General features: G+C 43.7%; 1 protein-coding gene and 1 long non-coding RNA gene across 3 annotated transcripts; one reads left to right on the plus strand and one right to left on the minus strand.

The window, feature by feature from the left end:
- Nucleotides 1-82,823: 82,823 nt before the first annotated feature.
- fhl3a (four and a half LIM domains 3a) lies at nucleotides 82,824-210,680 on the minus strand. Of its 2 annotated transcripts, none has more exons than XM_078567000.1 (6): nucleotides 210,142-210,680; nucleotides 110,336-110,510; nucleotides 103,944-104,118; nucleotides 98,954-99,123; nucleotides 96,175-96,361; nucleotides 82,824-88,028 (listed from the first exon to the last, which is right to left on the minus strand). In XM_078567000.1, the coding sequence occupies exons 2-6, from the start codon at nucleotides 110,489-110,491 to the stop codon at nucleotides 87,877-87,879; spliced, it is 840 nt and encodes a 279-aa protein (XP_078423126.1). In that variant the 5' UTR covers nucleotides 110,492-110,510; nucleotides 210,142-210,680; the 3' UTR covers nucleotides 82,824-87,876. The 2 variants fall into 2 exon arrangements, with proteins under 2 accessions (XP_078423126.1, XP_078423127.1); XM_078567001.1 differs by lacking the exon at nucleotides 210,142-210,680 and adding an exon at nucleotides 112,143-112,160.
- LOC144695917 (uncharacterized) lies at nucleotides 123,304-128,942 on the plus strand. The gene is made up of 4 exons (XR_013580030.1): nucleotides 123,304-123,417; nucleotides 123,580-123,657; nucleotides 124,502-124,580; nucleotides 125,883-128,942. It is a non-coding gene; the product is annotated as an uncharacterized LOC144695917 (long non-coding RNA).
- Nucleotides 210,681-288,358: the final 77,678 nt, after the last annotated feature.

Raw genomic sequence — 288,358 nt, forward strand, 5'->3', positions numbered from 1 at the left:
GCTTTCAGTGATTGGTGTACAAGGACACCCAGGTCCCTTTGTACATTAACATTTCCCAATCTATCACCATTTAAATAATACTGTGCCATTCTGTTTTTCCTACCGCTGTGTGGTTTCTCCTACTGGAGAGCGGTGAAGGTACAGTCATTGAATATTTTCAAGGCAGAGGGAGTCAAAGGTTATTGGGGGGTAGGGAGATTGTGGAGGTGAGGCCACAGTCAGATTAGCCATGATCTTATTGAATGGCGGAGCAGGCCTGAGGGGCCAAATGGCCTACTCATGCACCTAATTTGTATGTTCTTATGTATATATGTATGTTCATATGAAGTCCATGCCCACATACTTTCCAGCAGGGGCTATTGAATAACTTTCAGGAGAGAGAAAGCGGGTGGATTTTTTCTCCCTCCAAAATCAAGCACCACTGCCTTCCCAGCTAAGATTAGCGAACTTGATTGAGCCTGGGATTTTCCTGGTCTATTTGGTTCAATATCAGATGGGGCTGGGCGTTATTGTATGTCCGTCCTGGGAAGCCTGACCCAATTAACATAAATGCACCCATAAAACCAATAAACCATTGCTGTTTATGTGGCCGTCCAGCAGAAACTGGGATACCAACTAGAATTGCAGTCTTGGACAGTTGCACAAGGACCAACCAGAGGGATCAACCAGATCTTTAGATCTCTGAGTGGGTGGTTAAGGTTTCCCTTGTCCCTACTTGCTAAAGCTTATAACATGTTTCCCAACAACTTCAATGGGCAGTACAAGACAGGCTGAGGAAAGCAGGAGCAGGGAGCCTCCGCCGATAGTTTTTGCAAAGACACAACACTGAAAGCAATGGACTGAATTGAGTGGGATGAGGGAGAATTTTGACAATCGTTATATGACCGAAAGAAAAGGTTTAGATATCTACACCTTAAAAAAAAAATCAGTAAAAATACTGAACGCTACACCATCCATTCATAGACACAATAAAAAAAATGGCTATTTAAAAAGGTCAAGTAACTTTACCACACACTTAGTCATCTCATTAAATGATTACCATCTGAAAAGTGCTAGTACAGCATGAGTACTTGAATGCAGAATTGGAATGTGAGATGTGGGTGACTTAAGTGTGGGTTTTTCTGAAGTCATAAGAATGATGAACAATGCACAAAATTTGCATTCATGTGAGACAATGTTTGGGTGTGTTGCCCCATCCTTGATGATAAAACCTTATTGTAGGAAATAAGAAATAGCCAGTAACCTTTCGAGTACTGATGCCGTACAATTACAGTTTAAGACACAGCTTGCTGAGCAGGAGAAAGGTTAATGGGTGTTTCAGTGATGGGCCATCTGCCAAAACCATTTATGGATTCTGGATCTGTTCCAAGGCCTGTTATACATTTATGGTTTTCCAGTCCTTGTGCTGTTGCTTTTCAGAATAATCAAGTTAACTCTCTGAACGCTGAATGAAGCATCCAGTCTGCCCATCTAAAACTCCGCTACCTGAATTCTGTTCCTCGTGTCCAATGTCCATATTGCTGAACTACCTTGGCTGTAGAACAGTGAGAGATTTAAACATGAGGATAGAATTTTAACTTTGTGAGCTCTGCAGGAATGCATTGCAGATTCGTTCATTCATTTTGCCTGGTATAAATGAACACAAATACAAATAGGAACTGGAAAAAAGATTAAGCTTGTTTTGTTAGAGCTGAAGAAATTAAAGAGTGATTTGGTAAAGATACCTAAAATTATCAAGGGTTAGGGCACAAGTAGATAGTAACATAAGAGATCATTTCAATGAGCCCCGCCTCCCCAACAAACAAGAGGCAGGGAAGGGGAAAGGGCACTAAATTGGTAAATATATGAAACCCAACACTAACCCATGAGCATGTTTAAGCTCCAGTTAATATAACTGTGGTGGGTTTGGGACCACTTGAGTAATTCATTATGGAGAGGTGGGCCTGTAATTATAATATTTAACTGAGGCTTCAGTCCTGGGATTTTGGGAGCCATTTGAATTTGATGGCTAAGGGCTGGGTTTCCCAGGTCTCAAGGATCCAGGCAGCTAAAGGGAGGTGAAGAATTCCCAGCTGTAACTGTTAAGTGATTCTTACAGCACTACTGCTGGCCCAGAAGTGCTTTCTCTGGCCCCTCAATCAAACCTGCTGCCATGATCTACTTCCCTCCTTGTGATCTAACAACCCCCACAATCTAACGACCACCATTTTCTGGCAACCATTCAGAGCAACACTGTTTCCAATGATAGAGGGGTCTCGAATAAGGGGAGCTAACTATAAGACTGAATGCAAAGAAAGAGCAGAAGCAATCTTTTTAGAAGGTTGAGAGACTATGGAATGCATTATCAGAGTTAGTGACTGAAACAGAGATCTCAGGCAGAATCCCCCCCCCCCCACCCAGTCAGGAGGGCTGTGCGGGAGCGGGCGCGAACCCGATCGGTGCCCCCAATCGGGTCCGTGCCGACATTTTAGTGGGCGGGCCAATTAAGGCTCGCCGAGCGTGATGCGTGCCCGGGGGTGCTGTGCTGAGTCGGGGCCTGCGCTCTTTCGCGCACGCGTGTGAGTGCCTCAGGGAGATTAGTTAAAGTTTTTAAAAAGCTAAATAAAGGAAAGAAAACATTTTAAAACATGTCCCCTCATGTGACAGTGACACATGAGCTGGGACATGTCAAGGAGCATTAATGAAAAACTTTATTTAATTTATAAAAACTTCATGAAAACTCACCTCGCCCGTGGATGAGGTTCCATGAAAAATGTGAAGGCCGTCTGGGCTCTTTGCCTGCCTCTCAACCTTAAGGCTGGGCGGGCAGCTCATTTAACTATTTTAATTAGTTTTTAACAGGCCTTTGACAGTTCGGCGGGTCCACAGCTGACTCGGCTGCAGACCCGCCAAATTGGAAATCTAAATAATGCGTCGGCAAGCGGGCCCTGCCCCCTCTTGCCAACCCGAAAATTCTGCCCCATAAGTGATTGTGTAGGAAAGGGAAATAAAGGGAAAAAGAGACAGAGGGGCACAGGTCAATAAGACTACTAGTTGTAAGGAGAATAAACACCAGGTGGACCAAATGGCCTGTTTCCATGTGGTAATTCCTGCTTAATTAAATATAACCACACTTGTGAAAGAATGTTAACTTGAAGTGAAGAACCACACAAAATCGGTTTGGCAACATGAGAAAATGGTTCGTATTTCAGCAGAAAACCACAATTGACATCATGGTCCTGAGAATGTACAAACTCACTTGAACCACAGGAAACTATCCTCGATAGAAATGACCTAATGAATATTTGCAAATTGTCATTAAATGATCTCATCAGGATTTCTAACGCTTCACCTTTGCCCAATTCTTACTCGTGTCACCCCTAACTCATGGACAGCACTAAGAAAGAGCTGCATTTATATAGCGTTGCTCACAACCTCAGGCCAACATAAAGTGCTTTACAGCCAATGAAGTATTTTCAAAGTCTAGCCGCTGTTATAACGAAATGCAACAGCCAAAACAGCAACGAGATAAATTACAATAAATGATAATCTGTTTTCGATGTTGGTTGTGGGATAAATGTTGGCCGGGACGTCAGTACAACTCCCCTGCTCTTCTAGAAAATCATGCTGTGGAATCTTTTCTGTCCAACTGAAAGGTCAGATGGGGGCTTTGATTTAATGGTTCGTCTGAAAGACGGCATCTCTGGCAATGGAGCGCTGGCCTCACTATCGCACCGAAGTGTCAGCCTAGATTATGTGTGCAAGTACCTGGGGTGGGGCTTGAATCCACAACCTTCTGACAATGTTGGAGAATGGTTTCCCCTCCATTAAAAGCCAATTGGTGAACACCATGATCACCAGCATTGAATCATGGTCTGTGCCCTCTTTCCTGGTAGCTGCCATGATTCATTAATATTGCAACAATGCTCCAGTCTCTAAACCCACTCTTTGCTCCTACATAAGTGCGAGACTGGCTGACTGAGCACACTTAAGGCTCCTAAGGAACATCACGGGGAAAATTTTCACATCGTGACTTCAGCAGAACGTCCAGTTTGGAGGAGGGAGAACAAAATAAATGTGATCATTGACCAGAAGATGTATCTAGCATTTCAAATGTTTGAACAGCATGAGGGATCCATTAACACTCAGAACAGACAAAGGGTTCTGGCTGATAATTTGGAGAATTTAGTTCCATCAGGATTAGCCAATTATAAAAATGATTTTAGAAATTATACTCCACACTGATATTGACTTGTTTTTAATTAGAGAGTGTTGCACTTAACTTAAGGAGGAGTTCAAAAGTGCCAGCAATTATACCTTTCAAAAATAGCTCCTGTCTTTATGTAAACAGTTATTTAATGTGCCTCTTTGTAATCCACCATTTGCTTTGTAACTCTCAAGATACACGCTGTGTAATAAGGATTCAGACAATATCTTGTGAAACAGGATATGGTAGGGTGTAATTAGACAACAAATGGCTGAGTTACAAGGTAGCTACTTTATCTAGGCATTCAGGTGAAAATGTAAACTGTAGTGATTAACAGAGAAACTGCACTAAGAGCTCTACCCCTGTTCTTTACTCACTCATTTCTATTTGTTACCTATTCAATGATGAAATGAATTGAGAGTTTTTCCCAGTAATATGAGCTTTTGCAATGCTTGCTGATTTGTTTCTTTTCATAAACAAATGATGTACAGTTGGCATTACTGCTTAAGTAGCAATTTCATATGGCCCTGCATTGTGATAAACAGGCCTTCTACCCTAAAAAGCCAAAGGCAACACACACTGGTCATCTATGGTAACAATGTGGCCTTTAAAACTATGCGCTTGAATTTGTTGCACTCCCACAAGTTATTTACAATACAGGGAGCGCTACCAGAAAGTTTATTATGCTTTTCCCCAAATGCATTTTATACAGTGATGGATACAAAGCTGATGGACAATCTCAGTTTTTGTTTTTATCAGCCTCATTATTTCAACTTCCCCCCCACGAGTCTACTAGGAAATGTACCAGAAGGCTGCAGGTATAGTTCTCAGTCTGTGCTAAGTTGACTGATTGCTCGGCAGCAGATGGGGAATTACAGCTGGCCCTAGGCCTAGGTTAGAAAGGGCAAATTCAGTCAGCTACGGATAACTATTTGGTGGCTCCTGTTTTAAAATGCTTATATGTGTATGGGTAATAGTGGAGTCAGGACTAGCTCAACTCTGATACTCACTGTTGTTGAATAGCATGTTGACACTGAAAGAAGGAAAGACTTACATTTATATAGTGCCTTTCACAACCTCAGGACATTCCAAAATGCTTTACAGCCAATTAAGTACTTTTTGTAGTCTAGTCACCATTGTGGCTCCCTCACAGAGACATTACATCATCTGCAACAGGCAGATAACACAAAGCTGGGTGGGAGGGTGAGCTGTGAGGAGGATGCAGGGATGCTTCAGTGTGATTTGGACAAGCTGAGTGAGTGGGCAAATGCATGGCAGATGAGGTATAATGTGGATAAATGTGAGGTTATCCACTTTGGTAGCAAAAACAGGAAGGCAGATTATTATCTGAATGGCTATAAATTGAGAGAGGGGAATGTGCAACAAGGCCTGGGTGTTCTCGTACACCAGTCGCTGAAGGTAAGAATGCAGGTGCAGCAGGCGATAAAGAAGGCAAATTGTATGTTGGCTTTCATAGCCAGAGGATTCAAGTACAGGAACAGGGATGCCTTGCTGCAATTGTACAGGGCCTTGGTGAGACTACACCTGGAATATTGTGTGCAGTTTTGGTCTCCTTATCTGAGGAAGGATGTTCTTGCTATAGAGGGAGTGCAGCGAAGGTTTTCCAGACTGATTCCTGGGATGGCGGGACTGACATATGAGGAGAGATTGAGTCGGTTAGGATTATATTCTCTGGAGTTCAGAAGAATGAGGGGGGATCTCATAGAAACCTATAAAATTCTAACAGGACTAGACAGGGTAGATGCAGGATGTTCCCGATGGTGGGGGAGTACAGAACCAGGGGTCACAGTCTGAGGATACGGGGTAAACCATTTAGGACTGAGATGAGGAGAAATTTCTTCATCCAAAGAGTGGTGAGCCTGTGGAATTCGCTACCACAGAAAGTAGGTTTGAAACATTGTACAAAACAAAAAGCTAAAAGCTACTGCGGATGCTGGAAATCCAAAACAAAAACAGAATTACCTGGAAAAACTCAGCAGGTCTGGCAGCATCGGTGGAGAAGAAATCAGTTGACGTTTCGAGTTGAAACGTCAACTGATTTCTTCTCCACCGATGCTGCCAGACCTGCTGAGTTTTTCCAGGTAATTCTGTTTTTGTTTTGAAACATTGTACGTTTTCAAAAAGGAGTTAGATATAGCTCTTGGGGCGAAAGGGATCAAAGGACATGGGGAGAAAGCGGGAGCAGGCTATTGGTTGGATGATCAGTCATAATCATAATGAATGGCGGAGCAGGCTCGAAGGGCCGAATGGCCTACTACAGCTCCTATTTTCTCTGTTTCTATGTATGTTTCTATGTTAATATGCGCACAGCAAGCTGCCACAAATGGCAATGTGAGAATGACCAGATAATCTGTTTTAGTGATGTTGATTGAGGGATTAATGGTGGCTATAACACCAAGGCTATGTCCCTTGTTCTTTTCTAAAATTGCGCCTTAGGATCTTTTAAATCCACCTGAAAGAGCAGACAGGTCCCCAGTTTAACATCTCATACGAGAGGTGGCACCTCTGGCAACGCAGCACTCCCTCAGCTATGCAATGATGAATGGCCAATTAGACATTGTACCCATAGAGTTATATCCCATCAGGAATCAGAGAGCCTTCAAGAGAGGAGAAAGTTGTGAAAGATAATAGCAGAATGTATAATAATTCCACAAAATGATGCCTGTCTTCCCAAATAATCCATGATCATAGATCCGTGGCAGCAAGGGGTATAGGTGCTGATCTGTGTGAAGCATTCAGGAAACAGACTGAGGACCCCAATCAAATTCAAAAAGAGTCTAAAGCAGCTTCTCCCCCTTTTTTCCCGAAATGGACTAAACTTGAATGGATGACCTGAAAAGCCAGGTGACAAGAGAAGCAACCACTTATCGACAGGATTACATGGCTGAGGAGCTGGAGAGGCAGTTCACTGGACTGAACCAGGCACTTGTCTTCAAAGGCAGCTGAACTTCAGGAGACTCTGCCCTGTAACCACATGTGCATGTTAAAAGAAGCTGGGTGGACAACAGTTATTTTGAAGCGACCACATCACAATTATGGATGGTGCTTTACACTGAATATAAGCACTGGGTGGGGAGTCAGTTAGTGAAGGGATAGCTTATGATTTGAGCCAGATTGGGTTGCACTCCTAGGTATCCATTAGCTCCATCTTTTACCTTTGCTGTCTCTTGTTTAGGTCTTATTCTTTTCCAAATGCCATTCAGACTCTGGAAGCAAGGTATGGTGGTGCTACTGCTCAATTTTAGTAAAAATAAATCTGCTCTTTTAAAATTCAAGCTGAAGTACAGCAGCAATGTCTCCTGAAATGTTTATAAATGCTATTCAATCATTTCAGTTAGACAGCAAGTTAATATTTGACAGTACAGTTCAGTGAAATGTCCCAGATCCCATCAGCAGGCGTAAACTTTATTTTTATGATTCATTGCCAGTTACAATATGATACTGGATGTGATGATGGAGAGGACCTCATACTTTACCTGTTCTGGCATAGAAGGCTGGTATCAGACTTGTTCAAACAACTGAGCTGCCATCCTGCTACTGTAATCAAGTTAAAAAGGATCAACCTTACTTTATCAAAGTGACAATGATTATATGTGAAAAAGAATTCCTGCGGAAAGAAACCCTTTGAATTGACAGATTGCATCATTTAAAGAAAATAACTTTTTCATGCAGCTGCTGCTTCCAATTTAAAGGGGCAAATTGTCACCATGGTACGGTGCCTTGTTAAGAACGTAGCAACAGGAGAAGGCCATTCGGCCCCTCAAGGCCGTTCCACCATTCAATCAGAACTGACCTGTTTCTAAGCTCCAGCCCAAAGCCCCTTGCAGCCAATTTGAGCTCTGGTTACTATTAAACCATAGGAAACACCTCAGCTAATCTGTGCACAGCAAGATCCCACAAATAGCAGGGAAAATAAATGACCAGCTCATCTGTTTTAGGTGTTGGTTGAAGGACAATTATAATGGAGGACACTGAGAGAGCTGCCCTGCTGTTCTTATTATAGCGCCATGGCCTGAATCTTTCAGTCGGCAGGCGGGCTCGGCGGGAGTGGGCCGGGGGCAGCCGCAGAGCCAACCGCCACCCACAATCGGCTCCGCGCCGCCATTTTACGTGGGCGGGCCAATTAAGGCCCGTCCGGCGTAAGACACGAGCCATAGCGCTCAGCGCTACCTGTGCGGGCGAGGGAAGGTGGGAGAGTCGGGGCCAGCGCTCTTTCCCACATGCGCGCGAAAGAATGCTTCAATCTCCCTGAGGCACGTAGCTGCCTCAGGGAGACTGAAGTGCTTTTGAAATAAATAAATAAATGGTTTGAAAATTTTATTAAACATGACCTCGCATGTGATTGTGTCACATGAGATGGGACATGTTTTTATATTTCTGAAAAATTTTAAGCGGTAAAATCTTTAGGGAGCCTCATCCCGCTAGTGGATGAGGTTTCCTAAAAAACGTGAAGGCCGCTTGGCCTTTTTGCCTGCCCGCTGACCTTAAGGTTGGACGGGCAGCGTAAACAATTACATTAATTGATTCGTTAATGGCCTTAATAGGCCTATCGGTTATCTGCAGGCCTGCAGCCGACTCTGATGTGCGTCCACCGAACGAAACTTTGTGAGACAACGCAATGATGTCAGGATGCATGCCCGACTTCACCGCGCGTCATTTTACACGCCAACGTGTGGGCCCCGCCCCCGCACGCCGACTGAAAAATTCAGGCCCATGGGTTCTTTTACATTCATCTGAGAGGACAGACCAGGGCTTGGGCTTCATCATCTCACCCAATAGATGGCACCTCCAGCACTGCAACATTCGCTGAAGGTTACACGCTCAAGTCTCTGAAGTGGGACTTGAACCCATGCCTTCCTGACACAGAGGTGAGCGTGCACCACCGAGTCAAGACTGATTCTTAAAGGAGAGAAAGTTGATTTAAAAAGGTGACATCTTGACCTGGTATAAAGGGTTTTAAAGGAGATTTTGCGAGGGCAAGATTGGATTAGGGAAGGGACTGTCAATCTTGCAAAGATGGCGCAAGGAAGCTCCTCAGAAGAGGAACTTAATATAGAACGCAGAAAAATCATCATGATTTTTAAACACACGCAATTTAAAGATTGGTGGGAAAGAAGTTGCTGAGCTTTTAGGGCTTTGTGAAAAGTGCTGAGATACCAGGTGTTTTTCTAGGCTACAGGAAGCAGCAAATTATTGTGTAATTACAGGTGTGGATGATCATATGATCTCTCCTAGCGCTGTCGTGTCATGTATTCCACAGTTCTGAGATTAAATGAAGCATTGTGAGTTCCAAAAATACAAGTCAGTTATAACCAACAGATTTTACAACGTGTAAATATTAATTACAAGCAGTTGATTCAACCGTTTTTCTGAAGTGCAAAGAATGTTCTTCAGGAATTGGATCCTAAGTGGGCATTTAAAGGCTACGGGTGAAATCTTGTGCCCTCCCTCATGGCAAGGAGGAGATTGAATCAGGCAGGTGGGTGGTTGGGGATGACCCTGATTAAATCCATGGCAGTAAGGCCTATGGAAGGCTTTCCTGCTCCAATGCCAACTGAGGCCCTTAAGTGGGAAATTAATGCCTACCTAAAGGCTTCACAATTCTGTTGCTGATATTCACCCAAGGATCGGCAGAGGGGCTCATCATGCATGGTTGCTTATGGGCTCCCAGGGAGGTCCCTTCTGGCGTGGAATCCAGCAACGATCCTAAGCCTTTGAATGGCTGGCAGCTCTTGGCAGGCAGGACTAATGCTGCCGGGGTCCTTGATTCCAGCAGGAGGCCCGCTGGTGGCCTAAATGCCTGAGTGGAACAAGATATGGCAGGCCTTCCTGGAAAGCAGCAATGTGGGGCTCTCGTTGGCTCTCCAGCTGGTGGCCAAGACCCCCGTGGCTTCCACAAAGTTCCGTCCTACAAGTCTGAAACATAAGACGGAATCAGCAGCTGCAGGAATAAACTGTTTCTCCTGACTAGTGTGCTCCACCATTCAGTATGATCATATTTGGTCTTCTACCTCAACTTCTCACATTCCACCCTGAGCTTGACAGGATGAGGAATATAGGTTAAATCCAGAAACCAATGAGAAATTAGTCAAATGATAGAAGGCAGCAAGTACTATTTGGAGAATTTATGGACTAACCCATCCCAACCTCTTGCCAACTTTGGGCTTGACAAAGATGGCATTATCTAATGTCTACAAGATGCACTGCAGCAACCTACCAAGGCTCCTTTGACAGCACTTTCCAACCCTCAACCTCCACCGCCTAGAAGGAGAAGTGCAGCAGACAGATGGGAACACCACCACCTCCAAGTTCCTCTCCAAGCCACACCCAATCCTGACTTGGAAATGTATACATTTGTCGCTGGGTCAAAATCCTGGAACTCTCTTCCTAACAGCACTGTGGGTGTACCTACACCACATGGACTGCAGCGGTTCAAGAAGGCAGCTCACCACCACCTTCTCAAAGGCAATTAGGGATGGGCAATAAACGCTGGCCTTGCCAGTAATGCTCACATTCCAAGAATGGATAAAAGAAGCCTCTTAAAACCATGTAAAACCATGCAGGATTTAATAGGTCCAGCAGGGGTCTCACCCACTGGTTGGAGAACCAGCGGGGAACCCCTGTCAGTTTTATGAAGGAGTTCAGCACTTAGTGGTCACCACTGGGCCTTTCCTGGAATTCAGGACACTTTCCGGTAGTGCATTCCAGATCTTAACTACACTCCAAGTGAAGAAATTTCTCCACTTTTCCTCTCTAGTTCTTTTACCAATTATAACTATGATCTTTAGTTACTGAGGAAACGGTTTCTCCATACTTCCTCTATCAAAACCCGTCATAATTTTGAATACCCCTATTTGGCCTCCCCTTAACCTTCAAGGCTCTTCAATCTCTCCACATAATGGAGTGCATCCATCCCTGGTATAACCCTAGTAACCCTCCTCTGTATCTTTACCAGACCCTTGATGTCCTTCCTAAAGTGTGGTGCCCAGAATTGTGCACAGTACTCCAGTGAGGCCTAAACAGTGATTTGTAAAGGTAAAGATTTCATCGACTTCCTTGTTCTTGTATTCAGTGTCCCCGTTTAAAAAGTTAATTCTCCTGGATCCTTTCTTATCTGCCATATCAACTTGCTCTACCACTTTCAATGATTGGTGAATATGCATCCAAAGGTCCCTCTGATCTTGTCTCCTTCTCAGAATAATAAAGCTTACTTATATTCTGATGAAAAGTCATCAGCCTGAAACATTGGGTGAATTTTACCAGACCTTTGGATGTGGGTTTAGAGATGGGGAGCGAGCAAAATTAGAGAAAGAAACGTGGGGCCGGTTTGTTGCTGAGTTGCCACCTCTTTTCCGAGGGGGCGGCTGATGTCGGCAACACGCCAGGCAGCATTGGGAAGCTAATTAAGGTGCAAGCATCTGCAGACATTGCAATTTTTCCAGCATCGCCCAGACCACAGTGTCAACTCCTCAGAAACTCGGTGGAGGCAGCTGCACAGCAGGAGGTCAGAGCGGCGTGAGAGTTCAAGGCATTCCAACCTTTAATGACCAAAATTGCAAGGCTGATGTCTTCCACTGGCAAAGACTTGTGTGAGGGGGCTCCTGGAGACTGATGTCGCCTCCGATAGTGCTGCCGGTGATGCCATGCCAGCCACTCCCATCGTACTAATGGTGCCTCCATTGTTTCCCGCCTACTCCTGCTGCATTCCTCTCAGCAGAACTCTCACTGCAGACACAGTGAAGGCTGCTAGCCACCCTCACAATGGGACGTGCTGAATCGACCTCCCACCTCCTTAGGCCGTTCTCAGTCATTAATTGGGCAGCGATCTCAGAGGCGGGTTCATTATTGGGCCGCTCTCCAGAAGCTTGAACCAGATTGTGCTTATTGGGAAATAGTCCTAATGCCCGAAAATTTTCTAAGTCTGGAAAATTCTTCACATTAACTCTGTTTCGCTCCCCATAGATGCTGTCAGACCTGCTGAGTATTTCCAATATTTCCTGTTTTTAATATAGATATCCAGCATTCATGCTATCTTGCTTTTGTACCATTTAGATTAAACAGCCTTTCCAGGGTGTTTCTCCTAGAGTGCATCATTTCGTACCTAGCCGCATTAAATTGGATCTACCATCAATGTGTCCGTTTCCCCAGTCTGTCTATGCCCCCCTGAAATCTGCTACCATTATGCTGATTGCTGACTATGTTGCCGAGTTCTGTATCACCCACAAAGTTCAAAATTGTATTCCCTATACCCAAGTCGAGGTTATTATAATATAAGCTGAAATATTTAAAAAAGAAAAGAATGCAGTTTACGAAGTTGTTGTCAGAAATGGTTCCTGTTGCTGAAGAATGCTTCTGTAGGTATTACGGACATAAGGAAGCATGTATACAGAGTGAAAAAAGTCTATTTCAAGGAGAATGCAACAAATGCAACTAAGTGTGCTTATTGGCAGCCAGAGCCATGAGCTGGTGGTGTAACAATTTTAAAGCTCTTTCATAAATTTTATTTCACATTTGTGGTCAGACCTAGATATGTATATTGGGAAGGGAGTAGTTCTTAACCTTTGGCACAAACAGAGTTTGTTTTGATTGTGGAATATGCCTCTTGGCAGAAAATAACATGTGGAAGAAATGTGCATATTTGGTCAAATTAATGTAATCTCGATTGATCTCAATCAGTTGAAGATTACATGATACTCCAAATGAAAATAGTGAAGTGCTTTAGGCCTTTGTACCATTTAATGGAGCGAGTGCCTGACAGACATACACTGAGATTCTGAATGTTGGAAGTATTTTCAGGATGGTTGGCAAAGGTCTTTGTATTTGAAAGGATAATTCTCCCAGGACAATAATGCTGTTTGGTGTTTTTTTTTTCCAATTGTCATTTTTTCCCCTCGTCTCCTGAAGTCACTAAATTTTCCTTGGATATAATTCCGTAGATCTGGCAGCAACCAAGCATTTACTCAAATGCTCATTCTTCATTTGGGAGTGCAGGCAGTGAGTGCTTAACCACAAAGTGCAATATTGCCAATTCTGTATCCTACCCTCATCCAACCTCCATACTTGCACACTTTCCTAACATGGGGCCAAACCAGGACATGTTTCCCTATAGCCCAGGTGCACTGCGTCCAAATACACCCTTACACAGCACCCCCTCCCCCCCTCCCCACCCCCCACAACCCCACCCCAACTGCTGCTGCTCTGGTTAACCTCGGCTAACTTTGCACAGAGTCCAAAGATTGAATCTCAGGCCTCCCGTTCTGTGCGATACACTATCATCCATTCCAGGCAATGCATTGCCCCACCAAGCCATCAGGGTGTTAAATTGCCACATAGGCCCCCTGAGACTTTGCTGCGCTTCTCTAAGCTCTTCCAAATCCTTTCATGCCCCTATTTATAAAGCGGCCAAAACTGCGTGCAGCATTCCAAAGCAATTTCAAAAATGAATCTGCAGCATTAAAACATAGCTTGTTTTAACTTGTAACTATTTGCTCTCATATGCATTCCCTTTCTATATTAGCTTTGTTAACAGCAGATTCAAATTGATGCATTCTTTAACTGATGATGGATGATCATACAAATCATTCTCTTTTTCTTCTCATGCTTATTTTAATTGGACCCATGCAATGTACACCTGTTCATTATATAAAAGCGAGTTATCTCACATCTGTCAGAATTCAATTTCTCTCTCCATATTTTAGGCCACCTATTTAATCTCAATTCCTTTCAATGTTCTCAATTATTCATGTGCCAGACACTTACCTGAAGGCTCCTCCTGAATACTGGTTATAAATAATGTAAGTAGGAGAGGCTCTAGAATGGGAAAGATGAAGATAAAATGGAAGATAAGACCTTGGTCCAATAATCATTACCAATGACTTGGTTCCTTTCTTCTTTTCTGTCTTGTCTTTAGTTCCATGATTGGATCAACGTGTTAATTAGAGTTAACAATACAGGAAATGGGCCATTCGGCCCATCTGGTCTCTGCCAGCATTTATGCTCCACATGAGCTTCCTTCCTCTCGACTTAATACCCAATGAGTATATCCTTCTAATTCTTTCACCCTCAAGTGCTTATCTAGCTACTCTTAAATGCATCACCTCAACTTCTCCATGTGGTCATAGGATCCACATTCTACCGCTTGCGGGTGAAGGAATTTCTTCTGAATTTCCTGTTTAATTTATTGACGAATATCTTGTACTTATGTATTTGTAATATATAATTTGTACTTAATAATCCATTTTGTTCTGTGAATTCATACTTACTAAGAATTGCTTTGCAATTGCTTGAGCTTATTTCTCTCAGGCTCTTAGGCCCCAATATTTAACGAGGTGCGATCTCGGAGTGGGAGGAGGAGTTTTGATTGGGAAAATAGTCGTACGTCTTTCCCCAAAAGCCCTGGGGCAGAATTCAAGTTTAGGATCAGGTGCGTAGAGGCACGTCTCCGATCGGTGCCCCCGATCAGAGGCATGCCGCCATTTTACGTGGGCAGCCCAATTAAGGCCCACCCAGCGTGAAGTTTATAAGGAAGCGCTATGCACTCCCTGTGCGGGCAGTGGGGGATTCCCTGAGCCGAGAGTACGCACTTTCGCGCATGCGTGCGAAAGGGCGCACTCATCTCCCTGAGGCTAAGTGTTGCCTCAGGGAGATCGGCTCCTGTGTGAAAAAATTTTAAAAACAGGATAGATGAATTTCCCTGACATGTCCCATGACACTGTCACATGGGTTGGGACATGTCCATCACTTTCATTGACACTTTTATTAAAAATTTTAAAACCTACATGAAACCTCATCCCGCCTATGGGTGAGGTTTCATGCTTTTTCTGAAGCCCACCAGGGCTCCTGGCCTGCCCGTCAACCTTAAGTTTGGATGGGCAGGTCCATTAATCACTTTAACTACTTTGTCAATGGCTTCAATTGGCCATTGACAGGTTGGCGGGCGCACAGCTGATTCTGCTGAGTCCCCGCCAACCTGAAAATTGAAATGAGACGGGGTGACGTAGGGAGTTCTGCCCAACGTCATCCCGCGACATTTTACACATCGGTGAGTGGGCCCCGTCCCTCCGCTCGCCGAGCGGGAAATCCTGGCCCTGGAATTTTAATTTTTGTTTGAATCTTTTCCTCCCACTTGCAACCCAGTAGTCGGCTAGGTTGGCAGCATTGGAATAGCCTTGAAAGGATGGTGGAGGCAAGGTCAAAGGTGAGGTCTCGGGACGGCATCATCTTGGTGGGTCTGCTCAGAGACATGATGGGCCCTAATGTCCCAGTTCCCCAGCGTCGGATTACGTGAGTACCCAAAGATGTGCTGGGGAATCCCTCTCGGACCTTCACTGGTAAGCGTTTGCACAGCAACTGCCCAGAAGTGCAAACTTCCTCTTGACAATTGACCTGCGCTGGGAACCATCCAAAAATGCGATGTAGATTGCAAACTGAGGATGGTTCCAGCTGTGTTACATAAATAGTTACTCAGAAAAAGTTAGAAGAATTAAAACCTCTTCTAGCTTCTGGGTAATGATTGTGAAGACACAGACCGACCCCCTCCAGGGGGCTGCCCCCACACCCTCGACCGCCCAGCGGACTCCCCTGACCTCCCCAACCCGACTAACCACACCGCCACCCACCCCCTCCCCCCCGCCCCCCCAGACCCCTCATGGGATTCCTCCACTGAGACAGGAAAGCCCTCCCGACCCCGACCCAAACCCTCCCCCACCCACCACAGGCCCAACCTGATCCCCAACCCCTCTCCCCCCGCAGGCCCGACACCCCTCCTACTCGACATGGCCCCCCCACCCAACCCAACCTGACGCCCCCGCAACCCCCAGCAGGCCTGACCCAACCTGACCACCACCACCCCACCCCGCCGATGGCCTGACCCCCCTGAACTGACCCAATCCAACTCCCTCTGACATCCAACCACAATCCCCCCCCAACCTACCTGAGGTCCAACCACCCCAACCCCCCAACCTCCAATTCCCACCCGACCTTTAATCCCCCCCATGATCTCCGATCCCCCCAACCCACCAAATCCTCTCCACTTACCTCAGACAATTATCTTCTCCCTGGCCTGCCAAATTCAATAGGACCTTTAACTGACCTGGTTTACGGCAGCTAATGCTGTAAAAAAAGGAGCGTGTCCTTCTGCAATCCGACTCTGCTGGGCCTCAAGGACATCTGCTATGCATGGATTATGCCCAGCCTGAGTCAGAAGGTCTTGCAAGGCAGGCACGGAAGAAATTCTGTGTATGTAATTGGGCACAGAGTGGCAATCTGTCGCTGATTGCCACTCCGAGGAAGTTATGACCCGATGAATCAGGGCACTGGAGGGGCCAGAGCTTGGAAAATTAGGTGGGAGCCTGACTGCGGGTGGAGGAGAGCTCGAACACAGGGAGGTTAACAGGTTGGCTTGGGGGACTGGCCGAAGCAGCCCTGCTCCCCCCTGGCCCATAAGCAGTGCTGGAAAAGTATTCACCTGTTCCAGGCAGCAATCCTCACTTTCCTGCAGCTACTGGGCTTCCCGAGGCCTGGGAAACCCAACGGCCAATGTTACAGCTGCAACGGAGATAAAACCTGAGATACACAGCCACCTGAGTCTGCTTTAATGAGGGACCCACCTCTGGAGAGTGATTTTGGTCTCCTAACCCTGTACCAGTTTTGTTAAAGCTGCCAGTGGGCTGCTTTGAGGTGAGTTGGGTTTATGTTTTAGATTTTTAACATTTCAAATTGCTACCTGACCCAAACCCACCTGTTTTGTGGGGTTAAAATTACCCAATTACAAAGGCAGGAGGGTGGCTTTCACCCTTAGAATCTATCTTTCTCTCTCTTCAGGTACCATGTCCTAAGAGAACATTGAAGACCATCACCTCCATGTTAATCTTGCTCTGAAGATGTGGATCATCTTCGTTGGTGGTACATTCCTCCAGTTTGCGAGGTTCTTTAGAAAGATTGTTCTTTATCTACATCGATCCCTTTTACCGTTGATCTTTCCCATCAGCATCAGTCTTTCTAAATCTCGATTTCTCATGAAGTACCCAAGAAATTCCAACTGTCTCTTCCTGATCTTGGTCAGCAGAGTTCCTTTGGTCTCAGATTTTTATGGATTGGATTTTACCTCTAAATTTACCCGTCTAAATTATTTTGTATCTGAATGCTTATTTTTGGTTCAAACCTTCACTATGATATTAAATTTAACTTCAGATAGCCAGAGCCCAAAAGTTCTCCCAGTTTCAGCTTGTTAATTATTTCCAATACAGAACACCTCACTCAGTATCCTGGGAACAGAAGGGCAATGGGGAGTGCACCAGAAAAATAAGAAACAGAGCAAAGGTCAGGTGGGAGTGCACAAGAGACACAGGAAAAGATCGCTAGGGCTGCTCCATTTGATTAAGCATTTGTGCTATTTCCAAAACAATTTTTACTTTCCCCCACAGACAAGAAGCCAGTCTTTGTTTTTAAATGGAATGATCCATAATTAACCCAACGTCGTGTTTTTAATTCTAACCCTGGTTATTTTATCTTGACATAAACATTTCATAAACGATGATGGACTACTTTATAAAACTAATTTTGAACCTCGGTATTCACCTTTAATGATTTCATTTTAAAGTTCACAATTCTTCCTCTGTCAAAACATAAAACAGCAAAACAAGCATCGACCTGCTGCTGACATTCTGATCAAAACTTGAATGGTGGCACTGATAGTAATGAACAACTGAATGTTTCAATAGGTGTAGGAGGTTATGAGCTTTAACACTGCTGCTGCTCATTTCAAGTAATGTCAGCTGCAACTTGCATTTTTACAAACCTCCCTGTGTGCAGGGAAATGTCTCAAATTGTCTTATGGAGAAAAGAACTGGGCCATGAGTAGGGGGAAAGAGGGAAAACAGAGAGAGGCAAGGTGCATGGTCAAAGGCAATGTTGAAGGGGAGCTTTAAGGAGATGTTTGAAAACAGGGACAGAGGTAGCGAAGCAGAAGGAACTAGGCAAGGTGGTCTAAAAATGTAGCATGGGAAAGGAGCAAATGCATGGAGATCACCAATATTTTTGCTTCTTTACTCCTTCATGGGATGGGGGTATTGCTGGCAAGGCCAACATTTGTTACCCATCCCTAAATGCCCTTGAACTGAGTGGCTTGCTAGGCCATTGCAGAGGGCAATTAAGAGTCAATCACATTACTGGGGGCCTGCAGTCACAGACCAGACCAGGTTGTAAGAACAGCAGGTTTCCTTCCCTAAAGGACATTAGTAAACCAGGAGGGTTTTTACAACAATCAATGATAGTTCTCATGGTCACCATTATTGATATTAGCTCTACACTCCAGATTAATGAATTGAATTTAAATTCCACAAGCTGCCATAGTAGGATTTGAACCTATATCCTCAGAGAATTATCCCAGACTTCTGGATTACTAGTCCACAATCTCCCAGATGGATTAGGGTGTTCGATGCTGATGCTCATCGGACCCAACAAAAGGTGTTGGTCGATATAGACAGCAGGTTATGGAAGTTGGAATCTGCTAAGGAGTGTGTAACAACTCACCTGCTCAATCAGCTAGCCCTGAAAATGGATAGCATCAAGCTCATCCCTGGCCATCGCCAGCAATAGAGAGCTTCCGGGGGCTGGGCTGCAACAAGTAAGAGGGCCGCTGCAGTGAGCACGGAAGCCCAGGCCATGGGCCTGGGTGGAGCCACTGTAGATGCAGATCTTGGTGGTAGTAGCAAATGTATGGTGAGGCAAGGCCATGTAAGAATTCGAGAGCAAGAAGAAACATTTTTTCGCAATATCATCAGGGCATGAATTGCCATTGGTGCTTACAGAGTAGCAATGTGAATGTGGGACTTAATGGAGTTTGTAGTGTGTTGGATGAGTTGTAACCTGAGGAGATTTGAACTAGGAGGGCTGGAGATCGTTCCTAATCTATTTCATTCTGGCTCTCTTGGTCTTGATTCTTTATCTTTATTATTGTGCTGTTAATCTGTTTTCCTAATGTTTATTCTAGATTGGACATCATGTTCCCTGTATAGTTGATAACAATGTGAGAGGCTCAGTGAGAATGTTCATTCAGCAGGCCTCACAGAAGTCACTGAAATAACTTCAACTATAGGATTGGTATGCACCAATCTCCAGTACCAGCTTGCATCAGTGGTAGTGTAGTAATTATAGTTTTGGGAAATGTAGGACTGTAGCTTTAAGAATAATCCTGTGTTGTAAGATCACATGATCTGTATAAACCAATGTGTTAGCAACGCCAGGAATCTCTAGGAGGGAGTTCTTCTTTAGTTATGGAGTTTGGTGCACACGTGTAGTTGCTGCTGCTGTCTTGTACATAAAGTTAAATGTGTCCACCAAGAAAAGTTGTCTGAAGATCAACTCTATAACAAACTAGCAACAAGAAATAAATCAGATTTGGTGCCGTACCTCGCCCAGTGATTGAGAGTATCTAAGTTCGTTAAAAATAAAAGTAGATATAATCATCCAAAATGCCCTAGTTTGGCAGAATCGATCCCTTTGATCCAGCCACAGTCAATTGGTCTCAGTAGAAAGAACGTCTTGCGTTCATTCAAGCAAATGAAATCACGGGGGAGGAATGGAGGAGAGCGATTCTTCTGAGTATTTGTGGGAGCAAGACCTACAGTTTAATTCAGAGCTTGATGGCCCTCAGTGCCCCAGATTCAAGACTTTCAGTGAATTAGTAGACCTCGTTAAGGGACATTTTCAACCCAAGCCCTCAGTCACAATGCAGAGGTTCAGGTTCAATTCACAGAATAGAGCCCCAGGGGAGACAATTGCTACCTACGTGGTGAAATTAAAACAACTAACAGAATATTGTGATTTCGGTAAAACCCTGAATGATATGCTCAGGGATCATTTAGTATGTGGTGTGCAGGAAGACACTACTCAGCGAAGATTGCTGGCTGAAGTGAATCTCGATTTAAAGAAAGCATTAGAAATAGTGCTGGCAATAGAAAGCAATATAAGGGATTCACAAACAATTCAAGGGTTGCAAAATGGCGCTGTTCTCCTAGTCGGGCTGGAAGAGTCAGTCGAAAGTGGCGCGAAAAACTGGGACTCCACCTCGAAGCGGGAAATAACCGAAAAATGAGAGGAAACAGCTTAGCAACTAAATCGAAAAATATTTTTCATCGACATGGAAACAATCATTATTTTAAATTTTAAAAAGTAGAATGTTATTTTTGTCACATAATGAGACAGAGCAAAGCGAGATTTAAACAGGTCTCCAAACTTCAAATGACGTCCAATGAAGTCTATAGTGTAGAAGAGCCAGAAACAAACAATTCTGACGTTTATTCATTATTCAGCATGAAAGTTGGGAAGACAGGGTCAATATCTGTCACGGTGCAAGTGAATGGTAAATCATCAAAAATGAAGTAGACACAGGTGCTTCTACCACTGTGATAGGAGAACACACTTTCAGATATTTAAATAAAGGTGAACAACAATTAAATTTGGAACAAACTTCTGCCAAGTTAAAAACGTACACAGGGGAAGAAATCCAGGTAAAAGGTATCACCAGAGTAACTGTTCATTATCGACACCAATCGGCTAAGCTACCAGTGATGATATTAAAAGGCAGAAGACCAAGCCCCCTAGGTCAAAATTGGTTGAGGGAAATTAACCTTGATTGGCCATTGAGATTTCTAAAGGCAGCAGGAAGATTTCCTGTCTTGAGAAAGACACAAGGTAAAGTACTCCAGAAAGAGCCTGGAGTCCAAGGGCCGCAACAAGATGATAAAGGAATGTGTAAGCATTCAGCAACCTGAAGAAATGAAGACTGTCTTAAACAACGACATGGGAAAACAGCAGAAGAAACCCAAGGAGACTCTGCTGAATGACAGAGTTCAAGGTGAAATGAGCGAACTTTGCAAAGAAAAAGAAAACCTATTGAAAGGCCTTCACACGTTTCAAGGACCCTTCTGGTTAAAGTTTGTGCCTCTGAAAAATTACAAAGAGAAGCAGTAAGAATTTAACACCTCTCTGAACAAACTGAAGAACCAGTTGGCAGAGAAGACACAGCAATGTTCAAGTTTCCAGAAGGAAGCCAACAGATATAAGAAGGAGACAGAAGAGCTGAAGAATCAACGAAAGAGGTTTTAAAAGCAAAAGTCATAGAGCTTTCCAAGATGCAAGTAGATAATGAAGTCATGGGTAACTCAACTACTGAGACAAGAAAAGTTGAGATTGAATCTGAGTGAAGACTGGCTGACAGTGAAGTCAAAAAGAAGGCCGAGACTAAATTCTGAAAGAATTTAGAAGGCATGTAGAAAGAGGATGCAGAATTACTGACAAGGCAGCAACTTTTTAAAAAAACATACTGCGTGGGATTCAGCATTGCTCAACATCCTGATTTTGTGAATCATTCTGGAGCTCTGGATCAGAGGCAACCCATGACTGTGCCATTTGTTCATTTGCAACTGCCAGGATTACCATCCATGAACACTGGCCAAACACAAGTCACTCCAACGATACAAGTACCAGTCGCACCATTTGCTTACCCAAGAGTTCCAAAAATGCCTCTATCTTTTTACCAAGGTGCCATCTTCGTACAAGACTAAGCCCAATACTTCCCAATTTGGATAGTAAGGTGGAGAAAAGTCAAGGGAATGAAAATGCGACTCATGATTTGCATAGTCGTGAGTGACAATTTGCTGCTGGAGAATCAGTATATGTAAAGAATTTCGGTGGAGGACCAACGTGGTCACCTAGTAAAGTGAGTTCTGTGACCGAACCATTGTCATACCACGTGAAAGTGGAGGGCCAGATCACCTGTTAGCATGTGGATCATTTAAGAAAAAGAGAGATACCCCAACAAATTGATATTCCACCTGCAATCATTACTGAACCTGTGGTTCCTGTTGAAGTTGCTCAACCAAGGACAGACATGCCGGATGTCTCTGTCAGAGTGAAAGACATTGATCTGCATGTGCCTAATGAAGTACCTGATGTTAATGCGGCTCCAGAGAATGTTTTCTCTACTGAAGTCGTGGAGCTGCGACATTCCACACAGGTCAGGAAACCACCTGAAAGTCTGAACTTGTAATTTCATGACCTGTGTAAATATTGTAATGTCATGAGATAAATATCCTTGTAAGTACAAAATGTACAGAAAAGTTAAAGGGGGAGGCATGTAGTAATTATAGTTTTGGGAAATGTAGGGCTGTCGCTTTAAGAATAATCCTCTGTTGTAAAATCACATAATCTCTGTAAACCAATGTGTTAGCAGCATGGGGAATCTCTAGGAGGGAGTTCTTCTTTAGTTATGGAGCTTTATGCACACGTGTAGTTGCTGCTGCCTTGTAAATAAAGTTAAATGTTTCCACTAAGAAAAGCTGTCCGAAGATCAGCTGTATAACAGATAGCATCCTCACCTCTGAACAGAGGTGGTGTGTTCAAGTCCCACATCAGGACTTAACCAAAGGACGGAGGCTGAACTTCAGTACACTACTGAAGAAGGGCTGCATTGTCAGAGGTGCTGTCCTTCGGATGAAGTTCAAAACCAAGGCTGCTGTCTGTATGCGCAGGGAAGAGTGGTGCCCTAGTTTGGAGAGCTGTCCCACAGACTAGTGCAGCAACAACCTGATACAATCACGCTCACCCAACCCTATCTTTCGACCAACATCACCTTCCCTAGATATGTGCAGTACCAATAGCAAGATAGGCTTACCAGAGGTGTAGGTACAGTGGTCTCAGTGATCCACTACCTTCTCCTGCATCCACCCTCACCCCTGCACACACCCCCCAAAAAAACAGAAATGACAAATACGTTTTAATGTTGAACATTATTTGGCAAAAAGCTCTGAAGGAAGCAAACGTACTGAATGTACTCTGGGTAATAAATAGGCAGATTTAGGATAAATCTAGCAGCCCAAAACAGAGCATCCATGGACCAAGCCTTGTTTTCTGTGAAGGACTTTTGCCAGGAGTAGCATCAAGCATGCCTTAGGTTTCAATCTCGTGCAGCTACTACACAGGGCCAATTACACACTAGATAACAAAAATTGGAGGCTATATACAGAGCTAAGCAGTACGATATCTATTGGATCAGATCAAAGTTCTGTGGGCGGAATTTTACGGCTTCTTTTCAGCAAAATGCAGCATACCATTCAAAAGTCTATTGATGTCAACAGGACTGTAAAATACCGCTGGCGTAAAATTCCACCCACATAGCTCTACCACATCAAGTTGAGAATGGTGGTTCATAACCGGGCAAATAACAGGAAGAAGCTACTGAGTATCCACATCCTCAATCAATGCGAAGCCCAGTGCCTGAGTGAAAAAGACAAGTCAAGGACAAGAAGTGTTTGCAAGTGTCTCCAGCCAAATGTGTGTGGTGGGTGATTGTACTCGAGGTTACCCCCACTCTCGGTCCCAGTGCCCAGTCAATTTGATTCATTCCATGTGCCATTAAGAAGCAGCTAAGTGCATTGGACACAGAAAAGCCTATATGCCTTGGCAAACTGACCATCACCTTCCCAGGGAAACTGGGGACGGATAATAAATGTGGTCCTGCCAATATTGCCAGATATGAAGAGCAAACTTAAAAATTTGCTACTTGGAAGATCTTTACTTAATTCTAATGGTTATTTAAATTTGGAAGAAAATAGTTCCTTAATCACATATTTATATTTTTTATCCTCAAATTTAATTTTGTTCCATCAAAGTGGCAAAAATGCGGTCAGGAAGAGGCTAAATCAGCAGTAACAGAAACCATAATCCTGAAGAAAGCCTGTACTTTCAGTGATTTGTTTTTCTTGGTAAAGGAAAGGGTTCTTGATACGCAAAAGTTCAGTCTTGTATATCCATATAAATCAAAGCAGAGTTTGGCACCAACTGTGTAAGGCAGAGCCAGAATTCAGAGTTAATCTGTATCTGGATGGTTCAGTTGGGCTCCGATGATTCAGCCAGGAATGATGTCGTTTCCCTCAAAGAAACATTGAAGACAAAGCATTTTCCAATAAAAGCAGTGTAAAACAAAACAGACACAATGACTTCTGCTGCTGCCTTGTGGACATTTTGATTACATTGGCCACTCCAAGGCAGCTGTGGGCTTTACTATCTGACTGTTGTAAGAAAGTAGTATCAAAGTACAAGTATATTAAGCCTTTAAAAAAAAGTGACACAAGGCAGAAAATTACACACTTCAACTACTGACAGATGGAAGAAAACTGGTGCTTTATAATGAAAAGACAACGGGTCTGGCTTCACCTTATCAAGTACAGTGAGCACAAATGGCTTGGCATTGTAGTTGAGCTGATATTTCAACATACGTTTTTGAAGAAAGCAGAAACATTCTCTTTTTGATGTACTATATTCTCCAGCTGCTTTTATGTCCGCCCTACACAAAATATGAAGGCACATATCTTCCTGTTTAAGCACCTGAAGTGGAGTTTTTGTTAGGTTACTTTGCCCAAAATCGTCCAAATCCCTTAAGCACAACTTCAATTTCAAGCACAAGAGCCAAGTGCAAATTGAGTTTCTGCGACCTTTTGTGCCAGTTTAAAAACCATTGCACTGGAAGCCCACAAAATTGACCATGCCCTTAGATTGAATTAATCAGCATGGAGAGTTTTCGTTATTGCGCCCATTTATGGCCATTCATGGAGGCTATTCAAACTGAGCTAGATTTTTAGGTGCAAAGGAACGAGTAGGCAGCATTTAATAGATTTTAAATATTAAAATATATTTAAATCATTAAGAAACTTCACACAGATGAAGCTAGTAAATGGTTCAGCATAGCTATTTAAAGTCATTTTCATTTATTTAAAATCAGGCTACATCCAGGTATTGGACAAAGCACCCTTGTTAAAGGAGCTTATTTTTTGTGATAATCTCATCTTCAATTATATTAAAAAAGCTGCATTTTTGAATACATCAAGAAATATTTTTCAATGGAAGCAGGAGAAGCAACATTCTATTATGGAAAATTTTACTTTTGTTATTATGCAAGTGAGTTTGAACAGAAACTTGAATCATAACTTTACTTCAGCAAAGCACTGCAATTTTGAGCACGATTTGATTGCACCCAAAGTAGAAACCCTATTCCCTGGTTTGTTGCATCTTCTGGAGCTTTTTAAAAAAAAATAATTCTTTCATGGGATATGGGTGTCACTGGCAAGGCCAGCATTTGTTGGCTGTCCCCAATTTCCCTTGAACTGAGTGGCTTGCTAGATGATATATGAGGACAATTAAGAGTCAACCACATTGCTGGAGTCACATGTAGGCCAGACCAGGTCAGGATGGCAGGTTTCCTTCCTAATGGGCATTGGTGAACCAGATGGGTTTGCATGACAATCAATGATAGTTTTGTAAAAGCAAAATACTGCAGATGCTGGAAATCTAGAACAAAAACAAAAATATCTGGAAAAACTCAGCAGGTCTGACAGCATCTGCGGAGAGGGATGGAGAGTTGACGTTTCGAATCCGTATGACCCTTCATCAGAACTAAGACATATAGAAATGAGATGAAATATAAGCTGGTAGAAGGAGGTGGGAGAGGAGAGCTCGATAGGGGGCCAGTGATAGGTGGAGGCCAAGAAGAGACTGCCAAAGATGTCATAGACAAAAGGACAAAGGGGTATTGACGGTGGTGATATTATCTAAAGGATGTGCTAATGGGGACATTAAGGGAAGCAAGCTACTGGCAGATGGCCCTAGTGGGGGTGGGGTGGGGGGAAGGGATCGAAATGTGCTAAAAGGTGGAGATGAAACAATAGATCGAAAAAAATTTAAAAATAGGAGGGAAAAGAAAAAAATATAGTTGTAAAAAAATTATAAGTTATTGGAAAAAGGGGGTGGGGATGAAGGAGAGGGTTCACGATCTGAAATTGTTGAACTCAATATTAAGTCTGGAAGACTGTAAAGTGCCTAAATAGTTTCATGGTCACCATTACTGAGACTAGCTTTCAATTTCAGATTTTATTAATTGTCTTTAAATTTCACCAGCTGCTATGGGGGGATTTGAACCCATGTCCCCAGAGCATTAGCCTGGACCCTTGGATTACTAGTCCAGTGACATTACCACCACACCACCATCTCCCCCCAAACTACGGTAGAAAACAAGGAGAACAAGGCCGGTAGTGGCACATTAATTTAGAGTGTCTAATTGGAGGAAGCTGCCTCACTACCACAATGTACCACATAGGAGATTCCTGGTCTTTTCTTTATGGTTGGTTGTGGAGCAGATTTAGCAGAGGTTGGGTGCAGGTTATTCCCCTCAACCCACCGTCCCAAAAAAGGGGAGTCCTGCAGATCATAGGGGGTATCTTTCTTTTCATCCTTTCATGGAATTTGGATGTTGCTGGTTAAGCCAGCATTTCTTGCCAATCCCTAGTTGCCCTTGAGAAGGTGTTGGTGAGCCACCTTTTGAACCGCTGCAGTCCATGGGGTGTAGGTACACCCACAGAGCTGTTAGGAAGTGTGTTCCAGGATTTTGACCCAGTGACGGTGAAGGAACGGAGATATATTTCCAAGTCAGGATGGTGTGTGACGTGGAGGGGAATTTACAGGTGCTGGTGTTCCCATGCATCTGATGCCCTTGTCCTTCTAGGTGGGAGAGGTCATGGGTTTGGAAGGTGCTGACGAAGGAGCGTTGGTGAGTTGCTGCAATGCATCTTGTAAATGGGCTGCAGCATAACTTTCATGGAGTCTTTCTTTTCTTAGGAGCCCCTTCATTGGGGCCCTTTTATATTCCAATCTTACTGCAAATAAGGTTTTTGACCAGGACAGTGACTGAAATGGTTTTGTCTGCAACCTCATTGCTGCTTGGCTGATTCCTGTGCAAAGATATGAACATTGTCCCAGACACATTTATGGTCTCCTTATGCTGATGCAGGGACTGGAGGAAAATTCTTTGACAGATAAAGCAAATCATTTTTTGGTGGTGCAAAAGTTTTAATTTATAGTAGATGAATAAAGTACATTCAGAGTAATAACAGGCACTATATGTTTTCAGCAAAATGCCATCACACCTCATAATTTAAAAGAGTTATATGACATCCATGCGGCCTGAACTAGGGGCTTTTTAATTGAAGGAATTGTTGGAATGCTCCCCCTTAGTGGTTTCCTGCCGCTCCATCAATTTTTCTTTGACTTTTATAAATCATGATTTTGAAGCAGAAATGAGTGTACATATTGCTGTTTGCATTAACTGCATAGTGGCTTAGATGAGCAGCTTGGAGATATGCTTTCAAGCTTATGGCAAAGATAAGGAGAGGGGAAATCAATTCAATTGATTAATTTAAACAAAACAAAGAATAAATGTATGTAAAAACAGATCAATTTAAACGCAGGTTGTTGTGGCAGGGTCTAGAAATGGGTCATTCTGGGATACAGCTACTTTAAATATTAGTGTCCCGGCATTTCCCTATTAATTCACTGATGCAAGGGGGATTTTGTTTAATTTCCTTGTAAAGTTCAATTCTCCCCCCCACCATAAGGAGCTGCGGCTTTGATCAAAAGCCAATGTCTGTTTGAAAGGAAATCGCTTTTCTTCCCTGAGATTAGAAAAACCAGTCATGGAATGAAGAGTGTGACGAGGCAGTAAATAGCATCACTGTCTTCAGTTTTATCAGAACTCAGTCTCTTTGAGGTTCATAATCAATAATGGACGTTACGCAATGGGGTAAATTTCTGAATTTGCATTTGCAGGGGAATATCTTACCTTCCTGGAATGGGGATGGGAGGTAATGAAAGGTCAAATATATGCTAAAAACTGAACTTTGTTCACATGGTTGAAAAATACCATGCAGAGAATGCCCAAGTCTGTGATATCCACTGTCAATGGATGAAGCTTCGCCTCGAGTGCAAATTCAAAAAAATGACTCCTAACAAGTACACCTTACAATAGAAGGACATTTTACATAAGAGCAAATACAAATTTTAATTTATTCACCATCAGGGAGTCAATGCAAGTCTTTCTTTCTATTTTTCCCATCCCGAGTTATCCTTGAGGGTGTCCTACCTTCTTCAACTGTTGCAATTCCTGTGGTGAAGGTGCTCACTCAATGCTGTTAGGGAATTTCCAGATTTTGATAATGAAGGATCAGCACTATATTTCAAAGTCAGGATTATGAGTGACTTAGAGGGCAACTTTGAGGGGTTGGTGCTCCCATTCACCCACTGCTTTTGTTCTTCTATATGGTAGAGGTCACGGATTTGGGAGGTGCTTTTCAAGAAGCCTTAATGCATTGCTGTAATGCATTTTGTATGTGGTACATACTGCAGCCATGGTGCACTGGTGGTGGAAGGAATGAATGTTTAAGATGGTGGCATACCAATCAAGTGGACTGCTTTGTCCTGGATGGTGTCAAGCTTCTCGAGTGTTGTTACAGCTGCGCTCATCCAGGCAAATGGAGGGTATTCCATCACACTCCTGACTTTTGCCTTGCAGTTAGCGGAAAGGGTTTGGGGAGTCAGGAGGTAAGTTACCTGCCCTGTTTTTATAACCATAGTATTTATGTGCTTGTCCAGTCATATTTCTGGTCAAGGATGACCCAAAGGATTTGATGATAGAGAATCGATGATGGTAATGCCATTGAATGTTAATGAGTGCTGTTCAACTCTCTTTTTATCAACCTATTAAAGTAATTCATTGCTTAATACTGAAGTAGGAGCTAAAAAAAGTATAGAATAGTACTGTACAAGTATAATTAGTCAAGAAACAAGGTTCCTAGCTAACATAAATAAGGCCCCGGGCTAGCATATTTTTTTTAAGGGAGTAACTAGCTTAATCGAGAGGGACATCATGGCAGGAGAACTCAGATCCGTGATATGCTCCTCCTGCAGGATGTGGGAAATGAGGGACACTTCCAGTGTCCCTGGTGACCATATGTGTGGAAGGTGTGTCCAAATGCAGCTTCTAGCTAACCAGATTTCAGAGCTGGAGCTGCGGGTGAACTCATTGTGGAGCATCCACGATGCTGAGCAAGTCGTGGATGGCACGTTTAGTGAGGTGGTCACACCACAGGTGAAGGTTACACAGGCAGAAAGGGAATGGGTGACTATCAGGAACAGTAAAAGACTCAGGACGGTAGTGCAGGAGTCCCCTGTGGTCATCCCCCTCTCTAACAGATATACCACTTTGGATGCTGTTGGGGGAATGGCCTCTTAGGGGAAAGCAGCAACAGCCAAGTTCACGGCACCGTGGGTGGCTGTGCTGCTCAGAGGGGCGGGAGGAAAACAAGTGGCAAGGCTATAGTGATAGGGGATTCAATAGTTAGGGGCACAGACAGACACTTCTGTGGCCGTAAACGTGAATCAAGAATGGTATGTTGCCTCCCTGGTGCCAGGGTCCAGGATGTCACTCTGGGGAGGGAAGGTAAACAGCCAGTGGTTGTGGTACACATTGGTACCAACGACATAGGTAAACTAAGGGATGAGGACCTGCAAGCTTAGTACAGGAAGTTAGGAGATAAATTAAAATGCAGGATCTCAAATGTAGTAATCTCAGGATTACTCCTAGTTCCACGTGCTAGTGAGAGCAGGAATAAGAGGATAGACCAAATGAACACGTGGCTGGAGAGATGGTGTAGCCGGGAGGGATTCAGATTCTTGAGGCTTGGGACCAGTTCTGGGGAAGGTGGGACCTGTACAAACCGGACGGGCTGCACCCAGGCAGAGCTGGGACTAGTGTCCTTGCAGGGGCTTTTGCTAGTTCTGTTGGGGAGTATTTAAACTAGTGTGGCAGGGGGATGGGATCCCAGAGTAGGATCAGATAGGTCAGATTCAGATCAGAAAAATGGAGGTAGAACATTAGCTAGGGACATTATGATAGACATGGAGTTACAGGAGAAGCAAAGTTTAAAGAGTGTCCAGCAAGGGAAATTGATGGGGTTAAACTGTTTATACTTCAATGCAAGGAGTATTACAAACAAGGTAGATGAGTTAAGGGCACAGGTAGACACATGGCAGCATGATGTCATTGCTATAACGGAGACCTAGCTAAAGGAGGGACAAAACTGGCAGCTTAATATCCCTGGTTATAGAGTCTTCAGACACGATAGAGTAGGAGATAAAAAAGGAGGGGGGGTAGCACTAATGGTTAAAGAATCAATTCCAGTTGTGAGAAGGGATGATATACTAAATAGGCCAACAAACAAGGCTTTATGGATTGAGCTTAGAAATAAAAAAGGGGCAGTCACACTACTGGGAGTATACTACAGACCCCCAAATAGTGAAAGGGAGATAGAAGAACAAATACGTAGGCAAATTTCTGCTTGTAAGAACAAGAGGGCAATAATAGTAGGAGACTTCAACTATCCTAATATCAACTGGGATTCAAACAATATAAGGGGCACTGAGGGAGAAAAATTCATGCAGTGTGTCCAGGAAAATTTTTTCAACCACTTAGTGACAAACCCAACAAGAGGAGATGCAGTTCTAGACCTAATATTGGGGAACGAAGAAGGGCAAGTGGGTGAAGTGACAATTGGCGACTATATCGGGGACAGTGATTACAATTCAGTTAGATTTAGCATTACCATGGAAAAAGACAGAGATAAGGCAGGAGTAAAAGTCTTGAACTGGGGGAAGGCAAATTTTGCAGAAATGAGAAGGGACTTGGCTGAGTGGACTGGACAGCACTGTTGGAGGATAAAACAGTGGAAAACCAGTGGGAAGCGCTAAAAAGCAAGATCCTAATTGTACAAAGTAGACATGTCTCCTACAAAAATAAGAGTAGTACTGCCAAATCTAGACCTCCCTGGTTGTCTAGAGGAATACAGGGGAAGATCAAACAGAAAAAGAAAGTGTACAATAGGCACAAAGAACTAAGCACTGCAGATAGCCTAGACAAATATAGAAAGTGCAGGGACGAAGTAAAAAAGGAAATAAGGAAATCAAAGAGAGGGCATGAAAAAAGATTAGCAAGTAAAGTTAAAAATAACCCAAAGATGTTTTACCAATACATTAATGCTAAAAGGTTAGTTAAGGAAAAAGTGGGACCTATCAGAGATGAAGATGGAAACTTGTGTGTAGATGCAGAGGCCATGGGAAGGGTTTTGAATAAATATTTTGTTTCTGTGTTTACAAAGGAAAGGGAGGATGTAGATATAGTAGTCCAGGAGGAACACTGCGAGATATTGGATGGGATAGTCATAAAGAGAGACGAAGAACTCGAAGGGTTGAAATCCTTGAAAGTTAATAAGTCACCAGGGCCAGATGGATTGTTTCCGAGGCTGCTGAAGGAAGTCAGGGAGGAGATAGCAGATGCTCTGAGGATGATTTTCCAATCTTCACTAGATACAGGGGAGGTACCGGAGGACTGGAGAAATGCATACGTAGTTCCATTGTTTAGAAAGGGATCAAAGGAAATGCCAAACAATTATAGGCCAGTTAGTCTTACATTTTACATGGTTGATGGATGCCCTTGCGAATGGAAAGTTGTCTCAAATGGTGTTCCACAGGGCTCGGTGTTGGGACCCTTGCTGTTTGTGTTATATATTAACGATTTGGATGTGAACGTGGGGGGCATGATTGGGAAATTTGCAGATGACACAAAGATTGGCCGAGTAGTGGATGGTGTAGAGGATAGCCATAATCTCCAAAACGATATAGATGGGTTGGTGGAGTGGGCGGTTAAGTGGCAGATGGATTTTAACATAGAGAAGTGTGAGGGCATACATTTAGGGAGGTCAAACAGTTACAGGGATTACACAATAAATGGGAATATACTAGGAGGGGTAGATGAAGTGAGAGATCTTGGTGTACAAGTACACAGGTCCCTGAAGGTAGCAGTTCAAGTAGACAAGGTTGTAAAGAAGGCATATGGAATGCTCTCCTTCATTGGCAGAGGTATAGAATATAAAAGTACGGGTATAATGTTGGAATTGTATAAAACACTGGTGAGGCCACAACTGGAGTATTGTGTGCAGTTCTGGTCACCACATTACAGGAAGGATGTAGTAGCTCTGGAGAGAGTGCAGAGGAGGTTTACAAGAATGTTGCCAGGGTTAGAAAAGTGTAGCTATGAGGAGAGATTGGATAGGTTGGGGTTATTTTCCTTAGAACAAAGAAGACTGAGAGGTGACTTGATTGAAATGTACAAAATTATGAAGGGAATAGATAGAGTGGACAGGATAAAATTATTTCCCTTGGTGGCGAATTCTAGAACCAGGAGACATAGATTCAAGATAAGTGGCAGAAGCTGTAGGGGGGACATGAGGAAGAAGTTTTTTTACGCAGAGGGTAGTGGGTGTCTGGAATTCGCTGCCCAAGTTGGTGGTAGAGGCAGAAACTCTAAACTCTTTTAAAAAGTACTTGGATCTGCACCTTAAATGCTGTAAGCTGCAGGGCTATGGGCTGGGTACAGGAAGGTGGGATTAGAAAGGGCACCTGGGTGTCCTTGGGCTGGCATGGACAAGATGGGCCGAATGGCCTCCTTCTGTGCTGTAACTTTTCTATGGTTCTATGGTTCTAAGATGGTCATTGTCTGGAATTTGTATGCTGCAAATGCTACTTGCCACTTATAAGCCCAAAATTGGATTTTGTGCAGGTCTTGCTGCATGTGGGTGCAGCCTGCTTCATTATCTGAGGAATTGTAAATGAAACTGAACACTGTATGATAATCAGTGAACATCCATATTTTTGACCTTATGATGGAAGGAAGATCATTGATGAAGCAACTGAAGATAGTTGGGCCGAGGATACCACCCTGAAGAACTCCTGCAGCAATGCCCTGGGGTTGAGATGATTGACCTCAAACAACCACATTCCTTCATGCTAGGTATGACTCCAACCTGTAGAGTTTTAGTTCTGATCCCTACTGACTTCAACTCGCTAGGGCTCCTTTATGCCACACTCAATCAAATGCTGCCTTAATATCAAATGCAGTCACAGTCACCTCATCTCAGAAATTCAGCTCTTTTGTCCATGTTTGGACCATACCTGCCATGAGGCCTGGAGCCAAGTGTTTCTTGCAGGCTCTGAACTGAGTATCCACTGAGCAGGTAATAACAACAAAAAATGCTGGCAAAATCTGTGGAGAGAAACGGAGTTACTGTTTCCGGTCAATGACCTATCATCAGAACGGTGGGATCAGGATTCATTGGTGAGCAGGTTATTGGTGGGTAAATCCATGTAACAACAGTGCCAATGACATCTTCCATCACTTTGCTGATGATTGAGAGTGGGGTGGTGGAACAGTAATTGGCCAGATTGGATTTGCCCTGTTTTTTATGGACAGGACATAGGTGGGCAATTTTCCACATTGTCAGGAGTGTGGTTGTACTGGAACAGCTGGGTTAGGAACTAAATTAGTTCTGGAGCACAGGTCTTTAGCACTACAGATTTTGCTGTATCCAGTGCGCTCAGCCATTTCTTGATATCTCGCAAAGTGAATTAATTTGACTGAAGACTGGCACATGTGGTGGCAGGGATCTCAGGAGAAGATGGACTTTCAACTGGACACATCTTGACACTTCTGGTTGCAAATGCCTTTTGCAAATCACCTGCTGGGCTCCACCATCATTGAAGTTCAGGATGTTCATGGAAGTTCCTCCCATTAGTTGTTTAATAGTCCACCACCATTGCATGACTAGATGTGTCAGGTCTGAAGAGCATTGATCTGATCTTTTGTTTGTGGAATCACTTAGCTCTGTTAAGGCATGCAGCTTCCACTATTTAGCATGCATGTAGTCCTGTGATGTACCAGGTTAGTACATCAGGGTTGGTCACCTGGTTTTTATGGCAATGGTAGCGTAAGGGAGATGCTGGGAAATGAGGTTACAGGTTTTGATTAGTAGCATGATAAATTAGCAGCATTGTTTTCTTCCAGCTGGATTTCTGCTCAAAGGGAAGTTGGGTGTTGAGTCATTTGATCTGTTGACCCTGCCTGTATTCCTGTGGTCAGCTTAAAAACAACTCTGATTTGGAGATGGCTTCATTTATGAATGGAAATCTGTCATACTGTGGCAGAGCATGAAGGAGATTTAAAGAAGCAGTTTATTGTTTTCATACTGTGAAGAGAAGGGAGAAGAGAATTGTTCCACATCTAATTCTAGTTAAGCTGCCTGCAGGATGAGGTTCACCCACTATGGGCTGCTGAATGACACATGGATATCTATGTTTGTCTGACAATCTTAATTACTCTAGGAAATGGGCTGAAGATTCAGGGCCGAGGTTCCACTGAGCAATCAACAAATCAGGGAGGAAGAAGCTTAGTCCAGCTCATGATTCATACAGCCTTCTCCTGCTCGGTCTTCTCATTCCATTCACTCATTAGCACCAATGCATATCATTCATTCTACTGTAATCTATCTCTGAAGGGTTCTCACTAGGACACAACCATAACATATGCTCATCTTTTACTCTACATACCAGCACGATAGGCTCATGATCTGTGCTGAGTTTGATAATCGCAGCTAGGGCAATTGTGAGGGTGTTTAATCCTAGCGTCCCAGAGCTAAGGAAGAGAGAAAAAAAGAGCCAGGGATCTTGGTCCTGACACTGTCCTTTTGAAATGTCCATATATGTGGTTACTAGCTTGGCCATGGTATCAGACAGAATGACAAAATACATTGTCTAGCACCACACCTGGTGGGATAGTAACTTGGTGAGATACAAGATTGTTAACACCATCAAGTGTCCACTTGGTTCAATGCCAGTACTCTCACCTCTTTGTGAGAAAATTGTGGATTCAAGTTCCATTCCAGGAGTTGAACACAATCTAGTTGACCATTAAGTGTAGGACTAAGGGAATACTGTATTGTCATTGTCAGTGTTTCTCAGATGAGGTGATAAAGTGAAACCTTTGTTATAATCCAGAAAGCCAGCTGGTGAAGGATATAACTTGGAACCAATCATAGATACTTATTCTATAAGCATTTGTTTACACAGTTACAGATTAAAAGTAAACACTTCCTAAGGCAACAACCACAGTTGTAATCTGTGTGTATTTATAGGGGCACAAGTGAGTCCCCAGTTAATATCCATCATCTGCCTACAATTAAATACAATTAATGGGTCTATCTGCCTATCCAACTGCATGTAAAATGTGCCAGGGCACATTTTGGAAAAGAGCAAGGGAGTTGTCCTCACCAACTTATCCCTCAACTGGTACCACCAAAACATATCATTTGTATCATTGCTGTTTGTCACACCTTGCTGTGTGGGAATAGATTGCCAGGTTTGCCCACGAAACAAAAAAAGACTACACTTCAAAACGAAACCATTGGCTTTGAAGTACTTTGGGTGAACATAAAGTTGGGAATAATGCTAGTACTTTTTTCATACCTGTAACATCATATCTCAGTAGGTGTCAATATGTTCAGTGGAGCTTTTGAAGCTTGTCTAAAAAGCACCTCCCCTTACAGAAGGAGACAAGATCAGATTTCAATGGACCAGGAAAGAGTTTTGCCTTTGAAGAAGTAACAAGAAAACAACATTCGGATTCAGCTGCATATGATTTACATTTACATTTTGGGAGAAAGATTGATGTTTTTAAAGTTTTGTTACAGACCCTTGACTACATCAGATTTTATTTTTATGATCATAACAAAAAAAAGAATGTTTTTGGTTTCTTTATGACCTCCAAGCAGGAGTTTACTGCTGTCATATTATCTGCAGTCATGGGTTGTAAATAATTTAATCTCCCAGGATCAGAGGTACAGCTAATCTGGTACTCGGAATGTAAAATTAATCCACAGTTCCTCTGGTGATACTATATATTATTCCTCATGTTTATTGATGTAACTATTGTATTTGCTACAGGGTGCTTTAATTATGTAACTTCCAATCATTAATTATACTGAACATAAACATGCCAACCTTTCACCTTTGAAGTAGACACTCAATTTTCAGGACTGCACTGCTATGCAGACCAGGTCTTTCTCCATCACTGCTCTCAACTACTACCTGCTCATGTTCCTAATGTGATTGGCAGTGTTGTACACTGTGGATGGGTATCCACATGAGAATGGAGATTTCTCACTCCGAGTGCATCCCTGTCAATCACTACAGCTATGCAAGCATGTAGGATCCCAGAGCAGGATTTAAGGAAAAGGGGATGGGTGGCATCTGGAGCTGGGAGACATTCTTTTCAGGCTGGAAAGAGAAGGGGAAAGCAACAGCAGCACTTCTATGGGGTGGAGAGAAGAGGGTGAAATGTAAGGACCAGGATTGGAAGAGAGGAGAGAAAAGATTGAGAGAGGGAGAGAGAGAGAGAGGTCTGCAGCTCTTGGTGAGGGAACTACAAGAAGCCAGCAGCTGCGGTTCTTAGGTGGGTGGAGCAGGTAGGTCAGGGAGAAGTTGGAAGAAGCAACTCTCGGTGAAGGGAAGGAAGGGACAGCAGCATTTGTGAGGGTGGGGGAAGAGCTATGTCCAGTTGGTGTACTGAAACCCAAATGTCTTTGCTTTCCCTTTTTTTATAAAAGTTAAAATCTACCAATTGTGAAGTATAGAAGTGTTGTGGGGAATTTTCAGTCAGGGAACGTGGGTCCTTGGCTGTGTGGTGGTTCCCCTCAACATTAGTTGGACGAAAAGGTATGTAGGGACAACTCCTTGGTGCCAGTGCCCGGACCCCTGCTGCTCGTGAGCCAACCTGGGTCAGGTGAGAACAAAGATAACAGGCTGAGCTAGTTAATAATGTAAATCTGTGTAAGATAGGGACAGACATTGACCTGGGTTGTATGTGTATGTGTGTGTTTTAAAAAATCGGAATCGTCTGGGCATTGTGAACACCCATAATATAAAAGCAAAATACTGCGGATGCTGGAAATCTAGATAAAAAACAAAAATGCCTGGAAAAACTCAGCAGGTCTGACAGCATCTGCAGAGAGGGATACAGTTGACGTTTCGAGTCCGTATGACCCTTCATCAGAACTAAGACATATAGAAATGAGATGAAATATAAGCTGGTAGAAAGGGGTGGGAGAGGAGAGCTCAATAGGGGGCCAGTGATAGGTGGAGGCCAAGAAGAGACTGCCAAAGATGTCATAGACAAAAGGACAAAGGGGTGTTGACAGTAGTGACATTATCTAAAGGATGCGCTAATGGGGACATTAAGGGAAGCAAGCTAGTGGCAGATGGCCCTAGTGGGGGTGGGGTGGGGGGAGGGGATCGAAATGGGCTAAAAGGTGGAGATAAAACAATAGATCGCAATAAACTTAAAAATAGGTGGGAAAAGAAAAAAATATAGTTGTAAAAAAATTATAAATTATTGGAAAGGGGGATCGGAAAGGGGGTGGGGATGGAGGAGAGAGTTCATGATCTGAAATTGTTGAACTCAATATTAAGTCTGGAAGACTGTAAAGTGCCTAGTCTGAAGATGAGGTGCTGTTCCTCCAGTTTGTGTTGAGCTTCACTGGAACATTGCAGCAGGCCAAGGATGGACATGTGGGCATGAGAGCAGGGTGGTGTGTTGAAATGCCAAGCGACAGGGAGGTCTGGGTCATGCTTGCGGACAGACCGAAGGTGTTCCACAAAGTGGTCACCCAGTCTGTGTTTGGTCTCTCCAATGTAGAGGAGACCACATTGGGAGCAGCGAATGCAGTAGACTACATTGAGGGAAGTGCAAGTGAAATGCTGCTTCACTTGAAAGGAGTGTTTGGGCCCTTGGACGGTGAGGAGGGGGGAAGTAAAGGGGCAGGTGTTGCACCTTCTACAGTTGCATGGGAAGGTGCCGTGGGAGGGGGTTGAGGTGTAAGGGGTGATGGAGAAGTGGACCAGGGTGTCCTGGAGGGAACAATCCCTGCGGAAAGCCGCCGGAGGGGGGGTGAAGGGAAGATGTATTTGGTAGTGGCATCATGTTGGAGTTGGCGGAAATAGCGGAGGATGATCCTTTGAACGCGGAACTGGTGGGGTGATAAGTGAGGACAAGGGGGACCCTATCATGGTTCTGGGAGGGAGAGGAAGGTGTGAGGGCGGATGCACGGGAGATGGGCCGGACACGGTTGAGGGCTCTGTCAACCACCGTGGGTGGAAAACTTCGGTTAAGGAAGAAGGAAGGCATGTCAGAGGAACTGTTTTGGAAGGTGACATCATCAGAACAGATGCAATGAAGGCGAAAGAACTGAGAGAATGGGATGGAGTCTTTACAGGAAGTGGGGTGTGAGGAGCTGTAGTCAAGATAGCTGTGGGAGTCGGTAGGCTTGTAATGAATATTGGTGGACAGTTTATCACCAGAAATTGAGACTGAGAGGTCAAGGAAGGGAAGGGAAGTGTCAGTGATGGACCACATGAAAACGATGGAGGGGTGGAAATTGGAAGCAAAATTAATAAATTTTTCCAGATCCAGACGAGAGCATGAAGTGGCACCGAAGCAGTCATCGATATACCAGAGAAAGAGTTGTGGCCTTGTTACAGGAGGGCAGTTAAAGAGAGATGGATGTCTGTAAGTAGACAATATTAGACTATCAATGTTCATCGGAGTTCACCTCCGATCGTTAACAGGTTATCAATACTTATCAGAGTTTACCTCCGGCTGCATTGTAACATGAACTTGATGGTGTACAATCGTTAATATGAAATGGGAAGCAATCTCCACGTATTGTTTACTATCTCCGGTGTGTTGTTAGCCATAGCAATGAATGAAACTGTATTACTATAAAAGCTGGATACATGCTTGTATTCGTTAGATGCGATTCTGGTGTAATAAAATCAACTGTGTCTTCGCCTCCAGCCGGGGTCTCGTGGCTTTCACTTGTTTTCTCTGGGCCACACTAATTCGACAGGAAGCCCTCAGCAAATTAACAGACCCCAAGGAGTGTAATTGAGAAATCCCCCAACAAATGTGATGAAGCTTAATCAGAATGCACCATCTGCAATGTAAAAATTCAAGATTTTGAAGAGAGGCACGTCCCTGAACTCTCCAGAAATGCACCATCAATTGGACGAGTGAGGGGAGCACTTAGAAGGGCAGATCTCAATTTGATGTCTACAGCCTTGTCTGGAATGACTCTGTGTCCTATAAATTGGATTTGATGCCTGTCTTTGTTGTGGTATAATTTTTTGAAGGGAGAAGTTTAAAATAGAAAGACAAATAATTAATTCTCAAAACAGAATAATACTTTTCAATACAATTAAGCAAAAGACCATTTATGATGAGAAAAAACTATGTAAAACATTTTCTAACCATTGTAGATACTAAATTCTTGAAAAATGCTCCAAATAATTAAAAGTTTCTGGAGAGACATGTTCCTAGAACTCTAAAAAATAATAAACCTTGTGCTAACAACACTTGTATCACCTTTCATGCTTTTAGGTCATTAAAACAAAGGGATTTTAGGGCTTTTACACATTTAAATGAGATAGAATGCATGCAGAGACAATGATTAAGAAATTACAGGACTGCAAGTGATTTGCTGTCCATTAAAATTAAACTCTAGTAAATTATGATCTGCAGGCATGTGCTGTTAGACTCTTCTCTCTGTAACTATGCTCCTCACCAGGAATGCCTGATTGTTGGATCAGCCCTGCTTGTATGCCAACAACTAAGGGCACAAGCTTTTTTCCCACTGCACTTTCAGTGTAATTACTTCCATTTACATGTCATCACTATTATTCAAGGGTGCTTTTCAATTGTCAATCGTTTAGGCATCTCTGCCACCTTTTGCTAGTTTTCTAAGTTAAAAATAAGTGAATATGAATGCAACTGATATTTCCTTTTGGTTGATGAGGTTGTAGCCTTGTTTTAAGCCCATATAACTAGCCTGTGGTCGATTATGATCCCAGTCATAACTACACCAATCTTATATATGAGGATGAGTTCGCTGTTGCTTTCTTAAAAATGTAGGTTTCACATAATTTTCTATGCTTATTAGGTTCCGCGTAGTAGGACGCTTTCTATTTCAGGCAACCAGTGTCAACACTGGCAGTGCCGTTACATGCTGAGTAAAGTTGTCTCTACACTAACACTGTGCTTTGGAAAAGCAGCAACACAATATTTCCAATTCCTACAGCAACCATCTAGTGGCTAATCAGTCCCAACCAAGGGGCAGTTTTGTGCTGGCATCCCATTCAAACTAGGTACTGGGCTCAGACAGTCCATACTCATTGCCTATAGATTCTTATGCCCACCAGATAGAGCAGGCTCTCATCCCATCCAGGCACCATATGATTCAAGCTAAAAGAGTTAAATGATGAGGACAGGTTGTACATACTAGGCTTGTGTTCCCTTGAGCAGAGAGGATTAAGGGTTGATCCAGTTGAGGTATTTAAGATGATTAAATGATTTGATAGGGTAGATAAAGGGAAACTATTCCCTTTGGTGGGAGAGTCAAGGAGAAAAATATAAAGCTAAGCCATTTAGGGTTGATGTCTGGAAGCACTCCTTTGCACAAAGGGTTGTGGTATTCTGGAGCTTTAGCCTCACACCCCTCCCCCAAGTCGAGGCTAGGACAATTGAATATTTGAAAACTAAGATTAATACTTCTTGTTAGGTTAAGGGATTAAAGTGGAAGAAGTTAAGATACAGATCAGTTATGATCTAATTGAATTGTGAAACAGGATTGAGAGGCTGTTCCTATGTAAGGTGTCAGAGATAGAAAGTCAGTTTAACCAATGCATTGCCTCATGCCCATGGCCAAAAATCAGTTCCAGATGCAGTAAAAGAGACATTTTGAAACTGTAGTGTTATGTGCCAAGATGTGAAAGACAGAAGGTTTTTATTTGGTGGTATGAGTGCCTGGTTGGAATGCTGTATGCATGCACAATTCACAATGAGCAAGGACTCTCCCTGGTATTTTTCCATTAAGAACAATTTACTCTTTATCAAAGTTTCTGCTGCAAATCCTGTAAACATTGGGCAGTCAGTTGGAGTGCAATGGGTCAGTATAGTTGAGTGAAGAGTGCTGAGAGGTAGATTGCTGCTCATAATTACCCATGCCAATGAGTTTTGTGTCTCATGAGCCATTGGGGAGATATGAAATAAAGGGAAGGTGCTTCCCTGCAAGGAAGGAGGTGAAGGTTGGAAGAAAACACAACCCAAGCCAGCCCTGGACATCTCATTGCAGCTGCTGGCAAGTGATAAAGACAATAACCTGAGATAAAGTTTCAGCTGTCAATTGTTCAGGCATCTGTCCAGCTTTACCTTTTATTTCTAGGTTAATATGTAAGTGAATGTGATGCAGCTGGTGTTTCCTTTCAATTGATGAGACTGTTGACTTTTAAATCCACATAAGTAGTCAATTGGGCAGGTGAATTGACATTGGAGAATTGTTAATGAGATCCCAAAGTTGGGAAGTACCTGAGCAGAAGGCGCATTGTCCTTAACTCATGGATGCAACAAAGAAAGCTGTTTAAAGACCTAAACCAGGTCACAGGAATGAGTGGATCTGCTGATTGAATTACACCCTTTGGTTTAGGTCCCTGGTGCTTTCCTCAATTTCCCACTGCCTCTAAGCATTGTCCATCACATTACTACTCAGTCTTCATTTTATCGCCTTCCCATTTATCCATCCATATGCATCACATTGCATCAGGATTATGGTGATGGTTAGTGATGGGTGTTATCTTCCTGAATACAGCAAGTGTCACAGGACATCCATGAGAATGATTCCTCAGAGGAACTTATTCCTTCTGAATGGCTCCATCACAGCCATGAACTACAGTACAGATACTTGCACTTTGGTTGTCATAGTTAGAAAGTTAGTTGGGTTTTCACCTGGAGCACTGATAGCAGGGATACCTTGAAGAATACTGGACACCTGTCAGCAACTTAAGTGATGTACTGACGGATGTGCCACTTGCACTCTCCACAAGAGGGGAGAAGATGGGGGAGTCTAATTTGATGGTTAGTGGATTGGTGGCGCAACGAATTACAAAATGTCATGGAGAGAAAGTAAGCTTCAATGGAGCTTGAAGCAAGCTTATCAAATGAGTTCATGCAGGCCACGACCAGGGGTGTAGTGATGCCAGAGCGCTGCTTCATCACCTGGGTCCAGCAGACGGGGGTGCAGACAGTTCCAAACACCGGGGCCCAGGGGCTCCACTGCAGCATCCTCCAGTGTCTGAAGTTAAAGCCCTGTCCTTATAGGAGTGAGGTCAGCCAAAGGTACGGGAATTCTTGGGTCAAGAGCGACCCGGCCTCTTCAAAACAGCAAAAAAAAAGAACAAATGTGGTGGGAAGAAATAAGTACTGAGGATCACATCAACCATTCACTGATGTTTTTTAAATCACTAACTGGATTTTCTTTCTGGGACTGATGTCCACTGTTTATTCTAAACGGATGAATAATATTTCTCCTGTCTATGAGTCCATTTGATTTATTTACAAAATGTATCTTATTTTTCTTTTATGATGTATGTTACAAAAGTTAGGTGCACACTTTGTATGCTGTTGTCTGTAATACTTCTTCAAAATTCATGTGCCTCAACTATGAGCTGAAGTAAATTCATAAATGGAGATTAGAATATAGTAATAGCTGTGATGCAGTAGATAGTGCTTACTCTCCAAGTATTTCCCGTGTTAGTTCTATTATTGGTCGGATTGAAAACTTTTATTATGTTCATTGTTTCACTTCGGTTAAAAAAAACATTTCAATTAACTGCACTTTAAAACAATATTCTTCAACAATTTATTTAACTTGATTTTTGATTTTAAAAAAATCTTTCAGTAAAATATAATGAACAAATTCAATTAATTTGGTTCTGAATATTAGCTACCATCTTGCTATATTGCAACATTTGAACAAGCGATGTAACAATGTTAACGATTTTTAAATACAGAGTCATGAGTACAAACAGAATGTGCCTTGCAATGAAGGAAGGTCCCAGGATGCCTTACCGGTAAATAATAAATAGTTGATGTCATTTGGGGCAGAAGTGAGGGCGCTACAATTTGCCCCATTATCTTTTGAGCAAAGTGGATCAAAAATATCAGGGAGTCCTGTTGGTGCCTGATACCTGCTTCCTCTATGTTGGAAAGCGCACTGACTGTAGGATAGCAAGCGAGGACAGGATGGGGTTGAACTCAGGGTACAACAGAGGAAGCGTCCAACAAACCTTAGCATCCTTCTTGAAGCCAGCTCCACTCGCATTCAGGCAAAACTCCAGCAAGATCGACTGGGATGGGCTGGATATCGTGACCCGGTGGCTGAAAGCCATCTCGCCCGCCAGGCCCTGCTTTCTCAACTCTCAAATGGCCAGTGTTCCCCAGGGGAGGGCAAGAAGAACAGTCCCAGCTTCGCCAATCTATCCACATAATTGAAGTGCCTCATCCTTGGAACCATTCTTATGAATCTTTTCTGCACCTTTTCTAAAACCTTAACATCAGCCCTGTTGAGGCCGAACCAGTGTTCTTAACCTACTTGCTTTTGTAGCCTGTGCCCCTATTTATAAAACCCAGGGGCGGGATTTTCCATACCCGCCTGCCACTGGGATCTTCCTGTCCCGCTGGATTTCCAGCCCTGATCTGGTCCAGGCTTCAGTATAATTTATTAACTGCTCTCTCAACCTGCCCTGCCACCTTCAATGATTTATGCACATATACACTTGGTCCCTCAGCTCCTGCATTTCCTTTAGAATTATACCCTTTATTTTATGTCACCTCTCTTCGTTTTTCTGACCAAAATATATCATTTCACACTGCTCTACATTAAATTAAAGGCAGAGGTAGACAGATTCTTGTTAGGCAAGGAAATCAAAGTTATTGGGGTAGATGGGAATGTAGAAAATGAAATACAAACAGAACAGCCATGATCTTATTGAATGGTGGAGCAGGCTCGAGGGGCTGAATAGCCTACTCCTGCTCCTGTTTTGTATGTTCATATATAAATTTCATCTGCCACATATCTGCCCATTCCACCATCTTGTCTATATCCCCCTGAAGTCTATCACTATTCTCCTCACAGTTCTCAATACTTCCAAGTCTTGCATCATCTTCAAATTTTGAAATTGTGCCCTGTACACCCTCTACATACCATCCCCCAGTCAGAAGTCAGTAAAGTTTTCTGTAATTCATGTTTTAATAGGCTTGAATTAAATAATTAAACTGTTGCATAACAAAATTCTAGCTATGCTAAAGACTAATGATTCAAATACCACATGGTATAAATAAATAAAATGCCTTCCAGCACTAATATTTTTTATTTAAAAGGCATAGGGCAGAACCACCCCAGATTTGCACAAAGTGCGGTAGCAGGCGTGAAAAAAGATGTTTCACCTGCTGGCCGCAATGGTGGATTTCGCGCCGCATTGTCCCTGTCCCGGCACATCCCCCCTCATTAATAATGCATCAACGGGAAGCACGCCGCATCACTAGTTGACAGGCTCGCATTTGCCCATCAAGCCATGACCTCAGTGCTTCCTCTCTCCAGGTGCCATATTTAAAGCACACCAGAGCGTAGCCTACTTCATATCTACAGACCAGGACTCCTCCAGGCGGCAGATGGTCACAAAGGCAAAGGTGACGGCAGCCCCCACATTTAGTGATGCCTCTTTGGCGTGCCTACTGGGCTCAGTGGAAGGCCGCCGCAATGTCCTCTACACCTGTTCTGGCCACAGGCGATCCACCTGAGTCACCGATGCAGCCTGGAAGGCGGTGGCAGCAGCGATCAGTGCCACCAGAGCACAGAGAAGGTCAGCCATCCAGTGCAGGAAGAGGATAAATGTTTTCATCTGTTCCATCCGGGTAAGCCAACCACTTCATTACTCTCAACTCACACACTCACAAACCCATCACACATCCACAGGGATCTCACACCTCAAGGGACAACACCACTAACCTTCCCACACACCCTCACATCTCCATCAGGCTCATATCCTCTTGAGCTCGCGTCCTCATCCTGTCCATGGCTCCGCTCACCACACAAACATTCCATGCAGTGCCATGTGTCCTGCTCACACTCTCTCCATCTGTTTTCCTTCGAGAAGCCTGCTCACAGCAGGAGGGAGAGGTCCCAGGCCAAGGATGGAGTGGACGACATTAGACCCCTCACTCACTTTGAGGAGCGTGTCATCGCGCTGACTGGTGGGGATGTGAACCGTGCCGCAGGTGAGCCAAGCGGTGAACACCCGCGTAAGGATCCTGCACCACATCATCCCTCTCTCAATACAACTATGAGTGCTCTCTCTCCTGCTCTTTGACTCTGCTGCCATGCACTAATTATCTCTACTTTGGTTCACAGGGAGCTCTGCCAAGCGACCCACGCCCTCAGCCAGTCAGTCCCTCAGCTCCATCCAGGTTCTCACCTCCACCTAAGAGGACACCTCCTCCATTGAAGAGCTAGAAATAAGCAGCCTGGAAGACCCATCACAGGGCTTAGCACATCCTGTACCAGCGCAGAGATACACACCTCGGTGGGACCTAGATCTAGAGCAGACTCCAGTTCATAATCTGGTGGTCACCGCATGGACACATGTCCGCAGTAGGAGGAGGCAGGTTCAGCCGAGCTCCCCGGCACTTGGAGGACTGCTGGGGATCAGGCATCTGTGAGGTCCGAGTCAGATGATGAGCCTCTGGATTCACCCTTCCAACTCATCGTGGAGAGTCAGCAGAAGGCGAGGGAACATTACACAGAGCTGTTGGAAGCCCTCAACAGAGTGGCACGTGAATTGGAGGAGTACGTCCGCCTGCCCACTAATGAAGTGGTGCCCATTTGTACGGGCATGGAGGTCTCCATGTGAAGGATGGCAGACTCCATGGAGTTCCTGGTCCAGTAGAACGCGGAGATGTGCACAGACCTGCACTTCATCGCGGGAGTCATGGGTGAGTTCCCATGGTGATAATGCGAGAAGGAATTGGGGCACCTCAGTGTCCCTCCAGGTGCTCCTTCCCCTCAAGGAGTCAGGCTGGGGCCCTTGGGCACCCGAAGGGAGGAAGAGCGGCAGCTTGACACCCCTGGGCCATCCACTCAGGAATCTCAGCGGCTATCTGCTCCCTCCGAATCCCCTTTGCCTGTGACCCCCCCAACCTCATCCTCTGTCAACACGGAGGGAACAACTGGCCCACAGGAGGACAGCCAAAGCAAGCCAGGGCCGCCAAGTCATCGGCTTTCCAGAGGACGGATGCCGAAGTCATCAGAGACAACAGGCCAACCATTGTACAGGCTCTCTCCACCCCTCCTGCGGATGTCAGGGCAGCACCTAGAAGAAGTGTTAGAAAAGTTAAGAAATTCTGATCACAAGTGGCTGCACGGATGAACACATTTTGTCACTTTATAATCTGAAAGTATATTTACTTTCAATGAATAATGTATAATGTTGTCTTTTAGCTTCATTTACAGGCCTCACAAGTCCTCCACCTGCATCCCCCCCTCCACTAGCAGTTCAGCTGCACACAGCCAGGCCACAAGTGATTCTAGAGGGAGAAGTGTGTGTGTGTGGCAGGGCCATTTGGAGTCTCATACAAGCACTCTCCCATGCATGTGGAGTCTTCATCGATCACACAAAACTCACAGTCCCTAGCATGTTCAATGCTGTCTGCTGGGGTTCTCTTTCAGTTGTCCATCTGAGCTGCCCTGCATTTCTGCCCACCCACTGCACTCCAATGCAGCACCTGTGCCTGTCCAACATGAGGCTCTGCTCACTTGAAAACCATGCTCGTGGTCAAGTTTTTGATCAGCTTCCCCATCTTTCCCCTCCCCCAGTCACCCATGTCCTTTCCCCCATCACAGTCCAACTCCTGGCGGCACCTTCCACCTCCCCAACATTCCCCTACAGCCCAAACCCTTGTCATGCCAGGATGCCCAGGTGAACATGCACATTCCCTATCTTCCCGAGAATCGCATCCCCATCCACATTAACCTCTCCAACCTCCTCCTTCCCACTCACAAGGTCTGAGTTTGCCTCCGTTTCCCCACCAACCACCCTCGTTGCCCCTTCTACTGATACTGATGCACCCTCACCCTCCCACCCTACCTGCTCCCGCTGCCCCCTCTCACACTCACCATTCCCCCAACCACACCCTCCCTGAGTTTGGTCTCCCAGGAGGCATTCATTGACTGCACAGACCCCTTCCTTGCATGTTCACCTGGGCATTCCACCCCCCCTCCCTTACTCATTCCTTCACCCTTACTCGTTCCTCCCCCTGGACACCTTCCCCCTGCCGAACTCCCTCTTCTCCCCGGAAACCTTCCCCCCCTTCTAGTTTGTCTGCTGCCTTGAACAAGATGACAGATACATTATCCGTGGCCTTACAATACGTCAGTGATCATCACCAATTGTATTCTGCAGCAGAATGGCAGAATGGTAGGAGTAATGTGACACTGGTTCAGGATATGGATAATAGTGAAGGTGGATGTGGAAGTGGGAATTCCACTCAAGGCGCTCTCTCTTCTCACCCACTATGCTCCCCCCACCCCACTCCAGCCAGTACCAAACATGCGATCTTGTCTCCTGATGGCCAAGTCTTCCCCTGAAAAGGTGCAAGTATAGCAAGGTCTTTGGGGGCTCCCAGACCCAGAGGGAGTAGATCAGAGACACCTTAGCAGTCAGAGCAAGGATCTGAGCAGCCTGCTGCTACATCTGCTGAAGCCACATGGAATGTACCATGAAAAAGGGGTAAGAAGCATAAGTTGAAGAAATTGTAATTCACAAAGGGCATGCGCATGACTGTTTGACAAAATCATGGCCTGAATGTTGCCCTAGTCGGGCGTGCAATCGGCGGACCCGCGAGCGATCGAGAAACAAGCCCCCAACAATGATTTCTCACTGGCCGGCCAATTAACAGCAAGCCAGCGTGAAACGCACGCTGAAAAGCTCAGCGCTGCCGGTGTGGGGGAGGGAAGAAGGCAGCGACGATATCAACACGGGCACAGGTGAGTGCTTCAAGAGAGATCCCTAAAGGCAGACAGCTGCCTCAGGGAGCTGCAAACCTGCAAATAATAAAACAAGGCACAAAAAAGCAACAAAAAATGTCCATGCAGCTCAATCAAGCACCTGAAAGCATACCTCATAAAAATGCTGTCCCCAGATATTTCTTCTTATTTTATTTGCGAATGGAGGTTTCATCCCACCCTTGGATGAAGTTTCATCAAAAATGTAAAGGCCGCCTGGCCGATTGGCATCTCCGCCAACCGTAAAGTTGAACAGGCCACGAAAAATTGCTGAGAATTGCACCATTAATCGGTTTAATTGCCCACTTAATTGTGGGTGGGCACACTTCCGACCCCTGTGCGTGCCCGCCCAGCGAAATATCGCACTAGTGCGCGATGACATCGGGACGCTCGCCCGAAGTCATCTTGCGCAATTTTACGCCCGTTTGGGTCGACTGCACACCCGCTTGCGGAACATAAAATTCTGCCCCCATGTTTCAATGTTTCTGTTTTTTGGAACGTCATATCAAATTTAAATGGTTTTGACCACTTTCACATCTTGCCCACTATTGTGCTTCATAGTCCAGGTCGTCCTTTCAATTGTTTCGTGACAAATGCCTATACATGATGAAACCCATTGGGTGGATGTGCAATGGGTGAAAGAGTGGTTGAAGGATTGCTTAGTGCAAAGGGAGTCAGGGTGATATTGGTGCTGGTGGTGAAGGCAGAGTGCAGGATTTCCTTTGTCACATTTCAAACTCGGTGATCCTTTGTGGCATCGAGCATACTAGGCAGCAATGTAAGTGGCTGAGCTGGCGATAGATGCCCCATCTTCATCTTTCTCCTTCTGCTCCTCCTCTTCTGTGTTCTCCTCAACCAAAGATGAGTGATGAGCTACTTCGGCCTTGTCCACCCACAAGCCTGTCAGCCATGCACGTGTTCATCCCGCCACAGCCTGGGTGCTGCTGTGAACAGTGACAGTCCTTGTCTTCTGATGTGCTGGCAAGTGCATCACAGATCGGATCTTGTCAATTTTGAAATCCTCAAATGTTGGAAAATGTTGTATCCATACAGGCCCCTTCTGCTCGTCCTTTGCCAGAGGGAATGGAGACAGCAGTTGCAATGAGTGTGATTATATTCTGATGGGGCAATGGCATATCCCCACCTGAACTGCTGTTCAGACGTGCCTCTATTTCCTTAGTTAGTTCCCGAATCCCTGGGAAACATGCCCTACTCAAGTAAAATAGGGATGCAAGTTAAATCAATCTAAAAACTTACGAAATAGGAGCAGAAGTAGGCCATACAGCCCCTCGAGCCTGCTCTACCATTTGATAAGATCATGGCTAATCTGTTTGTATTTCGAATTCCATATTCCTATCTGCCCCGGATAACCTTTGATTCCCTAGCCTCATCACCACTTTCTCAAGGGCAATTAGAGATGGGCAATAAATGCTGTCCTAGCCAGCGACATCCACATCCCGTAAATGAATAAAAAAGGGAATCTATCTGCCTCTGCCTTAAAAATATTCAATGGCCCCACCTCTACTGCCTCCTGAGGCAGGGAGTTCCAAAGTCGCACAACCCCATGAGAAAAAAAAATTCTCCTCATCTCTGTCCTAAAAGGGCAACCCCAAATTTTAAAACAGTACCCCATTGTTCTGTACTCACCCACAAGAGGAAACATCCTTTCCACGCCCACCTTGTCGAGACCGTTCAGGATCTTATATACTTCAATGTCACCCCTCACTCTTCTAAACTCCAGTGGAAACAAGCCCTCATAAGACAACCCGTTCATTCCAGGTATCAGCCTAGTAAACCTCCTCTGAACTGCCCCCAATGCATTTACATACTTCCTGCGCACAATATTCGAGATGTGGTCTCACCAATGCCTGGTATAACTGAAGCACAGTATCCTTACTTTTATGTTCAATTCCTCTTGTAATAAAGGATAGCATTTCATTTGCCTTCTTAGTTACTTGTTGTACCTGCATACAAAGCTACAACTCATTGATGCCTCCTAAGGATATAAATTGCACCAATAAGCACTTGGCCACATCCAATTAGGAGATACGCAACCTGGATGAGCAGGTTTTTGTGGGTTTCCAAATGTGCCTCTGTTGGAGCCAGAATTGAGCGCTTGGGAGCCAGGCTGTGCTCCCACTGTAAAAATCAATAATGGTTAGCCCCCCCCAACCACCCACCAGCACCCAACCCACCCATTTTTGGGGGTTAAAATTCCCCCTGTACATAATTGTGGGAGAAACCTATTGTAACAATCCTGGGGAGCTGGACTGTGGAAAGGTGGAGTGCTGGCTTTTCCACCTTAGAAGGGGAAGAGACAGAAAAGTTGGGTGTATCAGGTAAAATCCAGATGATCCTCTGAAAAGAGGGACAGGCAGTTATGGAAGGCAAAGTGCAATTATTGTTGAGGATCATTATTAAATTCATACTGCTTTATAAGCTTAACTGTTTGGAACTATGTCTGGAGGAGTTAGAAAGCCTACTATAGTGTGCTCATGTTGACCTCACACTAATCCATCAGGTACAATTACTTTCTGCATAAAATAAATTGTATCAACTAAATGAAATTGTTTAAAAGTGTCTTTATATTTGGCAAATCTTTTGCTATCCGCTTACGAACATGTGATGCAAACGACATCAATCATATCAAAACATAACATTGCAAAACGCAGGAGCTGATCGTCACAAGAATATTTTGCAGCTCCTAAAGTTCCCTCATCAAATGAATAAAGCTTAACCACGCACCTTCACATAATGAAATGTATCTGGGTAATTTAAAATACCTGGAACAGCAAGGTTGGTATATGAAAGCAAGAGAGCCTTTACTGTAGATGGAGCCCTAATTCATTTTTCTTCATCTTAAGTAGGCCAAAAAAACACAATCTTCTAGTGGGGGTGATTTTGTCTTTTGCTGATAGTGGAAAATGACAAGAAAAACTATAAAAAGCTTGTGTTTATATACTGCCTTTAGTGTAATAAAACATCTCAATGTTTTCACAGTAGGGTTGTAAAGCATAATTTGACACCGAGCCACCTAAGGAGCTATTACAACAAAGATCAAAAGCTTGATCAAAGAAGTAGGTTTTAGGAAGCATAATAGAGGAGGAAAGAAGGTTGGAGATACAGGGATAAAATTCCAGAGCTTATAGCTCAGGCAGTTGAAGTCATGACCACCAATGATGCAGCAATTAAAATTGTGAGGAGGCCAGAATTAGATGGTTGTAGGGCTGGTGGAGATTACGGAGATAGGGAGGCCATGGAGAGATTTGAACACAAGGATGACAATTTTAAAATTGAGGTGTTGTTGGAACCAGGGTAGCTCAGCGAGCACAGGGCCTGGGTGAACGGGAGTTGGTGTGAGTTAGGACACATGGCGGTACAGTGAAGTCTAGAGATAGGCAAAGGAGGGAAAAGGCAAAGCACAATATGGAATTGGCCACCCATTATAAACTGCTCCCAATTCTCATATATGTTGAAGTCATCGAAGTTGAGATGGAGATCTATTTTAGACTTTCACCAGCAGTTAAAATTACCTTTGTCTACTGTAAAATTGATATTTTATGTTGCGCACATGGCAATGTTAACCTTTCCACAGTGTAAGTAACATCTGCAACACAAGCCCCTCTTAGATCAACAATAGTTCCAACAGCTAAAAGGTGCAATTGTTCTGAAGGTTCACTTGACTTTTTTTTGTAAGCTTTGAAGAATCAGATGTTTAAACATAACTGTTTTGCAATTATAGTGTACAGGCCAGCAGTGAGAGAGAGAGATCAGATTGCTACACATGCTGCTCTCTGAATGATACCGAATCTCTGTTTGGATAAGTTGGAGGAAGGGTCAGGGCAGGGGCTGACCTCCATGTTCTCACTTATGTTCCTGTCCTGTTCTTTTTTCCCTATCTTCTTTTCTTTTTAAAGTTGTTATTTGTTGTGGCAATAAATAAAGCCACAGTTTGGATTTCACAGCACAGGCTTTGTAGCTATTCCTACTCTGTTCTCAGACTCAGGAATCTAAATTTATTTCCATTACAAAACCACATTCATGTTGAATTACATTCACCTGCAGCCTAATTCAGTTTGTGTGGCATTAAAGTGAACTCCAAATTTCTGCACTGTGACAACTTTCCTCTTTCCTGTTTTCACCCTTCTGCTCCTGAAGTTGTTCAGTTTAGCTGGGCATGGCACCACAAGCACTGTGGTACTCCCTATCGTTCACTTGTGATGTGCGAGTCAGAAGGTTGTGGGTTCAAGTCCCTCCAGGGACTTTAGCACAAATTCTAGGCTTACACTCCAGTGCAGTAGAGAGAGAGTGTGGTACCATTGATGGTGCTGTCTTCCAGATGAGGCATTAAACCGAGGTGCCATCTGCCCTCTCAGGCAGATCCCAGGGCACCATTCGAAGAAGAACAGGGAAATTCTCCCCAGTGTTCTGGCCAATATTTACCCCAAACCAACATCACTAAAACAGGTTATCTAGACATTATCACATTGCTATTTTTGGGAACTTGCTGTGCATAAATTGGCCTCTGTTTCCTCCATGACAACAGTGTTTACACTTCAAAGATACTCATTGGCTTTAAAGTACTTTCAGGTGACCTGAAGTCATGAAAAGTGCCATATAAATGCAAATCTGTCTGTCTGTCTTCCAGATAGTGAACGTTAGCAGACTGAGCAACCATAGTGATTCCTATTCCCACCTAACAGCCACCGTATATACACTTCCCAGCAGAAGTCACAGTGTATTCATTAGAAGTAGGAAAGCTTAGCTCATGCTTCACTTTTCAAGGACAATGGTTGCTTTTCCACTTTCTGAAATCAGTTATCACAAACCATGGATCATGAACCAGAGGCCTTCCTGGTTTGCATGGCTCCCTACAAGAGAACGGGAAGTTACAGCCAACCTCAGTGCTCCTAGCCCATTAAGAAGAAAACCACAGTCAAAGTTTCGAGTCTGAATGACTCTGATTCGGACTCGAAACGTTGATTGTATTCCTCTCAAGCTGCAATCAGACCTGCTGAATTTTTCCAGGTATTTTTATTCTAGGTTTCCAGCATCCTCAGTATTTTGCTTTTAAGAAGAAAACCACTATTGGTTGTTATCCATCCAGAACAAAACTGTCCACTATCCAGATTAGAATTGACACCAATAAGACAGAATGATTCTCGAGAAGTTAGGGTAAAAGCAAATTGTTTGAGTTGAAGGGGTATCTATGATTCTGATGAGAAATACGTTATCAGTTGTGAAGGGCAACAGACCTAGGAGGAATCTGTGCTCTTTTCCAACCTTGAGATTTTCCATGCTCCTAGCTAACCTGCCCCGTGCCAAATGTACATTTGCCCTCTTATTATTCTTAAGGTTGGTGGGCAGGCCAGGAGCCCTGGCAGGAACTAGAAAAAGCATGAAACTTCATCCATGGGCAGGTTGAGGTTTCATGTAGGGTTTTAAAAATTTTAATAAAGTTTTTTTGGAAATTATGAACATGTCCCAACTCATGTGACGTTGTCACATGTTAGGAAAGTTTTATTTTTCTATTTTGTTCTTTTTCACATTTAGAGCTGATCTCCCTGAGGCTACACTTAGCCTCAGGGAGATGAGTGCGCTCTTTCGTGCGCATGCGTGAAAGAGTGCACTCTTGATTTCAAGAATCCCTCTCCCCGTCCACACAGGGAGCGCACAGCACTTCCCTGCGGACTTACGCTGAAGGCCCACCCACATAAAATGACACCGCGCCTTCGATCGGGGACACCGATCGGAAGCGCCCCCGTACGCGCCAGCCCATCAACTTCCCCCCCGACGGGGGAGGAGAATTCAGTCCTGTGAATCCACATAGATTGTGTGAATTCTTGGAGACTGAGTATTCTTTACTTCCTAAATAATAGATACATTTTATGTTTTGCTAATAACAGTCTTATTTCACGTCCAAAGATGTCTCACAGTGATTTAATTAATAATTTGAGATTGAGATTAAGGGAAGGGAATTGGATTTAAAATAATCATAGGCTAATTATTGGGATTATAATTTAGTCTTCTAAAATTGATCCTACATGCAACAGTTTAAACTTGAATGAATTTAAATAGCATAACAGATAATCAATTCTTGTATAAAAATAAATACTTTCTCATCTTATCTAAATTGTTTTAAATTGACTTGAGCGTACTAATCTTTTCAGCGTGACAAGGAAGTATTCAATGAACAGCATGACATAAGGAAGTTCTGAGGAACAAAGGGACCTTGGCGTGTGTGTCCATAGACCTCTGAAGGCAGATGGGCATGTTAGTGGGGTGGTGAAAAAGGCATATGGGACACTTGCCTTTATCAATCAAGGCATAGACTACAAAAGTAGGGAGGTCATGTTGGAGTTGTATAGAACCTTAGTGAGGCCACAGCTGGAGTACTGTGCGCAGTTCTGGTCACCACATTATAGGAAGGATGTGATTGCACTGGAGGGGGTGCAGAGGAGATTCACCAGGATGTTGCTGGGATGAAACATTTAAGTTATGAAGAGAGGTTGGATAGACTTGGGTTGTTTTCTTTGGAGCAGAGAAGACTGAGGGGTGACCTGATCGCGGTGTACAAGATTAAGAGGGGCATGGACAGGGTGGATAGGGAGTAGCTGTTCCCATTAGTTGAAGGGTCAGTCACAAGGGGTCATAAGTTCAAGGTGAGGGGCAGGAGATTTAGGGGGAATGTGAGGAAAAACTTTTTTACCCAGAGGGTGGTGACGGTCTGGAATGCACTGCCTGGGAGGGTGGTGGAGGCGGGTTGCCTCACATCCTTTATGAGCCCTGGATGAGCACTTGGCATGTCATAACATTCAAGGCAATGGGCCAAGGGCTGGTAAATGAGATTAGGTAGGTAGGTCAAGTGTTTCTCATGTGTCGGTGCAGACTCGATGGGCCGAAGGGCCTCTTCTGCACTGTGATTCTGTAAGGTTGTTTACACTTAATATGAGTAATTATTGTACCATGCATTGCATTTCACATATCTGATAAACAACTTATCATTGTAAACGTAAAAATTCACAGCAAAACAGTTTCATCTTACAGGATGCGTGTGTGGTTAAAATACAAATCCCTGCTGTAGGCCTAAGAGTAGGAAGTAAAATTCCAATGTTGTTACTGAGATAAAATAATTGTGGTTTGCAATCTCCTTAGAATAAACAGACCTTGAGAAATTCAGAAAGGTTTGGAAACAAGGAACAAATGTGTTGGATTCTTTAAGTCAGCTGTGAATGAGACACAAGTGGAACATGAAACAAAATATTGCAGATGCTGGAACTCCGAAAGCAATTTAGAAAATGCTGGAAACACGGCAGGTCAGACAGCATCAGCGAAGAAGGGAAAAAGATTTAATGCTTCAAGTATAGCCTTTCATCAGAACTGGAAGATACTGGAGGTGGACAATTTATAAGAAGGAAAGGGGAGGAGGCAAAACTGAAAAGGACAAGAATAACCTGCAAATTGAATAGGTGGAGAAGAGGAGGTGATCAAATGACAGAAGTGATGATAGTACAAGACTAAATGAGGCATCATGAGAGAAATTGGAGAAATATGAGACCCAGAGAATTACATAGAGTGCAGTACACATATAGGCCATTTGGCCCAACTGGTTAATAGCAGTGTTTACGCTCCACATGAGCCTCCTCCTAGCCCACTGCATCTAACCTTATATATGTGAGTAGTTAAAACAGGTTAGCTAAATGGAGAGAGGACTGGCAGAGCAGAGCAGGTTCCAATGATCCCGGATCCCTCAACTCCCCGATATTTCAAAAATCTATCTACCTCCTCTTTAAATACTTTCAGTGATCTAGCCTCCAGAACTCCAGACATTCACTGACCTCTGAAAGAAGTTCCTTCGCATTTCAGTTTTAAATGTGTCCCCTTATTCTGTAACTATGTCCCCTAGTCCAAGATTCCCCCACTAGTGGAAACATCTTCTCAGCATCTACCCTGTCAAGCCCCCTCAGAATTTTGTATGTTTCAATAAGATCACCCCTCATTCTTCTGAACTCTAATGAATAAAGGCCTAAACTGTTTGGCCGTTCTTGATAAGTCAACCCTTTTATTCCAGGAATCAGCCTAGTGATTTTTTTTTGAACTGCCTCCAATGCCAATGTATCTTTCTTAAATACAGGGACCAAAAGTATACACAGTACTCCAGGTGCAGCCTCACCAACACTCTGTACAGTTGTAACAAGACTTCCCTATTTTTAAACTCCAAACCCCGAGCAACACAGGCCAAAATTTGATTTGCCTTCTTAATTACTTGCTGCACCTGAATGCTAACTTTTTGTGTTTCATGCACAAGAACACCCAGATCCCTCTGTGCTGCACTTTTTTTGGAGTCGCTCTCCATTTAAATAATAGTCTGCCTTTGATTTTTCCTACCAAAATGCATGACCTCACACTTTCCTACATTAAACTCCATCTGCCTAGTTTTTGCCCACTCACTCAACCTGTCTATATCACCTTGCAGATTCCTTATGTTCTCATCACAGCATGCCCTCCCACCTATTTTTGTATCATTAGCAAATTTGGATACATTACACTCTGCCCCCTCCTTCAAGTCATTAATATAGGTAGTAAATAATTGAGGCCCTAGGACTGATCCTTGTGGCACTCCACTTGCTACATCTTTCCAACCTGACAAAGACCCATTGATCCTGACTCTCAGTCTCCTCTGTGTTAACCAATCCTCAGTCCATACTGATACATTATCCCCAATACCTTGAACTCCTATCTTGTGCAATAACCTTATCAAATGCCTTCTGGAAATCCAAATATACTACATCTACCAGTTCCCCTTTATCAACTCTGCTTGTTATATCCTCAAAGAACTCTAGCAAATTTGTCAAACATGATTTCCCTTTCACAAAACCATGTTGACTCTGTTTGATTGCGTTAAGCTTTTCTAAATGACCTGCTATTTCTTCCTTAAGAATGGACTCTAGCATTTTCCCAATGACAGATGTTAGGCTGACTGGCCTATAGGTTCCTGCTTTTTGCCTCCCTCTCTTCTTGAACAGGGGCATCACATTAGCAGTTTTCCATTCCGCTGGGACCCTCCCAGAATCCAGTGAGCTCTGGAATATTTCGACCAATGCCTCCACTATCTCAACAAAAACAAAAATACCTGGAAAAACTCAGCAGGTCTGACAGCATCTGCAGAGAGGGATACAGTTGACGTTTCGAGTCTGTATGACCCTTCGTCAGAACTAAGGAAGAAGGAAGACATCTCAGAGGAACTGTTTTGGAAAGTGGCATCATCAGAACAGATGCAACGGAGGCGAAGGAACTGAGAGAATGGGATGGATCTCTGCAGCCACTTCAATACCCTTGGATGCAGGCCATCAGGACCTAGTGACTTACTTGCCTGCCCTTAGACCCATTAGTTTGTCAAATACTTTGTCCCTCGTGATAGAGACTGTTACAAGATCTTTCCTCCCATTAGCTCCTTGCTTATCTGATATCTTTGAATGTCTATAGTGTTCTCCACCATGAAAGCCGATGCAAAATTGGTTTAAGTTATCTGCCATTTCCCTGTTCCCCGTTATCAATTCTCCAGTTGGATCCTCCAGGGGTCCCACGCTCACTTTAGCTACTCTCTTTCTTGCTATTTGTTTTTATATTTCTTACCAGTGTCCTGTTGTAGTATAGTACGCCCTGTTGTAGTATTGTAAGAAGCTCTTGCTGTTTGTTTTTATATTTCTTGCCAATTTACTTTCATAATCAATTTTTTCCTTCTTTATTAGCTTTTTGTCATCCGCTGCTGGTTCCTAAAATAATTTCCAATCCTCTGGCCTACCAATAGTTTTTGCCGCTTTGTATGCCTTAGTTTTTGATTGGATACTCTCTTGACCACCTTTGTTAACCACAGGTGATACATCCTTCTCATCGAGTCTTTCTTTTTGACCAGGTTAAATTTTTGCTGAGCGTTATGAAATATCTGCTTAAATGTCTGCCACTGCTCATCCACTGACCTTCCCCTTAGTCTATTTTTCCAGCCTGCTTCATACCTCTGTAATTGCCCTTATTTAAGTTGATGACACTGGTTTGAGACCCGAGTTACTTTTCCTCAAACTGAATTTGAAATTCTACCATGTTGTAATCGCTACCCCCTAAAGGATCCTTAACTAAGAGATCTCTTATCAATCCTACCTAGTAATTACACATTACTAGATCTAAGATAGCCTGTTCCCGGGTCGGTTCTGCAACGTATTGCTCTGAGAAACATTCCCTGATGCACTCAACAAATTCATCTTCCCTGTTACCCCTGCCAATCTGATTTGTCCAGTCAATATGCAGATTAAAATCACCCAAGACAATTATAGCGCCCTTCTTATACACCTCCATTATTTCCCGATTTATACTTTGTCCTACAGTGAGGCAGCTGTTCGGGGGCCTATAGACGACTCCCACCCGTGACTTCTTCCCCTTGCTATTCCTTATTTCTACCCAAACTGATTCCACATCATGATCTATTGCACCTGTATCACTACTCACCACCGCACTGATACCTTCCTTTATTAATAAAGCTACCCAACTCCTTTTCCTTTTTGCCTATTTTTCTGGAACATTGAATACCCTTGAATATTGAGTTCCCAGTCATGGTCACCCTGCAACCACATCTCTGTAATAGCTATCAAATCATATCCATTTATTTCTATTTGTGCCGTCAACTCATCTACCTTGTTACAAATTTTGCATGCATTCAGATAAAGAGCTTTAAGCTTTGACTTTTTACCACTATTTCTCATTCTGATTCTAATTTCTGCTGCATTGTTCTGCTTATATTTTATATATTTTCTACCCCTTCCTGTTACACTTTGATTATCGTTTGCTTCTTCACTACCCTGTACCTCTGCTCTCTAGTTCCTTTTTGGTTTTTTAAATTTCCCTTCCAATGAATCCTCCTCCCCACTAATTAGTTTAAAGTCCTATCTACAACCCTAGTTATACGATTCACCAGGACACTGGTGTCAGCATGGTTCAAATGAAGCCTGTCCCAACGGAACAGCTCTCTCCTTCCCCAGTACTGATGCCAGTGCCCCATGAATCGGAATCCATTTCTCCTACACCTATCTTTGAGCCACGCATTTACTTCTCTAATCTTATTTACCCTACGCCAATTTGCACTTGGCTCAGGTAGTAATCCGAAGATTATTACCTTTGTGGTTCTGCTTTTTAATTTAGCCCCGAGCTGCGCGTAGTCCTACAGCAGAACCTCTTTCCTAATCCTACCTATGTCATTGGTACCGATGCGGACCACGACAACTGGATCCTTCCCCTCCCACCCCAAGTTCCTCTCTAGCCCAGATGAGATATCCTTAACCTTGGCACCAGGTAGGCAACACAGCCTTAGGTACTCTCTGTCTTTGCTGCAGAGAACAGTATCTATTCCCCTAACTATGCTATCCTCTGTTAATACTCCATTTCTTTTTTCTCCCCCCACTTGAATGATGCTCTGTATCACGGTGCTGTGGTCAGTTTGCTCATTCTCCCTGCAGTCTGTGTCCTCATCCACACCAGGAGCAAGAACCCCGTACCTACCGGACAAGGGCACCAGCTGAGGCTCCTCCAAAGCTAAATTCTGGATCCCCATACCAGCCTCACTCACAGTCACACTCTCCTGTCCCTGACCACGGACAAAGTTGATGTAATTAATCTAAAGGGTGTGACTGCCTCCTGAAACACAGTGTCCAGGTAATTCCTGGATGTGCCGCAGTGTCCGCAGCTCGGACTCCAGCTCATCAACTCTGAGCCGAAGTTCCTCGAACAGCCAACACTTGCTGTAGATGTGGTCACTGTGGATTGCACCAGTGTCCACCAGCACCCAGATACTACAGACGCAACACAACACACAAGAGAAGGGCAGCTAAATGCTTCCACTAGAATCCAGGACATAAATGGAGTTAATTTTTGTCCAAAACAGAATTATCTCTTCAAGATACACAGTGTAATCCATAAACATTACAAATTCCATGACACAGGATTAATTAATCATGCTCCTCCTCCTTTGCATATCCCCCATGCCCAAACATCGAATCTATCAGCACAAAACATGGAATAAAGAAGTTCTGGTACAAAGCACACATTCACAGAACCTATTTCATCTGTAGTATTTGCATATGACATATATCTAGACTATTGCAAAATATTACAACAATATGCATAGAATATTTTTCGTGGAAAAATGTGTCAGGGAGGTGACATAAGCTACAGTTGCAGAGATAGGTCTTAAAGAGACTTTGGTGGGTGGAGTTGAGATATCACAACAAAAGGGTTAGAGGAAAAGAAGTTCAGAGCATGAGGAAGGACTGCTGAAGGCTCTTCCATTAATAATGGATTGGAGGGAAGGTCTAACATACAGTAGGCCAGAGCCAGAAGACAGGAGTGTGTAAGTAGAGACTTAAGGCCAAACCAGGTTGCGGAGATGGGGTGAGTTGAGGCCATGGAGAAAATTTTAGCTGAAAATAAAAAGTTTGAAGTCAATGCACTGAAAGATAGGAAGCCAATGGAGGTTGGTAGGCAAGGGATATGGTAATGAGTGGAAGCTAGGGCAGAGTCTTGTTATAGCATCAGGGGGTCTCGCCTGCCAGCTGGAGAGCCGGTGAACGACTCAAGGTACCTCTTTTTGGGTAGGCCCACCAAACCACATGCCAGTTAGGCGGTGCCATGGTGAGTGGCAGGTCTTCTCCTGGAATCAAGACCCTGGGGACAGAAGCCTCACCTATTAAGAGCTGCTGGCCAATCAGAGATTGGCAGTTCTTATGCTCAGCAGTGCTACTGGGGAGGCCTTGGCTGCTGCCAGAAGGACTGGCACCAGAGTCACATGATCACAGAGGATCCAGGTTGCAGGTAAGTAATGTTGGGGGGCAGGAGGGATGGGGTAATTTCACGGGTGAGCTTGTGGGGAGAAAGGGCACGGGGGTCGGAAGCAAGGGCAGGGGGTGTCTCTCAGCAGCATCCCCACCCCCCACCTTCCCAATGTCCAGTCTCTTGATTGGGCACTGACTGTCAAGGTGACAGGTTCACCTGTCATGCATGCCACATGGCAACAGGCCCACTTGAAACTGGGTTACTACCAGCAGCAGAAGAATGAGGCCCTCATGCGGTCATTAATTGGCCATTTAAGGGCATCAATTGGTGGTGGGCCAATAAGGTCAACCATAGACCTTTTCACGCAGAACTTCATTCTGGTGGAGGGAAGATGGCGGGACTTCCAGTACTCCACCATCCTGCCTAAATAAATGCCTTTCCTGCCTCCAAACTCGCCACCAGCGAGAGCAGAAGGTTCTATCCCTGGTGTGGGATAGGATGTGGGTGGTGGAATTCTGGATGAATTGGAGTTTAGAATGAAGCATAAAAAGCTTATAAAAAAGACATTGGAGGAGCCACATCAGCCATGAAGATGTGGAAGATACATTATTCGTGTGATCTGAAGATGATTTGTTTTGAGTGATAACACTATTGCCTCTATTACAAACATCTTGACATAAGCTTCCCAATGCTTTACTCCTAATGCTTTCATTGTTTCGTATTTAAACATACAAGCTCTTTTTGCCCTGTCCCTTTCACTGATCTCCCATCATTGCCTCTCTTCTTCTTTCCTTCACAATGCTCTCCAACTCACTCCTTCCTTCTGTCCCTCTATGGCATTGCCTCTCACCTACCCACTACTGCACCATGTTCTCATTTACTTGTTCCCTTAATCAGCTCACTCTCATAGTCACCCTCAATTCAGATCTCAGTCGTACTAGAAGCAGAGGTCACAGATCTAGCAGCCCATGCCAATGCTGACTGATGTCTTAACGCTTTGCTGAGACAGCCTGACTCATCTCTTAAGGACACAGAAGAGTTTTCCTTTCCAGCAACTCAGCTATATTGCACATATTGTTCATCACACCATGCACCTGAACAATGTTTCCAAAAGGCATTTGATAAGGTGCCACACAAAAGGTGAGGGCTTCTGGAGTTGGGGGTAACATATTAGCATGGATAGGGGATTGGTTAATGGACAGGAGACAGAGAGTAGGGATAAATGGGTCATTTTCAACTTAGCAGGCTGCAAGGATCAGTGCTTGGGCTTCAGCTATTTGCAATCAATATTAATGACTTGGACGAAGAGACAGAGAGTAATGTATCAAACTTTGCGGATCTAGGTTGGGTTGTAGGCTGTGAGCATGACACAAAGGGGCTGCAAAGAGGGATAGGCAGGTTAAGTGAGTGGGCAACAAGATGGCAGATGGAGTATCATGTGGGCAAGTGTGAGGTTATTCACTTTGATAGTACAAACAGAAAAGCAGAATTTTAAAAATATTTTAAAATTGTGAATGTCCATGCTCGGAGGGACTTGAGTGTGCTCATACAAGGGGAAGGTTAGCACTAAGGTACAGCAAGCATTAGAAAGGCAAATGTCATGTTGACCTTTATTGCAAGGCAACTGGAGTACAAGAATAAGGAAGTCTACCTACAATTGTACAGAGCTTTGGTGAGACCACACCTGGAGTATTGTGTGCAGTTATGGTCTCCATTTTTAAAGAATGGTATACTTGCATTGGAGGCAGTACCGCGAATGTTCACTAGACTGGTTCCTGGGTTTTGAGGCTGACGTGTGATGAGAGGCTGAGTAAAAAGGGCCTATGCTCTCTCAAGTTTAGAAGAATGAGAGAAGAATGAGAGGTGATGTCATTGAAAAATACAAGATTCTGAAGGGACTTGACAGGGTAAACACTGAGAAGTTGCTTCCCCAAGGTGGGGAATCTAGAACATGGGGGCAGAGTCTCAGGGTAAGGGGCTGATCATTTAGGACTGAGATGAAAAGAAATTTCTTCATTCAAAGGACTGTGAATCTTTGGAATGCTCTATCCCTGAGGGTAGTGCTTTCCACCGCTGAATATATTTAAGCCTGAGATAGACAGATTCTTGCAGTGGGATGTCCCAGTCCCGCTCGCTGGTGGGATTTACTGTTGCCGCCGAAGTCAACGGACTTTTGGCTAGCTCACCACATCTGCCGCAGCGGGGCCAGTAAAACCTGGCCTTGGTCTCTCAAGGAATCAAGGGACATGGGGAGCGGGCAGGAAAGTGGAGTTGAGGCTGCAGGACAGTAACGCTCGTATTGAACAGAGCAAACCTGAGGGGCCATGTGATCTTCTGCTCCTGTTTCTTAACTGCATCTGCCTCACGGTGTCCCATGTTGTCAGAAAAAGCCTGAACTAATCCAGCGTCATTGATGCCAACAGTAACGTCTCTGCAATTCGCCTTCCTCCCTCCCAGTCAAGATCAGCTGACCCAGCACTGACAAGGGATTGAACCCTAGTATTTCTTCTTCGAATTGTGCGCCTTTCAACAGCATTTAACTGGACTCTTGTCCGAATAACAAATCACTGCACTGCAAAGTGGTCCAATGTACACAAAACAATCTGAGGGATGGGTCACATAAATTCTGTCCTTCTAAAAAAAAATGTCAATAGTCCCACAGTCGGAGACTTGGATCCACTTTTGTAATAACTGGAGCAACCTGGGACGCGGATGGTTCTTGATAACAGTACGTCCTGTTGACAACATGCAACATCGTAAGTGCACACATAATAGAGCCAACAGGCATTATGACACCACCCCTTCAGCATTCAGCTGTTCGCTTTCCTGTGTATCATTAGCAACTTTAAGACAGGATCGACAGCCTTTCAAATTTGATTTTATTCATTTAAATATGTAGCTTGCTGCGCAATTGCAAACACCTCATTCCATATTGAAGTTTCCTTTTTAAAATGCTGCGCAGGCCTAATCTAAGGAGCTTGAAAATCTTTTCCACTTTTTCACGACGTGGTTCAAAGGTTTGAGGCAAAAATGCGATTCAAACCAGATGGATGAAATCCAGCCACCTCCGGCTCCTTTATTTTCTGCTCCCTCTCCTCCCCTTCCCCCTCCCCCACTGCGTGAGGCAGCTAACTTTCAAACAGTCTCCATATATGGAATAGCAGACTGCAGCGTGAGCACATCAGTGTTTGTTCTGATTGTGGCTGACCCGTATCTGCAAGGTTGGTGCCCTTTCTCAGGAACTGGGGACTAAAACAAAAGTACAAAGCAAAACAGAGGCATAAAAATGTTGATGCATCTAATTACAAGATAGGCTTACGTTCAGCCTTCTTCCAGACCAAACCAAGGTGGTCACTGGGAGTGAGGGAGAATGCGGCGAAACCAAAAAAAATTACAAATTCATTTTCAAACAGTTCTCGAGGGACTCTTTCTTTTGCAAATGTTTTAATCTCCCGTACTTCTAACATTTTACGGCTCACAATAAAAATTCAGCGCATTTCTCCTGTTAGTGAGAAAAACAGATCCTTGGGACCGTGTTCCAAGGTTGTGCAACCTAAGGGATTGATTTAGATGTCATTATAAAACACCCACACCAAATTCTGAGCATTTATCGACTTAATCCCAGCCATTAATTAGCGCCGATCCTTTTTATTTAATAAATAGTTGATCTCCAAATAAAAAGCAGCTGTGTCTTTCTCTTAGTTGTTTCCTACTTTCTCTTATGTGTGTCACTATGGCTGTCCAGTAGACACAAGACCATTAATTATCCACAAAGTGTTGGAGTACAGTAGCATAGCGGTTATAATACTGGGCTTGTAATCCAGAGTCCTTTACCAATGATGTTGAGTTCATGGGCAGAAGTTTTCGCTCAGGCGGATGTGCGCCCAACCCGCTCAAGCGTGAAATGACACGCGTTGTCGTTGGTTCAGCGTGCCGACGTCAATGCGCAGTCGCGTGATAGTTCAGTCGGTGGGTACGCACCGAGCCAGCAGCGCCCACCCGCTGACAGTTAAGAGGCCTGTTAAGGCCATTAAGTTATCAATTAACATAAAGTTTACACTGCCTGTCCAACCTAACGGTTGACGGGCAGGCGAAAAGGCCAAGCGGCCTTTACATTTTTTTTGGAAACCTCATCCACGGGCAGGATGAGATTTCCAAAAGCAAATAAAAGGAATATGAAAACTTTAATTTTTCATTAATAACATGTCCCTGCTCATGTGACAGAGAACATTGTTTATTTCATTCATTTTTAAAAATATCTCTCCTTCTCCCTGAGGCAGCTCTGTGCCCCAGGGCGAATATGCAACGCTCACTTGCGTGCGTGAGTGAAACTCGCGCTCAGCGGGCTCGCACTAACCCCTCTCCCCCCCCACAGCGCTCAGCGCTGCTGCTCGCATTTCACGCTGGAGGCCCGCCAGCATGAAATGGCGGTGCAATGCCGATCACGGGCGGCAGTCGGCTTCCCGACCGCCCCGGCCCACCCCCGCCAAGGGCAAAATTCTGCCCCACGAATTCAAATCCCACTACAGTAGCAGGCAAATTTAAATTCAACCAATTAAACAAATCTGGAATAAAACACTAGTATCAGGAATGATGAACATAAAACGCCTGGATTGTCATAAAATCCCATCTGATTCACTAATGGCCCTTGGGGAAGGAAATCTGCTGCCTTTGCCTGGTCTGGCCTGTATGTGACTCCAGATCCACAACAATGTGGTTGACTCTGAAATGGTCTAGAAAGATATTCAGTTGTATTCGAGATGGTTCACTACCAGCTCCTCAAGGGCAATTAAGGATGGACAATAAATTACACCCACATCCTTTGAATGAATTACAAAAAAGTGTTGTTTGCGATGCTTTAATTTCTTTTCAGTTGTTTTTTTCTATGGTAGTGTATGAAGATAATCACAATTTACATTGGTATGTTTTGCTGCATGGAACTTTACTGGGATTTGCTGTACTTTGGTATACAATAACTTTTAATTTGTGACAGGAATTGCACCGACAAATTACAGGGACATGGGGTTAATTGCTGGCTCTGCAATTAGGCTGAAGGCGTAGCAAAATTGAGGGACATGATTCGATTTATAAGCACGAAAACTATCAATCAGCGAAAGGAATGTAAACACTATGAACAAGACAGAGAGAGGAAAAGAATTTTGTAGTAACTTGTCCATTGTGGGGGTGACCTTTAACCTTGTTCCACCAAAAAGTGCTCTATAATTTGCATAGTAATCCACCAACGCACAAACGGTACAAAGCAAGGAAGGTTCAACTTGATACAGAGGGAATAAGTTTTTATGACGGGCACGTTGAGGTCTCACAAGTTGATGTGGGTTAATGTTGGAAATTTGTAACATACGGCATGGCAGCACGGCAATGGCTAATGCTGGTCTTGGGGGCTGGGAAGTTTGAAGATGACAAGTGTGTAAAGCTGGTCCTCAGCAGAAAAAAATATTTGGGGACAATTAAGTTGAACCTGGTCTACTTAGTATGTGCCACCTTTCCCACTTTCCATCAGAATTTGAAACAGCTTTTCTCTGCTTTGCACGTGAATAGGTTAAATGGAGTATTTATATTTATAGAGCACAGTAACTTTATACAAAATACTTCATGGAAAATTCAATAGGCAACCTCAAGAATGCATTGCTCTGTAATCGTTGATTATTTGACAGTGATATTGATGTGTTCTCCTGATATCCTGCCATGACCTCCAGGGTTTCAGACTAAATTTGTTATCCAAATAACAAATATAAACCTGGCTGAGGAAAGCTACTGGGAATCATGTCTAGACTCGGGCAATTCTGCCATCAAGAATAATGCAACATCATCACTTATCTGCAGCATAAACTAATGAGGTGAAATGAGTTGGGGTCTGAGGCACATGTATGGTATTGTCACAAGTGATAGGGAGAAATGCACAACAAAATGATAGATCAGGCCTAAAATTTTCACATAAGTTGACTTCCTGACCTTAGCTGTTTACGTATCAAGAAGAAACAAGAACGAGAGGGCACAGATTTAAAGTGATTTGCAAAAGAAGCAAGCGTGATGTGAGAAAAAACTTTATCACACAACGAGTGGTTCCGGTCTAGAACGCACTGCCTGGGAGTGTGGTGGAGGCAGGTTCAATCGAGGCATTCAAGAGGGCATTAGATGATTATTTAAATAGAAACAACGTTCAGGGGTATGGGAAAAAGGCAGGGCAATGGCACTCGGTCATAATGCTCATTTGGAAAGTTGGTGCAGACACGATGGGCCGAATGGCCTCCTTCTGTGCCGTTAAAGTTCTGTGATTCTGTGAATGCGCTTACTCAAGAACTACCTTGCATATAAAAATTGTTTATCGAACCTTTCACAAATATGTGCCTGTACTCCATATACAGTTCTCTGAACTACTTTGAAGGGCAGTTACTGTTTCTGCAGCACAGCCATTTTGCTCACAGCCAAATCCTCCAAGCACTAATGTGATGAATAAACAATTAATCTATCTTTTATGCTGGTTGAGGGACAAATGTTCCTCAGAACGCTCGGTGAATTCCCTACTTCCAATAGTGTCTTGGTTTAATGAAGAGATATTAATGTCTATAAAGTTATTGAAAATTGTTTTTAAAGTGGAATTGTAGTGGGGTCTGTGTCTTGTGTGTGTCTGTGTTTCTTAATTGGATTAAAGCCAACTAGTCCGGGTGCTTTGATGTATAGTAGTTTGAGATGTTAATTGGGTAAAGAGTAGGGAGGATAGAAGCTAAAGTGTAAATTTGCATTTGTTGAATAAAGCATTCAAGAGTAGGAGTAAAATCTTGCACCTAGCTGGGAGATGCCAAGCAATGTGTTTATATTACTAGTAAAATTACTGGATGAAAACATTATTGTTAGAGGATGTGATGTTAAAAGCCTAGGATACCATGGAAAATTTGCATTTAAAGGGGAAGTTAGGTATAAAGAGGGAAAGGAGATTGTTTGTAAGGCAGAGGTATTTAAGATCTAACCAGCCTGTAAGCCTACAACTGTGTCTGCAAAGGAACCAAATTGCAAGGAACCTCATTTTGAATTCATAAGGTCAAATGTGCTTTGCCTGGTGTCTGTTTAAAGCCTATGTGTTACTGCTGAAGATTTACCAGGGAGTGATTAATTTGGGGATTTGTTTAAAAGTTATTATGGTAGTAATTTTTAGATATGTGTATGTGTTTAATTTGTTGTTAAGTTAATGAATGCTTAATTTAGCATTATATAAAGAGCCTCTTGAGGCTCAGTGGTCTTATTCCTGAACTCCGAGCTGCATCTCAAACAAACCAATGGAAAATATAGGCTATGACAGTTGTTCAAGTTTCCCTCTGGGATTTAAATAACTCAGCCTTTACCAATTTCTGTGTCATAACACTTAGTATCTTTAACATTCCATCTGAGAAACTGGAACAGCAGATAGGTCTTCAGATTACCTTACCTCTAACAATGCAGCACTCCCTCAGTGTTGTACTGGATTAGATCATATGGTCAGTTCCTGTAGTGGGAATTATGGCAATTTACCCAAGGCCAATTAAACCAGTTGAGCCAAATTAGCATGAGGAGGGAAGGATCGTCAGAAGTGAAAGGTGGATTGAAGTACAATAGAATAGCGCTGGTTATGTGTTCAGCAAGTCTCATCGGTGAAGAAATAATACACAGCACAAGGGAAGCCCTAAAAATAGTGGTTATAAAAGCTAAACAGATTAGACTGGGAAGAAAATAATTCAAAACTTCTTTTCTCTGAGGCCATTTTTTTAAAATAAAGTAACACGTGCAGCACAGCTCCTGCAAAAGACCATGGGTTTCTCACAGTAAGGTCGGGGGGGGGATGTAGGTGGCTAAATCCACCCCAGAGGTAACAAAGTCACTAATAAAAATGATAATCTGCATACAGCAGAGCAAGACAACTCAAAACATTGGCTTCAGCACATGTACCAAGTTGCACAGAATTGTACTTGTTTAAACAACTACACATTCTTCCCTTTAGCTGCTATACAGGACTAAGGGAGAGGGAAGAGAAAAAAGGGAAAGAGACAGTTCTTGGTGTTAATGTTATCAATCAGGCAGAGAGCGCACACTTTGTTTCTTTTTCTGTCATTAGTCTGTTTCTATAAATTGAGAACAGGGTTAAGGAACCTGGAGAATTACAGTCCAGGGAACACGTTAGCACTTCCTTCCCCATCTCCAATCCAACCTGAATCTTCTCAAATAAAAACAGAAAATGCTGGAAGAACTCAGCAGGTCTAACAGCATCTGTAGAATGAAAGACACAGTTAACGTTTCGAGTCCGTATGACTTCTTCAGAGTCTGAATCTTCTCTCTGCTTCCTGCTATATTCAATCTGTGAATAATAAAGATGTCATTGTTTTAATGATTCATTTCTTCCTGTCAGTCAAGAGTTCCAGTCATAGGTCAAATAAAAAACCCTTATTCATCAAGTAATGAGTAATATCTACAACATCCTACAGCTTTGTATGGAAGTGAAATTCCTCTAAAGGAGATGCATCCTCTTGTCATGTTGTTTTGCCAGTTAAAGAGTTAGGTTTTATTGCTGTCATGGCAATGTGAAAACTGTACCACCGCGAGGCATCAACACAACTTTACCATATGCAAACCATGCACCACATGCGAGGTGTTTGGGCTCATTAGTGCTTATAGTTTGTTTTCTTTTAACTCTCATTGACAGAATATCACAAGAACACAAGAATTAAGAGCAGGAGTAGGTCATTTGGACCCTCAATCCTGCACCGTCATTTGATAAGACCATGGAAATGAGCAGAAACCCTCAATTCATTTATCCAGGCACCTCAAATGCCATAACCTGCAGGGCTACGGACCAAATGCTGGAAAGTGGGATTTGGTTGGGGGGCTTGTATATTGGCTGGTGCTGACACGATGGGCCAAGCCTTTTGTGCTGTAAACTTTCTATGATTCTATGATTCATGGCTGATCTGATTATCACCGTCTCTTAACTTTCCTGCCTGGCCTCCATAACTCTTGACTCCCTTGTTAATCAACAACCTATCTAACTCAGCCTTGATTATAATCAATGGCCCAACCTCCACTGCTTTTTGGGAAGAGAATTCCATAGACTAATGATCCTCTGAGAGCAAACATTTCTCCTTATCTCAGCCTTAAATGAGAGACCCCTAACTTTGAAACTGTGTCCCCTAGTTATAGTCTCTCCCAGAAGAGGAAATGTCCTTTCAGCAAGTCCCCTCAGAATCTTTTATGTTGCAATAAGATTGCCTCTTTCTTCTAAATTCCAATGGATGTAAGCAAAACCTATTCAACACTTGCTCATATGATAATTCCTTCATCTCAGGAATCAGTCAAGTAAAGTCTCTCTGAACTGTTTCTAATGTAATTATATCCTAAGGAGACCAAAACTGTACACAGTATTCCAGATGCAGTCTAAGGCCCACAGCTGCAGCAACACTTTCCTACTTTTGTACTCGATTCCCTTTGCAATAAATGCCAACATTTCAGTTGCATTTCTAATCATTTGTTGCACTTGCATTCCAACTTTTTATGGTTCTTTTACCAGGACACCCAGATCCCTCTGTACCATAGAGCTCTGCAGTATCTCTCCATTCAAATAAAATACTGCTTTTCTTTTCTTCCTGCCAAAGTGGATCAGTTCACATTTTCCCACGTCACTCCATCTAAAAATTTTTTTCCCACTCATTTAACCTATCTAAATCCCCCTGTAGACTCTAGGACTACTTGACAACTTACTTTCCTACCCATCTTTATGTCATCAGCAAATTTAGCTACCATACCTTCAACTCCTTCATCCAAGTCATTGATACAGATTGCAAATAGTTGAGGCCACAGCACTGACTCCCATGGCACTACGCTAGTAACAGCTTGCCAACCCAAAAATGACCCATTTATCCCTACTCTCTGTTTCCTATTAGCTAACCAATCCTCTATCCACACTAATATGTTATCTCCTACAACATGAGCTCTTATTTTGTGTAGTAACCGTTGATGTGGCACCTTGTCGAATGCCTTTTAGAACTCCAAATACACCTCATCTACAGGTTCCCCTTTCTCCAATTTGCTTGTTACTTCCTCAAAGAACTCTAATAATTTTGTCAAACACAATTTTGCTTTCATAAAACCATATTGACTCTGCCTGATTGTATTAGGATTTTCTAAATGTCCTGCTATTACCTTCTTAATAACAGATCCTAGCATGGCCCTATGACAGACGTTAAGCTAACTGGCCTACAGTTTCCTGTTTTCTGTCTCCTTCCTTTCTTGAATAGAGGAGTTGAATTAGCAATTTTCTCACCAGCTTGGTTACACTCATGAGAATTCTGGCTACAGTTCATAGCTACACACACATTTTAGGCAAAGGAGGAGAGGGAGAGAGCCTTCAACTTCAGGTTGGTCTGCTATCTCTGCTGCTTCCAACCAAACTGCTCTCAAACAGCTTCCAAAACAAACTGCTGTTCTCTCCCTGTGGCCTCTGGTAACCAGGCAACAGTCCAGTTTTTTCCCTCTCTCCCATGTGTCTGCCTGGTCATAAAAGCTTTCCATTAATTAACACAAATGACTCCTCCAGTCATAAAATTCCTTTAAAAAAACCAGGTATACAATAGAGCCTTACACTTGCTGTCTCCATTTCAAAGGTGAAATTAGATCCCAGGCCAGTGTCCACCTGTCTAGCTCAGGTCAAGTTCTTCCATTTTGCAAGAGAAAAATTCAGTCGTAAGAGATATACTTCTGACAAAACTGCTTTCCTCCAGGCCACAGAACAGAAGACAGGTGCAGGAGAAGCAGGACCTTGAGTAGGTTCTCTCTCTCTCTCTCCATCCATCCATCCCACAAACTCAAGCCCTACCTGTTATTTGACCATTCCCATGCCATAGGCAGTGTTTTAAGAATCACCCAGCAGCTGCTGACTCTCAAAGAAATGACATAAATCATCCGCCAGTCTTTAAATCATCTTGATGCAGAAACCAGAAAGACCATCGAGACAAGTCTGAAACCATCCACACCATCAATCTATAAGATCCATTTACTGGACATTTAAACTACTTAATCTGTCCTTCTCCTTTGTAACTTACTTGCGCGTGCATGTGTGAACCCTTGAATGCATGTGTGTGATTCAGAGCAGTTTCATTATTTTCATATAGTTTGAATGTTAAGTATAATAAATACTATATTCTTTACAAGAAAACCAGTCTTTTATAGTCACAGTATGTAAACATTTAAACACTCACTGAATTGGCATGCATACCCTTTTAATATAAAACCCTGTTACAGTCAAAGAAGGAGTGGGTAAAAGGGGGGAGGCGTTCTACCCTTTCTCAACTGATAACACATTTAATAACATCTCTCTACTGAGAAAAAAACCTTTTGTGAATCAAAGCAACAAAAACTGATACAACAGTTGCACTCTGAATACAGTAAAACAGGAAATCACCAAACATTGACTGAGGCATGCGTACAAAGTTTACAACATTGTATTTGTATAAGCAGCTGTAGATTCTTCTCTTCAGTTGCTAAGGCTGTTGCTCTAATGGTTCAGATGGGCATTTACTAGCCAAAACATCTGCATAGGTATGTCACTCTTTCCAACATACTTTCTCCCATTATCCTTCTTTGGGTCTCATTCAATGCTGCTCTGAAACTGCCTGCTGCCAAACTGATATCAACGTGACCTCCCAGATCTTCCACCAAGAATGACAAGAGTAGGAAGGCCATTGAAAGACCATCACCTTCAGGTTCCCCTTTAAGTCACACATCGCCCTGACTTGGACACAAGCAGTTCAAAAGTTTGTCAAATCATGGATTTAAGTTCAAGCTCCCGGTAATTCAGTGCGCTAACATTGGAGCTATCCAACCCAAATCTTTCTTATTACTAATCCATGAATCATTAACAGTTAGGTTCTGTGTTGACTTTAATTTTTGACAAAAATTCAAGTAGTGTAGTTCACTGCTCTAAAATTCTGGAAATCAGATAGTTCCATAATTGCTGGCGATTAAGTGAAACAATTTTGCTTTTCATTTATTAACCCAAACACATCAGTTAAAAATCAGCCCATGCCTGCTGAACGATTGCACATGTGGTGGGATGTACATACTCAATCTACCTTTCACTCACCCATGATCCTGACGGCTGCCCTGCAGCATTTAACGCTGGGGGCAGTGTTAATTGTTTTAAGGCAAGACTTCCATCCCTATTTTGGTAGGAAGTCCTGCCTTAGAGAGATGCCAGCCAATCAGTGGTCTGGCAGCTTTGTAGTCCCAGCAGTGCCAGTCTGCAGAAGTGGCCACTGCTGCAACTACAGGCAGTCCCACCATGCCAAGGAACCCTGATCAGTCGGGGGTCGAGGGCCTTGGAAAGTGCAAGGGGGTTTGGGGGCCCGAGTTCAAGAGGCCAGGGGAGGGTTAAAGGGGGTGCGACCTTGGGATTGTTGCCGCTGATGGGCCCAAGAGGGTCCCAAAGGAGGTCCTTCCCCCTTGCCCGACAACAGTCTATGCAGCTAAAGCTGCTGGGCTTCCCTCATGGTGTGGGCCTCCCCCAGTCATGGGTAAAACACCAGTGCGGGCCCTTACAGGCCCTTTTGAGATTGAGACAGGAGTCAAACAAGGTTGTGCCATCTCTCCAACTCCTTTTTCAACCTTCCTTGCTGCCATGCTCTATCTGATTAGAGACAAGCTCCCTGCTGGAGAGCAGCTTATTTATTGAATGAGCAGTAACCTATTTAATCTTAGGTGACTCCAATCGAAAACTAAGATCACCCAACCTCAGTCGCTGAGCTCCAATATGCTGATGATGCTGCCGTAAGTGCTATGTTGGAAACGGATCTCCAGAGAATCATCAACATACTGAGGCGTATGAGAAAATGGGACTTGCACTCAACATTCAGAAGTCCTCCATCAGAAAGCACATGCCCCAACCCCATTGATTAGGAATCATTATGAGTGCCTGGAAAATGGGGAACAATTCCAGTACCTTTGAAGTTATCTTTCACATGAAGAATGAAGATTGACGAAGAAATACAGCATCGCCTGAAATCTGCTGGCTCAGCCTTTGGCCACCTGAGGAAGCGAGTGTTTGAAGATCACGACATCAAAACTAAAACTGAGCTCATGGTCTATCATGCTGTCGTGACCCTTTCCTTACTGTATGGAGCTGAAACATGGACAATGTATAGGAGGCACCTCAAAGCACTGGAATCAAACCATCAATGCTTGGAGATTGTAAACTGAAACCTTCATCTGCCTGTTCAGGAGGCTATAACATATCTCATGGCACTCTTTGAAGGAGAGAAAAGGAGCTGTTCTAGTATTCCAGCCAATGCTTACCCTCTCCCAACACTACTGCAAATGGATTATCTGGTCATTTGCCTCATATGCCTTTTGTGGCATCTTACTGTGCAGAAATTGGTTACCATGTTTGTCTACATAACAACAGTTAAAAACCGTGCACTGATTATGAAGCGCCTTGGGATACCCAGAAAATATGAAAAGCGGCATATAAATCCAAGCCCTTTTCTTATCCATGGTTTTAATTCAAGATTCAAGGTAAGAAAGCATGTGGGAGGTAAGGAAGGATCAATTGCAACATACCCTCTAATTTTCTTTTGGAGTGTGATTTGTTTAAGTGCACAACAAAGGAACACGCAAGGATTAGGAGCAGGAGTAGACCACATGGCCTGTCGAACCTGCTTTGACATCCAGTACAATCATGACTGATCTTGGGCTTCCACTTTCCCGCCTGCTCCACATTTTCCTTGATTCCCTGAGAGACCAAAAATCTGTCTATTCAAGCCTTTAATTGTTGAACCCCTTTAATTTTTTTATTGCACAGCCAGTCGTGCGCAGTAACTTAAAGGGCATCATGCATGTGAACTTTTGGGTTGCTGCATAGCCATGCAGTTTAGAGGGAACAATGATAAATGGTTTTTTTTTACCTAAAACCTCTTGTTTCAAAGTTGGAGTAATAAGGAGGGAATTATTTTCAATGTCTGGCCTATGCTGCATCATAAGAATGTGAGAAATCATAAAATTATCAAAAGTCTTTCAACCCTTTGTGACAGGCATATGTAGCTCACACCAATATAAAGTCCACATTATTCATTAATCTTCTGAGAAGAGCAAAGCTTTTCCCTGCCTGCCAAAGGATAAGACAACTTATTTTGAAATGCTCAGCGTGGACCTTGAGTGACAAAAGTAAGAAAAAAATTCCCTTGCCAATATGTAAAATACTCTCCTTCATGCATATAAATTTTCCCCTCCCAAAAAAAGAAGCCAGCTTAATTCAGACATATGCTCATCATGTTGAGGTAAATAACTTACTTCGTGTCTCCTTTGCATGGGAGCCATTAGGCCCCACGTCATCCTTTAGCTATTTTTCACACACTTCTACTCCTCCACAGAGAAAAAAGGGGAATCAAGTTAGATCCCAAGGAAATAGCTGCTGGGATTATCAGGGCAGCATTCCTTTACTATCTTTCATCCTTATATTCATTGAAAACACAGCAGCAAGAAGGAACATATGCATTAATGCCCTTGGGCCCAATTTATGCTCTCTCCATTGAAACGCAGCCTAGTTCAGAGTGTGCACTGTCTATTGGGATATCCATTACATCATTGCTTTCTTACATAAATCAGAAGTTAGCCTGTGTTTATCCGTGACCAACATCAAGACACGGATAAAATCCAGATGTTTAAGTGCTTAGCTTTTCCAAGAAAACATTAAGCTGTTCATTTCCTTTTTTGGCAATAATGCCTGGCCCTTTTGCAAACTTAACCTAAGGCTGAAAGTATAGTTTATAGTGCACATATACACACGCCTATTGAAATGAATATCGAAAGATGTTTATTTCTTTCTATTGCCTGCAAACACTGGGAAAACATTCCCACATTATATAACCAAATGTATTTCAATCTCTAAGTCATTCAAGGTACAGAGTTAACCTAATGAAAGTAATAAAATATTTGAGTTTGAAGTGATCACAGTGATGCTTTAGTGCATTCAGCCCTCATTGAAGAATTGTGAATTTGGTTCTGGGACGACTTTCACTGTTGACTGCCAAATCTCATTTTGCACCATTAATATTTGCCGACATAACAATGATGAGTGCATTCCAAAGAAAGTTGATTAAGGATTTTAAGACAATTTAAGCTGAAAATTACTTTCAAAATGAAAACATTATTATAAACCTAATGCAATAATTAATCACTGAGCCATAGACATGACAAAAATGAGTCTACTGATGATATTGGGGACCCCTTTTTTGCTAAACAATCCACATTTCAGGTACTTTATTGTAAAAGAGATGATTGGTATATGGCAGCCTTCAGTCTCGCAAGGCGAGGTTTGCGCCATGGTGGTCAACTCTGTGTCATGCGTTGTCTGGTGTGGCATGGCAGTCTCTGCCAAAGTTGCTGCAAAGGCACTGGAGTGAGAAGGTGCATGGTCTCGGTTTTCTCTGGCCCTCTTCTTGGCCAGCTGAGCTTTTCATTTCTAATCACCTCTTCCAATACCCTTCCAAACAGTCAGCCTCCAGATGTCACGGCCATCAGCAACTGTTGCTCTAGTTGTCAATGTTAATGTCTGCCATCTTCATATGTCACTTGCATGTGTCCTTGTTGTGGAGGTATGGATGCCCAGGAAGTCATGACCCAGTGGCCAGTTCACTGTGCAGAATGTCTTTGGGTATACGTTGTCATCCACCCAAAGAGCGTGGATGAGTGGTCATTTTTCTGTAATGTACCTTTTGTTGTATATAAAATTGCTGTCATTGATAAGTCCTTTGGAATTATTTGGCATTCAGTTGGATGCAATCTGGTTCAGTTTTGGGATTTAGCAAAGCATGATTTTTACAACTTAATTAGTGGTTAAATGATGCTGCCTACTATGCTTAGAAAAGACAATACATATTATTGACATGGGAATTTCATTTGAACATAATATTTTAACTAAATCAAGCACTGATCGAATACTGCACTGTCGGAGATGCCACCTTTCAGATGAGACATTAAACCGAGGCCCCATCTGCTTGCTCAGTTGGGTGTAAAGATCCCATGGTCACTATTATGAAGATGAGGAAGGTGTCCTGGCCAATGTTTATCCCTCAATCAACATCATAAGAGATATAATCTCATTGCTGTTTGCTGTATGCAAATTGGCTGCCATATTTCTTACATTACAGCTTCCAAAGTACTCCATTGGCCGAAAAGCACCTTGAGATGTCCAGTGCCCAAGAAAAGCACCAAATAAATGCAAGCCTTTCTTTTTTTCTTCTTTGAAACAGACAAGGCTACAGCTGCCAAACATGAAATACAATGTTGATACCTTGAGGCAGTCCCATATCCTGTCTCCATCACGATAGTTCTTTAGATATTACTAAACTAACGCAATTCAAGAACAATCTCCAGAAAATATCTCTTTCTATTCTCCACTTCCTCCTTTTGCTTGTAGACTCACAATCTCTGATTTTTATTTTAGATCAAATTCGCCTCATTCTGACTGGAACTAAGTGGAACCACCTCCTGGAATGAAGAGGACCCACTCTAAATCAACCAGACTCTGTGCAAAAGCATCAAGTTACCAGCCCAGTGCATGCACTGTTTGATTGACAAAATTGTGCAAAAGCATTAAATTACGAACCCAACACATGAGTTTGATTGACAGCTGAAAATTGAAGGCAATTGTTTATGTGAAGCAGATGGGAATTTCTCATGTGAAAGCTTGGAGAAACTGAGGGAGGTAGCACTGGGAACGCTGCAATAACTGCCTATTAATAATATTTGATCAGAGGCAATGGGTAAAGCCCACATCCAAAGTACCAATCTGAGGCACACGCATAAGCAGAATCATAGAATTGCTACGGTGCAGAAGGAGGCCATTTGGCCCATCATGTCCACACTGTCTCTGAATGACCATAATGACAGTGCCATTTTCCTGCCTTTTCCCCATAACCCTGCACATTGTTTCTATTTAAATAATGATCTAATGCCCTCTCGAATGCTTCGATTGAACCTGCCTCCACCGCACTCCCAGGCAGTGCATTCCAGACCCTAACCACTCACTGTGTGGAAAAAGTTTTTTCTCACATCACAATTGCTTCTTTTGTAAATCACATGAGTGGGAACAATTCCTCCCTATCTACTCTGCCCAGCCCCCTCATGACTTTGAACATCTCTATCAAATTTCCTCTTAGCCTTCTTCTCTCCAAGGAGAACAGTCCCAACTTCTCCAATCTATCTTCATAACTGAAGTTTCTCATCCCTGGAGCCATTTTTGTAAACCTCTTCTGCACTCTCTCCAATGCGTTCACATTCTTCCTAAAGTGTGGCGCCCAGAATACAATGTACACAATACTCCAGTTGAGGCTTAACTAGTGTCCTAAACAGGTTCAGCATTAGCTCCTTGCCCTGTATTCTATGCCCCTATTAATAAAGCCTTAACGCAGGAGGACAGAAACAGAGAAAGACAGAATGGGGACTTTTAAAATTTCTGCAGAAACCAGGTTTTGGTGAACTCTGGTCTGCCACCCAATTTTGGGCCCAATGGAAATCTTAACCCCAAGCCTGCACAGAGAAATCAAATCTGTGGAGGCGTGGTTATAAAAGGGGCCAGGAAAGGCAGCTTTGAAAAAAAGGACTTTCCTTGTAAGTTTGGGGAACAGGAGGGCTCCTTCAGGTGCCACAAGGAAACCTTGGGCCATCCGTGCCCTTCTCCCGATCGCCAATGACTTTAGACCACCTGGCTAAGCACTTACCTTAGCATTCTGTTCAGGCCCCAGTGGTCTCCTCCTGCCGCCCAAAATCCCCAAATCCTATTCCTGCCCACCAGCTCGGGAACGATTCCTGATGTATATGTTGGGAGATCGAGCTCCAACACGGAAGTGAGGTTCCTGAAGCTAAAACCTCTCCAGGCCTCACATGATGTTGGTACTCATCCGATTATCCCCCTCACCGCAGCTCAACACACATTGATCCCTCTGGCCAGTAAAATCACCCCCAAAGATTGTTGTGGTGGTACCAAGTAAGGTTGAAATTTAAGTCAATTTTGCTCTTTGTTTTCTACAACTGCGGGTGCCTTTTACTTAGGAACCTTCATGCTGGCTTCTGAACCAAATCAGGTAATTAGGATCAGGTAATGTTGGAAACGGGCATCAGGGTAGTCATGTTTTTATGATGAGAACAGATGTGGTAATGTTGCAGGTGTAGACACTTTCTCAGACCTGAAAGAAATTTTAGATGAACCCCTTTACAAAGGGTAAGGAGAAAGTATCCATTGGTGGGAAAGAATAGAATTAGCTGTAAAAATCCTTTGTTTCCTACTTTGCAGGTGTTCCTCGCCTCCCCACACTCCCCATAGCTCCTTCACTTGTTCTGGTCTGTTTAAATGCTATTCATCTGTAAGATTTTGAAGTTCTGATGAAGTGTTTCTGTCTCAACTATTATGTGGGGGATTTTAATGGCCCTAAGGGTGGTGGCCATTCCCACTCAGTACCCAAACATCACCATCCACATGGAGCCTGCAGATTTTTCCAACATTTTCTGCTTTTTGTTTTGGACTTCCAGCGCCTTGAGTTTTTTTATTGTTGCTTTTCATCAGATCATTAAAATCCTTTGTTTTCAGCATCTGCAGCAGTTTGCTTTTGTTCTGTTCTTCAGTGTAGATATGCTACCACGGTGCTAAAAGGAAAGAAAAATTTTCACAAGGAAGCCTTAATTCAAACTTAAGGCTTGCATAATTTGCAACATTCTGTCATGAACAGAATGTATTTTGCTCTCTTACTGCCTGTAATCAGTACGTTTTGTGTGCAAAGAGGTGCGTAATTCCTTACCCTTAGTGTGTGAATTTCAATTAAATAATTCAGCAGCAAGCTTTCATGAGTTGAAAATAAAGAAAGATATTTATTCTCACACACTCACCCGAACTAACACAACATCACACACTCCCATCGCGAGCGGGACCTGCTGCCGGGGAGGTGGCATCCCAGCTAGAAGTCCATTGACTTGCGGCGGGACCGGAAGATTGTGGCAGCGGGCGGGTATGGAAAATCCCGCCATCAGTCTCACGCATTCACACACACACATAGGGCAGACTTTTTTACCTTGTCGGGAGGGTGCGGTGGGCGGGCCCGGGAGCGGTCATGAAGCCGCCCGCCATCAGGCCACAAACTTGATTTCACGCTGGCTGGCCAATTAACGGCCAGCCAGTGTGAATCGTGTGCTGCAATGCTGAGCACTGCCTGGGTGTGGATGTGGGGGAGAGCAAGTGTGGAAGTTTGTGCGTGCATGGGGGTGCGCACACTGAAAGCTCCCTGAAAGCATGGAGCTGCCTCAGGGAGCTGGAGATTTTTAAAAACACAAATAAAGAATTTAAAAATGTTAAAAAAGTGTCCCCTGATGTGACTCTGTCACATGAGCAGAGACATGTTATAAACGAGGTTTGAATATTTTTATTGAATTTTTAATTCCTGTTGGAAACCTCATCCTGCCCGTGGATGAGATTCCATAGAAAATCCAAAAAAAAATCCAAAGGCCGGCCGGCCGGCCAAATCGCCTGCCCGCCAACCGTAAGGTTGGGCAGGCAGCGAAAATTTTCATTTAGTTATCACTTTAATGGCCCTAATAGGCCTGTTAATTATCGGCGGGCACACTGCCAACTCCCGCACGCGCCCGCCAACTGAAATATCGCATATCATTTTACACTCGAGCGGGTCAGTGCGCACCCGCCCGCTCAGCTAAAAATTCTGCCCATTAAGATTGGATACAGATAAAGATAGTGCACTTTTACAGATTACAGTTAATTCAGTCTCTGGTTTATGATTTACAGTCTTTCATAAGGCAGGCCTGTGATTTCTTGAATGGATTTTACATTTTAAAGTTGAAGCGAGGGTCTTGTAAAGCAAAAGGTTCACAGCAAGTTTTGAGGTTTCTTATAGCCAACTATTCTGGAGGTTTGTTCTCAGGTGAGCTTTGAAACTTGAACAGGTTAAGTACTTTGGCTGCTTGATGACTTGCAGCTAGTTGGTTCTCAGACTGGCTGACAACTGATGGTTCTGATGGATCTGCTGGGTCCTGGGGTAATAAGGGCTCAGTCCCTGAAACCATGATAGCTGGGTTAACACTTCTGAGACCCATCCAGTCTGATTTGGATGGGGGAGGCCATCATGATACAGTGGGGAGTTGATAGTGACCATTGATCTTCCCTTTTGTCCAGTATGAAACATGGAGACAGGCAGTCTGGAAACTTCATAGTCTTTAAGTGTTGGCTTATCCACAAGCAATGAGATGTGCAAATTCCACAGATGGCTGTGAGGTACCCTCACCTATATCCATATTTAATTAAATATTCGCAGGAGTGTGTAGTCTGAATGCCAAAAGTCACATGGTTTACAACAGCCTTCTTAACAGCTTGTTTGTGTCCAATTTTTAAAAGTATTGACTGAAAGTTTATATTATGACATGCCTGTACTGGGCATGTCAATACATTTTTTGCCTATTATTTGAATCTTCATTTCAAAACTGTGGCTCTTGACAGCCATTCTATAAAAGTCATAGATCTGAGTTGTTCCTTCCCTAAATTAAAATAAGACTTATTCACTTTAATGGTTTCAGTTTGCAAAGCAACCGCTGCACTGCGCTTTGTCTCTGGTTCTGAATCTGTTTTCAACTCCACTCTTAAAAGTACAGACAGTTCTTAGCTTCTGGTTGCCCTCCAAGTGGCTGCTGTTCTGTAGACTATTATCTGTGACGGGCATTAACTGCAAATCTGATCCTGCCCACACCTTATATCCATGCACATTCACTTTCCTCCTTCCCAGGCCAGGCAAGCTGTGGCTTATTCTCACATCTGAACTATCCCCCTGGCTGAGATTAATCAACCAAGCGCAAGGATTGAACCAAGGGCGTCCTGATGTTTATAGCTCAGGGCCCTAACAGTCAGTACACTTACTGATCAAAACATTAGGAGAGGAAGTGGGGAAGGAGCTCAAAATTTTAATTTTTCCTATTTTAATAAGGCTTAGTCAATCATTTATATTACATAAGTCTAGTTTAACTCCAACCATATAAAAATTGTTAACATTAGACATGCATTTTTTTAAAATTTAAACTTCTAGAGTTGTTAAATTTTTACTAGGTCAATGTGACTTACTATAAAAGTGTAGGAACCAGCAGCACGATGACTGATATATGAATGAACATCAGACGCCACTGTGTAAAATTCTAAATTAAACCATCAATGTCAATTCTTAAGATCAAATACATCTAAAACGCACAAATAACTGTTACACTTTCAGTTCTTATTTCTTCCTCTAGCTAAGTAGGAGCAATTCCAGGAACAACCCTATAGTATTTCATCCAAATGGACATCCTAGTGTGAACCCAGGCAATGATTGTTAGCATCTCAACTGAGAAAAAAGCTTGTGTCTACACAGCACCTTCAACATAGGGTGGGATCTTCCAGCCCCGCCCACCGCACGGATCGTCTGGAGAAAGTCAATGGAGTGCCACGGCTGGGCCAGAAAATTCCAGCCACAATAACAGGCCCCAGACACTTCACAGGAGTATTTATCAAACAAAATTCCTCACTGAGCTACATATGGAGATATATATAGGGTGATGTCCAAAAGCTTGACCAAGAGAAAGGATTTAAAATGTGTCTTAAAGGAGGAGAGGTAGAGAAGCAGAAAGGTTTAGGGATGGAATTCCAAAGCTCAGGGCCTTGGTAGCTGAAGGTACAGTCACCAATGCAAATTGGGGGTGCGCACGCAGCCGGAATGGGAAGAGTGCAGAGATCTCAGACAGCTGTAGGGGAGGAGAAGGACAATCTGTCCTCACTCTCCACATCTTCAGATGCATTTCTAGAGATGAGGAATCGGAACCTTTTCCAACCTTTCTGCCCAACCGGGAGGCATGGAGACCAATATCAGCAATGCTGATGTACTCAGCACAGATCACAGATCAAACCTGGAGGCTATCATGTAGGTGCATATACCAACCGAGACACTGGGATAGGCGCCAGCACAAAAATATTGAGAGTGTAACGCGTAAAAGAGAAGAGACACATCGAAGTCAACAGAAGATATGGTTTAATTTTTTTTTATTATGTAAGCATTTGGAGACACATAAATGAAAATGTAAGTAAGTCAGACAGGACAACTACACTAAGCAGACATTGCATGCTGCTGATCACAGCTCTCTTGTTAAACCATACACAATATACTCTGACTTACCAGCATCAAAGCTTTTACAATAGTGTTATAAATGAACTTTGCTTCAGTGATTAATAAAAAAAACATGCATAACATTCTGTTATATGTAAACTCTCTCATGACATGTGGGTCTGGCCCACCACTCCCAATAGTATTAGGTTACAAATCATGTACTAAAAACAAGAAAACACTTTTTAAAGAGAAACAAACAAAAAAAAAACAATGCACACACCAACAATGTTTGGCAATTTTACACATTTTTAGTGGTAACATCAAGGAAACTTTGATGGGTAGACAGGCTGGAATGTATGAACTGTTCTATGGCAACCATCACTAAGGCTGCATTGCTGGCAGATATTCCACAGGCAAGATTTTAGACACCCCTCAAGTAGCATAGTTTCGTATCTTGCGCTCTTCTCTCCAAATCTCTGTCCACACAGATCTTTCTTTCAATAATTCTATGACCCGATTAACTTACTAACTGGAGTGGACAGTGTTGGTGGAGCTAGCTGTTACTAAAAGATGTCGCTTTTAAGGGCATTCGCCTTGTGGAGTGCTGTAAGAATTCAGGTGGGATTGAGCCCACTGGAGATCTATCACCTACAGGCAGATAACTAAAATAATTTTTTTCAAATTAAAGGTGCTAACCTTACATCTGTTGTGTAAATGAATATGAATACAGTTTATTGTCAGATTCCTGTTTTGAGATGCCTCCTCAGTGCAGTAATGCAATCAGCTGATCTAAGGTACCAGGCACATTGATAATGCTCAACTAATTACATCATAGCCAACCATGATCCTCTCCTCATCTGGTACTCCCAATAGCAGTCACAACATAGCAATTAGGAATAGGATCACAGGCCAATTATTCCCTCCCTAGTCTAGCAGTGCTGAGGGTAACTGTGATCAGCTACCAGAATAGTTCTGGATCTGTATAGCTCTGAGACAGCAAGGTGATCTCCGCACCATTTGAGCAGTCACTTGTATTTTCTATACAATGAAAGGTACTGGATTATCAATTATTTCATGGTTTTTGCAGCAATTCAGTGCCATTTCGCTACCTAGCCATTCCTTTCTGCAATGTGAATAGAATGCTCACACTGAAGACCATTCTACAAATACCAACAGCACCATACAGGTAGATCAACTTTTAGCACCATCAACCAACTATGCTAACTCCTGCCACTCCCTCATCTCTCCCAGATACAGTATACCACCTCAGAAGAGGAAGCTCCATCCAATAGATCTTCACTCAAAGCTGGAACCCTCACTAGATTCACAAGCTAGCCTAGAATTCAAAGCCGAGTCCACTTTATTTGAGCCTGTTGTGACATGGTGCCCATCCCATTGCTACCACAAGGTGCTTAGCCATTGTACAGAATGTCAAATTGGGAGCTATTATGCTTCGGAAGTGGTTGTGATATCCTTTAAAAACAAAATTGTAATGGTAAATATTATGATGGATATGTGATATATTCTAACTGTAGCTGTACATGTGAGCAACATGCCATAAACCTCTGAATCAGAATCTGCTTGCATTTGAAAATCTACCAGCTCTAATCCATCTGTCGTAAACAGGGCTTCATATTTACAGTAAGGTTTTAGACTGAAGCCAGTAACACAGCAGGAATGTTTGTATTTGCAATCCTTTAATCCACCACTTTTCAACAATTGAAACGTAACTTAATCATTGACTTTACAGAATGGACTTTCACCAAAATTTAATAGCTTATCTTGTATAAGTGAAGTACTAATCCTCAGTATGCTCAGTAAATAGGGATTCAAAATGGGCAGCGGAACAAATATTGTGACTAAAGTAAATGGAAAAAACTCTAGCTTTTGTTTGCAAATGGTATCTTTGGAATTACTGACAAAACACAGCTGAACCATAAATTGTATTGCATGACTCTGCTCATATTCCAGTTCTGCTTGATGTGATTTCCAAATACATCCTATTTAAGTCAGTCAAATGTAACATTTTAATGAGACTCATTGATAACAACATTTTTGATCAACTCAAAGTAAATGTTACTCCTATGTTGCACCCTATCTCTCTCAGTCTATAGTCAAGACATCTGTGGGAAAACGTGACTGTTTCTATTTCAATGTTGGGTGAGATGCAAAATTCCAAATGCAGGTTATAATTTCAACTTTGAATCTCATCCAAACAGACTGAGGTTTTCCAAATAAGGTGTAAAACACTCTCTGTCTCTTCTACCTGTTACTTGGTCTATTTGTCTGACCAATGCAATGGCAAGTTCAACCATGCATTTCTGACCTGTTTGAAGCCATTGAGCCATTTTATGTCCCTCAGTCAATAATGGAGAACTCTGTCTGAGATCAGATGCATTTTCTGTAAATACTGATAGGTGTGACAGGCTCAGTTTTCCATTTCAGTTTTTACAAGAAGCTCAAATTAGTAGGCTCATTGTTAGCACAAGTGCGGCATAGTGGATGGCGGTGTTCCACTTGAGCAGCCATTTCAATACCACAACTGGAATTAGGGAAGGGATCAAGTGAGCAAAGGTCAAATGACTCATTAATTGATCCTTGCAACAGGGAAACTGCACAATTAAATTGGGCAACTTGTCTTATACAAACTAAGAATCATTCTCACCCATTACACAGCAATTTATTAGTGTCTTTTACTGCAGTTCCAATCTATTCTGCACCATTCTAATGGGGTCCACAGACAGAACAACATAAAATGGTGCCTTATAAGTGAATGAGTAATGTGGAATCTGGTTGATCTATTGTTAATTAACTGTCTGCCTGATTCTGAAAACCTGCTTAATGATTTATCAGGTCAGATAACAGGTCAGATGTGATGCAGTGGCCCTGATGTCAAGGGGTACAATAGACAGTGGAGCTAACTGCTCTATTTGGTGAATAACAGATATAATCACATGCTCTGTTGTACCATAGCAGAAGAATTAAGATTGTCCTTCTCAGAACATAGGTTTCGAAAAGAAGGCCATTTTAGTCATCTGCTCTCATTTTTTTCAGAATACCAACCCTATTATTTTTCTCTTGGCAACAGCTAATTGTTTCTTAAACCAATCTATGTTAGATGTCCAGCAAGCTCCTGACAACTCATTGCAAATGATCTGTTGAGAAAATTCAAACAACTGGAAAGGATTCAAAAACAAAATACTGCAGATATCCTGACATGAGGGGCAAGAAAAAGGCTGTTAAAGAAGAGGCCAGAATTTTTTCCACTGAAAACATTTGTGTGAACCAAGGTCATTTCCAGGATCTCACCCCACTCGTGTCAGCAGTGCACCTTCCAGGGCAAACTTCCCGGAGGCGTCCAATTAGGAAACTTCCTCTGGGAGTGCCACCCAATTAGGAACAGAGGGTGGACATTGGATACAGGAAGCACAATCAGAGCGGTTGAAGGGAAGGGTGGTCGACAGCCCCACTCAGAATAGTGTGCACTGAGGTAAATTGAGCGACTACAAGAAGGGGATGATGCACTGCTAATAGTGGAACCAGTAGACCAATCCCAATACCCAGAACTATCAGGTGGTCCACCTACAGGAGAAACTCTTCCACTTGAAAGCATTTGTCTGTGGATATGCTGAGGAGAACCTACATGCTCACTAAAAGGTCGCTCTGTAATAATCATTCCATGGTGCTCTGACCTTCCACACTGCTTTCGCCTCCTGTGAAGAAAAGAGCTGCAGACACAGCAAGCATCCCGTGAATCTCTGGCAAATGGTCATTGCCCATGGAAAATGCCAGTTAATTCACAGAATCACAGAATAATTGGTGTTATAATGGTCTTGATTTGTTTCCCGGTTCAGCTAGGCGGGTTGCTGTCTGGGGAGGCAGCTCCCCCTTGAAAAAAGAAGCCAAAGGCAAGTTATCAGAGGAGCTGACACAACACACCTTTTCAAGATTTTTCCGTTCTCCTCCCACCTCCGAGAGACTGGGAAAATTACCACCACCATCCCCTCCGTCTCCGTCCCCAATAACTCTGAAGTACTCCCCTCACCTTTCCTCTTCTGAGAATGGTGTTTCATACTGTAAATGGACTTTGGTGGACTTTGAGTATCACACCAAATTACCATTCTTCATGTGTGACCAAAGACCATGAATATCAAGGGAGTGCGGGGATGAATGCTGAGCCAAATTCTGTGCTCTGCTGATATCCACAAACATGTACTTCCACAAGGAACCACTAGATAGTAATCAATAGCAAGGATCCTGGCGCTCATTTTCTACCCCCTAGTCCACTAATTATAGCATCCTAACCTGATTGAGATCAGGAAATTCTTCACAGTCCAGGAATCAAACCTGGATCCTTCAGGTCTGAATGGTTCAGTTTCATCCAAGCTTGAGCAGGGATGTGAAATAAGTGGGATTGGATCGGCCGCATATTATACATCAGCCTGATCTACCTTTTCACTGAAGCCAGTAGAGAAGGCAAATCCAGGCAAATGTATAAGGCATAAAGTGTATAATGGGCAGCTGATCTTGGGCCATTTATACCCTCACTCAAGTTGAATTTTAGTCCCCTTGCATCTAGTTACTGAACCATCAGGAAAGTTATGCTGTTAATGAGTTATTTTAGCTGTGTTACATGAATGTTTGAGTTAATTCTATTGATTAAATAATAACAGAATTGGCCACTTTGATGTCCCAATTGATGAGAATGGGATAAAGAATAACTTTGCTGTTGTTCATCTTCTCTAGAGAGTTGCTGAGCATCACTGATAAGGTAGGGAGAAAGCAGGGAGAGGAAGTAACCTTTTAAATCTTTATTGTACAAGTTTATCCATATGCAAAATGGCACTAGGAAAGTGTGAAAGGAAAGGTTTTCTCCAAGACACAAACTGTGCTTTCAAAGGCCTAATGCTGCACTGGTGCAATTTGTGTGTAGAAAAATATATGAAGAGTAGAACTGGGGTCAGCAATCAATTCATAAGTCACTGTTACATTCACGACAAAGAATGTCATCCTTCTCAGGGAAAAATCCCTTTCCAACCAGTGAGGCTGAACATCGCGAGCAGGTGAAGCAGCTCTGGTGCCACTGGCGATCTTCAAAGGAAATGTATTTGCCACCTCCAAAACCTTTAGGGAAAAAAAAAGGTGGTTTTAGAAACAGTTACCCAATAACATTGTGTGCTCCAGCTTCCAACTGAATTGTTTGAAGTAGAAAGGCAAGCTCTGTTCAATAACAATGCTCAGCACTTGCAGGGCCAGGTACAGCGAGTCTGTGCAACCCGATGACTTGCTCGTGTTTGAAACTTCTTACGGGAGAGATTGAAAAGCAGAAATGCCAGCTCCACCATTGCCTCCTACAGCATTACCATGACTACAAAAGTAGCTGCCAACTACTTTGGTCCATATTGGCCATGACAAACTCATTCTGCCAAACAAATTGTGGGATATTAAACTAAAGGATACACAGGAATGAGGGGCTGGATGGCCTCCTGAATTAAGTGGCTAACTTTCTCCCCCGAGCCAAGCACCCCATCCCCAGGCTTCTCTCTTAAAGAGATAGGCTCAAAATGCATGGGTGCTGATATCTATCAGGTTATCTTGTCCAGATAGCCTTTCCTCATGTGAGCCTTGTTAGCAAGTACCAGGGGAAATTCTACCAGGGGGGCTGTGGAACAAGATGAGGGGCTAATCAGATTTGAGGCCAAAGCTTAAAAGTATCACTTTGCAGCAGGGGTTGGTGAAGATCGGTCAGCAGGAACCATGGCTGATTATCTTTTACTCTTGTCTGAGAGCATTAATGCCAATTATGATGTCCTTTCTCCTACCCTGGCTGAGTTTAGCCAACTCACCGCAGCCTGCCGAATGATCTTGTGACCTTTTTAGCCACACTAGCTGTTATATTTACTTAATTTGAGGTTTCCTTTTTAGTTTCACTATTTTTCTGCCAGCGAATGTCAAGCTTCAGTTGAAGAAAGTATTGAAATCAGCCATCTCGCAAAATTTGAAGATCAATTTTTGGATCTGCAAGCATTTGTTCAATTCATCCTTTGAGGGAGTTTCAATTTTGATGCAGCGCTTATTCCCACTTTTCTTTAATGTTTCAACACTTAAAAGCTTTTTCCACCTCACCATATTCCCAGCAGTGACTATGTACAACTATGTCAGACAGTGCGTAGTTAAAAATCAGTTGAATGGAAGCCTACGCTCAGCTAGACGTACTAGGACACATTATAAAGTAGGCTGCCTATTTAAACAATAATTCATTTGTCTCACACAACTGCAAATCACAGGGCTACCTGTGTATCCAATGAAAGATTGCTTAGTCCCACAAATAATTGCACACACAGCGCTGTTGTCATTAATCAGAGTCATAAATTAGGAAATAGGTTATTTTATAAGGCTTTGTATTTGCAGATCAAAAGGCCCTGTAAAGTGGCTCGTCAGCATTCCAGCACTCATTGCTGATGCCATTACTGTCCTTAAGAGCCCTTTATTATTATTAATTTAAGAGATACTGCTGTGTATACCTTACGACATTATCACAAAATATTTGATCTCTTAGAGGCTTTCCTTCAAAGCTTTAACTCCAATGTTTTGGCACTGCTCTAAGAAAAACATTGGGATATTTATCTTTCTGATTTCTGCCACATGAAATCCTTTTAAGTATGACAGAAGTGTTTCTGATATTCCTGTGAATATGGTAGAATATGCCTGGAGGTGCAGTTTATGACAGTGGTGAACCTTTTGTCTCAGTTGGGAGTCTTTTTTCACAAAAAAAAATCAAATATCAGAAAGACCGCTTTCTAAGGCAAAGGATTAGTGGAATCATTAAAAATTTGCAACTCGCAAAAGGCCATTGTCTATGAGAAATTACAGACTGAAACATTAAAGCAACAAAATATGATCGTTTTGGCTCTTGCAGAAGTTTTTTAAAGCTCCCAACTACTTGAGTTTTCTCTTCCAGCCATGAATTCCAGGCCTCAGGCTTCTCCGTGGCTGACAAAAGGGTATTCATCTGCCAGGTGAATTGGCCCTCCTGGTTTCTTTTCCCACCCCAGAGATGGGCTGGAGTGGCATGAACTCAAGTATACAAACGCAGCTCAGAGCCCCAAGCTATGAGCACAGCCGAGTTCAAATGTTGTGCGTGGCTGGGTTTCAAACCTGGGCCTGCATACTGAGAGGTTTCGGATTGGGTGCTGCAGTGGATTCCAATGGAATGAAAGTCTCCTCAGGACCCTAAAGGAAGTGACTACCCAGGACAAGCTGGTCAATCAGGATCATGCCTTGGAAATGCAAATGTCACACTGGTACAGCAGATGGTGGTTTGTGTTGTGGTTAGGGTACAATGTAGCAGAGTGAGCAAATTGTTCCATCGACATACCTCATTTGGACAAGCACAAAAAATGATCAATTTAAGAAACTGGTCTCTCCCGATTGCAGGTCTCACACTTTACAGTTAAAAACCATTGGGCTGCTGTCAGAATATGACATTTTAATTATTTTCTACAGACTTCAGTTATGTCTGTAGGCAGAAGTGAAATATTTCGTGCACAAGCTGTCACAGAGATGAGTTACTGGCCAATCCATAATAACTGGACCCTCCACAGAAATGAAATGCAGGTTAGAATGCTAGCATGCGAAGCGGAGGTGCCCAATACTCGGCTGATATCCAGTGCCTGACATGCAAAACATTTCAAATTAATCTCAAATTGAGAAAAAACAGAGTTAAAGGATGATGCAATGTCTGGCTGGAGGACGGGTTTTATTTGAGACTGTCGGCATTACCTAAAACAGCACAACACTCAGTTTAAAACAGACAAGGTCATTTTATATCAGGTCAGAATATGCTAACAGCCTGTGCAACCTCATAATTTTAGTGGCCAGTGACGTAGTGGGATTTACATAGAAATTACAGCACTGAAAGAGCTCAACCACTTCATATTGGTGTTACTCTTCCATAAGAGCAGTCACCCTAATCTCATGCATTTGCACTGTTCTCACATCACTTTATTCTCCTTTCCTTCAACCACCTATCTAACCAATTCTTCAATGTTGGCCTGATCTCTGCTGAAATCATAAACTCTGACCGTGTATTTGTACAGCTTCACAGCCCTGTGTAAAAATGTTTCTCCAGCTCCATCCCATCTTTACATTTAATTTTATATCATGTCCCTACATTCTAGACTCCTAAATCACTAGAAACAATGTTTCTTTCTACTCTGTTACACCTCTTCAAAATCTTAAGCACATAATCTTTGTTCCAATGAAAATAGCCCCAATTTTCAGCACTTTCTTCATAATTATATTTCCTCTTACCAGGCAGTATTTTAGAGAATCTGCACTGTACCCTCTCTAATACTTTGATATCCTTCCAATGTGTGGAGCTGAAGATTGCACACAATATCCCAAAAGTGGTCTTATTAATGTTTTGTATAGAATTGCCATTACATCTCAACGTTTATTTTCTTTGCTTCTTGCAATAAAGCCCAACATTCCTTTAGCTTGCTTTTATATAAATGGCCTTTTCCATATCAGGTGCAGTTTTTAGTGTCTTTTGAATGTGAACCCCCCTTCTCTGCAACCCTTCTGTTCTTTCACATCATCCAGCTTTCCCCTTCAAATCTTGCTTATGGTTTTTGAACAATAATGCACCACCTCACTCTTACATTACACCACCTTGAACAACCCCTTACAGTTTCCTTTGCTCTTTAGAATCAATTTACTTTGTCTCCTATTTTAGTACTTTGAACAAATTTGGTCACCACTCCAAGTAGTCGTCTACCAAAATTGTACAGTGAATAGTGAAGTGACCCCAGAGCAGCAACCTGTGGGACACTGTCACCCATTTCCACCCACTACGTCCTTAACTTCTAATCAGTTTTCTTCCTATTTGTTAATCCGGTCTAGTCTCCTTCCCCTGATTCCATGCCCCTTAATCTTCTCCAATTGTCTCCTGGTCATATCGGGTCAAAGGCTTTCTGGAAGCCCAAGAGCACCACATATCACTGCATTTCCCCAAACCACTATATTCAGTCACTTCTGCAAACTTGGCCAAGTATGATCTGCCTTCCTGGAATCCATGTTGGTTCTAAATGCTTCCTCTATCTCGATATGTAGTAATTTCATCTTTAATTAAAGATTACGAAAAGCATCCGAACAAAGATGTTAAACTAATTTGCCTGTGCTTATTTCGGTTAGCTCTGCTGCCCTTTGTGAAACTGCGTTACGTTGGCTGCTTTCCAGATGTCCACCACATATCCCCTCACAATAGGCCCCTAAAATACCAATTTGAGCCTTCACTCTTTCTTCCCTTATTTCACACACAGGATCCTTGGATGTATCCAGTCTGGTCCCAGTACTTTTGTTCTCTTTGAGCTGAACTAATTCCGAAAAACACTTTGCTTTTATTTTACCTTTTGTCCAATATTGGTCTCTTTTGTAAACGCTGAACTAAAGTGCTTGTTAAGTATCCACCTTTACAATCCTCACCTCACAGGGGCCCCAATCTCATTTGTGACAATTCTCTTTTTACTGATATAATTTGCAGAATACTTTATTGTTCTTTTTTAATATTATTGAGATTTCCTCCTACTCCTTTCTGGCTTCACATATCCTTTCTTAATCTTTTGCTTAGCTTTTCCTCCAATTTTTGTTAAATGTAATATATATTACAACAGGTGAAGATTCAAAAAAAAAAGTAAAAGTTGTTCAAGCTTAAGGTCAGGTTCACAATCAGCTTGGATTGATCTGAAATAAATATGAGGCTGAATCTTATGACCTCCCCCACCCCCCCCACCGGCTGCCTCCCAAACCAGGCATGCTTTTGGTAGAAAGACCTAGCCCACCACCTTCCCACCCACCCCTGATCCTCTCCCCATAATACAGTGGACGAGTGAGGCGCCTGCTCGCAGGTCTTGAGACCCTTAACTGCCCAATTAAGGGTTTGTTAAGCATCTAATTCCACCTCTGCTGCCATATTATGGTTGGCAGTGAAAGGTGGAAAACAACAACTTTCTGATGAAAAAATGGGAAGGAAGGGGGGTACCCTCATTTCAACGGTGCCCTGGGCGCATTGCATGCCACCAAATATGGTAACCACCCCTTTGTACCTCCCAACCTGGCCTCCAAAACATGGCCCCCTCACCCCCTTCCCAAGGATGCCCAATCCCTCCCCGCCCACAAATCCCAGACTTTCCTCAGTGTGGTGTCTATGTTGTCTTCTTTGTGGACAAAGTCCCAGCAGCACCCACTACTGAGTTCTGGCACTGCTGGGGCTGCAAGAGCTGCTGGCTAATCAGATCGCCCAACAGCTTTTGAGGGCAGGACTTCAGCTCCTCACGGGGCTCGTTAATATTTCCTGAAGGGCATTAGCATTGGGCAGCCTTTTTAAAAAGTCAGTCGGTTCACGGTCAACTTTTCTAACTGTGGGGGAGGCGGCGACCAATACGCCCCCTCGCACCACCCCCCAAATCCCCACCACCACCCCCACCACCAAATTCACCCCATGCTGACTGCTACCTCATACCAAGGACTCTGTGGTTTTATGACCTACAATATTAAATGGATTATCCAACGTATGCACTGGGCTCCCTTTTTCCAGGACAGTTTGACCATCCTGGTGTTAAATTCCTACTTTTGCATCTGGACCAATCTGCAGGCTCTGCTTGGAACAGGTCACTAGTCTTTGGGTGAGAATCAACTGTAAATCCACACCTCTGGTGTGAGCAGGTCTGCAACTATCAGCAGCCTCATGTCTAAGAGGCTCTGATATACAACATTATTTAAAGTGTTAACATTATTTTCATAAAACAAACTTTAGACCATAGGCAATGCAGTAATTCTAAAGCCATTCTAATCCATTACTTTCCTACAATTCCATTTCAGAGTTGCAAGAGCTTGTACTTGTTCACTATCAGATATCCCATAAGGGTTTGTGGAGGGATCCCATACTTCCAACAGTGATGCTGCACTCAAAGGACCTGGTGCATGAGCTAAGCCTCCAAGATTGTAACCATGATTCTTCATGTTGTGATCTAAGTGAGTGTAGCTTCCCAATGGGATTGTGGAATTAGCTATACAGTTCTGGCCAGGAATGGATTATCCTACATTACAACACTGACTGCATTTCATAACTCCATAATTGGTTAAGAAGCACTTTGGGACTCTCCTTCAAACCTATTTCTTTGGTCAAGCTTTTGGTCATCTGCCCAAATAACTCCGTATGTGGCTCAGTATCAAATATGAGTGCCTTGGGATGTTGTATTATGTTGAAGGTGCAATCTGTTAATACTGTGCTTGTGAAAGGCACAATATAAAAGCAATTTGCATTTATATAGCACCTTTCCCGAACTCAGAACACCCCAAAGCACTTTGGACCAAATCTTCCGGTTTCAGGATTTTCGGACTAACCCCCCAAGATGCGTGTCGAGACCACGAGGATGTCCTGATGCACTGATTCCATAGGAATTACCCGGGAAGTTTGAACTTCCAGTGGGCAATCCCCTTGCTGTCCGGAACCCTCCAAAAAAGTCTCTGAGTCTAAGTTAAGAGTTGGAGACTTCGGATGGTTCCAACTTACTTATCTGGATGGTAACCCAAGAAAGGTTAGACAGAAAAATCCTAGCCTAGCTATTGGCTAATTACACAACTGAGCCCGCCAACTTCCCCCTTGAACCCCACACCCCCACCAATTAATCCCACGACCCCCCTCCCCCAACCCCCCCCGGACTCCCCACCAACCCGACTTGGCCAGCCCCACCACCCAGCTCCCCCCCTCCCAACCCGGCCTGACTAGCCCCCAACCTGACAAACCCTCCTGACCCAACTCGACTACCCCAACCCAATTACACACTCACCCACCCTACCCACTTGCCCCCCTACCACTTCACCCACCTGCCTCCTTCCCACCTGCCATCCTACCATCTTTCCCACCTGCCACCCTACCACCTCACCCACTTACCACACCTACCTCTACCCATTCACTCATTCATCCACTCACCTATTCACTAACGTTCATCTATCACCCATTCACACTGGACATTGAAACTTGTCAAAAGTGCATGTGGCTTTTGCTCTCTGCGAGCATTTCTGTGCTGAGGGAGTTTTTCTACATTGTGGATTGGAAGTTGGAGCCTATTCAATGTATCCAGGTAAGTTTTCTGTCTGATCAGTGTCAGACATGGGTTTTATTTATATTTGTTCATGGGATGTGGGCATTGCTGACTTGGCCAATATTTATTGCTCATCCGTAATTGCCCTTGAGAAGGTGGTGGTGAGCTGCCTTCTTGAACCCCTGCAGTCCATGTGTTGTAGGAACAATGACAGTGCTGTTAGGAAGGGAGTTCCAGGATTTTGACCCAGTGACAGTGAAGGAACGGCGATATATTTCCAAGTCGGGATGGTGTGTGGCTTGGAGGGGAACTTGCAGGTAGTGGTGTTCCCATGTATCTGCTGCCCTTGTCCTTCCAGATCATAGAGGCCATGAGTTTGGAAGGTGCTGTCGAAGGATTATTGGTGAGTTGCTGCAGTGCATCTTGTAGATGGTATGCACTGCTGCCACCGTGCGTCTGACTCTGATCAGAAGTTTTGGGACTTTATGGCGAATTAAGTGCTTTTGAAGTGTAATTGCTGTTGTGATGTAGAAAATGCAGCAGCCAATTTGCTTTTACTCTTTTTTGATTCATAGTGAGATCTTTAACATCCATCTGAGAGAGCAAATGAGGCTTTGGTTTAATGTCTCATTGGAAAGACAGCACCTCTGTCAGTACAGCACCTCATTAGTACTGTGCTGAATTGTCAATCTAGATTATGTGCTCAAATCTATGGAGTACTTGAATCCATGTCCCTTTGACTCAGTGGGGAGAGGGCACTACTGAGTCAAGGCTGATACCTAGCTTTTGTCAGATTATTGTACCAATCAGGCTGTGTAAAAAATAATTAACTAACTTACTTATAAACAACTTGGACGGTTAAATTATAATGAGGCTTGTATGCTTCTGTCAACACCTTTGATGTATGGTTAAAGCTAAAGTGAGACCACTGAGCTCTCCCACTGAAGAGAGTCGGTTTAAATAATTATGAAATTTTACCTCTAAGTAAATGGAATTAGAATTGGAACAGTCTATAGTGTGGCACCAGGCACCATTTTTATGAGAAACACTTTGTAGAAATTCTAGCACTGCTGCAAGATAATAGGATTGTGCCTTGTTTCAGTGAAGTTGGCAGAATCCCAGGAGAGTATTGTTAGAAAAGGTTGAGATACACAGCTGTTTACCTGTGATGGGCTTGGCACAGGCTGCACATTTCTTGGCGTACAGGTTCCCAAAACACTTGAGGCAGTATGGAGAGTCCTCCCGCGAGGTGAATTGCTGGCCAGCCAGCTGAGTCTTGCACCCATTGCAGACAAAGCATTCTTTGTGATATGGCTCATCATGATAAGTAACACCTCCTTTTGTCAAGGCCTGCACATTCATTCAGAAGAGATCATTAGAATTATCCCTGTATCAGATTAATTTGACACCAACTTTCTATACAAGGATATTCAGCAGTTTGTACAGCCTGAGAAAATCCTACAGGTCCAAGAGTATTCTAAAAGACCTTCAACTGGTGGCAATAGGAGAGACTGTGAATAATGAGCTACTGGCACCTTCATGCTTTTATGATATATAACTGGAGGGCTCTTAAAATGAAGGAATCTCAGGAATTAATATTTGCTGAAGATCTACTGTATACTGATCTATACCAGCTGGCTGTGCAGAGCAGCAAGAGAAAAATACTTGGGAGACACAGTAGTTAGCTTTCTAGATAGTTCAGTGTTGATTGTATTGGTGGAAAAACAGTCGTGAGAATATGAAAAAAGAATATTTTGTTCCTCGAGACAAGAGCATTCTTCCTAGCACATGAGCCAGACACAGGTTGCCCTGTTGTGAGTGAGTTGGGTACAGACTAATCTGAGGGAACAACCAACCTAAGACGCAAGTTATTGACTAGTTATGTGACTTAGTTGCTCAACTGCAAGCTGAGTTCTGACCAAATTTCCTAAAACTTAAGCTACAAGATCCCAATTCAACTCTAATTGAGAAAAGTAGTTGTATAATGTCACACAGTTCTGCTCACTGTGCTATTCTGTTGTGTCAATAGTGAGAAATAAGCAGTCACTAAGGAAGCAATGCTAAGTTTTTGTAAGTCACTGGTTAAGCCCCAGCTGAAGTATTGTGTCTGATTTTAGACACCACACTTAAGGATGTCATGGCTTTGGAGATGGTGCAGAGGAGATTTACTAGAATGGTACCAGGGATGGAATAGAAAAGCTGGGGTTAGTCTCCTTAGGGAAGGTTAAGGGCAGATTTAATAAAGGCGTTCAAAATCATGAAGGATATTGGTAGAGTAAATAAGAAGAATCAAGAGGTCCTGTGCCTCAGTGCTAGTGCCCCTGCCTCTGAGTCAGAAGCTCTGGATTCCACCACTGGTGGGCGCTGTGGGGCTGGGGCGCTTTATCGACCTCTTGGATCACGTTTTATTTTGATGTTTTTTGCTTGGTTCAACTCCATGGACTTGCGGCCAAACACATTGAGTACTAAGTTGTAAAATCCTTCCAACACATGCCAATGGCAGATGGAGCATCAAGTTGTAAAATCCTTCCAACACATGCCAATGGAGGGTGGTAAGAGCAGGAGAGATTCCTGGTCAGCCATGTGATGGAAAGATATTGGAGTCTCTATCATCACTTTCCGTGGCTCCAGGCTATAACATACATATAAAAATGTATGTTGCCACAAGGGAACGGTTGGGTCTGTTGGCTGTACGGCCAGTGTGGATCAGATTGGCACCAACAGCATGGGGTTTATCCCGGTTCTGGCTGGGGTGGATTTGAAACCTGCCTTTGGTAGAGATCACGGTGTGGTGGGTCAGGCCTGCCTTTGGGCAGAGAACTCAAGAAAGAAAAATAAGAAGAAACTGTCTCCGATAATAGGAGGGCTGGTAACCAGAGGACATGGATTTAAGATAATTGGCAAAAGACCGGCAAATAGTGGCAAAAAATTGAGAGATGGGGAGAATTTCTTTAAAAAAACCAGCAAGTTTTTATGGTCTGGAATGGATTACTGAAAGGGTGAGAGAGGCAGATTCAAAAGTACCTTTCAAAAGGAAATTTGATATATACTTCAAAAGGAAAAAAGTGCTAGGCTAAGGGAAAAGGCAGGGGAGTCAAACAAATAATTGGACATCTCTTTTCATGTGCCAACTTAGGCATGATGGGCTGAATGGCCTCCTGTGCAGTGTACCTCTCAACATTTGAGGATTTTTTTTTCAGAAATCTGAGATATAATGATTTTTTATGTAAATACTGGCAGTAGCACTTTATTATTAAAGATGTAGAATAATTAGTCATGGGTGACTTAATTATCTTCTAACTGGCATTCATTTCACTAATGAAGAAATAGGGCCCATAATAAGAAATTTGAAACGGTCAGTCAAATTTTAAAACTGCCATCGTTCTCTTGGCGAGGTTGTTGATAATCTGCGTAATCAAGAGCACACTCAGCTAACACAGATATACTTCCTTCCTTTTCATAAAGCTGGGGTATCACTTAAAATGGCACATGCCATAGAATGGGCGTACTGAGCATCTAATTCCCAAGTGAAAGGATATTCAGTGTCCAAAAGAGGTAAGACCATAAGACATAGGAGCAGAAATTAGGCCATTCGGCCCATCGAGTCTGCTCTGCCATTCAATCATGGCTGATAAGTTTCTCAACCCCATTCTCCCGCCTTCTCCCCATAACCTTTGATCCCCTTACCAATCAAGAACCTGTCTATCTTGGTCTTAAATACACTCAACGACCTGGCCTCCACAGCCTTCTGTGGCAATGAATTCCATAGATTCACAACTCTCTGGCTAAAGAAGTTTCTCCTCATCTCTGTTCTAAAAGGTCTTCCCTTTACTCTGAGGCTGTGCCCTCGGGTCCTGGTCTCTCCTACTAATGGAAACATCTTCCCCACGTACACTCTATCCAGTGCACTAAAGTATTCTCAAAGCAAGTCTCAGGCATTACCTTCTTGCAACGGAAACATCGTGGAGCAAAGTGGTTCTCATAGCAAGGTACACAGTAAATCTCACTCTTATCAGGAACAAAGGCCTTTGATCCTATTGGCTGCTCACAAGTGTGACAAATAAAGCATCCTTCATGCCAGGTGCTGCCATTGTATTCAAGCTTACGGGTACCTGAAAGAGACAGAAAGGTTAATCACCGTCACACAAAAAAAAACTCATTTGTAATGCACAGCAATGCAACACCACTGGGCTGAATTTTACAGCAGCTGGACCAAGGTGCACTCGATAGCATCACGGAATGAGAGTCTTATCAATGACTCAGTTGGGCAGATTTCCTCTTCAGCTCTTTGGTGCAGCAGCTCTTTAGGTTGGAAACATGTATCAGAAATTTGGGCACAAGCTGCTCATGATTTTCTGTCCATTGATATCCAAGCTCAACACAAAGGGCACGCATATCACATATAGTTTGATGAAATATGTTCGGTTGTGGAGGTTTGCGCCTATCCTATTAATATTATTCCCTCACTGGATGGCTGACTATACCCAGAATTCACTCTTTGTTTTTTCCCTGCTCAACTCCTGAAGGTGTTGAGCGCTGCTGGTATATGTTTCCATGGACATTGAGTGTCCCCTAGTACTCACCCAAACAAGAGGCCTTCATATATGAGCTTAGAGACATCATGAATTTAGGCAAGATATTCATATATAATGTGGGGGAATCAGTGTTGAACTTACATGCATGTACTCTCCAGCAAGTAAGAGCATCACTGGGCTGCTATTTCCCTCCTTAGATAAGAAGCAATGAGGATCAATGTACTTCCATTATCACTATGCATCCAGAGATCATCTCACTCAGTAAAGACCTAGCATCAAACTAGAGGCCTTCCTTTACTGCATTAGCGATGTATTTACCAACTGAGCCAAGAGTGAATCACGTTCGACCACTGATTCACCCAGGAAGGGTGCGGGAGGGGAGGGGGCAGGATTGCAATGATTATGAGGTGGTTCTAATGGGCAGAATTTTGCCCTCGGTTGGCAGGTGGGCATGCAGCTGAACTCCGCTGCCCCGCCGCCATTTTGAGTGGGTGGGCCAATTAAGGCCCGCCCAGCGGCCTGCCCGACAGGAACCGCTATGCGCTTCCTGTGCGGTGGGGGGGAGGGATTCCCCATCTGTCAAAGTGCGCTCTTTCACGCATGCGCACGAAAGAGCGCACTGCTCCCTGAGACCAAGTGCTGTCTCAGGGAGATTACTGATGGTCTAAAAAACTTTAAAAATAGAAAAATTTAAAAATTATTAACATGTCACTTCCATGACAATGTCACACGAGATGGGACATGTTAATAAATATCACATAAAATTTATTAAAGTTTTTAAAAATGGACATGAAACCTCATCCCGCCAGTGGATGAGGTTTCACGTATTATCAGAAGCCCGCCGGGGCTCCTGGTCTGTCCACCAGCCTTAAGGTTGGACGGGCAGGTCTTTAACTATCTTAATTACCCTGTCAATGGCCTCAATTGGCCATTGACAGGTTGGCGGGCGGACAGCTGATTTCACTGTCCGCCCGCCTTCCTAAAGATTTAAGTGGACCAGGATGACGTCGGGGGTTCCTCCCGACATCATCCCGTATCATTTTCCCGTTGGCGAGTGGACCCCGCCCCCAAATCGCTGACGGGAAAATTCAGGCCAATGTTTCCACGTTTGATGTTTCTGGAACCAACCCAATAACAGAAACATGCAAGTTTATCAATTGTGGGAAATAATGGGCTGGATTTTATGGCCCCCTCCCACCAGGATATTTGAAGGTGGAAGGGCTTGTTAAAATAAAGCTCACGGCCTTCCCACCGCCTTCCTGCCCACCCCTGACCTGTCTCCCATATTACGAGTGGGAAGCAGTGGAGGAGTCAGGCAGCCCTCCCACCTTTGTGCCGATTGAGGCCCTTGAGTGACCAACTAATGGACGCTTAAGGGCCTCCAGAAATATTTTACCCGTAGCAGGAGGCAGAGGCCAGACAGGTAATGCAGCAGCTTTCACTGATTGGGCTGCTGTAGGGCAAGAAGTGGGGTGGGGGGGGGGCCTCCTTTGGGAAGGTCTCTCGTGCCCATCAGAGACAACACCCTCCCCCCTGCCATCTCCTCTTCCCCAAGGTCATACCCCCCTTTAAAGACCACCCCAACCAAGCCTCTCCAATCCAGTCCCACACCACCCCCCACCCCCCGCCCCCACTATCTGGAGTTGCCAGCAAGGCCTGTCCAAAGCCCTGGACTTAGCTTGAAGCTCGAGCTCCCTCACTTCTTCTTGAGGACTGCATATGGCTGCTCCAACCTGGCGCTGCTGCCAACCAATCTGATTGGCCAACAGCTCTGTAAGGCAGGACTTTCTCCCAAATGGGGGCAGAAGTCTCACCCTGAAACAATTAAGGTTGCTCCCTGCTCAAAACGGCTGCGAGGCAACTGGCTTTTGGGTGGGCTGATGACTGACCTTTCAGTTGGAGGGGGCGGTGAATTCAACGCCACTTAGCATCCAGCCCAATGAGTTTCAGGGTTGAGAATGAGTTCCGGCTGAAAACCTCATCCATGTGAAGCCTCATCATTAACAGATTATAATTTCTTTCATACCACAGAATCAATGGTTACCCAGCACAGGGGAATATACAGCCTCACCGCTTAAATATAGCTTCCTCAAAGTTCAAAGCTCCAAAACCTGACTATAATAATTCACTCATCACTCTAATCAAAACAAAGCATTGTCTAGAATTTCCATGGTGTTTCGCCTAATCATTTGCCATAACTTCAGCATTTACACTGTTTCCCTGGGGCGTATCCAATGATCTTCTGTCAAAGTAATGGTGGATGATCACTAGAGCACAGCTCCAACACCATTGCTCCTTGTCATATAATTGCTTTGTACTGGTGGGTCCTTAATAAAGGCACCAGGACAGAGTGCATAGTACCAGCCAGACCCCACTGAAGATCCAAGCAAGCAGATCACAATGAGACTGTGACAAAGGTGAAAGCATCTCTTCTCCACTTATATGCAACTATTGACACGCTTGACCACACCAACCTCACCTCTCCATCATCGTCCAGTTGGATAGTACTGTACTCACCTGGATCCATCCTTATCTATTGAACCGAAACCAGAGAATCACCTGCAATAACTTCTCTTCCCACTCTTGCACAATTACCTCTGGTGTCCCCTAAGGATCTATCTCTGAACCTCCTGCTATTTCTCATCAATGTGCTACCCTTGGTGACATCATCCATTTCAACATGTCTGCTGAGGACACCCAGCTCTACCCGATCACCAACTCTGTCAACACCTCCCCTGTCTCTAAATTATCAGATTGCTCATCCGATATCCAATATTTGATGAGGAGAAATTTCCTCCAACTAAATATCTGGAAGACTGAAGCTATTATTTTCAGTCCCTACAAGCTGCATTCCCTTGTCACTGACTCCATCTCTCTCCCTGGAAATGTCTTAGGCTGAACCAGACTGTTCGCAAATGCAGTGCCATATTTGACCCCCAAGGTGAGCTGCTGACCATCATGTTTGCCATCACTAAGACCCTCTGTTTCCACCTCTGTAAAATTGCTCAATTCGATCGCTGCCTCAGCTCATCTGCTTCCTTTGCTTCCTCTAGACTTGACTATTCTAGCACACTCCTGGCTGGCTTTCTGCATCTACCCTCAGTAAACTTGACATTGTACTTTCTGCAACCCAAGTCCAAAGTTGCACCAAGTCCCATTCACCCATCGCCAATGCATGTTGACCTACTCATGGTTAAGCAATGCTGATTTTTAAATTCTCACCCTGAATTTTCAAATTTGTCTGTGGCCTTGCCCCTCTATATGTCTGTAATTTCATCCAGTCCACAATCTTCCAAAGTATTTGTGCTTTTTTAACTTTGAACTCTTGTGCATCCCGAATTTTCATCGTTCCATCATTGATAGCTGTGCCTTTAGTTGCCTCAGCCCCAAGTTCTGGAATACCCTCCTTACATCTCTCCACCTTTCTGCCTCTCTCTCCTTCTTTAAGATACTCCTTGAAACCTACCTCTTTGACCAAGCTTTTAATCATGTTTTTATAATGATATAAAGGCACCACCACTCATAAGAAATGGTGTAAACACATTGTGGGTTCATTTATTTAAACTAGGGACAAGAGAACATATATACGTGGATAGAAAGCTTGAAGACATCAGCAGCAGAGCTATGTGTGCTGTGTGCGCTCAAGGCAAAAGTGAAATTGGGACTGGATCACATGATACACTTCCCTTCTCATGATGGCATACTGCTATCCCTTAAAGGCATATTATGACACCTTTGGTCATCTGACCTAATATCTGTTTATGCGACTCAGTCATTTTTTCCTTTTCTGGTGCTTCTGTGAAGTGCCTTATGACATTATATTACCTTAAAGTTGCTATATAAACACAAGTTGTTGTTGTCCTGCAGTAAAGAATTTGTGTTCCACAACTTGCTGTTAACTGATCAGAATGAGTCAGGCGACATCAGGATTCGATGTTAATGAGAATTTGTTGTTGTGTAATACTTTGCTGCCTTCTCGTTGCAAAGGGATATGAAATGTTTCCGATGATTGGTCATGCTTAGCTGGCTATAACTTAGGGAGATTGTTGGAACCGCCTAAATCATGCAGCTGGTGAATGTGTGCAATTTGACTTGTAGATACCTGTAAATGTGCAAATCTAGAGTTCAGCAATAAAGGAGCTAAAATAATTCAACAGGGCTGAACAAATAGGTCCATACTGAAAACAATTCAGGATTTTCCATCTCTTTTTAGTGCGCAGGCCAACTTTCTGATTCTTCCTCTCTCCTTAAAACCTTAATTCTGAGTACTTCATGAATCAATTGCAAAGTTACACTATCACTTTAGCTGATGGATGAAAAATGGCCTGACAGACTACTCCAGCAGAAGCAGGGAAGGGCAATTAAGCATTTGACAAATGAGACTAAAGGGCACATACCAGGCATGACGACCTTGTCACAAGCAATACATTTTGAGGAGAATTCACTGCAGTAGCAATCATTGCATAACAGCTCTTCTTCCTGACATGTAAATGGCTCATCTGCCAGAGATCTGTCACATCGATAACACCTGAAGCAATGCTCATGGTAGTGACGGTCTTCATAGAACAGCTCCTGTCCAAAAGAATCAAAAAAAAAGAGAGAGGGGTTGATATTTAGCAACAAGTAGGAAGGCAGAATTCCAAGAACCTGGCTCAATTACATAAATATTACAAAGGGTTCAATGTTAACCCTAAAACTCAGGTGAATCGTTCATCTAAATAAATAATTTACCTTTCCTGTCCTTCGAATAACCCCAAATGCTTCATAACCAATGAATTACTCTTAAGTGTGGTAAATGTAGGCAAACTCGGCAGCTAATTTGTGTACAAGATGCCACAAACAATAATGAGATGTCTGAGCAATTAATTGGTTTTGCAGCGCTGGTTGAGTAATGAATCTTAGTCAAAACATTGGGAGAACAACTCAGATAAAGAGACTATAATATAATGGTGACTACTAGACATCAAAGAAAATGTAAGGCTATTAACAGCCAACATTTGTATCCATCATTATCAGAATGGATTGCTGTCCATCAGCAGTGCGTTCAATTTTTGCTCCAGTTTTGTCACCACATCTCCTTAAGGTGATGACATATTGGAATGTGGTTCTATCTGGTAGCATAACCCAAATGGTTACATTGCGTGGGGCATTGTACTTCAACTGCTACCTTGTCAGAGATCATTTAATTCAGCATAGATAGAATGTTGAGCCTGGGAACTTCCTGGTGGCTGTGTCCCAGTTCCATGCTGAGCAGAAAATTTACCAATGACATGACCAGAGAAGTTCCTGCTGCGTTCCATAATCTGGCATTCTTGTCTCAGTGACCCCATCCACCAAGCACTCACATCAAAGTTAATTTCAAGTGTTACATGACAACATGCCAAAACACATTCACAATAACCTACCCGCAAACATCAAAAAGCTCCATGCTTGGATTTTGAAAGGCAGTACACACCAGAACATTCCCATGTACCTAACTTCTTTTCAAACGTATCTGTGCATTTCCATTGAAATCCATTGCAGCATAAGAGAGTAGGAATCTAGATCATTTCCTGGGCTGATTGTCCCCTCACCCTCCCAACATTTGTACCGGGCAGAGAGGCTGAAGCCTCTCCATCTCATCATGATCATGGGCCATTGCGGAATTCATGAGAAAGGTTGAAAATAAAATTATTCTTTTACAAGAAGATGTTCTGTACAATTCAAATACATTAAAATCTATCTTGTTCTGACAGTTCATGACTCCAGTAGAGTGCAGTTGGGTTTTGCTCTACTTAGTCACAAAGCTTCAATCTGCCTTTGATCTCAAACTCTGTTATTACTGAAACTCACTGTAGTACATAAACTGCATGGTCCACCACAAGTCACTGTGCATATGCATACGCAGAAGGGGAAAAGATGCTTGGAGTACAAATTTAATTCGGTATGAATTCAAAATAATCCTATGCATAATTCCAACAGATGAGCCAGTTTGCCATTGAAAATTTTATAGGATGAGGTGGGAAAATGATGCTCCATGGTCACTAATACCCAGCGGTCACTATCGATTACTAGTTGATTTATGTAGGTAGCTCTCATTGAGAAGAGAAGGATTCGGCAGGAGATATTTGGTTATTCTATGAGGAATCTCATAAGATACTGCCCTACACTCCTACAGTGATACAGTCTTAAAAACATACAATCATCACTATTTGATTCAGCCTCCATTGAAATTATTGGACGGTGGGCAGATGGTGCCTTATTATTACAGTTGTACTGAGTGGATGTGACCTGCAATAAATGAGAGCACTGCAAATCTCTTGAATTAAGACAGCAGCCAAGTTTTTGAAAGTAGCTTATTAGTTTTATAAAACTAAAGAAGATTAAGAGGTGGCTAAAATGGTGGCATCCAACCATTCTTTTAAATGACATGTCCATAAGATATGAAAAGAGTTCATAAACTGTTTAAATCAAAACGTACTTTCTTCCTATTTAAAAATGGACTTTGTTGGACCAAAAAACAGGATGGCTACAGGTCATACGACTTGCAAGTTGGCTACAGTTCTGGAAACTTCCAACAGTAATTATAGGACAAAGATCAACCCTCATCCTTGTGGAATCTCACACCTACCACTGTGGACCCATTACGATCATAGAAACAAGGAACAGAAATCTTTCTCCCCAGCCTAGACTTATAACAAAGAGACAGCCATCATAACTCATTATACCTTATAGCTACCATCTACCTCCTAAGGTGAACAATAGATTTTGACCAGAGACACAGGCCAGAATTTTCCAGCCCCTCACACCAGCAGGTTTGGAAGATTCCGGCCCTAGAAACTGCTTGTTCACCTGAAACTGACTCATCAATGGGCAACACCACATTACCTCAGCTCCTTTGGCCTTTGGAAAGTTTTAATGTTATATTCCTGTACTCCCAGGCAGTCTGCTGTTAAACATCCAGCCTGTTAACACCAAAGCCAGACTCTAGGCTGACAATAACGTCTGCCTCAAGTCTAAACCTCCTTGAAGCCTGGCCCTCTAGAAGATTCGTGCCATCGCCTGTAGAGTGGACCAAGTCTTTGGATACCAACCTCATCTTGCTGCACCATCACCAACTTTGAAAGAATTCAGCAACTCCTGCTTTCAGCTAGTTGAACCTGCCTGGACTTTTAACTCCTACGTGAAGGAACCCTCACTGGACTCTGACATTCACATGAATTAATATCCATATCTTTGGGTTTTTTTTTGTTTTAAGTTATTCCTAATTGTAAAACAATTTTCTTTCTTATTTCCTTCTTTTGCGCTTGCGTGCGTGTGTTTGTGTGAATATAGCTGTGATGATCATTCCCCGGGTTTAAATGTACGAATAAACAATACTTCTGATTTAGTCCCAAAGAGAGTTTGCTGCAAGTCACTTTAAAATTGACTTCACAAGCAGAGGGTCTGGGGAAACACGCCACAGCCTATTTCAAAAAAATTAAAACATCTCTGCTTACAGACAGATGGTGAGAAAAATAAAGGAGTTCAGTTTGCCTCTCTCCCTTGTCTGTAACATTAAACAGATGTAATCATTGGCTTTAGAAGCCAAAGAACCACTCATAGATCATAGAGTGGTTACAGCACAGAGGGGAGCCTTTCAGCCTGTCAATCCTATGCCAGCTCTCTGCAAACTCTCCTCAAGAGAAATTTAGCTCCAAATGACCAAATTTTACACCACAACTTTTAAACAATGACACACAGTCAAGGACAAGTAGCTTTTATAAGTTTCAGCCTCTATCCAAAAGTATCTGAGTCAGTTTTACAATTCACCTATATGCTATTAAAGATATGGCATACAGTGCATGACTCAAAGCTTGATAAAATGTTCTTAACGATTTACCAGCTTTGTGGTGTAAACAAAAAGTAGTTGCTTACAGTGTTGAATACAGTAAAGTGAGTTAAGTTTCAACAGGTCGAACAATTTTCTTATTTCTCCTTCACTTTTGTGTCAGAGATGAGGATGTAATTTGCTGACACAGCCTCATCCACGTTGCTGTTATTTTCAAGACTCGGAAGCAACATCTAAAGACCTTACAGGAGTGCTTACCCTTACTGGAACATGATGCTTTGGAGACAAGCACTTTGTGTTTCAGAGAAAAATGGCTGGTTTGAAGTTTTCCAATATTCATTCTCGGAATGACGGCATTGCTGGCAAAGTTGGCATTTATTGTCCATCTCATATCTTCATAAGACATGCACAATTATGTGTCATTATAAATAGAGATGTCATAAATCATCCTTTCTAGCTCCAACTACAGCTCAGTTTAGGATTTACCCTAGATGTGTGCATGCGCACGTGCATGAGTGCAAGTAAAATTTGTAACTGGTGGAGAATGTAAAAAAAAAAGTGCTTAGAGGATTAATATTTGAATACTTTCATTCAGAGTCCTTCATTCCACTTGCACATCCTGTACTATGCAAAGCAGGAAGCTTCCAGGTTCAATCTCTGACCTGTACTTTTGTTAGCTGGGGAGAAGAAAGGACCATTGGAAGGAAAGGGAAGAGAAAGCAGCCAAGGTTCCTGGTCCATTGATCGAATGTTCCCACGGATGCCAGGCTCGCTTATGGTCAAATTACCTGATCCCTTTTATTATCTAGGGTCAGAATGTAAGAATGGCATGACTTGGGCGTGACAGCCACCAGTGAACTGGTGAATTAGTCCCTCCAGGAGATCAGAGAGAATGGGTACATGGGTGGAAATCGCATTCCAAAACTTTTCCTTTTAAACGCAAGAGAGAAATACTCGTTTGAATAAATCCAAATAAAGAAAGGTCTCCTCGTGTTGACTTTGCTTATTTCCCACAGATTTCACGCAGTGGAAACCAATACGCTGACAGCATCGCACAATGATAAAATGCCGCTGATGACCTCTCTGAAGCAATTAATGGTCACAGCCAGGTAGGCGGAAAATATTCACTTGCAGACTTGTTTTCATTGCACAGATCAACTGATAAGAAGCAAATTGATGCTAGTAATTCAGTAATGGAGGAATGTTCACTGCATTAAATACAAGTGGTCTTCGAAGTCTTGACTTTTGCTTTAAAATAAATACTGTTAAAAGGTTGCCTGGCACCATACCAACAAAATGAAATGCTCTTCAAGGGAGACAAGGAAAATGAGCCACACTCCCAAAATCCTCTCACGAAACAAATGATGTTGCTAAATGTTTGGGAAAGCATTCAAAGAGCAACATTTGAAGAGAAGAAACTGAACATACAGACAGGCACTGCCAATGTAAACACAAAACCATTTGTTTATTGGAAGCTCGGAGCAGGGTTGCGTTAATATAACAAATATGTAAATCTCAAAATGATTAACTACCTGACTGTGTAAGACTAGGATCAAGACACACAATAGTACTCTGTGCTGTGGTAGTGTACTTACAGAATGCAGGTCTGGGAAAATCAATAAAACATTATCTACTGTGGAGAAACATTAATATTCACAGACTGGACAGTACTCTGGACTTGTTAATTTTCTACAGGAACTAACTTCCTTCAAGAGGAAATCATCTATTAATTTTTGAGGAAATGTAATAAAGTCATATTAAAGCTATTGACTTTGGAAAGTTGCAAGTACAATGACTCACATGAATATACACATGGAAGTTACAATGCTGAAACAGATCATTTGACAAAACAAGCCTGTGTTGGGATTTACTGCCCACGTGAGCACAGTCCTTGTATCACAATTTCGAAAGCATTCCAATCTCTTCAGGAGGATGAGGCCCATCAAAGATAGTGACCATTGGGTAGGAGGGGCTAGAGGTTGGGCTCAGCCTTGGGCCTGTGTAGGTCCCAACCTAGAGGACCGAGGCCAGTCTGTAATGGAGCTTTGGGCCTCATCAACATTTTACCCAGAAGCTGTTGTTACCTGAGGCACATCGACAGGAAACTTGTACGTTTGAAGAGCACAGATATTGGGCTGCTCCCTTGACCAGTACTGCCTTGAAGGTCAAGGTCTGAGAGGAGGATGTGGAGTGGGGCATTTATAACAACTGTGGAGTCAGGGAAGCACTTAAAAGTGTTTGTAAAAATTGGCTTTATTTGGCAGCTACTGAAAGCTTGCGAGTGCAGCAGACCTGTACGGTAACTGGAATTGGAGCCAGTCCCAGCTTAGAAAGCAATGTCAAAATGGGGTGGGGGGGCGAGTGATAGATGCACTTGCTCTCCCTTACCATTGAAAGTTTTCTTCAGAGCCAAAGGGTAGTGTGAACCAAATGGAAATAGGTTCTTTCCCAAATTCCCGTTGCTTTATTTGCCCTCACTACACCAGATTCCCAGCCCTCCAACAGCACACCGTTGCTAAGGATTATTTTCTAAAGAGTCTCAGTGGCACAAAAGAGACAAATAGCTATTGCCATTTTCTAAAGACTAGAGGCTGATGCTGAACCCGACTTACTAAGTTTGGAGAAAAGCCATTTGAGCTTGAGGTAAGTGAGGAGACAAGTTATGAGACATGGAAATAGTGCACAGATTTTGCTGCACATTCAGCTGAAATTTCTGTAAACCATTGAAGTGGCATGTGAACAACTGAGATGGAAGGACATGCACACAGCCCAGCAACATAACTTGACTCTGTTTCTGGAGCAGGAGGAGGGTTTCAAACTCAAGATAGATTGAAGACGGAGATGTGTGTTTCCTCAACATTTGTGGCTTAGGTTTGACGAACTGCTTTTCAGGTCACAATAACACAGTTGGGCAAGAATGGTATGTTAATAGCAAAATTAATTAATACATTTTAAGCATGTTCAAATCACTGTATTTACCCTAGCTTCATGTCCAATCAGCTCTTTGCACTCGTCACATGTATTTGCAAACAGGGTGTCATAACACGGGATACAGTAGGGGCTGTCTTCAGATAGGATGTACTTCCTGCCGTACAAGGATTCTTTGCAGTTGTCACAATCAAAGCGTTCACTCATCTTATATGGACAGCTGTCACTGTGAAGAGAAATGAGGGAAAGCTTTTATTCAAACATTAATTGGTAAGTGCAATTAATGGCATTTGTTTATTTTGAGTGAATTTCTTATGGTGGAAAGCATCCTGCTCTGTTGGAGTTGGCAAGAATCGTGGAAGAGCTAACTGGAAATTACTCAATATGTTTCTCATCCTCCCTTGTGCATTGGAAATTCTGAGGGAAGCTATGGAGCTGCTACTGGTTATTGGCCTACTTCCCCTCTCCATGCTCTCCCTTTTTCCCCTACTGACTCACACTGGTATATAATTCTACAGGCAGCATGCCAAAGTAGTCATTCATCATGGGTGAACCTAGACTGAGCCTTGTCAGCCTATTCAACCATGAAAGACAGCAGAAAGGAACCTGGTCCTATACTTTCCTGATGCCCATGCAACAAGAATCACTGGATAAGAAGAAGGAGCATAAACCTCCCCCTCCCTAATGCAGGAGCAATGATACCAACTCAATTGATGCAGAGATCAAACTTGGGTTACTGGGTTCTAGATAGCTCAATATCACACAACAACACTGCCGTCATTCACTGAGCCATCTGGACAGCTGCTAATTGTTATCCTGAGGCAGGTTAGAACAAGCAGAACCTTTTTACACATATGGTTTTGCTCATCATTTCCCCAATCTGAAACCTGTTAAAAGCCTTTCGAGAGTTTCATCATTTCCCACTGTGGTTTTTACCACATGCGCCAACTTTCAATGAATATTGGAATGGTGAAGCAACCTCACTCAATGTTAAAGGGGATTGGTCGTGATAAAAAAGCTGAGAAAACGAAAAGATGTGGATAGGATTGGTGAGGGTGCCTGGCAGTTCAGTCAAACGGGACTTCAAATCACATTGAAATAATGGGCTTTTACTTTTAAAACTTAGTTCACAAGGGAATGTTCTACTTGTTGATAATTCTGCAAATATAGAACTTATATTAAATATACAAGGGAATCTGGAAACCTTTTGTTTAGGACTTACTACTGACTTGGAACAACCTGCAAGTGAATTCCAACACTGTTACTGTATATGTTAAGGTCTCACTTGCTATACCATTAAGTGCCTTTGGTTCCCATTAGTTAGAGATAATCACACTTCAGACTCAAAATGCTGGAGCTTCATTGAGTGTATTTCTTGCTATTCTCCATGTGGCTGGTGGACTGAAAGACTGAAACATTGTTACTCTGCATATGACTGCAGCAGTGAAATGTGGCACCCAGGATGTATATTCATATAACAGTTAGTTCTTAGCTTTTTACAAATAATATAACAATATAACAAACGGGTTATAGTTGAGTTGAATACAGTTTCAGCAATACAGCTAATGGCGAAAAACTTTAAAAAAAGCTTTAATTATCAGTTGCAAAAATGCTGAACACCCCCACACCATTTCTTTAGTCTTTGAAGATAGTCTTTTTGAACTTTCAATATACGTAAACGCTACTCCTGCAAGTTTTAATGTTGAAACATTATACAGGGTACAAAACTACTGTGAACAACAAGTTCAAAACCACAGTGTTCTTAATAAAAACAAGTTGTGATTAAGATAACTTATATTGTTACCAGACTCCTAAAATCAGCATGAGAAAATGCAAAGAAAACAAGGTTAGGACTCACGAGAAGCGATTCCAACAAGTATCCACAGCTACCAGCAGGATTAGTACTGACAGGCTAAGGGTACACAGCACTCTACATTACTCTCACACCAAATGCCACAGTTAACAGACTCGTTTAGGCAGGAAGATGACTTATCACAAGAATATGTAACACATGGGCTATTAAGGCAGCATGCTGTTAATTTGAATCTCCATCTCACCGTCTATGCAAACCCCTGCAGCTCACTGATGGGAATAAAGAAAGGTCTATTAATACTGACAGATAGATTAAAAACTGGTGAAAAAGCAAAGCTGCTTGTATTAAACTGTCACTTAAGTAAAATATGAAAACAGCTGAAAGTCAATAGCATTAGCGTTCGACTTGTGAAAAGATACAGAGATTGCTGTGAAAAGTAGTGTATACGATAACATTCTCTGTCCTGATCTTGAATGCAACGTGCATTACTTATGGCCCTTTTACTAATGAAGAAAGCATCCGTCCAACAGCACAACCACCTATTAGTAACGATCATTTCACATACTTCAAGGTTCACTTTATAGACAGTTCTACTACACATCACAAAAAACATAGAAACACATTGCATTTTTATTACATCGTGCACTAGTTACTGACATAATTGTGTAGTAAAGTAATATGTTCCCACATATATACATATTGTGTAACTGCTCGTTGAGTGTAACATTGGACATTTAGATTCACTGAAGGAACGAAACCCGTAATAACTTGTCACTTTGAAACTCTTTCAAGTTATCAACAGTCACAGATTGCAACTCTTTCGAGTACAATCACAGTTCTTGGTTTCCAGGAGTGGGACATGAACCCACAACCCTCTGATTCAAAGGCGAGGGTGCTATGAACTGAGCCACAGCTGACACCTCTTGTCACTTTGAATATGCTTCATTCCATTCACCATGCTCTGGCTGAAACCAATTACCTGATTAATTGATTACATCTAGTTAATGAAACTTACAAGTGGCTGATTTAGCTGTCTGTTTGATATCACTGAGCTCATTGTACCAATAGGCTGGGGAGAGATTTTGGCATCGTACTACCATTACCACCTCTGATTCTGATGGTGCAGCATTTGAATCCAACTCTGGACAGCTCTGACAAGTGGAGCGCTGGTTCTGAACTTTCTACTTAAGTTAACATCCAGTGAAAAACTTGTGTCCCTGACTGTGGGAACCCATAGAACCCTTTTGCCATCTAAGGCCAGCTAACCCATCCTCTGGTATAAAAATGATTTCGGTCATAGAAGGAACATTCATGTCATGGCTTTGTCAGCCTGTGCATCAGCCTGCAAATCCTTCTGCTACATTATGCTATTCTCAAGTGAATGATTCAAAAATAAGAAAACAACTAAAATACTTTTTGTTTTGCAAAAATATACTTTATTCATAAAATATCTTCAACCACATTCCAAACCATTTCAAAATCACCATAAATATACTAAAATATGTTATTCCTGACCAAGTTATAAAAGAAATTGACACAGGTAGTCTTTGTCTTCCTGCAGCGTTACAATTATCCCTAAGTCAACAAGGCTTGGGTGCGAGATGGTAAAGACAAAGCTTAGGAACCCCTAAGTCTGTACATTGACATTACAGGCGGTGAACCAGCTAAAAGCATGAAGACTACCATCACAAGCTCCAATAAACTGCTCATTGCTTGTTTGACATAGCCGTCCTACCCTCTGGACATCCATGGGTAATGTTATGTGGAGTTAGTGTAGGAAGAATTTTCCAGCTCCCAGTGACAAGTCAACCTGTACTCCCAAGAATTAAGTCATGAGGAGACATTACACAAACTAGGGTTGCATTCCCTGCAATTTAGAAGGCTAGGGGTTAATTTAATTTTCAAGGTATTAAAGGGAACTCATGAGCTAGAGAGAGAGAGAAAACGTTTGGGGAGTCTTGGACTTGGGGGCATAGTCTGAGAATGAGACCCAGATCTTTCAGGAGTGAAGTTAAGAAATATTTCTGCACATAAGGTTTCGAAGTTTGGAATTCTCTTACAGCAATTGATAATTTCAATCTGAGATTGATAGATTTTTGTTAGGTATAGATAATTAGTCATAATCCACAAAGGACCATGGGCATCCCTTGCAATTAGAGAGAGACTAGTTATATGAAGCTTGAGGGGCACCACTCCACAAGCATGGGCATGGCAAGGAGGCATGCAGATCTCCATAAACTACCACAGTACATCAATTGAGCCCACACCATTAGCATCATTCTGCATCACACTCTAGCCAACTGAGTTAATTTACCCACATGAGTTATTTAGGGCTATGTGGCAAAGGCGGAGTTAAGTCACAGATCAGCCACGGCGTCATTGACATATGCCTGTTCCCACATTCACCAGATCATATTTTGAGCCTAGCTGCTATGTCTACCATTGAAAGAATCATGGATCTGTGGACCTTCCCAGCTCAGGTATCAGATTACTGAGACAACGAAAGAGGACTCATTGGGTTGCTGACTCCCATCACCAGGCATGTCAACTTGGAGGGTCCTCAACACCAAATTCCTTTGCCACCAATGAGAGCTGTCAATAGTTACTCAATAATAATTGACATAGACTGGTGGCTGTGAATTTATGTGCTGGTTTTTTGAAAGAGCTATGCAGTTGGTTCTGTTCCCCTGCCCTATAGCCCCTGCAACATTATTCCTTTTCAATAATATATTTGATTCTTTTGAAAGTTATCATTGAATCTACTTACACTATCCTTTCAATCTGTGCATTCCAGACCATAACAATTCACTGTTTAAAAAAAAAATCTCCGCCTCTCCCTTCTGGTTCTTTCACTAATTAATATAAGTTTGCATCCTCTGGTTACTGGCCCACCTGTCAGAGGAAATAGTTGCCCCTTATTTACTCTATCAAAACTGTTTAAGGTCTTGCCAGACTTCAGATTTACACCTCAACTTTAAGGTTCACAGCAATGCTAAAGAGAAGCACGGCTAAACTAAAGGAGAAATGAATACATTTTCATTAAACGTCTAGGTTTGTTTTGTCTGTGCTAAGTTAGCTGGACAAACCAGCAGTCGAACTGATGTAATTGACTCAGCATCTCCTGGTGTGGGGAAGGGAAAAAATCAGCCAACCTTGGCCACTCCCACCTGCCCCCCCCCCACCTACCCACCATGTTCTAATGACCCCTGCTGAAAGCCAAGCTGAGAAAAGGACAAGCATTGACTGTGATGCTTGCCAATATTCACCAGCTTGGCTCAATCACTTGATAAGGCACCAAAAGTCTCTGTCACCCGTGGAACCACATCCCAGTCTGAGACAATGCCTTCAAGAGAGGAGAGAAAACAAATAGCAATCTGTATTTATTCAAATTACAAGGGTTTGAATGATAAGCAAATGTGATTCCAAAAGCTCAGTTTGGCAGCTGATACCAACAGACAGCATTGGCTCAAACAATGTTTGCATTTATTATGTGACTGTCAGCTGCTGCATTGCCATTAAACCTTCCAGCTGTGTTTTTTTTAAAAAGCAAACCTTTGTCTGAAAGGTAACATTATTTGTAACCTGCGTGGGAGGAGGATATTTGGATGTACAGATGGACAGGCTATCTAAAATGTGTTCTGATAATCATCTCCACATATTATTGTTGACCATCCCAAATAAGCCGTTTGAATGACAACTATTAATTAAGCAGTAAAATCTGTGTCATTTAGTTGCTTAATGCAATCAAATACTGGAGAATGTTTCTAAGAGAAATTTAAACAGCATTTTCTTGCCTGACTTCCATTTGCATTTATCCCTATTGATATCACTAAGAAGACAGATGGGAATTCCAATTTACCATAATTTATGAGTGGCACAAATAGGGAGCTACAATGCAGTTCCTGAAAAGAGGCTTGGGTTGGCAATAAAACAGTTCCATGCAGCCTAGCCAGTTATCTTATCCCTGACAGTGCTGCCAACAACAGAGAGGCCACAGCTACCACTTGTGGACAGAGGCAGATAATATCAGGTTTAGCATGTTCCCTAATAATACTGACAACGCAGAATCTTTTTTTTAATTCATTCACGGTATGTGGGTATCACTGGCTAGGCCAGCATTTATTGCCCATCCCTAATTGCCCTTGTTCAGAGGCTATTTAAGAGTCAACCACAAATTGCTGTGGGTCTGGAGTCACATGTAGGCCAGACCAGGTAAGGACAGCAGATCTCCTTCCCTAAAGGACATTAATGAACCGGATGGGTTTTTACAACTAATGGTTTCATGGTCGTCATCATTAGACTTTTAATTCCAGTTTATTTTTTAAATTCAAATTCCACCATCTGCTGTAGCAGAATTTGAACCCAGGTCCCCAGACCATTATCCTGGGTCCCTGGATTACTAGCCCAGCAGCAATACCACTACACCATCGCCTCCCCCTCAAGCTGCCCTTTGACTCCAGCCAGATGAAGAGATAGTATTCAGAACGCAGAAAAAGTAAAGAATTTTTGCCCAGGGGTGAACTCACTGACCATTCACAGCTGGACCTGTACAATTACACCTCTTCATTCTCCCCAGAGGCTGAGAGGCTGTTACTCTTCACCATGAAGAAAGCACCATCCTCTTCTTTATATCAAATGATTTTACCAGGCTAGCAAAATATCTCGTTCACTTCCTTATCAGTAAGTAGACACACATTTGGGTGGCAAGGCCTAGAAAGGCATAGGGGAGAATTTTCTCCTCGTCGGGTGGGCTGGTTGGGAACGGGCGCAGGCAGGTGTGGAGCCGATTGCCGCCCGTGATCGGCTGCGCGCTGCCATTTTACGTGGGCGGGACAATTAAGGCCTGCCCAGCGTGACGTGCACCCGGAAGCGGTCAGCGCTACCTGTGCGGGTGGGAGGAACAGGGAGAGTCGGAGTCTGCACGCGAAAGAGCGCAGAAATCTCCCTGAGGCAAGAAGCTGCCTCAGGGAGATTAACTTCAGTTTTCAAGTGGGAAAAATTTTTAAAAATTAAATTATTCAGACATGTCCCCTCATGTGAGAGTGTCACATGAGCTGGGACACATTTATGAATTTTCATAAAAATTTTTATTTACTTAATAAAACCTTCGTGAAACCTCATCCCGCCCGTGGATGAGGTTTCATGAAAAATGTGAAGGCCGCCTGGGCTCTTTGCCTGCCCGACAAGCTTTCTCAATTCGGTTAATTGTTTGATTAATGGCCTTAACAGGCCTTTGACAGTTCGGCAGGCGTGCAGCTGACTCTAGTGCGCGCCCGCCGAACGGAAGATCAGAATGACGCGCGGTGATGTTGGGACGCACTCCCGACATCTCTGTGCACCATTTTATGCGTTGGCTTGCGGGTACCACCCCCGCACACCGAACAGAAGATTCTGGCCATTGTTAAATTTGCATGAATCCAACTTATCTTGATAGGATGAAAGTTTCTTCTTTCTGCCAGCTGGAAGGGCTCTAAGTACAATGAGTGTGAGCATCTCTGCCCCCTTGCTGATAGGCATGGCTTCAAAGCATCAAATTCCATACTGTTGGGGAATATACCCTACTGTGCAGAATTGGGAAGCACTAGACGTTGCCAGTTGCACAAAAATTGAAAAATATCCAGACTGCCAGCATTTTAAGAATGTACATTTTTCTCCTTTACCTCCCACTTCCCAAGTTGGAGTGAAACTTGTAATATTTGTGTTGCAAAAGTTGGTTTCCAACTTTCAGACACTAGGGGCAGGATTTTGAGGTCGTTGGGTGGGCGCAGCGATTGCGATTTCACGCTGGCTGGCCCATTAAGGCCCGCCCAGGTTGAAACGTGGCTCCGCACTGGCCGGGAAGGGCCAAACAGGGGCAGGAGCCTGTCGGCCGCTGGGTCCAATGGCGGCCGGTTTAAAAGCGGCCCAGGCAGCCCCTGGAAGGCTGCCACAGAAGGACATCCCCTGTACTTTCGCTATGCATTCAAGTGCGGGTGGAGAAGGCAAGAGGGAGGGTAGGTCGGGTAGGCACTCGGCTCCCCGCTTTTCTGATGAGTGCCTCACCGTCCTCCTGATGGAGGTGGCTGCTCGGAGGGGCACCCTTGACCCCAGGGATGGGAGGAGGAGGTCACCGCACCTTACCAAGAGAGCACGGGAGGAAGGTGGCAGCAATGATGAGCAGCCCAGAGAGTGCTCAGGGTGCCAGCAGTCGGAGGACTTCTGGGGACCAGGACGATGCTCAGTTGAAGGCTGATGATTAACCTCTGGAGATGCCCATTAGGTGGCAGATGCTGGATGCCCAGTGTGATGTGCGGGAGGATCTGGCGAAGATCCATGAGGGTCCGCATGCCATGGTCTCCATGATGGAGGAGTCCATGTGGAGCATCAGCACTGCATTGACCCTCATGGCCAAGCGCACTCCCTCCTCCATTGAGAGAGTGGCGACTCTCACGGAGGGGCTGCTCCAGTAACAGAATCAGGAGTTCCTGGGGTTGTGCTGGGACCTGCAAGCCCTCACACAGGCACTGACTTCAGGTGGTCGGTGTCTGTGTGGGAGATGGATGAGGTAACCAGCATCCCAGCTAGGTGCCTGTCCATCAGAGGTGAGCAGGGAGGTCCAGAGCAACCTCACGTTGGCGCATGAGCTGCTTGTTGTCTCTTCAGACTCCTCTCGGGGTGCTCTGCATTACGGCAGCAGCCTCTCCGCCCCTCTGTCAGTGACCGTGGCATCTGATGATGACTGCGACACCTGGGGAGATGCTAGCCGTGGCACTGGCCACTCCCTCCCAGGTGGGGCCAGCACAGGCTCCACTGGCCAGAGGACGCCCGCCGAGGTCATCAAGGCCAACAAGACAGCAGAGTCAGCAGGCTGAGTCCAATGCTGGTGCCAGCGAGGAGGGAGCACCAAGATGTAACACTCGTAAACTTAAGTTAAAGGCATCATGACCACAAGAGGGACAGGCTACAGGTGATTTTACGTTCATTTATGTTTACTTTATGTATACTGGTCTGGGGTTGAAGACCAGAAATGCTTATGTAAATACTATTGAACTGTCAGAATGAGATAAATTGTGTTTTTGTCTTCATGGCCTGCGTATGCTTCACCTTTTTATTTCATTGGTTTGGGGAATGCCAGTATGTAATGCTGGACATATGTGGCTCTGAACTTTATTGTGCAGGCATCGAGTGTTCTTTGTGTTTAAATGAAAGGGTCCTTTCAGACATTCGGGATGGAGGCGGCAGTCCTGCCATACAGTTAAAGCTGATCTTTGGTAGTCTAGCTGAAGGAGCGTTGGATCAAGGCGTCCCAGGTGTCCCTACCTCTCTGCCAGTTACCGAGGTCTGGCTCCATGCCCTCAGTGTTCTCCTCACCATGCTCATCTTTGGACTCGCTACTGGATTCATCCTCTGTGGCCTGTGCAGCTGGGTCAACATCTTCTTCCTCCAGTGGGGCCCCCTTGCCAGTGCTAGGTTGTGGAGAGCGCAGCATGCAACCACTATCAGTGACACCCACTCTGGGGATATTATAGTGCTCCTCCTAAATGGTCCAGGCATTGGAAGTGCATCTTGAGAAGACCTATGGTTCTCTACCACTGCCCTTGTGGAGGCATGACTCGTATTGTAACACTTCTTTGCCTCTGCTCTTGGTTGGCAGAGAGGCGCCACGAGCCACTTCTTCAAGGGCTAGCCCTTGTCACCCGGCAGCCATCCATCCAGTCGGGCTGGAGCACTGAAGAGCCTCAGCACCTGGGAGTGTCTAAGGATGTAGGTGTCGTGGGAGCTGCCTGGGTTCCTTGCACAGACTTGCAGAATCAGCATCCTGTGATCACACACTATCTGCACGTTCATGGAGTGGAAGCCCTTCCTGTTGACGAAGGCACCGGGCTCACCTGCTGGCGCCTTGATGGCCACATGTGTGTAGTCGACGGCGCCCTGGATGCGGGGGAACCCAGAGCCTCTGGCTCACTCAGCCTGGCAGTCCCCATCCGTACAGTAATGAATAAATGTTAGGACCTGCCTGAACAGAGCTTCTGTCGCCAACTTGACACAACTGTGGACAGCTGATTGGGGCACCTCACACAGATCCCCCACTGACTCTTGGAAAGAGCCGGAGGCATAGAAATTGAGAGCCACTCTGACCTTCAGTGTCACTGACATGGGGTGTCCACCCACACAGTTGGAGCTGACCTTAGGCCAAATCATCTGGCAAATGGAGGTCACGGTCTCCCTCGAGAGGCGGAGCCTCCTTCGGCATTGCACCTCAGACATATTGAGATAGCTGCATCACCGCCTGTATACACTGGCAGCAGGATAGTGGTGTCTTCTGCAGCCCCTTCTCCCTTGGACTTCCAGCTAGCCCTGCGCCCCTTGTGCCTGCGCATCTCCTCCCATAGGTCACCCCCTGGAACCTGCATTGGGACACGAGGCCTCCTCTCCCTTCTGCTCCTCTCTTCCTCCTCAGAGAAGGTCCCACCAGCGGAGACCATAATCCCCATTACCAGGGTAATGGAAGGCTGTCTGCTACCTGGAAGGATCCACATGGCCTGAATCCTCCGGGGGCCTTGCCAATTAGTCCTGAAACAAAGCCTGGAAATGCTAAGAATGAAGTCCGTAACAGAATTGAAGCTGCCAAATGCCAATAAGCAACCAGCAGCAAACTATCTCCAAAATTCCTCACTACTCACAATGCTGCTGACCCTTTATATCCCACCCGGGGATGAGGTTTTTGAAAATGTCAGCTGGCGACCTGCCCGTTTTGCCTGTGCAACGAGAGCGAAATCGCAGGGGCAATGAAAAATCACCATCAATTGGACTGGTAATGGCCTTAAGTGGCCTCTTAATTAATAGCGGGCACGTCTCCGGCACCTGCACCATCCGCCGACTGAAATATCGCAAGTGCGCGATGATGTTGGGATGCTCACCCAACATCATTGCGCGCAATTTTACGCCCGATTGGGTTGGGCGCGCGCCCGCCTGCAGGTGTAAAATGCTGCACTAGGAATGCTGTGCAGAACAGTCTTAACATAGGCTCAAAAAAAACCCTGCAATGTTTCCTTGGTCACTGAAACTTCCTCCAAGTATCTGCAGAGGGCATCATGTTGCTGCCATTCTTAATATTGCTGGCTTTGGCCTTCATTTCATTGGTACTCACTGCAGTTATTCTAGCTTGAGGCTCTAAAGATATGTTTTAGTCTTTAGATGAGGCCACCGTTGTCAAAGTTTGTTAATCTATTGATGACAGCAGTCCAGGAGTATTTCTACATCTGGCTCACAAACGATCAAAAACAACTTTTTCAAAGACATATGTGCATTGGCTACTGAGTGGGAGCAGTCATATTCTGTCCACCCAATCCACTCAGTCGCAAATCTGGATTGCACCCAAGTGAGAGGAGCCAGCAAGAAGTAGTTGCATCTCCCTGAGGGAAAGACATCAGCGTCTCTCATACTGCTTAGTGGTTGCCCGAAGGGGACACACCTGTTCTCATTCAGAGAGAGGCATGAATCCAGGTGAATTTAGAGTATGTGGATGAATCATTCCTTTTTTTAAAAAATAAAGCACTTTGCTCAGTGCCTGAAGTACAGAGATATCCCTTCTTCCACCTGTGTGTTCCCTATAACTCCAGGCTCCTCATTAGTTAGAGTTCTTGGATGCCACTAGGGGAGGCCAAAATATAACAAGTTATTAAAAGCAACAGTTTGAAAAAAATAAAGGTCAGAACTGTACACTATTATAAAAATAACAGAAAATATTCAGGCTTGTGGGCTTAAAGTAAACCTGAATGTATTTATACTGTTACCTTGATGACAGAAGATTAAATATCAATGTTGATGTTCAATAATAATTGGAGTAAATAATGGTTCTTTACCAGTGCACTGACACCAGAATTAGTACAAGCAGGTAATTCCATAATGAGATGAGGTGGTGAGGATAATCTGTCTGAGAACTGACACTTTTGCACAGCTGCCCATTACTAATGGATTAAGGTACTGCCCAGTGAAATGTTGAAGCTGGAAGATGCCAGGTTTAATTCCTGATCTATGCTTTGTTAGCTGATCTCAGCTGTGGTCATGCTTGGGACAGTAGAACTGGCTTCAGCTTTACAGAGTTAGGATGGAATAAACACTTAGCAAGGACTCAGTTGTTAGGTTGTAGTCAAAGTGTTTGAAATCAAACTCATATATCCCACCATCAGAATGAATTATTAGAGTAGAACAGACGCAACTAAATTCCTTACTCCATGTACAACATATTCTAGGACACAGGAATAAAGCAACATCTATTTTTACAATTAGGAGCTGTGAGTATTTGAAATATAAATTAGGACTTTGCTGCAATGATTTAATGTGCCAAGGCGGTAAAGCATCTTTGAGCATCATCCAGTCCCCAGACCAAAGAAAAGGGAGAAGTGCTAACATCTAACGGCCAAAGCAGTACAACAACATTCTGCATTGCTTGCAGCTCCAATCTATATATTAAAAAAATATTGACTGTTCCCAAATTCAGAAATTTTGACTTGTCCTTGGGTTGTAATAACCTGATTCACTGCTTTAGCTGAGATATTAGTGTAGTTACCATCCAGGATTAGAGATACAGCAATGCAGAGACAGATGCACAGGGGTAGGTTCACATGAGTCTCTTGCAAACCTGACTGGAATAACAGAAGAAGGGCACCATCTAGATTGACAAGATCCCTCCTTGGCATTTATTCACATTCATATCACTTCTATCACTTGACCGCATCTTGATCTGCCTCACTTTGAGCTACCCTTGCCATCCTTACACAGTGAGCTCTTCTGACCCAGCTGCCCATTATAAAATAACAAAGCTCTTTTGGATAGATTACTGTTCCACTGTACCACGTGCACCAGCAGCAGGCTTCATTCTGGCTTCTTATTACTGTAGCTGAGTTCAAACACAATGTCACAATACCATCGTTTGTTGGGGAGGAGTCTGCATGTTCCATTGGAGGCAAGGGCACACGTTTCTTAAGTGATGTTGTGACCCTTGTGGACCTAGGGTGTATTTGCCCTCCCAACTATTTTGGGGCTGACATGAAAAGATCTTGTGAAGTTTTTAAAGTTTGCACTAAAGCACAGAATTCCTGCGAGCTGACGACAACAACAATGTGTGTGTTTGTGTGGAATTGGACAGAAAACAATGAATCTCTGCAAACTGTGCAGTGATTCATTCAATAATACAGCCATTTGTATCTCAAGAGAATAAATACTACACTGCAGAAAGTGCCTTAAAGAGCTGCTGCTATGCAGTAATCACAGGAGATACATATATATCAGACATCGTCTACAGTGGGATGTGGAAATGCAGACAATACAGTTATGGGTACTGAATTATTGGGTGAATCATACTGCACTAATTGGAAGCCTACTGTGTACGCTCATACCTGTGGCTTCCTGAAAGTTCAAGCAGAGCCAATTTTTACTTTAAACAGATTGTCCTTGGCTAATTCTGACATTCCGTTCTGATGTCTGTTTTTTTTTTAAGATCAGCGTATGCTGGGTCAGTTGAAGTTAAAAATGAATCTGGAACTACCGAAGAGTGCCTTGAGCAAAGTGGGTGGAGGTCGGTGATCACAGCCATCTGCATAACTGATAGACAAGCACAATTCTTTGCAATTATACAAAGGAATAAGATCAAAGTGACGGTAAATAAGCATTCGAGAGTTGGCTGCACCTCCTCAATTCTTAATGAAAGGTGGGGGCCTGTTATTTTAATAAACAAGACATTGAAATCTTAACTGTAATACTAGCTTGTCAAGAATTGTTCTAATTCCATCAGGATTCTGTAAACTAGGGATAAGAACGAACAATTTGAAAGCCCTCGCTATGAGGCATATGAGCCTCAGAAATTCAGTGCAAATAAAACACAAATTGTAATCCGAAGTGAAACCATACTTTTGAAACTATGCCAGTGCCTTGGTCACATTTTGCTGCAGTAAGAATGTTTTCAGTGCTATATAACTGGGTAACAGTTACATTTGGGTCTGGCTTTGTATTTAAGCATTTTGCTGGTCAGCAGTTCTGTGCAATGGCAAGAAAGAAGTGATTGGTGCATCAAAATTCCATGGGTAAACAGAGTGAAATTTTACGTGGAGCAGGTGCATCTTTTTGTGGAATAGACACTACTCTTTTTTATTATTCTTTTTCTTGTGAACTTTTCATTCCCCTTTTAGTCTTAATTAGAGGGAGTGGGATACTATCTTTCAGAAGCAACGTTAAAAAAAGCCCCAGTCAAAGTTCCCATGGCACCATTTTGAAGAAGAGCAGGGGAGTTCTCCAAGGTGTCCTGGCCAATACTTATCCCTCAATCAACTTCACAAAAACAGATTATGTGGTCATTATCATATTGCTGTTTATGGGAGCTTGCTGTGCACAAATTGATTGCTGTGTTTTCTACCTTACAACAGTGACTAAACGTCAAAAGTAGTTCATTGTCTGTCAAGTACTTTTGAGATGTCCTGAGATTGGGAAAGGTGCTATATAAATGTAAGTCTTTCTTTTTTTGTGTTTTGCAGAACCTGTTACTGGGATGAAGAACTGTAGCTATGAGGATAGATTGGAGAGGTTGGGGCTGTTTTCCCTGGAGAAAAGAAGGCTGAGAGGAGACTTGATGGAGGCATTCAAGATCCTGAGGGGTATGGACAGGGTAAATAGTGAGAAACTGTTCCCACTCAAGAGAACATCAAGAACTAGAGGGCACAGATTCAAAATAATTGGCAAAAGGAGTAAATGTGATGTAAGGAAAAATGTTTTCACCCAGAGGATGTTTAGTCAGGAACAAACGTCCTGTGGCGGGGGAGGTAGAGGCAAGTTCCATTGAGGTATTCAAAAAGGAATTGGATTGCTACCTGAAATGAGAGAAGTGCAAGGTTATGGGGAAAGGCAGGGGCATGGGACTAGGTGGAATGCTCTTTCAGAGAGCCAGTGTGGACTCGAATGGCCTCCTTCTGCACTGTAAAGGCACTGTGATATTCAGGGCTGCAGGCTTGGAAAAACCAGGCCGTGGGCAACCCAATCATGCAAAGAAAGTAGTCCTTTCAATTGTTTCAGATCTTATTAGTTCATCTGCTGAAACACTTCGTGTAGAAGGCACAGCTCTGGGAGTTAGAAGTCAATAAGCAGTCAGCAATGTCACAAAGAATTCCTGACCACGTCAGTCAGGCAAAAGAATGTTGAATGATGCTCAGTTAGACCTGCCGGATTATTCTAGTCTTTTAACAGGGCGGCCTTGTTCCCCTCCTCTCCTGTGACATCTCTTTCCCCCATCAATCCATCAGTTTAATGGTAGGAGTGGGTACAAGCTGAAGACATTTTCCCCCAAAGTATTCCCCTTCCCAATATCGCTCAGCTCAGCTTATCACTCAGCAATCCTTTTAGATACCACAGCCTTGCACCATGAGAATTATGGCTCGACAGACACGCTCCTTCCTGCTGCACAATATACCACAGCCCTCCCTACCAACCTGTCAATGCTGCTCCAGTTTCCTCTCCTTATAACTGTAATCTTTAAGGCAGAATCACACTAATTCACACCAGCTGTAGTTATCACTGACCATAAAATCTGAAGAGACTTTTCACTTCATGCAGGACACTTGAGAGGTTAAAGCAATAATGAAGGAAAAGCCATGTAATTATTCTGATCAGATGGTGAAAAATAAGTTAGGCTGCGCTAAAAAGGAAACTTTGATTTAACTTAATTACTGGGAGTGAGAGGCATTAGCAATTAGAGGGGTTTCAGGAAATACTACAGCTACTCTCACTATTGCTTTGTATGATTGTTCCATGCAGCTTGCTCAGTCATATCTTTCCTGTCTACCACTGTAATGTTGGATCTACAGACTCTGCCACTGTTGATTTTTCAGTGAATAGAGCAAGGATAAAGCTGCATTTCTGAAGTGGGACCAGTTTGGAAGATGCTTGCATTGTAGTAGCAGAAACTGACACCCTGAGATGTGGGTTTTTGTATTCTAAGGGACTGACCTCTGCTCCTAATGTGCTTCAGGTTATTGATCTCTGCTATGAATGTATTTTGTTTTATATTCATTCATGGGATGTGGGTGTCGCTGGCTAGGCCAGCATTTATTGCCCACCAATAATTGCCCGTAAGAAGATGGTGGTGAGCTGCCTTCTTGAACTGCTGCAGTCCATGTGTGTGGGTATTATTGAACATAAGGTGCTTTATCACCGTCTTGTGAGATACTACTGTGTTAACAATGGAGCATCCCTACGCGAAGCCCTTTAATCTAGGTACTGCTGCTACGAGGTTCCTAAAAAAAAGAAGCAACAACCCATCCCTGACTTGTCATATTCTCAATGCTTCTCCCTCCCTCTACCTTTGCAACAGAACATAGAATAAAATGTACTTTTAAATGCTTCACCACAGTCGTCTTCTGTATTTAGGGACCAAACTGTGAGACCACAAGCTAATTACATATGTACAGTACATTTATTCTTAGTTTTACCAGTTTCCATTAAGCTGTTATGTTGGATCATCTCATCTATAATCTTTTAGATGAATTACTTTTACTCTTTCTTTCATTCTGCCATGGAGGCTGGGCAGTTCCACAGACCAGCAGACGTGCGTTGTAACTATGTGCTTACAGCATAGTAAAAAGGACTTGTATTTATAAAGCTTCTTTCACAACCTCAGGATGTCCCAAAGCTCCTTACATCCAATGAAGTACTTTTGAAGTGTCGTCACGGTTGCAATGTAGGAAATGCATTGCCCACCTTAGCCAGTGGTAGCATGCTCACCTCTGTATCAGAAGGTGGTGGGTTCAAGCCCCACTCCAGGACTTGAGTATGTAACTAAGGCTAACATCTCAGTACCACACTGAGGGAGTGCTACAATGCTAGAGGTGCTGTCTTTCAGATGAGACATTAAACCAAAGCCCTGTTTACCCACTCAGGTGGATGTAGAAGGCCCCATTGCACTGCAAAGAAGATCAGGGGAGTTATTCCCACTGTCATTGCCAATATTTATCCCTCAATCAACATCAGTAAAACATATTATCTGGTCATGTCTGTTTGTGGGACTTTACTCTGTGCAAATAGGCTGCTGTGTTTCCCTATATTACAAAGGAGACTTCACTAAAAAAAGTACTTAATTGGCTGGAATATATTTAAAGCTGAGAGAGATGAATTTTGATCCCAAAGGAATCAAGGGATATGGGGAACAAGCGGGAAAATGGAGTTGAATCTGAAGATCAGACATGATTGCAATGAATAACGGAGCAGGTTTGGCAGGCCACATAGTCTCTCCTGTTCCTGTTTTTTTATGTTCTAATGGAAAGCACTTTAGGATGTCCTGAGGCTATATAAATGCAAGCTCTAACTTTCTTTCCTTACAATGTGAAAGAGTTGTGAGCTTTTCTAAGACTATTACAGCATCTAAAGGGGTGATATATCTACTTCTCCTGGCTTCCGCTGGCCAAGAGAAATGTGGCTGCAGTTACTGCTCAATACTGGATGGTTGTATGCAATAGGCTCACATCCTGTCTGCACCCTGCAGCTCCAAAGCCGCATGTGAATTATTAAGGACTTTAGTGTGACTCCCAATCTTGGTAAATCAAACCCATTTCGTTTTTAAAACTTTAATTAACTTAATATTTATGAGGAATGATCATTCCATTAACATTTTTTTTGTAAAAACCTTTAAAATGTTGTTGAAAAGTGTCTCTCTTGTTTTTCATTAGTATTGACATTTGAGTAACAGCACTGTGGCTCTTTAAGGTATTGTGTTTTACACTCAAATTTTTTTTTAAATGGCTATTCTTATTATTAAGGTTGTCAACCCCTCCCCTAGAGACAGGTCTGATACCATCACATAAGTTCCCTAACAGTCATCACAGAAAGAAAACAATCTTATCTGACCATGATAAATTTGAACCCAGGCCCACAAAATGAATGGCCAATCCACGTTAGAGGCTAGTGACACAACTAAAAAATGCACACAGCTTAGGACCACAGATTTTGTGAAGAGTTTTATCATCTTGCCTTCAGATCTGGGTTGTTCCTTCACAGTTACTTTCCCATAACTCAGAATGTCCAGCACATTCTTCCCAATCACATGTCATCACTCCAATATCCTCATAAAGCTCCAAGTTCGCAGTCTTTTATAATATTTTCTTCTGCAGTCAAATTGTAAACTCCTTACTGATTGAGAGAACGACTCTTTTCTGTGCAGTCAGGAATCAAAAATGTCCCACCCCATAATAGTAACATTATCAGGTTATATATACCCCAATATAAACCTATTAAAACATTCTTTCTAATTTTCTGCCACCTCCTGAATGCATAAATTCCCCTGCAGGCTACATGTTTCAGAGAAGTTGGTTGCATGCTTCCTGTTGCCTCACCCAAACCTGCATGACTAAGGGTACCACAACTAACCCTGGTCCTGCCCTTAAATCTACAAATGTGCACATCTGTCAGGAATCGCAATCAAGAGTATGAAACACATTCAATAATTCCCAGCCAATTATAGCACTAGCTGAGGACAGCTAATTCAACACAGACCAGGGCCATTCATGAAGTGCTATTTCATCCTGACTAAAGCATATTGGCTCCTTCCTCTTCTAGGCCATCCAGTCACCACTAACCATTGACTGGATTTCTAAAGAGTGTATTCTATGTTCAACTGAATATAGCTATCTGTGTGATTACTACTGATGCAAGATAGGTGGCTGTTTGTAGACAAGAGAAATGTAGATGGCTAAAGAATTACTTGATGAATGTGAGGCACTTTGCAATGTCATTCTAACTGACTGTGGTATACATTTGTTCACCTTAGTTGACTGGACATAGAATTTAAGAAAAGAAGATATTGTTTTCACAAATAAAACAAAGTTTTCCACAGAAGTGTGTGGAATTGTATTTTTTATAAATAGAAAATGTCCCCTGTGACAAGGGGCAGAATATTGCCCTCGTTGGGCAGGCTTGTTGGGGGCGGGCAAGGGCGGTCAGGAAGCCTCCCGCGTTCGGGTCTGGACTGCGATTTCACGCTGGCGGGCCAATTAAGGACCGCCTAGTGTGAAATGTGGGCGGCAGTGCTCAGTGCTGCCTGTGTTGGGAGGGGAGGAGGTCAAGAGTGCAAATTGGCGCAGGTAAAGCTCCCTGAAGCACAGGGCTGCTTCAGGGAGCTGAAGATATAAAAAATGAAAAATAAAGGATTATAAAATGGTAATAAACATGTCCCCTCATGTGACTCTGTCACATGAGCAAGGACATGTTCTTAATGATTTGTTAAAATTTTAATTTCATTTGTAATTGCTGCTGGAAACGTCATCCTACCCGTGGATGGGATTTCCTAAAAAGTGCAAAGGCCCCTTGGCCTTTTCGCCAACCGCAAGGTTGGACGGGCAGCGAAAAATAACATTTATTTAAATCTTTAAAGGCCTTAATAGGCAGGCGCACTGCCAACTCCCACGGGCGCCCGCTGAGCGAAATATCGCGTAAGTGCGCTATGATGTTGGGACGCTCGCCCGACATCATCACGCGTCATTTTACGCTCAAGCGGGTCGGGCGCACGCCTGCCAATCAGCGAAAAATCCTGCCCAAGGTCTTCTTGATGCCCAAATAGTTGGGAGCCTAACAGCCTAACAGCAAATTGTGCAACAGTGCACATCAATACAGCATAGCTAGCAGAATAAGGATGTCATTATGGCCCTGAAATTCTGATTCCAATGCAAGGACCTTTCCCCCGCAGAAAGATGTTGATTTATGATGAAATGATGCATGCTTTGCAGCTGACATTGAAACAGTGAATTCAGTAAACAATGAGCTTCCTCCATTTTGGTTCATTTTTCTGCAAATTCAACTCCTGTACTGCTGGGGATAGTCCAGCAGCTTAAGCAGAAATGTCCTTTTGGCCAAAGTAAAGCTCCAAATGCTGCAGTAGAGAGAGAGAGAGAGAGGAGTAAAAGAAAGGGAGAGAGGGAAGGGGAGGAAGGTAGAGGCATGGAAGAAAGTGTAGAAAATAAAAGGGAGAACAGAGAACGAGAGGGGAAAGGAGGAATGTCGAGAGCAAGGAAAGAGAGCAAGGAGAAAGAAATAGTGAGGGAAGGGGAAGAAAAGAGAGACAAAGCAAGTGAACAAAATTATATAGAGAAAGGATTTTAGGTTACATAGTTGAAACCTCTTAGGCATCAATCCAGAATGTCCAGGTAAAAATATAAATATTGCAAAACTTACCAGAAACAGTGGTGAATGGATTATTGGAACTGGTGTAAAAGGACTGTGGGAGTTGTTGTGAAATTCCACAGTTCAGGCTTTATAACCATTGGGATCTGACTGAGGAAATGGAAAGTAATTGCTCATGAAGTCCAGATAAAACCCACATCCTTGTGGCTTCCAGCCATAGCTCAAAGGTGCCTAAAGTGATTTGGCCACGTGACATCATAGGCTGTCAATCTGAGATAAAAAGGCGACTGGGTTTGATGGAGTGCAAACTCGTTTCTAAACAGCATATTGCTTGGAGCAGAAAGCTACAGCAGGCCCAAGAATTCACTGCACACCAAGTCTGCACACATATGCTTAGGATAAAACCAGTGCTTTATGAAATGTATTTCACTATGAGATTCTTGCTGATAATCAGTTTAAGTTCAGTCACAGAATAGAAATCTGTGACAATCTGGAAATGACAAGAAGTGGGATCAGAAAAGCGCAGCAACTTTTCAGCATGGTGTCATTGAACAGTCATTTCAAACAGATTTTGTGCACGGATTTAAGTTTTGTAGAATGATCTGGTTGCAGATTAAGGAAGCCAGTGATTAGTGGTTTGTGATTAGAATTTGAACATCTACTTGACACAGCAGGCCACATTTGAACTCCAAGCCCATGGGCTGGATGCCTGATCTTTGTAGTCAGAGGGATGTCTGTTTTTGCTGGTGAGCCAGAACATTAAGCCAATGAGCAACAAGCCCCATGTAGATGTCTTACTGCCTGCCAGCTGTGGCCCAGAACCAAGCAAATAATTCCACCATATTGATTTTAACTTTGCTGCCACCTGTTTCTGCTGGGTAGAGAAAGTTAAATCCACCTCTAGAATGGAAAATGCAGCTTACCCCAAATCACTCATTGCTTGAGATTGTCTATTTTGTGAACATGTTAACTCAATACAAAGATCGCACCAAACAATTATGGATTATCAAAACGTGCCTTCTTGTATACCAGATAACATTAGGAGCTGCATCTTCCGGTTGGCGAGCAGGGGGCGGGGCCCACTCGCCGATGCGTAAAATGAGGCGGGGTGACATCGGGCGTGCATCCCGACGTCACCCCCCCATCATTTAGATGTTCAGTTTGATGGGTGCGCAGCCGCTTCGGGTGGGTGCCCACCGAACTGTCAAAGACCTATTAAGGCCATTAGCAAAGTAATTGAAATGATTAATGGACCTGCACGTCCAATCTTAAGGTTGGCGGTCAGGCAAAGAGCCCAGGCGGCCTTCAGAAAAAACATGAAGCCTCATCCATGGGCGGGATTTGGTTTCATGAGGGCTATTAAAATTTGTATAAAATGTTTAAATAAAAGAAATTGACATGTGACAGTGTCATATGAGGGGGGATGTCAGGAAAATTTTCTCTACTCATTAAAAATTTTTTTCTAACTTCCACCGATCTCCCTGAGGCGGCGCTTTGCCTCAGGGAGATCTGTGCGCTCTTTCGTGTGCACGCGCGAAATAGCGCACTCCTGGCTCAGGGTATCCGCCCCCCCCCCGCTTGCACAGGGAGCGCACAGCGCTTCCAAGCGGACGTCATGCTGGGCGGGCCTTAATTGGCCCACCCACGTAAAATGGCGGCGTGTCCCCAACCGGGGGCTCCGATCGGGAACCCGCCTGCCTGCTCCGGTACATCCCCCTCGATGGGGGCGGGGAAAATGCTGCCCCTAGGAATTTTAATCCACCCCACAGATGGGAAAGGGACTGGAGGGGTTAAAATCACCCTCTTTTGTTTCAATTTCCATATTATTTTGCTTCTCATTATTTTGCTTCTCCTCTGTACTCACACCAACAAGTTGTCTAGTTTATAGTAAGGTATTTTTCACATCTGGACAGGGAACTGGTAAACAGACACACCGAATAAAACCCATTCCACAGTGCCAGTGAGGCCGATAAGCTCAATTGCACAAGAACTGTCTTGTCTTGCCTGGCATTGCTTACAGGTAGTCTCACTTGACTAACTTGGCCTGTGACTTTAAAACTACCGTTCAGGAACTCCTCTAAACAGGCACATTATGAGGCCAATTTAGAGGCAATTGCTGAAAATGCTTGAATACACAACTTGTCAGAGAAACACTCCCTTTTAAATCTAATCTGCTGAGATCATGGAAATTATTATAATACCTAATGATAGGAAAAGGTACCATTTTGTTCTGAACTTTCCAAAACATGGTCCTGATAAGGATCCCAATTTTTCATAGAACAAACCACGAATTAATGAAGATTCAACATTGTGCAACCAATCACTTTCTTTTTAATAATCTTTTGGAATTATTGGAATCATTTTTAATTTGAAAACTCTGATTGTTCAAGGGACTTGAACCTTTCAGAGCAAGTACTAAACTGTGAGGCTGCTTTAGCCTTTTAATGGCTTTGCCTTAGTAGCGTTTAAACAATACAATCTTGGCACAAAGGCTTTAGTATGAATCTAACATCTAACTTTTACACTTCTAACATCACACATCTAACTTTTCTTCTAGGTTAACCGAGCCTCACCACTATTCATTGGTGCTATTTTGATTCCTGTAATCAACACTGCAGTTTGTGATTGGTTATAAACTAGCTCTTCACAATAAATGAATTAAGTGACCCTCCCCAGCATGAGTAATCTGAAAGCACGACATTAGAATTTGCTGAAGTTGAGCATTTCCTTGGTACCCTTTTGAAAAACGAGTTAGGACAACATACACTGTCACCAATAACTGCGTCAGTTCTGCACATTCAGTTGTACAACATAATCCAACTGATTATGAACGAATGTGTATGAGAGAAAATACAAAGGCGCAAGGGATATTATTCTGACTTGCAAAACTTAACACTGATGTTTCTTATGATTTAATAGGACAGAAACTGTAGTAATAGCACAAGGGAACAATGGGTGCCATAAATTACACCATCTTGATTGCTATAATAATCAACATTGTTATTTATTATGACTTAATAGAAGAATAATTACTACTGGGGAACATGATGAAACTGCATCAAGATTGTGTACAAGAGAAACATTAGAAACTATTGTTACTTATTATCCTGGGGGATGTTCCCATTCATTTGCCAACTCTCTATCAAACATATACGAGTGGGCCCCCTGCTCTCAATTTATCACTTAAAGGAAAGCATGTTTCTATTTGCAGTTCATAAATACACACCTGGAGAAACATGCTCTGCCATTAAGTCACAGCAGAGTAACATTCTATAGGTCTTAATATTTCGAAAGGATTTTTTAATAGAAATTAAAGCAACATGTGCAGTGCAAACTGTGAGAGAAATGTATGACTTACGATATATTTTTCTTGAGGATGCGTGACTCTCAAGAGAATGCCTGGTGGTTTTTAAAAAAAGGGCGCAGGTGTCGAGCATGTGGCATTGTGATTATGTGAAGGGCCTGCTTCTCAGGATCTGCATTCTCAACATACCTTTTCCTTTTTGCTTTAAAAAGTAAAAGTTGTTAGTCATTTAAAAACTTTGAGTTAATCAATAAGGTGTTTTATTTTACAGTCAGTAAGTCGACATACATAAATAAAATGTTACCTTATTTCAACTTAAGCTCAGTCACTCTTGCAGTAAGAAAATTACTAAAATATGGTAGCTCTAAGACTCTGAATTATGCATATAGGTATCTACAGAAAAATTCTATGCATATATGTTTGTATGTATAGGATGTGTATATCTATATCTCATGGCACAGTACATGAGTATGGTTTTGAATATGTATATATACAATGAAGTATCAAATGCAGACCCATTTATTTGTTTCAGTGAAATAAAAGCATTTATATTGTATATATCTATGTTTCTGTACACATGGACTAAATATATATAGGTAAATGTGCATTGTATCTGTAATATGGATGTGTAGCATTGTGTATGTATTGTATGCGTATTGTGCAATTCAAAATGATTTTTCCTGTTCTTGTTCTCTTGATCCAAAATAAATCAGCGAGATCTATAGAATCCAGCTGCCTGCCCGTGGGTCAGCTTTATACGTTCAGTTGCGCTGGGAAAAAGGATGTGGATTTCAAAACAGAAAAACAGGAAAGTGACAGGAAAAGGAAACATATTGTCCAATCCAGTGTAAAATCAGAATAAATACACACTCAAGTTGCTTTATTTGAAGGCTGTGGTATCAAACTTTGTTATGAGGATCTAGGTTAGTTAAATAAATCAAACGTGTGTAGATGTGGTGTTATTCCCTCTTTTGTTTTTGTACAACTTCTTCTGGTGAGTGATATGTGCCGGCTTCAAGAATCAAATGGGGACCCCATTTGCTTATTTCAGTGAAACAAAAGAAGCATTTATATCGTGCCTCAGGGTACCTCTGCAAAACTTCCAAATTTCATGGTAATTGGTAATTGCAGTGATCACATGCTCTCGGAGGGAGCTGTGATTGAAGAGTGTTCCTCTGCAGATAGCTCTCCGCTGATGGAAGGAAAGAAAGACTTGCATTTCTGTAGCCCCTTGTACTACCACAGGATGTCACAAAACACTTTGCAGCCAATGAAGTACCGTTAACGTGCAGGCCCTGTTGTAATGTTGAAAATGCAACAGTCTGCGCACAGCGAGATCCCACAAACAGCAATAAAATGACCAGATGTTGACTGAGGCATAAATGTTGGCCAGGAAACCAGGAATAACTCCCCTGCTCTGCTGATGTTAATAATCCCTGTAACTAGGCTGGAGTTTAATATTCTGGATAAATGTGAAATAAATCAGTTACATATCAGCACATTGTTGTAAAATGCTGGCACAAGCTCTTTTCAATCAGCCTGAGAGTGCAGACGAGGCTTTATTTTAATAACTCATCTGAAGGACGGCACCTCCAGTAGTCCAGCATTCCCTCAGTACTGCACTGGAGTGTCAAGTCTGGGTTTTTGCACTCAAGTACTTGGGTGGGATTTTAACTCATAACCTTCTGACAGAGGCAAGAGTGCTATATTGACCTACAGCTGACAAAGTATAAAATCACAAATTTTACCCCACATTGGTCACAATGAAAAGTAGAGTGTTCTCCTGGTCTCCTGACCAGCGTCTCCTCCTCAATTAATACCACTTACAAAAAAGAAAGAGATGAACCTAGTAATTTGTGTTATGAATGTTTGTGGAATATTGCTGGCACAAAGTGAGTGTTGTATTTAATTGCAAAACAACAGTCACAATAATTCAAAGGAAGTCATTGTATTTGATCCATTACAGACATTTTGATATAATATGACAATAATAATGCAAGAGTTATCTATTTACTAATACAATGGCACAAGTATTCCTGTACACAAATCGCATTTCTGTGTATTGCAAGTTCACCTAGAGTATCACTGTGATCTTCAGGACAATGGGCACCTTCATAGGAAAATTGCCTGATCTATGAAAAAGTAATAGATGTATTTGTGCCATGATCCACTCCTTTCAAGGAAAAATGACTTGAAAGTTGCAAAAAGATGTTTATAGAAATTCAGTTACTTTTTGATATTGCTGTTGGTGACAAAGTAAACATTTCCAAAATGTCAGGTATGGCAGAGGACATATCTAGCCCCACATAGGTTTGCATGTTGACCTTTTACCCTAGGGACCAGAGTGTGGATTCAGCCAAGATGAATAGGATGAAAGACTCCACTCTGCTAGTTGAAAGGGTTCTCAATGAAGCACATTTGAGCCATTTTATTCAGAGGGATCATCAAAATGGCAGAAGAGTTTTAGTGTGAAACTAATGGTACTTGAATGTGAAAAAAAATGTCTTAACCGTGAGGAATAAAATATCGCCAAAAGATTCTTTTTAAATACAATCATTCATGACAGGCCTGCCAGGAACCCAACAGAGGGGTCCTGGATAGGTAATTCAAATTGTGTTCTCATAGCGTAAGGTATTGTGATTTCAGCTGTACAGCTACAGCTCAGCACATACCTGAGCCACAAAAAACACAGATGTCTTCCCCACCAGGACAAGGGACTCTTTGCCTCCCTGTTGCTCCTTCTCAAAGACTGTGACATTGGAAGTCTGAAGAATGAGATCTTCAGACATTCATGTTAGAAAGAGGAAATTACAGATTAAATCCAATCTACAACAGTGGGAGAGCCTTACAAGGGACAAGACTTTATAGTGTCTTATGTGAAATAAACACTTATATATCACTGGGGGAAAATATCTTGTGACTATCAGGTGGCCCTTCAGATAACACCCTTAATTTACTTTCTCTGAACAGGTGTTTTTGTTTTCTTTATATTCTAAGCCCTTAATGTCGGAAATTGGAAGCAGTGATAATAATATCGTTTGATGTCAGAGTCTATGGGGTATGACCGTTGGTGGTATTCTTCTTTCATATGTGCTTTGAATTTGCAATTACATTTGCCTCAATGTCAGTCCATGAATTATTTCAAATATCCCACTACTTACAGTAAGAATTCCATCCATGACTGTGCAGGCAGTTATTGAATTCCTTTATTATGATGTTCTATTCTATTCACTTTATTACTGTGTGTTTACTCCAACTTTTGAGGGGCATGTACAATGTTTGCTACACATACGTCAAAGGGAATTGCTGGAAGTTAAAATAATGCATGCATTTGTTTATTTTCTGACACATAAAACTGCTCTTTTTGTTTTTTGGCACCATTTACAGGCTGTTTATCTCATCCATATGTTACCACTTGCTGGTGTGAGAACACACACCAGACGGATTGATAATGATGTGAATGTTCATGATCCCATGTAGACAAAGGCCAAATCCCATCATTAAATTCTGTCCCAGAAGGGAGATAAATTATTATGGGCGCCATAGATTATAAATAGATTGGCACCTTTCTCCCATAATGTTACAGTCCTTGGAAATCAAGGACATTGTAAAAATACAGATGGATGTACATAGGGACAGATACTGTATATTTTCACAAAAAGGCTTAACTTCATCCATGCTGCAGGTCACAGACACAAATATCATACCTCGCACTATACTGTTCTCTTACATACTCTTACATTCAATGCCCCATTAATTGAAACATTTAATGTAATTTCAGGTCCATGAATGCAGCAGAGGCTGAGTGTGTGCAGGTTAGATTTCTTGTCACTTTTCCTCTTTGTGGGGTGCCAGTTCTTGGTGCATACTCTAGACTGTAACTCCACTTTAGTCCTGAGGTCCATGGTTGGAGGCCCTTCAGATAAAATGTTAAACTAAAGTTGGTGTAAAGGAATGTGAAATTTGAAGTGCCAATTCACAGCGGTACTCCAATGGCAATGGCACTATCTGTGCCTGTATAGAGTGTCAAATGAAATCTGAATCCATTTGAATTGAACTATCCCAGTACAGATGTTCCTTTTCATTTGGGATATCTTTATTTATACACAAAGAGATAGGATGATTATAATCACAGAGAGACGTCAAACATAGCATCAAGCTTGGCACAAGTGCCTGACGTCAACTGTGCTATGAGCTTACACAAGTCCAATCTCAAGTGAATCATGGGGAGAATTTCCCCCATATTGGGCGGGGTGTGCGGGAGCAGGCGCTGGTGGTTGTGGCATCATTTTAAGCAGGCGGGCCAATTAAGGCCCGCCCAGCGTGTTTGGCGACTCCCGGGGACGGTGGGAGTGGGCAGGCGCAGGCGGAACGGCAATCGCCGCGGGGTCCAATGGCGACCTGGTGGCCTAGTTAAAGACCAAGCTGCAGCCGCACCAAGGCTGCTGTACATGGCCAGAGGTTGGGGGCAAGGCACATCGGAAACAGCCATGCAGGAGGATGGGGCGGGTGGCCAGTGTGCGCCAAGGTTTTCTGATGATGGCCTTGCTGCCCTCCTTGAGGAGGTGGCAGCAAGATGGGATGTGCTTGTCCCCAAGGACAGGAGGAGAAGGCCACCCCGCTTGACAAAGTGTGTGTGGGAGGATGTTGCGGAGATTATGAGCTCCCACGACGTGTTGCGGCGCTCAATGACCTGCTGCACACGGGGAGGGTGTTGGCATCGTTCACTGCACCCTTCATGTAACCTTTTCCCCGCTGGCGGACCACCCATGCCTGAGTGGCCTGAGTGCAACGAGTCAGTGACTGCATGTGTCATTAGCTGGGTGGGCCACCAGATATTGCCTATGTGTTCGTCAGCGTGAGAAGGTTGAGATGAGATGGGTTCTGCACCCGTAGCCTGTGGTGGACTGACACCCACATGACTGCGGTGGGGTCAACCCGGAGGAACTACACCCAGGCGCACTGGCCGAACTCCACGACACATGGAAGTCAGGGTGACGACATGGTGTGAGGGGCTCTTTAAGGTATTGTGGCACATATGGATGTGCTGCCCTCTGCAGTCCACGTCATTGTGCCTCCTTGCAACAGCTGGTACAACTGTTGCTCCCAAATGTGATGAAGGCAGCATGTGGGTGAGGGGGGATGGGTGGAAAGGACACACCAGGCATATTTGTATGAGTGCCAGCCACCAGTAATGGAAGGATGCACTGCAGCCCTGCAATGGCCAACAGATTGGGGTGGGCTGGCCGCGAGAAGATTGACGGTATAAGTATCACTTATCAATGCAATTTTTTTATTTGCAGGAGAAGAATTCTCATAACAGTGCCAAGCAGCTGAGGACTGGCGCTGGGCCAGGACAGATATTGATGCTGAGCCGTTACGAGCAGGAGGCACTGGACCTGGAGAGGCGGCACACTCCCAGGTCCACTGGAGCCGGAGAGTCTGGGGTTCCACAGGCAGGTATGTACAGCCAGCACTCACATCACCAGTAGCCTCCCAACATACATGCCATTGCTGATTGTTCAGTGAGTGACGTTACCTACATGGCTTGCCCAGTGTGTGTGGAATGATGAGCACGTGATGAGCTGGGGGACAGGCATGTACATTGACATTGCCCACAGGCTAACTGATCGAACTTCCTTACTCTTCCTTTCGGCATCATCGGCGCACGGCCGGGAGCAGGAGCAGCAGGGGCCCCTCTGACACCTGAGGGGCGCGAAGTTGCACCTTTAGAAGCATCACACCATCTCTGCCAGGCAGGCACCAGCACAGATACTGGCATCTCGGTGGGCATATCTTCGGCTAGTGTCCCGGGTCACAGCGGTGAGGGCACTTCACAGCCACTGGAGCAGCTGGCGGAGACAGAGAGTGCCGATGGCACCTGCAGTCGGAGGACTGAAGGGGCCCAGGCACATGTTCAGTCCATGGCAGATGATGAGTCTCTGGAGTTGTGGGCGATGCAGCCAAGTGCTCACATGGGGCCGGGTGCTCGGGAACATCTGGTGGGGATACATGAGGCACTGCTTGGCTTGGTGTCAGTGGTGGAGGAGTCTACGCCGACCGTAGCCGATGCATTGAGCATCATGGCTGAGCGCCAAGCTTCCTCCATGGAGAGGTTGGTGACTATCATGGAGATGCAGCTCCAGGGACAGGATCAAGGGCTCCTAGGATTGTGCTCGGACCTGTACGCCCTCACAGGGACATTGACCTTGTCTGGTCAATGCCCGTGTGGGCAGTGGTTTGGCCACTTGGTATTCCACCTCAGTGCCCATCCATCTACGGTGAGCAGGGAGGGCCAACTGGACCTCATGTTGGTGGAGCAACTGCCTGTCATCTCTGCTGGCACCTCTCAGGGCACTGCGGATGAGGGCAGCAGCTCCTCCATCCCTCTGCCAGTAACCGTGGCACCCAATGAGGCTGCGATGACTGGAGAGATGCCAGCTGCAGAGCTGGCATCTCCCTCCCAGGCGGGGTCAGCATAGGCTCCATGGGCCAGAGGACAACCGCCAAGGTCATCGAGGCCAACAGGACATCAGAGAGAGCAGGCTGTCTCAGGTGCCAGTGCCAGCGAGGGGGCGCCATAAAGACATAGCACCCGCAAACGAAAGATGAATGCACCTTAGGCACACCTCGGGTTCATCACTGGTGCTTTTCTGTTGCCTATGAGTTGTTTCGAGCTTTGTGTGAAGTCCAACACCATTTTATTTCTGTTATGTGAAGAGACTTTGGTTACAGTATTAAATTTAAGTCATCTCAAATGGCTGTGGGTGCCTCTTTTTTTGGAATGGTGCATGGATTCCTGAGATTTGATGACTGATTTGTGTGTCTTTTAGATTTATTCACTGCGCCCATCGCCAGTTCTCCTATCCAGACAGATGAGGTCTCCAGGATGGAGGAGACATGCCAGGCTTGTGTTGCACATTCATATGTGCTGTGCTAGCTAAAGGTTACTTGGATTAGAGTGTCCCGGGTGTCCCTGCCTCCCTGGAGCATGCCCGGGTCAGCCTGTGCCCCTCATCATTTCCCTGTGTGTGCTCATCCCCCGACTCACTGCTGGACTCATCGTGCTCATTCCCAGCCACTCCATCTGCATCTTCTTCGTCCACAGCATCCCCACTTTGCAGAGCTAGATTATGCAGAGCGCAGCATGCAACCACGATGCGCAACACTCGATCTGGGGGGTACTGGAGTGCACCCCTAGAATGGTCCAGGCATCTGAAGCGCATATTGAGAAGACCGATGGTTCTCTCCACCACAGCCTTTGTGGAGGCGTGACTCCTATTATACCGCTGCTCATCATCTGTTCTTGGATGGTGGAGAGGCTTCATGAGCCACCTTCTGAGGGGATAGGCCTTGTCACCCAGCAGCCAACCATCCAGCCGGGCTGGAGCACTGAAGAGCCCCGGCTCCTGGGAGTGTCTGAGGATGTAGGCGTCATGGGAGTTGCCTGGGTACCTTGTTGTAGAATCTGCATCCTGTGATCACACACTATCTGCAGGTTCATGGAGTGGAAGCCCTTCCTGTTGACGAAGGCACTGGGCTCACCTGCTGGCGCCTTGATGGCCACATGTGTACAGTCTATTGCACCCTGGACACGGGAGAAGCCAGCAATGGCTGCGAAGCCTCTGGCTTGTTCTGTCTGACTGGCCTCGTCCCAGTGGAAGTGGATGAAGGTCAATGCCTGCCTGAACAGAGCGTCTGTAATCTGCTTGACACAAGTGTGTACAGCTGACTGGGAGACACCGCAAAGATCACCCACCGAGCCCTGGAAGGAGTCAGAGGCATAGAAGTTGAGGGCAGCTGTGACCTTTAGAGCCGCTGGCATGGGGTGTCCACCCATACAGTTAGGGGAGATCTCAGGCCCAATTATCTGACAGGTATAGCTGACTGTCTCCCTTGAGAGATGGAGCCTCCTTCGGCACTGCACCTCAGACATATTGAGGTAGCTGCTTCGCCGCCTGTATACCCTGGCAGCAGGATAGCGGTGTTTTCTGCGGCTCCTTCCGCCTTGAACTACCTCTTGGCCCTGCGCCCCTTGTGCCTGCACCTGTCCTCCCAAAGGTGGCTCCCCTGGAGGCTGAATGCGCACTCCTGGCCTCCTCCCCCTTCTAGCCCTCCCTTCCTCCTCAGATGAAGTGCCTCCAGTGGAGAGATCACCTCCCATTCCCAGGTTCAGGGAGGCTTGCTGAAACGTACAGGCCACAAAACAAATCCTCACTGAAAAATGCTGGCCTGAAGGTAATGAGTGCAGTCCAAGCAGCTGCTATGCGTTTGACACTCCTCCACCTCACACATGCCACTTTCAATAATTTCTGAGCACTAACTGTTAAATGTCTGGATTCGCAAAAACAATGATCCCTCTTCCACACCCCCCCCCACCCCCCCCCCACCCCCCACCGTGGATGAGCGTCATTAAAGTTTCGGATTGCTGCCTGCCCATTATGCCTGTGTGACGAGCCGAATATCGCACGGGCACCTTAAAATCGACAACAATTGAAGCCTCAACTATTTTAATTGGCCCGGTAATGACTGGCGGGCAGGCAACGGACATCGTCGCGCACCCGCCCAGCGAAATATCACGGTGATGTCAGGGCCTGTGCCCGACATCACCATGCGTCATTTTATGCGTCGGCATGCGGGTCCTGCCCCCTCCACACAGAGGGAAAAACTCTGCCCCAAGCTTCCCACCACCCAAAGGAAGGAAGTTGTTTACAAACCCTGCAATAAGCAATGGAGGGGCATCGCAAGGGTATTTTTTCACCCAAAATCCAACATTTTCATTTCTTCACAGCCGAGAAATAAAAAGAAATGTAGGAAGAAAGAACTTACACTTACACAGTGCCTTTCATGACCTCAGGATGCCCCAAAGCTCTTCACGGCCAATGAAGCGCTTTGGAAGTACGGTCGCTGTTGTAATGACATAATGCAGCTGTCAATTTGCACACAGCACCACAAACAACACCATGATAATGATGTCAGTTGAGGCTTGAGGGAACAATATTTGCCAGGATACCAGAGAGAACTCCCCTGCTCTTCTTTGAAATACTGCCATGGGAGTATTCATCACCATGGGGTGGCAGGACCTCAGTTTAACATTTCCAAGTGACTAGTTATTTCCTGAACAAAATCAATATTATCACTGATTCTCACTATTCATTTGGTCACTGGTAGCTGAGCAGCTAGTGTCTGAATTTGGAACCTTCTTATTCTGTTCTTTTCTGCTGGAAGATCTAAAGTTAGAAACTCCGCTGGTCAATACTATCATATTGAAATGTTTAATGCATTCACACTAAATCTCTCTGCTACATCATGCCCAGTAAAAGGCATGTTGTATTCATAACTTTAAGCATGGATTGTGCTCGTATGGAAGCTTCTGGGACTGTCTTTAATTATTTAAAAATGGACGCTGATGAAGTGTTAAGATGGCTGCCAGAGGGGTCAGGTGAACTTTGCAACTTCAACACAGACTTTCAAGCTTCTGGAAAGTTCCAAATTGAATCATAATGTTTGGGAGTCTCCCCCTTGAATGGACATGGCTAGACAGCACTCCTTTGTAGAATTCATGCCTGCCATCATTCGAAGCTAACTCCAAACCAATGGAATCCTAGGCTTTATCGGTCTGTATTTTCATCCTCGAGGGCGGGTGGCGGGAGTTGGGAAAATTCTGAGCTCAGCCCACCCACCTCAGGAGAAAGTGCCCACAAAGACGGGATTTTCATTGTGGAGGGGGGTGGTGGGGGTGGGGAGAGTGGGGGGCGGGGGGTCAGTTGCAGGCTGCATTTGGGGTGCCCAACCTGGGAAAAATTTCAGAGGCAGCCATAAGGGTTCCCCGGTGTCGAGGAGGGTCTTTAAAAAGCCCACCTCAGTGCCGTGAGACTTCGCCCCAGTTAAAATAAAAACAGAAAGGTCCTCTAGCCCCCAACTCTCAAACCCCACCTCATACACACACACTCCCTATGCTCCACCCATGTCACCTCATGCTCCCCTCCAGCACTCCCCACATGGCTTGCCATGCCCTCCATGCCAAGCTATGCCCCCCAAACAAAACCTATGCCTCCTCATGCCCCCATGCCAAACTATGCCTGTCCAACACCCAACCCCATGGCCCCTCATGTCTCCAGGGTTCAGGTGTTTCAACGGACTAATAGATTTCTGGGCTCTCAACCAAGCCTCATTCTGTATTCTTGACTGAGAGCCCAGAAAACCATTAAAGTATTAAAACACCTGAGCCCCAGAGAAAATATTTTGACAGCTCTGGCGCTCTGATCCATGCTGTCAATTGCACAGTTTACTTACACAAGATAAATAAGTTTCAAGTTTTTGCAGTTTCAGCTACTGAAACCTTAAAGGGTCTAAATGATTGGCATTTTTATTGCCCTATAGTAAAAGAACATTTTTTTAAATACTGGAAAGTTATGAATGAATGATTGTTCCCTTAAAAGCTTTTTTTTTACACATCATTGGTTCTATATAGTGCAGGGGGTGGGGGTCAATGGGCATGGGAGTGCCGCAGCTTGGCATAGCGGCATCATGGGCCATGGGGGGTGGGTTGGGGGGCATATTAGGCATGAGGGGTTTTGGGGGTAGGTGGAGGATCATAGCTTGGCATAGGGGGCATGAGGGGTCCATAGAGGTTGTTTTGGAGGCATACCTTGGCATGGGGCATGAGGGGGACCTTTTGAACTTACCTTTTCAAAGGTCCCCTCATGCAGACTATGGTTCATGACACGTGTGAGGTGCCATGAATCACGATTCTTTGCAAAGCTGGCCCAACTCCATAGAAATTGCAGAGGATGAGGACATGCAGCGGTTGAAATGCAGTGGTTCAACAAGGCAGATCAGCACTATCTTCTCAAGGGCAAATAAATGCTGGCCTAGCCAGGAATGCCCACATGCCATGAATGAATTTTTAAAAAATGCCTATCTCCACAGTGAAGCCGATCAAATCAGGATGTGAGCTTTTGACCCAAACCAGCCTGCACCTTTGAAAGGCACTCCCAAAAATCAGAAACACTGGAATGAGGTTGGGGGTTCTAGAGTTGAGTCCCGGCCGCCATTTTTAAAGGGCTCCCTAGTCATCCAAATTCGGTGAAAATCCAGTTCTATATCTCCAGGTTTGTAATGTAACTAAGGAAAGTAAAGTTATCCACAAATTGAGTGTGAAAGACCATCATCTACCTTCTATTGTTATTAATGGACATTGACTATGTGGTTGAAACCAGTTCTCTGAAGAGACCTGGGGGCAGTCTACAGAATAACACTGACAAGACAACTGCTGCACAGAAAAGCATGCCATCTTTTTCCTTTTAAGAACTGAAAGGCTTAAAAGTCTTTTTAAAAGCCTCCCAGCCTTATTCCAAAACTCCAAGTTCACCTGTAAATAAATTGGATCTTCGAGTGCCTGGCTTCATGACCTGCTGAAGAGTCTTCTCTTTGAAGAAACACTGCAATAATCCTAATAACTGGCTCCAGCCGTCTGAACTTGTTGAAACTACTATTCAAGACTCACAAAGACATGTAAATTGTTAACTACTATTTTGGTTTATACTTGTAGAAATGCACTATCTTCTTTAACTGTATCTTTCTTGAGTGTGTGGCCTGTGACTAAAATAATGTTTCAATCTTTCAGCGTGAGTGTGTGAATAGATAATCACCTTTGTTTAAACCCACAAAAGTCTGTTGCTGGTATTTTTAAAAATGGCACTAATGCGTCTTTAAAACACTCTCATCTACCTTTTCAAAAATAAACCACACTGATTACAGACAGAAGGGAAGGGAATTGGGGTTACCAAATTATCTCTCCTCTCCTGTCTATAACAGCTAGCTTAATAGGAGCATTCATCTGTTTGAAATACATTGGTTAACACCTCTATTTAAATAGTAGTGAGAGGATTTTGGTACAAGGGTGGCAAGTGTCAATATGATTACATGACCTCCAAGAATTTCCACCCAGTATCTTTATTTTATCTTCTTGCTGCTTCTGCTTAATTCTGAATGCAGATGGTACAACAAAGCGCTGCATAATCAAGGCAACATAACTGCTCTCAGGATATTGGGCATTGACCTGCATGATAGGCTGTGTATGATTGCGCCCCAGTTGGATGTTAAGGAGTGGAATCCCTTCTGGTTTTGGGACATCACAGAGTTGATATGCAGAGACTTCAAAGCAGCATGCATGCAGTCACTACATCATGGAGAAGCCTGGAATTTCGCAAAGCCATCTGTTTACTCCTCCGATTTATCTCCCTTGGATCATGCAGCAGTGGATGGAAATCTGGGAGATGTTGTAATTATTGCTACCTCCAGCCTGGAAGGACCCAGACACACAATAGTTCATAGCTATGGGTCACCATCACAGCCACTGGTAATGTTGTCCCTGCTCTGCTCTGATGCTACTGTTGTGGCTGCAGCAGGTGGCTGATTTCAGATATGATGTCCTTCATGAAGCAGTGTTCTTTCACCCATTGTACCTCACTGAGGTTCAGGTAGGAGAATTGCGCAAATATTTTTCCCTCAATCCCCCTAAGAATCTTATATGTTTCAATAAGGTCACATCTCATTCTTCTAAACTCCAATGAATATAGGCCCAACCTACTCAACCTCTCCTCATAAGAAAATCCCTCTGTATCCGGGGTCAACCTAGTGAACCTTCTCTGGACTGCCTCCAATGCCAATATATCTTTCCTTAGATAAGGGGACCAAAATTGTTCACAGTATCTAGGTGTGGTCTAATTAGTGCCTTGTATAGTTTTAGCAAGACTTTCTTATTTTTATACTCCATTTCCTTTGAAATAAAGGCCAACATTCCATTTGCCTTCCCTATCGCCTGCTGAATTTATATGCTAACTTTTTGTGATTTGTGCACGAGGACCCCCAAATCCCTCTGTGCTGCAGTTTTCTGCAGTCTTTCTCCATTTAAATAATATTCAGCTCCTCTATTCTTCCTGCCAAAATGCATAACCTCATGTTCCCACATTATATTCCATTTGCCAAGTTTTTGCCCACTCACTTAACCTGCCTATATCCCTCTGTAGACTCTTTGTGTCATCCTCACCACTTGCCTTCCCACCTACTTTTGTGTCATCTGCAAACTTGGTGATAGTACATTCACTTCCCTCAACCAATTCATTAATATATATTGTAAATAATTGCGGCCCCACCACTGATCCCTGTGGCATTCCATTAGTTACAGGTTGCCATCCTGAAAATGCCCCCCTTATCCCAACTCTCTATCTTCTATTAGTTAGCCAATCCTCTATCCATGCTAGTATACTACCCCCAACACCATAGGCTCTTATCTTATTAAGTAGCCTTATGTGCAGTACCTTATCGAACACCTTTTGGAAACCCAAATATATTACATTTACCGGTTCCCCTTTATCTATCCTGCTTGTTTCCTCCTCAAAGAATTCTAAGAAATTTGTCAGGCATGATTTCCCCTTCATGAAGCCATGCTGACTCTGCTTGATTATATTATGTATTTCTAAATGCTCTGCTATTACATCCTTTATAATAGACTCTAAGATTTTCCCAATGACAGATGTTAAGCTAACTGGCCTATAGTTACCTGTTTTTTTGTCTCCGTCCCTTTTTGAATAAGGGTGTTACATTAGCAGTTTTCCAATCGTTTGAGACTTTTCTGGAATCTAAGGATTCTTGGAAGATTACTACCAGAGCATCCACGATCTGTGTAGCTACTTCCATTAATATCCTAGGATTCAACCCATCAGGTCCAGGGGACTTATCGGCCTTTAGCCCCATTAATTTCCCTAGTACTTTTTCTCTAGTGATAGTTACTGTATTTATTTCCTCCCGCTCTTTTGCCTCTTGATTATTTAGTATTTTTGGAATGCTATTAGTGTCTTCTACCGTGAAGACTGATGCAAAGTATTTATTCAACTCCTCTGCCATTTCCTGGTTCCCCATTATTATTTCCCCAGCCTCTTCTTTAAGGACAAAACAAAAACAGAATTACCTGGAAAAACTCAGCAGGTCTGGCAGCATCGGCGGAGAAGAAAAGAGTTGACGTTTCAAGTCCTCTTCAATTCTTTAAGGAGCCTATATTCGCTTTGGCCTCTCTCTTCCTTTTTATATATTTAAAGAAGCTCTTACTGTCTATTTTTATATTGCTAGTTTACCCTCAAAGTTTATTTTCTCCCTCTTTATTTTTTCTTTTGTCAGTTTTTAAAACTTTTCCAATCCTCTGGCTTACCACTAATCTTTGCCACATTGTATGTTTTTTCTTTTAATTTGATACTATTCTTAACTTCCTTGGTTAACCATGGTTGGTTTAACCCTTCCTAGAATCCTTCTTCCTCACTGGGATATATCTTTGTTGTGAGTCATGAATTAGTTTTTTAAATGTTTGCCATTGTTCATCAACCGTCTTTTCTGCTAAACTCCTTTCCCAGTCCATTCCAGCCAACTCTGCCCTCATTCCTTTGTAATCACCCTTATTTAAGTTTAGCACAGTTGTTTCCAACCCAAGTTTCTTACTCTCAAATTGAATGCTAAATTCTACTATGTTATGGCCACTATTTCCTTGGGTGTCTTTTACTCTGAGATCATTTGCTAAACCTGCCTCATTACACATTACCAGATCCACTCTATGAATTCTTGCTTGTGGCTACCTCTGCCAATTTGATTTTCCCAATCTATATGAAGATTAAAGTCACCCATGATTAATGTACTGCCTTTTTTACATGCCCTTATTAGCTCCTGATTTGTTCTCTGTTCTGCAGTATAGCTACCGTCAGGGGGCCTATAGACTACTCCCACCATTGTCTTCTTCCCCTTGTTATTTCTTACCTCCACCCATATGGATTCTTCATCTTCCGATCCAAAATCATTTCTTGCTATCATACTTATTCCATCTCGTACTAACAAAGCTACCCCACCACCCTTTCCTTCCTGCCAGTCAAAAAGTAACATACCTCTGAATAATTAGTTCCCAGCTTTGATCTCTTTGTAACCATGGCAGAATTTTCCGCTTGTCAGGCGGGCGCATGCCTGACATGAACTAATGTAAAATGACACGTGATAATGTCGGGCAAGTGTCCAAATGTTATTGTGTACTTGCGTGATATTTTGGTTAGCGGGCACGTGTGGGAGTCAGCAGCGCACTTGCTGACAATTAACAGGCCTATTAAGGCCATCAAAGATCTAATTAAATGAAAGCTTTTGCTGCCCGTCCAACCTTCCGGTTGGTGGACAGGCAAAAAGGCCAATCAGCCTTTGGATTTTTTGTGAAACCTCACCCATGGGCAGGATGAGGTTTCAATCCATAATTTAAAAAAAATAAGAATTTTTCAAACTCATTTGTAACATGTCCCTGCTCATGTGACAGAGTCAGGGGACATGTTATTAACATCTTGAAATGCTTTATTTTTATTTTCAAAAAGCTTCAGCTCCATGAGGCAGTTCTGTGCCTCGGGGAGCTTTCACTGCGCACACCTGCCCGCATGCGCCAAGTTCCGCCCTCACCCTCCTTCCCCCTCACACAGACAGCGTTCATGTGGGCTGGCCATTAATTGGCCAGTCAGCATGAAATAGCGGTTGTGACCCAATCCTATCAAAGTTGTTGGCACCAATATGGATGACAACAACTGGATCCTTCCCCTCTCACTCCAAGTTCCTCTCCAACCTTGAGGAGATGTCCTTATAACCTGGCACCGGGCAGGCAACACAGCCTTCAGGCCTCACCCTCACGGCTATAGAGAACAACATCTATCCCTCTAATTACACTGTCCCCTACCACTACTATGTTCTTATTTCCTCCCCCCAGTTGAATGTCTCCCTGTATCGCGGTGCTGTGGTCAGTTCGCTTTTCCTCCCTGCAGTCCCCGCTTTCGTCCACACCTGTTGGACAATTGCAAGGGCCGAGGCTCCTTGAACACTACCCCCTGGGTCCCCATACCTGCCTCACCTGCAGTCCCACCCTCCTGTCCCTGATCACAGACCAAATTTGAATTACCTAACCTGAGAGATGTGACCGCCTTCTGGAGCAAAGTGTCCTGGTAACATGCCTCCTCCCTGATGTGGCTCAATGTCTGCAGCTCGGGTTCCAGCTCCTCAACTCGGATCTGAAGTTCCTAGAGCTGCAAACATTTACTACTGCTACTAGATGTGTTCGCTCTGGATCACCTTGGTGTCCAGCAGCTCCCACATGCTGCAGCAGCAACACATCACCCGTCCTGCCATCGTTATCATATTTTATTTTATTTATTAATTAATTACTCTGTATCCCTGCTCTTTACACTTGAAGAATCTCCTGCTCTTTACACCTGAAGAATCTCCTGCTCTTTACACCTGAAGAATCTCCTGCTCTTTACACTTTATTGTAATTAATTTTTTTTACACCAGTATCGACCTTATACTTAACAAGCTATTTTTAAGAAAAAGAGAGACAAAAAGACTAGAGACCTAAACATAAACTAAAGACCCTATTCTTACTTTAAAAGCTCACCAATCCTAATCACCAATCAGCTGCTTTCCCTGCACTCGTGTCATGTTGTGGTTCGTGACGTCACTCCGCTGCTGGACTCACTGCAGGTAGGCCTCTCAATACGTGCCTTTTATCATCTCCAGCTCACCTCTCACTCAAAATATACTACTTAGTGCCTTAGGAATAGAATAAACCTTAATTACTTACCAGATACTCACCAACTAACCAGCTTCTTCTCCTGTAGCAAAGCGGGAATCACTTCCAGGAGGCTGAAAAAGTTTAGGCAAAACCAACCAAACATCTCTTTCCCTTCCTCCACTTAACTCCCTGAAGAGCTCAACTCCGGCACTCTACTGTAAGACAGCACTCAATCTGACTATGCTGCATACGTGCGGGAGATCCTCCCTCTCGCTAAAATAGCATCAGGCATGGCTAGCACTGGAACACGCTACTGAAGACATTTTGGGGGCAAAGCAGCACCGAGAAAGCAGGCTTCAAGGAGAGGAATTTTGTGGCCACTTTGATTATGGTTCCCCTCATGAATATAGGTACTAGCTGCTAATATGGCTTTGTATGTAATTCTCTAACACACTGATTATGGTTGTCTTCAGTGACAAAGAAATTTAACTCTGTACAGGTCTTCAGTGAATACTTTGTGGTATCATGGCCTTTGACAATGAAGGGACCTATAACTTGCCACTGCAACAGTGAAGAAACGGATTCCACAACAGGGACTTCAGTATAATGTACTTTCTGTATTGCTTCCAAACGCAGGGTTTTGTAGAGAGGGTCCACTGTACTATTCTATTAAAGAACAACAAAAACAAAGCCTTGGAGTCTGGGGGGAAGAGGGTGGAGGTAGACAATGGGTCATTGGGTTCTATTACATTAGTCAGGAACGGTCTTTGTTTAAAACCGAGGTACACCACTGTGCAAGTTGCCTGAAGCACTGGTACTGATGCCGGTGATGTAGTCAATGCTGTTTTGTTACCCTCTGAACTGCTGAACTGGGAATGGAACTATCTGACCTTATTTTTCAAGGCTGATCAGAGATTAACTGAGTCAGACATTGCCCTTGGGTCTGATTAATAACCAGAAATGAATCCCAGTGCTGAGAATGGCTAGTCAAGCCAAACACTGAACAAACACAGGGGTGGCCTTTCAGGCAAATGCCACAACAGCATGTTAAACTTTTCCCTCCTATATGTTTTCTGTGAGATCACGTTAGTTCAATGTTTAGATTTCACCCGAGTCCTGACACAAGCTGGCTACCTTCTCTTACAAGCAAAGGATTTCTTCAGTTGCACCAGTACAGACTGTGCTGACGGACTGTCTGAGCAAGAGACAAACTGTGAAGTGACACATTTTGTTGCTGCTTTTAAAAATGACTGCCCTGAAGTTTATAAGTTTCTCCTAGTTAAACGCGTGCGGTTTAAGGAACATTTTATTGGCTCTGGGATCAATCAATGACAGCAGAATACAGGAAAGTTCTGCTAAAAGCAAGACTCTCTTGGCAAATAGACATTGCACTTAACAGGAACTGACTACAAGGGATTGATTTGTATCTTTTTTTGCCACACATGTAAAGACTGCTGATGAGCAGCTGTTTTTAATATCACAGCTACAAACTAATTCTCGATACTTCCAAAGGTTTGTGCCACGTTCAGTTATCAATTGCAGTGGGGGTAGCAGCAAACGGCTGCAATTAGCTCTGCAAATCCAGTCAATGGTTTTTATATTGCACTGTTCATATTTCGAGGTTGTTACAGAGACGTGAGGTAAGATGCGTAAGAAGCAGGGTTGACCAAAAAGCATGATCAAGGAGACGCGTATTTGACAGGGTCTTAAAGAAAAGGGAAGACTTACATTTATGTAGCACTCTTCACAACCACCGGATGTCTCTAAGTGTTTTGCAGCCAATGAAGTGTTTTTTGAGGTGTAGTCACTGTAGGAAACCCGACCGTCAATTTCGTGCACGACAAACTTCCACAGACAGCAATGTGATAATGACCAGGTAATGTGTTTTTGTGATGTTGATTGAGGGATAAATGTTGGCCAGGATACCAGGGATAACTCCCCTGCTCTTCTTCAAAATGGTGCCAAGGGATCTTTTACATCTACCTGGACAGGCAGATGGGGCCTCAGTTTAACATCTCATCTGAGAAACAGCACCTCCGATAGTGCAGTACACCCTCAGTACTGCACTGGAGTGTCAGCCTTGAGTTTAGTGCTCAAGTCTGGGATTAGATCCTTAAAGGAACAGACGGAGGTGGAGAGGTTTAGGGAAAGAATTCCTAAGCAGCTGAATAAGTGGTGGGATGAAGGGAAATGGTGTGCACAAGAGACCAGAGCTGGAAGGCAGAATTAGAGGTAGGGATGTGTGAGGCCATGGAGAGCTTTAAACACTAGGATGTCTCACATGCTCCTCTCTGATGATCAGGAGATTCCCAAATGAAATAAGCTTGGGTAACCTCAACTCACTCTTTCCTTGTTTTCACAACAGACAAAAAAATGACTGCCTCGGTTCTTTAGGCCTTAAGAACGGCTGCTGTGAGAAATAGGATGTCAGACTGGTGAGAGGGAAGCCTCTTGAGTGTGGGGCAGGGGAGGGATATTAAAGCCCCTGGTCACTGACCAGAAACCCCTGATAAGGCTTAGCCAAAACTGACTACTTGGGCTTCTGCTTAAAGAACAGGTACAAGGGTGATGAGACACTTAGCCACCTTTGAACCATCCCTCAGCATGGGTCAACGTCCCCAGATGAGAAAATGGGACAGAAACAAAGACACAACACAAAAGAAAAGAGCTGCTTGGACATCACAGGGCATGATGACAGTGGATTGCAAAATCAAGTGAAACGAAATAGACACACAAACCAAAAAGAAAACAGGTCTGTGTTAGAATGTAACATCTGCTTTGCATTTTGAAGATATGCATCCTGTCTTGGAAGGCCACGTTGGCCCTGGAAACCATTTACGTCACAGAATTGTAACTGTTTGAATTAAATGTGGCGTTTCTGTCAGATTTATCTGTGCTATGTAAATTGGCCACTCATTTCAGTTTTAACTTTGATCTTTTTAACACGCCCTGCAGTCCAAAATAATACACACAGTCCCCGAACCTAAAGGAACTTTCTAAAATTCTGCTGGAGCTTGAACAGCAGGAGTCCTGGAAGCAATCATTTTCTCCTTATCTCTGCATCCTGCACTCCAGAGCAGAGTGTACTGAAAAATTCCTTTTTTCAGCTCAGCCATCAGTTTTTCCATTGAACACTTTCTCAACGTGAACCACTTCCGTGTGGCCATGACACTAGGTTGAAATACTTGCCATGCACCTTTTTCTTACACCAAGGCTGATATTGCCATTGTCCAAAAAACAGAGCTTGAAATTCATGTCATATGGTCTTAGTTGATAGCAACTTCGTTGTAAGTCAAAAGGCCGCAGGCTTAAGCTACATCCAGGTCTTGGGCACCTAATCTAGTTTGCCACTTCAGTGCAGTTCTTGGAGACTGCTGCATTGTCAGAAAGAGGTGATGTCAGTCTGATGAGACTGTTGGCCCGGAGCCAAGTTCAAGGTGGATGTAAAAGATGCCATATACTGTGCAGAAGACAAGTTTTCTCCCCATGCGGTGACCAACATTCTTGCCTTTGTCAAAAGAAAACAGATTTACCTGACATTTCTTTCAATTGCGTGTTTTGATATGCCCAAACTGGCCGCTGATTTTGTCTGGGTAACAATGATTGCACTTCAAAAGTAATTGGCTGTGAAGCACTTTGCAACATCCTGAGAATACGTTAAGGTGACACGCAAACCTTTTTACTGTTTAGCATTGCATATGACAAAGGGTGGGGAATCTGAGTTTATATGTTTGGCTGCAAAATGTCTTAGATTAACACCACATCGCCATCCATGTAGTTATTTAAAGTTCAAACCAATGCCTGGCACAATAGCACAACCTACCAAGCCTTCACTCACGTAGCAGAGCAAGAACACAGCAGCTCATCAATTTGCACTCCCACATAAACAGAAAATGCTGGAAAGACTCAGCAGGTCTAACAACATCTGTGGAGAGAAAGACAGGGTTAACATTTCGAGTCCGAATGACTCTTCTTCAGAGCGGACTCGAAACGTAATGAGACCATCTAATAGTACCTGGCCACTGCTGACTGCTTCGCAGTCGCTCCCCAATCAGAAACAGCTAGGGGCCACAACAGAGACTATAATTCTGAGCAAGTTTCATTTCCTAACAACATGAGCAGGAAGTACAGGGACAGAGCCAGGATTCTTAGGAGATTGAAAGAAATTTGCTTCATAGCAGCTTGTAAAATAGTTAGGACTGAGGGCAGCCTGGTTAACTGAAATACTATGGCCTGAACTTTTTTGTATGCCGGGGTTTTTCTTCCCGCTTTCCGAGGAGTCGCCAGGGACTCCGAATGCCCCACAGCCATTTCACGCTCAAATGAGCATCAATTGGATGCAGGCAGGGCTTTGCCCCTCACTCAGGAGAAAGTCCTGCCTTAGAGAGCTGCAAGGCAATCTGATTGGCCAGCGCCTTGCTAGTTCTGGCTGTGACAATAGATGCAGTGGAATGAAAAGGAGCTTCAGGAAGATGCCAGAGCCCGAGTCCCGGGACTGGAGGACAAAGTAAGTTTAAGGAGCCCCAGGGTGAGGAGGGTAAGGAAGGCCTGGGGAGTAGGGGGGGGGGCGGGCACAAAGCGGGTGATTGGGGTGTCAGGGGAGAGGTTGAGGGAAGGAGGGAGATCCAGCAGCCACTGGACCTTAGTTTCGGGCGGAGGCAGTCAGAAAGGGGCCTCTGATGGAGAGCGCCATCCAACCCCCTTTTCTGCAGAAGTCTAAGCCCATTCCTTTTTGGCTTCCCCCATGACAGGTAAACCCTCCTGTCAGCCTAAAAATTGAGGATCGGTGGGAAACGGCCCCTAATTGGCCAACAGTTGGCCACTTAAGAACCTCAATTGGGGCAAGGGCTATCTGAGGCCTTGTCTGTCCCAGCGTAAAATCGCTGCAAAATCGGGGCGGGCGGGAAACCAGAGGGAATCTTGTTCCTTTCATTTCATGCTCCCCCTGCCTAAAAATCCAGCGGCGGGGGAGCGTAAAATTCTGGCCTATGGGCCGAGCCTTTCAGCCTGCTAAGCTCTTCTCCTGCTTCAGTTCACATATGGTTATGTTGTTGGCATTAAATCGTTGCTTGTGTATTTTAAGGAAAATTAATATGTATGTGCTTGAGTTTGAAGAAACACAATATCCTGTTTGAAAGTTTATCAGTATCAACAGCACGAAGGGACATGGTTGCTTCAGAATGTTATCAGGAGGCATCATAGAGGTAGCTTAAAAACATGCTTAAGGGCCAATCCGGACAGAAAGACTCCCACTGAAAGATACATTGTATTGACACAGTAGCATAGGGTTATGTTGCTGGACTAGTAATCCAGAGAAATACGTTCAAATCCTACCACAGCACCTGGGGAATTTAAGTTCAGGTAATCTACAAAATCTTGAATAAAAACCTATGATTAATCATGGTGGCCATGAAATTACTAAATTGTTGTAAATGCCCACCTACTTCACTCAATGCCATTCTGCCGTCCTTACTTGACCTGGCCTGTATGTTACTCTGGAATTTCAACGGTATGGTTGACTCTTGCCTGCCCTCTGAAATGACCTAGCAAGACACTGAGTTGTCAAACTGTTACGAAAAGCTACTCTAAGAATAAAACTGGATGGATCGCCCGCATCTACCTAGGCATTGTACACAACAAAGTACATTCAACCCAGTTAATCCTACAAATTGATCCTTACTAACATTTGGAACTTGTACCAAAACTGGGAGACTTGTCCCAGAGATGAATCAAGTAACATGCTGCCAAAGATTCTACCCACAGAATCATACATTTCAGTCAATGTTCCTAAATTCTCCATCATCATCCTAGGGCGTGTCTTGTCCCACCCGCAGGATAGGCCCGCCAGAGGTGTTTGGAGGTTATGGCCCTCGGAGTCCTCAACATTGCCTTTAGACCTGATGAAGGCTGATGGCAACATTAGCAAGGAAAGTGCCTGTGGATTACCATCTATCACCCTCTGCCAACTGATGAACCAGTACTCCTGCATGTTGAACACCACATGGAAGCGCTGAGAATAATGAGGGCACAGAATGTACTCTGGACAGGGGACTTCAATGTCCATCACCAAAGTAGTTTTGTTGGCAAAACTACTGACTGAACTGGCTGAGCCCTGAAGGACATAGCTGCCAGACTTCGCCTGCAGCACCTTGTAAGAGAATCAACAAGAGGGAAAGTCCTCCTTGGACTCACCCTCACCAGTTCTATCTTTCACCAATGCATCTGTCCATGACAGTATTGGTAGGAGTGACCGCCACACAGTCCTTGTGGAGATGAAATACCTTCTCCACACAGAGGACAGCCTCCATTGTGTTGCACGGCTGAAGCACTATGCTAAATGAGATACACTCTGAACATTCCAGCAGCTCCAAAATTGGCACCCATGAGGGTGGTAGCAGAAATGTAAACCACCACAGCTGGTAACCACATGGCCCTGCATAACCCTCACTCTACCATTAGCAACAAACCAGGGGGCCAACCTTGGCTCAGTAGTGTGTGTTTAAAAGCATGCCAGGTCCAGCCCTGTGCGTATCTAAAAATGAGATGTCAACCTGGTGAACTTACAACTCAGACTACATGCATGATAAACAGCAGAAGCAGCATGCTAAAGACAGAGCTAAATGATCCCACAATCAACAGATGAGATCAAAGTTCTGCACTTTTGCCACATCTAGTCCTGAATGGTGGCGGATAATTAAACAATGAACAGGAGGAGGAGGTCCACGAACATCCCTATCCTCAATGATGACAGAGGCCAACATGAATGCACAAGGCAAAATTGAAGCATTTGCAACCACTTCAGGCCAGAATTACCAAGTGAATGATTCATCTCAACCTCCTACAGAGATCCCCAGCATCAAGGAAGCCCATCTTCAGCCAATTCAATTCACCCTATGTAATACCCAGAAATGGCTGAGTGCACTGAATACAACAAAAACTGTGGGACCTGACAATATCCCTCCCGGCTGTAGTGCTGAAGAATTGTGCTCCAGGACTCGCCGTGCCTCATGCCTAGCCGTTCCAATCCAGCTATAAAACTGGAATCTATCCAACAAAGTGGGAAATTGCCCAGGTATGGTTTGCCACGCGTGTGAATGTATGTCACTTCTAGCAAGTGTAAATGAGCCACATTACAAGCTCTGTTAAGAGCTGTCAGAAATGGGGGTGGGACTTCCGAATCTGGGTCCTGCCCACCATTTTGGAAGCTCCGTGGAGTCTCCACCTCCGTGAAAATCTGGGTTTAGGTTTTGTCACTGTAATTTTCCCTTTGCGTTTCACATGTTGGCACATTGTATTGTTGCCATGCCCGTGGAGACCAATCACTTTTAAAAGGATCTAAATTTCCCAGTGACCGTTGCAAAGAATCACACGACAAGATTCCACGCATTAAGACCTTTACTGCAACAAACATACTAAAATTCACATCAACTAACCATTATTTGGTTGGCAACTAATACACTAAATATTTAAAAAAGTAACCTCCATTAACCAATCACAACTGAAAACCCCACAACAGATTTATACCTTACACCACACTCTCAGCAGATATGTAGGCTGGAACTTTCCAGCACTCCCACGGCAGGGGACAGCGAGCCATTGAAATCTACATTCACATCAGCAGGGCTGGAAGATCCCGCTGGCGTGAGGGGCTGGGAACTCCGGCCGTGGTCTTCTGGTAAAGTCCAAAATTCCTCCTGGTGATTCAGCAATCTCTTTTCTCCCTGCTCCACCTAGGTGAGTCTTCCAGTATCCTTTCAAAAGTCCTTTCACACAATCTTTTGAGTATAATTGAACTGACTTTCAGCAGCAAGGCAGCCTCTGGTAACTGCTAGGCCTTTCAATCTCCACAGGTCCCATTTCTTCAAACAGGGACACCATTTTTCACCAGCATTCTGCTGGGCGATTCACGCAAAACAGCCTATTCCCCAACTGAGCTCAGCAGCAGCCATTTTCAGCCTCCCTCTTCGTGCCTCCCTGTCTGACTGAGATAGCGAGTTTGTGTTCAACAAGATCAGCTGCACCTCTTTTATATCAAGGTGTGAAAAATAGTGCTTGAGTTTGCATGAGTTTCGACCTGGGCCTCTGTCCCTTTGGCAACTGAAGCACATGGGCCTATTTCTGGGCAGAGTTCAGCATGATTATCATCCCCCATTCCAGGACATTCTGCCTTACTTGAAATTAAAAGAAATAACTTAAAACATAATCTCTTATAAAGTCTGGCATTCATCACCATATTCTCCACAGCAGCACTGCAGAGGAGAACCCAACTTTCGACACAAATTTTTAATTCATTCACAGGATGGGATGTCACTGGCAAGGCTAGAGTTTGTTGCCTATCCATAATAGCCCTTGAGTATGTGGTGCTGAGTCATTCATAACAATTGCAGTTTGTGTTGAATTACTCCCGCAGTGCTGTTAGGCAGAGATTTCCAAGATGAAGGAATGGCGATATAGTTCTAAGTCAGGATAGTGTGTGACTTGGAGTGGAACTTGCAGATGGTGGTGCTCCCATGCACCTGCTGCCCTTGATCTTCTAGGTGGTAGTCTTTCGCAGGTTTGGGAGGCACTGTCAAGGAAGCCTTGGTGAGTTGCTGTAGCATATCTTGGCCTCTTCACTCTTAGGCCACTGTGTGCCAGCAGTGGGACAGTAAATATTTAACGTGTTGGATGTGCTGCTGATCAATTGGGCTTTTTTGTTCTAGATGGTATCAGACTTCTTAAGTGTTGTTGGAACTGCACTCATCCAAGCAAGTGGAGAGTATTCCATCACACTCCTGATTTATGCCTTGTAGATGGTGGAAAGGCTTTAGAGAGTCAGGAGGTGAGTCATTCTCTGCAGAATTGTCAGCCTCTGACCTACTTTTTCAACCATAGTGTTTAGACAACTGTTCCAGTCAACTTTCTAGTCAATTGCAACTCCTGAGATATTGATAGTGGCGGCTTCAGTGATGGTAATGCCCTTGAATATCAAGGAGATGTGGTTAGACACTCTCTTGCTGGAAAAGGTCATTGCCATTTATTAACTCACATCTGAATGTTGTCCAGAACTTGCTGCATGTGGACACAGACTGCTTCATTTCCTGAGGAATTGTGAATGGAACTGTGTCCTATGCAATTGTCAGCAAGCATTCCAATTTCTGAGTTTATGATGGAGAGAAAGTCACTGATGAAGCAGCTGAAGATGGTTGGGCTTAGGACACTGCTTAGGAACTCCTGCAACCATGTTCTGGGGCTGTGATGAGTGGCTTCCAACAACCAAAATAATCCCCCACTTTTCTGGGTATGACTTCAACCAGTGGAAACTCCTCCCTCAATTCCCATTGACTTCATTTTTGCCAGGTTTTTCGCTGTAGCAAGGGCCTAAACCTGCAATGTGGGAGTGACAAATTTTTAGAGTAGTATTTGCTTTATTGAGCAAAGGTTTACTAGAGAGAGCCAGCTATTTAGCTTCTTATTTTAATATAGACTCATTCAGCAAAAGTGCTTCTATTCCTCTTAATCACAGTCCTTCCAGCCTGTTGGGTAGATGGTGCATTTTTGGTAAAACCTTTTGGGCTGAATGGCCTGTTTCTGAGCCATAAGTCCTATGTAGCTTGATTCAATTCAAAATTTCCTGAGTGCTGTACGTAATTACTAACAGAACCTATTGTCTAACTTTGTTCCCTTATACAATGAGGCAGTGAATTATTACTTTTGATGCTGAAAGTTATGTTCATTTAAATGTTGAGGCCCCCTTTCACAGCTGTATACCCTGTATTTAATATTATTTCAAGGCAGAAGGACTGTCTGAAAATACTGGGTTTGACATAATGCTGTGGCGAAGATAAGAGTGAGGAAAGGATACAGAACAGAGCAGAAAAGCAAAACTGTGCAGAACTGCCAACAAGCTGGAACAAAACTTTTAAGGGAATCATTTATGACAAAAACCAAGTGAGTTGATGCAGCATTTTTACAATTTGTTTGTTTTCTTTTCACTGAAAGACCACCTACAGTGACACTTGAAACTGGGGGAAAACGCAGACTCTTGGGAAAAATGAGGTTGTTGTTCCTCGCGTAAAGCCTCCTGTCTGCCGGAGCTGCAAACTGTCTGAGGGCCCTTAAAGCACACAGCTGCCTTATGTCACTTCAAGCTGTCGGAAGAGCAGCGAGTGGAAACACAAATACTTCCAGCCGATTGTAACCTGCCCCGTTCTCCTGCAAGTTGCTAGTTCAACTTTTCACTCAGGACTGACTGACTTCATGTGTGTGAGCTGTGACATTAGTGGTTTAACTGAGGATCTGTGTTGGGAAAGTCAGGTCCAAAACCTGAATTAAGAGGGGTGATGGGTACCTCAATGCATCCAGTGCAGTAATATGCCTGATCCTGGAGAAGCTAGTGAGAGCCCTGACTAGAGGTCTCTCTTTTTTGCATATGCCACATGACTCCTTACATGCTGTGCTCCTGGTCTCAGCTGCACCATCAGGAGGACCCACGGGGAGAATGTACAGCAGAGGATGATTACTCTGCAGGAGGATTGGTTAAATTAGAGGAAGAATCATTCTGGCTGTTCTCGTGCACCAGGGCACAAGGGATTAACATTTAATCACTGTCAGAATGGGTGAAATTCCTCCTTTGAGTAAAAATGAGACAATCCTGATATTTTTCTGTTGTTAAGCAGCAAGTTAACAATACGCAGCCTTGAAAAGTGTGATTGCTGAAAAGTTTCATTGACAGGCACTTAATTATGAGGAAGAGCAGGCATTCTTCCAATGCTTGTTCGAATGCCTGGCAAATAACCACAAATAATCCCTTTGAGATCAGAAAACTCAACTTTTCTTGAAACTCAACAAAACATTAAGATGCTGGAATATCAGTAATATTCACTAGCAATTGAAGGTTCCACAGTAAGAACCCTCATTCCTATATAGAGTCGAATTTCTGTGAGGTTCCTCTTGAACATGGATTTGGATGAAGGGTCACAGAAACCATGGGGGTATAGCCTCGAAGTTTCGGTGTGCAACTGGGGGAACCTCCACTGAGCTTCAGCCCTGAAGCATCTGCCAAATCCTTGTTTCTCTTATTACGCAAGTACAATGAGCTTTCTTCAATTTAAGTTTTGGGACATTTTTATTCAATTATGAAATGAATATAGACTTCCAGTGGCACTGTTGGGTTTGTGCTTGCTTTGAACATGGGATCAGGGCTTTTCAAACAGGCCTGCATCCAAAATGGAGCATGGCTGATTTGGGATATTATCAAATCAACCATTGCTTCTGGGCTACCAGCTCTTGCGTCGACACTGTATATAGGACCATGTTATTTCCTTGTGCGACAATAGGCTGTGGACAATTGAAGTACTTCAGTTTCTTATTTTAATAAAGACTCATTCAGCAAAAATGCTTCTAATCCTCTTAATCACAGTCCTTCCAGTCTGTTGGCTCAATGGTGCATTTTTTGGTAAAACTGGTCATTTTTTTAAACAAATCTTCATGAATTTTAAGCCAGAAGTATATCTGCAAAATGACAACATACTCAAAGAATGCAGCACACACCATCTAGTGTGAAAGTCCTCTCAATTTTCAGAGTCAGCTATCCTATTCAAAGTTGTGTCAGTGGGGACACTTCTAACACAGTGAAAGCAGCCCCAGATCCTTCCTACAGCACTTTGAAGAATAAACCTGTCTGAATTCAACATGCACAGAGCTTTATGGAGGAAGCTAGTCTTTGCGTGGGGTATCATAATGGAATGGATTTGGATTCAACTTGATGCCCGATTATTAGCTGCCACAGTTGCAGTTACCTCCTACTGCCTCAATATTAAACTTTTCACCTCAAATTGTTGTTGCCAAAATCCCAGCAGAACCACTAGCATCTGTGAATAATCACTTGGTTATGGAGGGTGATCATCCCCATCTCCAAGTGGCCATTCTTGAGTTCAACTGAAGGTCATCAATGCAACAAAGTTCTAAAGTGACTGGGCTACTGGCCAGGGTGGAACAATGGTGAAAAGAGACCATTATAAGGGATTCAAAGGAAAATCCAAAACATATATTTTTTTAAGCTCGCATGAGGAGCATGTGACCAACAGCAGCCCTCATGAAACCTCAGCTGTGACAGATCACATGCATCCAGTCATTGACAGACAAGACAGCTGTTTCTGCTAACCAGTTCTAGTCCTTTATCTGACATAGCAGACGGCTCTCTTATAATGTAACAAGTCTCCCTTTATAGTAAAAGAGTTTCAAATGTCCCCATGAAATGGTGGAACAACTGCTATCTCCTAATCTGGTGAAACTCCTCTTCACATATCATTAGAAGTGACAAGCACCAGTGTATTGTCTGCGAAGCTCACAACAAAATGAATGCAACCTTCTGCTAATTGCTCAAAAGTCACGTTTTATTCTCAAAAACAGAATCATCCCACATTTGAATTAAGCAACAAAAATAACACAATAGTGGAAATACATAAGCTATCAGGTAATTTGAATTATGCAATTTTCAAATAGGGAGAGTGGGTATGCTCAGATCCAAACTGTGTCAGAACCACTTGACCCCCAAAGTGTAATAAGTTTTAAGGGATCGCTTTTATCATCATCGATTGAGGTAAATTTGGAGGGCCAGATCAGCCTCCAGTTACTGACCCTGCCCAATTTTAATTTCTAATGGACAGGTGATCTACTTATAAAATAAATAAAAACAACAATGATGTAAATGCTCAGCAGGTTAGGGAGCATTTGTGGAGAAAAATAGGGATGGCATTTCAGGTTGAGATGACCTTTCATCAGAACAGTGATCTGCTTTGCCAGTTGTAATGATTGAAAGTTAAACCCGTTTCTTACTGTTGTGGGGAACATGTGACTGTATAGATGAATCAGCCCTAAGCGCGGGAATCTTAGGGGTGGAGCTTTTTAGCCTTGGTCTTGGAACAAGTATATAGCCTCACCACGAGTCTGTAAATAAAGTTTACTGTTTCTTACAAGAAACTAATCCTGCATTTCAAGTTTATTACATTTGGCGACGAGGATAAATAGTGCCGACGCAGCACCTTGCTTCACGATTGTGAGTATTCTGATACTTTAAGGGAAGAGAGGAAAAGAAGTATACTCACCAGCAATGCTTCTCTTTGGCAGAATTGACCCAAACGTCGAGAACTGGAATCAATGCATTGAACGATTAGGGTTCTACTTTGTGGCTAACGAATTAATGGTGGAGAAGAAACAGAAGGCAATTCTCCTAAGTGTCTGCAGCAGCAAAATGTATAACCAAATTCGTAGCTTGATGGCTCCGAATGCGCCAAATTCCAGATCCTTCACTGAGCTAGTGGACCTCATGAAAGGCCATTTTCAGACTCAACCTTCAGTGATCATGCAAAGATTCAAGTTTAACTCTCGAGTAAGGGCCCCTGGTGAGTCGATTGCATCGTACATCATAAAGTTAAAATAGTTAACGGAGCTCTGTGACTCTGGTGGTACTTTAAACGACATGTTGCAAGATCGTTTGGTCTGTGGCAACACCATTCAGTGCCGTTTGCTTGCAGGAGTTGAGATAGACCTGAAGTGCGCCATGGAGATAGCGCGAGCAATGGACAGTGATGAGAGGGATTTGCAGGCTTTGCAGAGTGTGCAACATGGCACCGTTCTGCAGCTAGGGCGGGAACCTGCCACTGGGTGTGGCGCAAAGATCAGGGAGGCTACCATGAAGCGGGACGTGGTCCCTAGCACTAGAAAAATAAAAACTAACACTGGAAGCAGTTCACCAGTAATCCAGAAGTTAAAATGCTACTGTTGTGGGGGAAATCATGCACTTGGAGTCCGTAGATTTAAAGAAGCAGAATTCCACTACTGCCACAAAAAAGGTCATGTTGTTAAACAGTGCAGGGCAAGATCTAGACAGCCATTCAGACATCAGGTCAAGTTAACAAGTTAAATGAAATGCGCAATATAGATGAGTCAGAAGTTACTGAAACTGATGTTTATTCCCCACACAATCTGAAGGACAGGAAAACGGAACTAATCACTGTTACACTTCAAGCAAATGGAAAGCCCCTGCTCATTGAGTTGGACACAAGAGCAACAACCACAGTGGGGGGAGAACACATCTTTAAATACCTCAGAGAAGATACCCAGCCATTGAGTTTGGAGAAAACCGCTGCTCAATTAAAAACATATACAGGAGAAGCAATATAGGTGAAATGCATCAGCTCTGTACCTGTATCGTACAGACAACAGGCAGCTCAGCTGCCAATAATATTGTAACGGGAGAAGGACCTAGCCTTCTGGGCTGTGACTGGGTGAAAGAAATCAAGCTAAACTGGTCAGGAACTTCTCAAGTTCGAGCAGGAAGAAAGCCTGAGTTGACAGGGAATAAGATGGTGCCTTTTGGAATGAGATAAAAAAACTGAAGGACCTTCACAGGAAGCAAGGATCCCTCAGGTCAGAGTTGGTTCCATGGGAAAATCATGAAATGAAGAGAAACGAATGCAGTGTCACTCTGAACCAACTGAAGAAACAGTTGGAAGAAAAATCCCGACAATGTCCGATGTTCCTAGAGGAAGGCTAAAGGTACAAAAGAGAGACAAGAGAGCTGAGGAATCAGTTGATTGAGACATAAGATGCATTAGAAGAGAAAGTCATGGAACTTTCCAAGATGCAAATGGGCCCCCATACTGAACCAAGTTAAGATTTCGCCAGAGAGAAATTTGGCCGACTGTGAAATCAAAATGAAGGATGAGACAAAACCCTATGGCAAACACAAAATGAAGAAAAATAAATCGAGTCTGAAAAGCCAATAGGATATGTATCCAGAACCCTTTCTGTAGCCAAGAAAGGATACTTGCAAATTGAGAAAGATGGGCTTTAGTTTTGTTGGCATATGATTACACTTTTATGCACCATTCGGGTGTGCATATAGCAAATACAGACGCCCTCAGTTATCTCCCTTTGCCAGATAGTATTACACATGTTCCAGTACCCCAAAAGGCAGTACTTACATTGAATTTCCTGGACTCCTCAACAATCTGTGCGAGACAGATAAAGAATTGGACAAATTGGGATCCAATTTTAGCAAGATTCCGTGAACAGGTATTACAAGGGTGGTCAAATGCACAAATCCCTGAAGAATTGAAACCATTCTTTATACGTAGATCTGAACTGAGTTGTCAAGATGGTATCTTGTTATGGGGAACAAGTGTCGTTATCCCCGTGCAAGGAAGAGGACCATTATTGGAAGAACTTCATAGTGCACATCCTGGTATTTCAAGATGCTTGCATGAAGTTATATCTGGTGGCCAGGTATAGACAGTGATAAGAAAAAATGGTGAAGCACTGTCTCCAGTGTCAGCAACAGCAGAAGATGCCTGTTTCGGCTCCACTGCATCCGTGGGAGTGGCCTGGTTGACCCTGGGTTAGACTATATATAGAGTATGTTGGCCCATTTCTAGGTACCATGTTTCTAGTGATTATCAATGCACATTCCAAATGGATGGACGTGTTTGAAGTAAGATCATGTACTTCATCTGCAACCATTGAAAAACTGTGCCAGAGTTTCAGTATTCATGGTTTACCTCAAGTTATTGTGTCAGATGATGGTACGGCTTCCACCAGCACTGAATTCCAAAGATTCGTGAACCTAAATGGGATTAAACACGGCCAGAACAGCACTGTATCATCCCTCGTCCAATGGGTTAGCAGGAAGAGCAGTACAAACCTTTAAAACAAGCATGAAGAAAGTCTCAGAGGGAATGTTGGAAACACAAATTTCAAGATTTCTGTTCAGCTATCCACACCATGCCTCATGCGACCACTGGTTTAACACCTTCAGAATTGTTAATGAAGTACCGACTTTGTATAAGGTTGAGTCTAGTTTTCCCTAATTTAGACAGAAACCAGGATAATCAGAAAGCAAATCATGACATTCACAGTAAAGGTCGAGAGTTTACCGTGGGAGAGACAGTTTTTGTATGAAAATTTGCATCTGGACGGAGATGGGTCCTTGGTACAATCGTCCCTAAAACTGGACCTTTATCTTTATCAAGTCAAAGTGGAAAACAGGATTGTTAGAAAACACGTGGATCATCTCAGAAGTCGAGAAACCCTCCAACAACCAGTTAACCCACCTAAAATCAAAGTCAAAACTTCGACACCTGAGGCCAGATCGACAAAGAATAGACATACCAGATGTCTTAGTTGAAGTAAATAATTCTGAACTGCCATTGTCTAGGGATGTCCCTGATGCTGCAGTTCCTGTTCAAGTCAATCCAATGGAAGAACCTCTAGTTGTATAGTTGTGTTGCTCTACCCGAATCTAAAACCTCCTCAAAGACTAAATCTATAATGGCATGAACTGTGTATAATTGTAAATAATATGGGGTAAGATGTTTCTGTAAATAGGAGGGTAAAACAAAATTAAAGGGGGAAGGAAGGTAAGGATTGTAAGTTAAACCATTTCTTATTGTTATGGGGATCATGTGACAGTATAGACAAATCAGCCCTAAGCGCAGGGAATTTTAGGGGCAAAGCTTTTTAGCCTTGGTCTTGGAACAAGCATGTAGCCTCGTCAGGAGTCTCTAAATAAAGTTTACTGTTTCTTACAATAAACTAGTTCTGCATTCCAAACTTATTACACCAGTTCACTGCCCAAGAGGTGAGGATAAAAATAGCCTCTAACTGTTCCTATTCTTTTTAGCCATATACAGTGTGCTTATATGCTGTTATTTCTAGAGTTAATTTAGTGCTGTCGCTGGGCTTCTTAACTAAATTAAAAAGGGGAAATAAAAATCACAATTAAGCCACTATTCTTCAATGTTTTACCAATAAGTGATTCTGTTCACTCTGGCTCAGCTACTACCACCGATTACAGACTCATAACGACCAATACTGTCCCCAGTGTTGTGTACAGTTCAAAATGCTCATTCCGGACACAGCCCAAGTTTGCAAGGGCAAATTCTATAACTGCACTGTTGAGTGTTTTCCATAGTTCAAGTGAACATAGAACAAAAACACACTCTACAGAGACGCAATAGTTCCAGAATTGCTTTGAGAGAGCAAATTGCAAAATTGTGCACTCCCAGCCTGTGATTGTCCATTCATCAATTTTAATGAAAGGAAAGTCACATAATGCGAATGTGCAATTTTGTGATGTGCAGTCCCACAGTGCAGCACAAGCAGGTGCACTGGAATTTTCATTCCATAGTGACAAAACTGGAATTAAACAGATACAGATCCAATAAACTTTTTAAAGGACCATTGTTGTAAAAGATAGCAGGGTGTGACTACACCGGCTGTAGAATTTTTAGATCATTTAGGAAAGATGGGGAGGGACAAAAAATTGAACTTTTTTTTTCTACTTGATGTTTCTTTGATGTTTCTCATTTCACAGTTTCCATTGAACTCTTTAAACAAACACAGATGGGCAACTCATTAATTTTCTTTTCGAAAGAGAAGTTCCTCAAACTGTCCAGGGCAGATGCATTATAACACACGTTAAAAGGAGAAAGGGAAACCTTTTAGAAAGTAAAAAAATTGGATGGCCATAATCAAAGACTACAAAAGGAGCTTTCCCTCAGGGAGAAGACAGGAAAGCCAAAGATCTATTCATATGAGCATGCGTTCCTTGGTAATTCAAGCTCAATTCACTTTCTACATTATAAATAAGCTGTCACAAAGATACAGAGCAAACGGCCAGCTTTGCAAAGGTGCAGACAAATAGCTAGCCTATCCCTCAATCAGCTGCCACCAAGTCCGAAACGATCTTGTGGGAGTCCTGGATCCCGTTTTTGTGTTGCACTAGAAAGCCTTATTGTTATCTGCCCAAAGGTGCACTTTGCTCGTGGCCAACATTGAAGTTTATCTGCCCTGTAAGACTGTGATGAGGAAGGAAACCTAAAGATTGTGTCCATCTATTTCAGCTTCCTAACATCCAGGTAATGGAATGCCGGGGCACTGGACAACTACATCAGAAAAAAATAAAACTACACTGGTATCTCTTCCTGTTGAAGGACTATGTTTCTTAGCACATGGTTCTTAGCTACATGAGTTTTGAAGCTTTAGACTATTCTTTATTTCCATGTGTTTTTCAATAGTATCAGCCTGTCAGTCACAATCCCTGCTGATTTGGAACCAAGCTGCAGAATATGCAACTTGACACATCAAAAATGCAAGAGGGAAAAGACCTGCAGTATTAAAATCAATGGAGGAATGAACAGATTCATTGTTTCAGTGTTTCCAGCTGTTTTCTTTAGCTTGTTTTAGAAATGCCACACATCTACGTGTAAGTGCTTGTGACATTAACTGGTTCTTGTTCAACAGAACCTATCCAACTCTGAAGTCCCATATCACACAATTATATGAGAATTAAAGCTAGAGAAGGTTTTTTTTTAAAAACAAAACCCTATTCTTCCTCACACGGTGTTTCCTCATTAATAGAATTCTACAGCGTAGAAGGAGGCCATTCAGCTCATTGTGTCTGTGCTGGCTCTTTGGAAGGCTTATCTAATTCATTCCACTGCCCTTTACCACCCCTCAAGCCTGCAATTTTTTAATCCTTCAAGTATTCATACAATTCTCTTTAGAAAGTTAATCTTTTAATCTTCTTGAGTTCCTTTTGAAAGCTTGGATATTATTTTCCTGCCAAATTTGTTCTGCTGAATGTTGTGGCAGAAGAACAGAAATTCCCTATTTAACAACTTTTTAATGTTCCCCGAGGTGCTTTGAGTTGCCCTTCAAGCAGTGACTTCCCATGTTTGTTATCCAAGATACCTTTGCCCAGATCAAACCTTACAGAATTTGTTTTGTCTGTTGTCAGTCACAGCAAAGGGCTCGCAAGAAAGAAACAAGGAAAACAGGTTACATGAGTCACAACTGCTGTAGACCTTACCTCACTGATTGCAGTAAAAGTCATCTGCATTTACCCAATACACAGACACTTTTTATAATTAAACATGCGTGACTCACTCTAGTACCCTGGGCTAACAGGACCCACTTTGGTCAAAGATCCCTCCCCAAGGCTCATACAGGGTCTCCTTGTATAAAATGTTGGGGAGACAATTCTGTCAACTGCCCACCCCATCTGCCACTTCTAGTGCCACTGCAAATGAAACATGGATTTTTTCCATGAACCATAAGTATCTGCATAAATTCTACTAAATTGTAGTATGGATGCAACTTTTAGTTCAAGGCCTGAATTTTTAAGATAACACCCACCATCCCAAGAGTCAGCGGAGAACACATTCTCGTTGCCTCTGTCAGTCCCGCTGTCATATTATGCTCTAACAAGCATTGATTGGCATAATGCAATACTTCCACCCTCACTCAGGAGGAAGTCCCACCTTGGAGAGCTGCCGGCCAATCTGATTGGCCGGCTGCTCTCCAGTCCCTCCAGCAACAGTGCCGCAGTGGCTGGAAGAGGCACTGCATGGAGCTGCCTGAGACGAAGGCCAGGATTTTCCGGTGGTCAGGCGGGCTCAGTGGGCAGGCCCGGTAGTGGTCGGGAAGCTGACCGCCACCTGCGATTGGGCTCTGACCGTGATTTCACGCTGACTGGCCAATTAACGGCTAGTCAGCATGAAACACACGCTGCAGCACTCAGCACTGCTGGGGTGGGGCGGGAGGAGCATGAGCACTCAAGCTTGTGCATGTGCATGGGTGCGTGCAGCAAAAGCTCCCTGAGGCACAGAGCTGCCTCAGGACACTGAAGATTTTTAAAATTAAAAATTAAAATTTAACCAATGTTAAAAATATATCCCCTCATTGTGAACAGGGACATGTCATGTCTGAAATGTAAACATTTTTATTTAATTTTTATTTGCTGTTGGAAACCTCATCCTGCCAGTGGATGAGGTTTCCTAAAAAATCCAAAGGCCACTTTGCCTTTTCGCCTGCCCGCCAACCCGTAAGGTTGGGCAGGCCACGGAAAATTTTGTTTAATTATTACTTTAATGGCCTTAATAGGCCTGTTAATTATCGGCGCGCTGCCAACTCCCGCTGACCGAAATATCGCACGAGTGCACGATGACGTCGGGAACACTCGCCCGACGCCATCACGCATCATTTTACGCTTGTTCAGGTCGGGATTGCACCCGCCTGACGAGTGCAATATTCTGCCATAAGTCCCAGAACCAGAGAAAAAAATGTCAGGGGTCTGAGGGCGGGGAAGGTAGGGAAAGCCCGGGGTGGGTCACCAGATCGGGGTCTCAAGGCCAGGCTGAGGTGGAGGGAGGTCCGGACATTACCGGGCCTTAAGGAGAGGGCACCCCCAGTCAGAACGGGGCTTCTGATGGAGGCAAACCACCCCCCTTCCCGCCTGAAATACCTGTGGTAGAGACAAAATAATACCAACACAATAACACAAATTACAGCTCCAGGATTCAAACCTAAAAAAAGCAAAAGTGTTAGGGCAACCGAGGGGCTGGAACCCGTGTAAAACCCCTCGGGCTGTATGTTTGACATGAAATTAATATTGTAAATATAACCTGTAATTATAAGTGACGTGCCTCAGAGTGCCACTGTAATGAAACTGATCCATTTTGCACTTTATGTCATGTTAAACTTAAACTGTTAAGTAATGTACCTTAAATTTTATGAATAGAGTATATTTTTGGGAGAAAAGTATTAGGGCTAATTCAAAGCATTTGCTAAATTTCTATTATATAGTAAACAAATGGCAATTGCTTGAAAGATTCTCTGTCTGGATTAAGCCCTGGTTTGAAACTAAAAACAGACAACAGGAACTCAGTGGTCAGGGCCCGCGGCCTTTATATTTTCCTTTGATTCCGATATAGGATATCTTGAGCTTGACCTTAAAGACATTAGGTTTCTCCCTGTTCTGTCCAAGGGGATTATGGGTTTTCCTGTGCTGATTGATGCTGACCATCTTACCAAAGGCTTTGAAGGACAAGCTGTAAAAAGCAATCGACTCACTGAGCATCGTGGACTCCGCTGCGTTTTTTTGCAAAGTTCTTTCTCATCAACGCGTTGCCTTTCTTGCTGAGACATGAAGTGGAATTTAATATTCCGCACCTCCCCCGCCTCCCCCACTACACCCGAGATGGGATGGGGCCCGTGTATTAGGGGCAGGAAGGCTCGAGATGTAGAGGCCATCACCTTCCCGACTCCTTCCAATCAAGTACAGGGCAGGAAGGGTCGAGAACAGCCTTGCCATCTGGAGGTCAATTGAGGCCCTTAAGTGGACCTTGTTCTTCTAGTTAGTAAAGGTCATGGGTTTGGAAGATTATTGTACAGAATGGACAGCATGTAATGATCCCAGTGCATTTTTAAAGCAGCATTACCACTGGACATTACAGCAGTGAGAGATCAAACAGTGACTGATTTAACATGTGCGATAAAGCAAGTTCAATTGAAATTAAATCACGATCTCTATGCTCCCTCTCAGACTTGCTGAGTGTTTCCAGAATTTTCTGTTCTTATTTCAGATTACCGGTATCTGCCATATTTTGCTTTTGTTTCTGCAGCAATTCGCCAAATCTCCTCCAACAGCACCTCCCGAAACCACGACCGCTACCATCTAGAGGGACAAATGCAGCAGACACATGGGAACACTACCAACTGGAAATTCCCCTCCAAGCCACACACCATCCTGACTTGGAAATATATCGCCGTTCCTTCACTGTCGCTGGGTCAAAATCTTGGAACTCTTTTCCTAACAGCACTGTGGGTGTACCTACACCGCATGGACTGCAGCGATTCAAGAAGGCAGCTCACCACCACCTTCTCAAGGGCAATTAGGGATGGGCAATGAATGCTGGCCTAGCCAGCGATGCACACATCCCATGAAAGAATAAAAAAAAGTTAACCTTTGAAAATATGGCTCCAAGTTTCCTCAAACCTCTGCTGCTATTGTTGTCATTTCACCAGCAGTGGGATGGAAACTTCAATTATGTGCATAACTGGTGGCCCAGAGTTTTGCCATGACTCTCTCCATCGTGGCAAAAATCCGGGAAATGGCAGAAATTTCTATGTCACGGCCCCAAGCCCAGCATTTCCCATCTAAGTGGGGTGGAGTGGAGTGGGGCCAGGATTTGCGCATGCTCAATTCACAGAGGCAGCTGGCCATTTAAATCACCAACTGCCTCCGCTGAAGTAGGATTTTGGTAGGCCAGGACTTTGAAACCCAGAGTGTACAGACTAGACCAGGTAAGAGGAGGTCTGCACTTGCTGGATTCGTATGGATAGCCAGGGTACCCCTTTGGATATGGTCCCATGGATGCCGTTGGGAGAGGTAAGGCAACTTTTGGGAGAGCGAAGGCACTCTTTGTAATTGTTAAAAATAAACATGAATATGCACTTTTAATGCACAAACTCACTGGAACTGTCAAACTCTCAAAGAACTGTTAAAGAACTGTCCAGCTATAAAAGCTGTTAAAGAGGTGTCCAAGGATACAAGGTGAGTTAGCATGGAGGGGGAAAGGGCAATGGTGTGGGGCATGGGTTGGCACTAAGTTGACTTGGGAGTATGAGGGGCCACGGGGAGGTGGATGGAGGGGCATGGGCTAGCATAGGGGACATGAGGGGCCATGGAGTGTGGGTGTAGGGCATGGGTTAGCATATGCTGGCACAGATGGGGCTTTAGGAGTGTGTGGGGGGGTTGTGGGGGACTGATGGTTGAGGGCTGGGGGGCTGTTTTCCATTTATTTCTTTTTATTTACTTAAACGCAGATGTAGGCCTTCCGGCCAGCCTGCCTCTGCAGCCGGCAGCCTCTGCACTCATTTCAGGGTCGCCCGCTCCAACTCCTACTCCAGCCCACCCCTGACCAAAAAGCCAATCTGCGGGCGGGCATTTTTTAAAACCGGGCTTGCCAAGCGGGAAGTCTCCCTGACTCTGTCTACCCAACCCGGGGACAAAAGTCTGGGCCGGAGTCTCTGCAAACTTACAATGGAGGCGGCTGCCACTTGGGCCAAAATCCCAGAATAATTGCACAGAACCCACAGCCCGCTGGAATTCACTGCTGCGGCAATGACTCCCCAGTAATCAAACGAAAATCAGACCCACTGCAATAAAATGGCCCCGCAAACAATATAAAATTAATAGATACACGAGTCACTTCAAGACTGTAATCTAATCTTGGGATTCACTGGTTTTAGACTGTTCTTGTGCGAAATTGCAATCTACGGTGTTATATGAGCCTTGGAGATCCAGCGACTGCCTTGTAATGACTCCTAACTACCCACCATTTTTCTATTTAACAGGTAGAACATGAAGTCAATGAATCAATTGACTTGTCACTTATCTCAGCTGCAGTATGGAGTAGCAAATACACCAAATCTACTCATCCGGATCCACTTCCACACAATACTGCTGACAATCTGGTGATGATATAGCACTGAGATGAACTGATGGTCTCTGAACAATTGACATTTATTGGCTGAAAAATGTGATGGGAACAGGCTGAGACTCATTCGGCACGCAAGCATGCAAGACTTGAGCCATAAGTAACTGTGATTGTTATAATGCTGTAATAGAGCAGTATCCAAAGCCTTAATGACTGGTATGAGTAACTGATAGGATATTCAATTATCTGAATATTTGGTTAGCTGGCACAGCCCCTCATCTTTCCCTGTCAGATCACCTCATTCTTGGCTCTAGATTTGGGTGGATAAAACAAACACTTCCCCAAGGTAAGAAATAAAGAGAGACCCTGAGGATTTCACTTAACCTTGTAGCTATTCTGAAAAACAAAGGAACAAGGAAATTGGGTGCCTGAAACAATAGGTACATCCTGTTTACCAGAGGATGCACTGATAAAAACAGTTGCAGTATACATTCAGCAATCGAGTGCTGATCTTCCTGTATTCTTAGACGTTCATGCATTTTTGATACAACATGTGAGCTGGAGCTAAAAGCATTGGAATTTCCATCTTTTTGCCCCTTTTAGTTACTGTAGCTCGTGGTGTATATGTTGACCTGACATGTAAGACGACTCCATCTTTTTGGCACCAAAATGTGTGTTTAGGCCTATGCTTGGGGTATAAGTCGACCCCCTCCTTTTCTGCTAATAAATTTCCTCAGTCTACCCGGATTATACCACTTTCAAAAGAATGATTTTTTAAAAAATGCCGGATTACTGTGTGAATTCAATCATACCATGGAGAAGCATCTCTGAACTTTAAAGTTACATGAAAAATGATGATTTACAACCTTAAAAGAAATCATTTATTGAAACCATGTTGAGAGGTTACAGTAAAAGGTATATTGTATTTTTTGTCCTGTTTATTAATATTTTTCTTACTGTTTTTGTGAACAGTAAAACTATCCATTTGGACAAATCTCTGTGGGTGGTTTGCATACATTTTATCACATAAGCCCTGGGGTTTGCTGTAACCTGCAGCAGTTTTGCGGGAATCTTGTTATTCGTTAAAGCTCCAGGCAGGGACACTGGTGGACAGTTAAGGCACCTTAAAGACAATTGGAGTTGGGTTTCAGTGTACATCTAAAAACAGTCTTTGAGTCATATTAATAAATGAACAGTTTTTATGTTAACTGAACGTATACAATTTTGATTAATTTGAAAGCACGAACATGAATTTTTACAGAGTTACACGTGCATCAATTAGTTAAATACAGATCAATGGTCCCCTCTGTTGTTTTTCTATTGAGAGAGCATAATAGAGGGAGGGAAAAGTTTAAATTTTGCCATAGAATTTAATATATGTTTGGTACATCTCTCGTTACCTTTGCTGGCTGCAGTTGGATGGGAAGAAAATGATTTCTTTTCTTTCCTTTTGGCACAGCTGAACTGGACTAGCCATATAAATACTGTGGCGACAAGGGCAGGTCAGAGGCTAGGAATCCTGCAGCAAGTAACTCACCTCCTGACTCCCCAAAGCCTGTCCACCATCTAGAAAGTACAAGTCAAGAGTGTGATAGAATACTCTTCCCTTGTCTGGATGAGTGCAGCTCCATGAACACTTAAGAAGCTTGATACAAGCTAGGATAATGCAGTCTACTTGACTGGCACCCCATCCACAAACATTCACTCCCTCCAAAACCAATGCACAGTAGCAGCAGTGTGTACCATCTACAAGATGCACTGCAGGAACTCACCAAGGCTCTTTAGACATAGCCTTCCAAACCCACGACCACTACCATCTAGAAGGACAAGGGCAGCAGATAGATGGGAACGCCACCACCTGGAAGTTCCTCTCCAAGCTGCTCACCATCCTGACTTGGAAATATATCACTGTTCCTTCACTCTTGCTGGGTCAAAATCCTGGAATTCCCTCCCTAACAGCAATGTGGGTGTACCTACACCACATGGACCGCAGCGGTTCAAGGAGGCAACTTTCATGTCTTGAGTCTATGAGTTCACTAGTCGAGTAAACTCGAAACCTTCATGTACACTTGTGAGTTGATGCTCGATATCAATAATGGAGAGACACCGACATAAGAACAAACTGTGATTGTTTATTGTAACAGAGGGCAGAGCACTAAATTCTTGTGTGCTCCCACAACCACCTCCAGCTTTCGACTTACAGTTAACCAGAAGCTCGCACTGTACAGTGATTGGTCAGTACTGTTACATGGTCAGTCCACTTGCATTCTCTTAAAGGTACATGGTACTCCACTTTGCCACAGCAACTCACCACCACCTTCTCAAGTGCAATTTGGGATGGACAATAAATGCTGGCCTGGCCAGTGATGCCCACACCCCATCAATGAATTAAAAAAACCAAACTTCTATTGCAAGGCATCAGGATAAACTGGATTTATCAAATAAAATATTGAAAATATTCATCATCATTGGCTTTGCCACCTTGCCATGTAAGTAGCTTACAGTTTTTGAGTGCCTCCCAATGGAATAAAATCAGAATATTTACACTCCTTTTTGCTGCTTGGCTTGACATGTTTTATACTTGACGTATAAGTTGACTGCCATTTTTGGAAGGATTTGTTTGAAGCTTCGAAGGTCGAGTTTTATATGCTATGATATAGATTTTTAGATTTATTAGGAAAAGACATTGAGCATAATCTGGGACTGCCAGTCATTGCTCATTGAGAGTTGCACTTTCACCTCTGACTTAAAACGTTGTGCATTCAAGTCCCACACCAGGGACTTAAGCACAAAAATCAAGGCTGACACTCCAGTGCACTACTGAGGGAGTGCTGCACTGTTGTTGGCATTGTCTTTTGGATGAGATGTTAAAGAGATGCTCAGACTGCTCTCACAGGCGGACGTAAAAGATCCCTAAGATTATTTTGAAGATAAGGGGAGTTATTCCCTGTATCCTGGCCAATATTTAACATCACTAAAAAAAGCAGATCACCTGTCCACATTGCTATTTGTGGAAGCTTGTTGTGTACGATTTGACTGCCTTGTTTCCTACATTACAACAGTGACTACACTTCAGAAGTGCTTAATTGGTACTAAAAGTGATTTGGGACATTCTGAGGCTGTGAAAGGCACTATAACTTTTGAATTGAAGTCTTTCTTTTTCTTTCTTTTATGCCAGCCAACCAAGAAAATTAGCAAAGGCTGACACAGCCCCCAAGAAACTGAGGATGCCATTGAATATAAACCTATGACTCCTGCAGTGCTGAAAAATCTGCAGCACCATAAAATCCATTTCTCGGACAAGCCCAACCAAACTCTCCGGGAAGAGAGTGGATTCTGTGGCACATTGCCAAGTGGCCTGCAGACAATTAAGTTATAACAACAGCAATTTTTACATTAAAAGGAATAAGTTTAGAAAACAGCCATTGGACTATAGGTTTACAGTACTGAAACAGCAGGAAGTGTAGCAAAATTTCCAGCACAGCAGGACATTCAGAACTCCAGCAGCCATTTAGCTGCCTTGCCAGCCAGCTAGTTAACCCGCAACCAGATAGCCAGAGAGCCAGCCTGCACCTACCAGGCAAAGCACCCCACTAATCAGTTCACCATCAGACATGCCATCACAGACACCCCACCACAGACACCCCACCACAGACACCCCACCACAGACACCATCGTAAACACCCCATCGCAGACACGCCACTGCAGACACCCCACCGCAGACACCCCATCGTAGACACGTCACCGCAGACACCCCACTGCAGACACCCCATCGTAGACACGTCACCGCAGACACCCTGCCGCAGACACCCTGCCGCAGACACCCCATCATAGACACGTCACCGCAGACACCCCACTGCAGACACCCCATCGTAGACACGTCACCGCAGACACCCTGCCGCAGACACCCTGCCGCAGACACCCCATCATAGACATGTCACCGCAGACACGCCATCGCAGACACCCCACCGCAGACATTCCACCACAGACACCCCACCACAGACATCCCACCACAGACACCCCACTGCAGATACCCCAGCGCAGACACCTCTAGCTGCATTTTACAGGGTGCCACATTCCCCACTCCCTGACTAAGAAGGTGATAGGGAGCCTGCCCACCAAAAAGCACAGGTGTCCTGCAGCCATTTTATGCTCAAAGCCATGTTAATTGCCTAAGGTCCAGGCTTCCAATCCAGGTCCAGACTAGCTTTTAATTCCAGATTTTACTCTTTGAATTTTTAAATTCCACCATCTGACATGGTCAGATTTGAACCCATGCCCCCAGAGAATTAGCCTGGACCTCTGGATTACTAGCCCAGTGACTTACCACTACCCTACCATCTCTCCCAAAGTCTGGGGTATTGATGAGGCCTGGCTGGCTGGGTCCAGTGAGGTGGCGCTGGGTTTGAGAGGCTGGGGAAGGGTTAAAAGGGAACATGACCTGGGGGGAGTTGTGGGGTGGGGGTGGTGCGGAGCGGGGGCTGCCTACGATAGGTATGGGGACTCCCAAATGAGGTCTTCCCCTCTTGCCCGACACCAGCCTGTGCAGTAAAAGCCTCTGGGCTACCCACCTGACATGGATCTCCCCCTTCCATGGGTAAAACAGCAGCGGAGGTAGGATGAGGCACTTGAAGGTCTTAATAGGCTCAATGGTGGGTGGGCTGCCTGATGCTTCCCTCACCCACCGTAAAATGGGAGACAGGTCGGGGGTGGAGGGGAAGGCGGTTGAAAGGCTACGCACTGTATTTTAATAAGCAGCCCCCCACCTTCAAACACTCCGGTGGGGGGGCTGTAAAATCTTTGACACCCCATCATAGACACTCCACTACAGACACCCCATCATAGACACTCCACTACAGACACCCCATCATAGACACTCCACTACAGACACCCCATCATAGACACTCCACTACAGACACCCCACACACCCCAGACATCCTGCTAACCAGTTTGTCAGAGTTACCCTACTAGTTTATCACAGTCACCACACCACAATTGCAACTAAACTTGCTGGATCTACGTGAGGCACTGCTGCCACAACGCTCCGGACCTCAGCACTTGTCCTATCACACTCCGCAGCAGAGTCTGTCACAGGTCATCACAGTCACATCTTGTTGACACTCAATTGAATGCAACACTGCACATCATAACTGGAATCCTCCACTCAACACACTTCCCCTGACTCCCTGCCCTTGCAAGTATCACTCCCCCTCACATCTGCTGATTGACAAATCCCACAAGGTGATTGAAAACATCCATGCTGCACCTCACTTACCACACATGATAACCTGTTCAACACACCTACTGCCCACCTTCCACCTCAACACCCTCCTATGGAGCACCCTCCCTGATCAAGATCTACCAGCAGACATCCTTTGGATCAAGGAATGGGAAAACACAAAGTCACTAACATGTTCCTTGTGACAAGCCCCTTCTGTTGAATGGCAGGATTTGAACTACCACGACAAGTGGTCCTTGCTAAAACAAGTTCAGGACAGGCCAAGGTCCCTGTTCAACTTCCACCATTGGGGCCTCAGTATGAACCATTTATGTACTTGTGGAGAGACACAAACGATGCTGCACATTACCGATGCGTGTCCCTTCTACAAGCTAAGTGGTGGACTAATCACCTTAAGCTCAGTCGATGAGGAGGACATTGCTTGGCTTCAGGGATTTGCATTCACTAAATAAATAAATAATAACCATGCCTTCAACTAGCTACCAGCTAGACAACCATTCAGCCAGCACCAGTAACAAGCTCGGATGCGTTCTTCCAATGTCCTGACCAACATTCCTCCCCTAACCAACACCAGAAAAAACATTAACTGGTAATTAATGTCATGAATATTTGTGGAATGTTGCTAATGTCTAATGGTTGTTGTATTTGCCCACATAACTGCAGTCATTATACTTCAAATATAATTTAGATATAGGGAACACTTCTATCCTCATACATACACTATATTCAAGTATTACATCAAAGCAAATATATTTCTTTATAAGATTATTTGACATAAAGTTGCTTGGAGAGATTTATAAATGTCCTAATTTTTTTAGCTTGAGTCTATGTTGTAACACTTTGAGATGATGCAGCATGTCAGATGGTTGTGAGTTCAGGTCCCACTCCAAGATCTGAATATAAAAACTTAGGTTGACCTTCCAGTGCAGTATTTTGGAGTTGCTGTTTCTCAGGTGAGGTGTTAAAGTGAGGCCTGGTATCAGGTATCAGGTGGATACAAAAGATTCCTAAGACCATTGTAGAGCAGGGGAGTTATCCCTGGGGTCCTGGACAATATTTATCCCTCAATCAATATTACAAAAATAGAATATGTGGTCATTATCACATATCTGTTTGTGGAAGCTTGCTGTGCACAAATTGGCTGCCAAGTTTCCGACATTACAACAGTGATGGCACTTTAGAAATCCTTCACTGGTTGTAAAGTGCATTTGGATGGCTAGCAGTGGTGAAAGGCCCTATATAAATGCAAATCCTTCTTTTAATTTCTCATGTAGACTTACTTGCCAAGACCAGAACACTGGAAGAGTGAAAGCAGTAACATGGATTACAAACTCAATGATTAGACCAGGGGTTAGAAACAGAGAAAAAGGTTCATGTTTTCATGAAGGCAAATAAGAGAGAAATATGACCTGCAATGTGAGGCTTGGTGGGTCTGAAACAGTGGTAATTATGGTTTTATGTAACGCGCAGTATTCCTTTAAGAAAGATGTTATAAAGGAAGATCACGTGATCCTGTGTAACCAATAGAGGAGTAGCGCGGGCTACCTCTGTAGTCAGTAGTTAGTAGTCAGAAGTATGGAGATAGGGTTTGATGTGAAAGTACACAAAGTGTAACTGCTGAGTACCTTCGTAAATAAACAGAATGTGTTCCACCTAAGATGTGTCTGCTGATCAACTCTGTCTATTTTACCAACTCGGCCACCACACAACAAGCGTGCAACTGGGATTCACAAGCCCCAACAGAAACTTTGCAATTTGGTGAGATTAGATGAGTCTGTGCAGAGGTCCCAGAGCCACATGTTTCTGCAGTGGTTTTGTGAGTTCCTTTCTCCCTAAGTTAGAATTCACCCTCAGATAAAATTATAGTGGGAGGTAGGGATGGTGCAAATGAGCATTACCAAGTGTCTATTTTATTTAAAGCCAAGGAATTTACCTGCAAAAGCAATGAGTCGAATGAGGTTAGATCATCTGTATAATCTAACATGAGTTTATCATTTACAAAAACACATTTTATGCATTCTCATCATTTTTCTGTGCAAACAGCCAATTCCTTTGTAACAATGTCACATAGCAGGAACGCAGTGAGGGCCGAATTTGTAATGGAAACAAGCAATTGGAGTTGTGAGATTGAAGTTCAGTGTTATTTCAGCATATAACAATCAGCTCGGTACAGATCTTTTTGACGCTTATTCACTCTATTGCTTTTGTTAGCACTGTTTAGGTGGAGGCAACTGCTTTCCAAATCTTTAAAATTCCAATAAGCTTATTTAAAACTTCCTGTAGCGTTGGTGATGGTCGTTTGTTTGTCAGCTCAGGGAGATTAATTTTTCCCAGTACTTTGTAAATGCTTCTGATCTGAAGCCAAAACTGGTCTCTGTGCAAAAAAAACACACCAGCGAGGCAATCAGTCTGCTTGATGAATCAATTCTTTTGAGTGACTGACTTGGGCACAGAGAAAATCTACAATGTATTGTTCTCCCACCCCACCACCATCCCTTTCTTTTCCCTCTCTTTCTCCTGAAGGTGTTGGTTAATGCTTGAGTATGGTCGCATCTATTGTCTATTGTCCAGCGAACATCCTTTGATCATCTCAGATAGTGAACCTTAGCCAAAAACGACAAAAACTTGCATTTATGTGGCACCATAGAGCTTCACAGGAGTGCATTCCAGCACATTTTGACACCAAGCAACTGAAGAAGATATTTGGACAGCGGATGAAAAGTTTAGTTGAAGAGTTGGGTTTTAAGGAGCAACTTAAAGGAGGAGAGAGAAGAGGGGAGGTTTTGTTATTTAACCATGGATGCATCATAGCTAAGTCTGATCACTGCACTCATCTGTTGTGCACACGTGCGCGTTGTCTAGCAAGGCAGGCAGCGCCTCTCCCGCCAAAACTTCCAGAAGCTCAATGTACTCACCTCCATCGTCGGCAACATGGTGCTCCCATTGCTGAAGCTGTTGTGAGGCCTGTACCAAAAATGTCATCCCTCTGATATCCTCCCTGAGGCCTGACTATTGAATTAAGTCGAGGGAGACACTGGAAATGTTCCGGGTCGGTGATCAAGTTCAGCAGCTGGTTAGCAAAGGCGTGGCTGGGGCGGGGGGTGGGATTAGCATGTGTGAAACCATCGGCAGGGCTAAGGGATGGAAATCTGCTGTGCACACACAGTACATACATCAACAAGATGGCAGCGGTTTGAAAGAAGGTTCTGTGCGGGCGTGGAGATGGAGCCCCAGTACAGTGGTCAGTCATGCTGGAGTGGCCCGGTTTGGCTTGGCTGAATCACCTGCAACTTGGGGATACGAACACGTAGCTCATCTCCCTAATACCCCTTTACCCTGATTGGTTCTTCGGCTAACACTGCCCGAAGTGGCTCAGGAGATGAAAGCCGCTGCATTGGAGCCGTTGCCACTCAACAGGGGGCTTTTGGGCTAGAATCCTTCTGTACAGGAGTGGGTTGGGCCAGCGGGCGGTTTCCTTGGCCTGGAGATTTTTGGTAGCGGAGCGGTAGCAGGATATTAAAGTTGGCCAAGTGTCGGCTTGTGATTACCCAGGATCGGAGAGCTTCTTAAAACTCTGTATTGCCTCTCTCAACTCCCCTCAATATACCAGTGATGCCTGGTACAGAAGGTCTGGAGGACATAGCCATAGCACCAATTTAAACATAGTTATTGGGTGTACCTGTGCTGGGAGGGACCATGAAGACCTAAGAGTCCTTTTCCTATCTTTATCATTTGTTACTCTCTTTGGCTGTGATGTTGGTGCTGCACTGTAGTGACACAGGTTGTTATATTGCTATGCAATTCTTTCTTCCTTTCTTGTTGGTTAAGCATGTACCCACGGTGAATTTCCACGAGTACAATAAAGTGTACTGAATTGAATTGAATCGAATCACTGGGAAGTGATCAGGAACAATAAGGTTGCCTCATATGCCACACACCCTCTAATTCACAGGAACTAGTGCCCTTCACTGTCTCAGTACTAGCACCTGAGACCTTATTAACCAAACCATCAGCCGAGCCCACTCTAAGTTTATTTTGATCTAATTTGAACATGTTTCAAGCATCCTTTTTCCTCCGCTTAAAAGATATTTGTGTTCTCACCACTTTTTCCAGGGATCCCAAGCATTCCTGAAAGTTAAAGATTGTCTTTAGTAACTTGCTAATCAGCCCATAATTAAGATCAATTCAGCGTTGTCCAGGATCGAAAGCTCACATTGGGTGGGAAAAATCATGATGCATGCACGAAACAAGGGTTCATCCAGATACCAGATACCAGATGATCTGAATGGAAAATGCTTTGCTTCCATCATATTGATCGCATTTGGCACCCGACCACCTTACTCCCCCACCTGCACCTCCCAATCATACCCACTCTCCTTACTAACTTACCTTCTCCCTGGCTTCTCAAAGTGTCTGGATCTTTAAATCTAACCTGTTTTAATGCAGATAGTGCTGTAAAATGGGGATATAGCTTCCTTACCTCCAACGCAGCTGCCCTCGCCACAAGGTCTCGGGAACCCGCTGTCCTTCACCTTTCCCACCTGATCCGAGTCGGAAGGTCGGGTGAGAAAGGAGTGGCTTCATTTCCAGGTAAGGAAGCAGGAGCGGAGTGGCAATCCAATCTGATTGCCACCTTATGGGAGTTACGGGCCACAAGTTCCTTCATCATTATTACAAGTATAATGCTCCACGGTCAGCCAGAAGATGACATAACTCAGCTCGCAGTGGAACATTCCTGGCAAGGCAGCCTCCTTCGAAACCGCCTTGCAAAGTCAATGCAGTTAATTCCATAAAAAGGCTACAATTACTCAAATATAAGCACTAATAGATGGCCACTTAGACTATATTCAAATATAATGAGAAGCAGGCAAACTCAGAGCTATCGAGATGAAATGTTCACCTCTGCTAACTGCAGTGGAAAATGTCACGACTATGAAATGATTATGAATGCCACATTTTTACTTACTTCTTTATTGTTAAAATTAGTGAGAGCTTTGGATGCCTCCCTGTGCCTTATCCTTAATTTCCCCGTGCAGCAGAACCCAGAAACCTTCTTCAGCTGGAGTTTCTGCTATTGTTTGAGCCACTGCCTTTGATATTCTAGCCCTTTTCAAAGAGAAATAACTGGGCTCTAACAGTGGTGCAAAACTTTTAGACGCTGCCAACACTGACAGGATAACTGCTAGAACATTGAGTTGGCTCACTGTATGAGGCCAAAGGACATTCACAGTCCCAAAAGAAAACAATGGTAGTGAGTAATGAGGTGCATGTCCATTGTGCTTTTATCTTGCTTTGGCATTCCAGCCTGTGACTGAAGGACGAGTGTGACTCATGCTGGATTGAGTTAGGGCAGGAGTTTTGGCTGAAAGTCCAAGGTCTGGATAAAACAGACTGTCCAAACATGAGTGGTTAACTGCACTGTCAACAATCAACCTAATGGCTGAAGCCCTCTTCTAACTGGGTAGTCCACCCACCCACTCCCAACCTTCCTGGTATCTCATTTCTGGCTTGCAAGTAAGGAAATAATAATTTCAAGCTGATGACATTGGGCTAGATTTTCCACTCATTTAGAATTTGAACAGGTAAAATCTATTGTTTTTTTTGCACTGACACAAGAATTGCTCCCTGTGCCTTTTATGCTGGTTTCATTTTATTGTTACCATTATATTACAAAAATTACTACAATGTTCTGAGATGCATTTGTTCTATGATGTAAACATGCTATCGTTCCGTGGGAGATCAATCAAAATGCTGGTACAATCGGCTTGCCTTGGAGGTAAGTAAAATGGGCCCAAAAATTCACATTGCAATTTGTGCCCCCCCAGTTCGTTCAGCACAAGTTACGGGTCTGCCATGGATTACACTGCTGTCTCCATTGGAGGTTATTGGGCAGGTTCTTTTTCATATACACTGCTGGGCCTGCAGTGCAACATGGGAGTAAATCATGGCAGTGGGTTGGTGGGGAAAGAAGCATATCGCTGCAGAATTGAAAAGCTGCAGCAACCGAACATAGCAGTGGATTTCTGGAGTTGCTGCAGGTAAGAGGAAAGTGTTGTGATGCATGATCTCCTCTAGCTTTTGTCAGAATGTCCATCGGCAGTGATTTATAACCAAAGAATATCTTGTGCTTTCCCAAGATTTCATAACGGCTTCCACCTCACACTCTTGTGGCACATAAGGAAGGTTTGTCTTACTGCAGCCTAGCGGTCCTGCCAAATTGAATGAATTCCTCAGTCCTTTTGAGGGGCTATCAGTGACCTGGTGCATGCAGGATTACACTGCACCCTTGGCAATGTGTAAGTCTCCAGTCGTAGCTGGTAGGAACTACAGACGTAAAATTGGAGAGTTGTGCTGTCTTGGATAGCCATGGACAGAGCTGTTCTGTTACCTAATTGGATTGGCTAGTTATTGTGTTAGACCTAATCTAGTTCTTCTTTCATGAAGCAAAATTGCCAAAGTGATTCTCAATACCTCATTAGATCTATGCATCATAAGTGGCTTCTTGTTTGATGCTTCTTCAATGTCCTTTGCTCCAGCCTTCACTTGTTTTCCTCCTCCATTTTCATCGGAAACAGAAGAATCCCCATTGGAAAACCCACATTTTTCTATGACGTGATTACTGTGGGTGGGATGACCAGAGAAAGACATACCCTCAGATTCATAGAAGTCTACAGCACAGAAAAAGGCCCTTCAGCCCATCAACTCTGTGCCAGTCAAACAAGTACCTAGCTATTCTAATCCCATTTTCCAACATTAGGCCCTTGTATGCCATGGCATCGCAAGTGCGCATCCAAATACTTCTTAAATGCTATGAGGGTTCTGCCTCTACCGCCCTTTCAGGCAGTGAGTTCCAGATTCCCACCATCCTCTGGGTGAAAAAATTCTTCCTCACATCCCCTCTAAACCTCCTGACCTTTACCCTGTCAGCTTGTTGTATTACTCAGCAGCTACCCACTACATAAAAATATTTTCTAAAGCTACATGCAATGTCAAAGGTAATGGGGAAGAAAAAATGGGGTAGAACATTCAGATCAACTTATTGGGAGATTAGAAGGAACAAGAAGGGAAAGGTCAAAGGAGCATTAAGCACAGTGGCATCTAATAAATAGAGAGATGAAAGATTAAGATGAGGAGTTAGGTTAGAGGCTAAAAGATGGAGAAGGAGGCTATTTTATGTATCATGCCGAGTGCCAAGAAAATTGTGGAAAAACTGCCCAAGACATAGGAGCACCATTCAAATCACGGACAGAAATATTTAACATGGAAGATGAAACTGAGCTTCTTTAAGGCTGTTTTAGTAATGGAGATCAGACAAAGCAATGAGGCCGTGAATGTAGGTAAAGGACTAAAGGTGAAAATTGGTGGCAAATGTTTCCCAGGTGCAACAGAGGAAAATCTTTGCAATATCTTTGAAAAATTGAGAAAAGGATTTTCATTGCTGCATTGAAGAGCATGGAGGAAATAAACATGGAGAAAAAAAAGCATGGTTGTGTGCATTGAGGGCATATCTGAAGGAAATTAATCAACATGGAATAAAATCATCAGCAAATAAATAGTTGATGGGTGATTACGTATATGTCGCAGATCATATATTGATAGATGCAGGCTTTGAGGGCAAATTTTACCAATAGAAACTCTCATTGTGATAAACTGATCAATGAAAAATCATGCGTAACAGACCCACTGGTCGTGTGCACCTTTAAAATCAGCTCTTTGGAGCTTTCCATTTTTTGCTTGCGTGCCATAAGTCCAGGCATGTGAATGGGACCCCATCAAATAGATATTGAATTGATCCCATATCCTTTGTTATTGGGATATTTACCCGAGAAAAGTATGGCTCCCGTTTTTACCTGCCACTTCAAAAACCTGTCTGTGATTAAAGATGGAAATTGATGATAATGACCCTTTTAATTACTTCTGATTGCTGACCTCAATCCTGACAGAGGGAATCCCACTGTTATTGGTTACAGTGCAATTCGTCGTGGTTGGGCAGGAGGCAATGATTTTGCTCAGACCGTAAACCACAGTTTCCATTTTCTCAATAGCAAGGCATGTTTTAGGAGTGAGGTAATGTGTACGGCTCATGCTGTTTCTGCACTTACTTGAATTCCTCTGGGTCTTGGGGGATGGAGGCATTGCTATTAAACGCTTTGAATGCTTGAGCATTTTTGTTACTTTAACACAGTAATAACATGCTTCAATATTCTATCATATACATTGACTTACATCCAATTAGCATTGAATCACTGCACCAGTAATATTTTTGTTGCTCCGCATGAATCAATAATTAGCTTTCGTGATCCAAGAGAAGAAATTCAGTTGGGGCTTCACAACAATGCAAGAACTTGCATTTCCGTAGCGGATTCAATGTAGTAAAACATCCCAAGGCATTTATTAATACTAATAGCCAACACTTGACACAAGGCCACATAAGGAGATTTTAGGTCAGATGCTTGGTCAAAGAGGTCACTTTTCAAGAAGAAATGAGGTGTAGAGAGGCAGAGCAGTTTAGCAAGGGAAAGACAGGGCTTAGGGCTTTGGCAGCTGAAGACACAGCCACCAAAGTGGAATGATTAAAATCAGGAATGAAGCCAAAATTGGAGGACCACAGAGATCTCAGAGAGTTGCGGGGCTGAATGAGGTTACAGAAGTAGGAAGGGACATGACCATGGAGAGATTTGAAAGCAAGGGCTATTTGATTCACTATGTTGCACCATTTTGATTAGTTGCTGCAATTCAGCAAGTATGATATCTTCATGAATAATGGTGTGAAAGCAATTGGGAGGCGAAGGTGTAAATTGATCATCCATCCTGCACTAAATGTGAAGCCTCCTGGTTTAGAACTCAGTCATAGGCTGCCTAGAATAAATTTGATTTGCGTAAATTATTTCTATACTAATAAACTGCAGCAGCCTTTCAAAATACTTGGGAAGCCCAGACTGATTTCAACCAAAATAAGATACCCAGGTTTTATTTTCTTGAATTGTATTCTGACAGGCTGGCTTGGTGCTAATCTGTAGCAGCGTGCCTGTGTTCAGAAAGCTAATAAGATAACCACTCCTGCTTGCTGAGGAAAATGATGTTAAAAAGGTTCCTCTTTTAAACTTCTTGGCTGTTATTCCTGGTGGTGTCGTAAGGGCTCAAATCCCTCACTAACTTTGTGATCCATCACAAATTATAAAACAGTATTACTTCGAAAGCTCCTGACACGACAATACTTTGAAACATAGGCTCAACTGTTTAATTGTATTTATCCAGCACTTCAGCACATCTTTGCTTTGCAAGCCAGATACTGTAGCTGTTCCATGTTGCACAGACCAGCAGCGAGTTTTTATGGCCCTCATTAAAAACAAATATTAAATGCACTTCAGCCTACAGCGTCATCTACAAAAGACAAGGAAAGTTCTAATTTTTATGTTACTCTTCAGTGTGACAACATCACAACTACAGAGAGTTGCAATGACTGAAAAGGACGAAGAAAGGTCTTCCATTAGAGATGAGCCAAAACCTAAAACACACCTAGTCACTTATCACCCTTCCCTCTCTTCACCTGTGACTCTGGGTCCTACATCCTGCTCAAAATGCTCTCCATTCTGCCGAAGAATAGGCACAAAGTAGAACTTCATCACACCCAAATGAGAAAACTGATTAATTAGACACTAGTGAGGTCATTGAAGCATAATTAGATATGTTCCTGGTGAGAGACAAAACATTGGGAAAAAATATTTGCATTTGTATAGCACTTTTCACAACTACCAGATGTCCCAATCTGCTTTACAGACATTGGAATACTTTTTTTGCAGTGGTGTTACTGTTGTAATGAAATTGCAGCAGCTAATTTGCACACAGCAACCCCCTATGAGGATCAATGTGATAATGACCAGATAACCTGTTTTTGAATTGTTGATTGAGGAATATTTATTGGCCAGGACACTTGAGATAACTCCCCTACTTTTTCTTAAAATAGAACTTTGGGATATTTTACATTGACTCAGGCAGGCAGACAGGACCTTGGTTTAATGTCTAATGTGAAAGACAGTACAGCATGGACAGTAAAGGGTTAACTCTAATATGTCATGAAGCTAACATATTGTTTTCATTATATTGCTGTGGTTTATTGTAAAGTAGGTTTATGAGCGTGAGTGTAGATGTCTCTGTCTGCAAATTTTAATTGAATTAGAGTCAGATAGGCTGTAAACTTGAAATTATTAAAAGAAGTTAGCGGTAAAAGGCATTTGAAATGCGAATGTGTAAACATGGATGACAGCAGCATGTAGGGCGTGAAGGAAATTTGCATTTTTTGATAAGTGAAGGGATTGTTTAGGTTTCAAAGGGATGATAGGATGTTTACAACAAAATAATAAAGGCCAGACAGTATGTTTATTTTCCCCAAAGTTACTGAGCATATTGGCAACATGAAAGTTTTTATATTATGGGAGAAGTAAATTTCCATATAGAACAATGGAATTTACAGATTAAAGAGGGAGAAAACATAGATAAAGAGGGATGGAAGACTATGTAGGGGTGTGACCATGTAAAATCCTGAGAAGTACTTGGAGTATAGACACTTGGAGGAAGCCTCTAGCCACTTTTGCAGAAGTCTGCTGTGTCCAGTTACTAAAGTTGTGTTAAAAAGCCTTTGGAATTCCACTGTTGAGTAGGTGTGTGTTAGATTGCCTATCTAAATTTAAAATGTATTTTGGACTGTTGCCTTAAAGAGGGTCCGTAGTTGGGAGTCAGGTTAATTAGGGATTTTGAGGTTTGTTATAATATTAAGTAACTGTAATCTTATGTAGGTGCTTGAAATATTTTCTCTTGTTAATAAATGTTTTAATTTAATTTTTAAAATCTCTAAAGATGTTGGTGGACTCATTACTTCTGAATCCAGTGCACAGATCTTCTTGTAATAAATACAAATTGCAAAACCATTATGATAGCATGGCCAAATTTCCCTTGTGGATTTGGTCTGCCTAGCACATATCAGTTGCCACGTCATAACAAATAATAGCTATTGAACCTGTGCGTAAGGATCTATATCATAGTGATGTCACTTACTGAGAGAAGATGAGTGAGGTGCACCTTAGAGAGGAGCTGTAGCTATGTCCTGATGTTCTATAACCTTGTAAATAGTTAGTGATGTAAATAAAGGTACATTGAATTAAAGACCATTGCCTCCAGCAAGATCTATTCTAGGGTAAGAAACCAAGGAATCCCACAATGACAGACAGCAACTCCTTCAGTACTGCATTGGACTGTTGGCCTTGGTTTTTGTGCTCACTCCCTAGAGTGGGATTTGAACCCCTGGACCATGCAATTCAGTTGCAAAGATGTTACAAACTAAGCCACACACAGCTAACATTGTGGGATATGATATGGTCAGAAGGAAGTCCGTGAAGATTTGTGGATTATCAAAAAAGGTGCCAACTGTAATGGGTGATTGCTTCCAATCTCCAAAGTTCTGCGGTCATGTGTAATGTTAAATGTAATTTCCATGCAAACCTTTGACATAAACTAAATTTAGAACTGTTTGAACATTTCACTGCTTAACAACAACGGTCCTGCTAGTCCATCCTGGAAACTTGAGTTCATTTGTTTATTATTTTGCCATGCAAGCCTAAAATTCCTGTTGTTGTCACTTTTATAAAGAAAGAATTTGCATTTGTATAGCCTGGCCTTGGGCAATCCTAAAGCAGTTTACAGATAATGAAAGGTACTCACTGTTGTAATGTTCAAAGCAAAGCTGCCAATTTACACACAGCAAGGTCTCGATCAAGGCAATGACCAGGCAAATGGAATGTTGTCATTTATTGCAAGGGGGATGGAATATGAAAGTATAAAAGTTTTGCTTACGTTGTACAGGGTGTTGGTGAGGTCACATCTGGAGTACTGATGTACAGTTATGGTCCCATTTAAGACAGGATATAAATGCATTAGAAGCAGTTCAGAGAAGGTTCACTTGACTGATACCTGGGATGGTAGGGTTATCTAATGAGGAAATGTTGGACAGGCTAGGCCTGAATCCACTGGAGTTTAGAAGAATGAGAGGTGATCTTATTGAAACATATAAGATCCTGAGGGGACTTGACAGGGTGGATGCTGGAAAGATATTGCCCCTTGTGGGAGAGACTAGAACTAGGGGGCACAGTTTAAAAATAAGGGGTCTTCCATGTGAAACGGAGATGAGAAGAGATATTTTTCTGTCAGAGGGTCGTGAGTCTTTGGAACTCTCTTCCCCAGGCAGTGGTGGAGGCGGAGTCATTGAATATTTTTAATGCAGAGGTAGGTAGATTCTTGACCAACGAGGGAGTCAAAGGTTATCAGGGGTAGGCGGAATGTGGAGTTGAGGCCACAGTCAAATCAGCCATGATCTTATTGAATGGTGTAGCAGGCTCGAGGAGCCAAATGGTCTACTCCTGCTCCTGATTTGTATGTTCGTACAATCTGCTTTAGTAACCTTGGTTGAAAAAAGAAAAGACTAGCACTTATATAATGCTGTTCACAGCCTCTGGAGATCTCAAAGAACTTTACAGGCTATGAAGTACTTTTGAAGTGTTGTCACTGTTGTAATACAGGAAAAATATTGAGGGATAAATATTGGATACGGTAATTGGGGAGAACTCCCCTGCTATTTTTTGAACATTGTCATGGAATCTTTTAAGTCAGCCTGTAAATGAACCTTTTCTCCCATGCTGGCCCTATCGGTACACCAGCTGGAAGTTGGCATATCAGCAGCAAACTGATCACCTCCAGAAAGTTTGTTTCAACAACTGCATAATGGAAAAGCTGTAGAAGCAAAGTTCCTTCCCTGCAAAGGCCTTTAGCATGACAAATTCAGATCACTTCAAACAGAGAGAGGCCACAGCCCTGTTTCTACTGTCGTGGAAGAGGCAATCCAGAGACCTCGGCTGCTACAATAACTTTCAGAGACTGCAGTGAGGTTGAGTTGCAGCATTTCAGGCCACATCTAAAAATCTCAGAATCTGTATTATTAGATTCCAAATTGAAAAATAAACTTGTATCAACAGACCATCCTCCTCAGTTTGTGCACATGGAAGAGACTCTGACATGACACTTTCCCCTCCTGAAGATGCTAATGTCATAGGATACATTTCCACAGTATACTATCAGTGATAGCACGTGACCATTCTTCAAGGTAGTAATTTTCCAATTTCTTGCTCTCAGTGATGACCACCGAGAATGCAAATCAAAAATTTACGTGCACAATTTTCCACCTATTAGAATAATGGTTGGAAACTCACGCAAAGCATGCCTGAATTTCTGACATGCATTTCAGCTGGATGGGCTCCTTGATAAGATCATGTGCAGGCCTAGATATGGGATGTTGGTATCACAGCCAAGTTCAATCCTGTTCTTATTTGATACACACACACTCACCCATCCTCACACACACACATACACACACATACACTCACCCATCCTCACACACACACACACACACACACACACACCCATCCTCACACACACACACACACTAACCCATCCTCACACACACACACACTAACCCATCCTCACACACACACACACACACTCACCCATCCTCACACACTCACCCATCCTCACACACTCACCCATCCTCACACACACACACACACACACTCACCCATCCTCACACACACACATACACACACATACACTCACCCATCCTCACACACACACACTCACCCATCCTCACACACACACACACACACACACATACACTCACCCATCCTCACACACACACACTCACTCACCCATCCTCACACACACACACACACTCACTCACCCATCCTCACACACACACACACACTCACCCATCCTCACACACACACACACACACACACACATACACTCACCCATCCTCACACACACACACACACTAACCCATCCTCACACACACACATACACACACACACACACTCACCCCTCCTCACACACACACTCACCCATCCTCTCACACACACACTCACCCATCCTCACACACACACACTCACCCATCCTCACACACACACACACTCACTCACCCATCCTCACACACACACACTCACACCTCCATCAGAGTCCATGGATAACGAGCTTGAATCCTGGCTAAGGTTTTCTCCATACTGGTGTCAATTGTATTGCCTCAGCTGCTGCCTAGCATCAGTGGAGACCAAGAATCTAGTCTGGAACCTTATGGTCCGCCATCGTAATATATGATGCCTTCACCCACTAAACTGTTGTTGTGGGACCTGCTTAATTGTCATTCTCTTCTCACCAGGTTACTACCTATACAGCATAGTCAAAAATTAGCTCCTGTATATGTTAGCCAGGAAATGTAGCCCTTACTAGTTATGCTAGTGAAACTTTTAAGAGGCAGCAGCATTAAGGAATAAAAACAGACAGCAACAAGTCATCAAACCTATAGCCTGCAGGCTACTCCCAGGAAACCCCCTTGTTTTAGTGTCTTAAAATTACATGCTAAAGACAAACACAGCCTCCAATGTAAGTGCCTGATCTTTGATCCTCTAACTGACAACCAACTTCAAATTATGTTTGCAGCCTGATAGTTCCAGTGGTTTGACAGTGTAGGGCTCCCTGCCAAACAGTTCCGAAGAGAATCAGACTTCTTGGAAGCTGCTGTATCTCCATTCCTGGGCTTGGTAAAATGTAATTTAGATACCACAGATACTTTAAACTTTTCTGAGGCAACCAGGCCCACACAAGCTAGCCAATATCAATGCAAAACAGGAATTTCTAAAATGTATTAGGAATGAGACAGCTTGTTAACAGGCAGGGTTAGCTGCAGAAATTCCACGTAATATTTCAAAATTTTATATTTAGCTATTAACCAACAGCTTTTAAAAACAATCCTTTTCGATTCAGTTAATTTACATAATGTCATACTGCAGCTGGTAGCACAATCCCACCAGGTACACCTGTTTTGAGTATGAGGTCAGTTGTCGATATTTAACACTTGTTTGCCAGGTGTACCGTGCAGCTGAATGCTGCATTTTAAAGTGAAAACAACGCCTTGCAAATCTAATCTGTTTGCAAAAGCTGCAACCAGACATATTATTCCACCAACTCATTATTGTTACAAGATTGGGCCAAATTCTTCTCATTTCCCAAACAAAGACAACTTCCAAAACACTTTTTAAACCATAATACACCCACATATAATGAACATTTTCAGCAGATTCCACATGAAATAATTCAAGGGCCGCACTTACTACAGAATATGGGATGCAGGCATTATTCTTGTACAACAAGTGCTTTGTTTGTCATGTTGGTGTCTTGCCATACTTTACCCTATCCAAACCAAAAGTAGAGTTTTCAGTTGTATCTCATGGCATGTACAGTCTGTCCCTCATGATGCCATCCTACATATCATTGATGAATTCATTTAATGTTAATGGGTGACAGCGGGCTGCCTTTCCTCCACCATCTTTGGAGATGGCTAGGTTCATATGCTACCCATTGACCAGAATATTGGAGCTGGAGCATACGTCCCAGATAGTGTTGTACATCCATTGCTGCCAACCTCCTCACAGGTGCTCCATGTAGCACCAAGAAGGTATAATGAGAAAAAAAAACAAGCATTTCAATGTCACCTTTCACACCCACAGAACTGCTCAAACTACTTCAAGGCCATTTAAGTACTTTTGAAGTGGAATCACTGTTGTAAATGTAGGTAAACTCAGCAGGCAACTTGTACATAGCAAAGTCCTACAAACAACAATGAGATAAATGACCAGAAGACAGAATCACAGAATTGTTACAGCGCAGAAGGAGGCCATTTGGCCCATCGTGTCTGCGCCGACTCTCTGAATAAGTATTTCATCTATTGCCATTCTCCTGCCTTCTCCTTGTAACCCGGTAGATTGAGGCTTTTCAAATAATCATCTAATTCCCCTTTGAATGCCTCCAATGAACCTCCCTCCACCACAATCTCAGGCAGTGCCTATCAGGCCCTAGCCACTTGCTGTGTGAAAAAGTTTTTTCTCATGTCGCTTTTCCTTCTTTTACCAATTACCTTAAATCTTTGCCCTCTGGTTCTCGATCCTCCTGCCAATAGGAACAGTTTCTCCCTATGTACCCTGTGCAGGCCCCTTATGATTTTAAATACTTCTTTCAAACCTCCTCTCATCTTTCTTTTCTCCAAGCAAAAGAGTCCCAACTTCTCCAATCTATCTTCATAACTGAAGTCTCTCATCCCTGGAATCATTCTCGTAAACCTCTTCTGCGCTCCCTCCAATGCCTTCATTTCCTTCATAAAATGCAATGTCCAGTACTGTACGCAGTACTCCAGCTGAGGTCCAACTCGTATCTTATACAAGTTCAACTTAACTTCCTTGCTCTTGTACTCTATGCCCCTATTAATAAAGCTTAGGATACTGTATGACTTATTAACTGTTCTCTCAACCTGTCCTGCCATCTTGAATGACTTATGTACACATATACCCAAGTCCCTCTACTCCTACATGCCTTCTAGCATTGTACCCTTTATTTTATATTGTCTCTCCATGTTCTTCCGACCAAAAAGTATCATCTCACATTTCCCCACATTGTAACCTCATCTGCCACCTATCCACCCATGTTCTATTAATTTTCCTAGCCTGTATCCATAAGCAGCGACTGTCTCAATATTCAAAACCGAAAATGAATTGCACAGAGGAAAACAAAAGACCAGAGCCAGTCATAATACTTGGAGCTGTTTAATTTTTGTTAGGTGTTACATTCATGATTATTTCAAATCCTGCCAGTAATGAATTAATGATATAGATTGTGGAGTCTTAAGAACATAAGAAATAGGAACAGGAGTAAGCCATTCAGCCCCTCGAGCCCACTCTGCCACTCAACGAGATCATGGCTGATCTTCTACTTCCACACCATTTCCTTGCACTATCCCCGTATCCCTTGATGATTTTATTTTTTTTTATTCATCACGGGATGTGGGCTTTGCTGGCTGGGCCAGCATTTATTGCCCTTCCCTAGTTGCCCTTGAGAAGATGGTGGTGAGCTGCCTTCTTGAACTGCTGCAGTCCACGTGGTGTAGGTACACTCACAGTGCTGTTAGGAAGGGAGTTCCTGGATTTTGACCCAGCCACAGTGAAGGAACGGTGGTATATTTCCAAGTGGTGCGTAACTTGGAGGGGAACTTCCAGGTGATGGTGTTCCCATCCATCTGCTGCCCTTGTCCTTCTAGATGGTAGTGGTCATGGGTTTGGAAGGTGCTGTCTGAGAAGCCATGGTGAATTCCTGCAGTGCATCTTGTAGATGGTACACACTGCTGCTACCGTGCGTCGGTGGTGGAGGGAGTGAATTTTTGTGGATGGGGTGCCAATCAAGCGGACTACTTTGTCCTGGATGGTGTCAAGCTCCTTGAATGTTGTAGGAGCTGCACTCAACCAGGTAAGTGTGGAGTATTCCATCACACTCCTGACTTGTGCCTTGTAGATGGTGGACAGGATTTGGGAAGTCAGGAGGTGAGTTACTCATCGCACGATTCCTAGCCTCTGACTTGCTCTTGTAGCCACAGTATTTATATGGCTAGTCCAGTTCAGTTTCTGGTTAATGGTAACCCCCAGGATGTTGATAGTGGGGGATTCAGTGATGGTAACGCCATTGAACATCAAGGGACAATGGTTAGATTCTCTCTTGTTGGAGATGGTCATTGCCTGACACTTATGTGGCGTGAATGTTACTTGCCACTTGTCTGCCTAAGCCTGGATATTGTCCAGGTCTTGCTGCATTTGGACATGGACTGTGTCAGTATCTGAGGAGTTGTGAATGGTGCTGATCATTGTGCAATCATCAGTGAACATCCCCACTTCTGACCTTATGATGGAAGGATGGTCATTGATGAAGCAGCTGAAGATGATTGGGCCTAGGACACTACCCTAAGGAACTCCTGCAGTGATGTCCTAGAGCTGAGATGACTGACCTCCAACAACCACAACCATCTTCCTTTGTGCTAGGTATGACTCCAACCAACGGAGACCTTTCCCCCTGATTCCCATTGACCCCAGTTTTGTTAGGGCTCCTTGATGCCACACTCGGTCAAATGCTGCCTTGATGTCAAGGGCAGTCACTCTCACCTCACCTCGGGAGTTCAGCTCTTTTGTCCATGTTTGAACGAAGGCTGTAATGAGTCAAGAGCTGAGTGGCCCTGGCGGAACCCAAACTGGTGATAAATGAGCAGGTTATTGCTAAGCAAGTGCCGCTTGATAGCATTGTTGATGACCCCTTCCATTACCTTACTGATGATGGAGAGTAGACTGATGGGGCGGTAATTAGCTGGGTTGGATTTGTCCTACTTTTTGTGCACAGGACATACCTGGGCAATTTTCCACATAGCTGGGTAGATGCCAGTGTTGTAGCTGTACTGGAACAGCTTGGCGAGAGGCGCGGCAAGTTCTGGAACAAAAGCCTTCAGTACTATTGCCAGAATATTGTCAGGGCCCATAGCCTTTGCAGTATTCAGTGTCTTCAGCCATTTCTTGATATCATGTGAAGTGAATCGAATTGGCTGAAGACTGGCATCTATGATGCTGGGGACCTCTGGATGAGGCCAAGATGGATCATCCACTCGGCACGTTTGGCTGAAGATTGTTGCGAATGCTTCAGCCTCATCTTTTGCACTGATGTGCTGGGCTCCTCTGTCATTGAGAATGGGGACATTTGTGAAGCTGCCTCCTCCAGTGAGTTGTTTAATTGTCCACCACCATTCACAACCAGATGTGACAGGACTGCAGAGCTTATATCTGATCCGTTGGTTGTGGGATCGCTTAGCTCTCTCTATCACTTATTGCTTATGCTGTTTGGCACGCGAATAGTCCTGTGTTATAGCTTCACCAGGTTGATACCTCATTTTTAGGTATGCCTGGTGCTGCTCCTGGCATGCCCTCCTGCACTCTTCATTGAACCAGGGTTGATCCCCTGGCTTGATGGTAATGGTAGAATGGGGGGATATGCTATAACCATAAGGTTATAGATTGTGTTCGAGTACAATTCTGCTGCTGCCCCACAATGCCTCATGGGTGCCCAGTTTTGAGTTGATAGATCTATTCAAAATCTATCCCATTTAGCATGGTGGTAGTGCCACACAACACGATGGAGGGTATCCTCAATGTGAAGGCGGCACTTCATCTCCACAATGACTGTGCGGTGGTCACTCCTACTGATACTGTCATGGACAGAAGCATCTGTGGCAGGCAGGTTGGTGAGGATGAGGTCAAGTATGTTTTTCCCTCACCACCTGCCACAGGCCCAGTCTAGCAGCTATGTCATTTAGGACTTGGCCAGCTTGGTCAGTAGTGGTGCTACCGAGCCGCTCTTGGTGAAGGACATTGAAGTCCCCCACCCAGAGTACATTCTGCACCCTTGCCAAGCTCAGTGATTCCTCCAAGTGATGGTCAACATGGAGGAGCACTGATTCATCAGCTGAGGGAGGGCGGTATGTGGTAATCAGGAGGTTTCCTTGCCCATGTTTGACCAGATTCCATGAGGTCCAGAGTCGATGCTGAGGACTCCCAGGGCAACTCCCTCCCGACTGTACACCACTGTGCCACCACCGGTGGGACAGGACATACCCAGGGATGGTGATGGTGGTGTCTGGGACATGAGCTATAAGATATGATTCTGTGAGGATGACTATGTCAGGCTGTTGCTTGACTAGTCTGTGAGACAGCTCCCCAAATGTTGGCACTAGCCCCCAGATGTTAGTAAGGGGGACTTTGCAGGGTCAGCAGGGCTGCAACTGCCTTTGTCGTTTCCAGTGCCTAGGTCGATGCTGGGTGGTCCATCCGGTTTCATTCCTTTTTTGAGACTTTGTGGCGGTTTTTTTTTTAAACAACTGAGTGGCTTGCTGGGCTATTTCAGAGGGCATACACAGGTCTAGAGTCACATGGTAAGGACAGCATTCTTTAAATCAGCATTAGTAAATCAGATGGGTTTTTACAACAATCGCTTCACAGTCATCATTAGACTTTTAATTCCAGATTTTTATTGAATTCAAATTCCACCATCTGCCGTGGCAGGATTTGAACCTGGGTCCCCAGAGCATTATCCTGGGTCTCTGGATTACTAGTCCAGTGACAATACCACTGCACCATCACGTAGTCCCATCCCATGTCGAAATCTATCAATCTTAGTCTTGAACATACTCAACGACTGAGCCTCCAGAGGCCTCTGGGGCAGAGAAGTCCAAAGATTCCTCCTCATCTCAGCCCTAAATGGCCTGTCCCTTATTCTGACACTGTGCCCCCTGGTTCTAGACACCCCAGCCAGGGTCAGCCCCCGGCGACTTTTGCTGTGGTGTAGGCCAGGGTAACGGGTGATCTCTGCTGCACATCTTCAAGTAGCACCAGGGGAATATTTCTGTCCATGTGAGATGGTGCACCCCAGAATGAGTGGCACAATTTGCGGAACTTTACCCCAAGGTGAGCCAGTGTGAGAGCTTTTGCTGTGATCTGTACTTCAAAGATGCTCAGTGTCATTGATGCTGGGTGTCAAAAATTGACAATGATTTAATTTCTGACTCTAATGTTCCTTCCTTTCTTTATTAGATATTCAGTAAAAATACCATTCTTGGTGATAGGGTTTAACAATTTTTAGTCAATTCATTCCTGTCTTGCTTTCCAGAAGGAATTGATTTCTTGCTGGGACAAGGTCCCGGGATATTGGTTGTACTCCTGTACCTCTTCCAAATCACCATTCTTCACATGCAGCCCAGGTTTTCTTCCTTGCCAAGGTGGGCAAAGTTGGCAGGTCAGGGTTTCTATCCATCCATCCGCGGGCCCCTGGCAGGGTCATCCCAATTTAAAACATCTCTGCAGCCCCCGGAAGGGTTTCTGCCTGCACTGGGGAGTTTGTTACGGAGGTTGGTGGAGACAGACAATAATGTTGGATGCCTGTGCCAGCCCAAGAAGTTAGGCAGTCTCATAGAAAGAAATTTTCCTGGTGCAATGAATCTGCAATCGTCTTATTGCCACCCCATGATGCCTCAATCAATGTTAGCCACCACTGAACTTCTGAGAGCAACGCCAGACAGTTGTTGAATATGGAAGCAATTAGCATCTGGCATCAAAGAACTTAAAGCAATTAATATCAGCAGGGAAAAAGCATTGGAGAAACTTGGGGGTTCGAACTAAAAGCCAACAAACCCCCCAGGGTCAGATGGCTACAATTGTCTGCCCCAGAGGGTTATGGATGCTCCGTCATTGAGTATATTTATGGCCGAGATCGACAAATTCTTAGCCTTCAAGGAATCGAGGCGTATGGAGAGCTGGCGGGTCAATGGAGAAAAAGCAGCAGATCAGCCATGATCGTATTGAATGACAGAGCAGGCTTGAGGGACTGAATGACCTACCCCTGCTCCTATTATGTTCTTATTTCCAGGCTAGCAATGACACACTACATCATTCTTTCATTGCTGCATTACAGACTATGCATCTGTGGGCGGAAGCTTATGGTATTGGCACAAAATTGATGATACCACAGCAACGGGCAGGATTCCAGTGCCAAGATCCCCATCTCAATATTTCTGGGAAAGGGCAGCAGCAAAATATGAGAAATATCCCTGCTCTCAGAAATCTTGATAGGCTATTCAACTGTCGCAATGTCAAAGTCCAAATTTGACATAAAACACGTATACTTTCCAGCGGAAACTGGATAGTGATCAAAGGAGGGGAATGGCCTGACTGTTTTACTCCTCTAACTCAGCGACACTGAGGCTAATTGTAGCACCTTCTTACCGCCTGCCACCTTACTATATCAGTTAAATCAATGCAAACCAGGAGTCACATCTGACCTTCTGGTCTGTATGGATTAGCGATATACTATCATTAGTAACTGAGCCATTGAGAGAGCATGCTGGCCTGATCATAATTCCATATATAGACAAGGGCAACTGCAAGATTAATTCAAAAGACTTGAATGATGTACTACCTACCAAGTCCCAACAAGCCATTCATTACAATACAGTACATACCGCACCCACATCTAATCTTCAGTGCACACAGCACATATTATACAAACCACACATACAATACCTATCACTCATGCAGTACATATTTCACAAACATCCCGTGGAGTCAGTGGAACAGGTATAGCATTTACATTGCTGGGTTTTATCACCTGACATTCTGCCAAAGAGTGATACTCCGTGTGATTTGTGGTTTGTCAATTCTCATTGCCATGTCGAACTCTTGCTGAATTTCTCTCAAATAGTATTGTATGGATACCTGCAAACGAGTTAGAGCTCTCACCCAACTAAAATGCAGTTTAGATCACATTAAAAACCAGAAGATATAAACTTTAAGCAGTTTGCAAAGATCCAGGGTTAGATCAGACCTTTTAATTTTCCCCATTTTGCATAATATATGCTTCAAGAGGACTTGCAACCTCAACAGTTGTGTGAAAGTACCCAGCATTTATTTGTGTCTTCAGGAGAATGCTATTGTCTCAGTTCTGGATGTTATTAGCGCTTTCTCACATCACTGTGATGGAATGTAATCGATTTCACTAAAATCCCACGCACAGTTCATGCACTCATGTTGCTCTTAGTGACAAACTCTTCGTTCATTTTTTATCGAAAGCATTAATCCCTTTGTCAAGACGGTGGACACAGGAATTCCATTCACCCATGTTAATTTCTAATATCACACAGCACAATTTCAATCTGGAAGTTGCATTTAAATTGGTCCCACCAATTCGAGTATTTTTGTGATAACTAAGTATATTATATGAGAGAAGTTATATAGAAAGCAATCAGTGGATTACAGATATGCATTCATGGAGAGGTTTATCCAGATCTGGACCACAAATAACTGCAAAACCATTATCCTACTCTGCACTTGAAACTGAATTTTCCCCTTTACAATCATGTAAAGCTCTAGGTCTATTTTCTGAAACACTATCCTGGTATTTCATCCTCCAGTTAGAATGTTGAGTAGAGTGTGGCAACAACAGACTTTGTAGCAGCCTTTCTGTGAACATGTTACAATCAGTCTTGCTGCTCAAACAACTGGGCCAGGGGTGGTACAAGCTATGATGAGGGAGAACCATTTATTAATAAAATTCTGTGATCAGCTCTCATCTTTGCAAGTCTGGTTTTTGCCAGCTTCATTCACAACACCTTCCCTCCTCTGAATCCCCGCTGCCCACCTCACCCCCATGCCACCTACGCCACCCAACTCACCTTGTCATTCTTCCAGAGAAAGTCTCCTTCCTAAAATCATGCTAGGTCTAACTGCCTGGTTGAAAGACAGTATCAGCAAAGTGACCTTGTGCGACCTTTCTGTTGAGAGTCAAGTGCCCAGTCACTTGAGCTTCTCAACAGCTTCATTTAACTGCTCTACGCAAGCTATTACCAGAGAAAATATGTCCATTATAAGCAAACATTCACATAACGTCTGATCTCCTGCCAAAGATCTTTCTTTAAACCAGTCTCAGGGCACACATTTATGTCCTCATCAGAACTCGAGGATCATATATTTGAGACCCAGAGAGACACCATCTGCAAAAGATATTTTGCTGCTGCATATTATCAAACAGATCGGGTGAGGGAAGTGTCAAGAATTACAGAAAATATGACAAAAGTAATACCTGGATAGTTTGGAGACAGCTGACATTTTGAAAGCATGTATCTTTGTGACCGTCCTATTATTTAAAGGGTGTAGGTATATAGCATTCACAACCAGAGTGTCCAGGTGTATCCAACATGCATTCCCTGAGCCTCACAATCAGACCTTCAAAGTGCAGTCCTATTTATAAATATACCTAGCTTACTGCTTCTATAATAAAGAGGCCCCATGCAGAAATTTTCTTCTGATGCCTCATAGCGGGACGGCTCCATGACTGCCAGCATTATCTTTTCCCAAATGTTTGTTTCTGTGTGAGCGCAAACAATGAAAGTCACTGGGATGTGTTACTCTTGTGGACATCACACCTCAAATGTATTCTGTGATCACCCACAGTCGCATAAGCGCATTCATGGCAAGGGTAGTAATCAGAGTGCTAGATTGAATGGAGCCTCCTGAAGTGGGCTAGGTGGTGGTCAGGCCTGACTAATCCTGCTGGAGGCCATGCATCCCATTCCCACCAGTTGGAAAACTGACCGCACTAAGTCAGCAGCGGGAATGGGTTGATGGGAGGGAATGGGAGCCTGCCCACTGACTAGTTAGGCACTTTAACAAGCCACTTAAAGGTCAAAATCCATGAGTCCGCCAGGATTTAGTGGTGGATTACATGGGTGTGAGCCAGACTCACATGGGTCCTGAAGGCCGCCCAGTAAACCCTGCCGAGGTTGTCAGTCGGGCCTCCTGGAAGGGGTCTCTCTTTCAAAGGCATTTAGTGCCTGATCGAGGAGCCCAGAAATGGGAAGGTGAGTGCCCACTGAGAGCCACCCTCCTACCTTTGCATCCTACCCCGCCCCCCACTCTCTCGCCAGTAACCCCTAACCCACCTCATTCAACTCTCTGATGAAAGTCTCACTGTAGTACCTGCAGCAACCATTGCTCCCGGTAATGATGCTCACACTGGAGAGCTGCCAGCGGCAGGATTTCAATCGCTGGGATCCTAAATCCCAGGGAAGGCATGCGCTGGCCACTTAAGAAGGCACTTAATTCAGTCGGGTCTCCCCCAATGAAGCGATGTGGGCCTCCTGCTGGTTCTCAACTGGTGGGCAGGACCTGCATCAGGAACAGTAAACTCAGCCCCAAGAGTGAAAGCCCTTACCATTTTTTCCATTCCACAAAAGAGGGGCAGTGAGGCCAATATGGTAGCTAATGCTGTCCCGCGTAAAATAAGCTAACACGGCTTAATCTATGTCCTTACAGTCTGTATAGCTTAAATACTTTAACCTATTTGGCATTCAGAAGTGCTCATCCCTCCAGCTTTAAAGCATAACAGGCAAGGTCAAAAATGGAGTGAATACCTCTCACTAACATCTGCAGTGCTAACTTTTAGTAATCCCACATATAACACCAGAATGACCTTGTGTAGCAGATTACGCTGCAAAGACTTTGAAGTCCAGTTGGCATGAAGCCCACTGCTTGAGAGCAGTCATTTGTGTCGGTATATTGAGTTCATGCCCATCTCTTTATCCCAAACACATTGTAGAATCTCAATGTAAATGAGGGAGAAGGGATTGGCGACCACAAGGCCAACTAAAACTAAAACTGGCATGTACTGTACCTGGTTTCAACAAGAGCATTCCTTAACCTTCCACCTCTCATAAGAACCCAGTCTCTGCTCTTCTTTGTACATTAAAGGCTGGAGGCAGAAAATAAGATTTACAAGTAACCGTCACCTTAAGCCTCCACCTGTTCTGTAATGAAAGCCCCACGCATGACCTCATGACTTGAATTTATTTATGGCTTGGAATGGAGTTAACTTGAAGCTTGTCCCTGAGGCTGTCCCCTCCCCTTTTCCCAGCGTCCATTTTCACTGTCACCTATTGCCTTTATTCACTCCGTGGTTAACCTTCTTCCACCTACAAACATTGAAATGTTGCTTTTCTCATTCCCAGAGTGCATATAAGCAATTCAGACACTGAATATCATCTGGAATCTCTGATGATAATGGAATTGTACATCTCCAATTGGCACTATTGGTGCTTGGTTCTGCAGCAGGGCCCAGGCCAGGCAGCTGGAGCAGTGGGGCCAAGGCGAGGCAGCCGGAGCTGAGGGGACCCAGGTGAGGCAGCCGGAGCAGCGGGTCTGGGCAAGGCAGCCGGAGTGGGGCATGAGGCAGCTGGAGCAGTGTGGCACAAGGCAGCCAGAGCAGTGGGGCGTCGGCGTCTGAGTAAGTCAGTGACTGGAGGCTGTCTAAGAGAGAGTGTGAGGGGGTGGGGGGGAGAGAAAGTGTGAGGGGGTGGGGGGAAGAGAAAGTGTGAGGGGGTGGGGGGAAGAGAAAGTGTGAGGGGGATGGGGCAGAGAGAGTGTGAGGGAATGGGGCAGAGAGAGTGTGAGGGGGTGGGGACAGAGAGAGTTGTGAGGGAATGGGGGGAGAGAGAGTGTGAGGTGTGGGGAGAATGTGTATTAGGGGTTAGGGGGAGAGAGTGCGTGAGGGGTACAGAGAGTGTGGGGGTGGAGAAAGAGCATGGTGGGGAGAGTGTGGGGGGTGGGGAGGGAGTATGGGAAGAGAGAATGGTTTACATTAATTACTTGGCTGTGGAGGGAATCAAGGGTTGTGGGGTAAAGGCAGGAAAGTGGAATTGAGGATTATCAGATCAGCCCATTATCTCATTGAATGGTGGTGCAGACTCGATGGGTTGAATGGCCTACTTCTGCTCCCACGTCTTATGGTCTTATCACCTGAGGATGTGAAATGGAGTATAGTGTTTGTATTCCCCGCTGGCAGCTTTACATGGAATTTACAGCACAGAAACAGGCCATTTGGCCCACTTCATCTATGTTGGTGTTTGTGTTCCACACATGCCTCCTCCCACCCTTCTTGATCACACTATCAGGGTAGCATTCAGCTTCTTCCTTCCTCACGAGTTTATCAACTTCCTTGAATGTACCTATACTAGAATCATAGAATGGTTATAACACAGGAGAAGGCTATTTAACGAATTGTCTCTGTGTTGGTTCTCTGCAACGGCAACTCTGTTAGTCCCACTCATTCACCTTTTCCCTGTAGCTCTGTAAAATCTTTTCTCTTCAGATAACTATCCAGTTCCCTTTTGAAAAGCACAATTGAACCTGTCTCCACTACACACTCAGGCAGTGCATCCCAAATCCAAACCACTTGTTACCTAAAGAAAATTTTCCTCATGTCTCCTTCTTTTGTTAATCACTTTAGGGTTCTCGCCTTCCTGCTGATGGGAACAATTTCCCCCCATTTATGCTATCCAAGCCTCTCATGATTTTGAACATACCTAAAAAATCTCCTCTCAACCTTCTCTTCTCCAAGGAGAACAGCCCCAGCTTCACCAATCTATTCACGTAACTGAAGTTTCTCATCCTTGGAACCATTCTCGTAGATCTTTTCTTCACCCTTTCTAAAACCTTCACATTCTTTCCCATTGAGTCTGAGCCAATGTTCTATGAAGCTCCATAACTTAATTGCTTTTGTACTCTATTTATAAAACCCAGGATTCAGTTTGATTTATTAACTGCTTTCTCAATCTGCCTTGCTACCTTCAATGATTTATGCACATATACACCCAGATCCCCCTGCTCCTGCATTTCCTTTAGAATTGTACCCTTTACTTTCTGTCACCTCTCCTTCACATCTGACCAAAAGATATCACTTCACACTTCTTTACATTTAATTTCATCTGCCAATTGCCTGTCCATTCCACTAGCCTGTCTATATCTTCTTGCAATCTTTCACTATCCTCCTCACAATATTTTCAAATCTTGCATCATCTTCAAATTTTGAAATTTTGCCCTGTACACCCAGGTCTAGGTTATTATCAAGGAAAGCAGTGGTCCCTCTTTATACCATCCCCCAGTCAAAAGTAAGTAAAGTTTTCTGTAATTCTAATTTTTAGTAGGTTTTAATTAAATAATTAAACTGTTGCATAATGTAATTCTAGCTATGCTAAAGACTAACGATTCAAAATACCACATGGTTCAAAATAAAATACCTTCCAGCACTAATATTTTTGACTTTGCTGATGTTTGGGGACTCAAAGGATTAATACGTAGGAAAACAATGTAATAGATTTAGAAATGATATGGCCAACATATTTTCTTCGAGCCCCTGCACCTCAAAATTTGACACTACACTACCAATGTTGCGATGTACAGTGATATTTGTGAAAGGCGTGCTTTCACTTCCATCGAGAGAGTGTGAAGCGGGTGAGAATTTAGGATCAAGCAACCTAGAAGGAATAAAGGAACAACACAATAATATTTTCATTCTACTGGCTCTAAGCACTAAAGAAACATTGGGGCATTTTGGAAGCGTCTTCAAGAACAGCTAGCTCTCAAAAAAGGCGACCGTTAATTACTAGGTGACACTTGCACTGCAGAAGCTCCAGAGCTTACTGTAGAGTAAATGATTATAACACAACCTTTGCCTGGTTTTGCTAGTTTTCCAACAGAATTTTGTGTAAAGTAGAATATTTTTAGTGGGATACATGATTGAGTGTGCAAAGACATTATTGTGGCAATTGAATTGTTCACTGACCAATAAACCTGGCAAGATTACACACCAGTACAACAGCACCCTCTTAAAGGGCCAGAACAAACAGCAACTTAAGTCAATAGGCCAAGATCATTTTAAAACTTACTAACCTCTTTTAAGTAATTATTAAGCTCCAGAAAACACATAACGAAACATAGATTTTTTCCCCAAAATAACTTGAACCTGACAAATGATTATTGGAAAAGCTTGTGCTGTTTTTCTGAAATGTTGTTTCTCTATCATATCTTGTGAAGGCAGCTTGAAAAGGAAAGGATTATCCACAACAGTTTAAATAATTTGAAGTTAGGAGGTTATTGGCTTCCAGCACAGAAACTGCACAAGGCCAATTCGGGGGTGCTCAACAGCTGCCTGTCACAAACTTGATAAAAAGATTACATTAGGCCCTTTACTGTTATTACCTTGGACTCCACCCCCCCACCCCACCCACCCCCACCTAAGTTAGCTCTGAACAGCTTCTGTTCTTCATGGTAATATTGACACTTTATGTGCCAGGCTTTAGAAGATGAAGTCCTTTCTCTCAAAATTTAACTTTTTTTCAGAATGAATTAAAGGGGCAGCAAAATTGGCAGGAACCACTTTGGTATGTGTACAGTACATATTATATAGCACCTCCTGATCCAAGATAATATAAGCGGTTTAATTTTTACAAGTCATAGGCTTATACATGTGTGTGCTGTGGAAGCACTCTCACCTTTCAGCCACAAGGTTGTGGCTTCAAGTGCTATTCCAATGTGTTGAGCATAAAATCAAGGCTGACGGAGTAATGCTGAGACAGTACACACTGTCAGAGGTGCCATCTTTCAGATGAGGGTTTAAAATAAGGCCCCGTCTCCTTTCTAAGGCAGGGATAAAAGATTCCTTGGCACCATCTTGAAAAACAGCAGGGCATTATCCTTGGTACCCTGGCCAATATTTATCCCTTAATCAACATCACAAAAAAAAGATTATCTGATCACTTTCACATTGCTGTTTCAGGGAGCTTACTGTGCACAAATTGGCTGTTGTGTTTCCTACAATAGTGATTGCACTTCAAAAGTACTTCTTTGGCTGTAAAGCGCTTTGGATTACCTGAGGTTGTGAAAGGCACTATGCAAACCTTTCCAAAGGTCATGTATGGAGCTGGTGTTGAACAGGTGTTGAATTTAATAACTTGGTTTGCTGTAAAGTTAGGGCGTGAAGGGTAAACATTGTCAACACAATATTTGGTGTGAAGTTTGGAATCCAGACTGGCAAAATAGAAAAACGCAAGCACTCCCTCATGATTCAATGGGCAAAAAGAGTTGAAGAAGGTGCTCAGTCTATGCCGAATTAGCTCACCTCAGCATAGGCGATAATATAATTTGCCTCAGTGCTCTCAGGTTAAAGAAGGAAAAATAATCAGCTAGGATCAAGATCTAGCATGACTTTAATTTCCCCTCCCCCATGATCAAATACTCTAAAGTCACTCTTTAATTGCTCACATATGGCAATTGGCCATCTGGGTGAGCTGTAGGAAGATGGAACATATCCCAGTGGAAAACCAGAAGAGGCAGTTCCCTATTTTTTTTAAGAAGTAACAAATTGAAGCCTCTAGCTGTTGCCAGTCAGAATCTTTGATTACCAAAAATGCATTCCAAAATATATTTTTAGAAAGCTATAGTAATATTTGAATTTATGTAATGCTAATTATGTCAAAACCTCTCAAACTATTTTACACAATGGAGTGCTTTTTGGAAGTGCTGTGAATTTTGTTATCTAGATCTTCGAATGATTGTTTCTTTACTCTTGCATTTTGATACCGAGGTGTGCAGTTTAAGATAACTTGACATTTTGGGGTTTAATTGTTTCTTGTGGAGTACCGGTTGATGAATTACCATCATTCCATTCTTTTAATGCAGCTTTTCACACATTTATAGTAAATGAGTGCGTTAACAATTCACACAAGGGAAACATATGTAAACCCAGTGCTCTACCAGACTGCACCCCCCACCCCACCCCCATGTCTGAAATGCTTGAAGAATCCAGGGATTTTCCTCAAAGTCTCTCCTCACTTAAATCACACACTTTTCACATTGTTCTGAAAGTAGGTACACCTCGCTTGAAGCCGCTCTGAATCTTTGACGGTTCCGTGGAAAGGCAATGTTTGCCAATTATGGTGTGTGCAACAATCAGAATGAGTTCTGCCTTAAGGAGCAGATTGTTCTCAAACTGTGTTGTCTTGGTTTTATTCTGATTCCTTCAACTCCCACGTCTCATTTTCTCTCCATCCCTACATGCTCAGCAGATCTGTTTTCACTTAAAACTGCAAGTTATTGTGTTCCAATTTGAAACTCTGAAATTTCATGCAAAATTGACAAATTCCTCATTTCCGTCACAACCTTTGGCAGATTGAACAGATATTCTGCAGTGAACCAGAGCAGGTCTTGACCAATTATTAAAACTCACAGATTTACAAGAAATTAAAATCTTCATGTCTAAATTGTAGAGTTATCTGGGTCTGATCGTAGCTTGAGCAAACAGCTTCTGACAATGCATTTGTACCCAATTGCAGACACTCATAGTAGCATGACTGCTCTAGCAGTCAGGCAAGGGAAGCTCCAGGATGAATGCTGGGCTAGTAATCTAATACAGGATTTGAGATAACGGGAGCTGGGGAGGGAAGCACTCTCCGGACTCAACCAGTGGCTGTTGAAAGCCGATGTTTATTGCTTCGCTTTCAAAGAAGGCATCTGCAATTTGAAGAGTGACTCCCTTCTTTAGAAACTCTCCCAGTGCTCCACACCACCACCACCCCCTCCACCAACAACCCACCACCCCTCCCACACCGCCCCCACCCCCCCCCCTCAACACTTTCCCAATCAAAAATCACCCAGTAGGAGATTCAGAGCAACAGCTTGAGCATGTGCCTTGATCAGGACAGAATCACACTGCAGTTTTCCCCATAAAGTGCAGCTGCAGCACAATTCTGTAATCTCTTAGGGGTACAGACCTGTGTGATGGTTAATGGCATTTTACTTAAAATACGACCACTTGCCCTGAAGCGTCAAAGGGTAATTGCAGTGGTCAGGAGCAGGATCTATCTGAAACAGACTACCCTTTGATTGAAGTTGTAAACTGTACATTCCGCATATAGTCAAAGAGAAGCTGCCAGCAAAACATGCAGTTAGTTTCTTCCCTGCTTTAATCTACATATAACAACGAGCTCAATGACTCTACATAGCTAGAAGTGCCACACTGTACCAGGATATAATCTGCAGAGTACATTCAGAGATCTTTAGAAACACTACCATAGGCATACAGCTCCAGATGGCTTCCAGACAACTCGTCACAGGCAGCACGAGCAGCATTAACAGTAGATTGTCAGATTTCAAAAGAGAAAAAAAAAATTGGACACTTACCAACAGTATTTCAATGAACTCAGGTCACTGATCAAAGTGCTGCTTTAACATAAATACTTCAATGGCTCACTGTGCTGAAATGCTTTGTCTTGAGCTTTCCTGCTTGGGGAAGTGGTTGGAGTTCTCCTGACATACAGTCTGTAAGAGAGGCAGGCTCGAGTCTGACTGCTCTGGCAGAACTGAGGGAAGAATAGGGGCCCAACAAGCACAGGAAGTGACTCACGGGATCCCGCCCTAAAACCCTTGTATCCAAGCCAAGGTAATTAGCAAGCAACTAACCAACTCTGACTATAGGGGCCTCCTTCGACTGACTCATGCCGGCATAGCTGGGAGGTGTGACTGAATGGCACCTTGGAGCTGTCGATCACTGCAGACTGATAACACCATCAACACCTACTCAGCCCGCCCTTCAACAATTTGATGATATCAAAGAAGCAACTACTCCAGGCTATTCCAAGATAAATGAAAAAAACGGTGGACTCTTCTTCCTTCTGAAGAGAATCCCAGCAGGAAAGCTTTGGTTGCCAACCTTCCAGGGAACCAAAGTATGTGTTTTATCTCCTGGAGCCCTGCTGATTTGTTCCTATTTAACGCAAACTACAGCAGCTTTGAATCATAGAGCAACTGTAGCCCATGCTATGAATAAATAATCATTTTGATGTCTATATAGCATTAATATATGCTGTCAATCCCCAGTGGTTAAAAACAGTGCATCAAAACTCCTTTAAAAACATTTACAGAAAGACCACGAGAAGTGAACATCTGAAATTAAAACAGGAAATGCCAGAAATGTACAGTCAGCATCCAAAAGATCAAACAAGATTAATACCTGGGTGCAGCCCAGCAATGTCCAATGAAGAGCCGTGCCTGATACATGCCTTGAACCTATAGCTAGCTAACTGGACTCCAAGCCAGAGAAGGCCCATTGCATCTATGGAGGCCTGGAAATTAAAGTGCACCAATTTTTGGTTGCATAGCCCCGCAGCTGAATGGTACATCCAAGACACCCTGCCATTTTCAGCCTCAGACTTCATTATAGCAGAGTCAATGAAGATGAGATTAAGATCCAGCCACTGTCAACACTGCAGTGGCTCTCAGATAAGAGGGGGTGAGGGAGGGGAATGTCAGGATCTGTGGCCTCCTGTGTGTATATGTGTGTGTGTGTGTGTGTGTGAGAGGCCAGGTGGGTTGTGATGGGGGTGGTTGGGGATTAAGGATCAAGATAGGAGGCAAAGGGGGCTAGGATTGGAGGCTGAGGGGAGCCTAGGAGGTCAGAGTTGGGAGTGGCAACAGTCGGAGGCAGATCTGAAATGGTGGCAAGCTTTTGTTAAATAGGGGATGGGGTGAGGGGGGCAGTAAGGAGGAACACTGCTGCTCCTCTGGGCTCCACATTCAAGTAAATAAATTTGAAAAACTTGCTGGTTGCAGGCAGTCTCAAGGCCTGATTTTACTGGATGTAGCCAGTACTGGGCAAAATCTAAACTTAAAACAGATACTCAACACCTCATTTGTGAATCTAATGCCTGCTTCAGGCATAGGCCCTGGATACCTATATTTCCCTTTACCAACATGGCAGGAGGAGTCTTCTGATCAGAAATGTGCTCATATCTCCTGTCCACATATTATTTAGGGGTTTAGTAAGCCAGTTACTGCTGGAAAATGGGTGCCACATAGCTGAATTTATAGTTAGTAGGTCCAGAGAACAAAGGTGTCACAATCCATGCATCCTACATCAGACGTTGCACTTTGTTACAGATGCAAAACAATCCTAAGATATTTGGTGTTTCTAAGCTGCTTCCTGAAACTGAAAAGTAGGCCTGGATTTTCACCTAATCGGGGTGACTCAGGAGCTCTTCAAAAATTGCGGCCAGATCCTGATTCAGGGATTCCCGACCACATTCCCAGGCTCAGCCTCATTATGTATGCTTGGCTTAGAGCCAACAAATCCTTGAAACCACTTAATGTTGTGTAAACAAACATTGTGAAATTGACAGCAGAGATCACAGAGCCTGAGCCCCAGGTGTTTGATTGACAGCTCAGGCTCTGTGATCTCTGCTGTCAATTTAACAATGTTTGCATACACAACATTAAGTGGTTTCAAGGATTTGTGGCTTTTGCTATTGACACTTTAAAGGGTCTGGATAATTGACATTTTTTATTAGCTAATAGTGAAATGACATTTTTCAACATAGGAGAAAGTTATGAATGAATTACTTTTTTTGTGCTTTTTTTGCATGTAAGTGCCATAGCTGGATATAGGGGACTGGAGGGGCCATGGGGGTGGGTGGAAGGGTAGATCTTGGCATAGGTGGTATGAAGGGTCATGGAGGTGGGTGGAAGGGAATAGCCTGGCATGGGGGCATGAGAGGGCCTGAGGGGCTAGGTAGAAGGGCATAGCCTGGCATAGGGGACATGAGGGGCAAGTTTGAGAAATGAGGTGGTATGGGTGGTGCATGGGGAGCATTGTATTTTCACTGTGTCAAAGTCCCACTGCGTAGAGACAGGCCTTTTAAACAGCCCACCTCCACGTTCAACAGCCCCTGTGGCTGCCTCTGGACATTTTCCTGGGTCGGCTGGCCCAACTTCAGTCCACATCTGGCCCTCAGCAATGTAATCCTGCCTTTGTGGGCACTTTCACCTGAGGCAGGCGGACCTCAGGGAATTTTCCCAACTCCTCCTACCCACCTCAAGGATGAAAATCCAGGCCATACATTCCAAGATTCCATGACTATGAGAAGTGTCAATTTTCCCACTCCAAGTGCCCATTCCACTTCATTTCTTATCTGCCTGGTAGTTTATCCCACACCACTTGCTCACTTGCCTAATCAGCCCAAGTACTTCCTAGCCAACCTTTCCAAACATTTCCCGGTCTATTCAGCTGCCCATCCAGAATGGTTTCCAACCTATATACATGCCCACTCATTACAAATGCTTTGCAATTGCACCCGCTCCTCTCTGAGACCTTTCTGTTCACTCATCTGCCCAACTTGCACTCTTCCAGTTCTAGTGGTTCACACCCCAACAACCTGTGTGCTCTCAGGACCCTATTCACCTATCAAAGTACTTTCATCTTCCTGCCCACACCAACCCTCCCATGCCCAAGCTGATGCACTATTGATCCAACAATACATTTCTCCAGCATTCCCAGCACCCCCCAGTACAGTGTATGCCAGCTCTCCAAACCTCTCCCATCTGTCCACAACTTTCCAAATGCTTCCAACCTCACTGTATCCTGATAATTCATAGACAGTCTCCACCCTCCTGATGCTTCCAGGCCTCTCACTACACCTAATGAGTGTTTCCATGATCCAAGATCCTCCCATAAGTGCTGATAAAGCTGAGCAACCTACGCATATCACCAAGTCAATACTGGAGTCACAACAATGTTCCCTTCCCCTTTGCCAATCTTATGTCATGCTTTAGCTTGGCTTTTTGCCAGCTGCAGTCCCCAGTCCCTCCTACCTATACCCTCATCCACATTTTCCCTCTTAATTCGCTGCACTACTGGCGGCCATGCCTTCAGGCATATTGGTCCTCAAGCTCTGGAATTCCCTCCCTAAACTTGTAGAATGGATTGCTAGCTGGTGTTATGGATAGGAGGAGTTTTGATTTAAACAGCCTGATTTCTCTTCTCACCACCTCTCCATAAACAGAAAGGTGTTTTGTTTTTGATTTCTTCCTTTATAAGTAGTGGCGTATTTCCCAACCCTTTGGTTTTGGTGTGATCCAATTTCTATTAATAATCCCACAGAAAACTTCAGGTAGGGTAAACTTGGAGGTTTAGTTTATTCGCACATACTCAAAACACGGGAGGGGTGTCATTACGTAGCTCCCTGTGCATTCATACAATATGACGGATAGAGAAAGAAAGATTTACAGGGAAAAGAATGCAGAGCAATGAATTATTGTTTCACGTGAGTCCAGAGTTCAGAATCAAAAGTCCAATGGTGAATTCCATCACAGAGGTCAGCAGTAGGAAACTAATGCTGGGTAATTCACTTTCCTAGTAGAGTTGACTTCCATGATGAGATAGGCACACCGAGATGAATTAGTCTTGTAGGTGATGGTATAGGAGTTCAGATATTCCAGTAGAAACAGTATAGACGGGGACAGCCATTCAAACCTGGACAGAAGCTGCTGCTTGGTAGACTAATTTGCAGTACAGCAGGACAGTATAACTGGTTCTCCTGGTTAGGGGAGTTCATGTCACATGACTCCCATTTCTCTACTTTGGCTTTGACAAAGAGTATATATTCCTTTGTCTGGGTTCCTGAGATTGTTACTGTTCCAACCATTAAGAATTTGAAAGGAAGGTTGCAGGGCTCTTTGCAGACTAGTAGAGTCCAGTGGCCAGGCTTGGCTTATGAAATGGCCATTGAATCTTGTCTCTACAGTCCACAGGGGTTGTTAGTATCTCTTCAGAAATAACGAGGTGCAAATTTCATCGGTATTACCAGATTAGCTCTTATTATTTGAAGGTCACAGCCAGACATGGCTTCAGTAATTTTAAAAGGTCATTGTCCAGTTTTAAAATTTTATGAATTGACCATGATGATATACATATGAATATATTTCATAAATATTTAGCTCCATTACACTAGTTTCAAGGCAGAAAGCAGAAAGTAGGAATAAAGGGTATTTATTCAGAGTGGCAGAAGGTGGGAACTGGTATTCCACAAGGATCAATACTGTTCACAATTTACATTGACAACTTAGATTTTGGAATCAAAGAGACAGGGCGGATTTTTACGGCCCCGCCATGGCGGGGATGGGCTGTAAAATGCAGTGAACCATTCAAAAGCCCATTGACTTTGGTGGGACCATAAAATTCCACCAATGGGAGAGGCTGTAAAACTCTGCACACAATTTCTAAATTTGAGGCTGACACCAAATTAGGGGAAAAATCAATACTGAAGAGGACTGCAAAAAATTACAGGAAGAAATTAATAAACTTGCAAAATGGAAAAATAATTGGCAAATGAAGTTAAACACACATAAATGTGAGTTAATACATTTTGATAAGAAGAATACAGAGGTCACTTATTGCTTGGAAAGTGTAAGTCTAGGTGGGGTAGAAGAACAAAGTGACCTCAGAGTACAAATCAATCACTAAGTGTTGCGCCATAGGTTAGCAAAGCCATAAAACAAGCCAACCAAACACTAGGCTTTCTTTCTGGTGGGATAGAATTGAAAAGTACAAAAGTTGTGCTAAAGCTGTAACGAGACTTGGTTAGACCCCACTTAAGAGTACCTCATGCAGTTCTGGTTGCTGTATTATGAAAAGAATATAGAGGAACTGGAGTGGGTACGGAGAAGATTAACAAGGATGACACCAGAAATGTGTAGGCGTGGATATCAGGAAAGGATTGACTGGCTGGATCTTCTCTCTTTAAAATAGAAGGCTGAGTGGTGACCTAACAGAGGTCTTTAAAATTCTGAAAAGTTTTGATACAGTGGATACAGAAGGAATGGGCTGGATTTAATACAGTCCATCATAGTGGCCAGGCCTTTTTGCTCAAAATAACCCCCTAAATCTTTACAATGCTATAATCATACATCCTACTATCCCCTTCTTCGGTTCGGCACCTGCTTTTGGATGACTAGGCTCCTGTGAAGCACCTCAGGCATGTTTTGTTATGTTAAAGGCACTATATAAATGCAAACTGTTGTGAACTATCCATGTCAGTAAACCTCATTGATAGCATCTCCCCACCACTACCTCCAGTCCAGTACATGTTGTTCCATGTCTTCCTGCATACCTTATACAACCTGTATTTATACAAAGCCTTAAACAAAATAAAACCTCTCTTGCCCTTTACAAGATATCAACATGCATTAAATTTGCCTTTGCATTAAATTTTAACACTTTGTGGGTGTTTATTACCATACTATCCAAGTGCCATCAAGTATTACAGATTGAAAAATGCCCAAAAGGAGGAACTTTGGCTCATTCACTTTACACCAGAATCCAGTGGAACACTGGGGCTATTATGCCAATATTGAGCATTTGAGCAACCTTATTAAGAAGGTACAAAACAGAATCCCTTTATCTGAATTATTCTGCAAGGCTCATGAAACACATCCCATATGTGGCTCTTAGCTTTAAATAGTTGAGATCGATATTGAGTACATCAATAAAGGAAGTTGACGGAAGTTTATGGCCACGTTGCTGCGGGATCATAAAATGTGGCGACCCATTGTAAACTCCATTGGCTTCGGCGGTAACGTTAAATCCCGCTGCCCTAAAATACCACCCCATGTTTGGGAGCAACTTAAAGACAGTGAAAACATACAAGAGATAGAGAGGAGGTGAAACTTTCAAAAAGAGTGAAACAGAGTGATGTGAACATTAGTGAGGCAAATACATGACAGTCATACAGAGAGGGAAATTCAAAATCCGAGACTGACAAAAAACAAATTAGAGAGCAAGAAAGAAACAGAAATACAATGGAATAGAGATATGACTTTTTCGTCTGCCAGAAATGCAACTGGAAATTAGCAGTATTATAATACAGTGGTGTCAGCTGTGACTCAGTTGACGGCACTCTTGTCCGAGTCAGAAGGCTGTGGGTTCAAATCCAACTCCAGCACTTGAGTGCAAAAATCACAGTTGACACTCCAGTACAGTAATAAGGGAGGGTTGCACTGTCAGAGATGCCTTCTTTCAGATGAGACAGTAAACCAAGCTACTGTCTGCCCTCTCTAGTGGATGTAAAAGATCCAGTGGCACTATTTTGAAGAGCAGGGGAGTTCTCTTTGGTGACCTGGATAATGCCCGGATATTCCCTCAATCAACATCACAAGATGACCTTGTTTCTATTGCATTGTTGCTTGTGGGGTCTTGCTGTGTATCAATTGGCTGCTGTGTTTCCTAACTTACCAGAGTGACTACACTTCAAAAGTAGTTAATTGGCTGTAAAGTATTTTGGGATGTCCTGTGCTTGTGAAAGGTACAATATAAGTCTTTTTCATTTTACACATGTGCTACATGGTCTTCTCTTTATGCCATACTGTATCCTCCAATTGCACCATGTGAAATGTTATGGTGGATCAGCTAACTTATATGAATGTTGAATATTCTAAAATATACAAGAAGTGAAGTAAACCCAGTTATTTCCTCCTGTTTTTACTGACCTTCAGAGAACTTGGAGAAGGTGAGCGACCATCGAGCCAGAGAAACTTCTAACAACAATGATTATCCACTAAATTGCCTGATGATTAGCTAGACAACTTGCCCAAAGTCGGTGCCTGAACAGCAGGTGAATTTAGAAGGACAGGCCAGAGCTAACAGTTAAACAACCATGACCTAGCTACTGAGGGAAATCTGTAGTACAACCCTATCCCCTTTATGGCAACGTGTTGGAGACCATTCTCATTTTGTCGCCATATGTTGGCATTACATATATTTGGATATCTTTTAAATTAAAAACTATTTATATACAAGGAATAATAAATATTTAACAATATAACGTATCAACATGTTTTTTAAATTTGTGTATATTAAATATTCATAATAATAAAAAGAAAATTTTATGAAACCTATTACTGAATTTTTGTTTTATTTGCATGTATTTTCCATAGCTTATTTTTTAAATAGTCATTTAAGACTAGACTGCTTCATATGAGACACTTGCTCTTTTTGGATTAGCTCTTGTTGCTTATCCAAATACTTTGCTGTTCCTTCCATTCCTTTCGATAGCTCAGTGAAGATAAGGACTTGTTGACATAACTAGTAATAAAAGAAGGTCTTTAATACTGTTAGGGACTTAAAAGATTTGTTGACTTAAGCATGCCAGAGATAATGTTGACATGGACAGTAAGTTATGAATATGTAATTGACTGGACTTCAATTTTTGTCACTGTAAGTGGGATGTAGCGACTGGTCCCCGGGTGATGTCCCCCAATTTTTTAACTTCTTAAATGGGACCCTAATTTTGTTATGCTCCCGGGTGAGGAAGAATGTATTGGCTCCCCTTCTTTATTCAAACCCCCTGGTTAGTCGCAACAAGGTTAATTTAAAACGGATCCCTTCCTCCGGTGGATATCTTTTCCCAGTCGAAAAGTATTTATTTTCTGGAAGGAGCCAATTTAACCAAGCTTTCTTGAGCCAAGGAAAGAGTAAGGTTATTAGCTACTAAAACCATGAAAAATAATAAAAACGCAACACACATCGGCCAGAAATTTCCCCCTGTTGGGGGGGTTGTGCGGGGGTTGGCGTGAACCTGATCGGTGCCCCAGATCGGGTCTGCGCCGTCATTTTATGTGGGTAGGCCAATTAAGACCCGCCCATCGTGATGCACGCCTGGAAGGGGGAGGATTCCCTGAGTAGTTTCCTGCGCTCTTTTGCGCACGCGTGTGAAAGAGTGCAAAGATCTCCCTGAGGCACCTCTGTGCCTCAGGGCGATTTGTTCCAGTGTTAAACTTTTAAATAAAGGATTTTAAAACTTTTGCAGCATGTCCCCTCATGTGACAGTGTCATATGAGCTGGGACATGTTAACGAAATTTTGGAAAAAATTTTACTGATGTTTTAAACACTTCATGAAACCTCATCCCACCCGTGGATGATGTTCCATGAAAAATGCAAAGGCCGCCTGGGCTCTTCGCCTGCCCGACAACCTTAAGGTTCGACAGGCAGCTCATTTAATTATTTTAATTAGTTTTTAACAGGCCTTAATAGGCCTTAGACAGTTCGGCGGGTGCGCAGCCAACTCGGCTGTGCGCCTGCTGAACTGAAAATCTAAATGATGCACGGTGACTGCGCATCATTTTACGCGTCGGGAAGCAGGCCCCGCCCCCCTCTCGCCGATGGGAAAATGCTGCCCATATACACAGATCAGAAATGAGAAGTTAAGAGTCCAAATAAAAGTTAATAAAAATATATGAATCAGTCTTTGGCTGGTTCGTGAGGCGTAGATGACAGTACATTGTGGCCATTACATTGGGTGATTCTGATGGAGCTGACTTTGGCAGTTTTACTGTTAGTTTGGAGACACTTGGTTCTGCAGGGTGCCTGAAAGGCTGTCCTATTTCCTTTCGATTGTTGCTTCTGCTGAACTTTGCCTCCAGCAACAAAAATTGAGAGAGAGATCCTTTGCCTGCAAGCTGCAGGGGGGTGACTAACGCGTTCTTCTGCTTGCTGTCACACACTGTTACACACCAGCATGCCAGCTTTTTAACTGATCTTTCCCTGTGTATTCTGGAAGGGAAAAAAACCATGAATCACACCCAGAATCCATGTTCATTTCTTTTCAGGCCATTTGCACATTTTGAGATTATAAATCAACAGGAGATGGATTTCAGATGTCTGCTGAGATATGTAAATCAGTCTTTTGTATCCTTCCTATCTCCCTTTCGAGTGTCTCTGTTTGAAGAAGGCTGTGACACCCTTCAGGTGCGACATTCCATGTCCTCTCAGGACCAGTCGGTCAAGTGTAATCCACATAGGAATATTCCAGAAAGTGGTCACTTTACCTTATCAGCCATCCTTTGGTCAGTGTCTTTACTTGTGTTTCTTTTCTTTCCTTAAAAAGTTCAAATTGCCCACAGGTAATTGGCACCATTAGTCTGATATCATAACAGGGCTGATGACATAAATGGGTGTGACATAAGAGAACATGATTGTATTAATAAAAGGAAGTGAGACATGGCAATCTTTCTTTAAATAGTTTGATAAATTTGTCTAGATTTCTTTGACAAGAGGCACCCAGTATCATGTAGAAAATTTAAGAGCATTGTGTAGTTTAAGAAGAATTGTGGGAGTCTGTGGCAGGTAATCTCAACCAGTGTCAGCGAAGATCATACAATAACCATCAGTGTCCAGAACAAAATGGGGGGAAAAGAGGGTTCTTGCTCCTGATCATTATCTAACGGCCCTAGTGGTATGGCTCAGCTGTGAGATATTCCACAGTCAACCAGCCTGCCGACATTCATTGCCTGGGTTCAGTGATAAAGAGCAACCATTTGGAAGAGGCACCAGAAGTACTGTTGGTGCCCTACAACCCTAAACGCAGCACCTTTGGAAAAGGGGAGAAAAATAAACAAAGCAGGTTGGTCACATTGGATTAACCTTTTGTCAGCAGTATCACATTCTCGAGAATTAAGGATAATATTTAATAAGGATAATTAAGGATAATATGAATTTGGCAGTTCCATTGCAAGATATAAGTAGTACCCACTTTTAGCTGGGGAAACCATTTCAATGTGATTTATTTTATACTGATTACATTTACTTTTTTATGGTTTGTGCGATTGTCAAAGTCATTTAGCAGATTTGTACAGAGGTAGTCTGAGTTGTAAGTATGGTCACGAGTATAATCAGGGTTTTTAAAAAGGCATATTCACTGAATTGGCAAATGATCTGGCTGTTAGTGTGAATAATATGAACACACAAACATAAAGGAAAGCAAAAGACTAATTCTCTCATTTGGTTGTGATTCCTTAAGCATCATGAGACAAACACTCTGCAGTCACTCAGAAACATCTCGGGCAGAATTTTCTGCCTACCGGGCGGGCGGGCCCGACCCAACCTCCGGCGCGTGGGGAGCCGATCCCCGCCAGAGAAGCGGGCCGCCGCCATTTTACGTGGGAAGGCCAATTAAGGCCCGCCCAGTGTGACGTCCGCCGGGAAGCGCTATGCACTCCCTGTTCAGGCCGGGGTGGGGGGATTCCCCAAAAGTGAGAGTGCGCTCTTTCTTGCACACGCACGGAAGAACGCACATCTCCCTGTGGCTAAGTGCAGCCTCAGGGAGATCGCTTACACTTCGAAAAATATTAAAAATAGAGAAAAAAAAATCTTTAACATGTTCCCCTCATGTGACAATGTCACATGAGATGGGACATGTTCATAAATTACAGTAAAACTTTATTAAACTTTTTTAAACCCTGCATGAAACCTCATCCCGCCAGTGGATGAGGTTTCACGTTTTCTCTATTAGCCGCCGGGACTCCTGGCCTGTCCGCCAACCTTAAGGTTGGACGGGCAGGTCCTTTAATTGTTTAAATGATTCCGTCAATGGCCTCAATTGGCCATTGACAGGTCGGCGGGCCTGCAGCTGATTTTGCTGCGCCCCCGCCTTCCTGAAAATTTAAATGGGGCAGGACGACGTCAGGGGTTCCGCCCGACATCATCCCGCGTCATTTTACATGTCGGTGAGCGGGCCCCGCCCCCTGCTTGCCGCCGGCAAAATTCAGCCCATAATCTCCTAGGTGAGGTGAAAAACCAGATAAACTCGATCGACTGGGGTAAAATGTGGAAAATTCCTCGCCAAACCTTTTAGGTAATTAAAGCTAATCCAGCAGGACACGTTCATTGTGCTTTATAGTACAGGGGACCCAGCAGTTTTAGGTAGAGTTTGGATAATATTATTTCCACACTTGACACCATATCTTGTTTCAGGAAAGTGATGCAGTATTTTTAAAATGCTCCCCCATATTTATGTTCAGATTAGGTGGGCCACATCCACATATGTTTGTTGTACTCCATGTTTGGATCAAAATTTGCAGACAACAAACTGCCAGTTTTGCTATTTGCTAAAACCAGCTCTTCTCCTGTTGGCAGAATAGTAGAGCTACATGTTAGTCAGGATAAGATAACTGGGCCTGTTTATATCCTGGAGAGCAGTGATGTTGGGAGACTCATTGGCAGCCAGCCACATTCCTGTCGGGCAAAAGCGCCAAAGATTGCTTTCAACTGTGGTCCAAGTCTCATTGCAGAGTCCCTGCTTCAGGATTTGCTTTGGTAATAATATTGCCTACTGATGTAGCTGTGGTAAAAATGCTCAGTTTACATAAAGGGGTGGTTTTTACACCAGCTGGGCATCATGTGCATGCAGCCACCTATGTGAATGCATGCTTTTTGAAAGTGAAATTCACTATTATGGACATACCTAGTGGCTGGGGAATGTCTGCACAGAGCAGCAAGTGCACAATGACATTGCTGACCTAGTTAGCCCAGGCTGAGAAGGTGCTGGTGTGGGTGATAACATTTTAAAAATCTGAAACCTGACCCTAACTCATCTTGAAGACTCACACTTTTGGTTTTAATAGAGGCAGCTCGAGCAAACCAGCTCTCAGGAGACAGTCTGCCATTTAAATCTGTTAACAGCGCTCCGAATCACAGATTTTAGCAGCCATTTCCATTTACCGACTGTGGACCAGGCTTCCCAGGACTGGGAAGGTGAGAAAAGCTGGATCTAGCAGGTAGGAGTGATTCTTCCCAGCCCCACCAAGCTAACCTGTTTCCCTTCCACGATCTACTTCCAACCCATGATCTCCCCCTCAAAACAGAATCTCCCCCTCAACTCACGGTCTCCCTCTCAACCCACAATCTTCCCCTCAAATCATGATTTCCCCCAATTCACAATCTCCTGCTCAAAACACAATCTCTCCTCAACTCACGCTCTCCCCTCCCACTATGATCCACATTCCCCCATCCTTTTGCATGATGTCTTTAAATTAACAACCCCCTCACCACACTCCCCACCTCTCACCCCACCCCACAACCTCTCCCTCCTCTCAACTTAGGAAAACAATTCAAATGCATACCTGTCATTAAATTCTGCATTATTTGACATTCCTGACATTCCCAGCAATTCTGGGTATCCTGGCCATACAGTCCCCATCCTCCTGGCCCTCACCTCTCCCTCTTCCCTGCCCCTCCATAAATATAGGGCCAGTGAGTCAGTGTGTAGCCATAAAATATTGTCATTCTATCTGCAACAGTCAAGTGGTTCAATGATATTGCATTTGGGAATGCTACATTTGTTAAGTTGTCCACTCACTGTTGATGATAGAGCTGCCACTGGCAAAAACTAAATGAAGTATGAATGGAGCTATATGGGCACAGGCAATGGCTCAGAAGTGAAAAAACAACATTCCTGAGTCCCAAGGTCCAGGAAGGTTCCAGTTTCGAAGAAGAATCCTATTGGACTTGAAATGTTAACTCTGTTTCTCTCTTCAAAGATGCTGCCAGACCTGCTGAGCTTTTCCATCACTTTTTCTGTTTTTATTTCAGGGCTAGGATTTTACAGCCCTGCCGCAGCCTGTCGACGAGCTGGCAGATGGGGCGAGCCATTTAAATCTCCAATTGATTCGGCGGGACCAGGATATCGCTTTGGGCAGGAGGGGCTGTAAAATCCTGGCCCAGGCTCCCAGCAATCTGCAGTGTTTTGCTTTTATTTAAGGTTCCAGGTTTGTTGCCCAGTCCTTGCTGAGTTAGTTATACTCAGCTAGACTGACACTGGAGGGCACTTAATAGCCCCAGTTTAAGGGAATGGAAAAGCAGCCAGGAATTCTCCCTTTTGACAGCTATACTGATGTGAACATGTGGATGAGGGCTGGAGAGAATCGGCTGCATATGATCGCCACGGGACAATGGCCAGAGAGTGATTGCCATCTGTGGAAATCGTATAGCAGTTCGCATCCTCAGTAAGAGGAGAGCCAAAGGAAAGGGGAGGAGAGAAAATTTGAAAAGAAGATGAGATGAGGGATACAAACAACATTTCTGAACTTACTCATAAAAGAATAAATCACCTGAATGCCTACTCACCTTAAGCAATTTTCTGAATCACAATCTGCTGTTTTTAATGATCTTAAATCCAGTAAAAAAGAAAGACAGGACACTATACAAAAAAATTAGAATATAAAACACTAAACTGGCAGCCTAGATTTCCATTTCCAAATTTGCCAGAGACAGATCAAGTCAATCAGGCGGCCTGTAAAAATCCAACTGTGGCGCAGCGCACAATTCATCGAGTCAGGTTCGGGATTTTCAATCATTAAAGATTCATTGATTTAATTATGGTTTGTAATAGGAATGCTCAATTGCACAAGCTGATTGAACTTATGACATTAAAAGGAATGCTGCGAGCTGCTTTATTTCCAGCTCATTGCCTGTATAGGAGATCAGGTTGACCCGACTGAATGGTGCACCACAACGGCCTCAATAAATCCCAGAAATGAAAATTAGGCGATCGATGTTTGTTTAGAGCCCTTTATCAGTTCTTCAGCTCCTCTCCCACAGGCAGTATTTACACATGGGTTACGGCCACACAGCCAACCTCCCTGAACAGGTCGACCGGTGTTGCCAGCTGCCTGATTTTTTTTTTTGGAGGGGTTGGGCATGACTTTTTTTTCAATAGGTTGTCTTTCTTTTCCTGGGCCAGAATTTTACCTGCTAGCTTCGGGAGCGAGGCCTACCTGGAAGAATGTTAAATTGCACCTGATGATGCCAGGTGCGTGTCCCCACATCATCGTGCACTTATGCAATATTATGGTTGGTGGGCACGGGCGGGAGTCGGCAGCGTGCCCGCTGACAATTAATCAGCCACTTATGGCAATTAAAAGGGCAGTTGACTGGAATTTTATATTGCCCATGCGATTTTTCAGTTGGCAACACGGGCAGGCGGCCATCCTGTTTTTTCACTTTTCTTCTCCAAGGGCAAGGTATAAAAGCACTGGCTGTGTGGGTTATTAGGAGTTCAGGTGAGGGTTTGCTGTTGCTTTATTGTTGAGATTTCAGACCTTTTCCTTTGGTTTCTTCAGAAGTATTTGCTTTGTTAGCCTTGTTCTGAGGACTCTTTTGATTTGTCAACTCTCCTGGAGCATTTCTGCCCAGGGCAGCCTTCAGTCCATGGGGCAGTGCCACCTGGATCTTAGCAGATGGGGATTGTGTAGTCTGCTAGGGTCACCTCCTCTGAGGAGGAAGAGAGGGGCAGAATGGAGAGCAGACCAGGTGTCTGCAGGCAGCGTCCCAGGGAGAGACCTGTGGGAGGAGAGGCGCAGGCACAGGGGGTGCAGGCCAGCAGGGATAACAAGGCAGACGGGACTGCAGAAGGCTCCACTATCCTGCTGCCAGACTGCACAGGCAGCGGTCCAGCTACCTCAACATGTCTGAGGTCCAGTGCTGCAGGAGGCTTCGCCTCTCTAGAGACATTGTGACATCGTTATGCCAGATAATTGGGCTGGAGATCTCCTCCAACTCTTTGGGTGGGCACTCAACGCCAGTGACACTGAAGGTCAAAATAGTCCTGAATTTTTGTGCATCTGGATATTTCCAGGGGTCAGTGGGGTATCTGTGTGGAGTGTCCCAATCGGCTCTCCATAGCTGTGTCAAGCTTGTAACTGATGCTCTGTTCAGGTGGGTCCTCACATTCATTCATTACCGGACAGACCAAGCCAGCCAGGCTGAGCGCGTCAGAGGTTCCCCTGCATCCAGGGTGCCATAGGCTGCAATCTTGTGGTCATCAAGGCACCAGCGGGTCAGCCGGGTGCCTTTGTGAATAGGAAGAGTTACCAACCCATCAACGTGCAGGTGGTATGCGGCCACAAGATCCAGATTCTGCAAGTCTGTGCAAGGTACCCTGGCAGCTCCCATTGTGCATACATCCTGTGACATTCTCAGCTGCCAAGGCTGTTCATGGCTCCAGCCCGGCTGGATGGTTGGTTGCTGGGTGACAAAGGGTATCCATTGAAAAGATGGCTCATGACGCCACTCAGGCCCCCTCCCCAGGACAGAGGCGAAAGAGAGGGACAATCTGACAAAGGCAATGATTGAGAGGACAATAGGGCTACTGAAGATGAGGTTCCGCTGTCTGGACTGTTCTGGGGGTTCCCTGCAATATCCTCCAGAGCGTGTGTCACTTATCATCATGGTTTGCTGCGCTCTACACAATCTGGCACTGGCGAGGGAGAACTCAGTCGAGGATGAGGATGTCAGAGCAGCTCCACATGTCTCAGAGGAAGACTCTATAGATGGACCTGATGAGGAGCCCTGGCAGGCACATGTTGAGGATGAGGAGACAGACTTGAAGAACCTTCAAAGAGGCAGGGACAGCAGGGAGGCCTTGACTCAACACTCCTTCAGCTAGGCTGACAAGACTTGACTTGAATCCCAGTGCAAGTGCGCTGCCTCCATCACACACATTTCTGAGATGGCAATGCCATGACCCCAATTACACCTCACAACCTCTGTGTAAAGTTTGCTGCCCCTGTCGTCTATCATAAGGCACTGATGAGGCTGGACCTATGGAAAACATTAGGGACACTCAGGGAATTGAAACAAATTCTTGCTTTATATCTTTACCAGAGCTGCAACAAGGAACAAAACATAATATGGCTGCCAAAGTCACATAAAAACAATACATAGCACTGATGAAATGAACGCACGTCACCCGTGAAACTCCATCCTGTGCTCTTTCACTTGCAAATGCTACGTCTTGGTGCCCCCTCTGCCCCACGCTGGCAGCAGCATTGGAGGCAGATTGCTGACTCTGTTGTCGTGTCGACCCTGATGACCTTGGCCATCATCCTCTGGCCAGCGGGGCCTGAGCAGGCTTCGCCTGGGAGGGTGCAACCAGCCACGTGTTTGGGCACTCCACAGTTATCACAGCCTCAGAAGATGCCATGGTCTCTGGCAGAGGGGCAGAGGAGCCGCCGAGAGGAACCCACAGAGACGCCAGGCAGCTCACCTGCCAGCATGAGGTATGTCTGGACCTCCCTGCTCACCATTGATGGATGAGCACCCAGCAGAGAGACTAGGTGCCTCATCCATCTCTCACACCTCCCGAGTCACAGCCGATGTGAGGGCTTGCAGGTCCAAGCGTCACCACAGGAACCCCCCTGATTCTGTTCTGGGAGCTGCCTCTCCATGAGAGTCTCCACTCTCTCAATGGAGGAGGCTGTGCACTCGGTGCTGAGGATCAACACAATGCTCAAGCCCCTCATGACAGAGACCATGTCACGCAGATCCTCAGGGATCTCTGCCTGATCTTCCCATGCATCCCTCTGGACATCCAGCATCTGCTGCCTGCTGGACGACTCCAGAGGCTTGTCATCTGCCTCGGACTCAACGTGTTCCTGGTCTCCAACAATCCTCTGACTGCCAGCAATCTCTGCCTTCACCAGCTCCCCATGCAAGTGTGATGTGCCCTCACCACAGTGCACTCCAAACGGAGCCAATGCACTACAGCCCACCGACATGCCTATACTTGCGCTGGTGTTTGGTGCAGAGAGTGGATGTGACACGGGTGCATCACTCGACGGTTCCTCCTCGGGTGTCAAGGGGGCTCTTCGGGCTCAGCCGTGCATCATGAGAATGGTGTTTCTGAGGGAGAAATAGAAATGTCAGTTAAGAACATCATCACTAAGAGTCTACAAGCACGACAGTTGCTTGCCAAAAGGGACACATTCCTCACTGAGGCACTGTGAGTGGCCAAGCGAAGGATACTCTGGATTTGAACTTCTCATTAGAAATGCCATGTCCCTGCCCTTCTTACACACCCCCCCAGCCCTTCATTGGCCCACTGCACTCTTACCATCCTCCGAGACCCCTACCTCTCCGAGACCTGTGGACCTCGTTCCTCCCTCGTATTCCATGTCTAGGGCGTCCATATCAAACCTGGACAGGATCAGGATGTTGGGGACCCCATAATCCCATCGTGTGCGCTCCAGTGCATTATGGCTTCTCTTCTCCTGAACATATACAAGTGCATTCATTAGTCCATCCTCTACCTGCAACACCATTCCAGCCTCATGACCCACAACCCCCACCCCACCCCGAGAGCCAGTTTGAGGTGCCCATCAGATTAACGCTCCTCGCCATCCTATAGACACAAGGTGAGTGGCAACATCTCCCACCCTTGGCAAGCACAGGTATGTGTGCTGCTTGGCACTATGGATCTCACACCCCTGAGCGCTGCAAATTATGTCCACCCTCCAAGACATCTATACTCAGTTTGATGCCAAGTTGGTGCTCACGCTTACGGAGTGCAGAAGATCATTGAACCGTTTCCAGCACTGCACCACATCGTGCCTGCTCACCTGGGCAACCACCTCCACCCTGGCCTTCTTCATCTGGTGGGGTGGCCTCCTCTTGCCATCCCGCGGCATGTATTTTGTGCCAGGCGCTTGCTGCCTCCACTAGAGTTAGGCAGTTATCTGAGAATCATGGGGCAGAGTGCCCACCAGCATTGGCACCCTGTCTGCCATGTCCACAGGGTGCTGAGGCCCGCACTTATGCCAAATTGTCGAGTCTCTCATTGACAGCTCCTTTAGGCTCCTCCCCAACTCCTGGTAGCCTTCAGGGAGCTGACTGGGCTCAATTTTAACCCTGCTCTGGGTCACCATTCGACTTTGGGTCATTCCTGGAGGGTTGGGAACCCCAGGCCATCGTCCTATGACAGACTGAACCCCAATATGAGTCACTGTTACCCATCTGAGCAGAAGAAGATATGCAGGATATTTCCACATATGGAGAAAAGCAGCCAACAGCCTAACCATGGGCAGTGGGTTGGCCCAGTGGGAGAATGGGCTGCAAGAAAATGAGCCGAGGAAAGGACAAGAGAGAAGGAGCGGGTGAGTGACTGAGAGAGAGAGAGAGAGGGAGTGAGAGAGGGGAAGAGAGCGAGAGGGAGGGAATGCGTCAGAGGGGGGGAACAGTTGAGCACCCTAAATTGAAAGGATATCATATTTGTAGGAAAGGGTCGGTTCACCAGGATGTTAGGAGGCAGAGCTAGGAAGAAAAATGTGAAAAGTTTGGTCTTTTTCACTAAAGCTGCAAAAAGTGGGTGAGTGTACATGTGAGAGAGTGAGTGAGTGTGTGAGAGAGAAAGGATGAGTTAATGTATGTGGGATTGAGTATGCGAGTGGAAGAACCCTGAGACTGGGAGTCACACACACACACACATGCACACGCTCGGTGCAGGGGCACATACACACATGCCCTAGTCGGCCTCTCTCTAGTTCTACTTCTTAAGTGAAAAGACACAAAAGATTTTATTAGCTCTGCTGATTGACACTTTTCAATGATTATTTTTACTGATTACTTTTTTTTTTAAATGATCAATTTATTGCTTTGACATTGTTGTTTGTCTTTCCTTCATATCTTAACTCTTTTTTTCAAACTGATGTTTAAGTTATGCCAAGCCAGATCTCAGGCAGCTGCTGCCGGGTTTCTTGCTGAAGGGAATGAAGGACTCATAGGAAGTCTGGTTGTTTTTCGGAGGGCTGGCAAAAAAGTTACCTTTGCTCCAAAAGAAATGGGAAGTGTTGGAAATGCTCAGCATGTCTGATGGCACCTGTGCAGAGGGGAATAGAGGTCAGTGAGCCTTCATCAGAGCTACTGCAGATCATGGATTCATTGACTCTGTTTTTCTCTCCACAGATACTGCCCGGCCTGCTGAGCATTTCCAGCATTTTCTGTTTATATTTCAGTTTCCCAGCACCTGCAGTACATTGCTCCATTATATTATATTCTATTATATGCTACATGCTGATCATTTATAAGTGTGGTTAGCTTCAATTTAAAATGAGAACATAGTTATCACTCAATACGAATTGTACTTTTTCTGTTAACAAAGCCCACTCATGGATAGAAATAGTACATTGCTGCCGGTGAATTGGTTGGTGCTGATTTACTGGAAGGTTTTTCAATATTTAAACTTGTAAGTGAAAACAGGAGCCATACGCCAATAGAAGATGTCACTGTTAGTTCAAGATTGTTTCCAGCACTTGAGTTTCAAGTCTTTTGGATATTGCTGTCTGGATTTTGCATAGGGCCAGGTTCAAAGAAGCAGAGCTGGCTGCATAAAATAAACAATTGTGTAATTGTCTGTCAAAGCCATGGTTGTAAAGTATATCATACTGGAAACTGAGCGTTCGATGGATTTTATAAATAGAGGCTTAGAGTACAAAAGCCAAAAGCAAGTACAAAGCTAAACCTATATAAAACAGTTCAACTCCACAATGACTGTGGTTTCCAATTCCGGACTCCTGAAGGATGGGAGGGGGAAGGTTAAAGCGGGGAGGTAGGTGGAATAAGGGGCCCAGAAGCAGGAGGAGCACCAAGGCTCATGATTTCTCTCCCTCGCCTTTCTTAAGGTCATGAACTATCCAGTTGTGATATAGTAATACTCTTGGAATCATGCCTTACAGAAAATGGCCCAGACACCACCATCACTGCACAGTCCTCCTGAAGACGAAGTCCCGCCTTCACATTGAGGATACCGTCCATCATGTTATGTGGCACTACCACAGTGCTAAATGGGATAGATTTCGAACAGATCTAGCAACCCAAAACTGGGCATCGATGAGGTGCTGTGGGCCATCATCAGCAGCAGAATTGTATTCAACCACAATCTGTAACCTCATGGCCTGTCATATCCTCCACTCTACCATTAGCATTAAGCCGGGGGATCAACCCTGGTTCAATGAGGAGTGCAGGAACGCATGACAGGAGCAACACCAGGCATGCCTACAAATGAGGTGTTAACCTGCTGAAGCTACAACACAGGACTGCATGCATGCTAAACAGAGTAAGTAGCATGCTATAGACAGGGCTAAGTAATCCCACAATCAATGGATCAGATCTAAGCTCTGCAGTCCTGCCACATCCAGTCGTGAATGGTGGTGGACAATTAAACAACTAACAGAAGGAAGAGGTTCCACAAATATCCTCATCTTCAATGATGAGGGAGCCCAGCACATCAGTGCAAATGACAAGGCTGAAGCATTTGCAACAATCTTCAGCCAGAAGCACTGAGTGGTTGAAAAGCAGAGAAATTATGTTAAACTTGTATAGAAACTAGGTTAAACCACATTTGGAGGAATGTGAGCAGTTCTGTTCTCCATATTATAAAAAGTATATTGTTATAATCAGGTGAGCAGGGATTATAGGATTAAGGTTAGGGATAGGGTTAGATTCTCTCATTGGAGATGGTCATTGCCTGGCATGTGTGTAGCACTGTAGTAATTATAGTTTTGATAAACGTAGGACTGTAGCTTTAACTGTAATCCTGTGTTGTAAGATCACATGATCTGTGCAAACCAATGAGTCACCAGCGTGGGGAACATCTAGGGGAGAGTTCTTTTTTAGTTATAGAGTTTGATGCACACATGTAGTTGCTGCTACTGTCTTGTAAATAAAGTTAAATGAGTCCACCAAGAAAAGTTGCCTGGAAAATCAACTCAACAACAAACTGGCGATGAGGATAAATCAGATGCGGTACTGTCCCTCACCCAGCAATTGTGAGTATCTAAGTTCATTAAAAAGGAAAGAAGATATACTCATTTGAGATGCCACAGTTTGGCAGAATCGATCTCTTTGAACCAGCCACAGATGACTGGTCTCAATATATTGAATGTCTGGAATTCTACTTTCAAGCCAATGAAATCACAGGGGAGGAAAAAAAGAGAGCAATTCACCTGAGTATTTGTGGGAGCAAGACCTACAATTTAATTTGAAGCTTGACAGCCCCCAGTGCTCCAGATTCAAAGACCTTCAGTGAATTAGTAGACCTCATTAAGGAACATTTTCAACCCAAGTCTTCAATCACAATGCAGATGTTCAGGTTCAATTCACGGAATAGAGCTTGGGGCGAGACCAGTGCTACCTGCGTGGCGAAATTAAAACAAATAATGGAACATTGTGATTTTGGTGAAACCCTGAATGATATGCTCAGGAATCGTTTGGTATGTGGTGTGCAGGAGGATGTTATTCAGCAAAGTTTGATGGCTGAAGTGGATCTTGATATTAAGAAAGCATTAGAAATAGCGCTTGTGATAGAAAGCGCTGTAAGGGATTCGCAAACCAATCAAGGGGCGCAAAATGGTGCTATTCTCCTAGTTGGGTGGGAACAGTCAGCCGAAAGTGGCTCAAAAAGCCGGGACTCCACTACGAAGTGGGAAATAGCCCCCTCTAACCGAAAACTTAGAGGAAACAGCTTAGTAGCAAAGTCAGAAACTAATTTTTATTGATGTGGAAACAATCATACTCCTAACAATTGGCAATTTAGAAAGGTAGAGTGTTATTTTTGTCACAGAAGTAGACAGATATTGCAAAGTGAGATTTAAACAGGCTTCCAGGCAACAATCGAAGTCCAATGAAGTGAACTTGGGGAGGTGATGGTGCAGTGGTATTGTCACTCAACTAGTAATCCAGAGACCCAGGGTAATGCTCTGGTAACACAGGTTCGAATCCTGCCATGGCAGATGGTGGAATTTGAATTCAATAAAAAAATCTGGACTTAGAAGTGTAATGATGACAATGAAGCCATTATCGATTGTTGTAAAAATCCATCTGGTTCACTAATGCCCTTTAGGGGTGGAAATCTGCTGTTCTAGCCTGGTTCCAGAGTCCATATGACTTCAGATCCACAGCAATGTGCTTGATTCTTAAATGCTTTCTGAACAAGGGCAATCGGGATGGACAATAAATGCTAGCCTAACCAGTGATGCCCGTATTCCATGAATGAATAAAAAAAAATTTAGAGGAAGTCCTGAAATGATTTTCAGAAGTAGGAGTGCACCTAAAGAAAGGAAAATGCACTTTTCAGGCAAATTTATTTGGGCCACTGGGTTGATGTCCCTGTTGAAGAGAAGGTTGAAGCAATCAGAGAGGCCCTTGCACCTAAGAACACCTCTGAACTTAAATCATTTTCGGGATTAAAAATTATTATGACCGATTTCTACCAAATTTATTAATAGTTCTAGCCCCTCTTCATTTACTGCTAAGGAAAAACCAGCGTTGGATTTGGGAATCACTCCAAGAAGCCTTCATGAAAGTAAAACAGCTCTTGCACTCCACTTATGACCAGACAAAGGAATTGGTGCTAACTTGAGATGAGTGCGCCCATGGAGCGGGAGTGGTACTATCTCACAAGATGGACGACGGCACAGAGAGGCCGATAGGCTCTGTATCCAGGACACTTACCGCAGCTGAAAAAGGATATTCTCAGATCGAAAAGGAACATCTGTCGATTATTTTTGGTGTAAAAAAATTCCACCAATCTGTGCATGGACGACATTTCACGATAGTATCAGACCACAATCCACTTTTGAGTCTGTTAGCAAGGAAAAGGCTGTACCTCCCATAGCTTCTGCATGAATATAAAGATGGGCCCTTATTTTGATGGCATATGAATACGCCTTTGTACATAGACCAGGGGTTCATATAGCAAATGCCAATGCCCTAAGTCGCCTTCCTTTGCAAAAGAATAATGATCATGTCCCAATTTCCCAGGAGTTCGTATTAGTGATGAATTTCCTGGATTCCTCACCAGTCTGGCCTGGCAGATAAGAAACTGGACAAATCGTGATCCAGTCCTGTCTCGAGTGAGAGACCAAGTGTTACATGGTTGGTCCCAGGGGCCAGTCTCTGATGAATTGAAGCCATTTTTCAACCGAAGACACGAGATGAGCAGTCAAGATGGTATTCTATTATGGGGTGCATGAGTAGTAGTTTCTTCACAAGGGAACCAATCTTAGTAGAACTGCACAGTGCCCATCCAGAAATCTCACGAATGAAGACGATAGCGCGAAGTTATATTTAGCGGCCGGGGTGGATGGCGGATATTGAAAAGGTGGTAAAATACTGGGTACAATGTGAATAGCTACAAAAGTTGCTGGTGGCAGCCCCATTACACCCATGGGGGTGGCCTCGTAGACCCTGGGTGAGATTACACATAGATTACGTCGGTCCTTTCCCTGGAACCATGTTTCTACTGATTATAGATGCTCATTCCAAGCAGTTAGAAGTCACTAATGTCAGGCGCTACTATCGAAAAACTACACCAAAGCTTTGCCATCCAAGGATTGCCAGAGGTAATTGTCTCAGATAATGGTACCGGGTTTATGAGCACTGAGTTCCAACGATTTATCAGCCTCAATGGTATCAACCACATGAAGACTGCATCGAACCATCCAACGTCTAACGGACTGGTGGAAAGAGCGGTACAAACTTTTAAGGCGGGAATGAAAAAGTTAACAGATGAACATTGGAACCTAGACTTTCTTGTTTCCTATTTCACTGCAGAACAACTCCCCCTACACTACGACAGGAGCAACACCTGCAGAATTACTGATGAGGCGCCGTCTTTGGACAAGACTAAGCCTAATACTTCCTAATTTGGAGGGAAGGTGGAGAAAAGTCAAGGGAACCAAAAAGTGACTCATGATTTGCATAGTCGTGGGCCACAATTTACTGTTGGAGAAGCAGTATATGTAAAGAATTTCAGTGGAGAACCGATGTCGTTACCTGGTAAAGTAAGCTCCGTGACTGGACCATTGTTGTACCACTTGGAAGTGGAGGGCCAGATCACCCGTAAACATGTGGATCATTTAAGAAAAAGAGAGATATCCCAACAAAATGATGTTCCACCTATAACCATTGCTGAGCCAGTGGTTCCTGTTGAAGATGCTCAACCAAGGACAGACATGCCTGATGTCTCTGTCAGAGTGGAACACACTGAACTGCATGTGCCTAATCTGAAGTCGTGGAGCTACGACATTCCACACAAACTTGGAAACCACCTGGAAGACTGAACTTGTAATTTCATGACCTGTGTAAATATTGTAAAGTCATGAGATAAATATCCCTGTAAATACAAAACGTACAGAAAAGTTAAAGGGGGAGGAATGTAGTAATTATAGTTCTGATAAACGTAGGACTGTAGCTTTAAGAATAATCCTGTGTTGTAAGATCACATGATCTGCGTAAACCAATGAGTTAGCAGCGCGGGGAACCTCTAGGGGCGAGTTCTTCTTTAGTTATAGAGTTTGATGTGTACATGTATTTGATGCTGCTGTCTTGTAAATAAAGTAAAATGTGTTTACAGCGTTATACAGTGCTGTACAGTGTTTCCTGTACAAGAAAAATCAACTCTCTAACAAGCGTATATGTTTCTTGCCACTTATCAGCCCAAGTCTGAATGTTGTCCAGGTCTTGCTGCACCTGGGCGTGGGCTCCTTCATTATCTGGGGAGTTGCTGGAAAGTGTATGTGATTGGATCTTCATGAAAGCAGGATTGGTTTTGGCTGTGATGCACCTTTTAGCCAAATAGCCTGCTAACGTACACAGCTAGGCTGTGTCTCCGACTTACCCCACGTGGATTTCAACTGAAATTCCATCCCTCTTGTTTCGAACCCACCCAAGATTACAGGTATCTCCGGGAAATAAAACGTTTCTCGGACTGCTGTTCCCGTCGCATTCTGAGATCCACACTCAGTGCCATGTGCCGCCATATGAACACACTCGACCTCTCCCTCCAGCAGCACCGCCGCACCCTTTTTCAAAGCTGCGCGTGCCCCCAGTTTCATTTTATTCTTCGTCTCATCCGACGCCTCAACAAGAAACCTTTTCTCTTTCTCTCAAGTGCTAAGGAACGCAAGCTCCAACAACTCATCGACACCAACACCCAACTGGGACCCTCCACCCCTGCCTGTCGCTCCATCCCCACCCCATCTTCCAATCTCAGCCCCGGCCAGGTATTCACTATACCCCCTGACCTTCCCCTCTCCGATGCTGAACGTTCAGTGCTCAGCAAAGGACTTAGTTTCATACCCTTACGCCCTCATCTCAATGAATTTCGGGCTCGGCACGATGCTGAACTCTTCTTCCGCCGTCTTCGTCTCCGTGCTCACTTCTTTGGGCAGGAGTCCTCTCCCCGTACAACGGATCCTTTTACCCACCTCCAATATTCTCCCTCCACCTGGACCCCTCCCTCTGGATTCTTACCTTCTCTTGATCTTTTCATTGAGAACTGTTGGCGTGACATTAGTCGTCTCAATTTCTCTGCTCCTCTCACCCATTCTAATCTGTCTCTCTCTGAACTTACTGCACTCCGTTCTCTCAGGTCCAACCCCAACATTGTCATCAAACCCGCTGACAAGGGTGGTGCTGTTGTTGTCTGGCGCACTGACATCTATCTTGCGGAGGCTGAGCGTCAACTTGCAGACACTTCCTCCTACCTCTCCCTGGACCATGCCCCCACCACTGAACATCAAGTCATTGTTTCCAGGACTGTCACTGACCTCATCTCCTCTGGAGATCTTCCTCCCACAGCTTCCAACCTGACAGTCGCCCAACCTCGGATGGCCTGCTTCTACCTCTTACCCAAAATCCACAAACAGAACTGTCCCGGCAGACCGATCACGTCAGCCTGTTCCTGCCCCATGGAACTCATTTCTCATTATCTTGACTCCCTTCTCTCTCCCCTTGTCCAGTCCCTTCCCACCTACATCCATGATTCCTCTGACACCATAAGTCACATCAACAATTTCCAGTTCCCTGGCCCCAACCGCTTCCTCTTCACCACGGATGTCCAATCCCTCTACACCTCCATCCCCCACCAGGATGGTCTGAGGGCCTTTAGCTTCTTCCTTGAACAAAGGCCCAAACAATCCCCATCCACCACTACTCTCCTCCATCTGGCTGAACTTGTTCTCACCCTGAACAATTTCTTCTTTAACTTCTCTCACTTCCTCCAAATAAAAGGTGTGGCTATGGGTACCCGCATGGGCCCCAGCTATGCCTGAACATTCCTTGTTCCAGTCCTACTCCGGCCCCCTCCCACAACTCTTTCTCCGGTACATCGATGATTACTTCGGTGCTGCTTAATTCTCTCGTCGGGTCCTGGAAAAATTTATTAATTTTGCTTCCAATCTCCACCCCTCCATCATTTTCACATGGTCCATCTCTGACACTTCCCTTCCCTTCCTTGACCTCTCTGTCTCAATTTCTGGTGATAGACTGTCCACCAATATCCATTACAAGCCTACCGACTCCCACAGCTACCTCGACTACAGCTCCTCACACCCCGCTTCCTGTAAGGACTCCATCCCATTCTCTCAGTTCCTTCGCCTCCGTCGCATCTGTTCTGATGATGCTACGTTCATAAACAGTTCCTCTGACATGTCCTCCTTCTTCCTTAACCGAGGTTTTCCACCCACGGTCGTTGACAGGGCCCTCAACCATGTCCGGCCCATTTCCTGCGCATCCGCCCTCATGCCTTCTCCTCCCTCCCAGAAACATGATAGGGTCCCCCTTGTCCTCACTTATCACCCCACCAGCCTCCGCATTCAAAGGATCATCCTCCGCCATTTCCGCCAACTCCAGCATGATGCCACCACCAAACACATCTTCCCTTCACCCCCCTGGCGGCATTCCATAGGGATTATTCCCTCCGGGACACCCTGGTCCACTCCCCCATCACACCCTGCTCCTCAACCCCCACCTATGGCACCTCCCCATGCCCACGCAGAAGATTCAACACCTGCCCCTTCATTTCCTCTCTCCTCATCGTTCAAGGGCCCAAACACTCCTTTCCAGTGAAGCAGCATTTCACTTGCATTTCCCCTAACTTAGTCTACTGCATTCGTTGCTCCCAGTGCAGTCTCCTCTACATTGGAGAGACCAAACTTATACTGGGCGACCGCTTTGCAGAACACCTGCGGTCTGTCCACAAGAAAGACCCAAACCTCCCTGTCGCTTGCCATTTTAACACTTCACCCTGCTCTCTTGCCCACATGTCTGTCCTTGGCTTGCTGCATTGTTCCAGTGAAGCCCAACGCAAACTGGAGAAACAGCACCTCATCTTCCGACTAGGCACTTTACAGCCTTCTGGACTGAATATTGAATTCAACAACTTTAGATCTTGAACTCCCTCCTCCATCCCCACCCCCTTTCCGTTTCTTCCCCCTCCCTTTTGTTTTTTCCAATAATTTATATAGATTTTTCTTTTCCCACCTATTTCCATTATTTTTAAATCTTTACCTGTAATGCTCTGTCAGTCTTTCCACCCCACCCCCACTAGAGCTGTACCTTGAGTGTCCTGCCATCCATTCTTAATTAGCACATTCTCTTAGATAATTTCACCACCTTTAACACGTCTTTGTTCCTTTGTCTGTGACATCTTTTGATTATCTGCTCCTATCACTGCTTGCTTGTCCCTACAACCACCCGCCCCCCAACTTCTCTCCCCCCACCATCTTAAACCAGCTTATATTTCACCCCTCTCCTAATTTTACTCAGTTCTGTTGAAGGGTCACGAGGACTCGAAACGTCAACTCTCTTCTTCTCCGCCGATGCTGCCAGACCTGCTGAGTTTTTCCAGGTAATTCTGTTTTTGTTACATAAAGAATGCTGCTTGGTTAAGGTATCAAAGCCCAATAAAAATCTGTGTAAAATGTACTCCAGCAAGCGTTAGTGACTTTAGCAGAGGAGGTGAGAAAGAGAGTAAAGGGAAGTTAACATCAAAATCAAAGATAAGTGCTTTTACTCAAGTAACAAGATCCCATTTATCCAGCTGCTTCTGTACAGCTCATAGCTCTCAGGTAACTGAGGGTGATCTGAACTATATGCTAACTCTGAGGGTTTACTTGATGGCCTTTCTTGTTTAAGTTCCTGTGCAAGACTGTACGGACTTGCCTTCCTGATGCATGCACTGACTCCCCTTCTCAGCTGTAAGCTGCAAGAAGTTTTGATTAACCGCTTCAAGCTGACTAATATCAACCTCCTACTTCTTAATTGAAGCCAACCTTCCAACTGGTCAACCAATCCTGTTTAATCCAGACTGCCACCATTTTAAAATTTAAAATTTACACAAAATTTGATGCCAACTCCCCTTGTTTTTTCGCCTGCTCCCTTACCCTGATGGTAAATCTTGGACGCGTGAAAATGTGCATCTGCCATTGGAATAAATGAGTTGGTTTTAGCAACACAAATGTGGGAAGCTGGCTGGGGCTAGAGCATCAGAGAGGTCAGTCTCCCATGCTCCAAGCTGTAGAAGCACCAAAATATATAAGTGACAAAAGCTCAGGCAACAGGGACAATGTAGCAATGATGTGTTGCCTAGGACCTTATCATAAGCGCAGACACAGATCACAGTCACAGACAAGTAAAGGCTTAACAGTCTGTCTGACAGTCTGGGCAAACTAATTAAGTGCTCTCCACAAAAATTCTTTTGCTAATCTGGGGAGGTTTGTAACAACAGTTTGCGAAATATGTACACAAAAGAACTTATGCCTTCCATTTACTAAAACCAAAACGCTACTTACTGGCCAGGCTCTGATTGTCACTGTGGAGCTGGAAGAGTTATTGTGCAATTTATAGCTACAAATAATTTCTTATTTCCTCTTCCGTGTGGTGTAGATTTAATAGAAAATTTCCACAGTTTTGTTTGTGTTCTGTCACAAAGGTGGTGGCCTGTGTTGGGGTGCAGTTTCAGACACCAGTAACCCTCAGGCACCTTGCCCAAGTGGTCTTTTCCTCAAGTCTGAGTTAGATCTTGATGGGGTGAGTGGGGCAGTAAATACCACTGATACCACTGTAGTCCCTAATCTTGTCCCCACCTAAGCTCAATGCACATGCGCCTTCCACTCAGGTCACCAAATAACAATCAGGAAAAAGAACCCTGGTAAACCGTTTTCTCCTTTCCGCAGCCCAGGGTTCTGAAACTAATTGTCGTGCCCTTTCTCCCACCCAAGCTGATGGAACTCTCTCTGAGAATGCTTCTCCCTTCTTTTCCTCTCCTGAGGCCCTGGCACCCTATTCTAGTAAGGGATAAGATATCCTATAGTGCCTTAGAAAAATGGCCATGTGTATGTGCTAACCTTGACAATGAGCAATTAGCAGTGTGATGGCCATGGACCTGGAAGCAGTAACAGTAAGGAAAATATGCAATAGCTTTAAAATGTTTGAGGGACCTGTAATTGTTTTTAACAATGTTTGAAAATAACTTTTACAAGTTTGTATCACTTGTAAGGGGATCAATTATAATTTTTAGATATTAAGAAAAGCTGAGTCCATGTGAGCTGGTGTTATGACCCAGGTGAGGTTCCCCAAAGTTGTTGATCCAGGTGAGACCCATCAATTTGTCACTGTCTGGCTGGGCCACCCCCAAATTGTTATGCCCCAGATGGGGAGGGATGAACTGGTTCCTTGTCTTTATTCATCCCCTGCACCCACCTCCCCCACACACATTGGTCACAACAACATTTAATGTAAAAAAAGACCCCTTTTGCACATGCCTTTTTCTCAGATCCAATTGTTCTGATTTTGAAGGAGCCAATTTGATCAGACTTTCTTGAGTTAAAGGTAAGTGTAAGTTTATTAACTGCTAAAAACAAGAAGGGATAAAACACATGGGGCAGAATTTTACCCTTGGCATGCGGGCACGCGCCCGACACACCAATGCGTGAAATAAAGTGTGCTGACGTCAGATGAGCGTCCCAACCTCAACACGCACTCTCGCGATAGTTCGGTCGGTGGGCGCGCACCAGAGCCGGCAGCATGCCCACCGACAATTAAGAGGCCTATTAAGGCCATTATGTTACAAATTGCCCTGAATTTTTCACTGTCTGTTCAACTTAACGGTTGACAGGCAGGCGAAAAGGCCAAGCGGCCTTTGCATTTTTAGGAAACCTCATCCACGGGCGGGATGAGGTCTCCTAAAGCAAATAAAAATAAAGTGAAAATTTAACACTTGAATTAGAAACATGTCCCTGTCACATGAGGGGACATGTTTTATGACATTTTTATTTTGTGCATTTGTTTTTTTAAACAACGCTTCATCTCCCTGAGGCAGATCTGTGAAGGGCTCTTACGCGTGCATGCGCGAAGTTCACGCTAGGCCTGCTCACCCTCCTCCCCACCGCCCTCACAGGCAGTGCTGAGCACTGCCACCCACGTAAAACCATGGTGCGGTGCCAATTGCAGGCAGCGATCGGTTTCCTGACTGCCCACCTGCCCCCGCCGAGCACCCCTGCCAAGGGCAAAATTCTGCCGATACATTTACGGTCTTAGAGGCTTAACATAAGAATTTAGCTTGAAGTAAGTGAATATATATACATGTATAAAAAAAGGTATACGAAATAGTCCTTGTCTCATGGGGAGTAGATGATTGAGCGTTGCAGCCATTGAGATTCGAGATTCCAGTAGAATTGACTTCAGTAGGCAAATGGTCGGTTTCGAGGTTCCAGTAGAGTTGACGTTGGTAGAGAGAGAGATTTGGATACCTGCAAACTGGCGATTTATTGCATAGTGTTCTGGAGTGGGGGCCCTGGCTAATTATCTGATTCCTATTGTTGAAATGTTTTAAGCTAATTGCATCATCCCTACAGTGGCTCTGGCTGAGATCAGCCAACTCAGCATTTACCAGGGGACTGACAATTGTCTATACATCGCAGCCACTCACTCACTCACTGAGTCACCATGCAGGGCAGAGTGAGTCAGTCTTGAACCTGAAACTTGCAAACTCTCTTTACAAATTCTTGGTTCTACATGGGGTAGTACATTTACTTAGTGGCCACTTGGTATTCTGAATTTTTATACAACACATACTGACGAAGATACAATTCTAAGGTCAAGAGTTAAAAGTCTAAAATCTAAGCGGAGGAAATAATTCCACACAGGTTAAACATAAAGAGAATAATTATATCTGTGGCGATGGTATAAAATGTATCAGCTACCCATTACGTCTTATTTTAATTTCTGTTAAATTCACTGGAGGTTAAAACCAGTATATAATGGGTCTATTTAAAATGATTGCCGAAATTTAAAATTACTTCCAACATGTGAAGTGAATTAGAGCTAGATTAGCAAAATGTTCAAAACCGTACTTCACAGTAAAATGCCAGGGTAAAATAACACCTCCTTTTGTATCCACACAGCAGCATGAATCATCTGCAGGTTCACTACCAGTGTTAACCTACAGCAGTAATGAAAATAGAATTTGAGACACTGAGTGTTACTCAATATATTTCATTGTGTGATATTTGTTGCAACCAACAACACTGCTGCATGTGGATTTATATCCTGGCAAAAATTGTAGGTCACAGAGCCAAGCAATTCTTTCATGCTTTCTGCTATATGGCCCCTTAGTGAGACTGTCTGCAATGGGGATTGCATCAGAACTGAAGACTTTGCAAATAAAATGGTCTTGTGTGGCACTGAATTTTTTCGAGGTAGCAGAGTGCATTGGTAGATCAACATGCTGTACTCAATGGAATGCTGCAATGTAAATGGTGCACTTACAATTTGCTCAGTTAGTTTCCAATCTTCTTCAGATTGAGTGAAAGCAGGCTATTCTCATATACCTCCCAGAACCTTTATACAGAGCAGCAAAGGTAGAAACTTGAAAGGGGGCTGTCCACTCACATCCTGAGTTTGGCTGGGGTCTAAAGCAAAGTTTAAAAAAAAAAACAGGAAAATCACATCCTTGACACTTCAGTTGCATGAGTGAGCCATGTGAATGAGAAGGCCCTGAGTCTGATTCTCGGTCTGTGTTATGTTAAATGATCTCTTCTGAGGTTGCTGTTTTGTGGTCCCAGCTAAAGAACAACAATGACTTGCACTTATATATTTCCCTCAACATAAGAAACACTAACCCACCCCTGTCCCTGCACCCCCTCCCAAATCACCACCCCAACCCTCCCGCCAAGCACTTCACAGGGGTATAACCAGACAAAAAGTGATAACAAGCCAAAGTAGGAGCTATTGGGATTGGTCATCAAAAGCTTGGTTAAGGAGTTAATTTTCAAGAAGGATGCTAATGGAGAGAGAAGTGGAGGGAATTTAAGGAGGGAATTCCAGAGCCTAGTGCATGGCCACCAATGGTGGGCAAATAAGTAGGGGATGGACAGGAGGCCAGAAATGGAGGAACATAGTCTTAGAGGATGTTAGGGCTAGAGGTGCTTACAAAGGTAGGAACTGAATGAGACCATTGAGGAACACAGGGGAGAGAATTTTAAAATCAAGGCATTGATTGGCTGGGGGAGCTAGGGGAGACCAGGACCTGGTGTGGGTTAGTTCATGAGTTTTGGATGTGCTTAAGTTTCTGGAAAGTGGAAGATGGAAAGAGGAAAAAAATCAAACCAGATCCCTACTAGATTGGCACATATGGACATCAGTTGAAGACAGGGTTAGGTTTGGTTTTCCTGACAATACAGGCTCACCCATGAAAAATGGCATAAGTGAGGCACCATGGAACTATATCCTATCAGGGAGTGGTGCCTTCAGGAGAGGAGAAGAAGGAAAAAATACATAAGTTGGAAACAATCAAATGTTATTATTTTACACAGCAGGTCAGGTTACTCAATACACTGAGTACCCAATAAATATATTATATGGTGCATCCGTTAATGGAAAATGTGCTTTACTTCACTTTGCTTTATGATATCAATAAAGCACTTGTTTATATCACTACTGTGTAACTTAAACATGTGGGATTTTACTGCATTTTCACACATTGAGGAATAAAACTGAGTTGGGTTCCTCTGTCAGCTCAGCAGGTAAAGGCAGTGCTCAGTGTAGCTCTGAGCCAAAAGAGATCAGAACGGCTAATCCCTGATCTGTTTTGAGTTAGTTTATTTTAGCTGGGCTGGCAGAAGCAACAGCACAATTGGACTTAGCCCTCCTTGAATTGAAGTGGACAATATCCCTGAGAGTTTCTGTTCCTGACCCCACTAGAAAGTGCATTTGTGGCCATCAGTTGAGTGCAGGAGTAGATGTGATGTTTAAGTCCAGCATGTGCTGTAGCTGTTGTTACATGAGTGAATGAATAAAAGCTTTTTGGCTAAGGGCCTCCTCAATTTTCAGTTGCCTGCAGTTAAGCACCATTGGAAACAGCTTGACAACAGCTCTTTAATGCTGGTTTATAAAAAAACACGGGCCAGAATTTTGACCTTGATAGGCGGGCGGGCCCCACCGGCTCGGTGGCGGGGGGGGGGCAGCTGAATTCCGCTGCCGAAACAGGGGCGGCGGCCATTTTACGTCGACAGGAAGCGCTATCCGCTTCCTGTGCGGGGGGGTGGAGGGATTCCCCAACTGTCAAAGTGCGCTGTTTCGCGCATGCGCACGAAAGAGCGCACTTCTCCCTGAGACTAAGTTTTTAAAAAAGTTTATTAAAGTTTCAAAACTGAGATGAAACCTCATCCCGCCAGTGGATGAGGTTTTATCTTTTTTCAGAAGCCCGCTGGGTCTCCTGGCCTGCACGCCAACCTTAAGGTTGGACGGGCAGGTCTTTCAATGAGCTTAATGATCCTGTCAATGGCCTCAATTGGCCATTGACAGGTCAGCGGGCGCACAGCTGCTTCTGCTGAGCCCCCGCCTTCCTAAAAATTGAAATGACGCCGGGTGACATCGGGAGTTCCTCCCGACCCGCATCATTTTACGCGTCAGCGAGTGGGCCCCGCCCCCCCGCTCGCTGACCGGGAAATCCTGGCCAGCGAGTTTCCACTGATTGCACCCATTTATGGTGGCTGTTCAAAGTAAGCTTGTTTTTTTTAGGTGCAGAGGCATGACTAATAGGCACGTTTTAAGTTTTCAAACATTTAAAATGATTTAATTCACTAAGAAAATGACTAATGTCTACCAATGAAACTAATAAATGATTTAGTATAATTTTTAGTCATTTTCAGTACAGTACTTTAACATCAAGTTACTCATGGGTGGTAGATGGGGCATTTATTAGAAATGTTTATTTTTTGTGATAAATCCGTTTTCAGCTGCACCAAGCTGCCACTCTTAAATTCATGAATGAATATTTCCTAGTGCATGGGAAAAATAAACAGATATGTCCAGTTATGCTGCCTATTTGTTCTGGTTCATGGGAGATTTTATGTTTGTGACTTTGCAAAGTGAGTCTTACTGGAAACTTACAAGAAATTTTCATGCATCTGCCCATTTCCACTATAAGTGGAATCTGTACCCCACAAAGTGCAAACTGCATGGAATCTGCTCTCCATAGTCACAGCACTAGTAGACTAGCACAAAGGCACAATCATAGACCCATATTTGGTTGGTGCATACTGTCATTAGTTGCTACTGATTGGTTCATTGAGGGGAGGCACTGAGATTAATCTTTGGAGTGAATCAGATAGTTAAAGGATGGGAACAGTGATTACATTTCAAAAGCACTCAATTGGCTATAAAGTGGGACATCCTGAGATTGTGAATGGCACTATATAAATTCGAGTCTTTCTTTCTTTGTAAAAAAAATAAATCCTGTAAATTACGTTGAATTATGTTGCAGGAATTGGACAAGGAGACATAGATTCACGCTGGCAAAATTTAAGACAAACATCGAGATGTTCTTCTTCATATAGGATGATCAGCATCCTATAGATTCCCAGGCGGAGCAGCGCAGACAAGATGGATGATGCAAGTATGGGATAATTATGGATGAATTAATACAAATGGGCTGAATGGCTTTTCTCATTCATGCTTATCTTTTTACCTTGGGAATTTATTCTGTCTTCAAATTATCTTCTGCCCTTAGGTACAAGAGTTCCTCATTCCATCATTACTTGTGGTTTACTGTTTGGGAAGCTGCTGAACCTCATTGTGCAACCTCAGTGTAACATTCTCTAAATTGTACCTTTTTGTCTGGAAATAAGCAAATGTCTTTCAGACAGCTGCCTGCCAGATTCGACAATGCTGTACAATACCATTACTGTTGTACTCACGTTACATCATTTTCCACCTATCAGGAGTGACTGAATGTTGCACAATGCAATAAACAAATGCGGCAATAGTAAATGACATCTACAGAATCTTTACAGTGCAGAAGGAGACCATTCAGCCTATCGAATCTGCACTGGCTCTGAAAGAGCGCTCTACCTATCCCACTCCCCCGCCTTATCCCCGTCACCTTGCACATTCTTTCTTTTCAAATAGAAATCCAATTTCCTTTTGCATACCTTGACTGGACCTGCCTCCACCACCCTCTCAGGAAGCTCGTACATACTGGAAATGTACAATAAGCCTGCCTGGAACAGCCCACTCAAGAGAAGGGAGAAGTTCTGTAAAACTCGACAGATTAAATATGTATAGATTTAAATAATAAGTTTGAACTACTAGCAGTTCCTTTGGCCTGATGGGTAAATATACCACCCAATGTAACAGTAATCAGTGAAGACTTGTAGGTCCAGGATTCAATTCCTGATTTACACAGAGTTGATTGAAATCAGCTGGGATGATGACCAAGATGATAATGGCACACCAACAACAGGCATCTACTGAACACTTAGAACATAGAACGATGTTCGCAGCAGTGTGAGCAAAAACAGCTGTTGGAAAAGAAGGCGAGATCAGGAGCGGTGACCAGGGGTGGCCAGGCCCATTTAATCACGGGAGAGATCCCGTGTCAGTCCCCTGGCAGTGGCACAACCTACCCGCCGATTAAGATGGAGGGCAGAAGGAGCTGTTGCGGAGTTCCCATTAATTAGCCAATTGACCCATTATTGTTGAGTCCACTGCTATTTAATGGTGGCTTCGGGATTAAGTGGGAGCTGAATAGCTTCCCTGTGCCCTGGGAAGGCCGCCCAGCAAACCCTGTTTGGTTTGTGTGCCTGATCGAGGGACCCAGCAAATGGGAAGGGATGCTGAAAGTGGTCCCCTGCTCTTGCCTCTGACCCCCCTCCTGCCCTCTCTCCCCTGGCCCCCACCCTGCATTCCATCCTGCCCTCACTCACCTTTGGCCTGGGATCCCTCATTGATTCTGGGGCCCTAGTGGGTGCATTGATTGGCTGGCACCTCCCAGTAGGAGGGACTTTTGCTGTCAGAGCCCTAAATCCTGTGGAAGACCCAACGGTGATCACCTAAGTGCTTGAAGGGCCCTTAATACCGTCAGGCCTCCCCTTGGAACTGGTGGCGGTCCCCTGCTGGCTCTTTAACCAATGGGCGAGACCTGCATCAGGCTCACTAAATCCAGTCCCAGATCTTGGTTAAAGGTGAACTTTAAAGAATGTTGTAAAGAAAGAGAGGGGAATGGATATGTGGAGAGGTTTAGGGAAGTAATTTCCTCAAGTTGGAGTACTGAAGTTAAAGCCCCAGCTCCAGGAGTAAATCAACTCCATCCATGGGTAATTTCTTAACCACTCCTACAACCACCGATCCAAATGACAAGTCACACTCCAACTGTACTTTGTACAATGGAACCGGGATATACTCTCCACTTATCCCGTTTATCAATACTTTAGCTTTCATTGAACTCTCTGGAGGGAAAACTAGGCCCTTCTGCAGCAAAAGGGTTCGGGCAGCTCCTGTGTCCCTAAATATAGTTATGAGTTTAGTTGCATCATCTGATGAAAAAGGGGTCATCCTTCCTTTAGACAAAACCCTTTATATCTCTCATCTACCTTATTCACTTCACCTGCATTCACAGCAGTGGTTACCTCCAGACCCTTATTTGTAGTTAAAGCTACAATTTGATCCGTGGCATTTTCTCTTCGAGTTCCCTTTTTGGAATCACTCTAATGAACTCCAACAAGTCCCATGGGCTTCCCTCAACTTCCAGCATTCTGAACGAATGTGTTCCACTTTATTACAATGGAAACACTTAGGCCTTCGAGTTACACCTCCACCCTCAGTACCTTCCTTCCTGATCTGGGGAGGGGATCTCAAAGTATTTCCAGCTATCCATTCTTTACCCTGGCTACTTGTCTTTGTTGCACTCTCCCACTTTCTATCCTTTTCAAATTTATGGGGCTGATGGAAAAAAGCTTCAGTTTTATGGATCAGCCCATTATCGTCAGCCATTCCTGCTGCCTGTCTGGGAGTTCCAACCCTTTGGTCCTCCACATGGGTTCTTATTACAGAAGGTAGGGAGTTTTTAAATTCTTCCAAGAGAATAGTCTGTCTGAGAACTTCATGTGGAGAATTTTCTCCCCGTCAGGCGGGCAGTCCAGGAGCGGGCATGGGCGGGCACGTAGTCGATCGCCGCCTGCGCGAAAAAGCGCAGAAATCTCCGAGTCACGGAGCTGCCTCAGGGAGATTAGTTTAATAATAAAACATTGCAAAAAAGAAAAAATAAAATTACTCAGACATGTCCCCTCATGTGACATTGCCGCATGAGCTGGGACATGTTTATGAATTTTCAGAACATATTTTACTTAATCAATAAACACTTCATGAAACCTCATCTCGCCCGTGGATGAAGTTTCATGAAAAATGTGAAGGCCCCCTGGGCTTTTCTCCTGCCCACCAACCTTAAGTTGGACGGGCAGCCCTGACAATTATTTCAATTAGTTCGGCGGGCGCGCAGCCAACTCTGGTCCGCGTCCGCGAAACTAAAGGCTGGAATGAAGTGTGGTGATGTCAGGATGCGCACGTCATTTTACATGTTGCCGTGTGGGCCCCTGGAAGGGCAAGGTATCTCAAAAATTTGAGCAACAGGTGAAGCTAGCTGTTTCACACTGCTACTATGCAGTAGAAACACGAGTGGTATTTGCCACTAACAGGATGCTGTCATCAGGCCAAAAAAAGTTCTGCCTATCACACAAATGAGTGATGTGGTATATGAATTTCAGTGACATGTGTGATGCTAGGTATGTAGGCCGTACGTCCCAAAGACTGGGGGATCGTATCAAACAGCATGTCCCAGCTGCTGTTCACAATGGGCAAGGTACAGACCATACCCAACCAGCCAGTGCTTGCAAAACTTAAAACAGAGTCCAATATTGGGTGTGATTCCGTGATTGGACAACATTTGCTAATCCTCAGTGTGTTAAAATTACATTGACAACCAATTTAAGGTTGTCAGTCAGGCTCACAGTGTGGCACATTGTGTATTGGAAGCTACATATATTAATACACAGAGCCCTGTTCTTTGCAGATAGAATGAACATGTACACACATTGTGCCTGTTTCAGGTAAACAAAATAAGTGACAGCCATTTGCTGACTCATTCCTTAGGGAAATGTCTTGATCAATCAGAGTCAAGCTGCCTGGTTTAAATTTCAAAAAATGAGTGGCAGGTAACTGTCAGTCACCATCAATTGTAGTATTCTCCATGGCAATGTTTTGACCAGAGTCCACTTGCCAACCAATCAGCACTCGCTTCTCATACAGCATAAATTGTTGTTTTCCCCTTATATTAGTATTCTTGTGAAATGTCCTGATGAGTGCAAGGCAAAAAGCTTTGCTATGTTTCTATTCTCAGCAATATAAAAATATTGAAAAAAATTAATCCACACCCAATCTTCGCAACACACACACATACACAAGCATGCAAAATTACAAGTTATATAGTGGGAAAGCACTTTTCAGCCAAATTAAAAATCCAATGCTAAAAGGTAAGAAATGGAGAGTTCACTGTTTATAAGTCCTTTGCTGGTATCAGTAGCTGTGGCAGATTTTCCTCCATGCTGACCTTGAAATTCCAGGAGTTGAAGCACATGTAAAACGACAACTATCGGAGATAATTTCTTTTTAAAAAGTAATCCGCCTTTATCAGAAAGCAATGATTTTTTTCACCTGAGTTTCGTCCCGATGAAAATTCACTATCTCTGTGCTGGATTTTAAACTGGTATAGAGATAGGGCCTTGAACTTGAGAGAGAAGGAGAGAGGGAGAGTATTGCTGCCCATTGGCAGGTTTTTCCCAGACTACTGTTTAGCACCTTGCATGCTGTATTAAAAAAGATTTTAAAACTAGTTACTCCAGTACATGGCCTCTCTCCCCATAATGATTTCAGAAGGTATTAGCTTAGCTGGTGTCTGAACCGATTGTGGCTACAATTGCAAAGTCTATAATGTCCCATCCATTCGCTTTCATATAGCTATTGTCATGGTCAACTTTCTGTCTCCGCTTGAGAGGTAGCCTTATAGAAATATAAATATGAGGTTTAGTACAGTTTCATTAAATATTTTTGAAGTCGTTTTTGACAGCACCCCACATGAGGGTGTCTGGGCAAGTCTTAATTGTATTTCACATTGAAACCTTCCAGAAAACTGGTCAACTTGATATACCAGATATTAGATGACTTGTGGCAGCCATCTTAGGTCAATGTCTTTGCTTGTTTTTTAAAAGTCCCTTTTAAACAGTTCAATATATGTTTGATCAGCAAATGAGATTAAAGATTAAGATCACTCATGCACATATCATCGTGACACAACATAGAACTGAATTATCAGTCTAGGTTATGTGCTCAAGTTTTGACATTTTGACAAAATCCATATATTTTTTAAAGATTATACTCACCTTTTGCTGTTGAACTTCATTTTCCATTATATGTGAATTTTTCAGTCACCAAAATGTAATTACAGAAAAAGGTTCCCAAAGGGGATAGAAGGACACATTGGATATGACGAGATACAGTTTTGGGGAAGAGCTCTGACAGTATTGGAAAAATCAGCTAGAAGGAGTGATGCCAAACTGAAAGAAGCAGATGGCTTTAACTCACTGAATGATAAGTGGTGTTGCATTCAGCTACATTGATGAAGGAAATCCCAGTTTCAGCCCTTGCTCTGTGATAAGTAAGGGATGTTGTGACTGGTTTCAGTGTCCCTGGATAAGGCAGTGAAAATAATTGGCCAGTTTTCCTTCTCCTGATCATTGTGAACTCTGTTGTGGATGAGGACAACATTTGATGCCATTCATATATTAATAACTCAAACATACTGCCTTAAACTTTTGTATATCCACTTGGGCAAGAGAAAGAAGATGAAAGGCTTGAGATAATAGTGATAGTAAAACAAGGCACAATTCCTTGACTTCTGGTGAGGTGCCAACAATAATAATATATTTAGTGCACTTGTTAGTTTTGACAGTTATTGTCCAGTAAAATATTGCCTGAGATTAAAATTATAATCAGATACCTTTCATCAAACTAAATGGACTTTATACAAACGTCGATCAAAGTGCTGAAAGCTCCAAATAGCACCATCATAGAAAATTTGAAATAAATATTTAATGACAGGGGCAGTTAAATCATTGCTTTGTATAGTATCATAGCTTTATATGAGTAGAACACATTAAATAGAATATGAGCCTGGGTAAATATTATGCCATCTCAAGTAGACATCGGGATATCTATGTTACGATTAAGGCATTTTCCCAATACTTGTCAACTTGTGTTCACGTCAGAAAAATAGTTTCTATAAAGTAGCCCCAATATCGCACGAAACCTGTGACCTAGTGCATGCCATGCAAGGGATAGCACACCACATGACAGTTCCCCCTTAAGAAACGCATTCTATACCTAAGGTTATCTAGGAAACCCACTGCATTCTTTTTCTCTATAATATAAGCAAGATCCGAGATGGTAACAGAGATCCCTCACATTGGCTACTGGACTGTATTGTGTGCTGCCACATACTGTGCCTCCAATCTGAGGATACTGCAGACTTACCAGACCAAAAACTCAGGCTCCAAAGTAGTTTGACTTGCACAAGACAGATGACTCAACAGTAAACTGTATTATACAGTGAATATAACATTATTCCACCTTCCTTGTATATAAAGTAATAGACGTCATTTGCTTTCTCTCTAAACATAAATTTTAAAATGAAAAGCCACTTCCATCCCTGTGGAACAGGCTGTCTGAAAACTTGCTCAGTTACTTCTGCTGGCTGTTCTTAAACGTTAAGGTCTTGCTCAGTGCTGGATTCAGATTTCCAAGTGGGTTGTGAGGTGGGGGTGAGGGGGGGGGGGAGGTGGGGGTGAGGGGTGGGGGGGTTGGGGGAATTGGGGGGTTGGTGGGCTGTGGGGAGGGGGAGTGTTCTGGTTGGCCAAAGCTGTGGAGTTTTGGCTACATAGCATGCACTGTTCTTTTGATTTCGGGCAGCCAGCCTGAGTGACAGGCTTAGCTCCCCGCTGGGTGAGGAATTCTGCTGAAGAGGCCGCAGACCAGGAGCAAGTAGGTTTCTGGCTCCTCGGGTAGTGATCACTAACAGAGGTGGGGTTGGGTTGGTGTGCACAATGTGGTTTGGAGGGTTGGGGGGGGCGGGGGGAGGTGACTGTAGGAGGCTCAAGGAGAAATTGGGAAGATATGGGGAAGACAGCGATCGTGGAAGGGGCAGTGATTGCTTAGGGGAGTCAGTGATAAAATGGGAGCATAAATGCCTGGGGAAAGGGGTGGTGAAGGGGGTCACAAGGAGCCAACTCATGGGTGAGGCTCTGATCCAGGAGGTGGGATCCAGTTGCAGGCCAGGGAGCAGGTTAGCTTTGGGTGCTGGGAGGAAGCAGCCCTGCTCCTTTTGACCCCCAAGCAGTGCTGTAAAAGCTTATCTCTTCCAAGCAGCACTCCCTTTAGCTGATGGGTTTCCTGTGGTCTGGGAAATCTAGCCACATGAAAGCAGAGGTACACAGCATCATCAATATAATGAAATGACTGACCTGCCTCCTGGGACTGGGTTGGTCATGGCACCACCCGCGCCCCCCTCCCTCCAGACTGCCTACATTAAAGCTGGAGGCCAGAGGGCTTGAAGTGGCTTGGGTTCAGGTTTGAGATTTTTAAAATGTTAGCATGTCTCCAGACCCAAAACACCTGTTTTGGTGTTAAATTACCCCATAAGTTACAAAGAGCTGGATTTTTGCGGAGTTGGGCCAATACCGTAGGCCTTTAAAAATGATGGGTGGGGCCTGGATGCAGAAGTCCTGCCCCCGTTTCTGGCAGATCCCATTTTGCCACCAACAGGAAGGGGGCAGGACATGAATCACACAGACATGAAACCAAATTCAGCAGGGCCATTTGAAATTAGTGCTGAATTCAAACATTGCTTCAAGGGCCATAACCCACAGCGTGGGAGACACAAATTTATGAATGAGGCATTAACACTCTTGAAGGGAGGATAAGGTTTGTTTAAGTGTCATGATCTGAACTTATTTAAATTCCCACCCATTTAAAAATGAAAAAAAAAAAGGCAGGCTTGCAGTTGGAGTACAAAAGAAAACATTTGCTGCTGGGGTGGATTGATTGACATGTCATCTGGTGTAGTTTAGAAAAAAACATTAACCATCTGTACTGCAGTTTCAATACACTTCATTGCTGACATTTCCCAGGGGCTGTTATTATAGCTGAGCCCAATAAGAATGCTTGGCTGGATTTCAAAAGCTTAAAAACCACTTATCTTAGCAGGGGAGCTGAGTTAACATTTTGATTGACAGTTTTTCATTCATTCATGGGATGTGGGCATCACTAGCTATGCCAGCATGTATTATCCATCCCGAATTGCCCTTGAGAAGGTGGTGGTGAGCTGCCTTCTTGAACTGCTGCAGTCCATGTGCTGTTGGTACATCCACAGTACTGTTAGGGAGGAAGTTCCAGGATTTTGACCCATTGACAGTGAAGGAATGGTGATATACTTCCAAGCCAGAATGGTGAGTGGCTTGAAGGGGGTCTTCCAGGTGTTGGTGTTCCCATGTGTCTGCTGCCCTTGCCCTTCTGGAAGGCAGTGGGTTTGGAAGTTTGGGAGTCTGAAAACAGTGCAAATGGAAAGGCAGTTGGGAGTCTGAAAACAGCGTGAGAGGAGAGGCAGTCAGGAGATTAAAAACAGTGTGAGAGGGGAGGCAGTCAAGAGATTGAAAGCAACATGAAAGGAGAGGCAGTTGGGAGATTGAAAACAGCACGAGAGGAGAGGCAGTCGGGAGTCTGAAAACAGCGCGAGAAACAAATAGTGACATTGCTGCAAAGAAGCAACTTGATTATTTGGAGAAAAAGCTAGCTGTTTGGTGAGTATTTTCTGAGTATCTAGTAAGTGGTTAAAGTTTATTCCTAGGGTTTAAAATAGTACAGACACTGTACTTTTGTAAGTTGATTGTAAGTTGATTGGCCGTAAGTGCTTAGTATTAGGGACAGTGTGTTAATAGCCAGCTTAGGACACATGTGTTAAGGTAGCTCTATAAATAAAATAGAACTAAAACTTTACTTAAATTAGTTTATTTTAATTTTAAACACCTAAAGCACATATCAGTGTAGTTAAGAAATGTGTAACTTTTAGTTTTCTGTGGTACTAGCATTTAATAAGCAAAGTAAATTGTAGCATACATAGGAATTACTCTAAGTTAATTAAGAAAGTAATTAAATTAAATTAACTAAATAACATCAGTAACGTTGGCAGGACAGGTGTTATGTTGCAGCTGTGGAATGTGGGAGCATTTGGATGCCAAAGCGATCCAGGACAAACACATCAGCAGAAACATAAGCAGCTAGAGGAATTCTGGATTAGGATTATTGATCTGGAAGCTGAACTGCAGACACTGCGCAATGTAAGGAGGTAGTGATAAATGCGTGGATACTTTGTTCCAGAAGACAGACACACCACTAGGAAAAGGATGATCTGCTTTGGTCAGCAGTGAAGGACAGAAGGATGTGACCATGAATGAGGCAGGTACAGTGACTGAGTAGACAGTAGTGGAGGAGCCTGAGACTTTGCAATTGTCAAACAAGTTTGATGGGCTCATAATGAAAGCAAGGTCTACAAGGTGGATAAGCAGGCTGGCCAAGGCACCATGGTACAGGAAGCTGTTCAAACGGGGGGAGCAAACAGGAATGTAATGGTCTTTAAGATTGGATGGGCAGCGTTCTTATGCACTTTAATTAATTTCTTAATAGGTTGTTGACATTTTGGTGGGCGCGCAGCTGACTCCGGCGTGCACCCGCAGAATGAAATATCACGATGGTGCGCGATGATGTTGGGACACATGCCCGACATCATCGTGCATCATTTTACATGTCGGGCGTGCGCCCGCATGCCGACCGGAAGATTCTGCCCCATATGTTCATCTGGAAGGTGCTAGCTAAGGAGGGTTGGTGAGTTCCTGCAATGCATCTTGTCGATGGTACACACTGCTGCCACTGTGCATTGGTGGTGGAGGGAGTGAATGTTTGTGGATATCGTGCTTTGCCCTGGATGGTGTCAAGCTTCTTTAGTGTTGTTGGAGCTCCACACATCCAGGCAAGTGGATAGTATTCCATCACACTCCTGACTTTGGCCTTGTAGATGGTGGACAGGTTTTGGGAAGTCAGGAGATGGGTTACACGCTGCAGGATTCTGACCTGCTCTTGTAACCACAGTATTTATATGGCTAGTCCAGTTCCGTTTCTGGTCAATGGTAACCCCAGGATGTTGATAGTGGGGGATTCAGCGATGGTAATGCCATTGAATGTCAAGCGCCAATGGTTAGATTCTCTCTTGTTGGGGATTGTCTGGCACTTGTGTGGCGCAAATCTTACTTGCCACTTGTCAGCCCAAGACTGGACGTTGTCTAGGTCTTGCTGTGTTTGGACTTGGACTGCTTCAGTATCTGAATGATGCTGAACATTGTGCAGTCATCAGTGAAAATCCCCACTTCTGACCTTATGATGGAAGGAAGGTCATTGATGAAGCAGCTGAAGATGGTTGGGCCTAGGACACTACCCTGAGGAACTCCTGCAGTGATGCCCTGGAACTGAAATGACTGACCTCCATCAACTACAACCATCTTCCTTTGTGCATGGTATGACTCCAAACAGTGGAAAGTTTTCCCCTTGATTCCCATTGACTCCAGTTTTACTAGGGCTCCTCGATGCCACATTAGGTCAAATCACACCTCACCTCGGGAGTTCAGCTCTTTTGTCCCTGTTTGAACCAAGGCTGTAATGAGGTTAGGAGCTGAGTGGTCCTCATGAAACTCAAACTGGTCGTCAGCGAGCAAGCTATTGCTAAGAAAGTGCCACTTGATAGCAGTGTTGATGACCCCCTTCCATCACTTCAGTGATGATGGAGAGTAGACTGCTGGGACAGTAATTGGCTGGGTTGGGTTTGTCCTGTGTTTTATGTACAGCACATACCTGGACAATTTTCCACATTACCGGGTAGATGCCAGTGTTGCAGCTGTACTGAAACAGCTTGGCTTGGGGCATAGCAAGTTCTGGAGTAGAAGTCTTCAATGCTATTGCTGGAACGTTAGCCTTTGCAGTATCCAGTGCCTTCAGCTGTTTCTTGATATCACGTAGAGTGAATTGAATTGGCTAAAGACTGGGTCTGTGATGCTGGGGACCTCTGGAGGAGGCCAAGATGGATCATCCACTCGGCACTTCTGGCTAAAGATTGTAGCAAATGCTTCAGCGTTATCTTTTGCCCTGATGGGCTGGGTTCCCCCATCATTGAGGATGAGGATAGTTTGTGGAGCCTCCTCCTCCAGTGAGTTGTTCAATTATCTACCACCATTCATGACTGGATGTGGCAGGACTGTCGAGCTTATATCTGATCCGCTGGTTGTGGAATCACTTAGCTTTGTCCATCACTTGCTGCTTATTCTGTTTGTCATGCAAGTGGTCCTGTGTTATAGCTTCACCAGGTTGACACCTCATTTTTAGGTATGCCTTGTGCTGCTCCTGGCATACCCTCCTGCACTCTTCATTGAACCAGACTTGATCCCCTGGCTTGATGGTAATGGTAAAGTGGGAGATATGTGGGGCCATGAAGTTACAGATTGTGGGTGAGTACAATTCTACTGCTGCTGATGGCCCACAGTGCCTCATGGTTGCCCACCTTGAGTTGCTAGATCTGTTCGAAATCTATCCCATTTAGCACAGTGGTAGTGTCACGCAGCACGATGCAGGGTATCCTCAAAGAGACTTCAAATCCACAAGGACTGTGCACCGATACTGTCATGAACAGATGCAATTGCGGCTGGCAGGTTGGTGAGGATGAGGTCAAGTACTTTTTTCCCCCTTGTTGGTTCCCTCACCACCTGCCGCAGACCCAGTCTAGCAGCCATGTCTTCTAGGATTTGGCCAGCTCAATCAGTAGTGGTGCTACCGAGTCACTCTTTTTGATAGACATTGAAGTCCCCCAACCAGAGCACATTCTGCGCCCTTGCCACCCTCAGCGCGCCTCCAAGTGGTGTTCAACCTCGAAGAGCACTGGCACGTGGTAATCAGCAGGAGGTTTCCTTGCCCATGTTTGACTTGATGCCATGAGACTTCATGGGGTACAGAGTCGATTTTGAGGACTCCCAGAGCAACTCCCTCCCAACAGTATACCACTGTGCCACCAGCTCTGCTGGGTCCAACCTGCCGGTGGGACAGGACAAACCCGGGGGTGATGATGGTGTTGTGCGTGTCATTGCCTGTAAGGCATGTTTCTATGAGTATGACTATTTCAGCCTGTTGCTTGACTAGCCTGTGAGACAGCTCTCCCAATTTTGCACTAGCCCCCTGATGTTTGTAAGAGGACTTTGCAGGGTTGACAGGGCTGAGTTTGCCGTTGTTGTTTCTGGTGCCTAGGTTGATGCCTGGTGGTCCATCTGGTTCCATACCTTTTAAATTTTTTGCAGGTTGATATAACTGAGTGGCTTGCTGGGCCATTTCAGAGAGCGGTTAAGAGTCAACCACATTGCTGAGGCTGTAGAAGGATTAGCTGCCTCTGATGTGGTGAGTGACTAGAAGCTTGTTTGTTTTTACATCAGAATGACTACCTGAGGGGATTTAATTGTTTTGTATAGATTTTATGAATGGAAATGTTTTTTCAGTGTATGAGTGAGAGTTGTCTTAGATTGTTAAAAAAGTTTTTTCATCTTTGCAAAGCTCCTGAGATCTGTCCATTGTGGGTGCTGGGTAAGTGGCTATGGAGGTGGCATGGGGATATGGGAGGCATGAAGGTGACAATGGGGTATGGGGGCATGGAGGGGGTTTGGTGGGGATGTGAAGGGTGAGGGCTAGAGGCCCTAATGAGCTTTTATACAACTGGGCCAAAGTCTCAGAGAGCTGAAGTGGGAATTCTAACCAGCTCGCCTCAGCACTTGCCCAGCTCCGTGGCTGCTTCCTAACTGCCACCAGAGGTGGCAGGCCTGACTTGATCATGCCGCCCAACTCTCCTCATCCTTATCCTGAACAAAAATCATGCACGCAGAAGTTGTTTCCATAGAGATGGGTCTGACGAACCGAGAGGTTTCCCAATGCGAGCTTCCCACCCCAATGGAGAAAATCTGGAGTCTTTTTTACTAGTCTTGGATGTAAAACTGTAGCTAACTTAATCTGTACATGCCGCTCGATATAATCATGCTAGAAGACCTCTGTCAAATAATGGCTATAACTAGAAATCCTGTGGTGAGTAACTCACCTCCTAACTCCCCAAAGCCTGTCTATGATCTACAAGGCACAAGTCAGGAGTGTGATGGAATACTCTTCCCTTGCCTGGATGAGTGCAGCTCCAACAACACTAAAGAAGCTTGACACCATCCAGGACATAGCAGCCTGCTTCATTGGCACCCCATCCACAAACATTCACTCCCTCCACTACCGACGCACAGTGACAGCAGTTTGTACCATCTACAAGATGCAATGCAGGAACTCACCAAGCCTCCTTAGATAGCACCTTCCAAACCCATGGCCACTACCACCTAGGAGGACAAGGGTAGTAGGTACATGGGAACACCACCACCTGGAAATTCCCCTCCAAGCCACTCACCATCCTGACTTGAAACCATATTGCAGTTCCTTCATTGTCCCTGGGTCAAAATCCTGGAACTTCCTCCCTAACTGCACTGTGGGTGTACCTACACTACATGGACTGCAGCTCAACACCACCTTCTCAAGGGCAATTAGCATAGCCAGCAATGCTCACATCCCATGAACAAATGAAGAAAATGACCCTGCCCCCTTCTCAAAATTCTCACACAGCTATCAATCAAACCCAGTATCACAGATTAAGGTCTGATGTTTTGTTCTGTGTCAGTGTGGCATAGAATCACCTGTACACTTTAAGTCAGTTGACAATTGCATCTCTCAATAATAGATTAGATCAAACAGCTATTGCTCAATATTGAATGAATAACCAGTGTTTGACAGTGGTAAAGATGTTAGTACCTGTAATTAAACAGCCCTGGGCAAAGTAACAGTTCTCACTCAGGAAACCCATTATGTTGGTCATAAACACTCACACCATGTGGGCTTCTTCCAGCCAACTTGTCTGATGTGAGTTAATGGACCCATCTGTTGAAAAACACTTTGTGTAATGTTGAATGTTAACCCTTCAAGTATTGTTTCTATATTTCAATTCCATATCCCGGTGTGCAAGTATGATTTGCTGGAGCATGTATTTTCTGCCTAAACTAATCTAGTGGTTTAGTCAGTAAACCATCCACCAAGTGTGGGACTAAGCATTACAGGCCAGATTATCCCAGATTCACATGATGGTCTATACAGAATTAGTTGATCTTGTCTGGGATAATAACTAGGGCATTATAGTTGGCTTCAGTGTCCATGGTTTAAGGAGGGAAGGCAACACAAAGTCAGGTTTGCTGCTCCTGATCATTATCCAGTGATCTCTGTTGGAATTGCATTTACAGGGAGGTATGCAAAAGCTTTGAGTGGAAATTATAATCCTACGGGTGGAAATGACTTGTTTGACAAAGGAGGAGCTTTTCTATTGATTTCAGTTCAATTTATTTTCCATGTTGCTTATATGTAAACTCACTGTTGAATCAACCCAATCATGATCATAAGAATATTTCCATGACTCTGCCCTTTCATCTGGTTAGCCTTGTTTGTTTATGGAAATATAGCCATGTCTCTTTAATAAGCAAAGAAAGTGTATGGTTTGAATTTGACTTCTAACACATGGCTTGTGTTTTATAGAGCCTGTGCCATCTCAAAATCATTTACAGCACCACTGGAATGGTTTGTTTCCAATAGCAACACATTCTTCTGACAGTTTAAGTAAACCATTGCAAAATGTACAATGTGTTCAATAGTTATACAAAGGAAAATTGATTTTTTAACTGTCAATTTTTATGTACATGAAATTTAAATATTTTGCCTCTCATGGATGGAAACTATGTGGTTTCTTACTGCCCGTGATCAGTATGTTTTCATATGAGGAGTGTGTGTTTTCTTACCCTCAGAGTGATTGCCCCAACTTAAATAATTCCAGCAGCAAGCTTTTTGTGAATTTAAAAATAAAGACATTTATTTATTATCACACACTTGCCCTGGAGATTTAAAAACCCCACTCACATCACCCACACTATCTCACACATAAAGATTAGATATGTATGAGCGATAAAGCAATGCAATTACAATTCATAATTGTCTCGGTCTCTTTCATTGCAGACTTGTACTTTCTTAGATGAGTTGATGCTTTGGTTGACGTAAACGCCCTGTAAAGCAGGGGATTTTGAGTAAGCTGCAAAGCCTCTTGTAGTTGCCTTTCCAGGGCATTGGTTCTCACCTGAACTTGAGCTTGGAACAGGTTGGGGAGAGTCTTTCTCCCACTTTCAAGGTATGCTTGCTTTGACCTTGCCTGCTTAGTTGATGTGCAGCTGGTTAGGTGGCTGCCTGATGGATTTCTGTCTGAGCAGCTTCTTGCTGGATTTTTAAAGCAGACCACAAAATGACTCTCTCACCATGTGACTTGTACAAGTTCAAAGTCCTTTTCTTCAAAAAGGGACTGTGTGTTGATTACACATCCTGTGTTGTCGTTTGACACTTTGAAATTCGTCCAGTCTAGTTTGGATGAGAGACCATCATAATACAATGTAAGATTGATGGGATTTCATTCACACTCATGTAACACACATTGAATTTTGATGTTTCTTTTGTCCATGGTGAAACAGAAAGATGAGCCAGCTGGAATGCTATAGTTCTTTTGTCGGCAGTCCATCCTTAAACAAAGGGATGTGTGAATGGTCTGGCTGGCTGTGAATGTTCATATTTAATTGGGTATTTGCTTAAGACTCAGGACTGTCTGGAGCTCAGATGCCAAAAGGTCATATGATTTGCAGTGGCCATTTTAATAGGCTGTGTTCAAAATGTTTAAAGTGTCAACCGAAAATTTATAATATATTGGCATATGACATGCCTTTTTCTTTCCGTGTGTTTTAAAATTGTTTACTTGTAGCAGGCCAAGCCTGACATTGACCGGATGCGCCTGTTTCTGTGCTGTAGATTCCTTATAACCCTTAAACCATGTCATTTTTGAATTCTTCCTCCTTTTCTTCTGTTTATTTTACACAGTCGTCTCCACACAATGAATCCTGTGCCTGGTCCCCCAGCCACTCTGAAACTGGCATCTAGGAGATGTGCAGAAGGTGCTGGAACAGCACCTCTATGGCTTACCTGTGCTGCGAGATACCAATGTGTGCCAGTCTATATTTATCCTTTGATAGAGAAAACATTGGAATCTATTTCTTACAGAAGCTTCTGATTATCCCTCCTCCACACTGGGGCTCCCTAAGCCAAACTGTGCCTAAATTCTCTGGACTTATGTAACTGGGGTGCATCCTGAAGGGAAGCAAGTGCACACTTTATATTGTGTTAGAAACCCTGAATTTCTGATTGGCTTGGTTTGAGACTTTTAGTGGCTTTGAGAGCATTTCAGTCACTCCGCTGGCTAAAACCTTAATCTGTTGAAGGTGCTAGCTCATGATGAGCTAGAATCTTTGCATGCTTTTCCTCCCTCTGGAACACGAGTCAAACATTGTTCTAGTGTGAGGCAAATAAATGCAATCTAGTATTAATCAATATCAAAGGCTATGGTTTTTCAATGGTGCAGGGTTGTCAGCTGCAACATGTGCCACACAACCCCAACTTTCTGAATACTACTACATGGCAAAGGATAATATCTTTATGTGTCGTGTGGCGCATTATGCATGTATGAGCATTTACCTCCATTACCCTGTCTGTTCCCTTACTTCAGCCCATTCGTCAATGAAATCTTCATCTATGCTTTTGTCACACCCAGACTCAATCACTTTAATGTCGACCCCCACTTTTGTCTTTCTCCTTGTGTTTAAGTTCTTCTATGGCTTTGCCCTCTTTCCAAATTCTTCGTTTGTTTACGGTTACCTTTTTGAGCATCCTGCCACCCACTTTCTACCAGTAGCAGCACCATGCAGTCAACCATTGAGATTCCACTCTTAATTGCTGTGGCTACTAGAGGAGGCCAGAGGCTGAGTATTCTGCGCCAGCTTAATTCCTGATGCCCCAAAGCCTGTGCACGATTTACAAGGCACAAATCAGAATCCGATGGAATACTCTCACTTGCCTGGATGAGTGCAGCTCCAACAATACTCAAGAAGCTCGACACCATCCAGGACAAAGTGGCTTGCTTGATTGGTACCTCATCCCACCACATTAAACATTCACTCCCTTCACCATCAACACACAGTGACAGTTGAATACACTAAACGCAAGCTGAATTGCAGCAACTCACTAAGCCTCCTTTGACAGCACCTTCCAAATGCACAACTTCTACCACCTAGAAGAACAAGGGTAGCAGCTGCACAGGGACACAACCATCTGCAATTCCCTTCCAAGTCACACATCGATCTGGCTTGGAAATATATCGCCGTTCCTTCATTGTCTCTAGGTCACCATCCAGGACCCCCCACGCTAACGGCTGTGAGGGTACCTCCATCATGCAGCCTGTGACAATTCAAGAAGGCGGCTCAGCCGCCACCTTCTCAATTGACCAAGCTCCTGCTTGCTCCTCTAAATCTCACTTTGTTTGTGTCAATGTCAAATTTTTCCTTATGCCTCTGTTAAAACTCTTGGGACTTTTTTCTATGTTAAAGGTTGTATGAATGCTGCTATGTATATATGTATCACATGCATTGCTACCAAGGGAGCTAGTGTGGCTTAGGAAGTTTGGCAGTAGTATTAGACACATTAGAAGTATCATGACGTCTTTTTCACACAACACGTGGTTCGGGTCTGGAATGCACTGCCTGGGAGTGTGGTGGAGGCAGGTTCAATCGAGGCCTTCAAGAGGGCATTAGATGATTATTTAAATAGAAACAATGTGCAGAGGTAAGGGGAAAAGGTAGGGCAATGGCACTAGGACACAATTCTCATTTGCAGACATGCAGACATGATGGGCCAAATGGCCTCCCTCTGTGCCGTTAAAATTCTGTGATTCTGTGATATCCAAATCGACAAAATATGCCAGCTCCTTGGTAAAATGAGGAACAAGAATTTCACGTTCATTGTCACCTAATTGCACATTTCTTCAAGAACTCTTGGGGGCCTGAGGTTTTCGTTCGGAGCGTTCCCACCCTTCTGTCAGGCCCAGAAGCGGGCGGGAAATGGGCCTCCAGCTGCGGTCGGCCCCCAACTGCGATTTCACGCTGGCTGGCCAATTAATGGGCAGCCTGTGTGAAATACGTGCTGAGAGATGTTCAGCGCTGCCATGGTGGGGGCAGGAAGGGGGCGGGCGCCAACCTAACTGAAGGTGCGGGTGACCGCTTCCAGTGAGCTCCCTGAAGGCAGACAGCTGCCCAGGGAGCTGCAGACCACTACAGGTGAAAGGAAACGACAAAATTGCTGCAAAATATGACCATGCAGAACAATCAAGCACCTGAAAGCACACCTCATAAAAAAAACAGTCCCCAGATGTCTCTTTTTATTTTATTTCCCCACGGAGATTTCATCCCACCCTGGATCGAGGTTTGAGCATAAATACGAATGCCGCCTGGGAGAGTGGCCTGTCCGCCAACCCTAAATATGGACAGGCCATGTTAAATCGCTGTCGAGTGTCGGCCGGCGTGCTTCCGACTGCCACGCACACCCACCGAGAGGAATATTGTACGAGTGTGCGATGACGTCGGGACACTCGCCTGACATCACCGTTCCGGTGGGACAAAAATTCTGCCCTGGGGCTTTGCTAATTCTGTAAAGTGGGAAGAAATTCAGGCGAAAATAATAGAACCATTTCCTATAAAGAACTGAATGGCTGAAGAAACTGAACTTTCTTAAGCTAACAGCTACTGTTTGTTTTTAAGGCAGTGACTCAACTCATAATAATTCTCGAAGTTAGAGCCAACCAAGAGCAAATCTGCTAATGTTGCAATATTCTGGAATTTTACAAACCTAGTGTGCGGATGAAGCCAGGAAGTGTAGCATCTCACCCAGCCTCAAACGATTACGCAATTGCCTCGCTCCCCATGGCCCCCTCCATGAGACCACAAACAATGTTAGCAGATGAGTGCAGACTTTGAAAAGATCACTTTTTCCTTTATGTAGCTTTATGATGCACATGAAAAATAGATTGACTGCTCAGGGCTGCTCATCATGCATTTTCCGAACTTGATAAGAACACATGAGAGACAGTGTTATTATCTTGTCAAATACAATGTAGCTGATGATAATACTCTACCACTTTGTTTACTGCACCCAATGGAGTGGCTAATTCTGACTCACTTTTCTCTGAGGCCCAGTTTATTCCTCCCAGTCCATTCCTTCCAGTCCATTCCTCTACAGTGAACAGCTTGAGGACTTGCCTCCCATGTCTACCCTTTGTCCACCTGAAAGGAGGTTGCACAAAAATATATTAAGAGAATCATCACAAGTATGACAGAGTGCTGAAATTATTAGATGAGGGTCTGTTCTCACCAATTTACGTTATTCATTGCAATCTACGTCAATATCAACCTAAGTATGCAGTACACACAGAAAGATTGAGCAGAGGCAGAGACACAAAATGCAAAATTAACAGAGTTTATTGGTGAGTATGTGCCATTTACTGGCACCGTTGATGACACTTTTTGTTACTTTGCTGGTATAACTGATGAGGCAGTAAATGGCCAGATTGGGCTTGCCTTGTTTTTTGTAGAAAGTACAATTTTCCACTTTGTTGGGTAGGTGCCATTGCTGTACCTGTGTTGGAGCAGGTTGGCAAGACACCTGGCTGATTCTGGAGCCCAATCTTCAGCTCTACAGCCTGGATGTGGTTGGGGCCCATAGCCTTTGCCGTTTCCAGTGCATGCAGCTGTTTCTTGATGTTATATGAAGTTAATCAAGTTGCCTGAAGACTGGCATCTGTGAAGGGGGGTAATTTCAGGAGGAGGCCAAACAGGATCAACCACTCAATGCTTCTGGCTGAAGGTAGTTGCAAAGACTTCAGCCTTGACTTGAGCTCCCCCATCATTGTGGATGGGGATGTTCATGGCACCTTGTCTCCTCCAGTTAGTTGTTTAATTATCCACCACCACTGATGACTGGATATGGAAGGACTGTAGATCTGATCACGTATCTCTGTCTGTGGCATGCTGCCTCTGCTGCTTAGCATGCTTGTAGTCCTTTGTTGAAGCTTCACTAGGTCAGTGCATGTTCTTCCACACTCCTCAGTGGACCTGAGTTGATTCCATGTGTGTCGCTGATACTCAATTCTGTTACCAAGCAGTTGCAAGCTCATCTGTGATGGTCAGGGATGCCAAAACTCCAGTGATCTCTATTGGCTGTTCCTTTGAAGTTGTCAACTGCATGACCTGTGAAGGTCCATCTCCATTTCTATCCCTCTCCTTTTATGCTTTGCACCCTATTCTTCTGCAAGTGGGGGAAATAGCAGATCTATGTAATGGTATAAGTTCCCCTGATGGATGCAGCACATTTGGTGAGAATGACTATGATGGAGAGGCATGGCTTTGCTAAAGATGAGGGTGAATTGGGGTGGTGGATGGATAGGTGGGGATTTGTTGCAATGAATAGATAGAGAGGATAGATGGGCATGCGAGGGTGTGAGGAATTATGTGACAGAAGAGGCTAGAAAAGGCAGGGTGATTGTTGGAGTGATGTGCACAGCAGAGTATGGATAAATGTACAACTGTACACCTTCCTTGTCCTGCTTAAGTCATTAAAGCACTTACTGCTCCATCCATTAGCATGGCACTACTCTCCCGCTGCTCACCTCCTGGCCGCCTCTAGCCAGGCATTCTTGTTGTCACCAGCAGGTTTCATCTTCCTATTGCTGGCAGGTAGCTCTCTGTGATTCCTCACTTGTTCCAGCCGCACTTCAAGGGATACAGCATTGAAACATGGCAGAACCTTTGTCCATCTCAAGTGTGTCAATAAACTTCCCCTTCCTTTGTTCCAAACTCCAACTCCTCCAAATTCTCACCTTGGATTGGCATTTCAAATTAAATTGAGATTGTGTCAGGTGAATCGCCATCATGCCAGTGCCACACAATGGACAGCAAACCCAGAAATAAAATTAACTAGCTCAGTTATAAAGCTATTAGTAGACATGCTGAACTTACTTCCTGGTTTCCCACATAATATTGCAGCCCCTACTCATAATGCATTTCTGAGCAGATATTGGGGCCGTTAACTCTATTTCTCTCTCTACTGGTAATGCCTTACCTGCTGAGGATTTCCAGCATTTTCTGTTTGTATTTCAGATTTCCAGCATCCACAGCTTTGGGTCTTTGCAATGGGTCTGGTAGATATTGGGATATGAAAGCTTCATCACCCATTGGGAATATAAGCAGCACTGTCACGTAACAACTGCATCTTTTTATTTACTTGACTGAGTAAAAACATTATCTCAATTATTTGCAGACGATTCCATGTGATCCTTTATCCGAGAGGATTGGGGAGTGGGAGGAGGCTCTGAGTGGCGTAATGGCTCAGAGCATAAACCTTCTATCTCCTGGAAACTGTGTTTTAATCCAGCAGAGATTAATGGAATGAAAATATTTATCTTTGGCATTATAAAGCAATGGGGCTGAGCTGTTTTAATCCACTTTTAGTGGGTACAGATCATTGTACAAAACTACCAATAATTTGGCATCAGCATTTGCGTTCACAGATGGAGGTGTGCGGGTTGATGGGGAGTGTTAGTTTTAACTGAAGAAAATGAGCAGGCCTAGGTTGGGGGGGGTCAGTTAAACTTAGAAAAATTAGCTTCCCTGAGTCAAATCCGGTCCAACCAGCACACTTCTGGCTTTAACTGAAGGCGCTGCGAGTGACCAGCCGCTCCAGGGAGGCAGGTTGGAACATTAAATATGATAATGTGGCTGTAAGTTTCATTGGCATGCAGGATTTCGACATTTACTACTGTTAGCGGGGTTTCCTGAGCAGCAGGAAACCTGGCAGCTTCATCGAGGTAAGGACTTAGTGAAGTCAGGAGGGAAGTGCCTGCATGCCTACCTCATGGATCCAGATGTCTGCCTGAGGAGCCTCAATGATTGGGACCCCTTAATAGCCTTCCTCTGAGGCCTCTGATATCACTCACCGAGCCCCTGATCTCCACACCACCTCCAGGCTCTGATCCCCCTCCTCCACCGAAGCTGCAAAACCCCTTATAATGAAGCTTGCCACTCACCAGGCTCCAATCTCCTCCCAGGCCTCCGATCTTCCAATCCCCACCACCCCCCAACCACCACCACCCACACCTCACCACTATCACAAGGGCTTCCCTTACCCCAGTTGAACCCCAGTCCCAGTGCGGACCTACCTATCCCAGCTGTCAGTGTCTGTCTCCCCAGTGACTTAAGACCCAGCTGTCAATCAAACTGGGACTCTGGGCAAGGAACTGATCACTGACATCACTAAAACTCCACAGCTCGGGGGAGAATGCCAAATGGTGCTTTCCCCCCGACTTTCTGACTGACCTGCTCCCTGTCAATAAAAATTCTGCCCTATGGTGTAGGAATAGCAAAAATTCCCTCTACTATAGTCTAGGGTGATCTTTTGATGTTGGGGTTAAGGTACTGGGGTAGTGATGTGGGACAGAAAGGAGCAGAGGATGGAAGAATTGCTCTGGTTGCAGTAACACAGTAATTCTTTTAATGCATTTCTGATGTTACTTCACATGATAATGAGATTAGTCTTGCCTACTGCAGACTGGTATAAGAAGGAGAAAACAAGAAAACCATTGTCTAATTTTAACTGGATAAATGAAAATATATATGTTTCCCAATCATTAGATAAAATGGCAGTCCGATTCTTGACTAGAATGTGGAATTTCCAACAATAAAACACAGCTGGGTCAATTGGTCTTTTCTTGCAGTCATTCCAAACGACAGCCTGAGGTGAAACTTGGAACGAGAAACTCCTGTTATAATCAGAGACCAGCACATTGCTCATTTCACTCTTGAAATCTGATCACAATTGGTGTTAGGTGTTACACTGAATCTGTTCACCGTAGCTAAACACACGCAGAAGACTGCCAGTGTTTGATGTGTCTGGAAAGTACACAGCTCCTGATTCAGGCAGCACTCCCTACATAATTTGGCTGTGTTAGCTGAATACAGCATCTTTTACTGATTGCACTCTCTCTGTGTATAAACTCTGTGCATAAGCTGTTGAGCTGTTTAATTATGCGCTCAAACCTTATTTAGATACAGTTAAAGCATTGGATGACAAAAATAAATTGAACCCAGAATATTATTACTGGGTTAGTGAGGCCAGGAGCACATAAGGACATCTTTCTAAATTAAAACAGTAAATTCAAAATAGATTTGTTTACGCAAAGGGTGGTCTGTCTATTAGACAAGGATTAGGAGTGGAATCAAAAGCATGAGGTGCATCCCTGCCTTTGTTACCTCTGGACTTGACTTTCCAATGCACTCCTGGCTGGCCTCTCACATTCTACCCTCCATTGACTTGAGGTCACCCAAAACTCTGCTGCTCATGTCTTTACTCATGCCAAGTCCTAGTTCACCCACCACCTCTATGCTTGCTGACCCACACTGGCTCCCAGTCAAGCGGTAGTTTGATTTTAAAAGCCGCATCCTTGTTTAGTGAGTCCCTCTATAGATTAGCCTCTCCTAAACTCTCCTCCAGCCCCACAACCCTCCGAGATGCCTGCGCTCATCGAATTCTGGCCTTTTGCATATCCCTGATTTTAATTGCTCTATCATTGGTGGCTGTGCCTCCAGCCCTATAAGCTCTGGAATTCCCTCACTAAACCTCCCCACCTCTCTTTCCTCCTTTAAGACACTCTTTAAAACCTCATTAACTAACTTTTTGGCCATCTGGTTAATGACAAGATATCACCAATATGGTTAGGGATGCCACACACATGGTTTTGTTTGGGCAGTCTGAATTTTCATTAAAGCGTCTAGTAAGCTGGACATCAAAAATGCAAAAATAAAAATACCTGGAAAAACTCAGCAGGTCTGGCAGAATCTGCGGAGAGGAACACAGTTAACGTTTCGAGTCCGTATGGCTCTTCAACAGAACTAAGTAAAAATAGAAGAGAGGTGAAATATAAGCTGGTTTGGGGTGGGGGGTGGTGGTGGGACAGGTAGAGCTGGATAGAGGGTAAAACTTGAAGAGTCATACGGACTCGAAACGTTAACTGTGTTCCTCTCCGCAGATGCTGCCAGACCTGCTGAGTTTTTCCAGGTATTTTTATTTTTGTTTCGGATTTCCAGCATCCGCAGTTTTTTGCTTTTATCAAAAATGTAAAGTTTACTTCTATTGGCATAGAGGAGTTAATTGTGGATGGGAGGAGGTCCTGGCCCAATATGTCAGCAGCTAGATTCAGGTAGGAATACATTTTAAAAATGTCAGAAGGACTGGCTATGTAATACACTTCTGAATCCATGTAACTCACCTTGTTTGCATTGAAGAGTGCTGGAGTGATGGAAGATGAGGACAACTCCATCTCCTTCTCTGTTACAAATAGTGTCAATTAAGCAATGGAGTGCCTTTGCACCATCGCCCTGCAATGTTTTGTTTGCCCCCACACTTTTATAGCTCTCAATTTTCTCAAAATTAGAATTGAGGTCAGATTCAGGACTGACAGGCAGCTCTTCAGCCTTAGTAAAACCTTGAGTTAGAACAAAGGTATTGGAAGAACTATCTGCTGGTGACTGTGCTCTTGTAGCTCACTGCCAGGATGATAGGCAAACAATTATGAACCACTAATGAAATAGCTTGCTTGCAATCTGACGTGACTACCAGCCTTGAAAGGTGATGGTGCTCTTCAAACCAGCCCTGGGCAAGGATTACATAATATCTCTCATCAATATTGGTGATCATACATTCCATGGGAAAATTCACTTACCTCTTTAGCACCCTGTCTGGTGAAGTGCTAAAGCACCCTGCAGAATCATGGAAGCCAGCTTACCTTTACACAAACTGAGTGAGTGCATCTGGAATAAGAGAGACATCAGCTTCCAGATCAAGCTCAAAGTATACAGGCGCATGGTTCTGACAACCTTGCCTTATGCTGTGAAATTTGGACCTCTGCACACCAAACTAAGAAACTTTATCACTTTCATTCAAACTGCCTGAAATGACTAATGCGAATCAGTAGTCAAGACAAAGTCCCTGCCGTCTTGGTTCTTATAAAAGTTGACACGCCAAGTATAGACTCTCAGACTAAAAAGCTATGGTGACATTGGTCAGGTCATGTGGAATGTCTGACGATCAAATCATAAAGAAGATCATTAATGATGCTTTAACAACTGGGAAGCGATCTCATGGTGGACAGAAAAAAAAATGGAAAGATTGCTTAAAAGGAATTCTGAAAGAGGGCCAATATAGACAGCCAAAAGTGAGAGCAGCTATTGAAGAGAAGCCAACAATGAAGGTATCTCCTACCATGAGGCCTGTCACATTGTTGATGCTGAATGTAAATGCCAACTGAGCAAATCAAGCATGAAAAGTCAAGATCCCCAACTTGGTGCATCAAAGATGCATTGCTGACTCTTTGGGTGCTCAATCTGAGCAAATGATGTCATCAGTCAACAAAGGGTTCCCTGCAGAAAATTAGATGATGCTCTTACTGACCTCTTTGACGTCAAAGAGATGACTAAATGATTGAAGGGTGTTATAATATAGAAATTGCAGCAGCCAATTTGCACACATCAAGGTCCCATAAAAAGCAATGTGATTAAAAACCATAAAATCTATTTTAGTGATGCTGATTTAGAAATAAATATTGGTCATAACGCCATGGACAACTCCCCATGCTCTTCTTCCAATAGTGCCAAAGCATCTGTTACACCCACGTGAGAGTGCACACAGGAGCTTTGTTTAATCTGTCATCTGAAAAGTGGCACCTCCAACAATGCAGCAGTCCCTCAGTATTGCACTGGAGTGTCAGCCTAGATTTTGTTTTCAAGTCTTTGAATGGGACTTTAGCTCACCAGGTTCTGACTCAAGAGGCAAATGTGCTACCCACATGAGGCACAGTCAGCACCTCAGGTAAGCAGGGTCCCTTTGGAGTGAAAGTGGGACCAAGATGATTTGCCTGGGTACCAAATCAACCCACTGTGGCAGACTCAATCATGAAGTACTTAAAACAGGCATATGCGCAGTACTTCTGTGTACAGGTGAGGATTGACCAGTCAGCCTGGCTCAAAAATGAAGCTTGGTGAGATAGACTGGTTGATGAAAGCTGAGGCAAAATTCTATAACGTAAGATGACTTCAGCTGGACAAGCAGTGTGAAGCTTACCAGTAAATGTTCTGGTAAATTGTATGGTTTTAGTTGGTTAATCTCCAATAGTTCCTTTGGGCACAGTTTCTAAGCTCTGCCTCTGCCAACCTGTCTGCATTTAGGAAAGTCTGATTTAGTTTTGCAGAGAAAGTGTGCACATATTGTATATTGGGCAAACAAGAACTCTGCCAGCACTTTCTCAGTAGCTTGGCTTGGCTTGGCTTGGCTGAAATATGGTGATTGGTTTTCATTATCATGTCAGAATTCCAATGAACCAAAAGAAAAATAAAGTCCTGTACTGTGCACCTTAGACCCTCACCTTGTCTCTCAATGTGTCAAGGAAAGTCGATATTGGATTTTTCCAGTACAAAATTTATAACCTTTTTCTAAACTTCATGAGGTAAAATGAATGCTAAACCAACAGTGATAACAATCTGCTTCTAATTCACTTCCTTTAAGGTATATAATCAGTAAAGAATAAAATGTTGCTGAATACTAAAGCAAGTTTTTGGAAGTTATTATGAAGTGACCTTGTTACATTAACTCCTGGAGATAGCATGCTACCCTAAAATGACAAGTTGGATTGAAACTGGTTCAATAAAGATATTACAGTTTTTAAGACTACAAGTCATTAACATGTAATCAAACATACAGGCTATAAAGCAAGAATGACTAAGATCTGGTACATTAGGTCTGTTGCCAGGGTAACTTTGGTCATCCCAGACAACACAAGCCTGGGATTTCCATTAGCAATGCCTCCGCCGCATCCTCAGGATTCAATGGGGTGGACCCATTGAACAAACGCTAGTGTTCTTGAAGCTAGCTCTGCAAGCATTCAGGCAAACCTCCTACAAAAGCAACTTTGATGGGCTGAATACTGTGTATGGATGGCCAAAAACATTCTTCCCCAACAAATCCTGTTCTCTCAACTCTCAAATGGCCGAAGTTCCAGGGGAAGACAAAGAATATGCTTTAAAGACGCTCTGAAGCTGTCATTGATGTGCGGCGGCATTAATGTTAATGACTGGGAGGAGCTTGTTACCAATCGTTCAGAATGGTGACAATTTGTCCGTCAAACTACCTCACGATACGGGTCCCAACATCTTAATGACGAAGCAGAGCGGTGGCAGAGAAGGAAAGAAAAAGAAGCAACTCCAGCACTTTAGGGCCTACTACCTCATGGGATGTCCTGCCCCATGTGTCTAAAGAGCTGCGAGTCCAGAATTGGCTTGTTCAGTCACATGAAGTCACATGGCAGAAACTCGTGACCCCGAGCAGACATCATCCTCAACTCAAGAGACAGCTGTCAACGATGCGGTTCATAGAATTTACACTAATGTAGAATTCTGGCTTCCATCACCTGGCTTCCATCACACATTCACTCAGAGGATGCTAAACAGAGATAAAAGACACAGGGCAGAATTTTGCCCTTGATGTGCTGGCAGGCTCCAATGGCTTGGCGGCGGGCAGGCAGCCGATAGCGCATGTGCACACCTCCCCGAGAATAAGTGCTGCCTCAGGGAGATCGCTGAAAGTTTTTGAAAGTTTAAAAATAGAAAAATAAAAAAATTATTAACATGTCCCCCTCATGTGACAATGTCACACGAGATGGGACATGTTAATAAATATCACTGAAACTTTATTAAAGTTTTTTAAAACCAACATGAAACCTCATCCCGCTGGTGGATGAGGTTTTATGTATTTTCAGAAGTCTGCTGGGGCTCCTGGCCTGCCCGCCAACCTTAAGGTTGGACAGGCAGAGCCTTTAATTGATTTAACTACCCTGTCAATGGCCTCAATTGGCCATTGACAGATCGGCGGGCAGACAGCTGATCGCACTGTCCACCCGCCTTCCTGAATATTTAAATGGGGCGGAATGACGTCAGGGGTTCCTCCCGATGTCATCCCGCGTCATTTTCGCGTTGACGAGTGGGCTCCGCCCCCAGCTCGCCGACGGAAAAATTCTGCCCACAGTGTAGCCTGAGGACAAACATAGCAAATCAATTGCTCTCTTTATGTTGTGAACTACTTCCTGGAGATTGTGCTGCCAAGTTCTGTTTATATATTTTGCCATCCTTCTGCAATTTTGTCTCTCTGGCCATGGACTTCCCTGGACACTGGCAAAAGCAAACACAGGCCAAGACTGGCAAAAGCACATTGCCGGCCTACAGGTGCAGACTGAGAAATTGGAATCAAAATGCCAACATAAGTGCCTCGATACTGTCAGAGGCACATGGTGAGAGTTTTTTGACAGTGCCATATTGTTAATATTACAGGGCTCTCTGGCCACTACTGAAATAAACGGAGGCAAACTACTTCTACTGGTACTAAAGTGCCCATACCAGTTTGAGGTAACCATGTAAAGCATGATTCAGGCAAAAGAAACATCAAAAGCTATATAAAATAAACTGCTCATCACTCCTCGATGGATAAGTGCAATGTTACGTATGGTACAGGGTCACAGAAACCTGAGATTCAGTGGATAAAGGCAAAATACTGCGGATGCTGGAAATCTAAAACAAAAACAAAAACTGCTGGAAGAACTCAGCAAGTCTGACAGCATCTGTGGAGAGAGAGACAGAGAAAGAGCAAGAGAAAGACTGCTTGTCTCCTTTGCCCTGTTCACCTTCATTGCTTTCCATTTCCCTCCTGGTGTTTGACAAGGTGTTTACTAAAACCCGCTTTCACAGCCACATTTCCTTCCTCAGTGACTGTCTCCATCTCCGAGTTTCCCCACGTGGATTCCAACTGAAGTTCCATCCCTCATGTTTCGAGTCCACCTAGGATTACAGGTATCTCTGGGACATACAACGCTCCTCGGACTGCTGTTCTCACTGCATCTTGAGATTCTTGCTCAGGGCCATGCGCCACCATATGAACACACTTGACCTCTCCCTCCAGCGGCACCGACTCACTCTATCTCAAAGCTGTCCTTGCCCCCAGTTTCATTTTATTCTTCTGCCCTGAAGAAGAGTCATATGGACTTGAAACGTTAATTCTGTCTTTCTCTCCACAGATGCTGCCAGACCTGCTGAGTTTTTCCAGAGTTTTTTGTTTTTGTGTGTGAGATTCAGTGGAGTTCATTCTCAGATTTGTACCAGATTTACTGATTGCTTGTAACAGTGAAAGGCCTATAGGTGGCCTAGGGCCGGGGTGGGGATGGTGCAAAAATGATCTCATCCCATGGCGTCCAGTGTTCCTTTCAAAATAGTGGGATGCATTTAAATGTCCAAATGTAACCCTGATGCATCTGAATTTCCCATGCATACAAAATGCCTAAGCAAGCTTTGTGTAGGTGTTAAGAAATATTTCTCTTTACACCGTCACTATCCTTTGGAATAGATTACCAAAGCATATGTTGAATGTGGATTCCCAAAAGCCGTTCAGAAAAAAGCTGGACAGGTTCTCAAAAAATAAGACATTTCGAGTTATTAAATGGTAATTTGCCAGTTAGCTGGGATTAGAAGGATTTATGAGTTACCGGGGTCTTCTGAAGCTTTTATTCATTACCATAGGGATCAGATTGTTTTAAATTGTTGAAATTGTTGAAATTGTTTAAAAGCTTTTCTCAAAGTCAGCTCTGGATACTTTTTACCCCCCTGTTTTTATCTTGCTCACTCTGGGAAATTGTGCCTTCAGAGGAGTGAATCACTGGTCTATGCAGTTGAAGCATAACTGGGTGACAGGAGCTAGTAGGACTGACTGGTTTCTTGTATACTTGAATAATTTACAATCAATATTCATGAAGAACAGTCATCTGGCCAAAGTATACGAGAGGGCTTCTGATGCTCCTGTAACTATATTGCCGCAAAATCAAGAGGAGAGACAGCTGGGCAACAAAAGAATAAAACCAGATGTCATATCAAGGGGTCCTCTGAAAACTGACTCCGTGATACTCATGTCTAAAGAAAGAATGAAATTTGCATTTAATGTAATGTCTTTCTCATCTCATCCCAAAGTACTTCACAGGGAAATAATTAATTTATAATTTTAATCACTTACATTATTGAAGAGACACTCCTTCAGGTATAGCTCCCAGATGTTCCCTTGATTTGTCAGAGTTTTAGTGGGCTCAACATTCAACCAATGTAGAGCAGCAATCAATAGCATCAATAAAATCTTGAACTACCTGGCCAAAACAGTAGAATGTAAGTCAGTGGAAGTTGCAATCAAACAGTACTTTGGTCAGGCCACTCTCAGAATAATATGTCCAGACCTATTTGCCAACACTAGGTTCTAGCACTGGAGGCGGTTCAGCGAAGAGCCTTGAGACTGACCCAAGTGTCAGGGGTATGAGTTATTAAGAAAAACATGAGTGTCTCAGGACGTAATCTTGCAGAGGTATATACAATTGTAAATGGTAGGGAAAAAGGATAATTCAGCACACTATTTTAAATGAAACTATGAGAGTACGACAAGGATACAGACTCAAACTGGCTTTCGGATTGATGTCAGGATGTTCTTCAATCATGAGCATTTGGAAAGGACATTTTGGACAGAGTGATGGAAGCAAAAACCCGGCAATCATTTAAGAAACTGTATCAAAGGACGGAATTGACCTGGATGGATTGATGACTGAGATTGGGCCAAATATTCTTTCTCATCCATGACTAACTTGTGATATGTGGCTTTTGACACCAGGGAGAGGATTTTCCCCTTGTCGGGCGGGCGTGAGGGTGTGGGCCCGGGAATGGCCACGGGACTGACTGCTACCTGTGATCAGCCTCCCACCACGATTTCACACTGGCTGGTGAATTATCGGCCAGCCAGCATGAAAGGTGTGCCTAGAGCTTCAGAGCTGGAGGAGCGCGAGCACTGAAGTGTGCGCATGCGCAGGGGGAGTGCGCACAGACAGGCAGCACAGAGCTGCCTCAGGGAGCTGAAGGATTTTAAAATGAAAAATAAACTTCTTACACACGAGATAAACATATCCCCACGTGTGGCTCAGTCACATGAAGAGGGCCATGTAAAAAAGGATGTTATAAATTTTTTATTTTTTTAATGTGTTGGAAACCTCATCCTGCCCATGGATGAGGTCCCGTTAAAAATGCAAAGGCCGCTTGGCCTATTCGCCCGTCCACCAATTGAACAGTTGAGTGGGCAGTGAAAAATGCAACTTAATTAATTACTTAAGGGTCTTAATATGCCTCTTAATTGTCGGCAGGCGCGCACTGCCTCTTGTGCGCGCCCGCCGACTGAAAGGTCGCGAGAGTGCACGATGGCGTCAGGACGCATGCCCGATATCATCGCGCACTATTTCATTCCCGTTTGAGACAGGTGTGCACCCACAGGGCGAAAAATCCTGCCCAGGGTGTCAACAGTGTATTTGGTCATAGATCTTTCACAACAGAGGCTGATCTTGTATTCACTCGATGTGTACACTCACCCATACTTCCACCAGGGATCATTACATTCAATTAACCACCAACCCATCCCAAACATTGACACCACTAACTTTGTTCTGACAGAGATTGGATAACTCAGCATTGAATTGAATGGCAGGGGTTTAATCTGGGATGCACTTGGACTGTGAAGTTTAACTATTCACTGTGTATTTTGCTGGGCCAGAAATGAATGTTTCTTTCAATATTGGTTACACACTTAGCTTTTAAGATTTTTTTTTGGTTCCAGTGGTTCTTAAAAATCCTAGTGGGAGCCCTACTTGACATGAATGGTTTGCAGTGTCAAGTGCGCTGCGGGGTGGGGTGGGGGGGTGTTGGTGCAGCCTCCGATCAAATTCATTCTACTAAGATCTTGGCAAGAAGAAGGGTATCAGGTCACTAAAACACAGCTCCGAAATGTAATGTATTTATAAGTGAAGTAGCAGCTTACTTCTAGCAGAAATTTAGTGCCGTAGAAGATGAATAGGAGGATGAGGAATGCAATAAATAAATAGATTATATTTCTTTGTGAGCAAGACTAGATTTTATCTGACTTGTGGGGTGTTCCAACAATTAAGGCAACCATATTGGGAAACTGCTGGATGGAAGAAAATTTCAAAGAGGGGTAGACATCTGCCTGGGATTACATGGGTTAGGAATGATTTAACAAATTGCAATCAAAGGGACAGCTGGCTGTGTGAAACTATTTGAAGCTCTAGCAGAAGAACTGCATCAAAGGGCTGCTAGACTGGAGAGGTCCAAGAGGAGTGCAGTCTCTCTCACTGCCACTTTAATAGACTAGGGATATTTGCTCAAGTCAATTGAAAGCAGATGAAAAACATTTGGCACTGACAATGTGATATTTAGATCCTAACCCCACCGAAACGTGGTTTCATTTTAATTTTGAGTTTACTAAACTCTACAAATCCTGCTTAGTTCTTTCTGAAAAGTTCCATGCACAGTTATGGGGTATTGTTTTACTTAAAAGGTTAGAAGTGAACTGAAACACAAGAGAAAACAAGGGTTTCTGCACGTATTTGCAGATTACAACATTTGGTTTCAATCGAGGGATGAGTGTACCATGTACAGCTTAATTTCAGCAGCCGAAGAGAAACTTGGAATGAGTCATGTGTTTGCTCAACATGAATCTACAGAATATATTGCAATATTGTGACATACTCTGCAAATGGCAAACTCTTTAACACTTCTATAGCCTGACCAAGTGCAGTGGTAGGGACGCAAAATACTTCACTAACATACATGCTTTTTAATCTACAGAGACCCGTAGCACTTGTGCCAACCTAGAAAACTAGTAAAAACTGGCTAATGGCTTTTAAAAAATTGGCAAGTACATCAAAAAGCTAGCAGCTCAGGAACGTCCATGTTAATCAATCTATCACATCAACACAAATACTTACATATACATCCATGTAACATTGTCTCATTGTTGTTTTGTGGGATCTTGCTGTGCACAAATTGCCTACATTGCCAGTAACTACACTTTGAAGCCAGTTCATTGCCTGTGAATTGGGACATTCTAAGGTTTTGAAAAATGCTATGTAAATGTGAGTTTTACTTTCTTTATAAATCTTGAAGGCACAAAATTGGTAAGGTATTTCTTGGGGCTGCGGGGTTTGAAGACGCACTCCCACAGAAATTTAGAATTTTTATATTAAGATGGAGTATTTACAGTTAATTTTATGCACTTTCATGCTTCACAATTGTTAGATTTTAAAATAGGAAAAAAGAGGTATCTGTATTTTCTATAGAGCAGCCAGTTATCATGGCCCCAAAATGTACTGCAAAAGCCACTCTCTCAAGTAACTCTTTCACACAGACATTCTACCCTCATCCATCCCTAACACTAGCACATTAGTACTCTTCTCCCTTTCCATTTACCATCCAAACAATCATTCTTCTTTCCCTCCCACATTCAAGCTAGCGCTCTTTATTCACTCCGTCCTCTCAATTCAACCTGGAACTCTATCCCAGCCCCACTCCAAGATCATTTTACCATTGTTCCCATCTACCCCATTCTTCACCAACTCTTCATCACTCTTTTTTCTCCATCTCAGTTCATGCTGAAACTCTTTACCCTCCGACCCCACTCCCTCAGTTCAAGGTTGTGCTCTATCTCCCCTGTCAGACCAAGCTTGCATTCATTCTTCCCACCAGTTCAAGCTGCCATTACGCCACTCAGTTAATGCAATGCATAGCTGTCAGTTTCTATGCCCTTCCCTCTCCCATCCTCCCCGCCCAATTTTTGTATCGAATGGGAGTGATTCTGAACATAGGAACATAGGAGCAGGAGTAGGCTCTTTGGCCTCTTGATACCGCTCCACCATTTAACATGCATTCAAACAAAAGAGTATTGTAAGAACAGATGGCCAGATTATATTCCTAACTGCACAATACTTAGCCTATTCTTTGAACAGTGAAAACATCTCACAATCATTGATGATTTCTTCGGTTTTAATGACAGATTAGTCATCCATAAAACACTGTGACTTGACGTTCTCCAGAAAACCCATCCATGTCATTTGGGGATAGTGAAATGCTGAGCAAGAGCCCAGCAGTCAGTCTGGTGGCAGGGCATCAGTCACTCCAATGAAGAGTTAATTACGAATTGTCTTACATGTGCAGGGAGTAGCCAACAGCAGAACAAACCACTGACACCCTCCCCTTTTCCTTCAAGGCCATGTCAGTGCCTGGGAACGAGTTTATTTTGGATTAGGGGCAAAGGTTTCATAATCATCGTTGGTGACTAATGGTTTGAAGTGAATAGACTGCACAGTATCATGGCAGAGGCAGTCATTACATCACTAAGAAGAAACTTTGTGACACACGGCATCCCGGACTTTGTGGTGTCAGACAATGGTCCTCAGTTTGCTTATACACTGTTCCACAACTTTGCAACAGAGACATCGGGCATGTCTATACTAGGTCAATCTGGCACCTCAGGGTTTAAAGACTCGACATCAATTACAGGTGGAATGGTTGGTTGTTGGTATGTCTCTCTACTCCTTAGATGATTTCCATGTTTTCAAACAATTCGGTCTTCCACTTCCACTTGGAATGGCAAAGGTCCAGTTTCAGATACAATCATACCCGGAACACAACTAGGTCCATTTCCAAAATTCCGCATGCAAACTGTAACTCCCATTGTAAATCTTCAAGCTTTGCTATGAATATTGTGATTCAATTTCTGACTACTCTGGTTCTTCTTTGCCTTCCCCTCTAAGCTAGGAAACACCAGACTCAGCCTTGTACGAAGGTAGCGTTTCATCAGTAATTCAGACGGTGTTGAACGGATAGTTGCATGAGGAGCCGTACAATAATTTAGTAGAAAATGTGAAATTTGAGTTTCTAGAGTACCTTCAGATAATTTCTTCATTCCTGATTTGAAAGTTTGCACTGCTTTTTCAGCTAACCCATTGATGAGGGATGATATGGTGCTGTTTTAATATGTTTAATTCCCTTTAAACTCATCTCTGAAATTCTGCGTTAGTGAAGATAGTACCTTTATCCGAAACAATGACTTCCGGTAGGCCATGTATATTAAAACATTGGCACAGCTTTTCAATAGTTGCAAATGATGTCAGTGATCTAACTTCATACACATCCATCCACTTAGAATGTGCATCAATGATCAATCAAAACATGGTACCTAAAAATGGACCTACGTAGTCTATTTGTAGTCTAACCCAGGGTTGACCAGGCCACTTCCACGGATGCAGTGGAGCTGTAACGAGCATCTTCTGTTGTTGCTGGCACTGGAGACAGTGCTTGACCAGGCTTTCAATGTCACTGTCAATGCCCACCAGACATAGCTTCGTGCAAGCATCTTCATCTTTGAAATGCCTGGATGCGCACTGTGAGGTTCTGTCAAGAGTGGTTCTCTTCCTTGCGAAGGGATGACAACTCTTGCCCCCCACAACAAGATTCCATCTTGACAATTTAACTCTGTTTTCCGGCATGGAATGGCCTTATCTCATCGGAGACTGGTGCATTCAACCATCCTTGCAATACCTGACCTCGGGCTTTTGATAAAACTCCCGGTTTGTTCAATTCCTTATTTGCTTTGCAAAGACCGGCGAAGATTCTGAGAAATTCAACACAAGGACAACTCCTTGTGGCACTGGAGCATGTACAATGCTGGCTGGTAACGGAAGACGACTGAGTGCGTCTGCATTTGCAATATGCAGACCAGGACGGTGCATAAAGGTATACTCATACGCCGATAAAATCAAAGCCCAGTGTTGAATTCTGTCTGAGGCTATCAGCAGAATTGCTTTATCTTGGCTAAATAAACCCATTAGCGACTTATGATCAAACATTAGGGTGAAATGTCAACTATGCAGATACTGATAGAATTTCTTTACTCCAAATATTATGGATAAACCTTATTTTTCAAGTTGTGAGTAATCCTTCTCGGCTACAGAGGGGGTTCTCGAGACATTGGCCTTTGAGAACCATCTTCCATCCTGTGGGATAACATCACTCCCACACCGTTGTGAGATGCATCACAGGTTAATATTAATTCTTCTGATTGGTCATAATGTATTAGTAGACATGTTGAGTGTAATAGCTTCTTGACTTTTATGAAAGCTTCTTCTTATTGCGCTTTCCATGACCAATGATGGTTCCTTTCCAATAATAAGTAAAGGGGCTAACACTGTTGACAAGTTTGGCAAGAAGCGACCGTAATAATTTCTCATACGCAAAAAAGATTTGAGTTCAGTGACGCTGGTAGGAGAGGACGCCTTCTTTATTGCCCTGACTTTCTCCTCTAAGCAACCCTTGGGCATCCACTCGATGAACCAAATACGTGACTTCAGTTGCTTGAAAAGCATACTTCTCTTTCTTCGATCGTACTCCAGCTTCCAAGAATCTTCTTAAAAGCTCTTCTAGGTTGGCCAAATGTTCAACTTCCATTGATCCTGTGATCAGGATGTCATCCAGCTACACTACCACTTGGGGAAGTCCTTGCAATAGATTTTCCATGGTCCTTTGGAAGATCGCACTGGCAGATGATATACCAAAGGGCAGGCACGTATATTGGTACAGGCCCTTGTGCATGTTTTTTTAATTCATTCATGGGATGTGGGCTTCACTGGCTGGGCAAGCATTTATTGCCCATTCCTAGTTGCCCTTGAGAAGGTGGTGGTGAGCTGCCTTCTTGAACCGGCTGGAGTCCATGTGGTGTGTGGAAGGGAGTTCCAGGATTTTGACCCAGTGACAATGAAAAAATTGCAATATATTTCCAAGTCAGATGGTGAGTGACTTGGAGGGGAACTTCCAGGCAGTGGTGTTCCTATGGCTAGTCCAGTTCAGTTTCTGGTCAATGGTAACCCCCAGGATGTTGATAGTGGGGGATTCAGTGATGGTAATGCCATTGAACATCAAGGGGCAATGGTTAGATTCTCTCTTGTTGGAGATAGTCATTGCCTGACACTTGTGTGGCATGAATGTTACTTGCCACTTGTCAGCCCAAGCCTGGATTTTGTCCAGGTCTCGCTGCATTTGGACATGGACTCCTTCAGTATCAGAGAAGTCGCAAATGATGCTGAACATTATGCAATCATCAGCGAACATCCCCACTTCTGACTTTATGATGGAAGGAAGGTCATTGATGAAGCAGCTGAAGATGGTTGGGCCTAGGACACTACCCTGAGGAACACTTGCAGTGACATCCGGGAGCTGAGATGACTGACTTCCAACAACCACAACCATCTTCTTTTGTGCTAGGTATAACTCCAACCAGTGGAGAGTTTTCCCCCTGATTCCCATTGACTCCAGTTTTGCTAGGGCTCCTTGATGTCACACTTGGTCAAAAGCTGCCTTGATGTCAAGGACAGTCACTCTCAGCTCACCTCAGGAGTTCAGCTCTTTTTTCCAAGTTTGAACCAAGGCTGTGACGAAGTCAGGAGCTGAGTGGCCCTGGCGGAACCCAAACTGGGAATCAGTGAGCAGGTTATTGCTAAGCAAGTGCCGCTTGATGGCACTGTTGATGACCCCTTCCATTAGTTTACTGATGATGGAGAGTAGACTGACGGAGCGGTAATTGGTGGGGTTGGATTTGTCCTGCTTTTTGTGTACAGGACATACCTGGAAAATGTGTGTTCTCCCACCACTGTGGTCGAGGCTCCCTTGTCTACTTCCATGATTTTAGGCTTCCTATTCACATGTAGGGTGATAGTTATTCGTTCAATTTTTTCTGCTTTGACATTGTATAGGGAATAGATATCAGTATCAGCAGCTTCTGGTTCTGTAATATAATGCACTTCAATCACCCTGGTCTGCTGTTTGATTGGCTGTCTTTATTTTGCCCTGTATTGCTTTATTACATGCCCTTTTTTGTGCAGTAATGGCATTCTGCCTCTTTAAATCAGCAGGTTTCTGGTAGATGGTTACCCCCACATCAGTAAAAGATTGATTTCTGAATTGCTGCTGAAATGCTTCCACTATGTCTTTACGTTTTTTGAGCAGCAGAGGCTGTCTCCCGCTTCGTGGCTGTCTCTCTGGTTTATGCGTCATGCCCGGCGGTAAGTTCTCGCCCCAACTGAAGAAGGGCGCCATGTTGCACACGTTGCAAAGCCTGTGAATCCCTCTCAGCACTCTCCATTGCTAGTGCTATTTCCATGGTGTGCTTCAATTCAATGTTAACTTCTGCAACTAAACGGCGCTGAATGGCGTCGGTCGTGAACGCCACAAACCAACCAGTCCTGCAACAGGTCATTGAGTGTATTCTCGAAGTCGCAGTGCTCAGTCAACTGTTTCAACTTCGCTATATAAGTTGTGATGGACTCTCCCGGGACCCTTACTCTGGAGTTAAACTTAAACCTCTGCATAATTACTGATGGCTTCGGCTGAAAATGCATCTTCACGAGGTCTACCAATTCGTTAAAAGATTTAGAACTGAGCACATTCAGGGCCGTCAGAGTACGGATGAGATTATATGTCTTGCTACCACAGACATACAAAATAATTGCTTTTTGTTTCTCCTCCACTGTTATTTCATTCACCACAAAATAAAAACTTAGACGCTCTATGTACTGGCTCCAATCTACCAAGCTCCACCCCTAAGATAACCAGCGCTTAGGGCTCATTTGTCAGTACAATCATGTGACCCATTAAGGCAGTAGGAAAGTTTATACCTATAATCACCACACTGCTCTGCTTGGTAAAGGGGCCTTTAACTACATTGCTGGGTGCATGTTCCAGAGAAATTCCATGAGTTCATGTCTGCTGCAGTTATTGTTTCAAAACAGGTAATTGCATTTGATGTCTCATCTCCAAAACATTTGAAACGTCTCAGGGTGATGTGAATCAACAGGGGATGGGGTCTTTCATGCTCCCCAGGAGGTTGAGTGTCTGTCTTCATCCCACTTGATGGAATACAAAATTGTGTGTATTGTAGCAGTCTGGCAGTTTTCCCATTGTCTGTATAGGGTCCCAGATTTTTAAAATTCAGCCAGACAAAAAAAATTAGAAATTGTATCTTCAAAAAGCACATGCTCATAATGCAATTTAGATCCAGATGGAGACAAGGAACCAGAAACAAGTGAAAGCTATACAACCACCCAGGTACAAGACACTCATGTCCACTGACAAAAGAGTGGAGACTGTCCTCACCCTTCGAGTGAGATAAGAACCAGATCAAGGGGATTGGTCAAAGCACCGCAAAGACTAACCCTGTGCAGTCTGAGATGTTGGGGGGAAGACATAGGAGGATGTAAATTGGGATAAAGACTTGGGGGAAGATGTACATGTGAACATACAAATTAGGAGCAAGAGTAGACCACTCAACCCTTTGAGCCTTCTCCGCCATTCAATAAGATGGTGACTAATCTGGGGTAACCTCAACTCCACATTCTTTCCTAACCCCGATAACCTATCACCCCCTTGTTTAACACAAATCCATCTACCACTGCCTTAAATATATTCAAAGACTCTGCTTCCACCACCTTTTGACGAAAAGAGTTCCAATGACTCACAACCCTCTGAGAGAAAAAAAATTCTCTTCATCTCTGTCCTAAATGGGCCACCCCTTACTTTTAAACAGTGACCCCTAGTATTAGATTCTCCTGCAACAGGAAACATCCTCTCCACATCGCCCCTGTCAAGACCCCTCAGGGTCTTACATATTTCAATCAAGTCGCTTCTTACTCTTCTAAACTCCAGTGGATACAAGCCTAGCCTGTCCAACCTTCCCTCATAAGACAACCCACCCAAACCAGGTATTAGTTTAGTAAACCTTCTCTGAATTGCTTCGAATACATTTACATCCTTCCTTAAAAAAGAAGACTAATTCTGTGCACAGTACTCCTGATGTGGTTTCACCAATGCCCTATAAAACTGAAGCATAACTTCCCTACTTCTGTGTTCAATTCCCCTTGCAATAAAGGATAACATTCTATTAGCTTTCCTAATTACTTGCTGAACCTTCATACTAGCTTTTTGCGATTCATGCACTAGGACCCCTAGATCTCACTGCATCTCAGAGCTCTGCAATCTCTCACTATTTAGATAATATGCTTCTTTCTAATTTTTCCTGTCAAAATGGACCATTTCACATTTTCCCACATTATACTCTATTGGCCAGATCTTTGCCCACTCACTTCACCTATCTATATCCCTTTGTAACCTCCTTATGTCCTCTTCACATCTTACTATTCTACCTATCTTTGTGTCATCAGCAAATTTAGCAACCCTACCTTCAGTCCCTTCATCCAAATCATTAATATAAATTGTAAAAAGTTGAGGCCCCAGCACTGATTCCTATAGCACACTACTCATTCCATCTTTCCAACCAGGAAAAGACCCATTTATGCCTACCCTCTGTTTCCTGTTAGCTAGCCAATCTTCTTTCCATATCAATATGTTAACCCTTACACCATGAACTTTTGTTTTTTGCAATAACATTTGGCGTTGCACCTTATCAAATGCCTTCTGAAAATCTAAATATAATACATCTACCTATTCCCCTTTATCCACAGCACATATTATTTCTTCAAAGAACTCCAATAAATAGGTTAAACATGATTTCCCTTTCACAAAATCATGTTGACTCTGACTGATTATCCTGAATTTTTCCAAGTGCCCTGCTATAATGTCTTTCAGGATGGCTTCTAACATTTTCCCTATGACAGATGTTAAGCGACAGGGCCTGTAGTTTCCTGCATTCTGTTTCCCTCCCTTTTTGAATAAAGGTGTTACATTCGCTATTTTCCAATCTAATGGAACCTTCCCCGAATCTAGGGAATTTTGGAAAATTAAAATCAACTATCTCACTAGTCACTTTGTTTAAGACACTAGGAAGAAGTCCATCAGGACCCAGGGACATGTTAGTGCACAGCTCCAACAATTTTCTTAATACCACTTCCCTGGTGATTTTAATTTCCCAAGTTCCTCCCTCCCATCCATTTCCTGATTTACAGCTATTTCTGGGATGTTACTTATATCCTCTGTGGTGATGACTGATGAAAAATATCTATTCAATTCACCTGCCATCTCCTTATTTTCCATTATTAATTCCCCGGACTCAATTTCTATAGGACCAACGCTCACTTTGTTAACCCGTTTCTTTTTAAAAATCAGTTGAAACTCTTGCTATGTGCCTTTATATTTCTAGCTAGATTTCTCTTGTACTCTATTTTTTCCTTCCTTGTCAACCTTTTGGTCATTCTTTGCTGTTCTTTATATTCTGTCCAAACTTCTGACCTGTGAAGGGTAACATCAGGACCACCTGATACTGACCTAACTTTTTAAAAATTCATTCATTCATGGGGTGTGGGCATCAGTGGCTAGGCCAGCATTCATTGCCCATCCCTAATTGCTCTTGTTCAGAGGGCATTTAGCAGTCTACGACACTGCTGTGGGTCTGGAGTCACATTTAGGCCAGACCAGGTAAGGACAACAGATTTCCTTCCCTAAAGGACATTAGTGAACCAGATGGGTTTTTACGACAATCGGCAATGGTTCCATAGTCGTCATCAGGCTGCTGATGTAACTATGATGCAATGTCACATGACAACTGAGATCTGGTGGGAAACAGAAGAACCACTTCTTGTAGAGTATTGAGATGCACTTAGGTCTGTAAATAAACAAGAATGGTTTTTACAAATAACAGCCTAAGGATGCATTCTTAAGGTAACAGGCAAGCCCTGAAGAAAACCCATCCATACCCTGAATGCAAGACAAAATACAAATCTTTCTTTTTTTTAAAATTACTGCACCAAGAGCCATGCATGTGAAGCTCCCAGACCCACAATGCTGGATGCCTCCAATTTCGAAAAGCGCAGGAGATAAATAAATTTCTGGATTTTGCCAAGCTTGGGTTTTCAAAGCCTGTAAACTGCAGGAAGTAGGGAAAATTGCAGACTCCTTTTGTGCAAATAAGCCCTGTTCCAGTATAAGAGGGAAAAATGGTGGCCTCTCTTACGTTACCACTGAGACTCTACTGGAGGTCATTCGGGGCAATGGGCAGAGAATGATCAAAGTCACCTCAATCATATTAGTTTCACGGCAGTTTAATCTGATGAGGAATTACTGGCAGGACCTATCCATTTTACTTTAAAATGCACTTATACCAATGAGATGAAAAGAGGCACCTCCTACACACTCTTTGTTGATATCAGTAATGCTAGGCAACCACACGGGTCATGCTGAAGTATGGTTGAGAGATAATTTATCCTGCATTGAGCAGACTAATTGAAAAGAAATGAATGATGTTGAAATCCCTATTTTTCAAGTATTACATATTATCAACTTTGTGTAATGTCAGTTTTATTATTTAAGTTAGAAATGGCATATGGAAAAAATAACCATTTGTCCTCAGGTGCAATTTTTACAATCTCTCTCTCTCAGTCTCTCTCTCACTCTTGCACTCCCAGCCCCCACACCCAATGCCCTAAACAATTTTTCTTGCCTTTCAATGTGTTGCTGTGTTGTCCTGAAAGAACTGATTCTTGCAAGAGTACAGTTCTGGGAGACAGCTCATTACATCCGCAGTAAAACACAGGGAGTTACTGTAGTGCTGAGTGCAGGAATTACATTAAGAAGTAAAGTGACAAAGCACTACACAGCAACTGTGTTATTTGAGATGTGAGCGTCGTTGGCTAGACCAGCATTTATTGCCCGTCCCTAATTGCCCTAGAGAAGGTGGTGGTGAGCTGCCTTCTTGAACCGCTGCAGTCCATGTGGTGTAGGTACGCCTACAGTGCTGTTAGGGAGGGAGTTCCAGGATTTTGACCCAGCAGCAATGTTGAAAAGTGATATATTTCCAAGTCAGGATGGTGAGTGGCTTAGAGGGGAATTTCTAGGTGGTGGTGTTCCCATGTGTCTGCTGCCCTTGTCCTTCTAGATGGTAGCGTCTAAGGAGCCTTGGTGAGTTCCTGCAATGCATCTTGTAGATGGTACATGCTGCTGCTACTGTTCGGTGGAGGGAGTGAAAGTTTGTGGATAGGGTGCCAATCAAGCGGGCTGCTTTGTTCTAGATGGAGTCAAGCTTCTTTGCGTGTTTGGGAGCTGCACTCATCCAGGCAAGTGGAAAGTATTCCATCACACTCCTGACTTCTGCCTTGTAGATTGTGGACAGGCTTTGGGGAGTCAGGAAGTAAGTTACTTGCCCTAGGATTCCTAGCCTCTGACCTGGTCTGGTAGCCACAGTATTTACATGGCTAGTCCAGTTCAGTTTCTTGTCAATGGTATCCCCCCAAAGATGTTGATAATGGGGGATTCAGCAATGGTAATGCCACTGAATGTTAAGGGTTTAGATTCTCTCTTGTTGGAGATCATCATTATTTGGCACTTGTGTGGCATGAGTTGCACTTGCCACTCGTTAGTCCAAGCCTGGATATTATCCAGGTCTTGCTGCATTTGGACATGGACTGCTTCAGTGTCTGAGGAGTCACACATGGTGCTGAATATTGTGCAGTCATCAGCGAGCACCTCCGTTTCAGACCTTATGATGGAAGGAAGGTCATTGATGAAGCAGCTAAAGATGTTTAGGCCTATTCACTACTCTGACAAACTCCTGCACTGATGTCCTGGAATTGAGATGATTGACCTCCAACAACCACAAACATCTTCCTTTGTACTAGGTATGACCCCAAACAGCAGAGAATTTTCCCCTGATTCCTAATGACTCCAGTTTTGCTCAGGCTCCTTGATGCCACACTCGGTCAA

The sequence above is a fragment of the Cetorhinus maximus genome, chromosome 21 (assembly GCF_964194155.1).
Source record: "Cetorhinus maximus chromosome 21, sCetMax3.hap1.1, whole genome shotgun sequence".
NCBI lineage: Eukaryota > Metazoa > Chordata > Chondrichthyes > Lamniformes > Cetorhinidae > Cetorhinus > Cetorhinus maximus.

What these genes read in the sequence shown, in the direction of transcription:
- fhl3a (XM_078567000.1), bottom strand. Translation starts at nt 110,491, where the DNA reads ATGAGTGAACGCTTTGATTGTGACAACTGCAAAGAATCCTTGTACGGC. An exon ending in GATGTTTCCGTTGCAAGAAG is followed by an intron (nt 96,362 to 98,953) that starts GTAATGCCTGAG and finishes ATGAATGTGCAG; the next exon opens with GCCTTGACAAAAGGAGGTGT. An exon ending in CTGTGCCAAGCCCATCACAG is followed by an intron (nt 88,029 to 96,174) that starts GTAAACAGCTGT and finishes TTTTCCCTAAAG; the next exon opens with GTTTTGGAGGTGGCAAATAC.